This window comes from Cuculus canorus, chromosome 25 (genome assembly GCF_017976375.1).
Source record: "Cuculus canorus isolate bCucCan1 chromosome 25, bCucCan1.pri, whole genome shotgun sequence".
NCBI lineage: Eukaryota > Metazoa > Chordata > Aves > Cuculiformes > Cuculidae > Cuculus > Cuculus canorus.
This window is the reverse complement of record NC_071425.1, coordinates 6,937,852-7,214,949: the sequence shown is the minus strand read 5'-3', so window position 1 is coordinate 7,214,949 and position 277,098 is coordinate 6,937,852. Positions and strand designations below refer to the sequence as shown.

The window sequence follows — 277,098 nt, the reverse complement described above, 5'->3', positions numbered from 1 at the left end:
AGCCCATCAACATCTCTGTCTGATCTCTGCTTCCGGAAAGAGAAACAACCAATGAGCAAAATGCAGGTTCTGTGGAGGCTGGATTTAGCTCCCCTTCCCCCTGTAAGCCCAATTCCTACACCAGTGAGGGGCAGACAGTGGGGTCCCACCACTAAGCAAAGCAGCTCACACTGGGACAGCCCTCCAGGATGGGGTGAACAGCCCCTCTGCTCCCAGCTTGGCACATCCTGGCACATTTATAGCAGCTGCTATAAATAACAGCGATTAAACTTTTTGCGCCTCTGATAGGTAAAAGCAGTTTGGGTGCAGCAACAGGTGCTGCCCTGGGCACGAATCACCCCTCCAGTCCCATGGGGCTCTGCTCCAGATCTCCTCAGGACCTGAGTACCACCAGAATCACTTCTTAAAGGCAGACTCTTACCCCATTAACTTTCCTGCTAAGAAATTATTCGCTTTAAGCATCTGTATTAAGCTCCGATGTGCGATTTACTGAGCTGCCTTCTCGAATTTGTTATGGATGTCCTCCCTGGAGGGGTACCAGGCCAGGCTGGATTGGGCTTGGAGCAACTGCATCCAGTGGGAGGTGTCCCTGCCCATGGCAGGGGGTTGGAACTGGATGGGCTTTGATGTCCCTTCCAACCCAAACCATTCTATGAAGTTTTGGACTCCCAGCTAAGCTAAATAACGCCTTTGTTACTGTGACACCTGAGCTGGTGGTTTTCATAGAATCATTAAAAAAAAAAAAAAAAAAAAAAAAAAAATCCAACATTCTATGATTGTACAAAAAGAATCAGTGCAGAGAACTGAGGGGTAGAACCCTGTCCTCGCCCTGCTGATCCCACTGCTTCAGATACAGCCCAGGACACAGTTGGCTTTCTGGGCTGCAAGTACACATTGCCAGCTGAGCTTCTCATCCACCAGCACCCAAGTAGACTTCTCTTCAGGGCTATCTCGATCCATTATTATGGCGCACCCATGGGTGCTGTGGGTCCTGCTTAGCCGTGCACGCAGTGGAAATGCCCCCAGTGGAACTCTGTTGTGACAGGTGAACAAGCACAGGCCCTGTGGGTTTTGCTTGAACTTCAAGCTGCTGGTAGCAAGGGAATGCAAAGGGGCAGGCTTTCAGAGCTGTTTAAGTAGAGTGTGAAGTGGGTGGGAATCCAGAATAACTCTGGATAAGAAGCAGCAATGGTGGTCCCCTGCTGAACCACTGATGTGGGCACTGCCCCTCAGAGACATGCAGTGGCAAAAAATCCTCTTTTCTTGCTTTGGTGAGGTCTCACCGTTGAAGTCCAGTAGGTCTGTGGTGAGATGGGGCTTTGCTTCCCCTGCAGCTGCTGCTTCAGGCTCTGTTTTTCAGCAACTTGGGCCACAAGCGGGGTTGTGAGCAGTGCTGGACTCCACTTTGAAGTGATGTGATTCAGTTTATCCTATATAAACTTGTTCAGACTCTTGAATCATAGAATGGTTTGGGTGAAAGCAACTTTAAACCCACCCAGTTCCACCCCCCACCCCACCCCCCCGCCATAGTCAGGGATGCCTCCCACTGGATTTGGTTGCTCCAAGCCCCATCCAACCTGGCCTTGAACATCTCCATGGATGGGGCAGCCATGACTTCTCTGAGCAACCTGTTTAGCAAGGACAAAACTCTTCATCTTCTAAAACAGGTTTAAATATGAAAATACATCCTTTTCCACTTGATTTTTCTAAATTTTGCCCAGTTCCAAAAAGCCAGCAAGTTGCTCCCATGCCTCTGCCAGCTGCATTTTGAACGTGCACCAAAACCCTGGTGCTGGAGCCAAGTAAGAACTGTTTCAGCACTGCAATGATGGTCTCAGCCCAAGAAATGTTGTAGCTGGGGGCTGGTGCCTTATTCATCCCTAAGGCTGGATGTGATGGAGGGTGAGTAGTAATGCCACTCCCCCCGACACCCAATACTGTGCTGCTGTGGAGATTGACCACCCCTGGCAGAAGAAAATCCATTGTGCACAGTGAGATCCAACCCAGCAGCGACAGCAAGGGAGTGGGATGGTTTCTAAAACCCAGTTTGTTAAAATCAATACCTTCCTTTGCACTGTTTTTATCTCTTGGTCTTATAATCACCATAGAAACATGTTGATACCATTATACACTCAGAATTTCTCTTCCTATCAAGGCTATAAATGTTGAGATCTCCTAAATTACAAAGGATTGAAGGTTTCCAGCTCTCAGCATGCCAGGGCTGGTGCTGTGAGGAGTATTGATCCTTAAAGCTTTTTCAGGAGCAGGTGGTCAGGAGCCTCGCATGAAGTTTCGGTGCGTGGAGGAGTCGCTGCTTCCCCCTGGGACGCTCATTTTGGAAAGGGGGAGAAGTGCATCGATCCCAGTATCCCTGCAAAGTGGGAAAGAGTGTTGTGATATATCGGGCTCATCTTTGACACAAGCTGGTGTTTAAGGGTTGAATAGATATTGGGTCGATACTGAGGAAAGGTGACTCAAAGCAAGAGCCCTTCTGATACCTAGGAAGGCTTTGCCAGGGGTTTCGTAGAATCATAGAATGTCCTGAATTGGAAGGGACCCACAATGATCATCGAGTCCAACTACTGTCCATGCACAGGACAGCCCCAACATTCACACCGTGTGCCTGAGAGCGTTGACCAAAGGCTTCTGGAATATTGTCTCTGGCTTAGTGCTGTGACTGCTTCCCTAGGCAGCTGCTCCAGTGCTCCACCACCCTCTGGGGGAAGAACCTGCTCCTAATGTCCAATCTACCCTCCCCTGGTGTGTAGTCCTAGCATTCCCTCAGTCTAGAGAGAAGAGCTCAGAGCCTGCTGCTTCTCCTCCCCTTGCAGAGTGTTGATGAGGTCTCCCCTCATCCCAGGGGTTTCAGCCTTGCTCAAGGACATGGCAGCCCTGTTCCCTCCAGGTGAAACCAGCCCTCTCCCCAGCTTTGCTCCCTCCATCACTTTTTGGTTTTCTCGTGCTGCTCAGTAGAGCCACCCTTATCTTCTCCAATGGCCCATCCTGTTCCTGTCTGAGGAGACATCCTGATGTCTGTACATTAGAAAGTCCCATTATTTGCCTTGCTTTTTGACTCAAGATGATCCTTTAACCCCTTCCTTTTGCGAGCAGAGCCATCCAGCACCACAGGTTACTCACATTTCCTACAGACAGTTGCTGCGAAATGGCCACTGACTTTGTAGGACCAAGCCCTTCTGGCTGAGGAACCTCTTGCTTTGAGCACCACGTGTTGCTTGCACTGGGTGCAGGAGAAAAGCTTCCAATGCCTTGCTGTGTATTGCAAAGGGGAGACAGCTGGAGCAGTGCTGCGCATGCCAAAGGAATTTTATTTCCTTTAACGACCTCAACAGAGTGAAATTGCGTGTCTAACAACAGCCAGCTTGTGCCAGGGACACTGGCCGCACAGCTCTTGTGCTGCCCTAGAGAATGTCCAACACATTGGTGCTCTTTGAGAAGAAGCTCAATGGGAATCCGGAAGGAGAAGGATTACATGTGGTGCTCCATCTGCAAGTGATCCATGCATGATAATCTCTCTTGCAAGTTCAGAATAGGGCCTCTTGATCAGGGAGTGCAGAGACAGGATGACAGGAATGGTTTTCAGCTGAAAGAGGGGAGATTGAGATGAGATCTTAGGCAGAAATGTTCTCCTGTGAGGGTGGGGAGGCCCTGGCCCAGGTTGCCCAGAGCAGTGGTGACTGCTCCATCCCTGGAGGTGTTCAAGGCCGGATTGGATGGGGCTTTGAGCAACCTGATCCAGAGTAAGTTATCCCTACCCATGGCAGGGGGTTGGAACTAGATGATCTTTGAGGTCTTTTCCAACCCAAACCATTCTACGATTCAATATTTCTACAATAAAGCCATTTGCAAAGCCCTACTGAGATCCTGCCACTACTTGGCCTCAAGGGCTGAGTAAAAATGCCCCCAAATGACATCAGCTGGCATTGTCTTCTCAGCCACTGCCTCCCCAACAGGCTGGCCACAGGCATCCTGGAAGCAGAATGAGAGGATGGCCGGCCTGCCGTACATCCCGGGCCCTGAGAACCTCCGCCCCTTCACACCTGCCTCACTCGCTGCCATCGAGAAGTGCATCGCCGAGGCAGAGGCACTCAAGATAAAGCGGCAGCATGTAGAGCTGCCTGAGGAAGAGGAGCTCAAGCCCAGCAGTGACCTGGGAGATGCTGGGATAGAACCTGCCCCTCATCTATGGAAGACCCCACCGTTGGAGCTTCATCGGAAACTCACCTCTTGGCGGACCTGGACCCTTTCTACAGAGATAGAACGGTGAGTAGCAGGGCTTAGCCCACGGGTAGACCTGGCATTTGATGATAAGGCCCAAAATAAAACGACCAAAGCATGGATCTCTCCTTTCCCCATATTCCAGGGTTGATCAGTAGCCCATCTTGGTGATTTTCCTTTTCTCATACTTTTGTGACTGTTTCTCCTCCAAAAGCAGATCCTCTATCCTTGGCATAGGTCCCAAGCCCTTTGAGACTGCAAAACACACACAGAGTGTGTTTTTGCCATCTCTAATGGACAGTACTTGATTCTGTGGGTGGGCTTGGGAGGGGTGCCAGAAGGGCTAACCCATCTCCTTCCTCTCTTTCTCCACTAGACGTTTATAGTCCTCAACAAAGGGAAGTCCATCTTCCGCTTTTCAGCAACCCCTGCCCTCTACATGCTGGGGCCCTTCCATCCTATCCGCAGAGGAGCCATCAAAGTGCTTATCCATTCATATCCTTGTCCTCTGTGATGCTGCTCCATTGCCAGGTCAAAACAGCCCTGGGAAAGGACTGAGAGAAGTGTTTTGTGATTGTGTGGTGAGCAAATCTCCTGGGCTGGCCCCTACCATGGCCAGGACCCGCTGCCCAGCCATCCTAGTGCTTTGGTCCCTTCCCAAGGAGTGGGATCCCAAAGACCTTGGTCTTGGCTGGAGAAGGGAAAAAACTTAAGTGGTGGAGCTTCCTAGGAAGACATTTGAGGCCTTGGATAGGAAGTAAAATGTTTACAGGGCAGGAGATCCTGTCATGTCTGGGAAGTGGGTGAATTGGGGAGCTTAAAAGATGCTTTGGGAGGGGGGAAGCAGAGGAACTAGGACATTGGGGTACAGGGAAGGAGGTAACTTAGGCAGTACTGAGGATTTTGGTTTGAGACAATCAGAGGGTGAAAGGACAGGAGACGATCCCCAAGAAGCAAGTAGAGGGACACAGGATAATGGGTGGGGAAGTCGACCCCAGCAGAACGCTCTGGTGGATGCTAGGGGTTGGGAAGGCCCAGGAGGGTAGGAGGAGAAAGAGGGAAGGATGGCTTGACTCGTAGCAGAAGGATCAGACAACGGAAGGTAAGGATGTAGCCAGGGGTGATGAGATGAGAAGGAGCATAGGTGAAAAGAAGGGATAAGGAAGATCCAGCATCATGCAAGGTGACGGAGCGAGGACCCAGGAAGGGAGGGCAGGGGCCCCAGGATCATGGATATGGGAGCAGGGGGGACACCAAGCACAAAATGTGCTCAGGGGGCCTGAGCCTGGAGAGAACTGCAGGAGAAGAAGCAAGTCAATGCCATGGAACAAGGTGGGTAAACCAGGACAAGAGAGCAGGGAATGGATGGTTTCATAACCATGTGGAAGAGTGGGAATTCAGGCAACCAGCCCTTCCAAGGTGTTTCTCCTTGACTGGGTTTTAAATTATTCAGTATGTTCATCATGATCACCATTTTAACCAACTGTGTGTTTATGACGCTAAGCAATCCCCCAGCATGGTCCAAGAACGTGGAGTAAGTCCCTGCTTCCTGCAATCCCTGATCATCCTCAGGAAGGACACAGCCAAGGCTGAGAGAGGGGTGTTGGGTTCCAGACACTGCAGAGGAGGAGAGGTGTCATTGGGAGATGCTGGTGACCCTCTCGATCCCAGAAAGGACATCTGCACTCTGCATTAAACATTACAAAGAGTGGGAGTGTTTCAGACCTGCCTAAAACCTGGTGGAGTCCCTGTGATGAGAGACCACCACTGAGCAGGTTGGGTTGAGTCAGCAGTGATGATCTGGACAGGCTGAAGAGATCCAGCAGTACAAGGACCATGGACAACCAGCCCCCAGGTGGGAAGGGGAAAATCCAGCATTTTCTGCTGTGGTTCTGCACAGACTGGTCTCAGCAGGGTTCAACAGAGTGCGGTGGGGTTGGACATCTGCAGGGATCAGAGGGATCAGTCACCAAAGGTGATGGTACCTCAAGAAGTCCCATCTTGTCTTATGATGTTAGGCAAAAACCTCCCCCAGTGCTGAAACATTCTGAGAACCCAGCAGTCCGTGACCATGAGCCCCCAAACTCAGCTCCTCAGGATGGTGCCACCAGTAAAGGTGGACAGAAGCTCATCCTGAGCTGGCCCTTGGACACTGATGGGCATCTCAAGTCACCATTCCCATTTCAGATACACCTTCACTGGGATATACACCTTCGAATCCCTCATCAAGATACTGTCGAGAGGCTTCTGCATCGATGACTTCACATTCCTGCGTGACCCGTGGAATTGGCTGGACTTCATGGTCATCTCCATGGCGTGAGTTTGAAGGGATTAGAGCAGGACAGAAGGTCTGGCTACTCTACCCTGGGTTGGGGAGACCCTGGAGAGAAGGGCTCAGAAACAGGGGAGTGGGTGCCTGGCAGAGCCCTTGAATCCCTCTCCTCTCCTCTCCTGCAGCTATATCACTGAGTTCGTGGACCTGGGCAACATTTCAGCTCTCAGGACCTTCCGTGTCCTCCGTGCCTTGAAAACCATCACTGTGATACCAGGTGAGACTTAAAGAAGGGATCTCCTCTGCCTATTTTCCCCTTCCTTGAGAGGTTTCCCCACAGTTCAAAGCAATTCCTTTTGGTTCTTTAGGCAGCTCTAACAGAAAAGAGGAGAAATAAAATGTTTAACACTTGTAACTAATTTTCCACATTATAATTGACCTTTTGGGTCACATTCTGCTGATTTTTAGATCTTTAAATTAGTTATGCTTACTTGGTTGTCACAGAAGAGTCAGACATGGTGTTTTGACAGCTCCTTGGAAATGGGATCAACTGAGCTGGTGCTCACGTCATGTTTATGTGTCTAATTAACCAGTACACTTTGCTTGGTCCTTAGAGCCATAAATTCACTTTTGTCCCCACAGCTGACTACTCTGGTGCCAGGGCTGAGATATTTAATGGGTATGTGTGCAAGAGGCATGTGGTGAGTGTTTGGCATCACCCCAGACATCCAGCTGGCCTTGTCAGGAGCACGTTATCAAATACCTCTGGTAGCTTTTCTCCCGGGTTTGATACCATTTCCATACCCAGCTTTGATACCACAGAAATTATAGGTCAGAGCCCTTGAAGAAGCATGGATCATAGAACTACAGAGTCGTTGAGGTTAGAAAAGACCTCTAATATCATCCAGTCTACCCATCAGCCCAACCCCACCATGCTGACTAAACCGTGTCCTGAAGTGTCATGACCATACAGTTTTTGAGCCCCTCCAGGGATGGAGGCTCTGGGCAGCCTCTGCCAGGGCTTCAGCACTCTGTCAGTAAAGAAATTTTCCCCAATATCCAATCTAAACCTGCACTGGTGCAACTGGAGGCCACTTCCTCTCATCCTATTTCTTGTCACTTTTGGAGAAGAGCCCAGCACCCACCTCGCTTCAGGCTCCTTTCTGGGAACTGCAGAGAGCAATGAGGTTTCCCCTCAGTCTCCTCTTCTCCAGGCCCTCAGCTTCTCCCAGAACTCCTGGGCTGTAGTGTAGGGAAATGTAAATGTTTTAAATTATGTAGTGTTGTAAATTTAAGAAAATTGTAGGTTGTAAACAAGAGATAATCGTAGGGCAGCTGAGCTCATCTTAATTGCTGCAGCTGTGGGATCCTGAGAAGTGGCCAATCACCTGGGTAGCTGCTAACGAGTTGATAAGGGTGTATAAACGGCATAGCAGAGCAGTTTGGAAGACCACTCAAAGGAGGAGCTTGGAGCAAGAGGGAGTACTCAGAGAGAGAGTAGGCGAGAAAGTTAAGGCACTCCAAGGAGGAGCTCGGAGTTACAGCAGCACCAAAACAGAGGCCAGCCAGGTCTTTGGCACTAACCCTGGAGGCGACGGAGAACAGAGACCGGGAAGAGGTCCGGCTATCTGTGGCACTGGGCTCCAGACCCTTCCCCAGCTCCGTTCCCTTCTCTGGCTGTGCTCCAGCCCCTTAAGATCTTTCTTGGAGTGAGGGGCGCAAAACCACAGCCAGGATTCGAGGTGCAGCTTCACCAGTGCTGAGCACAGGGAGATGATCCTTGCCCTGCTCACGCTGGCCACCCCATGGCTGATCCAAGCCAGGAAGCCGTTGGCCTTCCTGGCCACCTGGGCCACTGCTGGCTCATGTTCAGCCGCTGCCAACCAACACCTCTAGGTCCTTTTCCACCAGAAATGTTTCCAGCCACTCTTCCCCAAGCCTGGAGCTGCACGGGGTTGATTCAAAAATGACAATTTCTTATGGTGAATAAGTTATTGTGTTCCTGCAGTTTGCAAATTTTTAAGGTTCATATTTTTTGCCTCCATCAAACAAGCTAAAAATTGCATTCAGTAAAACATAAGCTGCTGCTGCTTTCTGGAATGACAGCCCCCCAAGAGGCTTTGCAGAAATAGCAGTTGCAAAAATAAGCTGTTTTATGACGGCTGTCCTCAGCAGTTTCCCAACATAGAGAATTCCTTGGAGAACAAGGTTTTACCTAAATATTTTGGGGAACGGGGGACATAGCATGATGACAGGGCTCAAAATCATGTGTCTTTGGAGAACTGCCTCCATGTGAGGATGTTCTGTGTTTGAGCTGCCTTTAAGATCAATGTCAGGATGTCCCAGCATCACCCGTCATCCATGTAGACCTTAGGTAATGGGAACATTTTCCATATCAAAACCTCACCAAGGATCTGTAGGCAAACCTCCTCTGTAAAGGAAACAGTGATGCCGGGGGCAGAGATGTGTTAGTCCTGCTGCTTAACGCAGATGTTGCTTCATCACCTTTGTTTGGACGCATTGGGGTTTCTCGAGCTTGAAAGGATCAGGCTGAGGCATCCGGCTGGGCTCCCAACCACCCACGGGAAAGAAGTACATGGGGGTGATTGGACAATGGAAGCTGTTCTGGAGCTAAGAATGGTGCTCAGCATCTTCAAGCTGGGCTGGCAAATAGCTTTCCCACATGTCATAGCAAAGAGTTCTCTTCTGGTAGATTGGGCCAAAAAAAGCCAGATTATGATGTTTGAGGAGAAAATAAAGCCAAAAATAATTGCTGGCTGCCAAGCTGGGTGGGCTTTGCCTTGTGATACCCAGGTTAAACCAGCCTGAGGAGGCTTGGATGGCACTTGTCAAAGGGGCACAGTTTTTGGGGAAGGGTTTATGCCACCCAGCAACATGTGGGGACAGAGGGGCATCTGGGGTGCAACGTGAGGCAGAGCTGAGTGTCTGAGCATATGGGAGAACTTGGTGATACCATAAATCCAACCAGATCCAGCACCTTTTGAGAACACCATGGGATGTTCTCCATGATCAGCAAATAAGTGATTAGCTCACTAGCGATGTCTTCCCCCAGGGCTGAAGACTATTGTTGGGGCTCTGATCCAGTCCGTGAAGAAACTCTCAGACGTCATGATCCTCACCGTCTTCTGCCTGAGCGTGTTTGCCCTTGTTGGCCTCCAGCTCTTCATGGGGAACCTCCGGCAGAAGTGTGTGCGGTGGCCTCCCCTTAATGACACCCTGCTGGAAGACTTGGGGCTGGACAATGACACGTTTGTCAATGCAACACTCTACAGCAACTTCACCGACGGCTTCATCGGCAACTTCACCAGCAACTTCACCAGCAACGACACCTTTGATTTTGAGGACTACATCAACAATGAAGGTAAACATTCATGTATTCCTTTCTCCATTGACCCATCAACCTGGTTTTCTCCTCAGTTTCCTTGATCTTCCTCCTTTCCAGAGCTGCAGAGAGTGGTGTGGTCTCTCCTCAGCCTCCTCTTCTCCACACTGCAGCTCCAAGTCCCTCAGCCACTCCCAGAACCCCTGGGCTCCAGCCCTTCCCTAGCTCTACTCCCTTTCTCCAGATGCGCTCCAGCCCCTCAATACCTTTCTTATAGTAAGAGACCAAAAGGGTGGGAAGAAGGTGGAGGTGGGATCGAGCATAGGTCCTTGGGCGGTTCACCAAGTCTGCTACTTTCCTACCACTTCCCTGAAGAAACCTCAGCCCAAAAAAATTGTAGTGGGTTTTTTTTTTCTGTTTTTCTTTGGGTTTGGGTTTTAAAACTCCATGAAAATGTAAGAATCTCAGGAAATCTGCCTGGCAGAGCTGCACAGTTGCAGATGCTCCACAGGCATGTTTTGTGTCTCATTTCGGGCACTCAGCAGAGCTTAGTAGAAGGTCGGGTTACGTCTCGGCTGAGCTGCTTTGCCCAACTGTACAAGTCACTCTGGCATTAATTACAGGAAGGCTTCTTGGTAGGGGTGCAAATTCAGTCTATAGGATGTGATGAGTGCAGTGCAAATAGCAGCACCCTGCAGTTGTGCGTTCAGGTTAATGGCTCTTGGGGCCCAGCCAAAACTGTTTTGCCTGGTGTTTCACAAGCACACCATCTCCTCGATGAGCACACGTACGTTAAATAAAAGCCTGGTGGCAAGAGGCCAGCCACAGCTGGAGCTGCTTTCAGGAAGCTCTAGAAGTCTCTGTGAAGCTCCTGGAAGGGCTGTGCTAGATGATGAGGTCCATCATCTGCCCCCTGTCTTGTCCTAGCATGGGGTTCTCCTGGTTCCCATCTACGAGTTCTTGGGAGTAGGTGACCTGCAGTGGCAGCTCTTGTGGTTCTGGGTCTGCCGTCAAGCTTTAAAGAGGAGTTTATTGGACCCCTGGTCTCAGAGCAAGGGTGGGTTACCAGACCAGATAAGGGCTGGTTGGAATGGGAGCTGCAGGAGGAAGTCGATAGCCACGGAGCAGCAGTAGACAGTGTCTCCAGGCTTTTTTTGACCTCTGCAGTCCCCCATACTTGATGGTCCTTGGTGGTGCTTTTGAACCTTTACCCAGCAAAAGCCATGGAATCATTAAGGTTGGAAAAGACTGCTAAGATCATCCAGACCAACTTCAAGCCCTGGTCCTTTGACCACATGTGAACCCACCTTCCCTGGACGCCTGACCCTGGCCACCGTGGCTGTTTCCAGAGCTCTTTATGGGTTTGGGAGGCATCTTGTTGGGTCTGTGAAACAATGCCATGAGCTCTCTGAGCTGGTGCCAAGTAGCTCGATGCAAATAGCAAAGTCAGCAGAGAGGAGATGACCCAGTGTCCAGCACTGGCTTTCCCTAACAGTGAGGAGCTGCCAAGAATTTGAAAATCAATGTTTGTATTTATTTTCTTTTTTTAATGTCTTGCTTTTTCCCCAACTGCAAAGTCAATCACTACTTTCTGGAGGGAGCGCTTGACGCCCTGCTCTGTGGGAACAGCAGTGATGCTGGGTGAGTGCAGCTTGTGCTGGCGGCCGATGTTCCCTTGGCTCTCTGGGAGGGGATGAGGCAGCCAGTGCAGCCTTTGGGACCACTGATGCTTGAGATGAGACAAGAACAGGGCTGGAAACGTGAACTGTCCTGGCTGCAGACGAACTGTCTGAGAATCCCAACTGTATCTGCTTGGGGGTATCAGTCCAAGCATCCCAATGGTATCAGGTTCTGGTTGGGAGGTATCAGTCCAGGCATCCCAACTCTATCAACCTCGGGGGTTCTACTGAAACATCTCAGCTCTTCCAGGGATGGAGCATTTCAGTGGGGGTGCAGGAGGGGGAGCACCATGGCCTCACACAAGCTGTCCCTGTGGCTTCTTTGGTAGGAAGTGCCCTGAAGGATACCAATGCATGAAGGCAGGGAGGAACCCGAACTATGGCTACACCAGCTATGATACCTTCAGCTGGGCTTTCCTGGCCCTCTTCCGTCTCATGACGCAGGACTATTGGGAGAACCTCTTCCAGCTGGTAGGCATTGAATTTTTATCCTTGTGCAAATCACAGAATCATAGAATGGTTTGGATTGGAAGGGACCTTAAACCTCATGCAGTTCCACCTTCCTGCCACGGGCACAGACACCTCCCACTGGATCAGGCTGCTCAAAGCCTCATCCAACCTATCCTTGAATACCTCCAGGGATGGAGCAGCCACCACTCCTCTGGGCAACCAGAGGTGGGTTGGAGGATGCCCTGTTGCAAGACCTTTTGTTGGAAGCACCAACAATCCACGGGGAGGTGGTGTGACAGTCTGTGCCTCCTCCTTCCACAGACACTCCGTGCAGCAGGGAAAACGTACATGATCTTCTTCGTGGTGGTTATATTTCTTGGTTCCTTCTACCTCATCAACCTCATCCTTGCGGTGGTCGCCATGGCTTATGCAGAACAAAATGATGCCACCATGCTGGAGGAGCAGCAGAAGGAGGAGGAATTCCAGCAGCTCATGGAGCAGCTGAAGAAGCATCAAGAGGAGCAAGAGAAGATGGTTGGTGGAAAGTGTAGAGACCAAAATGAGGGACGATGGGAAGAGAGGGGAGAAAATGGGAGGCAGTGACAAGCATGGTGGTGGATCTATTTACGTAAAATCGAAGAATAAGCCCATTTGGTCCATATTAAGCAAAGATATTAATTAACTATTTTGAGGGTCACAGCTGAATCAAAAAGTTGAGATCCCATCCTGGGTGGGGGAAAGAAAGGCTGAAAAGGTGTGATTCTCACATCCAAACACCAGCACACAGAGCACTGGGAGGCAGCAGAGAGGTGAAGCAGAGAGGTGCAGCATTGCTTGGAAGGAGGAGGTGAGAAACAAGGCATAAAAGGCACCAGACCTGACAATTTATCTTCCTGCAGCACATCCAGAGCAGGCAGAGAGCCTGCATGGGCATGATCGGGGAATGAAAGAAACACTTAGGGAAGAGAGGGCAGTTGCAAAACGAAGTGCATTTGCAAACTATTTGTGTTTGGCCAAGACATGGAAAGAGCAGAAAGGGCTTAAGAGACCCTGTGTCCAACCCAAGGAGGTCCTAGTGTCCTTGAAGGAGCAGAAGCACAGCTCCTGGTGTCTGGCCTCTCTGCTATACCCCAGCACATAAGCAGATACCCACACTGACATGAGCAGAACCTTCCCGCAGAGGGGTGGCACTGATGTTTCTCCAAGCTGGCATGAAACCAGAGAGTGTCCGAAGCTGCCTGATTTCCACCCATCTGCTCCATTGCAGTCCTGGGGTGTTACCATAGCCCCTTTTTTGTCCTTGGGAGCCTCTTTCGGGCACAATATGCCTATATGCAGGCAAAATCTTCTGTGATGTCTGATACTGCTGCCCAGCCGTTTTCCATCTCTAATTTTGATCTACGTCAGCAACATCCACAGGAATCATCTCTGCAAATCCGTTAGTCTGGGCAAAAGACCAGATTCCTCGCACACAGAGATACAAAACAGTGTTGTAGAGATGCAAAACAGTGTTTTCCTCTCTCTTGAGCCTCTATCTCTTGGTGCCTATCTGTACCAAGCCACAGCAATCTCAGAGGAAGTTGCTTGCCCTTATCTGGCTACTGCTGTTTGCAGTTTGGGTCCAAGCAAGCCCTGCCTTGCGGGAGAGATGGGGTCTCAAGGGCTGAGCACAAAGCTGATTATGTGGCCGGTTTTCCCTGAGCAAATTGAACAGTGAGTTGCCCAAAGGCTTCCTGAATCATAGAATCAATCATGGAATGGTTGGGTTTGTAAGGGACCTCAAAGCCCATCCAATTCCATCCCCCTGCCATGCGCAGGGACACCTCCCACTGGATCCGGTTGCTCAAAGCCCATCCAACCTGACCTTAAACACTTCCAGGGATGGGGCAGCCACCACTGCTCTCTGGGCAACCTGGGCCAGTGCACATAAGAATATGTGTTTCCTGCCCAGGTTCTGCAGCAGCAAACATAGAATCATAGAATCACCAGGTTGGAAAAGATCTCTTGGATCATTGAGTCGAACCATAACTGTCTGCCACTAAACCGTGTCCTTGAGCACCTCATCTACCTGTCTTTTAAATACCTTCAGGGATGGTGACTCCAACCTCTCCCTGGGCAGCCTCTGCCAGTGCCCAACAACCTGTTCTGTGAAAAATTTTTTCTTGATATCCAGTCTGACTCTCCCCTGGCACAGCTTGAGGCCATACCCCCTTGTCCTGTCCCCTGACATTTGGGAGAAGAGCCCAGCACCCTCCTCTCCACAACCTCCTTTCAGGTAGTTGTAGAGAGCAATAAGGTCTCCCCTCAGCCTCCTCTTCTCCAGGCTAAACAACTCCAGCTCTCCCAGCCGCTCCTCATAAGACTAAGACTTGTTCTCCAGCCCCCTCCCCAGCTTCGTTGCTCTTCTCTGGACACACTCCAGAGGCTCAACATCCTTCTTGTAGTGAGGGGCCCAGAATGGAACACAGGATTTGAAGTGTGGCCTCACCAGTGCCGAATACAGGGGCACAGGGAGTATGTTGGATTCTCCTCCTTAGCGTGGTGCTCTCCAGTGATTATGGGAAGGTCCCAATGCCTGCCGACACACAGGTAATCGAGATGAGGGTTTGTGCAGTTGCAGGAGCGGCAATCCAGCGGCAGTTCCATGCCCAGCAGCCTGGCCGAGACGGAGCAAAACTCAGACCTGAACAGTGACCAGGACAAAGCAAAGGACTGCAATGGGCAAGTGGTCCCCAAGGTTGTGCTGCAGAGATCTGCAACGGTGATTGATGTACGTGCTCGGCTCTGTCTCTACTGTTCGTTGAGTGTGCCCATGCAATAAACCCCGATGCATGTGTGGGCTTGTTCCCAGCTTCTTGTGTGTTGCATCACAGAATCACAGAATAGTTTGGGTTGGAAGGGACCTCAAAGCCCATCCAGTTCCTGACCCCTGCCATGGGCAGGGACACCTCCCACTGGATCAGGTTGCTTAAAGCCCCATCCAACCTGGCTTTGAACACCTCCAGAGGTGGAGCTGTAGCCTGCCTGTAGTTCCCATGTTGCACTCCAAGGTCTCTCCAGACCACGCTCTTTTTTCTGCCCACTGTATCTTTAAGTGTATTAAACAGCCTGCAGCGCTCTGCATTTATCCCCTCTCGCCTCCTCTCCTTCTAGTTCGACCCAGCCAACAAGCCAGAGAAATCGGACCATAACCACCTCACAGTAGGCAACCAAGATGGGCCAGGCCTTGAGAAGAGGACGGGGAGTGCCATCAGTGTCCTCTCCAATGCTGTGGAAGGTATGTCCTCCCTGGTCTGGGTGAGGACTGAGCGTTCCAGTTTTAGTCCTGTGGTTGTGCGTTGGTGGGCTTGGGATGCTCAGCACACAACGGTGACAGCAGCTGTCCCACATCTCCAGCCACATCGGATGGATGACTCTGGACCTGGGGTCTCCACACAAGCTCACTGCACTGCAGTGAAGTTCAAGCAAAGTTTTTCATCCCAACTTACTAGAATGGTGCTTGGAGACAACAATAAAACCTGTCTTGCAAATGCAGGGGATTACAATTGATGATTGTGGTCTCCGGAGTCAACTGAGAGCTGCTGAGTGGCTTCTCAAGAACTCCTGTCTCAATCATAGCAATAACAGGTCTCTCAGCTGTGACCTTCCTGGAAATGAGCACTAAGCACTGCAGCCACACCAGAGCAGTTCCCTTGGGTGTCCCTGCATTCTTAGCATGGTGGGGACATCTCAAATCCTGCCCAGGGCATGAGAGCAGGATTGGACCCACAGTTCCCTGATTAATCTGCCTTCCCATCCCTCTCCAGCTTGAGGGATAAGTGCATAACAACATTGTGCCTGGGCATGTGAAGGCTCTTCCTTCTAGTCTACATGTTAAACTCATAGATGTCCTGCTGCTGGTTCAGGACCTCAAGAGAGGTATCTTCTAGCGGGTTATCACTTAGCCCACCTGGAGCAGGACAGCAAAAGCCTGCACTGATGTCATGTTTCCTTCCTGCCCTCAGAGCTGGAGGAAGCTCACCAGAAGTGCCCACCTTGGTGGTACAAATGTACCCACACATTCCTGGTCTGGAACTGCTGTCCACTGTGGGTGAAGCTGAAGGAATTTGTCAAGGTGGTGGTGATGGACCCCTTCGTGGACCTGGGCATCACCATCTGCATCGTGCTCAACACAGTCTTCATGGCCATGGAGCATTACCCCATGACAGAGGAGTTCGAGAATGTGCTGACCGTGGGGAACCTGGTAGGCAGCTATGGATGTCCTGTCCTTCCTTGTCCAGATCCACCCCTTTTACCCTTGTGGGCAGATCCCTTCTGCCTCCATTGTGTTACCTGAAGAGCATGCATGCAAGCCTGGAAACACTTCCCAGCTGCTGAGAAAGTGCTCCAAGTGGAGTGTCAGTTCTGATCACAGCATCCCTGTGGTGGGTCAGGCTCCCAAGATCAAGGGAAGTGGCAGGGTGGTGGGATCCATCATCTCTTGCTGTCCTTCTCCTGCAGTTTCTGCCTTGCTTAGTGCATCTCAGTCTCGCTTTGTGCACCTCAGTGATGCCAAAGTGGCCGTGGCCTTTCAGAATGTCCTGAACCAGTTCCTACGTTGCAATCCAGTGTCAGGCACAGGCTGCTGCCAGCCCTGGCTGACACCACAGTGTCCTTGTGATGCTGGGTGTGGGTGGCAGAGCAGGGGCCAATTGGATGCTCGGAGCAAACAGCTCCCCATGAAGCAGGAGGCAACCATGCTAGGACGATTAAAAATAATAAAAGTCAGGACTTTTCCTGCTGAAATCTGGCCTGTCCTGATTTCATGGGCAGCTGTGGGGGCTTCTCCTTATACCTCAGGGTAAAAGGCTTTCGGCTGGATGCATACTGCTGGTGGGACAAGCTCAAGAGAACTCTGGTAGTTCTGGGAAATGCAGCTAAGGGATGAGAAAGTTTGCGATCTCCTCTTCTGCCACCTTGCCTGGCTCCAGCACCTGCTCGGACCTCTCTGCACAGGCACTGGAGTGACACACGCTGGTGCCCGAGCCCAGTGTCGATGACGCTCAGCACGTAGCTACTTTGTCTCTGGTTTCATTCAGGAAATACAAGGGGATTAATTGCTGTTGCTTGAAGCACGGTCACTCTGCAAAGATAGTGCCAGCTTCTCCTGCGGGCCAGCAGCAGTTTCTGGCTGTGTGAACACCTCAAGACTGGCAGAGCTCGGGGTGATTGGCTGGAGAAGGTCAGGTAGGGATGGGAGCAGGAGAAGCAGCTCCCATTGAGCCACATTTCCTCCCCCTCCCCCCGACATCGCCTGCCTGTGCTCAAGATAAAAGCAGCAGTGCCCACTGCCTACCTCACTGCAGGCAGACGGATGGCCAGGCTGTATGTGAAGAGCTGAGGGATAGGCTGGCAGGAGTAGAGAAGGGGATGTTTATGGACTGGCATGCAAAGCGGTGTGGAATCATGGAATGGTTCAGGTTGGAAGGGACCTCAAAGCCCATCCCGTTCCACCCTCTTCCCAAGGGCAGAGACACCTCCCACTGGATCCAGTTGCTCCAAGCCCCATCCAACCTGGCTTTCAACACTTCCAGGGATGGGGCAGCCACCACTGCTCTGGGCACCCTGGGCCAGGGCTTCCCCACCCTCACAGCAAAACATTTCTTCCTGAGATCTTATCTTCATCTCCCCTCTTTCAGCTGAAAAGTGTTCCCCCTTGTCCTACCTCTGCCCTTCCTCATCAAGAGCCCCTCCTCAGCTTTCCTGGAGCCCCTTTCAGTGCTGGAAACTGCTCTAAGGTCTCCCTGCAGCCATCTCTTCTCCAGGCATGTCGGGGAACATCCCCTAGGATGATGGTGCAGAAGTCTCCCTGCAAAGTGGAGGCCTGGACCTGTGCACCCCAGCAGGATCCACATCCAGGGTGAAACTAGCGGAGGGCCCCTCAGCACTTGTCGCATTCCCGTGATTGCATCAGGGATGTTAATTGTCACATTGCTGCTCTCACTCTGCAGTAATGTGATAATGCACAGTGCCATTGTAGTCCCAGGAAAAAAGCAACATGTAAAAGCCCGATCGGTTTTCACAGGCCTCGGGAGAGGCAGGGGCATCCCAGCAGCAGCCCAGTTCCTGGTGCTGGGAATCTCAGATATTCAGTGGCCGTTCAAAGAGGCTCCCTGTGCTAATGAAACTTTTATTTTTCATCTATACCTGCCAACACGTACCTCTGTGTCTCTCCAGAAGCAATCAGTCACCAGTACTCCCAGCACGGTTTCACAAGCCATACTAGCTGGGGAGCCTAAACCCAACTGGGACTGGACCTGGCCAGTGGAGGGAGGGGATTGTCCCACTCTTCTCCGCACTGGTGCAGCCTCACCTCGAGCACTGGGTGCAGTTTTGAGTGTCATAGGATAAAAAGGACCTAAAGCTACTGGAGAGTGTTCAGAAGAGGACATGGAGTTGGTGAAGGGTTTAGAGGCAAAGTGTGTGAGGAGTGGATAAAATCTCTTGGTCTGTTCGGCCTGGAGGAGACTGGGGTTCGACCTCATCACAGTCTGCAGCTTCCTCGCAAGGGGAGGAGGAGGAGCAGGTGCTGAGCTCTTCTCTCTGGACCCAAGGGAATGGCAGGAAGATGCACCAGGGGAGGGTTAGATTGGGCATTAGGATAAGGTTCTTCCCCCAGAAGATGGTGGAGCACTGTAACAGCTCCCAGGGAAGCAGTCACAGCATCAAGCCTGACAATATACCAGAAGCCTTTAGCGAACGCCCTCAGCCCCACAGTGTGAATGTTGGGGTTCCTGTACAGGGACAGTAGTTGAACTTGATCGTTGTGGGTCCCTTCCAACTCAGGACATTCTATTATTCTATGAAATAAGAGAGGTGAAACCCATTCCACACCAAGGCTCAGCACTGGCTTTCAAGCAGAATAACAGGGTGTTGTTTCCCTCAGGTCTTCACGGGGATCTTCACGGCAGAGATGGTCCTGAAGCTCATTGCTCTGGACCCCTACGAGTATTTCCAGCAGGGCTGGAACATCTTTGACAGCATCATCGTCACCTTGAGCCTGGTGGAGCTGGGCCTGGCCAACGTTCAAGGGCTCTCCGTGCTCCGTTCTTTCCGCTTGGTATGTGAGGTGGGGACGAGGTGAGCCTGGGGGTCTTGGTTGTAATTGCCAGTGGGGTGGAGAATAGCATCTTCAGCTCCTGTCAGCCATATCCTAGGCATCATCCAAAGCAGTGGTACCAGCACGGTGAAGGCAGGAATTCTCCTCCTCTACTCTACTCTGGTGAGAACCCACCCGAAGCCCTGCATTCAGTTCTGGAGTCCTCAGCAGAGGAAGGGCGTGGAGCTGTTGGAGTCAATCCAGGAGGCCACAGAGATGATCTGAGGGCTGGAACACCTTCCATACAAGGACAGGTTGAGAGAGTTTGGGTTGTTCAACTTGGAGAAGAGAAGGCTCCAGGGAGACCTTAGGGCAGCTTCTAGTACTGAAAGGGGCTCCAAGAAAGCTGGGGAGGGGCTTTTGATTAGGGAGTGGAGGGAGAGGACAAAGGGGGATGGTTTGAAGCTGAAAGAGGGGAGATTGAGTTGAGATACAACAACCAAGCTGAATATTTAGGAATGCAGGAGTCTGAGCTCTTTACAAGGCAGTTGAGTGTTTAATCTCCTCTGCCTTAATAAAACTGCAGCATGAAGGTTTAATCCCAGCCTCACGGCTTTGCTGATACCTTGTGGCAATGAAAGCTCCAGGCAAATCAACACCTTTTCTCCTTGCTCCTCATAGCTGAGGGTTTTCAAACTCGCCAAGTCCTGGCCCACCCTTAACATGCTCATCAAGATCATCGGCAACTCAGTGGGTGCCCTGGGGAACCTCACACTGGTACTGGCCATCATCGTCTTCATCTTCGCCGTGGTGGGGATGCAGCTCTTCGGGAAGAGCTACATAGAGTGTGTGTGCAAGATCTCCATTGACTGCACGCTGCCCCGCTGGCACATGAACGATTTCTTTCACTCCTTCCTCATTGTCTTCCGCATCCTCTGTGGGGAGTGGATTGAGACCATGTGGGACTGCATGGAGGTGGCCGGCCAGACCATGTGCCTCATCGTCTTCATGATGGTTATGGTCATTGGGAACCTTGTGGTGAGTCTTGGAGCTTGGATGGACCTTCAGTGAAGGGGTGGGGGCAATGATGAAGGGTGTCATGGGGTGAGGATACTTCTGCCCCTCGATTTCTGAATGGTGTTGTCCAGCTCATCCACAGGGCTGTAGGCATGGTCTTGTTGGTGCTGTACAGGAGCACAGGCAAAGGGCCTGACTTCCCTCCCGTATGTGCCCAGTGGGGATGTTCTGTGGGCTCAGCTCTGCATAAAGCAGGGCAAATTCTGAAGAACCTTCAGCTAAAACTAGATCAGGGACAGAAAGGGAAACTGAGGCACAGAAAACAATAGGTTTTAGGCAGATGCAGGAGCAACTCTCAGACAAAAGAGAGCTCATCTTCAAGGTGAGGTCACCTCTCATCTTGAGGTATTCAAGGCCAGGTTGGATGGGGCTTTGAGCAGACTGATCCAGTAGGAGGTGTCCCTGTCCATGGCAGGGGGGTGATGCTGGATGGGCTTTAAGATCCCTTCCAACACAAACCATTCTATGATTCAAGTTGTCCTTGTCCACGTGTCTTTTCAGGCTTTCCATCCCCACTTTCCACCCTCCTGCAAGAAGAGATGGAGACAATGTCATACCCAGCTCAACCCAGGTGCTTTGCTCCCAGGCGCTTTGTGGAGCAGATCCACTCAGAAGGCTTTTGCAGACCCCCAGCATCCCCAACCCTCACCATGGTCCAGGTCGCATCCCAGGGATGCATGGCCCCTCTGCAGCCCGCAGTTCCTTCCCCCATGTCCTGATGAACTCTCTGGTCATCACCACCCTCCCTCCCTACACGTTGCCTTCTCCGTTAACACGAGCTGCTTGCTGACTGCACCACAGGTCTGCAAGTTACAAGCGAGTGTGAAATTCTTTCTAAACTTGGCAACCCTCTCACTGGCAGCTTTGAAGCTTGTTTTCCAGCCTGCATGGGCCCTGCTCTCCCTTCTTAAGGAGCAAGGCAGGGTAGGGAAGCGCTGCGGCTTGCTGAATTGTTCCTATTCCTTGTCGGGGTTGCGTAAGCCCTTTGGAATTTGCTTTGAAAATTTATCTGCTAAGAGAGCTGCTGAAGCCTCTTGGGTAGCTGCTCCAGCCCTGAGTTGGCACAACCCTCCAGAGGGGTGAAAGCAGGCCCGGGGGGAAACCCAGACCACCCCATGGTTCAGGTCAGGGGTTGGACGGCTTGCAGTGGACCACTTGGAGGGGAGAGAGTTAGGATTTGAGAGCTGCTTGGCTTCCCTGGTTCATGCCAGGTATTTGGGGCTCTGAACTGGTCCCCATAGTAGCATGGAGAACCTTCCTGGTGGCAGAGCTCACCCTGGGATGTCCTTGGGTGATGCTGGGCAGACGTGCACGTGTCACCTCGTGGTGGGGAGCAGTTTAATGTTCCCCCAGGCTGCCCATCACCCAGCAGTCCGCAATAATTTGTAACTGCCTTTCAAGGGGAAGGATGTTCGTTTGAATTATAATGAGGAACCAGGCTGCAAAAGCACCTTTGAGCAGCAGGAGGTTCTCCAGAACAGCCTGCAGGAGCTTAGAGACTGCAAATCACAGCTGGTGCCCCCTGTAGACTCTCCCCAAAATGCGATCTAGAAACCTTTGCTCTTCTGGAAGCAGTTTTTGTAGTAGGGCAATCTACCACCCTTTCAGGAGACTCCTCTGGGGAAGGCTTGGAGGCAGCATGATTTTCAGCTGGTAGGGGCAGAAGCAGCTCTCTCAGAGGTGGAGCCCTCCCTGAGATTGCACCCCAGCTTCCCAGGCAAGCTTTGCACCTCCTGCTGTGCTCTGTGCTGCTGCACAGGTTTCCTTTAAAGCTAAGTAGAGAAATGTGGTGCACAACCACCTACAGAGCCACCTCTGCCCTCTTCATCCTCTCTGCCAGGCTCTCCTGGTCGTGTCTCTGGTGTTTCCAAGTCCTGGAGCCTGTGCAGCCCTCCACGAGCATCCTAGCTGCAGGGAAGTGTGTGTTTCTCCCCACTTCCCCTGCAGAGGAACAGGCAACGGCCAGTCGTCCTTTACTGTTAGTGACAGCTTGAGCATTTCCTTTGGGGTTATTAAGGGAAAAGGGAGGAAGTCAGTCGGGTGATGGGTGACGATGGAACGGACTCCTGCCCAAAAAAGCCGTGGCCAACAGCGATGATTAGCTGTAATTGGTACTTAACGTTAAGTATTAAACTGATGGGATAGTAGGGATTTATTTAAAGATGCGGTTGAAGTCAGATGGTATGAGCCACGCGAAAACAGCAGTGACCTTGGATAGCAGCTAATTCCCTTCTCAGATACGCTGCTGGCACAAAAAGGCACAAACATCAACAGCTGAGGGCTTGGCCTATTGGCCGCTCTGCACGACAAGAACATCGCTGTGTGCTGCAATGTTCCCGTGCTCCAGGGAGAGCCCGTCCCGCTCCTCTTCTCATGAGCTGCTCTGGGTTTCTGGCATGCAATGAGTCCACCTGTGCTGGGCGAGGCTGTGGTGGGATCCAGTCGTGTGTTGGGTATGGTGTGGTAGGAGAGATTTGGGGGATACAGAAAAGATCCCAAGCTTGGAGCTATATAGACCATTGTCAGCAGTGGCCCAGATGGCCAAGAAGGCCAATGGCATCCTGTCCTGTATCAGAAACAGCATGGCCAGCAGAAGCAGGGAAGGGATTGTGCCCCTGGACTTGGCGTTGGTTTCCTGGGTTAAGTTTGGGTCCCTCATTATAAGAAAGACATTCAGGGGCTGGAGCGCACCTGGAGAATGGGAACAAAGCTGGGGAAGGGGCTGGAGGACAAGGCTTAAAAGAGGAGACTGAGGGACCTGGGGCTGTTTAACCTGAGGAAAAGAAGGCTGAGGGGAGACCTTTTCACTGTCTGTAACTTCCTGAAAGGAAGCGAGATAGGTGCGGTCTCTTCTCCCAAGTATAAGCAATAGGACAAGAAGAAATAGTCTCAAGTTGTTCCAGGGCAGGTTCAGATTGGATATCAGGAAAAATCTCTTCAACAAAAGGGTTCTCGGGCACTGGCAGAGGCTGCCCAGTGAGATGGTGGAGTTACCAACCCTGGAGATGTTTAAAAGACAGGTAGGTGAAGTGCTTAGGGATATGATTTCGTAGTGGACTGGTACGGTTAGGCTTGATAATCTCAAAGGTGTTTTCTAACCTAAGGATTCTATGATTTGTATCCTATGAGCTGATTCGTGCTGAGATGAAATGCCTCTCTGCATAGAGCAGGGTGGTCTCTGGCAGAAAAGGATAAGGTTATAGCTATGGCTGAGGCTCCTACGTGTTCCCAAGGTGTTGGAGACCCTCAGGAGCCTGCTGGCTGCCTGAGCGACCAACACAAGGGAAGAGGAGAGGAAGACTTGCAGCTGGGAAGGACAATAGGCAGGAGGTCTATCCCTGGTAAGAGAAGGGACAAAGCTGGGTTGCATCCCTATGGGTGGTGGGGAGAATCACCACAGGCTTGGGAAGTCCCGTGCGGGGACCAGCCAGGCCAAGAGCTCCAAGAGAGGAAAGGGAGGGACATATTGATTGACCCACAAGGTACGTGGCTTGAGAGGGTCTGAAGCAGTGACTGGCATCACTTGCAAATGGATAAGGGCTGAAGGAGCTGGAGTTGAGAACTGAGGGCATCGGAACCTAAGGAGGATTGGGGAGGATCATGTCCATGTCCTCCAGTAATGGGGCTGGCATCTCTGCAGTCCCCAGACCTGGGCGGTGGGTGGAGGGAGTCCCATGACATGCTTGACAAAGGCGACTTCTCCGCAGCCATGACTGGTCCCTGCTGCTCCAGCCTTACAGGGATGATGGTGATGCTGGATATCAGTACTGGTATCCAACTGGCATTTGCTTTTGTCCTTTCCAGGTGCTGAACCTGTTTTTAGCTTTGCTGCTGAGCTCCTTCAGTGCCGATAGCCTGGCAGCATCGGATGACGATGGAGAGATGAACAATTTGCAGATCGCTATCAGCAGGATCACCAGGGGACTCGACTTCATAAAGACATCTGTCCTCATGCTGCTCCGCAGTCTGTGGAAAGGGAAGAAGGTGGCCCCAGAGGAAGAGCAAGAGCCCAGTAAGAGGGAAAACTCTGTGCTAAACCATGTGGACACTAGCCAGGAGTCCAAGTCAGAGTACCTGGATGGAGTCACAGGCAAAGAGCACTTTTTAATGGATGAACTGGACCACATGAATTTCATTAACAACCCCCATTTGATGGTGCAAGTCCCCATCGCCTCAGAGGAGTCCGACCTCTATGAGGAGACGAGCACCCAATCCGACACTGAAGATGCCAAGGTAAAAAAGTGGAAGAGTTTGAACACAAAAACTAGGATTGACCCATTCTTGCTGTGCTGCCCAAAGAATGATGAAGGGTTTGGTTAGTTTTGGCTTTTCTACAATGTGTGGCATGGGCCAAGTGTGGGTTTTTCCTGGCATTTGCCAGTGTAAGCTGGAGATGTGAGGGGTCCAAGCAGGGGTTTGGCCTGTTTTGGGTCAGCCTATGGGGATATTGCTAATGCTCGAGGGTTCCAGTGCTCCACAGGGTTGGCACAAGGGTCAAAGCGCTCAGTTTGGGGTTAAAGATGTTCAAGAGGAATTTGATGCCAGGAAATCTGCTGATAGCACTAACATTGGATCCACTGCTAATGCCTCAGAAAGCGTTATGGAGGAGGGCATGAAACCAGATGGAGGAGCTTAGCACATGTGAACATGAAGTGATGCATTTTGGATCCAAAGCTAACAAGACAGCTAATGTGGGCATTGCTATGTTGAGGTGCAGAGAGGACTGTCAGGGCTCTCAGAACGCTAATCATCTTGGTGCTCTGGGAAGAAGACAGGGAAATGGGAGACACGAAACTCAGGAAAATCTGAGTGGACACAGAAAGGGAGTTATAGCCAGGTGGGAAAACACTTCTTGCAATGGGGTTACACCAATGTCCTGGGGAAATCCAGGTGATGCTGTGGTGGAGAGGACCCACTGCATCAATCTGGAAAGAGGCTTTGTATGAATAATAGAACAGCTCTGTCCTGGGAGTTTAGTATGAGTGAATATAGATATTTGAGGTTTATTATGGAGCATTTCGTCCACTTCTGGAATACCCAACATAAAAAGGATATGGAACTGTTGGAACAGGTCCACAGGAGGCCACAAAGATGATCCAATGGCTGGGGAACCTCTGGGGAACCTCTGCTATGAGGACAGGCTGAGAGAGTTGGGGTTGTTCAGACTGGAGAAGAGAAGGCTCCACAGAGACCTTACAGCAGCTTCCAGTACCGAAAGGGGCTCCAGGGGCTCCAGGAAAGTAGGGGAGTGGCTTTTTACAAGGGTCTGGAGTGATAACAATGAGAGAGAATGGCTTTAAATTGGAAGGGAGAAGATCTAGATTAAACATCAGGAGGAAATTCTTCCCAATGAGGATGGGGAGGCCCTGGCCCAGGTTGCTCAAAGAAGTTGTGGAGGTGTTGTGGAAGCTCAAAGAACACCTGGAGGTGTTCAAGGCCAGGCTGGATGGGGCTTGGAGCAACCTGATCCAGTGGGAGGCGTCCCTACCCATGACAGGGGGAGGGAACTGGATGGGTTTTGAGGTCCCTTCCAACCCAAACCATTCTATGACTGTTGATGGCAAAAGGGTCTGCTCAGGAGCTGAAGAGCCTCAGGGAAGCACTGTCCAAGCTGGTCCTGCTCCGGGCGGTGTGATGGGCTAGAAGGCAGTGGTATGGGTTGGGTACAACCACAACTTGTTTCCAAGTTCCTGGCTGTGATTGTTCAGGGAGCCTAATGCAGGACTGGAAAATGAACCAGAACACCTCAAACCTTAGAGCCATCCTCCTCCAATCCCATCTGGAGGCTCCTTGCCCCTCTGCACAGCGACAGAGACTGGGCCTCATTCAGGGCATGGTGCAAGAAGAGGGGACAACCCTGATTATTTATTTATTATTTATTTAGCTGGGAAAACCAGATTTTTTTTAGCAGTTGAGAGGTTGTGGTGGCTGTGACCCACTGTAAAACCCATTACAAACTTGCTGCTTGCCAAGCTCAGAAGCGACAAACCTACCTGGAGCACCTTTTTCAAGGGAAGGGGTGAAGAGCGTTGCTGTGGTCATTGCTCTTTGTGCTGCCAGCAGGAGGGCTGAGATTTGGCATTTTCACTAAAATTTTTCCTCCTGCAACTTCAATCCAGTAGCACAAACCTCCCAGGGTCCCCAGGCCATGTCATGGCACACTGGGCATACCTGTCCCCCATGGCAGGACACATCCAGCCTGACCTGTGGGGTCTTCATGGACCTCAGCTCCCCACCACCAAGATATGTTTCCCAGTGGCTGGGAGAAAACCTCAATGTGCAATTATGGACACCTCCTGGTATGGCTCAGTGTTTTGGGTCTGTGTTCAGCGGATACCTTGTGTCACCTGCTCCAATGCCCTGTATGGAGATTGCACTTTGAGAGCCATCCCTGGCTGCTCAGCTTGTGCAGAGGGCAAACAGCCTCTCTCAGTTGCTAAATACCCATTTGCCCCATCATCACTGATGTTTTTTGTGGCTAAATTTGGTCAAAAACTGACCAAGGTGCAAACCAAGGGAGTGCATTATCAACCAGACCCCTGCCCAGGGTGGGCAAGAGGCCGGAGATCATGACCTGAAATGACAATCTAGTAATTAGAAATCAGGTGCTAATTGGTGAGAGCCCAGAGCTGATCCTCAAGGAAGATTGCTGCTAGCTCAGTGTGTTCACATGCCATCAATTAGCTCCAGATGGAGCCAAAGCTCAACACACCGCCGCGGACACGGTACACCGGTGAGGATTGCAAACAGAGAGGTTTTCTCTGGATGTTCTGCTCAGAAAACACTGATAAATGTTCTCCCCTTTCCAGAGCCCTTTCCAAGACAAAGACATTGTGGGGTGATGGCAGCAGTGTGACTGCTCTCCTTGAGCACTTTTGCGTCTTACAGTTGATTTGTCTTTTGCATTGTGAAGCAGCGAGGAGGTAACCGGAACAGCGGTGTCGGTGGGCTATGGTGTGCAAAGAGTTCATGTTGTGGCTCAGGGCTCTTTCTGGGGGCTTTTTGCCTCAGATCCTCATCCTGCCAGGCAAAGCAATGTCTCCTGAGATGCTCCAGGATGCGTACACCACAGGAGTATCACAGAATGCTTTGAGTTGGAAGGGGCCTTCACAGGTCACCTAGTCCAACCACCCTGCAGGAGAAGGGACATTTTTCACTCAATCAGGTTGCTCAGTGCTCCATCCAACCTGACCTGGAATGTTTCCAGGGTTGAGGCCTCCACCACCTCCCTGGGCAAACTGTACCAGGGCCTCCCCACCCCCACTGTAAAAGATTTCTTCCTTGTATCCACTCTAAATCTCCCCTCCCTTAGTCTAAAACCATAGATCCTTGATTATTAAGTGGTGTGAACGATCAGGAGGTCACAGATGAGTAGGGGTGTGCAGCACCTGAAAGCCAGTGTTTGGTGCTGGTAAGAAGGGAGAAAGCCCTGGATATGGGTGGAAACGCCCAAGTCTGGAGGTGCTGTACCAGGTACTATGGAAATTGTTCTGTAGACTTGCTAGCTGCAGATGTGTGGAGGTTAAAGATCCTCCAGGGATGGTAGTTTGGGGACCATGCAATGGGGCCAGCACAGTTATCCCTGTCCCTCCACCAAGAGGACCTGCCTTGGGCACCTTTCCCCCAGTCTCTGGCATGGCTGAGCTGGTTCATCCCCACCTGTGCCTCTGTAAGGCTTGTCCTGCAGGCAGCTGGTTTCCACATGTCCTTTCCCAGGGTCATAGCTTGCCTGGCTCCATGCCGAAGCCTCCTAATCCCCCAACTCCTCCTGTTCCCCCATAGCCCTGGCAGAGGGTGGCCCCACTGCTTCTGCAGAGCCACCAGCCGACAGCTCATGCCGCTGCTGTGTCCTGCTCCTGAAGGCAGTGGCCCCAGCACGCAGTGGCCAGGCTGCAAGGGTCCCCCAAAGTAATGTCTTCTCCTACTAATGTGGCTGTGGCCCCTTGAAGCTGTAGATGATGATCCCTCAAATTACCCCAGGGAATCTTCCCTGGCTTGTTGGAGGATGGAGCAGCTACGTCATTACTGCAGAAAGCACAGCAGCCTTGGGGGAGGATTATCTCCATCCCGGCAATCCAACACCATCCTGCACTGGAGACACCCATCCACTACAGAATAATAGAATGGTTTGCGTTGGAAAGGACCTTAAATATCATCTAATTCCATCCCCCACTGGATCCGGTTGCTCAAGGCCCCATCCCACCTGGCCTTGAACACCTCCAGGGATGGGGCAGCCACCACTTCTCTGGGCAACCTGGGCCAGGGTCTCTCCCCTCTCATTGTGAAGAATTTCTTCCTAATGTCTAATCTAAATCTTCCCTCTTCCAATTTAAAGCCATTCCCCCTTGTCCTATCACTCCAGGCCCTTGTAAAAAGCTCCTCCTCATCTTTCCTGGAGCCCCTTTCAGTACTGGAAGCTGCTCTAAGGTCTCCTCAGAGCCTTTTCTTCTCCAGCTTGAAAAACCCCAGCTCTCTCGGCCTGTCCTCACAAGCAAAGGTGCTCCAGCCCTCAGATGATTTTTGTGGACTCCTCTGGACCTGTCCCAACAGATCCATCTCCTTCTTATGTTGGGGATTCCAAAACTGGACCCAGAACTCCAGTGGGGTCTCAGAAGAGCAGAGTAGAGAGGCATGTATACATTACACACATAATATCATCTACTCCCAGGTGGGACAAGCAGGTCTGGGGATCTTCTCCTTCCTCAAGCGATGCAAAAGGTTTTCTCGGAAAGCCAGAAAAAAGGAATTGAGGAAAAAATCCCACGGCCTTGCCAAGGTTTTCCTCTCATTATCAGCCTCTCTGGGCCTTGCTGAGTGACATCTGGGAAGCCAGCCAAGCTGAGCTGTGGCACAGGATGGAGCCATGAGAGATATTTGGGATGCAATCTGTGAACTTGGGTGAACCTTCAGGATGAGCTGAGCCACCAGGATTTCAGACAAATGCCATGGTGGCCACCAAGGTTTCTGCAGGTCTAATTGTACCAACGGGCATTTGGCAGAGGTTTTTTTCTGGGACAGGGGCATGCAGAGAGGGAGGAGGTAGTGAGAAAATCATCCTGAGATGATGGTACAAGTGGATTAGAGACGGACTTGCAGTGCTGGGAGGAAGGCTGGGATCAGGGGACATTTTTCTCCTCTGAACTTGGATAGAAAGCAAAGTTTGTGCAAGTTCATGTACCAAAAATCCCCTAAGATGGCTCATCCAAAAGCTTCACTCTGTGCTGTGTCATAGGAAAGGGACTCAGAGTAGCCTTCAAGCAAGGGTGTCACACCAGCTGGCTCCCTCAGAGGGGGCAGGAGGAGCCAGAGGACAGCTGGAGGCAGTTACAGCCCCAGAGCATTCCTTCTGCAGGGCAGCCCAGCCTGAGTCCTCTTCTTCCTTTGCAGAATCTCCTCACCAGTGACAACACATCATCTCTGTGCAGCACGGTGGATTACAAGCCCCCGCCACCGGTGGAGGAGGAGGTGGCAGAAGAAGCTGAGGAGAGCCAAGAGCCAGAGGAATGCTTCACTGAAAGTGAGGGACTGAGCAGGACAGGGGACCCCAAGAGGAGGGCGGGGGGGGGTTGGAGGGGGCATTGCTAACCAACTCCTGCAGCATAACAGCCCCCAGGCTCACTTAGCACAGCCCAAACTCCAAACTCTCCTGTACTACCAAGGAGATGTTGCCCATGGAGTCCCCTCTTGTGTGCACACTCTCAAAGCCTGAAAGATCTTGCTCCAGCCTTCACCAAGGAGGGTTTGAAAAGACAATAAAAGCATGAATAGTGTCGTGTTGGTGGAAACACCCTGGTCAGGAGGTAACCCATAGCTCTTTGTCCCATCCCAGGCTGTGTGAAGAGGTTTCCCTGCCTCTATGTGGACATCACCAGTGACAGAGGGAAGGTCTGGTGGAACATCCGGAAAACCTGCTTCCGTATTGTGGAGCATGACTGGTTCGAGACCTTCATCGTCTTCATGATCCTCCTCAGCAGCGGAGCACTGGTAGGTACCACCTTTCACCCCATCGTATTTCTTCTGCAGCATCTCCCCACCTTGGTGGGAGCCCAACAATGTGGGCGGAATCTGGGCATCTCCTGTTTGTCTCCTGTGCAAAGTAACACAGATGTTTGATTTAAAACCGCATTTGGCTCAGGTCTGCACAATGTAGAGTCTTGCAAAGAGATCTAAACATCCTTCACTTGCCCTGCAAGACCCCTGCATCAGTACAGTCACCTTTTACAACCCCCTCAGCATCCATCATGGGCTGTGGTCCATGGGCTCAAGGGGATGCAACCACCTACAGCTTCCCCTCCTGCTCTTAATGTCAGTGATGAAAAAAGCTGCACCATCTCTTTAACTTTATGTGGGTGGTTCCTCATTCCACTGCCTCTGTAACTGGCTGTTGGGAGGTGCTTTACAAACAGTTCAGGGCTATCATGTGGCTCTTCAGCACTTCCAGCTGCTGACTTGGGCACTTTCCCAAAACCTTGGCATCCATTTCAATCAACCTCATTAAAAAGCTGGGTGTCAGCCAGCCTCCTCTCTGAGGATCTGTGATCTTCCCTGCTTCTCATGGGCCACTACAAGAAATCAGAGCTAGCGTAGCAAGTCCAGAGGCATCAACAAGACACAGGCCCAACAACTATGAGATGCAAACACCTTGATAGCCTACCGGTTGTTTTAAAGCTGTAAGAAACAAAGAAGTACAATTTCTTCTGTGTGTGGTGAGGACTTCTTAAGACAGACCACAACCCAAAGAGCACCTCTGCAGACATAGCAGTAACCCAGACTCCTAAGAGCATGTTTGAAACCACCAAGACATCCAAAGGTCCACGTTGGTGTCCTGGCTTTTGTCTTGTGCTCAGTCTGGTGGGAATTTGATGCAGCTGGACATTTCACAGGCTGCCAGGTTGGAAGGGAACTCAGGGATCATCTGGTCCCACCTCTTAGGTGATCTATAGTTTAAATGAGATGGCCCAGAACCTTGTCAAGCTGAGGCTTTAAAGTGTTCCGTGTAGAGGAATCCACCACTTCCCTGAGGAGATCATTCCAGTGCTTCACTGTTCTGGTGGTGACACGTTTTCTTCTGGAATCCAATCAGGAGCAATGTATCCCCATCAGCCCTTGTCCTTTCCACATGAAAAGGGAGTCTCCATCGTCTTGACAGACACCCTTTATGTACTGGTACCTGGTGATAAAGTCTCCCCTTCTCTCAAGGCTGAACAAACCCAGCTCCCTCAGCCTTACTTTGTATGGAAGGTTTCCCAGTCCTCTGGTCATCTCAGTGACATTTTTCTGGACCCTCTCCAGCCTGGCCACTTCTTTTCTGTACAGCAGGGACCAAAACTGGATGCTGCACTCCAGGTGTGGCCTGACAAGTGCTGAGCTGAGTGAGATAATGACTTCTTTATCACTGCTGGTGATGCCCTTCTTGATGCACCCCCGTTGACCTTTTTTTCTGCTGCAGCATGCTGCTCACTCATGTTGAATTTCTTGTCCACCAAGACCCCCAGGTCCTTCTCCACAGAGCTGCTCTGCAGCCAGGTGGAACTCATTTGTTTCAATGATGCTTTGCTTCAGGACAAACACTGCTCTACACAGCCAACAAGAACTTGCAGACAAGAGTTAGACCCCCATGTTGATCATTTGCATCAGTAGGTAGGCTCTGTAGGTACGCACTCAACTTTTCACGCTGCCCCAAGCCCTAGGAAAACAAGGACTATGCAGGCATTGATGTGGCTGCAGCGAGCCATGCAGTGGGTCTAATGGAAGAATGACTGTCACGTAGCTCCACTCCTCTTCCAGGCTTTTGAAGACATCTACATCGAACAACGAAAAGTGATACGCACCATCCTGGAGTATGCTGACAAGGTCTTCTCCTACATCTTTGTCATTGAGATGTTGCTCAAGTGGGTGGCCTATGGCTTCAAGGTGTATTTCACCAATGCATGGTGCTGGCTGGATTTCCTCATCGTCGATGTAAGTGTTGTCTGAGGAGCACAGCTAGAGCCATAGTTCACTGAGGGCATGGGGAGAATTATGGTCTGGTAGCAGGTTGTTGAAAATGAACCCATATAGTATTTTGAAGGACAATGTGGTGGTGGTGGAATGAGGGCTTAGACCACTGCTTAAAATAATGGTCCTCCACAGGCAGGGCCACTTCTTTCCCTGGTTACAGAAACCCTTTCAAACCCTTTCTATTTTACACTCACGCCAAGAACAAGCCCTGCTGTTCTACCAGACCCCAGAAGAGATGCAAGGGGACACAGGGTCTCCCAAGTGCTCTGGGACACAGTAGGCCATTCTACCTGTATGGTATTTCTGCATCCCTCGTCACTTCCACCCTCATACCCAAGAGGCAGGGACATCCTCCAGGTGGCTGGTCACCAGGATCCCAAGGCCTCAATGCCAGTCCCTGTGTCCCAAAACCATGACCGCTGGCCTAAGGGAGTGCTGGGGAGAGAGGAACAGGCAGGAGCTGCAGAGCCATGGGTCAGTTCCTCTTCACTGTTCCCATCTGAGAAGCTGCTAATCCCTTGGACTACTCCTTCCAGGTTTCCATTGTCAGCCTGACGGCAAACTGGCTGGGATACTCCGAGCTGGGAGCCATCAAATCCCTGCGGACACTGAGAGCTCTGAGACCACTGCGTGCCCTGTCCAGATTTGAGGGCATGAGGGTAGGTGTCTCCCCCATGTGCTCCTGACTCTGACACAGCTGTGCAAAGAGCACCGTTCAGCAGTCACCTACATCAGGGCCCCGTCCCAGGTGGCTTTTAGGGGCCTCCAGATCAGTGGTTTCATGCTAAGGTACGTTTGATTCAGTCTGAGCCCACCCAGTGCTGCTGAGGAGGGCACAGGGATGTGAAGGTCCACGCTTGCTAGCCTGCTTCCCTAGCCAGGTCCTCCAAGGTGTTTTCTTTCTCCCTTTGCAGGTGGTTGTGAATGCCTTGCTGGGTGCTATCCCCTCCATCATGAATGTCCTGCTGGTGTGCCTCATCTTCTGGCTAATATTCAGCATTATGGGGGTGAACCTCTTTGCCGGCAAGTTCTACCGATGCGTCAACACCACCACAGGGGACCTCTTCGACATCAGCGATGTGAACAACAAGAGTGACTGCATGGCCCTCCTTCACACCAATGAAGTCAGATGGGTCAACGTCAAAGTTAATTTCGACAACGTAGGCTTGGGATACCTCTCCTTGCTGCAGGTGGTATGTAATGAAAGCAGCAGCCATCCCTCCAAGAGGGGTATCGACATACAGGGGAGCATGAATAGTATTGGGGCTGAAATAAGATCTGAAAATCATTGAATAGTTTAGGTTGGAAGGGATTTCAAAGCCCATTCAGTTCCAACCCCACTGCCATGGGCAGGGACACCTGCACACTGGATCCGGTTGCTCCAAGCCCCATCCAACCTGGCCTGAACCCCTCCAGGGATGGGGCAGCCACCACTGCTCTGGGCAACCTAGGCCAGGGCCCTCCCCAACCTCACAGCAAAACACTCTTCTTCCTAAGATCTCATCTTCAGCTGAAAACTGTTCCCCCTCGTCCTGTCCCTGCCCTCCCTGAATTAAGAGGCCCCTCCTGCTTTTCTTGGAGTCCCTTTTCAGTCCTGGAAGCTGCTCTAAGGTCTCCCCAGAGCCTTCTCTTCTCCAGGTTGAAACAACCCCAACTCTCTCATCCTGTCCCATGTGGGAGGTGCTCCAACCTTTGGATCATCTCCATGGCCTCCTCAGGTCTCGCTCTATGGGATGCTGCTCTGATGCAAGACAGGGTCTTTTAACTGCTTCTTAGCTCCAAATTGTATTTAATATAGAAAAAAAAAAACCACAAACTGCCAAGCCAAGAAGGACATGAATAGGGTAGATGGGAGGGGAAGACACGTGTCACCAGGGAACTCTTACAGGGAGTGTAGGTAAGTCCCCAAGCCTGGAGTGGCAAGAAGTCCTCTGCACACACAGGATGCAGGAGCAAGGAGGAGGGGCACACCTCATTTCCCCCGTACATATCTGAAGAGTTCAGTCTGCTCTTGTCATAGGCTGCAAGGGTTTTGCGGTGGGTAAGATGACAACGGAAAGAGTGTGTGTGTCTGCTGCCAGGGCAGTGGGCGAATGCAGACGTGCTTCCACTGAACCCACCACAGCTGAGCCTGGAAAAGCAGAAGAGGAACTGCTCACCACAATTTTCATAAAGCATATCTGTGTGGTCCCCCTTATGAGTAGGCTGGGGTTACTCCCATCAGATCCAGGGGAACTGGCTGCTGCAGAATCAGAGCAGAACCCAAATTGATTAACCAGCTTTACATTCAGTTTTGTTGTTCCATCAGATTCAGGAAAGAGGGCATTCATGCTTTTTGTTTAACAAACAAGAGAATCATAGAAAGGTTTGGGTTGGAAGGGACCTCAAAGCCTCAACAGGTCTGAAAGGTTACCTGTGCTATTCTTGGTGCTGTTATTGTCTGCTGAGATCCCACCTGGAAGACAGGAAAAGGTCCATGAGATAGTGGCCAATAACTCATGTAGAATCATACAGACATGGAATGGTGTGGATTGGAAGGACCTCAAAGCCCATCCACTTCCCTCCCCCTGCTATGGGCAGGGACACCTCCCACTGGATGAGTTGCTCCAAGCCCTCATCCAACCTGGCCTTGAACACCTCCAGGGATGGGGCAGCCACCATTTCTCTGGCCAACCTGGGCCAGGGCCCTCCCCACCCTCACAGGAAAACATTCTTCCTAAAAATCTCATCTCAATCTCCCCTCTTTCAGATGAAAACCATTCCCCCTCCTCCTAATTTCTGCACTCCTTGATCAAGAGCCCCTCCCCAGCTTCACTGTAGCCCCTTTAAGGGAGGGAAGGGGGCATGTCTCAGACATAAACCCCCAAACACCCATAGCCCTCCCCTTCCCCCCTTAGCTCCAAACACCTCCCAGCAAATCTGTTCTTCTCCACTGTCCCACAGGCGACCTTCAAAGGCGGTATGGAATCAATGTACGCTGCTGTGGACTCACGCGAGGTGAGAAGACAAGCAGGGACATCTCACAACTAGCGCAAATCTCACTCATACCACCAGCTTGGTTCCCTCCTGACAGAGGTCCTGGAGCTGAGGTGCAGTTCAGCGTGGGGATGGACCCTCTCAATTGAAGCATCTCCTCTGGCTCTGTCCATTGCTGCCTGCATACTACCATGGCTTCAGCTAAGACATAGGTTAAAGAGTGGAGAAATCCCCCTAACATCCCCTCCTGCTGCTTCAAAAAGAGCAGCAAATTGTGTCCCTTCTGCTGCCTTCGGCCACCCATGTCATTGTCACCTGTATCCCAGTTGTAGTATGTCCCCACATCAGGCTCCCACACCACCCAGGATCCAGCTGGAGCTGAGCCTGCTCCTCTCAGCTTCAGCTTTGTGGTCTGAAATTCCCTCTCTGCCTCCACCACTCCACCGTGGAGAGCCCAACATTCACCCTGCTCTGACACCATGCCCTCTATGTGTCCCTCCAGCTCAGAAAGCTTATCCCACCTGGAGAAAAAACCTGCTTGCCTTGAGCAGTCAATAGATCATTAAAACAGAGCAGCCAGTACTTAAGCTTCAGGTTTTAAAGGGTTTAAAAGAATGTTTTGAAGGGTTTCCTGCAGTTTCCAAAAAGTGTCCCCACACCAGCTGTGTGTGTACACCACTGCCATGAGCCATTGCAGCAGGAGGAACTTCCTACCTTTCTCTAACCGAGCACACTTGCCGATGCCCTGCTGTGGGGTCAGCCCCACACACCCACGGCATGAACGGTATGTTTTCATTGCTCCTTTTTTTAGAATCAGAAACAGCCGCTCTGCTCGCCCTCCTGGCTGCAGCTTCTGGCGCTCAGAGGAGACCTTCTTCCAACTCCCTCTGAAAATGGCTTGGGCTCCTGCCTCCCCAGACACCTGGGCAAAGCTGCCTTTGGGAGGAAATGTGCTCTCTGTTGCCAAGAGCTTCCCTCAAATGAGGAAAGCTCATTGTGACACCTCTCCAGTATAGAACAGAATCAAGTGCTGCCTCTTGAGATGAGAAGGGTTTTCCGAGGCTGCCACATAATCATAGAATTATGGGATGGTTTGGGTTGGGAGGGACCTCAAAGCCCATCCAGTTCCACCCCCTGCCATGGACAGGGACACCTCCCGCTGGATCTGGTTGCTCCAAGCCCCATCCAACCTGGCCTTGAACCCCTCCAGGGATGGGGCAGCCACCACTGCTCTGGGCAACCTGGGCCAGGGCCTCCCCACCCTCACAGCAAAACATTTCTTCAGTCTCATCTAAACCTCCCCTCTTTCAGCTTAAAACAATTCCCACTCTCCCTTTTCCCTCTTGGCTGCGTTTCAGCCTTTGGAAAGTCGATTACTGGGAAGAAACTCACATTTGCTCATTGAGATCGCTGCATCTGGGCAACCTCTCCTATTCTCCAGCCCATGCCTTGGGATTAGGGGTCAGTACATCCTTGTCCCCCAGCTGGTGTCACATGGATGTCCCTTCCCATGACTGCTCCCACAGGGATCACTGAACCTGCACAGCATCTGCCAATGATTTTGGAGCAGCCACCTCAGAGCTCTGTCCAGATGCAGCAATCATTGTCTGAGGGCTTGGAGGCACACTTCTTGAACAGGTTTAGCCTCATATTTCCTATCTTTCCTGGTCAGATTGAAGAGCAACCAATGTATGAGATCAACCTCTACATGTACATCTACTTTGTTATCTTCATCATCTTCGGTGCCTTCTTCACCCTGAACCTCTTCATTGGCGTCATCATTGACAACTTCAATCAGCAGAAGAAAAAGATAAGCATTTTCTGGGTCTTGTAGCCACTGTTGCCTTCTGGGGTGATGATCCAGGATTGGAGAGGACAAGCACAGTTGTATAGAGCAAGTTGGACCAGGGGCCACTCTGCCAAGATCCCTCTGCAATGTGAATTGCCATTATCCATTATATGAGACCTCTGGGCTACCGGAGGGGGGAATGGGTGGCGGGTGGATAACTCAGAGCATGTTATTTGTGCTGAGCAATCTCTGAAGCTCACTGAGATGCTGCCCCACTTCAGACAAGGTCAGGCCAGCGAGGAGAGGAAGAATTCAATATGGCGTGAGGTTCCCCACCCACAATAGCAGTCTGGGAGGCAGCATCTCACCTCTGTGGGAGGAAATGGTAGTGATGGGGTAAGCACCCACAGGTGTTTTGCCTTGGGGAAGGCAGAAAGGGGCAAGCAGGGAGGAAGCAGAGTCAGTGCAGTGAGCGGTGCCTGGTCAGAGCTTGGATGGAGATGCTCGTGGGAAGAAGCATGGTCAGAGAGGCTTGTTAGGAAGAGAGGAGCTGCCAAGACTAACAGTGCTGATTCCCTTTATACTTTGGAGGCAAAGACATCTTCATGACAGAAGAGCAGAAGAAATACTATAATGCCATGAAAAAGCTAGGCTCCAAGAAACCCCAGAAGCCCATCCCCAGGCCTTCGGTTAGGTTGGTTAATCACCCCTGGAGCACAGCGGGGAGGGAGCAATTCATGCCACCAACTGACCCCAAAGCAAATAGGAAGCATCTCAGAAGACCATTTGCCAGGGCAAGAACCCAAACCTGGGCTCCTCATTTCTACTCTTAGCCCTCGCTAAGGCTGAGGCTCCAGAAAACATCTTATTAGACAACCTCCTTTGTGTTTGCTCTTTAACCCTGGGTCATGCTAGCATGGCCAGTGAAGAATGCCTTTTGAGGCATTAAGGTGTTCTCCTAGCTCAGCTCCCAGCTCCCTCTCTCCAAGGGAGACAGACTCAAGGAAGCTCAGTTTTTCAGCACTCCTAGAGAAGGGCATTGCCAATATGGGTTTTTGGTTTCCCTGCCCCCGCTCAAGCAAGGCTTTTCTCCAATGTGTTATTTTTTGCCCTGATGCATTAGAATCATAGAATGGTTTGCATTGGAAGGAACCTTAAGGATCATCCAGTTGCAAACCCCTCTGCCATGGGCAGGGACAATCCTGCTGGATTCAGGCTGCCCAAGGCGCCATCCAACCTGGCTTTGAACACTTCCATCAGTTGTGAATGTGATTAGAAAGCAACTGTCCACTTTGTCCACACCTCTAGGCCATGGTTTTATCAGGTGTGCTTCACCCTGCAAGGTGATGGGTATCCTCCTTCCATAGCTTTTTGGGCTGAGACACCCGCATACTGGCCACAACCCTGGGGTCCTGCACTCTTTTAATTCCTTCTTCTCTTTCTGTTGTGTCTTTGTGTGTGTCTGTCATGGATTCCCACCTCACCTCTGGTTCCCCATCATCACACGCGTGGCTCTTATGGCAGAACAAGTTTCAAGGGATGGTGTTTGACTTTGTTACCAAGCAAGTGTTTGACATAACCATCATGATCCTGATTTGTCTTAACATGGTGACCATGATGGTCGAAACAGATGATCAAAGCGAACTCAAAACATCTATCCTCTACAAGATCAACCTGGTCTTTATTGTCATCTTCACTGGAGAGTGTGTTCTCAAAATGTTTGCCTTGCGCTACTACTACTTCACTATTGGCTGGAACATCTTTGACTTTGTGGTGGTCATACTCTCCATCTTAGGTGAGTCTTTCTAATTCCACTGGTTCCTCAGAGGTTCCACAGTATTACGAAGAGTGGAAATGGTCTGGCCAGCTCACAGCCAGCAAGATGTACTGACCACTTCCTTACAACCACCCTTTGAGAAGGGCCAAGCCAACAGGATGAGACAAGTGGGGCCTACATGAAAGCTGCTGAGGGGCTATGATCAGGGAGTGCAGGCATAGTACGAGGGGGAATGGTTTTTAAGCTGAAGAGATGAGACTGAGATGAGATCTTAGGGAGAAATGTTTACCTGTGAGGGTGGGGAGGCCCTGGATCAGGTTGCCCAGAGAAATGGTGGCTGCCCCATCCCTGGAGGTGTTCAAGGCCAGCTTGGATTGGGTTTTGAGCAACTTGATCCAGTGGGATGGGCTTTGAGGTCCCTTCCAAGCCAAACCATGCTATGATTCCATGAAATGCAAGGCTACCCAAGTCACTAGGCAGGGTGGGGGCTGGGATTCTGTTCCATTCCTTTTGTGTTGGATTCCCCCTGGTCTCCATGGCTGCACTGCTGAAACACAGCAGCTGGCATTTAATCTCTGAGTTTGCTCAGAGATGGTCTCTTAATACGTTCCCTTCACCATGGAGGAGCAGAGAGCACTGTGAGCCATGGGAGTGGCCTCATCTCAGTGCATCTGCTGACCCTGGCAGATGGAGCAGAGCAGCTCCACCTCACCTCCCTGTGTTGATTGTAGAGCACAAGAAACTCACCACTTCTTCATCCCTTCCCAGGTATTGTCCTCTCAGACATCATAGAAAAGTACTTCGTATCACCTACCCTCTTCAGGGTCATCAGGCTGGCAAGGATTGGTCGTGTCCTCCGGCTGATTCGAGGGGCAAAAGGCATCGGACTCTCCTCTTTGCTCTGATGATGTCCCTGCCTGCCTCTTCAAATCGGTCTCCTGCTTTTCCTGTCATGTTCATCTACTCAATCTTCGGATGTCCAACTTTGCCTATGTAAAGAAGGAGGCAGGAATTGACGACATCTTCAACTTTGAAACTTTTTGGGAACAGCCATCACTCTGCCTCTTCCAGATCACCACATCAGCTGGATGGATGGTCTCCTCAGCCCGATCCTGAACAGTGGTCCCCCTGGACTGTGGACCCTGACCTGGAAAACCCCTGGCAGTTCAGTAAAAGGGAACTGTAGGCAATCCGTCCATTGGCATCTTCTTCTTCTGCAGCTACATCATCATTCCTTTCTCATTGTTGGTGAATATGTACATTGCCATCATCCTGGAGAACTTCAACGTGGCCACGGAGGAGAGCAGCGAACCCCTCTGTGAAGATGATTTTGAAAATGTTTTATGAAACCTGGGAGAGTTTGACCCCAGACGCCACCCAGTTCATTGCATACAGCACCTTGTCTGATTTTGTAGACACCTTACAGGAGCCACTCAAAATTCCCAAGCCGAACAAGATCAAGCTAATCACCATGGATCTACCAATGGTTGCTGGGGACAAAATCCACTGTCTGGATATCCTCTTTGCCCTGACTAAAGAAGTGCTAGGAGACTCGGGAGAGATGGATGGCTTGAAGGCCACCATGGAGGAGAAGTTCATGGCTGCAAACCCCTCAAAGGTTTCCTATGAGCCCATCACCACCACTCTGAAAAGGAAACATGAGGAAGTCTGTGCTACAAAAATCCAGAGGGCTTTCCGGAGGTACCTCTTGAGGCGCTCGATGAAGCAGGCATCCTACATGTACAGACACAGTAAGGATGAGGATGACCTGAGAGAGGATGCACCTGAGAAGGAAGGTCTAATCGCCACCAAAATGAGGGAGATGTATGGGAACAGTGGGACAGATGTGGAGACAGCCCCTGCCTTTGATCTTGCACCCGTTCCCAGCTCAGAGACTCGAGATCCTCCTGGCAAAGCAAAGGCATGGGATAAGGAACGTGTTGTGAAAGAGTCGCTGGTATAACAGAAACAGGCTTCCATCTCTTGCCCAGCCCCAAAAGATTTCATTTGTGTCTCATTTTCAAGTGCTCTTCCATATCCAGATCACTAGATCTTAGATATTGAGCTACTTTCAGCTGTTTCAAGTAGGACACCTCACTTTCAAAGCAGGATCTCTTCCTGAACCTGTTTTTTACACCTCACTGCAGTCACAAAGGGTTTAACATTTCCTTATGAGAATTAATTGTGAAATCTTTGTTGTCGGTGAAAGACAAACATCTTAGTTTTGAAATGATCTCATCAAGGTAACAATGTTTTTGAGACATTAACAACTGAGTCCGGATATCCTTTTACTTAAGTAATTATTTATTAATGTTATTTCACAATTAAGAAATTTTCTTGTATATTCTTCTTCCAAGTAGCTGGTGAAAGATGAGCCCAAGTGAAATAATACTAAGGATAATTACAGAAAAGACAAGGTTTTGTGAACAAAAATCTCTGATGTCTTAAATTAGCACCTTTCTTTGGAATATTTGAATAAGCTTTATGGGTTATTTTTTTGTTACACGCAGAGAAAAGTGCAATTATGTCTTAAAGATTTGGTTGCGTTGCCAAAACAAAGCATCTGCAGATATGTTCTCAGGGTTAAATATCAGGTTTAAAGGTCTCTGAATAGTCATCGAAATCATAAATTGTTCAGGTCTCTAAGGTACAGATGTAAATAGTATTTAAAGTCACGCTTCTTCTCCATTTTCCCATTTCATCCAGATGTTGTGGCAGGAAAGCAATGGATAAAGGTAGGGTTTGGAGAACCTTCTCTGAGGATCCCCAGTCCCTGTAATAAAACCAGTTTTAGGGTTTTTTTGACCCCATAGCAAATGGAAATGCCCCCAGTCCCTGTAACAAAACAACTTCTAGGGCTTCTTCAAGTGGAAGTGTCCCACTGGGGTGCTCTTTCTTAGCGCTAATTAACAAGACGCATCCCTGAGGATCGGAGCAGGTCTTTGGATGGTCCTTACAATGAGCTGCTTAAATTGAGTCCCATCGGTGATCCAGCACTGGGGGGTCGTAAAGCAATGAATGCTCCCAATGGGGTGTAAACCCCAAAATCTTGGGCAGAGCATCTTTTCCTTGGCTGGGCTCTGGAGATGACACTTGTTTGCAGAGCCTGGTGGGCTCAGGCAGTTCCTCACCAGGAAACCTCCCAGCAGAGGAGGGTTTTACTGATGGGGAGGGTTTTGGAGATGGATAAAAGGAAAGGAAATCAAGAAAATGTGCAAAACCCCCAGGGTTCATCTCTGAACAAAAGGGAAAAAAAACCCTCTTGAGATGAAAACAAACATGAACCAAAACCTCTTCCAGCTAAAACAAGGGCTTCTTCAAGAGTCTGTCTTTTTTTTATTCTAATATCTTTATTTTCTTGGGCTGAATTTGGTGCCAAGCCATTGCAGATGCCCCGTGTTCAAAGGGCGGTGCTGAGCTCACTTGCATCCATGTGCTGTCGGCCAGGCAGCAGAGCCGACGTCGCTCTGCTTTATCCCATAGCGTTGTGCTTTCATTTCCATGTTGAGTAGGGCGACACTCCCTGGAAAAGGAGCCTGAGCTGTTTTCAAGGGGCATTTGTGTGGGAAGAACCCATGGCCCAGTGGTTTCCAGCCCAGGTTGTGGTTCACAATCAATGCTGCTTGTACGTACGTGTTGTCGGTGACAGAAAAAAATGCCAAAGAGCAAGATTTGTGTGAGTTAAAGCCATTTTTCTTTGTACATTTCTTAAAATAAACAACTGTAAATGGTCTATTATTACAATACTGAGCATGTTGATGTATGTTAGAGGGAAAAATGTTTGCTCTGCCCCCTTCCTTTGCTCCAGGGAAGATATGAGGAACCATTTGAAAGGTTTTAATTCAACTTGGCATCCTCAGCAGACCCGTCCTGCACCAGGGCTTCCTCCCCCAGCACTTCCAAACCCAGCCATGACCCCAGAACTTCTGCTTTGTTTGGCCCCTGAAGCCCTTGGTGTCTAGGAGCAATGAGCCCCAAATCTAGGAGCCATAGGAGATGCTGATGCAGGTTCAACCGAGGAGAGAGGTGGGCTTGGAGAAGGTGTAGACCCCTGAGCTTCCCTATGCCAGGTTCTGTGGGGTCAAACCTGCCCCATTGACCACGCAGAAGCATCATAGGGAGAAGGCGGTAGTGGGAGTGAAGGTTTCTACGTCAATGAGAGGTGGTAGGAGGTTTCTGCGTCAATGTGTGGTTGGAGGAGGAGCCACCTCTGGGGCCCACTGACATCCCCAAGGGCCACAGCATGGCCTCACCGCTGTTTTTGTTCTGCCTGGAACAGGTTGTCCCAGGGCTGGCATAATTCAAGTTGAGCATTAGGGTACCCACGCAAGCAGGGGGTTGGAGGGAGGAGGTGGCACGACCCACCATCCCTGTCCTCCCATGAAAGCACAGTGGTGAAACTCAAGCCCTGATGAATAGGAATGGGCTGGAGAAGGCTGCAGCTGCCTGGCAGCAACTCTGTTCTGCCCACAGGACATGGCATATCTTGTCCACGCACAGCAGGCTGAGGAGCCAACACGGCCCAGCAGAAGGGACGTGGAGATACAGGACCCTCTCGGTGAGACCACCAGGTCTCCCTGCATCCCACACCAGGTTACTACAAGCACAGGGCACTTTCAAGCCTACTCCTGGACCAAGTCTGTTGCCTGTTTGAAGGTGCAGAAGAGCCTGCAGGCAGCACAGCAAGGTAATTTGGGCACTGTTGCTGCAAACCCTTTTTAGTTTGTGTCTTGCTCCCAGTTTTGCCCCATCATTTTACTCAGGCACTTCAAACATCCCTGCCTTTTTCATCCCACCTCCCATCTCCAGCCCAAGGCCTGATAAAGATCCCTCCAGTGCCTTCTGAGCATCACTTTTACCTCGCTGGGATGTCACAGCCAGGCTGAGCTTTTCCAGCAAGACCAGAGGTGATGGCAAGAGGGACTCACCAACACAGCCCCAACGTACAGCACCATGCACAGAACAACCTGTCTGCTCTACCAGGAGAAGGAACCTCTCCCATCACCGTGCTTTCCTTCTTGGGGCCAGTCTTTCTCTGGAAACCTTTATTTCTCCTCTTTTTTGATTCATTTACCCTTGCACACAAGGTGAGTCTCGGACTAGTTCCTGGTAACTGCCGGACGCTCCGGACCGGTAAAAGAAACCACCAAACCTGCAGAAGGTGAAGGTCTGGGGAGGCCACAAGCAGAGACACCCAGGCTCTGGGGGCCAACATGGTTGGCAAAAGTACCGAAAGGTGTTTTTCACACGGAGTTACAGTTCAGTGCTTGCCCACAGCCAGAAAAGCGCAGCAGAGGGAGACCCGGCATGAAGGGAAATCATGCTTCTGTGTCAGAGCAAAGAACAACAGAGCCCACCTCGGGGCACTATGTTGTGCTTCCCCAGGGACTGGCTGTCTCCAAAGGACTCATGGAGAAAGGTCTTGGTCATGGCAAAGAGGGGGTGGAGAAGGAGCGGGTATGGCTACCACTCAGGGAAGTGACACTTCGTTTTGGCCATCTCCTGTTCTAGATTTCACCCTTCCCTGGAAGGGCAGCTGTGGGAGCTCTCTGAGAAACTAGAGATGGGAACTGGGGGACTGATCCCACTGTACCCCTCAAGCAGCAGAGATTAGACGTCCTACAAACATCCCTTCTTCCCACCCTGTTCCTGCTCCAGGTCTTGCAACTGGGCCAGCATCAACCCCTGCCCATCAGCTGCGGGGCTAAGCTGGAGGGGATCCACCTACACTGCCAGCGAGCTGGGGTACCACTCTGGGGGTAGCCCCCATCCCTTATCCCCCCAGGAATGCTACGCTGGAGGTTGAATGTTGAGGTGTTGGAGGTTGCATCCCACTTGCTGGGCACATCCCCTGTGCTCAGCCCAGGGTTTGCATCACTGAGTGCTTTGCAGATGAGTTCATCTCCAGTTCTGGTGTAGATCTACACCAGTTGTGACCATCAAATAACACCAGCACAATGAGCACAGCGCAAAAGGCTGGATGGTGCCCGGAGCACAGGCAGTGGCCTCCCCAGCGTCTGCACTGCATTCAAAACCTGCCCCAGGGGGAAAGTCCCCATCAAGGAGGATTTACATGAGCAGGAAAGGGGCTGTCTCGTAGCAGTAGCTTTACCATTTTTAGGTACAGAGGACAATCTGGCCAGAGCATCCTCTGTGTTTTGCAGAAGTGAGGGCTGGTGACTGGATGATTCCCTGCCATTTGAACTGAAGGATGGCTGCTCTTAGCACAAGGCTCTGGGTGCTCCAGGCAAACCTCTGGCTCATGTCCTTGGTCACAGGTAGGCATCATGATATAGTCCGAGGTCTGGAGCACCTCCCATCTGAGGACAGGTTGAGAGAGTTGGGTTGTTCAGACTGGAGAAGAGAAGGCTCCATGGAGACCTTACAGCAGCTTCTAGTCTGAAAGGGGCTCCAGGAAAGCTGGGGAGGGGCTTTTTAGAAGAGCCTGGAGTGATAGGACAAGGGAGAATGGCTTTAAATTGGAAAGGAGAAGATTTTGATTAGACATTAGTAAGAAATTCTTCATGATGAGGATGGGGAGGCCCTGGCCCAGGTTGCCCAGAGAAGTGGTGGCTGCTCCATCCCTGGAGGGGTTCAAGGCCAGGTGGGATGGGGCTTGGAGCAACCGGATCCAGTGGGAAGTGTCCCTGCCTATGGCAGGGGGTGGAAAAGGATTGGCTTTAAGATCCCTTCCAACCCAAACCATTCCATGCTTCCATGAAACAGAGGCTTTGCATTTCAGAGCAAGGGAACCTGCATCCAGGCGATGTGTGTTGCTCCTTGCAACCAGGGACTCCATCCAGGTCTGGCTTGAAATGCATTGGTTTTAACAATTGCAATCGCTGCTCTTGGTCCTGCTTTGTGCAGGAAAACAGCCCCGCGTGCAGCAGAGCCAGGGAGGACTCACTAGGGCTCAGGGCTTGGTGTCTGCCTCGGGTTTTAAGTTGGTTTTGAGTTTTGCTTCCCATTGGAGTGTAGAGATCGGATGTAACTATGCTGCCCTGCAGCATGGGAGCTTTCTGGAGCAGATGGCTGGAGGATTCTAGTGCCGAGTGGGTACAGAGCGTGTTTGGCTGTGGTTGCAGGTGGCAGAAAAGAAGAGTTGGAGTTTTTCACCATGTATTTCTCTCAGAGGCCTGAGGATGGGGCTGGCATATTGCTGAGGCCGTGGTCAAGCTACATCCCCTTGCTCCATGGGGTTCAGAACCCAGGAGCAGAAGACAAATGGGTGGAAAATGGCTTTTGGGGGGGATCTGGGGGCTCTGCATGAACATCTCTGTGCTGTTTTTTGCAGAGAAGCAGAAGCCAAACCCAGAACACAGCTCCTGTCCCCTTCCATCCCCTCTTCTTTGGTGCAGGGACAACCACAAAGACCTGCAGCAGGTCCCACGCTCAGCTCATGCCCTCAGGAGAAAGGGCATTTAAAGGGTTTCTGTTGGGTGGCCACCCATGTGCAGCACAGATTCAGGGTTGAAGGGTTTCATCCTGGCTCTCATTATGGCTCCAAGGGAGGATGGGGAAGAGGAGCCCACCCATGGTTGCAATAGAAATCTTGGCTTTGAGGAGTGTGAGGGCTTTCAGGGTGAGGGACCAGCCTGGTCTTCCTTTGGAAACATCACCAAAACATGGAGAGCAAAGCTGTGTCCCGGCTGGCCAGCAGGACCACAGGTGGCAGGGACACATACTCCACACACATCTCCAGCTCAGAAAAACTGAGGAGGAGGAGGCTGGAGTAGAGAGTTTGCCTACAGAAATGTAGGTGCTGAAGGTGAACATGAAAGCATGTACCTGGAAGAAGTTCTGAGGCACAAAGGAGAGCCCACGGCTGAGCCAGGAGGTCGTTCCTGGGCTGCTCTTTGGGGCAGGAAGGTCTGCAGCAGGGTAGCAAGGCTCGGGGTAAAGCTCAGGCTGAGGAACTGAACCTTCCTTATTCTTCTACACGTTAGATTTGCAGGTGCCCTGATGTGTCAGGGGGTGGTGCAGTCCCCACCTCCATGCCAGCTTCTTGTAGAGAGGTTTGGCAAATATTGATCAAGCGGATGGAGCTGGGCGTTGAAGCGGTGCCGTAAACAGGGCCGGTGCTTCCTGCCCAGCTGCAGCAAGAGGAACTGAGGCACAGGGGCACTGGAGCTGTGGGCAGGGGCACCCATGGGTGTTGGGTGGTCCCCACCTTTTACCGCTTCCTGCACTGTATCACAGCTCCCATGGCACGCTTGAATCAGTGGGGCCGTGTGGTCTCCGAGTCTGGGAACCTGATCTGGCCAGCACGGGGCTCCAAGCCCAGGGAAGTCCCAGCAGGGCAAGTGTTTGTGATTAGTTCTGAGAATGGAAAGCATAAACAAAGAGGTGTGAGTCTGTCCAACCTGTTTCTGAAAGGTGCCGGTCTCGGGGTACATTAAAAGCAAAGGCAAGATTCACTGGGACATCACCCAGGAAGCAGCTTAGAGAACATTCAGGAGATGGGATGGAAATAGAAGGGTTCTACACCCAAATCTCCAGTTCTCTGAGTCCTCTGAGTAGAGCTCTGGCTAGCGGTCTCAAGCATTCTGTCCCATATGCTACATGACATCCCATGTGGGACATTCTAGGTGAACTTGACCTACCTGGAGCCCTGCTGTTCTGGAGCCCTCAGCATAGGAAGAACACAGAACTGTTGGAGCAAGTCGAGAGGAGGCCACAGAGATGATCCGAGACTGGAGCACCTCCCATCTGAGGACAGGCTGAGAGAGTTGGGATTGTTCAGACTGGAGAAGAGAAGGCTCCACGGGCACCTTACTGCAGCTTCCAGTACTGAAAGGGGCTCCAGGAAAGCTGAGGAGGGACTTCTTAGAAGGGTCTGGAGTGATAGGACAAGGGAGAATGGCTTTAATTTGGAAGGGAGAAGATTTTGATTAAACTTTAGGAAGAAATTCTTCATGATGAGGGTGGGGAGGCCCTGGCCCAGAGCAGTGGTGGCTGCTCCATCCTTGGAGGTGTTCAAGGCCAGGTGGGATGGGGCTTGGAGCAACCTGATTGAGTGGGAGGTGACCCTGCCCATGGCAGGGGTGTTGGAACTGGATGGGCTTTGAGGTCCCTTCCAATCCACACCATTCCATGTTTGTATGATTCTACATGAGTACTATCTCATGGGCCACTATCTCATGGACCTTCTCCTGTCTTCCAGGTGGGATCTCAGCAGACAATAACAGCACCAGGAACAGCACAGGTAACCTTTCAGACGTGTTGGGCTCTTTCCCCACTTGTGTCCCCAGGGTCCCTCCAATCCCCACTGGCTGTGCCGTGAAGATGCCTGTCCACTGCAGAGCTGAATATGTCCTATCACCTGCCATCCATCCCCAGATGTGACATCTCCTGTGGCATTTCCCCAGCCCCACGCATAGCTCTCCCTCTGGATCCCTTTTGTCTTTCCTAAGAACACACATGATTTTCCTCTGCGTTTGAAGAGTGCGCTATATGAGTAGGATGTGGCCTGGGACAGGGCACTTGGCTCACACTTGTGCCATTCCCACCCACGGGGTATTAAGTATGAACTCTGCAATTCAAACAAGCCCTCAAACTCACCAGCTCTGGAACCAAAACACAAGTGAAAATACAAAATACAGCAAAACACACAAAAATATAGATGCATGAGAGAAGCCAGCTGGGGAGATGGGGCTGTGCTAGCAAAGGCTTTGTGTTGGAAGAGACCTCAAAGCCCATCCAGTTCCTGAGCAGACACCTTTGCCATCAATAGTCATAGAATGGTTTGGGTTGGAAGGGCCTCAAAGCCCCTCCAGTTCCCTCCCCCTGCCATGGGCAGGGATACCTCCCACTGGATCAGGTTGCTCAAAACCCCATCCAGCCTGGCCTTGAATAGCTCCAGGGATGTGGCAGTCACAACTTCCCTGGGCAAGGAGGTACTTAGAGAGGGGCAGGAGCAGCAGAAAGCATCCCAGTGAAGCCGTTCTCACAGAAAACTGGAGTTTCCATTAAAAGCATGTTTTCACCAAATGTATCTGATCTCTACCTAAGGGTGATGATTCAACAAAACAAAGCTGAACACTCAAAGCACTTTAATCAATGAAAACAGAGAGCTCTTGATTCAATAGAGGTTGAGATTTCTTTTAGGAGTGGCTTTTTTCTGACACTGCCCGGTCCTTATCCACTGTGACCACCCTTGCCCCTGGCAGATGGTAGGTGCCCCATGGTGCAGCAGCACCCGCGCTACGTGGCGGCCAAGAAGAACATGCCTGTCCACTTCATCTGCTACACCCAGGAGCCCCATAGAATGCAGTGGTACAAACTGGTGGAGGACAGCGATGACCTCTACGAGCTGGATCACAACAGCTCCCACTACAGCATCGTGAGGAAAGACAAACTCATTAACTTCACCATCTTCAAGATCACCTACAAGGACAATGGCATCTATGTGTGTGACAGCAAGAACCTCACGGCGGAGAAGAAGCAGCCACACTTGTGTGGGACAGAGCTCAGAGTCATGGGTGAGTAGGAGCTCCTCAGCCTTCGTGCACCCCAGGAGATGCTCCTTCTCCTTCTCTCAGCCTTTTCCACTTCACGCAAACCTCACATCATGTTCCTGTACTCCTATCTCTCCCCATGTTGATGGAACCCCTTCAGAGACAACTGTAGGCACCCCATGGCACTGCAGAGGTTTATTTGCTTGTTCCCACCCACCAAGTAGCAGAATAAACCCTCTCCAATTCGCCCTGGCACATCTGTACAGAAACCCATCCCAGAGACTGCATTGCCCTAATAAACCAGGTTTCTCCTGGTCCTGGCCAGTGGTAGGTCCTTCCCAAGGTGCTTCATCCCAGAGCTTGTCCCAAGGGGGACAAGCTTGCAATGCCCTGGTCTCTCCCAAGGGGGAAAGTACGTAATCTTTTTCCTCCAATCTGCTTTGCTGACACACGAACCTGTGGCCATGCCAAGGTCCTCCCTGTTCCCCAGAAGCCTGTCACAGAGGTAGGACTTAGGGTTCTCCCTGTGTTGCTGCTCCCAGGTCACAGCAATATCCAGCAGATTCAGAACAGGAACACACTGAAAGATGCCATCATCATCATCCAGTCCATCCTGCTGGTCGTCTTTATCAGCATCCCCATGCTCCTCTTCCTAGATAAAGTAAGTGATGGTATTTCCAGCAGAGGAGACATCCCATGGGGCAGGACACTGCAGGGATCGCTATGGGCAGGCACCAGGTTTGGGGTTGTGGTATGGGAAAATAAATATCTAAAAGGAGGGGTGAGGAACTGCATGGATTCTCCTGTGGAAGCAGAGGGACCTGGGCTGGGGGGATGAGGCTGGGGATGGGGGATCCTGGTGACACCCAACCTGTGATTCTCCTCTGCACAGGGTGAAAGCAAGGAAAGCCCAGAGGAGGACCACACCTATGAGGTAATACTGCATTCATTATAGAAATGCCTTTGTAATATCGATCTGAGCCTTGGAACAGGGGGTCATGCCCTTGCTGCGTGGCTGCTAGGCACCACCAGTCCTCTCATCAGGGCATCTCCCCCCAAGTACCTGTTGCACATCAACCATAAAGCCACGCTCTGAGCACATTCAACCATCTACTTCCATCTTTTCTCCTCTCAGAAGCTGCCCCAACTCCTGGTGGAATAGCTTGGAGACGGGTTCTCAACTGGGGGTTCCAACAGGTCCTAAGCCATGGTCCCCCTTCTGTGTCTCAGTCTCCTTGTTCTTGCTGCAGGGCCTGGAAGTGGACCAGATGGCCACCTATGAGGACATCACACCTTTCCGGGATGTGAAGGCCAAGTGGACAGTTGGGGAGCACCCAGGAGAGGAGTGAGTGGTCCTGCACCCACTACCAGGCCAGCACCAATAGCACAGTTCGCTGCTGGCACCCTCAGGGATGGGCCCCTCGCTCCTGCCCTGGACCACGGCTCTGACAGGTGCCTGGATCCTGGGCTACGATCCTGGGCTGCAAGACACCTCCAGCAGCTCTGCATGGAGCTCAGGTCCTGCTGCCCTTGGGTACTTGCTTTGCCGCGTCCAGACTGTGACCACCAAGGCCACCCTGCCCTAGCTGTCGCTCTCACTGCCCTGCTGCTGAACCCCTTAAGCCTATGTAGAAACTAGGAGACACCTGAAACCCTCCCAGTAGCAAACTGGCCCCAGCCCTGGGACAGACCCACACCACGATGCTGAGCATGGCTGATGCGATGGAAGTACCAGAGTGGTTGATGAGTCTACTCCAGCCCCACCACCACTGGGAAGGAGAGAACCAGGCACAGTCACTCTCTATCCTGCAAGGACCCTCCTAGGCTATGAGACCACTGCAGCCCTGGCAGAGGAGCTGACGTGAGCAGCACCACGTGAGGCTTATGAGAAGTGAATTTTGGGCCACCATTTAGCTCTCAAGCCATGGGCATGTCCAGCAGGCCAAGCTGGAAGTTGGCTGAGATGGAGGATCCTCCAAAAACACCTCTTCCTCCCCAAAGACTACAGGAAAGTTGAGGAGATAACTCTTGCCCAGACGGTCTTGCACAAGGCTTGCTACTCTCCATGCAAGAGCTGGCCCATGTCATGAAGACATTCCCATGGTGAGGGACACATGTGACCTCAGAACCTATAGGAAAGATGTAAACTGTGGGACACAATGTCCTCTTGCTTTTCCTTGTCCTAATAAAAGTAATGGGCAAATTCACGTCCTGCTCCATCCTGCTGTTCCCAGTCCGAGGATGTCGCATAATCTTGATGGCAGTGTGGGATGCCCCTGGGAATGAGGAGCAGCTTTTCATAGGTTCAGTTTAGCTAAAAACCAAACTTCTTGTCATCAGGGATATAAAGCTGAAAGCAGCTTTGGGGCCCTCCCAGAAGCTCTTGCCAAGCGTGCACTGGAGGACCTCCATGGTCCCAAGACATGGGCTTGAGATGAGACAGATATTGCTAGGACCAAAGCAGGAGAACCGGGCCCAGGGCCAGGAGCTCTGCTCCCAGCTACATCTGGTCTTGCAAGCGAAGCCAAAAAGCCATCTGGAGAGGAACTGAGCAGCGCTAATTGGTTTTGTTAGTAAAAACTATCTCGGCATGGCAGCAACAGCTGAGTGGGTGCTGGTACTCAGAGTTATTTGGGCACCAGCAGAGCTCAGGAGGTCTGGAGAGGCATGGCTGGCACAGCACAGTGGGTTTGGATGGATGAGGAAGGACCAGGGTGGGACAAGGACTGTGGGGCTGGAAGGCCATCTCTGCAGCTCATGACGCTTTGGGCCCTGTGGAGAGGAAGACAGGATGGCTCTGAAGGGAGGGTAAAATCCTGAGCCCCCGTTTCAGCATGGAATGGTTCTTCTTTACCACCAAACCACCTTCATGGAAAAGTGGAATTCAACCTAAATAGCACAAACCCAACATTTTAAGGTCGATTTTCACTAGTTAAATAAAACTACCCCGAATTAGTTGCATGCACACGTATATGAAAGTCACTTAAACACGTTTTACTTATAGAATTGATTCATTAAAGAAAGGAGAGCTCACAGTGAGAGAAGTGAACTGATTCTTCCTGGTTTCCACATTCATGAAGATTTTAGGACTAGCAGAGCTCATCCCTTCATCCCTTGTTTTCAGTTACAAAATGGAAGAGGAAGGGAAGTTTTCCAGCCCTTCCCAAGCTCCCAACCACTTTCTCAGCTCTGCGTAAACAATTTGCTTACATGACTTAATAATATGAAGATCAGGAGGATCTTCTGCTTGCACCTGGAGAGGAAGCCACCAATGTCAAAAGGAGTTTCAGCAACCTCAGTTCCACTCTGCCGCTTGGCCACCCTCTCAGCCCAGGGCTTTGGTTTCCTTTCAAACTCCAGAAGCAAGTAAATATTTCTATAATGTTAGTGCTTCATTTTAAATGCTTAGATTAATGTCTAGGGAGCTGAAAACGAGGGCTTGGTTTAATTTTATATTAAGATGGGTTTGTATTTAAAATGCATTTAATGTAAATAAATACATTTCAGTGTATACAGTCCAGGCTCTGTATTTTGTCCTGATTTGTAGCCCTACAAACAGCAGGATGGATGGTCAGGCAGAGAGATTGGGTTGCAGCGCTGGACCTCTTTGGTCAAGCATTGGACCAGACTGCCCAGGGCAGTGGTGGAGTCTTCAGTCCTGGAAGGGTTCAAAACACAAGTAGATGTGGCACCTGGGGATGTAGTTTAGCAGGCACGGTGGGGTTGGGCTGATGGTTGGACTGGATGAGCTTAGAGGGCTTTCCCAACCTCGGTGATTCTGTGATTCTACGATTCTTCGGCCTCATCTTTAGAAACAGGATAAGTGAAGATGAACAGTCCTAGCTCCAGCAAATAAACCCCATCAATTCAACTTGAAAAGGCACATTTGAAAAGGAGCAGGTCCAGAGGAGGCCACGAAGATGATCCGAGGGCTGGAGCACCTCTGCTATGAGGACAGGCTGAGAGAGTTGAGGTTGTTCAGACTGGAGAAGAGAAGGCTCCACGGAGGCCCTAGAGCAGCTTCCAGTACTGAAAGGGGCTCCAGGAAATCTGGGGAGGGGCTTTTCACAAGTTCTTGGAGTGATAGGATGACGGAGAATGGCTTTAAATTGGAAGAAGGAAGATTTAGATTAGACATTAGGAAGAAATTTTCCCTGATGAGGATGGGGAGGCCCTGACCCAGGTTGCTTAGAGAAGTGGTGGCTGTCCCATTCCTGGAGGGGTTCAAGGCCAGGTTGGATGGGGCTTGGAGCAGCCTGATCCAGTGGGAGGTGTCCCCGCCCATGGCAGAGGTGTTAAACTGGATGGGCTTTGACATCCCTTCGAACCCAAACCATTCCATGATTCTATAATTCTATGAATTATCTAGTCAGCATAGGTCGTCAATCACTACTTATAACCTCTGCCAACTGTGCCATTCCCCAGCGAAGTGCAGAACCTGGGCTGTGGGTCATCACCTGGCTCCTCAGTCAGGATTCCCTGGTTGCAGGTCACCCAGGAACCCGGGCAGATCCTATCCACCCAACCACCCCAGTGGTCCGGAGGACCCAGGGAGCATACAAGGAACGTTGCTTCACTTGTTGAGATGCAGACGATGCTGCTCAGGCTAAGGTGGGTGGATATGGGACCACCCCGAAGGGAACGGAGGGGAGATTTTTTTATTTCAAAAGAGGAAAGGAACATGGAAATTCGAGTGTCATGCTGCTTTATGAGATGCTACTTTGGGTCACAAAGATGACAAGCTGACATTTGAGGGCTGCTTATGCAACTGTAATTCTGCCAGTGGCGTGTGCTCACCCAGCCCAGGATTTCACAGTCACACATGCCTTCTCCACAAAGCTTCTGCCTCATTTAATGGGCTAGAGATGATTGGGGACAAACAGAGCCTCAGGGGCACCACGCAGCCTGGATCATCCTGGCATCATCTCTGTGTTTGGCTGCAACATAAAAAATGTTGATTTTAGCACCACGCTTTTACGAACAGAGCTAGAGAGGCAGCAGGGCAGCAGGTGATGGGCAGGATGAGGGTGCGAGGTGCTGCTCCGATCTACCTGCAGAAGGACAACATCATCATCAACAGAGCCGGTGCAGGGCTTGGGTCCCTGCTGCTCTGCTCATCGCTGACAAACATTTACATATTTAAACATGATCTGGGGTAGAAAAACACCCCCAGATGTTGCTGGCTCTTGGGTGACACCTGATAGCTGCAGGACCCACTGTTCCCTCTTCTCTAGGGACTGACATTTACTCGGCAACACCACCACTTCTCCAGCAAGCAAACACCCGTGGGCTTCTCGGAACAGACCGCACTCTCCCCAGCATGTTTATTAACCAGCTCTTGCACCCTCTGCTCCCACCGCCCTGGGGATGATGCTGCCTCTGGGAAAACTGGAGCCATGCCAAGGAGGGCACGGCAAATCCAGGACACATGGAAGCCAAATCACCACCCCTGACCCGGGACCAGTCCCTGGATGCCATAAAAAGGGCCAAACCAGGGTAGTTTGGGGCAATCGATTTGATGCTAGAAGTCCTTTAAGATCCCCCTGGAGTTGTCCATCTCAAGTTCCATCTTGTTTTGCTCAAAAGAAGGAGTAGGCGTGCTATGACCTCTCTTCCTCCCCATTTCCTTTCCACAACAGCCCTCTGCTTAATCCAGAGATAGGAGGGTGGGGAGGCCCTGGCCCAGGTTGCCCAAAGAAGTCATGTCTGCCCCATGCCTGGAGGGGTTCAAGCCAGGTTGGATGGGGCTTGGAGCAACTGGATCCAGTGGGAGGTGTCCCTGCCCATGGCAACGGGGTGGAACTAGATAGGTTTTCAGGTCCCTTCCAACTCAAACCATTTTATGATTCAATGATACTATATTTCACATTTGTAGCTCAGGCAAAAGCAGGAAGACACGAATAACCAGATGTTCTCATAGCCCCCTCCAGCTAAGGATGTGAGAAACCTCCCAGAGCTCTGGCATCTGGATTTGCAGTGGCAGGCTGGTACCCAAGCAAGCACCTGGGGATGACAGCTCCTCATCACACATACAGCAAACCATCTCACCAAAACCATTTGTTGAACTTTCAAAATGTTGGTAGAAATGAAAAGAAATTACTTGCCAGAAATAGTCATCCGACAACATCCATGCAGCTCCATGCCCACTAACAATAAAGGGGAAAACATCCCACTTGCTTCAAGTCTGACATCTCCCAAACTGGCCAGCCCTGTTTAAGGCTGCAGAGTCAGGCAGAAAAATCAGGTGGACACGGCAAATTCCATGAAGCATTTGGGATGGGGCTTCCAACGATGAAGTAACCTTAACCCTAACCCTTGAATACTGGGTTCAGTTTGGGGCCCCTCAGTACAGGAAAGGCATTGAGGGGCTGGAGCGCGTCCAGAGAAGGGAACAGAGATGGGGAAGAGGCTGGAGAACAAGGCTGAGGGACCTGAGGCCATTTAGACGGGAGAAGAGGAGGCTGAGGGGAGACCTCATCTTTCTTTACAGCTCCTGGAAAGGGGGTTGTGATGAGGTGGGTGCTGGTCTTTTCTCCCAAGTAACAAGTGATAGGAGAAGAGGAAATGGCCTCAAGTTGCTCCAGGGGAGGTTTAGATTGGATATTAGGAAAAATTTCTCTACCAAAAGAGTGGTGAAGCCCTGGCAGAGGCTGCCCAAGGTAGTGGTGCAGTCCCCATCCTTGGAGAGGTTCAAAAAAATGTGTGGCCACGGCACTTGGGGACATGGTTTAGCAGGCACGGTGGGGTTGGGATGACGCGTGGACTGGATGATCTTAGAGATCTTTTCCAACCTTAACGATTCCATGATTCGCAGATTTATTTGCAAGTAACAGCAGAATATGGTGAAATCGTTCAGTTCTGATTTCATCTCTAGGCAAACAACCACCCCTCCTACCCCCCGACCTTTACATCTATGTATAAATGACTACGATCAGGTAGCACCATTGCGAACACTTGTGCCTTTATGCACATAGAAGATACAGAGATGCTGTTGTGATCATGAACACGCATATACATTTTAAACAGACCCCCTCCTATATAAGGGGTGGCTCAACAGTTACCTTCACCAGCCTAGATGAAAGGAGGAAACATCAACTCTCAAGCAACACCTGAGCAACTCACTGGGCAGAAATGGCTCCAGGTACTTGTATTTATTTCACTTTTAAAGGATTGCCAGTGCTGCCGCGTGCTTAAGGTGGTGGGAGATGATGATGGGGTGGTGCTGTGACAGGTTGTACACACTCAGTGCCAGCCTGAAATGAAAATGTGGCAATTGACTTATAAATCAATGTAAAAGAATAACTTTTCCTACAGTGTGACTTAATCCATGAATTAACTTGGGTAGTTCTAGCCTAAATTGGGCAAGGAGAGGGTGGAGAACATGAAGAACAAGGTCAAGCCACAGTTACTATTAACATAAACCACAGAATAGGTTGGATTGGAAGGGACCTCAAAACCCATCCAGTTCCAACCCCCCACCATGGACAGGGACACTTCCCACTGGATTCGGTTGCTCAAAGCCCCATCCAACCTGGCCTTAAACACCTCCAGGGATGGGGCAGCCATGACTTGTTGGCAGAGATATTAATACATTTAAAGCTTAAGACAGGGATCAGGATGGTGTCTAATGCACATGTCCAAGTCCTACAGGCTCCGGGGCATTCCTCCACTGAAAGGTATTTGTTGAGATTAACGTGTGAGTTAGATGTCACCCACCTTTAGGTTTGAGCAAGGCCATCAGTTTCTACAGGTTATGTCCCAGAGGGAGAAAGAAGGTGGTCACAGGGTAGGTAACGTCACCAGTTCTCATCCCAGGGAAGGCAGGCAGCTGGTGTCACATCAGCAGCACGGCATAAAGTTGGGCTAAAGCAAGGTACTCCCAGGTCCTCACCTGGAAGTCATCATCTCTGCTTGTTCACACAATGAAGGGTGCACTGTGCTCTTCTCAAGAAAGCAATGCCTATGGAAAAGCAGGAGCATGTTAGGGAAAAACAGGGACACATTTGAGTTTTCATGATGGAACAATGACTCTTCAGCCAGGAAGACACTGTTTGTAAGACTTGAGAGCACCTCTAGCGAGAAGGGACATGTTTTTATTTGATTTGGGGAGGGTTAAATTCACCTATGGAGTCAAACAATATGTTCAGAAAGGTGACTCCTCGGCCTGGGAATGAATTCTCAGGTGCCTCCCGCCTTCTCATCACGGTCACTAAAGGGCTGCTAACGCCTTTCCTTTACGCTTTGCTGCAGGGTCCTGGTTTTCCCCTCTCTTCATTGCTGTGGTCACTCTGGGACTTCAGTGGCCACAGGAAGCTGCCACCTTCCCGGCCATGCCCCTTTCCAACCTGTTTGCCAATGCTGTGCTGAGGGCTCAACACCTTCACCTCCTGGCTGCTGAGACTTACAAAGAGTTCGTAAGTGGTGTGGCCTTCTGGCATCTCTTCTGCATTAACTTGACACATTTAGGACCTTCACACAGCTTCCAACCTGGTGTAACTTCCTAGAAACATAGACTTTTCAGCTATTAGTATCTTCTCTGTCAGCTCTTGATGAGGTGAAAGAGTCTCAATAGGACCAGGACAGGCTATGTCCCATCAGCCAGAACTCTGTCTCCTCCTCACAGCTCTCTGCCTCTATCTCTGATCTTCCACAATCCCTTCCTCAGGGCCATTGCTGCTCACATGCAAACCTACTGCACAGGGCCAGCTGTCTCAAAGAGAATCCTGGCTCTGAAAGCAGAGGGAGATGGCACAGGTATTTCAGAAGGTTCTCCTGTGATGGTCACCTACAGCCCTGGCTGATTCCAAGTTCTTTGAACTGTCTCATGTGTCCAGAGAAAGGCAACAAAGCTGGGAAAGGGGCTGGAGCACAGGGATCATGGGAGTGGCTGAAGGTACTGGAGTTGTTTAGACTGGAGAAGAGGAGGCTGAGGGGAGACCTCATCACTATCTACACCTGAAAGGCGGTTGTAGCGAGGTAGGGGGTGGTCTCATCTCCCAAGTAACAAGTGATAGGATGAGGGGAAATGGCCTCAAGTTGCACCCGGGCAGGTTCAGATTGGATATCAGGAAACATTTCTTCACCAAAAAGGTTCTCAGGCCCTGCAGACGCTGCCAGGGGCAGTGGTGAAGTCACCATCCTTGAAGGTATTTAAAAGATGGGTAGATAAGGTTCTCAGGGGTAGTTTAGTAGTGTACAGGTACAACTGAACTTGATGATCCTGGAAGTCTTTTCCCTCCAAACGATTCTCTTATTCTATGCTATGATTCTATGATCCAGTTTCTGCTGTTGCCAGGAGCTGGAACAAGCTGTTGCTTTGGTAAGAGCTCTCCTTCGGGGTCATCTACTCCTTGGGAGAACCCAGTTCAAGTGCATTTTGTGTTCGCTTTAGCACCTTGCCTTAGCGAAGGCAAGGAAGACCTGTAGGTCCAGAAACTACTGCACCAGCATGGAAACTCCTGTTCCTCGCTGCCAATCCTGTACAGAGCCACCTCACAGAATCATAAAATCACAGAACAGTTTGCATTGGAAAGGACCTCAAAGCCCATCCAATTCCAACTCCCTACCATGGGCAGGGACACCTCCCACTGGATCCGGTTGCTCCAAGCCCCATCCAATCTGGCCTTGAACCCCTCCAGGGATGGGGCAGCCACCACTGCTCTGGACAACCTGGGCCAGGGCCTCCCCACCCTCACAGGAAAACATTTCTCCTTAAGATCTCATCTCAATCTCCCCTCTTTCAGCTGAAAACCATTCCTCCTCATCCTGTCCCTGCACTCCATGATCAAGAGCCCCTCCTCAGCTTTCCTAGAGCTTTCCCTTTTCATACTTGGACGTATGCATGTCACACATTTATTTCTTGCAAAGAGTAACTATTTAGAACAGCTTAGGAAAATTCTGTCACAACTGAGTTTTTAGATAAAACTTGTATTTAAATAAAAGTCCGACTTAATAGGATTCGATGCTAAAGTCATGCTATTACTTACTGCACAGAGGAAAGATAGAAAAAAAGGAAAGAAAGAGGGAAAATCAGGTTATATGTGCTTATAGGTAAAAGATTCTACGTGCACACACAGCTCCTTGTATCACTTAGCTCAGATTTCAAAGTTTCCTAGTGCTTATCCTCAATTTATCAGCATTCCCGCCTGGGTGTCTGGCATAAGTTCACTCCAGAGTTCAAATCTGAGGATTCACTAAGCAAACTCTTAGGTAGCAGATTTTAGAAGGTAAATAATTTAATAGAGACATACAGCAACATGGACAGCTCTGGGGAGAGAGACCAACTCTGTGGAGATGCGCCAACATGAACCAAGAAATCCCTGGGCAATGCCACCCTTACAGACTCTTTACCCACCCCTCATAAAATGAATCTGTTCAAAAGTAATTTGGGGTCTGGGGTCTTCTCTTCCTCACTGGATTCCTTAGCTTTCAGAGAGGTCGTTATCTTGATGTTGATGATCCTTGAACCTCTGTATTTTCCTGTTTTTCTTTGACTGGGAGCCATGTGTTGACTGAACAGCTTGTATGCGCTGGGAAAGTTCTTAAGTGGAAATTCCCAGCTTGTAGCCTGGTGCTTCAGAGCCACTCTGGCTACTCCTGCTAGGACAGCTAAGCAAACAGCATACTAAATCACACAGTAGTATAACTCTAAATGATTTATTCTACATAAAATATTATTTTATTTCAGCTAAACAAGCTGTTAAAGAGGAGAATTCCCTGGTCATGCAGTCCAGTTGCCACCCAGGGAGGATTCAGATGGGGATCACCAGTGATTTCTTGTCAGTAAAAGATCTCATTGCTTTGAGGAGCACCCTTGAGGCGTCCCAGCACAAGGGGAGATCATCATGACACAGTCATGGTGCCCAGCAGGAAGAACTCAAAGCAGGCTCCATTAGGTTGTCATATTTATGGGATAAAAAGGATTGAGTCACAGCCAAAATAAAATGGGCTCTTTATCGGTGTTCACTCTATCACTCTGCTCCTTGTGGGTTTCTCAGAGAAGTCCTTGGCCCAGCTGTGGGCAGGCCTTTACATCCCCTGAAGCCTGAACAAAACCAGCAGCAGTTTGGTTAAAGGATGGGTGGAATGCATGCATCAGAAGCGCCTGTGGTCTTCTCCCAGCACATGGGCAACAGATGTGAGTACATTTGGGGTGTCTCCACAGGAACGCACCTATATTCCAGAGGACCAGAGACACGCCAACAAAAATCCTCAGGCATTCTGTTACTCAGAAACCATTCCTGCTCCCACGGGGAAGGATGACGCCCAGCAGAAATCGGTAAGTTCTTTCCCCTTGGCCAAGCATAGACCTGTTTGAAGAGCCCAACTGTGCTTCATCACAGTCGTGCAGGGTTTCCATCTTCAAGCCCTTGAGCGCTTTCCAAGGTGTCATTCCTCCTCTCCCTTTCTTGCTATTTAAACTCTGCATGAAGAAAGACAGACTTTTCTCAGTTAGACTGTGAATTATCTTCCCACTCTAAAAAGGAGACAAACCATTGTCTGTGCAGTACGTCTGGGCGGTGCTCCTCAGCTTCCAATCTTGTCTGCATCTGTTGCGGCTGCAGGAGCAGTGGCACATCCCTGGGTCACCTCTAGGCTGTTTAAGAGGGAGCAGGAAACACAGGTAACTGGACCAAACACCTCACTTGCACATCTTTGACCCCTTCTTTCTTTAATTTCAGGATATGGAGCTGCTTCGGTTTTCCCTGGTTCTCATCCAGTCCTGGTTGACCCCCGTACAATACCTAAGCAAAGTGTTCACAAACAACCTGGTTTTCGGCACCTCAGACAGAGTGTATGAGAAACTAAAGGACCTGGAAGAAGGGATCCAGGCTCTGATGAGGGTAAGTTGTGGCATGTAGCATGATTATAGAATAAGAGAGATCCTGACACAGGGCACTGAGCTCCCAGGAGCTTCCACAGAATCCAAACACCATGCAAAATCTTTCCATCTTCTACTCTGAAGACCGATGGCGTTGTTTGGACCTGGCTGTCCTTGAGATAAGGGTTGGAAGGGACCTTAAAGCCCATCCAGTTCCAACCTCCTGCCATGGGCAGGGACACCTCCCACTGGATCCGGTTGCTCCAAGCCCCATCCAGCCTGGCCTTGAACACCTCCACGGATGGGGGAGGCACCACTGCTCTGGGCAACCTGGGCCAGGGCCTCCCCACCCTCAAAGCAAAACATTTCTTCCTAAAATCTCATCTCAATCTCCCCTCTTTCAGCTTAATAACAGAGCTTAATAATGAGATTACGACACCTCACTGCACACATTGTATCACTGGGGAGTTTAAGAAAACACATAACACACATTAAAAGCGCTGTCATAACCACTGAGATAGCAGTGCAGAGCAGGAAAATTACAACAGTCCAGACCCAAATTCTTCTCAAACTCAGCACCAAAGACTATTCAATCAGTGAAATCTGTCCAAACAGCACTGTAAGGATGGTTGCTACATCTCCATGCAAAATACTTACAAGTGGCATCAATTTTATGAAGTTTGCAACCTGGCTTTAAGGACTCACAAAGTTTTATAAAAGCAGTGCCTGTAAGTCTGTGTACAGATGGGAGCCAATACCTTGAAGTCTCTCTCTTACATTAATACAGCACCCAGACAGCTGAGAGCTGGAGTGAGATCTTTGTCATAAGGCCACTCTTAATTTTTGCTTTGTTATTTTAAATGAAACTGCTTATTGTCTGCCAGGATCCCCCTTCAGCTATGCTTACACTATAACTATGCTTATCAGCCAGCACCAGCACATAGCTAAAGCTCCCAGAGCTGTATCTGAGAGAAATGTGTCTGGACAATTATTTACATCCTCCACCTTCTAAATAACTCTGAAATTCAGGCACTGTGAGTAAACAGAGATCTGTCCTGGCACTTCAGCTGGAGTAAGTAGGTATATGGATCAGTACCACTGCCAGATTGTATTCTCCCTTTGATATGTGCTTGGGCACTGGGAAGCAGCACACAGCAACTGGACAAATAATCATATCTCATCCATTTACAACACTGTTTACTTAACCCAAACTGTCCTATTTACTGTGTTAACTGGCCAGCAAAGCAGGAGAAGCAGCACATTATGGATTTCTCTGCTTCAGATGCACATAGCTTGGGTCTAGGTTAGAGCTTTTTTCACTAAGAAAGTGGGAGAAAAGAGAGAATTAGTTGCCTGGTTCCTCCTCTCCTTGGCTGTAGTAGCTACAGAGAGATATTGCAACCTTTGCCCTTCTTTTAAATCCTCAAGACACATTCCTCCCTCCTGCAACCTTGTGCCCAGCTCCCATCTTGCTGGCAGTGTGTAGCATCATCCCTGCATAATTACCCTTCCTATAAGCACAAAAACTCAAAAGTACAAAAGGGAGGGAAAATAACCCAACCACCTCTAAAATTAGATGGGAGCCACAGTGATGGCCCCTTGGAGAACGCTCATCCCCAGTTCCCCAGCACCTCTCCTTCTTGCAGGAGCTGGAGGACCGGAGCCCGCGGGGTCTCCAGATCTTCAAACCAACCTATGACAAATTTGACATCCACCTCCGCAACGAGGATTCCCTGCTGAAGAACTATGGCTTGCTCTCCTGCTTCAAGAAGGACCTGCACAAGGTGGAGACCTACCTGAAGGTGATGAAGTGCCGGCGCTATGGAGAAGGAAACTGCACTGTTTGAGGCTGGGGATGGCTCCCCAGCTGCCCCACCCCTCGCTGGCCACGGCTGCCCTGCTCCTTGTAAAGAAAATGGGAGAATAAATCTGCTACCTGCTGCCTTGTCTCTGCCATTTGGGGGACTGTGGGGACAGGCTGTCGTGGGGGGTTAGGAGGGATGATCTGTTGCCTGGGCAGGGTGGGTGTGGGGCTGCTGGGGTGGATGTGGGGTTGGGAGACGGATGCAGGGCTAGGGGATGGATTTGGGACTGTTTGGGATGGATTTGGGACCACTTGGCTGGATGAGGAGCCATTGTGGGGGTGGATTTGGGACTGTTCATGTAGATGTGGTGCTGAGGGATGGATGCAGGGCTGTTGGGGATGGATGTGGAAACATTGAGGATGGGTTTGAGACCATGGAGGATGGAATTGGGACCGGTGGGGTGGATGATGGGCTGGGGTGTGCGTGTGGGATCATTGAGGTGAATGCAGGGCTACAGGGGTGTGGATGCAGGGCTGTTGAGGAGGTGGATTTGGGACTGCTGGGCGATGGATGTGGGGCTGGGGGACACTTTGGGGCAAGAGTGTGGATGTGGGGCTGCTGGGAGATGGATGCAGGACTGTTGTGAAGGATTTGGGAGTGTTGGGAGGGGATGTGGGGCTGTTATGGGGTGGATTTGGGGCTAGGGGCTGGATTTGAGATTGTTGGGATGGCTTTGGGACTCTTGGGGTGAGTTTGAGTCTGTTGGCATGAACTTGGGTGGATTTGGGATTGCTGGGGGTGTGGTTTTGGGACTGTTGGGAGGTGGATTTGGGACTGTCGGGATGGCTTTGGGTCTTTTGGGACAGACTTGGGGCCTTTGGAGTGGATGCAGGGCTGCTGGGGGGTGAATTTGTGACTGTTGGGATGGATTCAGGTCTGTTGCAATGGACTGGGAACCTTTGGGGTGGATTTGAGGCTGTTGGGGGGTGGATTTGGTACTGCTGAGATGGACTTGGGAATATTGGGAGGTGGATTTGGACCTGTTTGGATGGATTTGGGTCTTTTGGGATGAACTTGGGACCTTTGAGGTGGATTTGGGGCTGTCAGGGGGTGGATTTGGGACTGCTGTGGGCGTGGGTTTGGGACTGTTGGGATGGACTTGGGAATGTTGGGGGGTGGATTTAGGGCTGTTGGCACAGATTTGGTTCTTTTGGGATGGACTTTTGTCCTTTGGGGTGGATGCAGGACTGCTGGGGAGTGCATTTGGGGCTGTTGGGGAGTGGTTTTGGGACTGTTGGGATGGATTTGGATCTGTTGGGATGGACTTGAAACCTTTGGGGTGGATTTGGGGTTGTTAGGGGGTGGATTCAGGATTGCTGGGGGGCATGGGTTTGGGACTGTTGGAGGGTGGAATTGGGACTGTTGGGATGGACTTGGGACCTTTGGGGTGGATGCGGGGCTGCTGGGGGCGTGAATTGGGGGCTGTTGGGGGTGTGGATTTGGGATTTGGGACATTCGAGTCTTTTGGGATGGACTTGGGACCTTTGGAGTGGATTTGGGGCTCTTGGGGTGGATTTGTGATTGCTGGGGCATGGGTTTGGGAACGTTGGGGGAGTGCATTTGGAACTGTTGGGATGGAATTCTTTCTTTTGGGATGTACTTGGGGCCTTTGGGGTGGATGCAGGACTGCTGGGGGGGTGAATTGGGGGCTCTTGGGGAGTGGGTTTGGGACTGTTGGGAGATTCGAGTCTTTTGTGATGGACTTCGTGCCTTTGGGGTGGATTTGGGGCTATTGGGGTGTGGATTTGGGACTCCTGGGGGTGCGAGTTTGGGACCGTTGTGGTGGATTTGGTTCTGTTGAGATGGACTTGACACCTTTGGGGTGGGCGCGGGACTGCCGGGGGTTCGATGTGGAGCTGTAGGGGCGGATGTTGGGCGTTTGGGATCGATTTGAGTCTGTTGGACAGCTCTCCTCTCGCCCTGGAGGCCCCCGGGGCGGCTGAGGGGCCCGGCGATGGGGGGAAGGGGCGGGAGAGGCGGGGCATGGCGGGGAGGGAAGGGGAACGGGAGGGAGGGAAGGGGAACGGGAGGGAGGGACGGGGCATGGCGGGGCGGGAAGGGGAATGGGAGGGAGGGAGGGACGGGGTATGGCGGGGCGGGAAGGGGAATGGGAGGGAGGGAGGGACGGGGTATGGCGGGGCGGGAAGGGGAATGGGAGGGAGGGAGGGACGGGGTATGGCGGGGCGGGAAGGGGAATGGGAGGGAGGGACGGGGCATGGCATGGCTGAGGTGCTGGAGTTCCGGGTGCCCACAGGCAGCGCTCAGACTCTCCTGGTCTGGGGGCTGGAGCCGCAGCCGGCGCTGGAGGTGAGGGGGGGAAGGAGGGGGAAGGGACCCCCAGGGGTGAAGAGAGGGTCGCTGGACCACCCCCACCCCCACCACCCGGGCTGAAGCGATCCCTAGAACCAGGCACCCCAAGGGTTACAGAGGAAGGGGTCCCTGGACAACCCCCTCCCCCAGGGCTGAAGGAGGAGACCCTGGAATCCCCTCCAGGGCTGAAGAGGGGGATCCTTGATCGCCTCCCCCCAGGGCTAAAGAGAGGGACCCGTGATTCCCGTCCCCCCCCAGGCCTATAAAAGGGGTCCCTAGACCCCCTAGCCTGGACTGAAGAAAGGGGACCCTGGAGCTCCCACGAGGCGGAAGAGGGGAACCCTAGATTCCCCCCTGGACTGAAGAAAGGGTCCTGGACGCCCCTGGGGCTGAGGAGCAGGGACCAGGATCCCCCCATCCTTCTTCCCTTTCTGGATCTATGGCCCCAGTTCCCTCATCTGTACTGGTGGTTTCACCTGTGTGCTAACAATATATTGTAAAATCCCTCCCTTTTTTGTTGTTTTCAATCCTTTTTCAGTTTCCTTCTCTCCCCCAGATGTGATGGGTGTTGGGCCATGCCAGGGTGATTCTGCCCCAGTGCCGTGACCGTGCTTTGCACAACAAAGCAAGGAGCACAGGATGGAAGAGAGAATAATCTTGGGCAGCCTGATCCAGTGGCATGTCCCTGCCCATGCAGGGGGGGTGGAACTAGATGATCTTTAAGGTCCCTTCCAACCCTAACTGTTCCATGATTCTATAACCCCGTTAGTCCACCTGCAAAGCACTGTGCTAATGTTTCCCTGCAAGCTCTGGTAAAAAAAGGGCACCCACGAGGAGCTGGGTGGCCGAGCAAGAGTCTTGGATGAGGAGGACTGAGGGGGACAGAAAATCCCATCTGTCTGCTCTTTTCCTGATGCAGAGGCTGGATGATAATGGGGATGAGATGTCAGGATCAGCAGTCCAGCCGGGCTGAGCTTTTTATATGAAGGAATACTCATCTTCAGCCTCGCTGCTTATCCCAAGGCTTCTTGCCATTAAACAGTACTAAAAACTTCCCTGATTTTTTAGATAATTAGGTCTTCTCAGTAGTCCTCTCTCTGTTGCTGTTGCTTAGCCCCGGAACACCTATAGATATTACAAAACCCTTTTTTCCTCTTGTTTTTCCTCAGCATTGCCTGTTTTTAGCATTCTGCAAATTTGGACCACTCTATTCAGTGCGAACACACAGAAATGCTGCCGTGGCAGGGCCTGGCTACTATGCCATCATTAAGTTTTATTCAGCTGGAGATGCTGGCAGAGCCCAGCGTGCATGCAATGGGCAACGGCTGTTTCAGAAATCACCCTTGAAGGTAAGCAGAACAGCCCCAGCTGTGACAGTCGCAGGGCTCAGCAGCAGTAGGACAGAATCATGTGAAATCACACACCAGGGGAGGTTTAGATTGGATATTAGGGAAACTGTTAACTAACTTGTGGCTGGGTGCTGCCACCATGGTGACATCCTCCACCACTGGCACCCAGGTGGCATTTAGGCAGTAAAATGAAAGCATCCCTCCTGTGGAATGATTTTCAGGAGTCATGCCTTGGTAAAAAGAATATTTAACACACCTCAGGAGCACATGTGCGTTCAGGGAATAGGTGTTGCCTTCAGATGGCTCTGCTGGAGCGATCAGTGGTGTGTCTGCAGTGGGAACCTTGCAAGCGAAGCCTGGCTAACCCCACTTCTTTCCTGGACAGGTTTGTGTTTGCACCAAGCAGAAGGGGTTTCAGCAACGAGTCCTTGCTCTCAACAGCAACAAGTGCCAGGAGTTGGCCAACCACTACCTTGGCTTCAATGGCTGGTCCAGTCGCATCATCACAGTAAGAGACAATTTATAATCACCTATCTATCATCTTTCCCTTTATCCTCTTATTAGAGTTGCTGCAATAAGAATTGTCCTCAAATCAGTAAATAATAGACAGCTCCACAAGCTGTGTTTTGGGCCACAAATGGTGTGTTTTGAAAGCCTGGGGAGAGAAGATTGTTATGGGTGAGAGCACTGGCTCCGCTTCTGTTAATAAAAATGGGGACAGCTACAATTAAAGCAGTGCCAGGGCCTGATGTCTTCATGTGCTGCAAGTGACTGAGGTGGCAGAGTCCCAGTGAATGGGGGCTATGAGGTATTTCTAAAATAAGGTTGATCTGGTAAACATCTGTGCTCTGCCTCCACCATGTGCTTGTGCCTTGGAGTCGCATGCTGTGCAGAGAAGGTCTGGTGTGTGCAGGTGTAGGCTGAAGTGTTCATAACATCCCTTTCCTATTTAATCAAGATGAATTATCTTTGCTCTTCCCAACAGCTGCAGGACGTGTCTGGCTTTGATGGTGAGAATGAGGAACTGGGAGAGATGGTACAGAAGCGATCAGTGAAATATCTGTGTGCTGTAGAGGTGACGCTGCCCAACCACGGGGTATGCACCAGGGGAGTTGCCCTTGGTGAGGCAGACCTAGAAAATGGTGAAGGTACGTTTTGGGTGTAGCTAGGAGTCTCAGCAGCTGTCATAGGTGATGATCCATGTTTTGTAGGTCAGATAAAGTATCTGAATGTAGCTGGAGGCAAGGATCTATGCAGAGTCTTGTGAGCTGCTCCGCTATGCAGCAAGGGATCCCGAGCATGCTCTTCCCTCCCTGCTTCACACCAGTATCACTTTGCTTCCCTCTGTTCTCTCCCTCTTGCCTGAAGCGTTATCATTTCCCATCGCAGCCACTGCTGGTGTGAACATGCCATATGATTCTTCTGTGTCTGTGTCACAGTTCAGGTGCCAGCAGTGCTCTGCACTGCCCGCTGCCCCAGGCAGCATTCTGGCACAGGGCTGAGGATCATCTGCTGCTCTGGGTTGGCACACAAAGCCTCTGTGAGGGTGCTGCTGAGCTGCTGGCGACTCCCAAAACATAAGCAGCTTTCTTATCAGATCTGTAAGGCTACTTGGTTTCGTGTCTTAGTTGCAGCTGGTGTGCTTTGCAGGCAGAGTGTCATTGTAATATCAGTGACACATTGCTTGTTGTGTTTAGATCCTCTCGAGCTTGTCACAACCTCAAGAAGAGTTCAGAAACTTGCAGTCGGGAGGGCTTTGTCCAGCGCCTTTCAGAAGATACTCCTCGTAGTCCTAGGTAAGGCCTGTTTTTACATTAAACACTGGGATATTTGAGCTAATGTATTATAATTCCCATGATAACTGAGATGAATTCTTTTTCTCTGAACCTTTCTTGGGAATCATTGAGGCTTTGCAGGTCTCAGGCAAAATTAAAAGTGTGTTGTGGCCTGTAGTGATTTAACAGAGTGGTTCCACCCTGTGGTCTATGTGAGTGAAAGGAAAATGCAACAGGAGGTCAGCTTTTTTTATGATAAATGAGTCACTGAAACTCCAATTCCAAGAGTGAAACTGCTGGCAGGGTGAGCTTTTTAACATTACGCATGCATGCCAAATAGGGATGTGCAGATGTTCTGGCTCCAGGGGGAATATGAGCTGAATCTCAGCACTTTGCACGTTCCTGTCCTGGTTCCAAGTCAGCCAGGTGCCATCAAACCCTGCCCCACTGTTGCGTTCAGCGTTGCTTCTTTAGGGCTACTGTCTCCTTTGAGTTTTTAAACATAAAAGCTGGCTCCGTGCCTATCCAGGAACTGCTAGATCTGCTTTCTCTGCATTCCAGCTCTCTGAGCTTTCGGGTGATGCCTGTTTATGTGATGTCTGAGTACATTAGTCTCTTACGCTTGTCAGGACAGGCCACAATGGGATCAGTCAGTGCCTCTGTCCTCATTTTACAGAGAGGGGCCTTCCCTCTGCCAGATTCCCCCTCTGGATTCTTTAAGGTGTTCTTTCAAAAGGTGGATCTCTGGATCTGTTTTGTAAGAACCATTTGGTTTTCTGCAGAGCAGAGAGGCAAGTAAACCAGAGGAAGAAACAAACTTCTTTGGGCCAACCAGCCACTCACTCTGAAAGCCCTTGTGAAGCAGAATATTCCTGTCTGGAGTTCAGAGTAGGCTTATTTGTCGGTACAGACAGCAGTGCCTAACCGTGCCTCTGGCTGATTATTCTGTGTGCTTTTTCCAGAGAATGGGAAAGTGGCTGTGGAGTACAATTCCACCCAAGAGGAGCCCACAGACTGCTTAACAGAAGAGGAATTGAAGGGGCTTGTTCAGGTAAAACCAGTGGATATTTAGGTTTTGCCCAGGGCCTGCAGGTTACATCTAGGGACAGGAAACAAGCTGTTAACTATTACAGCCTCTGCATCCTCCTTTTATGCAGCAATTAATCTCGACTTAAATCCTATTACATCTTGGAATTGTACAGAATGCTAAGGTTTTAAAATGCATACTTTTGGGGGTATCTTTGTGCAGAAATCATCATAGAATCATAGATTAATAGAATAGTTCAGGTTGGAAGGGATCATCTAGTTGAAACCCCTCCTGCCACGGGCAGGGACACCTCCAACTAGATCAGGCTGCCCAAGGCCCATCCAGCCTGGCCTTGAACACCTCCAGGGATGGGGCAGTCACAACTTCCCTGGGCAACCTGTTCCAGTGCCTCACCACTCTCATTGTGAAGAAATTCCTCCTTATGTCTAGTGTAAATGCATGAGTATTTTAGCACAGAAAAGCGCGCAGTTGGGGTAGAGGACTGCTATGGTGCATATCAACAACTGACACATGACAGCACCCATGGCTGCTCTCCATAGAATTGGGGAGAGTGAAAATCCTGATAAAGTCACAATAAGTTAAATTAAGTGATTTTTTTTCACAAGCTCTTAAATAGATCAACCTCCTCATCTAAAAATGCACTTTATAAATTTATACCTACCCCAAAAGGAATGATTGTTGAAAGCTTTGGTGAAATCCCTGCAGGAAATTGTCGGATCTGTTAAAAATACCCAGGTATGACAGAACTGGAATCATCGTGCTTAGTGAGATGAGTTCTATGTGCCCGCTTTTGCACACAGCACGTCCTGAGCAGTGGATTTCCATCTTACTTAGCTTGAAAACACTGTCGCTTACCAGGGGAGATTGCTGATACGACATTCTTTGCAATCCCCACTCTCACATGATGCATCAGCAGTGTCAAACTTCCTGCAGTTGCATGGAGGAAGTGTCTAAGGAGTGTTGTGACACGTTATTCCATTTGATGACACTGAGTCACCTGTTGTCCACCAGCAGAATGATGTTACTGAAGAGCAGCAGTAGAACAGGAATGTTTTGGTGTGCAGGAAATAACAAATGTCCATCAGATTTTTGTTTTATCAGTTGAGAAGCTGAAATTCCTGCTGGTTTGTTCTCTCTCTGCCTTTTCCTCTGTACAGCCCCTTCTGTTTGACCTCTCTAAAACCCGTAGAGAACAGACCTAACATGCAGTGAGCAGTGAAGTGAAACAGAAAGCATGCTGCTTCTCCAACCTGTTTTATCAGAAGTCATCCCTCTCCTCCCCTCTCACTTCCCTGTGAGGTCTGGAAGAAGTGATTTGGTGCACTCTCTGCAAGGCACCTTCCAGCCTGATAGGAAGAGGGACAGGCAGAAATTTGGAAGGCCTTAGTTGGGAGGACAGCTGCTCTTTGTGGTTCATTGCCTTGTGGTCTCAGTCAGCCTTTCCAAATCAGAAATGTTCCTGAGTTGGTAAATTCCAAGAAGACTCTCTTCTATGTGATAAAAAATACATTGTTTCCAGGTGTAGAGGGATGAAGCTAAAATATGTTGTGTAGAATGAAATTTACTCTTAATTTGTCTTCCCAGGTTAATGAGTTGTCCTTGGAACAGCTTGACTTTGAAGAAGAAGAAGTCTTGTCCGATCTTACTTTTGATGAGGAGCTCCCTAGCCGGGAGATGCCATCTAATTAGTGCTGCGCTCTTTGTTTCCAAAAGTTCTGCAGTGTTTGATTAGGAAGGGCAGCCTGATGCTATGACATGACACGTGCGTCATAGCCAATGTTTTCTCTTTCCCCAAATACGCAACAGTGAAAGAAATGGGCAATAAACTTGGTGTTACTAAAATTAAGCCAAAAATATATGCTGGTTTTGGAGAGGAAGTGTTTTCCTGTCAACTTATCCAGGTCAGCTATATATGGAAGCCAGCTTAGCTGCACTGTTATTATTTAGACAGCATAACAGATGTGCATAGCACTTACAGAAAAAGAAAAGGAGCAAGACCTCCCTGCAAGAGCCTAGCGCACAGGTTCTGCAGGAGAAAGCCAGAGACAGCAGGAGATATGTTGCCAGCAGGAGTAGCTGTGGTACTTAAACACACCTGCACAGGCACAAGAAAAGGGAATTTCTCAAAGAGAAACGTCTCTAATAGAAGTAAGTCTAAGTCTTGTAATAATCATAAAACCATAGAATGGTTTGGTTTTTAACCTTAAAGCCCATCGAGTTCCACCCCCACGCCATGGGCAGGGACACCTCCCACTGGATCCGGTTGCTCCAAGCCCCATCCAACCTGGCCTTGAACCCCTCCAGGGATGGGGCAGCCACCACTGCTCTGGCCAGCCTGGGCCAGGGCCTCCCCACCCACACAGGAAAACATTTCTTCCCAAGATTTCATCTCAATCTCCCCTCTTTCAGCTGAAAACCCTTCCCTCTCATCCTATCTGTGCCCCTCCCCAGCTTTCCTAGAGCCCCTTTCAGTCCTGGAAGCTGCTCTAAGGTCTCCCTGGAGCCTTCTCCAGGCTGAACAATCCAAACTCTGTCAGCCTGTCCTCATACAGGACATGCTTCAGCACTCGGATAATCTCCGTGGCCTCCTCTGGACTCGCTCCAACAGCTGCATGTCCTTCCTGTGCTGAGTACTCCATAATGGTTTGAGCCCCAAGCACAGGTAGTTGGGCCATTGTCACTATGTAAAGCAAAAATTCTTTTTAACAGGTTTTTCATTAAAATAAGTAAAATTTTGTAACTCTGTGATGACTCAACAAGCGATGAAAAGGGGCATCAGGCTCCCCAAACCCTAAGGTTGTGTGGTGGCAGGGGAATGCTTCTTTGATAAAACACGCCTGCTTGGGACTTTTGGCTTCTGTCATTGGAAAAAAGAAGAATATTGAAAAATAGGAGAGCTCAGAGAAGAGCCGCAGGACTGCTTTGAGATCCTCCTAGAAAAGAGAAGAGCACACCTGCTTGATTTAACAGAAAAGAGGGGAAGGGGTGGTTTGATCCAGAAGAGATTTGATACTGAGTGAGCTTCTTAACTGGGAAGGCCAAGGTGAAATGAGGTCCAGTGGCTGGAGGCGGGATTTGGAGAAATCCAAACGGGAAGCAAGAAGCGGTGTTTCACAAGGGGGATACTGAAAGGAGGGAGTGTCCCTCTGTGGTTGAACATCCTCCCATTGGACTCAGCCTGTGGATCCAGCCTGTCCAGATCCCTCTGCAGAGTCTGCTTACTCTTCAAGCAGATTGATACTCCTGCCAGCTTCGTGTCATCCACAAACTTACTGGGGGTTCACTCAATTCCCTCAATCCAGATCATGAATAAAGATGTTGAACAGGACTGGACCCAGCACTGAGCCCTGGGGACACCACTTGTGACCAGCCTCCAACTGGATTTATCTCCATTTGTCACAGCTCTGGGTCATTTTTTGATGGTGGAAAGACCCCAGGCCCACTTGGTGCCCAGCGGGGAGGGGCTGCCAGGGGCTGCAGCATCCAGGGCTGCGTTGCCAGGCGACGCCAGCCAGGCACACTCTGCCATGGCCCCGTCCCAGCCTGGCTGCGCACTGCTGCTGCTGCTGCTGCTGGCAACCCTGCGCCCCGGGCAGCCCAGGGGGCTTTGCCCACACCCCTGCCGCTGCCACCAGCAGCTGCTGGATTGCAGCCATGCTGCCCTGGCCACTGTGGCTCTGGCTGCCCATCACCGGGCACTCTCCATCCTGTGAGTACAGGAGAAGCCTCTACATCTTGCCCTGCTCTGCTTCCTGGTCTCAGTCACCCCTGCTGGGACATCTTGGTGTCAGGGGGCTCATGATTTGCTCCTGGCCATGCTGTTGCCTCACCAGGCCAACTCTGTTTCCGCCTCAGCAGCCAAACTTGCAGGGGAAGAGGTTTCCAAAGGGTGACTGCATCAACTGTTTCCTTGCAGAGATTTCACCAGCAATGCAATTTCTTCTATCAAGAAACAAGTGTGGAGAGAATACCCGTGGGCTGAGTACTTGTGAGTATCCACTAGCATCTTAAATGTGAGGAGTTCAGGTATTTTCATCATAGAATCATCATAGAATCGCTAGGCTGGAAAAGACCTTTGAGATCAAGTCCAACTGGCAGAGGCTGCCCAGGGAGGTGGTTGAACCCTCATCCCTGGAGGTGTTTAGAATATGTGCAGATGAGGTGCTTGGGGACACAAATTAATAGTGGACAGGTACGGTTGGAGCTGATGATCTCAGAGGTCTTTTCCAACCTAATGATTCTCTGATTTTAAGAGCACTGACACAAAGCATTTCCATCTGAATTCAAAGCTAAGCTGCTCAGCAAGGAAGGGGGTGAATCCACAGGGTTCCTGGGAACACAAGGAATTACAGAATCATAGAATGGTTTGGGTTGGAAGGGACTTTAAAACCCACCCAGTCCCACCCACACTGGATCAGGTTACTCCAAGCCCCATCCAACCTGGCCTTGAACCCCTCCAGGGATGGGGCAACCATGGCTTCTCTGGGCAACCTGTGCCAGGGCCTCCCCACCCTCACAGGAAAAAATGAATGCTGAGCTGTGTCCCTTCCATCCTACTGGACCATCCCTCTGACTGCCTAATCAATGATCAGGCTATAGTTCACTTCAGCAGCCCAGGAGCGAGTACCTGCTCCTGCAATGAGTGGTGATGATCCCCTGTAGTGCATTGAAGAGATGTTTTAATAAAGCTACTGCAGGCAATTGTCCCCTTTTCCATTTGCTCCTGGAGAGCACCTGGTATGACAGTAAATGTCCATTTCTCTCATTCCAGAATCCTCCAGGACAACAATCTGCAGGCAGTGAAGAGGCATTCACTGGAGGGTCTGCTCCTGCTGAAGCACCTGTAGGTACCGTCTCCTGTCCACTGTGGTGGGCTTATGCCTCACCTTCCCTTGGGACATGGCTGCTCAACCCACCCCCATGCTGGTGTGCTTTATTCCTCCTCAGTTTCAGGCTATGACCAGAGCAGAGCAGGGTGTCTTGGTGCTGCAATAGTGCCTGGTGGGAGGATTCCATAAGGGCATGCTGCAGCTTTCATTTCCCCAAATCTAACCAAGAAGAGGGAGCTTCTGCCCTTTCCCACAGATATTGGATGACTTGTAATCAAACCCAAGCTAACAGTGACCTCCCCATCCTGGGAGGTTGCCTCTGGCTGTGCTTATCTGAGGACCAACACTTTTGGGGTGAGAACCACCTAGAGCAGGGCAAAACCCATGCATGCTTTGCTTCTGCTAGGGTTCAGGTGGAAAGATCTGCGCTGCAGTGAAGGCAGAGCCTTGCTCTTGCTGATCACTCCTGGGAGAGCCTCAATGGTGGCTGTCCCAGATGGAAAAAGAATCATAAAATCATAGAATTGTTCAGTTGGAAAAGACATTGAGTCCAACCGTACTGGCCAGTACTAAACCATCCCTGAGCACCTCATCTGCCTGTTTCTTAAACACCTCCAGGGATGGGGACTCCAGCAGTTCCCTGGGCAGCCTCTGCCAGGGCCTGAGAACCCTTTCCATGAAGAAATTTTTCCTGATATCTAATCTAAACCTGCCCTGAGGCAACTTGAGGCCATTTCTTCTCATCGCATCATTTGTTGCTTGGGAGAAAAGACCAACATCCCCCTCTCTACAACCTCATTTCAGGCAGCTGTAGAGAGTGATGAGGTCTCCCCTCAACCTCCTCTTCTCCAGGCTAAGCGACGCCAGCTCCCTCAGCTGCTCCTTATAACTGTGTCCTTCAGTCCCTTCCCCAACTCTGTTCCCTTCTCTGGACGCGCTCCAGCCCCTCAATGTCTTCCTTGGTGTGAGGGGCCCAAAACTGGACCCAGGATTCAAGGTGCAGCCTCACCAGCACAGGGGTACAATCACTTCTTTGGTCCTGCTGGCCACGCTGTTTCTGATACAACCCAGATACCACTGGCCTTCTTGGCCACCTGGGCCCCTGCTGCCAGAAGCCTGCACTGTCCCTTCCTCTGCTGGAATCCCTGGGCTTGGGAGGTCTCTGCTTCAGCTTTCAGCTCCAGGCAGGGCAAACCTCAAAGCTAGCAGAGTTTTTTTTCATTAAAAATCAATGAGGTTGCTCAGGGCCGTACCCAGCTAAGACACCATTCTCAGAGGAGAAACAAACGTGCATCTACATGCAAAGAAAGTCACATGTAATTGCAACAAGTGGTCTCTTTCTAACACTCTGTGGAAGGGAGCAGAAGAGCGTTAGGGGTATTTTTGTCCTTGATATTAAGTTCTTCACATATTTTGGGGTTTCCTGCATGGTGCAGGCAAAGGAAGTGTGAAACAAGAACAGCAAAATCTTGCTCTGGTTGCTGTCCTCTGCTTGGTCGCTGTCATGCTCTCTTTTCATATCCTAAAGGCTAAGAAGTAGAAATAAATCCCACCACAGAGGCTCAGAGCTTTGGTGCCCAGAGCCCAGATTACCTGAGCCTCAGAGGAGACATGGGTACCCTTATTTCTCAACACAGACCTCGTGTCAAAGATAAAAACCTTATTGTGTGAAAAAGCTGACAGCAAAGGAAGCCCTGGCTTGGAGTTGGCTAGTGAAGGTCATGTTTTGGGATCCACTTTTCTATTATTACAGGAGCTGAAATGAGGACAGGGAGAGGTATCCCTAAATCCCCTCTGTTGCTCCTATCTCTAGATCATTTAAGTATCTCCATTGCTGCTTTCATTTCTAGTCATTTATTAAATGTGGTCCTTACTTGCTCACATTTTTCCCACAGAAAGGGGGGGTTGTATTTTCTGGTACTTGTGTTGACCTGGAAGGAGCCAAGTCCGGGGTGCTCTTGGCCTTTCTGGAGCTGGTCCTGTGGGGACCTAGGTTCAGGGCTGCATCTCAACCATATCTCAGTGCCGGGGAATGGTGGTAAACAAGGAAGTGCTGGTGCTGGGGTCCACAGCCCACACTAGGTCCCCCTCCTTGGATTGTTTCAGCAGGTATGTCTGCCGTACATCGTAGAAAAGAAGGATCCAGGAACTTAAAAGCAGAAAGGGATGTGGATTGCAGCCTTGATGATTCAGTTTGGGAAGGATCATGGAATGGTTTGGGTTGGAAGGGACCTCAAATCCCATCCAGTTCCACCCCCCTGCCATGGGCAGGGACACCTCCCACAGAATCAGGTTGCTCAAAGCCCCATCCAACCTGGCCTTGAACCGTCCAGCCTGGCCTTGAAACTAGCTTCCAGCCATGCTCCCCTTCCACAAGGCTAGAAACTGAACTCTCCAAAGCACTTCTGAGATTGCCCATACAAAGACCTTCCTCCCACCACCCGAGAGGTCCAGATCCAGGAGGTGAGAGCTGCAGCCTCACCCCAACACTCTCCCTGAACACCCTCTGCGTAGAGAGGCCACTTCCCACAGAAGAAACCTCACGCATTCATCTCTAATTTTAGATGCCTACTAATTGCCTAGGATTAAGCTAATTGTTTGGGCTCTCTTATTTTCCATGGAGAGGAACAGGCACTTCCCATTCACCCAGAGCTCTTGGGAACCTGTCTGAGGAGGGACTGAATCGCTCCCTAGAGATATTCCTGTCTCGCTCTTCGGTGCAGAGCAAGCCCAGGCAGTGAATTCAGGCTGAGACAACGAACCTTTTGATCTCTGAAGCTCACCAGGTGAAACTCGCAGTGGCTGAGTGTCCACATGCATCTCACAGCAGAGCTGGGCAGGAAAGCGAGTTGAAGTTACCCCTTCATTGTACCCTTTCCAGAATTCCATGGTCTTGATTTTATACCTTTAATAGGATGCCTTTAATATAACTCTTTCATGAAAAAGGTATTAAGAGGGACTAAGAGAAAAATAAGACTTTTAGTCACACATGTGGTTACCAAACCATCTATCTGTGAACCTGCAAACAAGAGGTGCTGTTCAGGCTTTTCTGGCTGAGTTCAGCAAACAAAGCTCTAGGGAAGGCAGATTGCATCTCTGGGGCATGTATCACAAAATCATGGAATGGTTTGAGTTGGAAGGGACCTTAAAGCCCATCCAGTTCCATCCCCTGCCGTGTGCTGGGACACCTCCCACTGGATCCAGTTGCTCCAAGCCCCATCCAACCTGGCCTTGAACACCTCCAGGGATGGGGCAGCCACCACTGCTCTGGGCAGCCTGAGCCAGGGCCTCACAACAATAGGTTTTTTTCTTAATATCTCATCTTAATCTCCCCTCTCTCAGCTTAAGACTCCCCACTCATCCTCCCTGATCAAGACACCCTCCCCAGCCTTCCTGCAGCCCCTTTCAGTATGAGGAGGCTGCTCTAAGGTCTCCCCGCAGCCTTCTCTTAGTGTGGTCTATGCAAATGCATCCTCAGCTGCTGAACTGTGCCTGCATAAAGAATCTTTTCCATTATCAAAGAGGAAAATCAAGGTCTAAAATAATTCTGGTGCAATCAGAGCTGAGAAAAAAAAATCACTGAGCTGAAAGCCACCTCCGGTCAGGAGGGTTATCATAGGTCACAAACCACCGCAAGCTCATATCAGATAGAAACACAGCGTGAAATCAGAGCCATGTAAAGTATATGCTGTCAGTGTCAAAGCAAATTAAAATAAACATGACAGTGCAAATGGAATTAACATTTTGTGTTCTAATTTTAACAGGGATTTATCTTACAATAAAATCCTGTTGGTTGAGGAACATGCATTTGAGCCACTTCCTTTTGTGCAGCTTATGTGAGTTTTAAAAGTTTCTTCCTAGTGTATTTACTTGCCTTTATAGCCTTCTTTTTGTGCTGGAAAATGTGCCTGTTATTTTTAGAACAATGACTACATTTCTCCTGCTAAAAGATTGAGCAGGAGAGAGCAATGCGGACGGCTGGGTGACCCACAACAGGATGAGAGATCAGAGCCTGGTTGTCCAAACACAGCCATAACAGAAGCCAAGTCTTGAAGGCTCACTGTATCCTGGACCAGAAATAGATTGCGCACATGTGCACTTCATTTCCTCTCCTCGACAGGTTAAATGAAATGAGAAAGCGGGAGTTTCCTCCCTATTCTAACTTGGATTTGCATTTTTCCTACAAATCAATGCTTCTTCGCTTCCACTTCCTGTAGGACAGACTAAACTCATCTCTGTGATCTTTTTCCCCAGAAATCTTGGAGGAAATCTCATCACGCAGATCCGGAACGGCACTTTTCAGGCATGGCATGGGATGCAGTTTTTGCAGAAGCTGTAAGTGCAACAGAGTCTAAAAGCAGCTCAGAGTGGGTCTCTGCCAGGACAGTGAGGAAGAGCACATTTGTTCTCTGATAGGTACTGAATCCCACTATAGATGTCAGCTAGGATCCACCAAGAACCTGCAGCCTGAAAGCTGCTTTCTCCTAGACCATCTTCTCCATGGCTTCTTTGAACCAGCATCAGGTTCAAACAGCAGCAGTGGGAGCCTGAGGAGATAGATAAGAAACTCTCCAGGCTTGGAGAAGAGCAGCTGGAAAGCTGCCTGGTGAAAAAGGGCGTGAGCGGGCAATGGCCTGGGTGGCCAAGAAAGCCAACAGCATCTTGGCTTGAATCAGCCATGGTGTGGCCAGCAGGAGCAGGGAAAGGATCCTTCCTCTGTACTCAGCATTGGTGAGGTCACACCTCAAATCCTGGGTTCAGTTTTGAGCCCCTCACTCCAAGGAGGACATTGAGGGGGTTGAGCATTTCCAGAGAAGGGAATGGAGTTTGGGGAAGGGTCTGGAGCCCCAGGGTTCTGGGAAGGCTGAGGGACCTGGGGCTGTTTAGACTGGAGAAGAGGAGGCTGAAGGGAGACCTCGTTGCTCACTGCAGCTCCCGGAAAAGAGGCTGGAGCCATGTGGTCTCATCTCCCAGGTAACAAGGGATAGCATGAGAGGAAATGGCCTCAAGTTGCCCCAGGGGAGGCTTCGGGCTTCGAGTGGATATTAGGGAAAATTTCTTTACTGACAGAGTGGTGAATCCCTGGCAGAGAAGGTGTGAGCTGAGAAGGAAAGAAAGTGGTCGTGTGTTTTCCAGAAGAAGCACTTCTGGGCTTTTGCTCTTTTGAGCTGGAGATAATCAGGACCAGATGTATTGTGTGAACCACCCCACCAGCATCTGTTCCTAACTCCAGCCTTCATCCCAGGCCCTTCCTCACGCACATAGCACTGAGCCAAGTATTTATCTTTGGGTTGAAATTTCCTCTGTTTGTTCTCCACTTGAAAGGAAATTCTTTGGGGAGGTTCGAGTAAAAATCACTCAGCCAAATCCACATCTGCCATCCATAAAAAATGAGCTGGATCCTTACCCACCATAAATCTCTTTACCCCACTCAAACAGCCTGGAGAGGGGATATTAGTGTAATTCTATGTCAGATCCAACAGGCACAACTCTCTCTGGGCCTCTCTGCTGTTCTGAGGGTAGAAGTGTGAAGCCTGTCAAAGAGGGAAAACTCGATCACAGAAGTACTTTGCCATGATCTAGTGGAAATTCACTTTGATTTAGCTGTGTTTATACAGTTCAGGAGCCACTGAGGGGGTTTCACTCTGCAGTAAGTGTTTCAACCACCTCCCATTTCTCCAGTGCCTGCTGCACAGGGCCCATTCATCGTGGCTTTCCAGACTCATGGGGCTTTGTATGTACGAGAACATGTGGGCATGCTGTCCCCTTGTCCCCCTGCTCACACAGCTCACATCCTTCCCATCACCTACTCACAACACTGCCTTGTTTTTTTCAGGATCCTGAGTCATAACCCCCTGTCCATTATTGCTGATACATCATTCTATAAGCTGTCTTCAATCAAATATCTGTAAGTATTGACTCATTTTTACCAGATTAATACAAATCTTTGTCACTCTCAAGCGCCCTGTTGTCAGAAAAGCAGAGATCCCAATTAACCCCAGTGAGGCAAAAGCCAAGCCTCTGGTGGGTCCCCAGCTGCAAAGTAACCAAAGAGATGGGTCACAAACTTTAAAGAACTGGAGGCCATATAGGTCTGGGGCCATGGAGTGGCCTGAAGGGTTGGGAATACCTCTAATCTGCTTGAGGTCTGAGCAGGTGGGATCCAGCAGCCCCATGGGGCAATCGTGCCAGCACTCTGGGGCTCCTGCCCACCCTGCATCCCCATCCTGCTATCTTGACACAGCTCCAGGCAGGAGATGTTCCATTTTGATTCACAGGATCCTATAGTTCCTGCTCAAACCTGTGTATCTTCTCAGGGAGGAAGATGTCTGGGCTTTTTGCAGACATCCTTCCTGCTCCCAGCTCTGCTATTTCCCCAGATACTCTTTGCCTTCTGCTCAGCAAATTTTCTCTTTTCACTGTTGTAAATTCTCCTTTTGAGGTCACAGTGGATTTGTCCTCTTGGGCAAGAAGTGTCTCCCTTCAAGGACTGAGCTGCACTCATGGGAGAGCAAGAGGAAGGCTTTGAGCCAGGGAATCCTTTCAGTTTCATACAATCACAGACTGCTTTGAGTTGGAAAGGACCTATCTAGTTCCACCTCCCTGCCATGGGCAGAGACAACTCCCACTGGATCCAGTTGCTCCCAATCCAACCTGGCCTTGAACCCCTCCAGGAATGGGGCAGCCACCATTGCTCTGAGCAACCTGGGCCACCCTCACAGGAAAACATTTCTTCCTAAAATCTCATCTCAATCTCCCCTCTTTCAGCTGAAAACCATTCCCCTCATCCTATCCCTGCCCTCCCTGATCAAGAGCCCCTCCCCAGCTTTCCTGGAGCCCCTTTCAGTACTGCTTTAAGTTCTCCCTGAAGACTTCTCTTCTCCAGGCTGAGCAACCTGAACTCCTCTCAGCCTGTCCTTGTACAGGAGGTGCTCCAGCCCTCAGATCATCTCTATGGCCCTCCACAAGATCTGCAGGATCCTCTCCTGCTTCAGACCCCATGGTCAGAAAATCAAAGCAGAAAGATGACAAGGGGTTGAATCAATTCTGTTTGATTAGGCGTTAAGTGGATCCCTCTGTGAACACCACCACCATCATCAGGGACCTGGGCTTGTTCTCGGAGCGGAGTTCTCATAACGCTGTCTGAAAGTTTAATGTGGTTTTCAAATCCTTTCAGAGACCTGGGTGCAACACAAGTGACTCAACAGACATTGCTCATGCTCCTACAGACAACAGTCAGCTTGAAAACACTGTGAGTACATGGGGGCTGGGTCCCAGCCACCAGCACATCATAATTGCTGAAACAAGGGGTCTGCTTGGGAAACAAATCCACCTGTCACTAAATCAGAATAACCCCAGGAAGCTTAAGGATTGCTATTTGCTTCTGAGACCCCCAACTCACCTGCTAAGAAACAGAATTTCACCTTTTGGATCACATGTTCCAGGTTTTTCAAAGGTGAAATCAAGGTGCGGTGCATTTCTGTTTCAAATTGTATTTTGGGACCAGTTCCATTTTCAAAGGTCAAATCAACATTTTGATGCCAATGGAGAATCCCATCTTCTGCTCAAAACCTCTCATAGAAATTAGAATCATAGAATCACAGAATGGTTTGTGTTGGAGGGGACCTTTAAAGTCCATCCTGTCCAACCCCTGGGTCATTTTCAACTCCATCGGGTTGCTCAGAGCCCCATTCAACCTGACCTTGAATGGTTCCAGGGATGGGGCATCCATGACTTCTCTGGACAGGAGAACATGTTATTATATTAAAAGAACATATTTGTCCATCAGGACTGAGGGTGAGGGGAAGTTTTCCAGAGCTATAGAAGAAACTGAGGCAAAACCATGATGTGTTATGTGCATGATAGCCAAGTTGGACTCAGAAACATAGATTTAGATGCTGAGTTTTTCTCCAGTAACCTCTTATCTTTAGTGAGCTGCCCAGTGATACGGCTTGCTGCCTCTGCCAGGAGGAATGCACCACTGAAACCCCATGCAGGACCATCGAGTTCCACTGCAAGAACCTGTGCACCGCCAGTGCTCCCCAGTGCGGTAGGCTTCCCCGCGATGTCAACGTACATGTCAAACCTGCCCGGTTTCCTCTAGCTTTAGGAGATGCTGTAGCATAGCCCCATTTTGTGTGGGTTCCCAGACAGTGTCAGCCACCTTGATAGCATCAGCCCATCCTTGGGTTTCCTGGCCGTTCCTAGACACTAAATCTGGGCAGACTCTAGAGGAGCTTCATCCCCGTGAGGGCTTTAAATCAGCCCAAAGACCACTGCAGGCAGCTCAGGTGGGACCTGGGCCTCAAACTGTGCTCATTGAGCCACAGGCACAAAAAGTTCCCCGTTAAGCACATGACTTGGGAAAAACAAGGGTTGAAATGTCACCAGTGATTACGCCTATCTTCTGTGTCAAATACTATCTTGAGAAGAAATAGCTCGTTGGGTTGAACAAACACATGCGCTTCCAATCAACACAGTGCATCCAGCCAAGGAAATCATGCATGCCCAGTAGTGTTCCCAAGTGCTGGAAGGTATCGTCTGCTCATAAGCCCCCAGATTTCCCCTGACAGCCTCCTGAGCCATTCCACTGCCACCATACTTTGGCTCAGCAGTGAGAGGGGTCCAGCACAGGCATGGCCAAAGGTTCCAGCAGTGTTTGCATTGCTCTGGCAAGGTGGCACATGCTGAGCTACACCTCAAACCTGCCACCCACACTGGAAACTCCAGGAGCTGTCACCAAAAATGGAGGCATCCATGCAGGCTCTGCAGAAACCTCCTGTAACGCAATGTGTTGGAGGGGGTTTGGGACATGCAGGCTCCAAAACTGCCTGGATGACCTCAGAAAATTGCCTGGTCTCTCTGCCACCTCACTCTCCACATATAGCAGAGAGGACAGTAACCTCAGTCTCTTTCACAGAACATCAGGTGGACGCCAAGTGTAGTTATTCTTTTGTTAGCCTTGCAGTGTGAGCAATGAGCTGTCCTGCTCAATCTTTGCACAGGGTAAACATCATCCTACTCAAAGCAGAGATGAGCTCGACTTCTGCAAATAGATACAGTAAGGTTTCCAAGGTCCTCAAGTAACTCATTTTCAAATTGGATGTGGACAAATGAGCCTAATCCTGTCACAAGCCTAAGGAAGACAGGCTGCTAAGCCATTTAGGGCTAGAGACTCAAAGGTCTTTGTGTATCCAATTTCCTATCGTTTTAACAGGGGAAAAAAAGGCCTAAATACTTTTGTAATCTGTAAATACTCTTGACTGTGCCACCCTGCCTCTGGCATGAAGCTATCTGCAAAGCAGAATAAGATAAGGTTGTGTTTGCAGCCTTAGTGTAGGACTCCTGAAGACTTATCTGAGCTCTACAGACTCAGCACATGCCCTTTGCATGCCAGGCCAGGAGCTCTCCTGGGCTGTTGGTGTCCCAGATCCCCACATCTTCCACTTCTTCCAAGCCTGGGCGATGGGAGCTACATCCACCAGCAGAGAATCATAGAATGGTTTGGGTTAGAAGGGACCTTAAAGATCATCTAATTCCAACTCCCCTGCCATGGGCAGGGACATCCCACTGGATCAGGCTGCCCAAGGCCCATCCAACCTGGCCTTGAACACCTCCAGGGAAGGGGCAGCCACAGCTTCCCTGGGCAACCTGGGCCAGTGTGTCACCACTCATGGCGAAGAAATTCCTCCTTATGTCTAGCCTCAATCTGCCCCTCTCCAATTCAAAGCCGTTGCTGCTCGTCCTGTCACTCCAAGCCTTTGCAAACAGCTTTTCTGAAGCTTTTCTTCAGGTACCAGAAGGTTGCTCTAAGGTCTCCTTGGAGCCTTCTCTTCTCCAGGCTGAACGACCCCAACTCTCTCAGCCTGTCCTCGTATGGGAGGTGCTCCAGCCCTCTGATCATCCTTGTAGCCTCCTCTGGACCTTTTCCGACAGCTCCATTCCCTTCTTATGTTAAGGATTCCAAAACTGGACACAGGACTCCAGATGAGGTCTCACAAGAGAGAAGAGAGTGGCAGAATCACCTCCCTCACCCTCCTGGCCACGCTTCTTTTGATGCAGCCATCAAGATATTCTACATTCCAGTCTCACTGTGCATTTAAAAGCCTTATGGTGATTTTTGCAACTCAACACTGGCTTCATATTGAGCCGGGAGGATTCTCCAACAGCATACCCGTTCCCCAGGATGTTTCCCACTGATCCAAACAGAGCCCCAGGAGACACCAGAACAGAAACTTCTGTCTGTTCTGCCCCAATGAGATAATCTGATTGATTTAACAAGACTTTCCCCATCTGTAGCACATCCACCATTCAGTGGATTTGCACACTCCCTTGTCTTGAAGACGAGCACCTGGTGCTCGGGGTAAACCTTTGACATCGTATTTTGGCAGAAAGCCTCTCATGATGCTGAGTCCCTAATCTGCTTTCTTGGTGTTTTACAGCCTGCACAGATCCGCTGGCAGAGACACGAGGAGAAGTAATGGAAGTGGTACGGTCCAGAGAACTGAACGCCAGAATGGTGGTGAACCTCAAACCCCAGGAGCCTTCACTTGGAGACCATGAAACCGTAACACTTGTGATTGCCCTGAGCCTGACCAATAGTGATCTCAGTAATCCAAATGATCCTGTTTCCAGAACACATTCCTATTCCCCTCAGCACCTCTCTAGGCAGGAAGGCAAAACCAGCAAGAAGCTGATGCTGATGCTGCACAGCATCCAGCACATGAGCTGGACCAGTGAAAGTGAGATAAGAAAACTCTATTTTCTAGCAAAGGCGCTAGCAGACGAGCTCAAGAAGAAGCTGTGCAAGGCTAAAAGCGTCGTGACTGTGAAAAACACCACATCACCGCTGCCAACACCTCTCACACAGAGGCACAAGGTGCATGAGATCCCAGCGGTGCAGGGAGAGACAAGCCAGGGCTGGGTGCAGAAGCCAGGTTTGAACCAGGCAGCGTCAAACCTCCAGGCAGCAGTGGGCAGGTCAAACCCCACTGACAATGTCTTCATCTTCAGCCATCGCAAGATATCCACATCTCCTTCAAAACACTCCCTTTTGCACTCCCCAGCAGAGGCCCCTCATTTTAAGATTCAAAGTTACTCTGATGCTGTGGAACAGCGGAAGAAAACTTATGGACTGGAGGGTGTGGAGGATGTAGGAGTAGAGGGAGCACCATCTCCGAGGCAGGACCATGTCTGGACTCACAGAAAGCCCAAGCAGGGTGATAGCCCCCATCTGAGTAAAAGTTATCAGCTCTTCCACAAGATGCTTGGCAATGGGAATCCAGAGGAAAAGCCCACACCAACACAAAGTAAAGCAGAGCAGAGGCTAAACAAAAAATGGCGTTTTATCTTTAACCTGTTGGTTAACAACATCCCCTCTGCAGTAAGCAGCACACTAGAGGACACGGCTGGAGATGAGGACTCCTCTCTAGGTGGGCATTTACCAGTGGTTCCTCGAACATCAGAAACACACTGGAAGCAACAAGAGGAAGGATCCAGTTTCCTCAATAAACCAGGGAGCTCCAGCAGCCCAGACAACACGCTGGTTCAAGAAGACCTCTTTGAAACCAAGGCAAATCGTCAGCTGTACTTGCTCGTCCCAGACAAAGCCCTGCGGACATTCATCGCCCACGTGGTGCAAGTCCTGATACTGGACTGCAGACTGCCTGAGCTCTGGCCAGCCTGCACAAAGCTGGTCTCGAAGACAGGGCTGCTCATAAAGCTGCTCGGCAAGAGGCAAAAGGACCAGGGAGTCTCTGCTCTAGTGGACCAGTGTCTCCTGGAAGGGAATGTTCCCAATGGCATGGCCCAGGCCAGGGAGGAAGGCAGGAAACATAGAGAAAAGGTAGGAGAATCATGGAATCATAGAATGGTTTGGGTTGAAAAGGACCTTAAAGATTATCCAGTTCCAACCCTCAGATTAGAGATGCTGGTCATTACTGGATGTATCCTTCTGAACAAGGAATGGAAGGAGCAACCTTCTGTTCCCTCCTGATTTACTCTCTTTTTCTCCCAGTGGAAACTAGAGTGCATCTCCGGTGACAGGCTACTGCTAGTGATATTCATCTCTGTCATCATCACAATTAATTTCGTGGCCATTTGTCTCCTCAAGGTAAGCCAATAACCCCTTTGACAGACAGCTGCCAGTCAAGCCTTGTAGCTGGAGTGCAGCAGGGCAGAGCAATGCCTCCCCGCACAGTTTATGAGCTCTGAAGTGCTGCTGTGAATGTCCATGGGTAGCACAGGAGATGTTTTCCAACCTTGGACCTTGTCACAGCCTCCATACAGCTCAGCAAGGGTTCAAGCCTGCTGGTGTGGGCACATCTCTCACGACCTGTCCACAGCTCTGCTTTCAGCTTCCCTCACAGCTTTCTCAAGTGGGGCTGTGGCTCCCTCTCATCCCAGCCTCTCTGAGTTTCATCCTGCAATCCCTGGCCCTGTAGAGTCACCTCCCAGGTTCTTCTCCTGACCTTCTGCCACTTTCCTGCCTAAACCAACTACTTCTAGCCATGAAGCAATTCCCTTGTTCCCTTCCCCCTTGCCAAAATCAAGTCTCTGTGCAAGGTGCCATGGCTCCACGTGGGTCAGGGCAGAGATAGGCAGGGGAGAGGACCCAGCCTGCCCACCAAGTTTCAGACTCCCTTTGGGGCCCGTCTCCTTGGAAAGGGTTTATTTCTTTCAAAGTCTCTCAACATGTTCCAAACCAGGGTTAAACAGGAGGGAAGTACCCTGTGCAGATAAGAAAGGCAGACATAAACAGCACTGAGATTAAGAGAGCTCTGGGAGTTCAGGTCATTCCGGAGGCAAGGAAAACGGGGAGTTTGGAATCTTTTTAAAAACATCACTGCTGGCACAGGTTTGCACCTGTATAGAACAGGCTGGGCTGTAGGGAGAACCTATTGGCCTCTCTTGCTTTGCAGAGTATGACAAGACAATCCTGTTATGAGTCTCCCTTTCCTTCCCCAGGTTTGCTGCAAAAAAACTGCAGCCAATTCCCAACCCCGAAGCTCCAGAAAATCCCACCGGAGATGGTAATTACTCCCTGCACCATGCCACTGCTGTGCCACAAGCAGTCTGAACAGCACCAAATCCCCGAGCCGCCCGGCCACGCGGCTGCTGGAGCCCTCCCTGGCCAAGCCACCCTGCTTAGGGACTGGGAACCATTCTGGGGAAAGGATGCACCGAAGCCTTTTTCCTTGCCTTTATTCTGCTAAATGATGAATGAAAGCTCAACCTGGCATTGTGTGCTTGCAGCACAAAAGGCAGCCACATCCTGGGCTGCATCCAAAGTGGAGAAACCAGTGAGGGAGGGGAGAAACCAGTGAGGGAGGGGATTCTTCTTCTCTACTCCACTCTGGTGAGACCTCACCTGGAGTCCTGCATTCAGTTCTGGAGTCCTCAGCAGATGAAGGACATGCAGCTGCTGCAGCAAGTCCAGAGGAGGCCACAGAGATGATCTGAGGGCTGGACCACCTCTGCTATGAGGACAGGCTGAGAGAGCTGGGGTTGTTCAGCCTGGAGAAGAGAAGGCTCCAGGGAGACCTTAGAGCAGCTTCCAGTACTGAAAGGGGATCCAAGAAAGCTGGGAGGGGCTTTTAATCAGGGAGTGTGAGAATAGGATGAGGGGAAGGGTTTTCAGCTGGAAGATGGGAGATTGAGAGGATATCTTAGGAAGAAATGTTTTTCTGTGTTTCCCTTTCCAGCCCAAACCATTCCATGATTCTAAATCCAGATGTTTTGCAGTGCTGTCAATGCCACTTGCCTCAGTCCCACAGCAGTGGCAGGAGGCAGGCAGCCTCCCTCCCATCACCACCTCCCTCCACTTTTTATCATTCTTTTCTCTTTCTTTTCCAGCTTCTTTCAAAATCTCCTGCCCCAGGGATGGTGCAAGGACAAGATCAACATTAGAGAGCAGGTAAGGGCAGGGAGCACCTGCCAGGTCTACTCTCTGTCTCCAAACCTCATTGCCAGTTCTTCCTCTCCTAGTCCTTCACTTCTCTGGTACCTTCCAGGGCTGTGACCTCTCAGATGTGAGCAACCCCAAACCGCATTGGCTTAGAGACCTCTATCAACCCCTTGACTCCCAGCATACAAAATGCGTAGCAGAGCTGTACGATGAGGAGACCTCGGAGGAGGAGGTGGAGATTTTCAACAAGTTCAACCTAATGTAAGTGGGATGGTGATGCGTGCACTTGTTTTTCCACTCTTAGAATCATAGAATCATGAAGTGATTTGGGTTGGAAGGGACCTCAAAGCCCATCCAGTTCCCCTGCATCTTATCACTGCACTTCCTGATCAAGAGCCCCTCCCCAGCTTCCCTGGAGCCCTTTTCCATACTGGAAGCTGCTCTAAGGTCTCCTCGGAGCCTTCTCTTCTGTTGGCTGAACAACCCCAACTCTCTTAGCCTGTCCTTGTATGGGAGGTGCTCCAGCCCTGGGATCATTTTTTAGGCCTTCTCTGGACCCATTCCAACAGTCCCATCTCCTTCTTATGTTGGGGATTCCAGAATTGGACACAGGACCGCAGGTGGAGCCTCATGAGAGAGGAGCAGGGGGGCAGAATCCCCTCCCTCGGCCTGCTGTCCATGCTGCTTTGGATGCAGCCCAGGACACGCTTGGCTTCCGCGCTGCGAGCGCACATTGCCGGCTCCTGTTGAGCTTCTCATCCCCAGCACCCCAAGTCCTTGTCTCAGTCACATCATCCCCCATCCTCTTGATAAGGATGTCAGTGAGTACTGTCAAGGTTGTTATTTCATACAATCATAGAATCCCATCATAGACCTTGGAGATCACCAAGTCCAACCATACCTGTCCACTACTAAATCATATCCCTAAGCATCTCATCGACCCGTCTTATAAACACCTCCAGGGATGAGGACTCAACCACCTACCTGGGCAGCCTCTGCCAGCACTGAGAACCCTTTCAGTGAAGAAGTTTTGCCTGATGTCCAATATGAACCTGCCCTGGTGCAACTTGAGGCCATTCCCTCTCATCCTATGGCCTTGGATGCTCTTTCCTCATTGTTATTTCCTTGCTGTTATTCCAGCTGGATGCCCACAGCGCTCCAGGAAAGCTGCAATCAGTGGAAAATCCAGCTACCAAGAGACCAGATGACTCTGCCTTGTTGCTCTGAAGCACCCCAAGAGATGGAGCTTTGGTCCCGCTGCCTGGAGAGTGATGCGATGGGAGACCATGTGCTCAGGATACCCCAAAGCTCATCCCAGTGGGATGGGAACAGGAGGGCTACGAGGGATGGGGAGCTCTTGTAGGGCTCTGGGAGCAGCAGTGGGTGCCGAGTGCTACAGCCATGCAGCCTCCATCCATGTGTGGGTGCACTGTTACCAGGAGGGGACATCCCCATGCCCCGAAAAAGGAACTGGAAGCAGCTCTTTCCTGCAGGAAGGGAGCGAGAGGCTGACAACAGTGCCCTTTGCGCCCCATGGTTGGATAAAGATGTTGTGTTTGTGTAACAGCAGCAAAGTTCTTCCAAAATTAGTTTTAAAATAGGCAGGGGTTTCATTCAGCGCAGCCTGCAAGCATGCACATGTGTGCCCAGGCCTGTGCACACACGCAAACATGCACGTAGCTGCAACAGGAGGGTCACGAATGGATGGTGGGGAGGAGGCTCTGCTGGAGGGGCGAGCATCGACCCCTGCACCCGTGGCTGTGAGGGCATGTGCCTGTACATGTGTGTGCATGCATGTGAGTACATTTGTGTAGGGTAAGCCTGCCTACATGTCTGTCTGCGTCCGCCCCATACGTGTGCATACATGCACCGGAGTGTGTGCATCTGTGCATGGGTGCCTGCCGTGTGTGTGCTTGTATGCCTGTTTGTGGGTGTGCATGTGTGTACATGTGTGTGAGCATGTGTGTATGTGTGTGTGCAGAGGTGTGTGTGCATGTCCATGACTGTGTGTATGTCACAGCCGACTGACCATGAGCCAGCAGTGGCCCAGGTGGCCAAGAAGGCCAATGGCATCTTGGCTTGGATCAGAAACAGTGTGACCAGCAGGTCCAGGGGGGTTATTCTCCCTCTGTACTTGGCACTGGTGAGACCGTACCTTGAATATTGTGTTCAGTTCTGAGCCCCTCACCACAAGAAGGATGTTGAGGCTCTGGAGCGTGTCCAGAGAAGAGCAACGAAGCTGGAGAAGAAGTCTTACGAGGAGCTGCTGAGAGAGCTGGGGTTGTTTAGTCTGGAGAAGAGGAGGCTGAGGGGAGACCTTATTACTCTCTACAACTGCCTGAAAGGAGGTTGTGGAGAGGAGGGAGCTGGGATCTTCTCCCAAGTGACAGGGGACAGGACAAGGGGGAATAGCCTGAAGCTCCACCAGGAGAGGTTCAGGCTGGATATCAGAAAAAAAATTTTCACGGAAGGAGTCATCAGGCACTGGAACAGCTGCCCAGCGAGGGGGTCGAGTCACCTTCCCTGGAGGTGTTTAAGGAACGGGTTGATGAAGTGCTTGGGGACATGGTTTAAGGGAGTGTTAGGAATGGTTGGACTCGATGATCCAGTGGGTCCTTTCCAACCTGGTGATTCTATGATTCTATGTGTGCATGTGTATGTGAATGTATGTGAGCATGTATGTGCATCAGTGTATGTGTGCCTGTGTGCATCTGTGCATGTGTGTGTACGTATGTGTGAGTTTATGTGTGCATGGGTGTGCACGTGTATGTGTGTGTGTGTGCGCACGTCTGCATGTGCATATGCATCTGTACACATTTCATAGAATCATAGAATCGCCAGGTTGGAAAAGACCTCCTAGATCATTGAGTCCAACCATTCCTGTCTGCTACTAAACCATGGCCCTTAGCACCTTGTCTACCTGTCTTTTAAATACCTCCAGGGATGGTGACTCCAGCCCCTCTCTGGGCAGCCTCTGCCAGTGCCCAATGATCCTTTCTGTGAAAATTTTTTTCCTGATATCCAGTCTGACCCTCCCCTGACGGAGCTTGAGGCCATTCCCTCTTGTCCTGTCCCCTGTCACTTGGGAGAAGATCCCAGCTCCCTCCTCTCCACAACCTCCTTTCAGGCAGTTGTAGAGAGCAATAAGGTCTCCCCTCAGCCTCCTCTTCTCCAGGCTAAACAACTCCAGGTCTCTCAGCTGCTCCTCGTAAGACTTGTTCTCCAGCCTCCTCACCAGCTTCGTTCTCTTCTCTGGACACACTCCAGAGCCTCAACATCCTTCTTGTGGTGAGGGGCCCAGAACTGAACACAGGATTCGAGGTTTGGTCTCCCCAGGGCCGAGTCCAGGGGAAGAATCCCCTCCCTGGCCCTGCTGGCCACACCGTTTCTGATACAAGCCAAGATGCCATTGGCCTTCTTGGCCACCTGAGCCACTGCTGGCTCCTGGTCAGTCGATCAACACCCCCAGGCCCTTCTCTTCCATGCAGCTCTCCAGCCACTCTTCCCCCTGGTCTGTAGTTGTACAGGGTTGTTGTGCCCCAAGTGCAGGACCCGGTGTTTGGCCTTGTTAAACCTCCTGCCATTGGTCTCAGCCCAGCGGTCCAGCCTGTTCGGATCCCTTTGGAGCCTCCCTACCCTCCAGCAGATCCACACGTCGTCCCAGCTTAGTGTCGTCTGCAAACTTGCTGAGGATGCACTCAATGCCTTCATCCGGGTCATTGATAAAGACACTGAACAGAGCTGGACCCAGTACTGAGCCCTGGGGGCACCACTTCTGACCGGCCTCCAGCTGGAGTTAACTCCATTTACTCTTTGGGCCCGGCCATCCAATCAGTTTTCCACCCAGGAGAGTGTGCGTCTGTCCAGGCCAGAGGCTGACAGTTTCCTAAGCAGAACACTGTGAGAAACTGTGTCAAAGGCTTGTGCATGTTTGCACGTGTGTAAATGTGTCTGCGTGTGTATGGCTGTGTGTGCATGTATGTGAACATGTGTGCATATCTATGCATGCACGTGTGCGTGTGCAGGGGTGTTCGTGTGTGCCCGTGACACACGGAAACACACTTCACAGCTCAGGGGAAATATAAAGCAGGTGTGTTTATTGCCAGCTGGGGTGCAAGGGGGATTTCTCCTAGCTTGCACACTGAGAAACAAGAATCACCTATTTATTGCACTAAAGGATATTCATTAAACTCCCTGGAACAGGTGTGTCTATTATAATCATTCCCCAGAATATATTTGCATAGGTTCCCTCTGGTGCATGCACTCTGCCCTGTCTTGGGCAGGGGCGTCTGGAGGAAGGCTCACAGTCTTCTTCACGGTGAACTTCTCAACTCTCCTTCCTGCACGTGCTTAGACAGCTTGGGCACCTCTTCAAGGTTACATCTGGTCCTGGCTGGTTCTTCTTCCTCTTATCGTGGCCTTAACAAGTTCTTCTTTCTCTTATCATTTAACCAGTCCTTATCTGGTTTAACTGGCCAGGCACAGGCAACAGATATTCATTATCAAGACCAAAATACGCTTCTGCAAGCAAAATAGCACCTTAAAACTTAAACAATCAAAGCATTGTTATAAAGCGAGGGAGATGGCGAATTTAAAACTTAAACTAGCAAAGCAGAGCTGAACGTGTTACAGTGCCCCTCTTCACCTGTGCGTATGTGTGTGTGCATGTGTGTATCTCTGTGCAGGTGTGTGCGCGTGCGCGGGTGTCCGCCTTCTTAACTGCACACGCGCGCCCCGCCCGCTCTCGTCCTGGCGTCCTGGCGTCCCTGGCCCCGCCCCCTGCGCGCTGACGTCACCGGGGGGCGGAGCGTGCGCGCACCCGGACGGGCCGGTGCTTCCGGGTTCGCGCGGAACCGGTGAGGGGGGGTGAGGATGGCGGTAGGGAGTGGGGGGCTGTGAGGGAGGCATATTGGGGGGGCGATGAGGGGGCGATGGGGGGCAGATGGGAGGTGGGGGGCGACGGGAGATGGGGGGCAATGAGGGGCAGATGGGAGGTGGGGGGCGACGGGAGATGGGGGGCAATGAGGGGCAGATGGGAGGTGGGGGGCGACGGGAGATGGGGGGCAGTGAGGGGCAGATGGGAGGTGGGGAGCAATGGGGTGCAGATGGAAGCTGGGGGGCAGATGGGAGGTGGGGGGCGATGGGGGGCAGATGGGAGATGGGGGGCAGATGGGAGATGGGGCAGATGGGAGGTGGGGGGCGATGGGAGATGGGGGGCAATGAGGGGCAGATGGGAGGTGGGGGGCAATGGGGTGCAGATGGGAGATGGGGGGCGATGGGAGATGAGGGATCAGATGGTTTGCAAGGCAGTGGGGGAGCAGATGGGAGGTGGGGGGCGATGGAGGGGCAGATGGGAGGTGGGGGGGGAACGGGGGAGCAGATGGGAGGTGGGAAGGCAGATGGGGGTGCAAGGTAGTGGGGGAGCAGATGGGGGTGGAGAGTAATTGGAAGGTTGGGGCGATGGAGTTGGGGGCGATGAGGGGCAGATGGGGGGTGCAGGGCGATGGGGTGTATGGGACCATAAGGGGTGCTGTGTGGTTGCCCCGTGCCCTGCTGACCGAGCAGGCCCCACCACCCCCCCTCACAGAAGGGCCTAAGCCTTGATCTGCCACTCCTGTCCTGACTCTGCTGCCCCGACCAGCCCCCTGTGTTCCGTGCTCCATAAATGCCATTTTCTGCCTTAAAATGTGTGGCTGCGAGCAAGCTCTGGATCTGGTGCCCAGCAGAAGGCAAGGTGCAAATCCCGCTTTGTGTCACCCTCCTCCCTTCCAGTACCTCGTCCCACCAGCGGCCCTGTTCGACTGATCCACCAGGAAACTCCATCACTGGGATCCAAAGCAACTCAAGAATCGGGAGTATAAACACAGGAGCGTCTTGTCACAACATGCTGGGGCTTTCACAAGCACCTCTGCCGGCTGCAGTGCTGGGGAAAATCAACCCTGGCTGTAGCCATGGCTGCGGAGAGTTGTGTCCTGGTGCCAGAGTAGGCAACGGGCTGTGAGAAATTATTCTTCTTGAGTGTTGGAGGAACAGAATCGAGGGCAGTGCTGGGAGCCCCACAGCCGCTTTGCCTTCTCTGGCTGCTCCCAGGGCCACAGAAGCGGAAGCTGGAGGGATTCAGCTGGAGCAAGTCGTCTCCATCCCCCGTCAGGTTTGTCACCTGCAAGGAGGATTTTTCCGTGGGGAGAGGGTGGAGGGTTGGTCCCCATCCCGTACGTGATGCCTGTGTTCCTGTAGCGGGAACTGTGATGGTGCTGCATGGCACCGGGCTGGGCGCAGGGAAAGAGCTGAAGCTGGACCATGAGAGTCCAGCCAACCATCAGAAACTGGAGCTGAGGTTGGACCATGAGGGTCCAGCCAACCATCAGAAACTGGAGCTGAGGTTGGACCATGAGGGTCCAGCCAACCATCAGAAGCTGGAGCTGAGGTTGGACCGTAAGGGTCTGGCCACCTTCAGAAGCCAGAGCTAAAGTTTGACCGTGAGTGTCCGGATCTGGCCACTGTCAGAAGCCAGGGCTGAAGTAGGACCATGAGGGTCTGGCCAGCATTGGAAGCTGGAGCTGAAGTCGGACACTGAGAGTCTGGATCCTGCCACTGTCAGAAGCCAGGCCTGAAGTTGGACCATGAAAGTCTGGGCACTGTCAGAAGCTGGGGCTGAAGTCAGACCATGAAGATCCGGCCACCATTGGAAACCAGAGCTAAAGTCAGACCATGAGGGTCTGGCCACCATCAGAAGCTCAGGTGGAAGTCGGACCACAAAGGTCCAGCCACCATCAGAATCCGGAGCTGAAGTCAGACCTTGAGAGTCTGATCCGGCCACTATCAAAAGTTGGAGCTGAAGTCAGACTGTGAGGATCCAGCCACCATCAGAAGCCAGAGCTGAAGTTGGACTGTGAGAGTCTGGTTCCAGCCACTGTCAAAAGTTGGAGCTGAAGTCAGACTGAGGGTCCAGCCACCATCAGAAGCCAGGGCTGTGCTCTAACCCTTGCCAAATTATTTCTGAGGTGTTCTGTCCCACCACCAGCCTGTGTCCCCCGCTGGGCCAGCTGGCTTTGCTTCTCCTGAGGCACTTCTCCTTGGGATTGGTTGTGTTTTGGGTGCAGTGGGGTGTGCTTGTGCTGTGGTTGGAAGCAGAAGCTGTGGAGGAGTATAAGGCTGTCCCCTTGGACCCACCAGAGCCCTCATATCCCCGGGGCGCAGGATGACTGCAGCAGCACTCATGCTTGGAAAATGACTGCTTCCACATCTAGGCCTTGAGTCACCAGTGCACACTGTCCTCCTGGGTTGTTGTTTTCCATCCACGAGTTGTTTATTTATAACTCGGAGAGCGTCGCTCTTTGGGATACTGAAGAGCTGAGCTCTGGGACAGAATCTCAACTTCTCCTGGCACAAGCCTTGATTCCAACAAGAAGAATTTGGCTGGTTTGCAGCAGTTTGGTAAATAGACAGCCCTGCTCTCACACCGGTGACTCTCTGCCTCGGTAGGTTGAACCACACCAGCTTCCTGGTTGGTTTTAGTCCTTGCTTGGTTTATTTTCTTTGTTTTACTCGAGCTGTTGGGCTCTGCCTGTGTAGCCTCAGTGCTAGGAACCCATGTAGGGTTTTCTCTGCTTCTCGCTGCGTTTGCACACCCATCCCTTGGACAGGTATGGTTGAACTTGATGATCTTAAAGGTCCTTTCCAACCAAATGATTCGATGATTGCTATCCACTCAAGATCACAGGGAACAGCCGTGGGTTTCCAGGATCTGCCTTAAAGGGCTCAGGGACCCTCCAGTTCTTTTTAGAGCCACCTAGCCCAGGGCCAGCGTTGCCGATCTGATTCTGTGCTTCGCCCAACGCTGGTGTTAGGTGAATTCTACCTTAGAGCTGGTTCATTGCACTCGTTATTCAGGAAAATGCTGTCCCAGCAGAAGCCGTGTGGATTCATAGTGCTGGAACAAACTGGTTGGACTGGTTTGGGTGGGAGTGAAGAGTCCTGTAGTGAAGGAGGTGGATGTCCTCCTCAGCATCTCTCTGCCTACCAACACCAGGAGAGGTGATGCTGGCAAAGGGGCATGTGCTTTAGGGGGAATAGAACTCCCATAGTGAAATCTGGATGAGGTCTTTAGAAAAATGCCCCTGTCACCCCATCTGCTGCAACCAGCTGGGCTGAGAGCGCAGACGCCAGGTGCCGTCCCTGAGCTGAACCACCCACACTGCGTCTTTAGAGATTTAGAAATGCCACCTTGTGCCTACCGCTTGCGTCTCCCACCCCTTGCATTGCCCACCCTTGCGTCTCCCACCCTCGTCTCTCCCACCTCCAGCTCTAGCCCCTGAATTGAATTTGTCTTGGTTGGGATGTGTCGCTTGGTTGCAGGGCATAAGCAGGGGGGAGGGGCAGAGGCTGCCCAGCCCCAAGGAGCCCTAACTCCCATGCAGAGGTGAGGATGGCTCCATGTGGTCCTCATTGACCACTGCTGTCACTTAGGTGTCTCCTCATTCCCCCCAAACCCTCCAGCTGTGCCTTGAGCCTCTGAGCCAGAGGTTAACTTTGCTGTAATCACTGTGCTCCCCCATGTCTGTGTTGCAACCTGAAGAGAGGAAATCTTATGACAAGTGATGGCGAAAGCAGTTTCCTATTCTATGAAACTGTCTGTGAACTCAAGAAACACTGAGGATCCATCCGAGATTTGTCCATAAAATGCTCTTGACCTGCTGCTCCAAGCAGGACTGGCTGGTGTGGTGTGTGCACGAGCTACGCCAGATCTGGGATGCTCCTGGATTCACACTGCTGTGAGGCTGGTGTGGTCTGGATTTGGGCTGCTTCTGGCGCTGGGGTGCTCTGGATTTAGGCTGGTCCAGATTCAGGCTGCTCTGCATCTTCAGTGCTCTGGATTTGGCCAGTTCTGGGTCTGGGCTGCTCCAGATTGAGATTTGAGCTGCTCGGGATTTGGGCCGTTGCTGCCTTTAGCACTGAACGTGGCCTTGTAAGAAACTGGTCTGCAAAACATGGTTCTGCCATGGTGTGATAGCTCGCAGTGCAGGTTGAGGCATCAGCTCTGCCTGGGGGAAAACTCTGGGGGTTTTGTGTTGGCTTGGAAATAAAACCTGTGGTATCGATGTTGTGTGGAGCCTGTTGTCTGCCCAAACCCTGCTGTCAACTGCTGGGCTCTGTCCTTCTCCACCTGGACAGCAAGGAAATAAACTTTTTGTCCAACCTTTTGCATCCTTACAAAGCTTTATGGTGGTGGCTGGTGCTGGAGTGGCTCTCAGACCTTTTCCAGCACCTGGACCCGCTGTGTTTGAGCTGGGATGCTGCCGTGCAATGGGCATCTTTGCTGACAGCCACACACTTTGCTTACAGAGCCTCCAGGCACAGCTTGGTTTCAGCAGACGGCTCCGAAGAGCAAGGCAGGAGGCCAAAAGTCAGAAGGCAAAGGTCCCTTTTTGCCTGCAGACAGCCTGCAGTTGCAGATGACCCCAGCAAGGCTGCAAATGCCTGCTTGCCTTTGGTGTCACCAGGATTTTCGGTAGTGTGAAGGCATTGATTTTCCTCTTACCAAAAGCAGCTGCAGCAGAGCAGCCACCCCCGGAGCAAGGAATTCCCAGGGCTCAGCTGCCACTGAATGGAGCAACTGGAAACCTGATGGACACCCTGCATCCTTTCTTCCCAGACAGCTCTGTGCCATCATGGCAAGCGCCTGGGCATCTCCAAATACATCTGTCCCACTGGGTTGGGCAGCAGCATCGCTCTTCCAGCGATTACGGGAGAGATAGGCTGCTGTCAGCTCACCCATGGTCTGCTGGGTGGGTGACACCTCTCTGTTTGGGCCACTTTGATGTCATTCATGTAGGGTTTGAGTGCCATCCTTCAGGCTCAACAGCTAAATGCCTTGTTGGTGCCCTTGTTGGTGCCTGGGCGTTGCAGGAGTTGTAGAAAGAGAAGGGAAGCAATCCCTAACTCGTCATGCATCACTGCTGGCATGACCGGCTCAGCATCTCACCCAGGTTTAGGGCGGCGTGTGTGCAGCTTGCAAGTGTTAATTACTCCCTCTTGCAAGGGTTAATTATCCCCTGTATCTTGGCCGTGCTCTGTTTTGCCTGAAACTCTCTTGGTCTTTGGGAAGCGTGGTGTGTTTCGATGTGGTTGTAGGTTGGTCCCAGCTTGAATCTGGCAACAGTGTGGCTATGAGTGCTTGCAAAATGCCTGAGTGCAGGATCCATGTCTCTTGTGCGATGCCAGCTGCCAATGATGTGGCAGATGAGTGAGATGTAAAGCAAATGGGTGCTCAGACGTGCTCCTCCTCCTTGTCCCAAAGGTGAGATGTGAAGGCAGCGCCCGGCGCAGGGAGCAGCAGCAGCTGAGATGCATTCGAGTCACGCCGATGACCCCAAGGAAGCAATACAGGTGAGTGAGACATCCTGAACTTTCCCAGGTACCTCCAATTACTTCCCAGTGCAACTCCAGTTACTGGCAAGGATGTGGTAGGACTTGTCAGTGCTGCCTGCTGGTATTGGGATGATTTATACAGGTGAAGGGTGGCTCACGCTTTCCATGAGAGAGGATCTCTGATGGTTTGGCTGCTGTGAAGGGGTTAAAGCAAACAGGGTGAGTTAAATCATACCCCTACCAGAGGAGTAGGACACCTCTCTTATGGCTGAGAGAGTTGGGGTTGTTCAGCCTGGAGAAGAGAAGGCTCCAGGCAGAATTTAGAACAGCTTCCAGTGCTGAAAGGGGTCCAGGAATGCTGGGGAGCAGCTCTTGATCAGAAGGTGCAGGGATAGGATGACGGGAACGGTTTTCAGCTGAGAGAGGGGAGATTGAGATGAGATCTTAGGGAGAAATGTTTTCCTGTGAGGATGGGGAGGCCCTGGCCCAGGTTGCCCAGAGCAGTGGTGGCTGCCCCATCTCTGGAGGAGTTCAAGGCCAGGTTGGATGGGGCTTGGAGCAACCGGATCCAGTGGGAGGTGTCCCTGCCCATGGCAGGGGGTGGAACTGGATGTGCTTTGAGGTCCTTTCCAACCCAAACCATTCTGTGATTCTATAAGGATTTTGCCCCACATGGGGCAGGGAAGGCACTCAGCCCTCATACCTGGGTGAAGGAACTGTTATTTCTATATTTGGGGTTTCTTCACCCAGTCGTGAGAGTCTAAACACGTTTAATGAGCAAAGTTCAAACCCAGTGGTTCGAACTGGATATTTAATTCATCCCCCAGCAGAATGATTCCATGCATGACAGATAAAATCATTTGCAGTCTTTAATCCTGTTAGCCCACGACTGCTGCTTGCAGGCGGGTTGCTTGTGCTAGCAGATCCATGGGGCAACTGGAAAGCAGCTCCTGATACATGCAGGGATAGGTGTGTGTTCCCCTGGCTGTTGCCCTTGAAATAAAGCTGCTGGAAATCTTATTTAGATTCTGCAAAAATACCCTGGGCTGGGAGTTTAACTGGGGTTTGTTCAGCCAAGCCAGGCTTGATTCAGATTCTGCACCGCCTCAGTTGCAGCAGCTGGTGCTGTGCAGCATTCACTGGAGTGCTGCCTGATTGATCGTGGAATCATGGAATGGTTTCACTTGGAAGGGACCTCAAAGCCCATCCGGTTCCACTCCCTGCAGTGGGCAGGAACACCTCCCACTGGATCTGGTTGCTCCAAGCCCCATCCAACCTGGCCTGGAACCCCTCCAGGGATGGGGCAGCCACCACTGCTCTGGGCAACCTGGGCCAGGGCCTCCCCACCCTCGTCTTGAAGGATTTCTTCCCAATGTCCAATCTAAATCTTCCCCCTTCCAATTTAAAGCCATTCCCCTTCATGCTATCACTCCAGGTCCTTGTAATGAGTCCCTCCCCAGCTTTCCTGGAGCCCCTTTCCATAATGGAAGCTGCTCTAAAATCTCCCTGGAGACTTCTCTTCTCCAGGCTGAACAACCCCAACTCTCTCAGCCTGTCCTCATAGTAAAGGTGCTCCAGCCCTCGGATCATCTTCGTGGCCTCCTCTGGACCTGTTCCAACATTTCCTTCTCCTGCTTATGTTGGGGATTCCAGACATGAACACCAGACTCCAGGTGGGATCTCACGAGAGCTCAAATCTGAATTGTTTGATGAGATCCTGGCTGAATTTGCAGTGTTTGCATAATGCCTGCTGGGCAGAGCAACTTTCATTTTAAATACAGTTGATTGAGACATCTAGGCTCAGTTGCACTGGATAAAAATCCTGTCCACCAGCGTAAAATTGTTAAATTCACCATACTTTCTTGGTTTCAACTCTAGTGGGAGATTGAGGGAAGCAGAGCTGCTGAAAGGTAAAATCCCCATGTTCCCATTTCCAAGCCCACTAAGGCTCTCTGAAGGCAGCAGCTAAACCCTGTCCATCCTTCCACAAGCGTCTTTTTGAGGGTCCTGGTCCCCAGCGGTCCCCATGGGTTAATCAATACAGATGAGCTGCTGAGAGCGAGATCGATGTCTTTGATTCCTGCTGGCAGGACTCGTTGCCACATCACATGCTGCTCTGCATGAGTGGTTTTGCAGCACTTTTTATGGATTTCCTCCTTCAAGCTTCTTGCTTATCACCCATGGTTATTAATTCCCTTTATTTCCCCCAAGCAAATGCCTGAAAAAAGCTGATTTCTTTTTTACCCTGTCCTCTTAAGCAGTTTTTCTGCAGAAGCACCACTTGCCATTAAGGCAACCCCACCAATTCAGTTGGCACTGAAATGCCACCTAAATTGCATAAATTACTGATTTTCTTTAAAAAAAACACTAACAAACGAGCTGTGATGCCAAGAGGATGAGTCCCGAACTTGACCAGTTCAGCTGTGGTGCTCCCTAACTGCTGCCCCAAAGCACACATACAAAGCAGGAGTCGCGTGGTGCTCGCTCTGCACAAGTCTTGCATTTTTTGAGCCATTTATGCAAATATTTTTCCTAATGCTTCTTTTTTTGTAATGCAAGCTTGTGCCTCCTGTCTTGCAGCTGATCAAGAAGCAGCTGGTGAATGCCATCAAGGCGTTGCAGAAGCAGTACGTGACCTCAGATGCCGTTGTAACCAGCGACGATGGGAATGCCAACACCCTCTGCAGCACCCTGGAAGCTGTCTTCGTGCACGGGCTGAAGGCAAAGCACATAAGGACAGAGAGTGGGGGGAAAGGAAAGAAAGCAGGGGGTCGGGGACCACTTCCCCAGCCCGTCTTCTGGGGGCTGCTGAAGAGCATCACCCATCGGTGAGTGCCCCTATCTGCCCAAAAGTATTTGCACTTGATTTTATCCACTTTTTGGGGGGCAAAAGCCTCCCCTTGTGCCAGCGGAGAGTTAGGTTGGACATTAGGAGAAGGTTCTTCACCCAGAGGGTGGTGGAGCACTAGAACAGCTCCCAGGGAAGCAGTCAAGGCACCAAGCCTGACAATATTCTGGAAGCATTTGGCCAACACCCTCAGATCCACAATGTGAGTGTTGGAGTTGTCCTGTTCAGGGAAAGGAGTTGGACTTGATGATCTTTGTGGGCTTATTCCAACTCAGGGCATTCTGTGATTATATGAGTATGAAAATTCAGGGAATGGTGTACAGGAAGATGGATCCATTGAAGGCTGTGTCCTGTGTGCTTCAGCAGGAGGGAGCGATGCTCTTTCAGGGTGTATTGGTGGGGTTGGGGCTACCCAGGGCTGCTGGGAGATGGAGGGAGGAGAGCAAAACCCCTGTGATGCCAAGCGATACAGGGCTGGGCACCTAGCATGGCCCCTTTCAGCATGTGCAAGGTGTGCTGTGCTGTTTAGGCATGAGCCAGTCAGAGAATCATGGAATGATTTGTGTTGGAAGGGACCATAGTGCCCATCCAGTTCCACCCTCTGCCATGGGCAGGGACACCTCCCACTGGATCAAGGGCTCCAAGCCCCATGCAACCTGGCCCTGAACACCTCCAGGAATGGGGCAGCCAACACTTCTCTGGGCAACATGTGAGATCTCCCCACCCTCACAGCAAAACATTTCTTCCTAAGATCTCATCTCAATCTCCCCAAGCACTGGGGAAATCAGTATCAAACCCTTCCTGCCCAGGAACCCGGTTCCCTGTGGGTGGAGAGAGATCCACACCTTGATGTGGCAATGGGCAGCTTGGAGTTGGCTCTGACCATGGTGGAGATGTTTACCAGGCTGATGGTCTGCATGGCCTTGCTTTGCCTTGCAGTCCCTACAAATGAGCAGCAGCATCCATTCCCCCTCCGTGGAGATGTTCAAGGCCAGGTTGGATGGGGCTTTGAGGTCTTTTCCAACCCAAACAATTCCATGATTCTATGATTGTATCATCCAGAAGCTGCAGACCAATGCCAAGAGGACCGGGGTCCTTGGGAACCTGGCCTTGAACACCTCCAAGGATGGGGCAGCCATGACTTCGCTGGGCACTGTCCCCAAACAGTTAAGGGGTTATTTACGTTTAGGTGCCAGGCTGCATGTTGGAACTCCGTGTCACTACAGTGAGTTATGGGATGCACAGTGCAGGGGTCTGATCTCTCTTCTGACCTGGACCTTCTCAGAATGCTTGACCGTCATTTCCCTGTGTCCCAGCCAGGGTGAGCATCACTGACCTGGTGTGTGAGCTTTGAGGAGGTCAGAGTGACTTCTGTTGCCTCCTGGGTTTGTTCTGAACCACTCCTTACACTGAGTCCTCCCACACTAAATAACAGCCCACATGCAAATAGTTTTGAAACCCTCATCCAACTCCATCTCTGACTCTTAAATTATAAACGAGGACGTGGAAATAAGTCTCTCATATGCTACGAGGTATATTTTTGTGCCCTTTGAAGGTTTTTTCCTTGTTTCTTGAGAGACAGATCGAAAAAAAACATTACGTAACAAAACTTTTGCCCTGTTTTTTTTTTAGCAGTTTGGGGTTTTTTTGCTCTGTTTTTCTGCAGTGCTGACAGGACCAGAGAGGACTTAGAAGCGTGATGTCGCTGTTGGGTTTTGTGGGAGGATGGTTGAAGTCAGGAGGCTGAGATTGCTTGAGGAGCTCAACCTGACCCTGTGGGTTTTGGGGGCTGATGCAGCAGTTTTCACTGTGTTTTGGCTGATTTTAGACAGGAAGCTAGGATTTAGACACATGCATGTGTCAAGAGGTATCCAACCAAAGCAAGTCCCACTGACATGCAGGGACAGCACGAATTTCTCTCTCTGCATCCTTAGTCCAGGACAAGGGATGTGTGGGAGGTGTCTCCAGCCAGAGAGAGGAGTAGCACCCAGAGGCACCACAGGGGTTGTTACCAATGCATTTAGCTTTGAGGCATTCAAGAACTGGTTTTTCTCCATGGGAAACCACATTTTCCATGGAGGAAAGAGATTTTCCACAGCCCTTTTTGACCCAACTCCTAAACTCCCTGCAGTAGAGCAGGCTGGGCAGTTCCTGGAGGGGGTTCTGCTCTTCCTGCACCCCATGATGGACTGAAAATGGAGCTGCTCACATCCTATTCTCTTCTTCCCTTCCCCCAGCAATATTGTCTCAGAGCTGGAACAACTCATCTTTATCAACACAGATGTCGGCCGCTGCCGAGCCTGGCTGAGGCTGGCTTTGAACGATGGCCTCGTGGAGTGTTACTTGAAGCTACTGCTGCGGGAGAGGTCCCGGCTGCTGGAATACTACCAGGCATCTGCTCTGCTCTTAGATGCCGAAGAGTGTGAATTTCTCCTTAGCTACTTGCAAGGTTTATCATCCTTAACTTTTGAGCTCTCCTATAAATCAGCAGTTCTGAACGAGTGGACTATCACCCCTCTGTCCCTGTCCGGGCTGTGTCCTGTTTCGGAGCTGCTGGAGCCCCTCACATCCTCAACATCCGAATCCCACCGAAAAGCATCAGTGGGTTCGATCTCCCAATCCTCAGGGTCGGATGAGATTGAGATTCAACCCTCTGTCCTACCCATCAGCAAAGCCAGCAGCAAAATCAAGCTCACGTCGTCCTCATTGAGCCTTAACACCACCAGCTCATCCCAGCTCTCCTCCAGCCTGGGCTCCGACAGCATCCTCCCTGCTCACTGTGCCCGCAGTCCCGAGCGGAGCGAGGAGCCACTCTCCTGCGACTCCGACTTGGGAACAGCCACTGCCGAGGACCTGGACAGGTCGCTGCAAGAGTGAGTCTTTTCCCAGATCTCCTCTTCAAAGGGATTTTTACCCCTCTCCTGCGCTCCCATTTATTTTCTCGCTATAAGCAGGAAGGTTTTCTCCCCTGTTTTTCGTAAACAAGGTATTTTTATCCTCCTGGAGAGAGGCTGAAAGGTAAAAGGAAACACTCAGCATGGCTTGCTGGGTCCCTGCTGCCACAGCAAATGAGCTCCTGGCCCCTGAAGTGTGTGTTTGTCCTCTTTACCAGCGCAGAAACATCAGAAAAATGCTGCTTCCCGGTTTCAGGAATGTCACATCTCCCTGGCGTACACTGGGGGATGCTCCAGGGCTTTACAGAGGGGAAAAATATGAGTCTGGTGACAGGAAAGGGTTATAATTTGCAGCTTGGGCAGATAATTTAGAGGAGGGAGGTTGTTAGTTTGTCATCCTGATGATTTATTTCTGCCAAACACCCAGCACAACGATTTCCAGCGGGTTATATAAGCGCTGAGTAATCAGTAAATATTTTCTCTGCCACCTTCAAAACCTGGCTCTGAAGGAGCTTGGCCTCGGGGTGCTGGTTGGCAAAGGCACCGTCTTCCCCATAAGGGTCTTCAACTCTTTTAAGGCTGTGACCTGTTCTTCTCAATCAGTAACGGTGTTGGTACCTGCTTCTAGAATTTTGATTCTTCTGATGATGCTGGAATCAGAATCAAAGCAGGTCTTTGATTGGATTAAACCCATGATGGGAAGGCATTGGCTTGGATTTTAATCTTGGGCTGGTTTAATTCTCCCAAGCTGGTGGCAAAGCAGGGGCATGGGAACAGCGTCTCATCTGGCTGGGCTCCACTATTAATTGCTTGTTAACAGTTATGAGAATATTTGAAACTTGGCATGTGGTCTGTGGCTGGACGAATGTCTAGGAGGCGTGGATACATGGGGCTGTGAGAGCACCCAGCGCTCTCCCTCCCTTACGAGGTGCCCATCAGGAGGAACTTAAACCCCATTAAGGTGTGTTTTTAGAAGTGCAGCCTTTGCAGGCAGGGTCTGTGCCTGCAGGTGGTTGCCCACTGCTCCCTAGGACACAAATCACACATTTTCCTCTTAGCAGGACTGTTGCCACTATTTTTTTTTTGCAGCTCTACAGCACTGCCAGCCCACAGGAGATGGGATGCTGAGCCCTTATTTTTAGTGTTTTATAATTTGCAATAACTGGGGGGTTTTATAGGTTCTGCTTAGCATAGCTGCGTTTAAACTGGTCACGCTTCTGTTTCCAGGGTGTTGTCCGAGTTTAGCAAAGCCAAGCCGAGCCTGGATGCCCCGGAGGGAGGGCTGGTCCCCAGCGTGCTGTGCTGCTCCCCATGGCATCCCGCCTGCCCCCCATCCGCATCGCCCATCCCTGCAGCACCATCCTGTAGAACTTGCCAGGAGGCACCTCCTGACACCAACGGTCCAGGTTCTGCTCGAACAGCAACCACCAGCGATAGGGATGGACATGCAGCACCACAAGCCAATGGCACGGCCGTTATTTCAGCCACGCGGCATGGTGGTCCCAGCAGAGGAGAGACAGGCAGAGGCAGCACAGGCAGCAGCAGCAAAGCAAACCTGGCTGTCCGCAGCCCGACAGCTGAGTACCTCCTTTCTCCACTGCTTGGATGTCCGGTAGGTGTTACAGCTCTCTTGCTGTCCGTCTCCTTTGTTTTATGCTTCCTGACCAGCAGGAAAATGGGAAATGGAAGTAAAACTGGTGACAGCTTCTGAGTAGGCACCGTTTTCCTCAAACTCTCATCTGTGCTGCTTCTAGCCTCCTGACAGCAACTTAGAAACATGGAATGGTTTCATTTGGAAGGGACCTCAAAGCCCATCCAGTCTCACTCCCTGCCATGGGCAGGAACACCTCCCACTGGCTCAGGGGCTCCAAGCCCCATCCAACCTGGCCTGGAACACCTCCAGGGGTGGGGCAGCCACCACTGCTCTGGGCAACCTGGGCCAGGGCCTCCCCACCCTCATCGTGAAGAATTTCTTCCTAATATCTAATCTAAATTTTCCCCCTTTCAATTTAAAGCAATTCCCCCTCATCCTATCGCTCCAGGCCCTTATAAAAAGCCCCGCCACAGTTTTCCTGGAGCCTCTTTCCGTACTGGAAGCTGTTCTAAGATCTCCCTGGAGCGTTGGGTGTAAGCAATGCTCTGTGCCTTGTGCACACTTCTTGGGACCCCATGGAGCTGCCCTGGGAGAAATTGGATTCAAGTTGATATTCCCTTTTAAAAGAGGCACCAAAGCTTTGGAATCCCGGCTTGGCCTCCCCATTTTCCTTTGCCACAAGCAGCTGCCACAGGAAGGTTTCAGTTTTGTTAACGGTATCTGGACAGTGATGAGCTCTTGCACAGATCTGGCCACAAGCTGTGGGCAAGCTGATAAAACAGCCCAGGAGTTGCATTTCTAATGGGGACTTTTCTTCCTTTGTGGTCCACGTCAGAGGAGGAAAAGGGGTTGACTGGATGGGAAACAAATAGCAGTTTTCCAGTGGAAAAATGTTCACACAACACATGTTCCTGGAGTAGGATGACATTCCTTCGTACCTAGGATAGCTGAAACAGCGGCAGATTTCCCCTGCTGCCCCGAGGAGGTGATCCACTTCCTTTTGCTTGTAGGAAATTCTTCAAACAGCCCTATCCTGTATCTAATTTGTCGCTGACTTATCCATCCTGATTCCCATTGTTTCCATCTCGGCTTCCATCATTTCTGTCCTGATTCCCATCGTTTCCATCTTGACTCCCATCATTTCCATCTCGATTCACATCATTTCCATTCTGGCTCCCAACATTTTCATCCTGGCTCTCTGATTTCATAATTTCTGTCCTGATTCCCATTGTTTCCACGATGGCTCCCATCGTTTCCATCCCAATTCCCATCGGTTCCATCCTTGCTCCTATCCTTTCCCTCTTGGCTCTCTGATTCCATCATTTCCATCCCGAGTCCTGTCATTTCCATCTTAATTCTCATTGTTTTCATGCTGTTTTCTGTTGTTTCCATGCTGGTTCCCATCAGTTCCGTCCTGCCTCCTATCCTTTCCCTCCTGGCTCTCTGATTCCATCATTTCCATCCTGAGTCCTGTCATTTCCATCCTAATTCCCAACATTTTCCTGCTGGTTTCTGTCGTCTCCATCCTGATTCCCATCATTTCCATCCTGGAAACTCTTCATACCCACTCTAAATGGTTTCTCTTTTTGGTGCCTGCTCCTATCTGCTCCCTCCCAGTTATCCCATTTCCGCTGCTTCCTCGTGGCCCTGGGCCAGTTTGACCTAATCTATGTATAACATACGGTGTCAACAGGAAATTCCCCACCGCTTTCTCATGACTCACAGAACAACCTGCATTCCTGCCCTGGGAGTAAGTGGAGCCTGTCTGTACAGTGGGAGCTGTGCTGCAAGCCACCTGTGGTCCTCTGGTGATGGCTCTCCTGCTGGCATTTAATTTGTCATTCAGAATAAAAGACTCTTGGACAGCAGACTAGAGTAGTCCTGGTGGGATGCAGCCCTGGAAGGGATGCTCCAAGTCCAGGGAAGCTGCTCCCTTTTCATAGAATCATAGAATCGCTTGGTTGGAAAAGACCTTTGAGATCATCAAGTCCAGCCGTACCTGTCCACTACTAAATCACTTGGTTGTGTTTTGCCTCTGCTGTTTGTTTGGCGATCTTGTCCCAGATCCTGTTCTTGTAGCCAGAAAAGCTCCTGGAGAACTTAACAGCCATGTTGTCTTAACAGCTTTCTTCTGCTTGTGTATCTCATCCCCTCCCAACATATAGAGAGGAAGGTTTACTCAGCCTTCCCTGCCTTTACTTTTTGCCTGTATAGATCAGCCCTGGTGTTTGGAGCATCTGCTTGTAAACCTTCGATCTCTTTCATCCTAAACATCTTTGTGTCTTGCCCTGTCTCTACTCTTCCTGGAACAAGGATAGAATCATGAAATCCTTAGGTAGGAAAGGACCTCTGAGATCAAATCCAACCATACCGATCCACTACTAAATCATATCCCTAAGCCCATTTTTTAATCCCTTCCAGAGATGGTGACTCAGCCACCACCTTGGGCAGCCTCTGCTAATGCCTGAGAAGCCTTCCTAGTTTCCAGTCTGAACGTGCCCTGGGGCAAATTGAGGCCATTCCCTCCTGTCCTGTCGCTTGTCACTTGGGAAAGGAGACCAGCACCCACTTCTCCACAACCTCCCTTCAGGCAGTTGTAGACAGTGATAAGATCTCCCCTCAGCCTCCTTTTCTCCAGACTAAACAACCCCAGGTTCCTCGGTGGCTCCTCGTAAGATTTGTTCTCCAGACCATTCCCCAGCTTTGTTCCCTTTTCTGGATGCACTCACCTCAGCATCCTTCTTGGAGTGAAGGGCCCTAAACTGAACCCAGGATTTGATGTTCTCCTGCTCCAGGTGACCTCATACCCTTCCACTGCAGATCTGGTTTCTTTATCAGAAAATACTTCTAGAACCAAAAATCTTGTGTTTCCTGTGGGAATGTGCTCTCATGCTACACCTCTTGGACTTCAGAATCCCAGCTATATATGATCCAAATATCTTCTGGCTGCCAACACCGTCCCATGGAGCATTCTTTGTTTGGAGGGAGCAGGAGAGCCATCCACGTGGGGACGGCCAGCATCCCCGCATGGGGTTCAGTGTGTGTCGGAGGGGTCATGAGTGTTCGGAGGGACACAGTGCCCGTGTTTGATCAATTCAATAATACACATATTTATTAATCTATTTGAACAGAAAAGAAAGAGCTGGATCTCAGAAGATGATTTCTACAGACCTTCACCAGGAGAGAGCAGCGAAATCATGGCCAACACCAATGGCTTTGGGCCAGAAGGGGCTGGTGAGGCTCCAGCCCCAGGGCTCATTAGTGCTCTGGACTTGGAACGGTTGTCGGTGCCATCCACAGAGAGTGAAAATCCCCAAATGTCACCTGAACGTGAGCAAAAGGGCTTCAGCGTTGTGCATCGCAGACAGATGGGTACGTGCTGCCCACCCTCTCCTGCTTTCATCTGTGCTGGGCAGTGCTGAGAGGTGGGAGGGGTGTTTTGGGTGGTGGGTGCCTTGTGAAACAGCTGTTTGACATTGCGGAGTTGATGGCAGCACGGGTAGCGCCAGGAGGCAGTGGGGCAGCTTCCCTTGACTTTGCTGAGCCCATGGAGGGAAGCGTTTTAGAAGGAGATGGGTGTCTCTGTCTGTCCACTCTGTGGGACATGTTTCCCTTATGCGGTCCCAATCCTTAGCCTCAAAACCCAAATGTGTGCAGACAGATTATGGAGACCAAGGTCCTGGAAACTCCTGACCCATCCCACCAGGACTGCCTCTCAAAGGTGTGATGTCTCTGGTTGATCAGTTTGAGCTGCCCATTGGCTTTTCTTTCTTCATCAGCTTCCCCTTTTTCATAGAATCATGCAATTGTTTGTTTGGAAAAGACCTTTTTGAGACCATCAAGTCCAACTGTACCTGTCCACTCGTAAACCATCCCTGACCACCTCGTCTACCTGTCTCTTGAACACCTCCAGGGATGGGGACTCCACCACCTCCCTGGGCAGCCTCTGCCAGTGCCTGGGAACCCTTTCCATGAAGAAAATTTTCCTGATATCCAATCTAAAACTGCCCTGGTGCAGCTTGAGGCCATTTGCTCTCATCCCATCACTTGTTACTTGGGAGAAGAGCCCAGCGCCCACCTCACCACAACCTCCTTTCCGGGAGCTGCAGAGAGCAATGAGGTCTCACCTCAACCTTCTCTTATCCAGGCTAAACCCCAAGTCCCTCAGCTGCCTCTCATAAGTCTTTTTCTCCAGCTCCGTTCCCTTCTCCAGATGTGCTGCAGTCCTTCAATGTCCTTCTTGCAGTGAGGGGTCCAAAACTGAAGCCAGGATTCGAGGTGTGACCTCACCAGCGCTGAGCACAGGGGCGCAATCATGTCCCTGATACATCCAAGATGCCATTGGCCTTCTTGGCCACCTGAGCCACTGCTGGCTCATGTTCAGCCACTGTCAACCAACACCCCAGGTCCTTTTCCGCAAGGCAGCTTTCCAGTCACTCTTCTTCATGCCTGGAGCTGCACAGGGTTGTTGTACCCCAAGTGCAGGACCCGGCACATGGCCTTGTTAAACCTCAGCCCGCTGGTCTCAGCCCATGGATTCAGGCTGTCCCGATTCCTCTGTTTTCAGTTAAACTAAGGTATCTACTTTACCCTAGGTCTTTCCAACCCTTTCCGAGGGCTCCTGAAGCTGGGCACCCTGGAGCGGAGAGGAGTCATGGGAATATGGAAGGAGTTTTCCTGCGAACTGTCTCCACTGGAGCTCCGACTCTTCCTAGACCATGAGGACCGCATTTGTGTTGAGAGTTATTCCCTGCTGCGCTGCGAGTCACTGGCATTGACGCACTCGGATGGCCGTTTCGAGCTGGTTTTCCTGGGGAAAAAGCTTTACCTACGAGCTCCTTCTCGAGATGAGGCTGAGGACTGGTTGGACAGGATCCGCGAGGCGCTGCACAAGTGCCGGCCTCAGCTGGAGGAGGAGGAGGAGTGGGAGACGCTGGAGTATCCAGAAAGTGGTGGTGAAGGCCAGCCCATCCAGAGCAACTCCTCTGCTCTTCTCCAGTACAATGACGTGCCTGGGAACAGCTTTGACTGGACTCTAGCTCATGAACCAGAGCTGGATGCCATCAAAGAGGCTGTTTTGTACATGGATGTGGACAAAACCTGGGTCCCTTTTATTTTTTCCTTGTCTCTAGAAACTTTAAAGTGCTTTAAAGTCCGGAACAGTGACAAAATTTTAAGCAACAGTTATGGTATCGAGACCATCCAGGACATTCTTCCAGACACAAGCCTTGGGGGACCCGCGTTCTTTAAAGTGATCACCTCCAAAGCTGTCCTGAAGCTGCAGGCTGAGAACACAGAAGAAGCAGCCTCGTGGAGAGAGCTGGTCCGAGAGGTGCTCATGTCCTACCTGGAGAGCGCTGAGGAGGCGCTGACGCTGGGTGGCAGCTTGGATGGGCACTCCCAGGTTGTCCTGAAGAACATTGTGAAGGAGAATGGCTTCTTGTTGCAGTATCTCGTGGCCATCCCCGTGGAGAAGGGCCTGGACTCACAGAGCTACATCTGTGCAGGTACGCATTCGTGGGATCATGGAATGGTTTGGGTTGGAAGGGACCCTAAAGCCCACCCAGTTCCAGCCCACTGCCATAGGCAGGGACACCTCCCACTAGATCAGGCTACTTTAAGCCCCATCCAGCCTGGCCTTGAGGATGGGGCAGCCACCACGTCTCTGGACAACCTGGGCCAGTGCTTCACCACCGTCATCATGAAGAATTTCTTCCTAACATGTAATCTAAATCTTTCCTTGTCCAATTCATAGCCATTCCCCCGCGTTCTATCACTCCAGGCCCTTGTAAAAAGTCCTCCCCAGCTTTCTGGTAGGCCCCCTTCAGGTGCTGGAAGATCCCTATAAGGTCTCCCTGGAGCCTTCTGTTCCCCAGGCTGAACAACCACAACTGTCTCAGCATGTCCTCATAGCAGAGGTGCTCCAGCCCTCAGATTATCTTCATGGTCCAAAAACCCAGCTCCATCTTGGAGCACGATGTTGCGTTTGCTCAGATTAATAAGGTGACATCAGATTAAAGAGAAGCTCTGAGCAGGCCAGCTGCTGTTTTCCTCACCCAAAGGCCCCTGGGTCTTCATCCCAAATCAGTGGCACTGTTGATGGTCTGTGTGCTCAGGATGAGTCCCCTGACACTGAATCCCAATCCCAGCACCAGCTGGGCTTCAATTTAAGTTGCTTGTAGTATAGATGGTGGTGGCTCTTGGCTTGAAGGCTGCTTTGGATGAACCAAGAGGCCCACGCTTCTCCTCCTGGTCATTCCATGCACCATCCTGCAGGGAAAGTGTGGTCAAGGGCAAATGCTCTTTTACTGGTGGCACAGCATGGGAGCAAATATTGCAATGGGTGCAACAAGCTGATTTTGCAAAGCATCCATTTACCCTTCCACCGACACCGTTCAGCACGCGAGACAGCACTCGCTGACCTTCACAGGAGATATAGTTTGCTTTTTACGTTTTTTAAGTTAATTAAACTTCAGATTTCTCTCCCACTTCATTTATGTTTCCTGTACCCTCCAGCAGGTTTGTTTTCTTTGCTTTTAATCTCTTTTTTATATCAATATGTTTTTTCCTTTCTATTATATTAGGTCTCTGCCTTCCCCTCCAGTCTCTGTCGTGCATCTTCCAGGTGGAAGCAGTGAGCCAAAAAGACAAATTCCCAGTGTTTATGGGAATAAACAGGCTGCCTGCCCTACTTCCACCTGCCTCCCAAGGGGTAGATGTAAGGGGTTTCCTTACATCTCAGGGTGTTTTGAGCAATAAAGGCTTTTATTTTCTGTATTAATTTAGGCAGCAACGTCTGACCTGTATGGACATTTTGGGGGGATGCACTCCTGCTACCACAAAGTGCAAAGGATGGGGTGGCAAAGCTGAGCTGGGTTCCTCCAGGGTTACCCACTGCTATAATAAAATTTTTTTGTGGCTTAATCCATCCCAACCTCATCCCTTGCAGATGTGGATTTGGTGCTCTGCGGTAGCAGCGGGAATGAGAAGAGCTGAGTGAAGGCAAACTGGGGCAGAGTTACTGGTGGAGGTGATGAGGCAGGCAGGTGGGATTTAGGTTCTTCCCTAAATCATAGAATCATAGTATGGTTTGGGTTGGAAGGGACCTCAAAGCCCATCCAGTCCCACTCCCTGCCATGGGCAGGGACACCTCCCACCGGATCCGGTTCTCCAAGCCCCGTCTAACCTGGCCTTGAACAACTCCAAGGATGGGGCAGCCATGACCTCTTGGGGCAACCTGGGCCAGGGCCTTCACAGCAAAACATTTCTGCCCAAGGTCTCATCTCAGTCTCCCCTCTTTCAGCCTTAAATCATTGAGATGTTTCCAGAATTCACTTAATCCACTTTTCCTAAAAAAAATAACAAAACAGTTGAGCTGCTCGATGGATAAAAGTGTGTTTGGGGACGTCCAGACTCCTTTGGATCTTTGGTCTTAAATCACGGCTCCTCACCTGCAGGGAAGGGCTGAGGACCTCTCATCCTACATGTGCTTTAGCTGATCTCCAACTCTTCCAAAACCTTTCTTTCCCCATTCTCCAAAAAGTTTCTCCCCAGGTCCTGACAGCGATGGGAACAGCTCCTGGAATCCCATCTTATCATCACCTCTCTGCTTCCCACAGGCTGCTCCAGGCAGATCGGTTTCTCCTTCACAAAGCCAAAGCTCTGTGCCTTCTCTGGTCTCTATTACTGTGACAGCTGCCACCAGGACGAGGAGACAGTGATTCCCTCGCGCCTCATCCACAACTGGGATCTCACAAAACGAGGGGTAAGTCTGGGTTGAATCAGTGCAGCAAGCAGGGAAACACTTCTGCATCTGCCTGTACTTCCTGGAGGTCTATCTGAACGTTCCTACCATGAGCAGTGGTGGACATGTCCGCCCTACACCTCTCTCTGAGCCTCCTGGGCTGCAACTTGGTGCTCATCTCTTGCGTCTTTCTGCTCCAGGTTTGCCGGCAGGCTTTGAAGTTCCTCACGCAGATCCGTAACCAGCCGCTGATCAACCTGAAGCTGGTCAACGAGAGCCTCTATGACCATGTGGAGAGGATGGGACGGATTCGGCAGAGCAGGGAACAGCTGAAGCTGCTGGGAGATTATCTCATCATGTGCCGCAGTGGGGCCCTGAAGGAGCTGAGCAAGCGGTGAGGTCCCTCTCTGGGTGGTGTTACCCCTGCATCCCCCTCTTTGCACCCCAGTGGTCTCCTGTTCCTCATCATCACTTGCTGTTGGAGCAGGAAGCGGTGCTGCTAAGGCGTGGGCTGGGGCTTAGCTCCATGTCATCTCTGTTAAAGAATTACCCATCTGTTGGCTGGGTCAGCACATTGAGATGTGACTCAGGAAATGCCTTCCTTACTGAGGAGCTTCTGGCTGGACAGGAAACACCTGAGAAAATAGATGAGATTACTTTTCCTTCCCCCTTTAAAATGCTCTCACACCATTTCCACTGGCAGGATTTGGGATGTGGGGCACAATGCAAAAATCAAGCTTGCAGTGATTTTCTTCAAGGGTCTGCATCATCCAGGCTCCTCCTTGCTCCAGAGCTGTTGGAGATGTGATGGGAAACCATATCTCACCTTCCCTTCTGTGCTTCTTTGCAGGCTTGACCACAGGCACTACCTCTTGGAGTGTCCACATAAATACAGCGTCACTGATCTGAGGCAGGTGAGAGCATTTTGCACTGTGACAGGAGTTTTGCTGGTGGAAACATCCCAGGTTCTGCCTGTGGAGGGACCATGTCAAGTGTGGCACTTCTTTAGAGGGTTTCAAACAGCTTTGTTTTCCTTTTGCCTTGCTTTCATCCATCACATGCGCTCTGCAAGCGTGGGCATCGCCTTAAAGGTACATAATTCCCTTTACTTTGTTTTGCCATAATTGGCACAAGCCCGTGTCCCTCCAAGATCAATGGAAATCAGGTGAGATAAGTTGTTTCATCTCTATTTAAGCCAGCATTGCTGCTAGTACATCTCCATACTAACTGGTATCAGTTGCAAATCAGGTTGCAGGGGATGGGTAGTTGGATTTCGTATTGATTCTAAAGCCAGGAGCGCAGTCCCAGCAGGGTGTGGGTGGATCTGGGATCCCATTGCAACCCAGGCACATGGGGTGTGGAGTGGCTTTGTGGGACACCTTGTGTTCATGTTGCAGCACAAAGCATAGATGTAACATGGACTTTGCCCAGTGCAAACCCAATGGCAGATGGGCTCCATCAGTGCCTGATGTATCTCTGCTCACAGATAGCAGATGGTGTCTTTGAGACCTTCCTGCAGTCTCTGCTCCAGTTTGCTTCCCATCATGTCTACAACTGCGACCTGTGCACCCAGCGTGGCTTCATCTGCCAGATCTGCAACAGCAGCGACATCATTTTTCCCTTCGAGTTTGACACTACCACCAGGTGAGCAACATCTCCATCCCATCCCACTGCTGCAAGGCCACCCGAGCCCATGGCCTGGCTTTTCCCAGGAGCTTGAGGACTCGGAACAGAGCTTTCTAGACATGTAGCCCCGAAGTGCCCTGGAAGTAGCTCTGAGCTGGTTGTGCATCCTCGTGGTACCCATGTCCTCATGGTACCCATCAGCTCCAAGGTGATCTAAACCAAACCTGGGCTGTTTGGGGCAGGTGAGGACCATCCTTGCAGAGCCAAGATGTCACCAAGCAAGGTGTCTTTGCAGATTGAACATGCAGGGCTACCCAGTACCTTGCTGTCAGCCAGCAAAAGCCACCCCGCGTGCAGGGTCCCAGGGCAGCAGAGGGGCTGAGGCAGGAGGAGGAGACCAAAGGTGCTCACCTGGCTGACACAGCTCCCGTTCAATTTCATTCAGCCCCTTCCCAGGGGTGGCAGGAGGGAAGGGAAAGCAGAAGTAGGACTGTTCATACACCCTTCTATAACCAAGGAGAGGAGGAAAGATACACAGACATGGATGTGGAGATAGGTGGGGGGCAGCCCTGTGGGATGTGCTGTAGAGACTGGGGACGGTCCCAGCAGGACAAGGTGGGCACTGGCTGTCATCAGGGGAGTTTCTCCTGCCTGCAGAGCTCACATCCTTTGCAGTCACAGTCCTTGCCTGTGATGAGGTCAACTACTGCACAGTGTTTGGCACCTGAGCAGCCATGGAAATCAGATGGATGTGTTGGGAGGGGCATAAGTCCCCACCATCCATGTTTTCTAAAGAAATCAATGTAAAAGAATAACTTTCTCTGCAGTGTGACTTAATCCATGAATTAACTTAGGTAGTCCTAGCCTAAATTGGGCAAGGAGAGGGTGGAGAACATGAAGAACAAGGTCAAGTCACAGTTAACAGTAGTTACTATTAACATAAATCACAGAATGGTTTCGGTTAGAAGAGACCTCAAAGCCCATCCAGTTCCACCCCCTGCCATGGGCAGGGATATCTCCCACTGGATCAGGGGCTCCAAGCCCCATCCAACCTGGCCTTGAACACCTCCAGGGATGTGGCAGCCAACACTTCTCTGGGCAACCTGGGCCAGGGCCTCCCCACCCTCACAGCAAAACATTTCTTCCTAAGATCTCATCTCAATCTCCCCAAGCACTGGGGAAATCAGTATCAAACCCTTCTTGCCCAGGAGCCCGGTTTCCCGTGAGTGGAGAGAGATCCACACCTTGATGTGGCAATGGGCAGCTTGGAGTTGGCTCTGACCATGGTGGAGATGTTTACCAGGCTGATGGTCTGCGTGGCCTTGCTTTGCCTTGCAGTCCCTACAAATGAGCAGCAGCATCCATTCCCCCTCCGTGGAGATGTTCAAGGCCAAGTTGGATGGGGCTTTGAGGTCTCTTCCAACCCAAACAATTCCATGATTCTATGATTGTATCATCCAGAAGCTGCAGACCAATGCCAAGAGGACCGGGGTCCTTGGGAACCTGGCCTTGAACACCTGCAAGGACGGGGCAGCCATGACTTCTCTGGGCACTGTCCCCAAACAGTTAAGGGGTTATTTACATTTGGCTGCCAGGCTGCATGTTGGAACTCCATGTCACAACAGTGAGTTATGGGATGCACAGTGCAGGGGTCTGATCTCTCTTCTGACCTGGACCTTCTCAGAATGCTTGACCGTCATTTCCCCGTGTCCCAGCCAGGATGAGCATCACTGGTCATCTTGGAGTTGGTCATGACCATGGTGGTGATGTTTAACAGGCTGGTGGTCCCTGCAAGGGAGCAGCAGCATCCAGAAGCTACAAACCAACACCAACAGGACCAGGGTCCTTGGGAATCCTTTGCGTGATGTAGCTGCAAATATTTCCAGGGTGGCTGAGCAGGATTGCTCACTCTTCCTCCTTGCCACAGGGCCAGCATCATGCTTATTATGGAGGACAGCATCCCCAGGGGACTGATTTTCCCTACAAAAGGAGCATACAGGCTCTGGAAAGAGCAGGCATGTGGAGATGAGCTGCACTGGCAGCCAGCTGGGGGCCTCGTGTCTTGTAAAGCCAAGCTCTGAAGTTTGTTGACCTCTTTTTTTTTCCTCCTGGTGGAGGAGGTTGTGCAGCAGGAAGGCAGCTCGAGCAACATCCTCACCAAGCTCAAACTGGCTTCCTGCCCCTCTGCCCGCCTGGGGTCACGTCATCCCCTCCGTCCCTCAGCGCAGGATGCGTCTGAAAAGCCTCCAAACAATAAACCCAGCCGGTGCTTTGACGTTCTCCCTTTTGCAGCAGCGGTGGCTGCTTCCTGCAGTGTCGCTCTGGCAGGCGGAGGCAGGGGATGCCGCCTTGCACCTGCTGCTCCCTCAGAAACGCACAGCGTCAAAACCACCCCCAGCTTTGCAATTCCCCCTGCGTTCAGGGAGAAGAAGCCAACGCCGCTGCTGCTAATCCAGAGGAGCCACCTGAGAAAGTAAAAGAGAGAATGCACGGCACCGGGCAGCACCCCCTTCCCATCCAACCACACACGAGCATTTTCCTGGTAGCTCAGGGTTTGCAGCCAGGATTTGACCCAGGCTGCTGTATTTCATGGTCCCTTGCCTCTGGCGTGCTGCTGGGAGTTTCTGCACTCCCTTTTTCTGCTCATTCTTCGGGAAGCTGAGGTATTCAGTTGTGTTCGCACACCAGTTGAGCAGCATGTATTCGCACTGGAGGGCATTTAAAAAGCAGTCTCACCACCCTGCTGGCTGCATTTTGCTGCTGTTGGTGAGGTGAGGGATCACAACCTGAGGGGGAAAAGTAAGCTCAGCCTCTGTAGCGCAGCCTTTTCTTGTGTTGACTCAAGAGAAGTTGTGAATGCCCCTTGCGGAGCTGTGTGTCTCCTCCCCACCAGCCCTGCACAAGGCATCATTTCTGGCTGTTTACATTCCTGCCGCAGCACTGAGCCAGAGCAGGGAGGTCACAGGCGGGTGCTGGGGAGGCTCCTCCAGAGCCAGCAAGCTCAAAGGCAATGCCATCCCCTCCCCTGCAGCTCCAATGCACCCAAGCAGCATCTCTGCTACATGCAGGTCCCACATCAGGGTTAGGGGGCTCCTGGCTGCACCCTAGATTGTCCATGCTCAGGCACTGAGCTGCGTCTCATCCCCCACAGCGATGGCTGGGTTCTCACCACCCCGCATCAGTGTGGGGTTTGGTGTCTCAGTCTTGAAACTTCACTCTTGTCCTGTCACCACTGCAAAACCTCACTCAACACCTCCCTCTTTCATCTGCAAAGCATCGACAGTGTGCTGGCAGCTGCCCACAACTCTTTTTCCGGGCGAGCTGCAGCGTTTGCTCGGAGCTCAGGAGGTGGATGTTTTGGTGGAGTAGCAATTCCTGCTCACAAGGTTCATCTCAAGCTGTAGGTGCTTCTCGCTGGGGCCAGGGCTCTTTGCACAGCAAGTGCTTGGAGGAAACCAGGAAGAGGAAGCGTCCCCAGGCCAGTTTGGTGGGGAGAATTAGAGTCTTTGCTCTAATCTTACCAACAGGGTGGGGTATTTTCTTTTCCCTCTTGGTTTCTCCCAGGTGCAATGAATGCAAAACCGTCTTCCACCGGGACTGCCAAGCCAGTGCCAAGTCGTGTCCCCGCTGCGAGCGCCGGCAGAGGTACCAGCGGAAGCTTGAGGCAGAGGCCAGCGTGGAGCCAAGTCTGTAGCACCCAGGGAGCGACTGCGACGCTGCTCTGGGCTTCTCATCCAGCCAGAATAGTACCAAGGGGAAGGGACCAGTGGGAGCTGCGAAGAGATCCCTCTGCTCAGGAGCTGATCCTGCAGCTGGCCCTTCCATGGGGACAGGGAGCGATGCTGGGCGGTGTGGCGTGGGTGCTCCTGCCCCACGCAGGGACCCCTGCCCACCCAGGGCTGAGCAAGGGGGGCTGGCAAGGTCTGTCCCCCCACTCACAATGATTCGGGTGTGCTCCCCCAGTCACCCTTCTGGTGCCAAACTGGTTTATCCCCTCCCAATGGAAACCCAGCAGCTTTCCAGGGGTTCGAATCCGGATTTCCAATCAAGGGTGTGGATAACTGACATTGATTAAAGCTCTAGTTTTTTAGGATGTTCGGTACTGAAAAAACAGTATTTTTTTACCTGGGAATTTTGCACAAGCTGGCCTGCTCCAGGCAATGACACAGCTGTGCGGGGAGGGGACAAAGTGACACTTGTGCCTTTAGGGACCTCGCCAGCCCCTGGGGGAACCATGGGCGCCAGGGCCAGCCGAGGAGAGCTCACTCTTCACTGTGGCCTCCAGGGAGAGAGGGGAGAGAAGAGCCCTGCCTGCTGCTGTGAATCCTCGAAAGAAATTTTATTTTCCTTTCACCCTTTCCCATGCAAAAGTTATTAAAGTTTATTTAACAATGAGTGAAGCTGTCTGTTGGGTTTGCTTCTCTGCATCCCGGGCCCGGCCTGATGCTGCATCTCTGCAGGAGGAAGGTTGTGGACAGGGGTGCTGCTTACCCTCCATCTCCTTATCCATCCTCTCTTCCTGTCCTGTCGCCCCTGTCCATCCTCTCTGTCCATCTTCTGTCCTCCGTGTCCGTCATCCATCATCCATCCTCTCTTCCCACCCTTTGTCCTCCCCATCTCCTTTGTACTCCCCAGCTGTCCTCCATCCTCCCTGTCCATCGTTCATCCTCCATGTCCATTCGCCCCGTCCATCCTCCTTCCTCTCTTCCCATCCTCTCTCTTCCCTGTCCATCCTCCTTCCTCTCTTCCCATCTTCTGTCCATCCTTCATCCTCCCTGTCCACCCTCCATCCTTCCTTCCTATCCTGCATCCTCCCTGTCCATCCTTCCTTCTCATGCTTTGTCTTCCCTCTCCGTTCTTCCTGTCCGTCCTCCATCCTCCCTGCCAATCCTTCAGGCTTTTGCAGAATGCTTGAAGGACCCTGCCCCATTTTCCTTGCCCCGTTTTCCTTCCTATCTCCTTTCCACCGCTGTTGGCATCTCCAGCTGTTCTTTCTCCCCTTCCCCACCACCCCAGTTCCCGGGAGGGTTTGGGTCACACCCACCAGCACTGGGACCCCAGTGGGACTCCCTGGCATGGAGGACAAATCCAGAGCAGCTCCCCCAGGACAGAGGGTCCCATCCCCCTGCCCGGGGAGGCTGTGCCGGATCCGGCAGCGGCACAGATCCCGGCTCAGCTGTGGGGCAGGGCCTTTCCTGCAGCAGGAACCTCCCGAGGAGCTGTTTCCTCAGCCAGGCGACAGCGGGTCCCCTCCACCATTGCCCCTTCCCTTCCACCCCAAAGGGAGGAAACCAGCCGGATCCCCACCGCCCCTCTCCTCCAGCCAGAGGGCCGGGCACCCAACACCGGTGTGAAGCCCAACCCTGTCTTTCGACAAGGCACTAGCAGGAAACCAGAGCGAGTTGGGACCAGCCCAACGCAGGCACGAGCGGGACCCGCCGTGCGCCTGTGCACCCCAACGCCGTCTGGAGGTGAGACTGGGAGGCTCGGTGGCTTGGGGGGCTCACGGACTTGGGGCTTGGGGGCTTTGGGGGCTTGGGAATGGTGGGTGAGGACAAAGACGGTGGGTGAGGAGGTGGGTGAGGACGGTTTAGGCTATCCTGGAGTTGTTTCAAGCAGGTTTGGGCAGTTTGAGGAATGTTTGTGGTTGGACCTCACCAGGGACCCCTAATTCATCTCTGCTGGGGTCCTCATGCACCCCAAGAGGGAGGAGAGCTGCCATCACCCATTCCCTGCTCTGTTTTCCGCAGGCAGAGGCACAGGATGGCCATGGAGGCAGCAGTGCCGGCAGAGGAGGTGTTGGTGCTGGTGGAGTACGGCTTTGAGTACCGAGCCAAGGACGGCACCTTGGTCTCCATCAAACCCAACGAGCGCTATGTCCTGCTCAAACGAACCAACCACCACTGGTGGCACGTCAAGAGGAGCGGGGACGCCCGGCCCTTCTACATCCCTGCCCAGTATGTGAAGGAGCTGCCCCCCATTGCCACCCCGGCCACACTTGACCCCCCAACACCGGGACACACCGGGGCGGATCCAGCCCCACTCGCCTCACAGCAGACGCTGGACTATGAGTATCGGTTCCTTGGCACCACTGAGACCAAGGAGCTGCCTGGAGGATGCGCAGTGCCCAGGAGGGACTTGGCAGCCAGGAAGGACTCGGTGACCACGAAGGACTCGGTGACCATGAAGGAGTTGGGGTCCAAGAGGGACTCAGTATCCACAAGGGAATTGGGGTCCAGGAAGGACTTGGTGCCCACAAGAGACTTGGGGTCCAGGAGGGACTCGGGGTTTACAAAGGACTCGCTGCCAGTGCTCAGCTCTTTTCGAGCCCCCCCCGGGCTGAGCCCACACCCCACCGAGCCAGTGCGACCCTCGCACTCCCTGGATGACCTGGCACAGGTGACGCCGGCACCATGTGGTGCCACTGCTACAGGGTCACATCGGGACCCCCCAGGACATGCTCGCCCACTCGGCAAGAGCCGCTCTGAGACCCTCTACACCCCTGGAAAAGATAGGGACACAGGCAGGAGGTGGCCGGGGTCGGCCCATGCAGCTCAGGTACGGTGACACCCCTGGTGACCTCCCCAAAGGCAGCACTGGGGGGTGGAAGGGGGAAGGCAGGACGCTTGGGACCCCCAACTGGTTCAGGGCCACATGTTCCCCGTAGCACAACCCCACACCCCCTGGCACAGGGCAGGGTGGCACCCAGGGGCTCCCTGGCACCACTGCCACCACGGGACACCCTGTTCCCCCCACTGAGCTGATCCCATGGGCAAACCTGTGGGTCTACCCCCCCTACACCTCCGATACTTGTTTGCCAACGATTTTCACCTTGGGGAGGTGAGCAAAGCCTGAGAATCTTCTAAGCTCAGCCTCCCTGCTCCATGCCTCAGTTTCCCCACTGTCGCAGGCACTCATGTGCCGGGCTCACCTAGGTCCCCTCTGCTCCCACATCAGGGCCCCATGGGGCACAGAGCCCTCGTGCCACCATGAGGTCCCCAGGGATGTTCAGTGCCACCCAGAGATCTTTGGGGGGTCCCGCACCCCGTCCTGGCAGCATCCCTGGAGCAAGAGGAGGCAGAAAGGGGTTAACAGGGAAGTGCAGCAACTCCTCCCTGCTGGGGCGGGTGTCTCACCTGGGCGCAGCACCCAGGGCCGAGGTGGGTGCTGGGTGCAGGACAGCAGGCACCCCAAAACCCGCCCTCACCCTATGCCAGTAAGTAGAAAGGGGCCCTTTGTGCCCCCCACCTGGGCCTCCCCACTGCAACCCTCCATGGGGGAGCACCCATGGGCGCCCCCAGCCCCTCACCTGCCATCAATAGCGGGGTGGGGGGGTAATGGCAGAGGGGAGGACCCACATCTCTGTCCTCCCATCCCAACATCTCTTTTCGGGGAAACCCCAGGCACCCACAGCTCTCTGAGCCCCTGTGTCCCCCACTCGAGGGGGCTCACGGGGCTGCACTGCTGGGGGGGGGGGGTGTTTTACTGGGGGAAAGGGGGTGTTGGTGTTGGGGGACTGGGGTTTGTACCCCATTTTACACCCTGCCACCCCCCATGCAGCCTGGTCCAGCGGGAGGTGTCCCTGCCCATGGCAGGGGGTGGAACTGGATGGGCTTCGAGGTCCCTTACGACCTAAACCATTCCATGGATGAACCCCGGGTGCTCTTTGCACCCCAAAAGCCACCGATCGCCCCTGGGGAAGCACCGAGCGCGGTCCCCAACCCCAATGCAATCATCAGAGCTTCACCTTCCCCTGCCTAAACCCAACTGAGGCCAAATCCAGGCAGGATCAGCAACCCCAGGGCCTTGACCTGGCCACCATGGGCATCTCCCACATAGGCTGTGGGGACCCGGCGATCCTGGTGTTGTGGGGGACACAGGAACCACCTCCCAGTTCATCCTAGTGCCATTGTGGGGGACCAGCATGATACCAGATGGGCCAACCTAGATTTTGGGGGAGTTTTCCGGGTGCATCCACACCATGACATAATCCCGGTGCGATTCTTGCTCCATTGGCCTTGGCTTTGCCAGTGCGGGTGATGGGCTATGGGTGGTGGTTGACGGGGCGACAACACCCCCCAAAAAAGAGCCAATTCCGCCGCAGGGCCAAGCGCTGGGCTTGGAGGCAGGTCTTCCTCTCCCCGAACCCCAACAGGAAGTGGTGCCGGCGCGAGGCTCAGCACAGGGCGCCATTGGAGTTACCAGAGCGTCTCGGTGCCTGCCCGCCCCACCAGTGCCTCCCGCGATGGGTGACCGGCTGCCGGGCGCTCTGCAGCGGTCCCGTAGCAGGGTGTCGCGGCTGCTGCACCGTGGGAAGGTAGGCAGCACCCATGGGTGCGCCCAGCCAGGGTAGGTGAGGGGGTGCTCTGGGGTCACCTCCCCGCTCCAAGCTCCCTCCCAAATTTCCCCGGGTGTTTACATTTTGGAGGTGACATCTTTGGGTGTCAAGATGCCCATCCCAAAGTGGTGAAGGGCACCAAGACCCCTCACATTGGGAGAGAACCCCCAGGGATGTATCCATGGGATGGAGGGAGGCACTGGGGGGCTCCATGCCAGGGTTCCCCCATTGTCCCCCCCATATCCCTCATCCCCAAAGCGATAGTGGCCTCTCGTGCTGAGTTTCCAGCCCCTCTTGCCGCCGCTGGGTGGGTCGTGAGGTGGTAGGAGGAAGGGTGATGGGGTGTCCTGCAGACACGCAGTCTGCTGTCCCCCCTAATGCTCCAAGGTGTCCCCAAGGTCACAATCCACTGTCCTCCCCCATCCCAGGATGATGGGAAGGGCTGGGCTTGGGAAACTTTGTCCCCGCGGCCGTTGGAGGGAGGCTCAGGGGCTGTAAAGCTGGGGAGATCAAAGGGTGCCAGGAGAGGACTCCTGGCCACAGCCTGCGGCCACCTGGGCCCAAGGATGAGTCCGCGCCCATCCTGATCGACCCCACGGCGAGTGGCACCTGCACTGAGGGTGCTCAGGGCCTTATTTGGGAATGTGGTGGTGGTGGTGGAGCTGTCGGCCTCAGCGTCCGGCTCTGCTCGCCAGTGGGGTCAGGGTGCGGGGTGGGGCGGTGGCAGGGCGGGACCTGCTGGTCTGGGTGCTGGTGACGTGAGGGCAGAGGCTGGGGGTGCAGGTGATGTGGGTGTTGGAGATGTCCCAGGGTACTGATATGGGGGGACGGGGGGACTGGAGTGGGTGTTGGAGATGTCCCAGGGTGCTAATGTCGAGGGTGCTGAGGTGTGGGTGCAGGTACTGGAGGTGCGAGTGTTCTATGCTGATACCGGTGAGGTGAGTGCAGAGGCTGGAGGTGCAGGTGATGGGCATCAGGTTGCAGGCGTTGCGGGGCTCATGGGTTGGGCACCGATCACATGGTTGTTGATGCTGAGGGTGCAGATGATGCAGGAGCAGATGGTGTGGATATGAGTGCTGGGATGCTGATGCCAGTGGTGTAGATGCAGATAATGCGGATGCAGACCATGTAGGTGCAGACCATGTAGGTGCAGATGATGTGGGTGCAGACCATGTAGGTGCAGATGCTGCAGATACAAGTGCTGATGTGCTGATGCCGATGCCCTGGATGCAGATCCAGGGATGCAGGCACAGTGTGTGCTGATGCTGGTGACCACAGTGCCCCAAGCCTAAACTGTCTCCATGTGCTCAGGCCATACTCCCATCCCCACTGCCAGCTGGGTGCTCCCTGCCCCGCTCTGGGTGGCCTATTCTACCACCAGGCCATCTACATCCCATCACTTGCAGCTCCTGCCCCATGCGAGAGGGTGTCTTGAGGCTGCGTCTGCTGGGTTCTGGGCAGGAGAGATGTCCCAGCAGCCCGGGCAGGGCAGGATCTGGCCCCAAGGTGCCCTCACCCATCCACCAGCTGGGTACCATGGCAGGGATATCATAGAATAATGGAATCACTTGGCTGAGACAGACCTTTGAGATCATCAAGCCCAACTGTACCTGTCCATTACTGAATCATCACTGAGCACCTCATCTGCCCAGCTTTTAAATCACTCCAGGGATGGGGACTCCACCCCCTCCCTGAACAGCCTCTGCCAAGGCCTGAGAACCCTTTCCATGAAGATGTTTTTCCTGATGTCCAAGCTGAACCTCCCCTGTGGCAACTTGAGGCCATTCCCTCTTGTCCTATTACCGATCGCTTGGGAGAAGAGCCCAGCACCCACCTTACCACAACCTCCTTTCAGGCAGTTGTAGACAGTGACGAGGTCTCCTCCCAGGAATGCCATCCCCAGCAGCCCTGTCCCGCAGCTCGCTGCACACATCATCACCCACAGCACCCAAGTGACCCATCCATGTCCTTTCCAGGCACGCAAGGATCAGGAGGAGCCACCCGTCCCCATCTACCTCAACATCCAAGAGCTACAGGAAGAAGCTGCAGCCGCCGCCTCAACTGTGGAGGAGCCCAACAGCTCCACTTCAGACTGGGAGACCCACACGGACACGGACAGTGGACATTTGTTTTATTATAACCCGGTGACGGGCGAGACCACGTGGGATTGTCCCTTTGGGCGGGCAGAAGTTGGAGTGAGTCCCGTCACCTCTCCTGCCTCCTCACTCACCCACAGCCCATGGGATCCCGAGTGGGAGCAGCACACGGATGAAGCCAGCGGACAGGCTTTTTTCTATAATTCGGTAACAGGTGAGACGTCGTGGGACCCCCCCAATGCGGGAAACAGAGGGAGATCCCAGGAGATGTACCCTGGGGTGACGCAGTACGGCCTCATGGAGCAGAGGGTGAGCACCCAGTGGGGACCAAGGGGGTGGAGATGGAAATTGGGATGGAGATGCAGTTGGAGGTAGAGATTGAGGTGGAGATGGAGATGGAGGTGAAGACAGGGATGGAAACAGGAATGGAAACAGGGGTGGAGGTTGAGGTGGAGATGGAGATAGGAAGGCAGATGGAGATAGGGAGGCAGATGGAAGTGGAGAAGGAGATGGAGGCAGAGACAGGGATGGAGATGAGGATGCAGAAGAAGATGGTGATGGAGACAGAGATGGAAATGGAGTTGGAGAGGGAGATGGGGATGGGGATGGAGATAAGACAGGGATGGAGATGGAGATAGAGATGATGGAGAAGAGGATGGGGATGGAGATGGAGACAGAGTTGAAGATGGAGAAGGGTGTGGGATTAGAGATGGAGATGGAGGTAGTTGAGATGGAGACAGTCTGGGGACAGTCCTCACCTGGGCTGGTCGTGGTTTGGGGATGCGGATGCTTTTGGTGGGGCACAAAATGTTGACTTGACTCTTCTCTCCAGCCACCTACTCCAGAAACAGACTATCCCAGCCTGTCTCCAGATGAGCTGGAGAGTTATCCCGAGGAGGACTATTCACCTATGGGCTCCTATGATCAGGGGGCTGCTCCTGGTCTGTCCCTGAGGAGCTCCGAGGAGCTGGGCTCCTCGCTGGGCTGGTACAGCCATGGCTACCCTGAAGGGGCTGTGTTCTACCCCGAGCACTTCACCTCTGACACGGTACGGGCATGGGGACAGGGACAGGGATGGAGACTGGAATATGGACAGGGATGGGGACAGGGACGGTGATAGGGATGGGGATGGAAATATCGACAGGGATGAGGAGAAAGGTGGGGACAAGGATTGAAATGGGAATATGGACATGGATGGGGACAAGGATGGTGTTCGGGATGGGGATGAGGATGGGGAAGGCAACAGGGAGGAGGACAGGGATGTGTAGGGATAAAGGTGAGGATGGGGATGTCTGGTGGGGGCCGAGCACCCCATGGGCCACAAAACAGGGGTGGGGGCTCTGGGGTGCCGTGGGTGCAAGTGACACCTCGGGCATCACCCACTCCCTCTGCAGGTGCCCCCAGGTGGCCGCCACCACCGCGCCAGCAGCGGCTCCAGCCAGGACAGCGGGCTCTTTGCCTGGCACAGCACGGTGCCACCGGCCCCAGAGCTCAAGGAAGAGAAGGTGGGCACCCAGCCCCTCCCCACCCTGGCACCAGGGAGGGCAGGGGGCAAACCTGACCCCCCCTCTGCGCTTTGCCTTCCAGTTTAAGAGCCTCGAAAAAGCTGGGGTGCTCAACCGGACCAAGACAGCGGACAGAGGGAAGCGGCTGCGGTAAGCGCATCCCGGCAGCCTCTGCCACTGGAGAAGGGAGTCCAGGGAGCAGAGAGGCCAGGGGGTGTGCCGTCCCCCTGTGTGACCCCCACTCTGCTCCCCAGGAAGAACTGGAGCTCCTCCTGGACGGTGCTGGAAGGGGGGATCCTCACTTTCTTCAAGGACTCCAAGCACTCGGCTGCTGGTGGCTTGGTAAGAGCCCAAACGGCCTCGGTGGGGCCAGCACCCACAGGATGGGATCAGCACCTGTGGCATGGAGCCAGCACCCATGGGACGGGACCAGAACCTACAGGATGGAGACAGGACCTAAGGGATGAAGCCAGTATCCATGGGATGGGGCCAGTGCCCGCAGGACAGAGCCAGAACCTGCAGAATAGGGCTGGTACCTGCGCGACAGGGCCAGCGCTCATGGGACAGGGTCAGCACCCATAGGATGAGGCCAGAACACACGAGTCAGGGCCAGCAACCGCAGGACAGGACCAGCACCCATGGGATAAGGCCAGCAGCCATGGAACAAGCCCAGGGCTCATGAGATAGGGCTCACACCTACAGGAGGGGGCCAGCATCCATGGGATAAGGCCAGGACCCACAGGATGAGGCCAGGACCCACAGAACGAGGCCAGCACCCTGGAATAGGGTCAGCATCCATGGGGTAAGCCTAGCACCCATTGGACAGACACAGCATCCACACAACAGACCCAGCACCCATTGGGAAGACCCAGCACCCATTGGGCAGACCCAGCACCCACAGGACAGACCCATCTCCCCAGCAGTGCCTCTCCCAGCTCCAGGGTGGTTCTTCACATGCCCTCACACTGCCCCTCGCACAGCCACGGTCTCCCTGTGCGGGAGCTGGGCCAATGCCAGTGTTGGTGTGTCCTCCTGAGTGTGTGGAGCTCATCAGGGAGAGCTGGGTGGAAGCGATCCCAGCCCCCCCAGCACCCACTGGCGCCCAGCATCCGCTGCCCGGATGCAGAAGCTGCTCGTGGGTCTTGCAACACCCTGCAGTGATGGTGGCGGCAAAGGAAGGAGAGGAGACGGCCCCACACGGTGCTGGCCCCACTGCTGAGTGGGGGTGCATGGCTCCATCTGTGGGGATCCTTCTGGAAAACCCCTTAACATGGATGGAGAGAGGCTGGGGGGGTGGGGGAAGGGCGTGGCCAAAGCACCTGGAAACACAGGAATGCTCTGTCCCTGAGTAAAACCCAGGGGACAAAAAACTCCTTGGGGACAACCACCCAGGCTCTGCTCTCCATGTAATGCTGTGCCGGTGCTGTGCTGTCACCCTAAAGCTGAGGACCCTCAGGCAGGGCTGGGGATGTCCCAGGAGGTGACAGTGGCTGTCCCTAAGCTGGTGGCCACGACATCAGCAGCACCCATGTCCTGGTCCTGCAGAAAGACAGTGATGCCAGGGGAGGGGACAGGGATGTCCCAGGGGGACATTCGTGCCTCCTGCCTTTCACAAGAAGGAAAGCGTAGTCACCCTGCAGCATGGGACTCCGATGTCCCTGTCCCTTCTGGGCAGATGCCAGCGGTGCCACCCTGGTCCCTTTGCTCCCTCAGCGGCACCCCAGCACCCTGACCACCCCCGAGCACACGGTGGAGCTGTGTGGGGCCACCCTCACCTGGGCCAGCAAGGACAAGTCCAGCAAGAAGCACGTCCTGGAGGTGAGCCGGGTGACGGGGGGACATCAGGCGTTCATCGGGGTCCACGCATGGCCCATGGGTCAATGGTGATGCCTCCAGCTGCCCAGTTCCTCCTGCCAGCAGTGAAGGGGATGTTCTGAGGGTGGTGATGTTAGGGACACTGGGGGACAGGAGAGCAGAAGGACACACTGGCTGCTGGGTACCGTCCCTTTCCCACGGGCATGGAGATGTCACCAAGGGATGACATCTATGAGGACAGGCTGAGAAAGTTGGGATTGTTCAATTCGGAGAAGAGAAGGCTTCGGGGAGACCTTAGAGCAGCTTCCGGTACTGAAAGGGGCTCCAGGAAAGCTGGGGAGGGGCTCTTGATCAGGGAGTGCAGGGACAAGATGGGGGGGAATGGTTTTAAATTGGAAGGGGAAGGATTTAGATCAGACATTAGGAAGAAATTCTTCACGATGAAGGTGGCCTAGATTGCCCAGAGATGTGGCGGCTGCCCCATCCCTGGAGGCATTCAAGGCCAGGTTGGATGGGGCTTGAAGGAACCTGGTGCAGTGGGAGGTGTCCCTGCCCACGGGACGGAGTTGGAACTGGATGGGCTTTGAGGTCCCTTCTAACCCATTCCGCGATTCTATGATATCCTGGCTCCCAGACTTATTTTCCACTCAAGTTTTGCACAGGGAGGGTTCAAGCCACCCTGGCTTCCTGCAAAACAGCAGCAATTGGGGTCATCAGTGTAATGAGTTAGGTGCCATTCTCAGCCCCAACCTGGCCCCTGAAGCTTGGTGGTAGAGGCTGACCATGGGCAGCCCCGTGTCCTGTCCTGACCACTGCCTGCTGCTCCCCCAGCTGAAGACACGAGAGGGCTCAGAGTTCCTCATCCAGCACGACTCGGAGCAGATCATCACCGCCTGGCAGAAGGCAATCACCGACAGCATTGGGAGGCTGGTGAGCAGGGACCCACCGCCCCCTGCCCTGCCACTCCGGAGACGGGCATGGGGGGTCTCACGCTGCCCCTTCCCCAGGGCACTGACCTCCCTGGCGAGGAGGATGCTGAGAGCAGTGCTGAATTTGGATCCCGAGAGAAGCTGGGGGGAAGCGAGGAGAAGAGGGCAGGTGAGCTTGGGCATCCTGGCACAGGGACGGGCACTGCGGTGGCAGAAGCACCCCAGTCCCTTGGGACGATGCTGACCTGTGCCCTGTCCCCATCAGCCCCTGGGCAGGTGATGGGCAGCACCAGCAATGAGAGCGACTCCAGCAAAGTCCGGAACAAACTCCGCAAGTTCCTGCAGAGGCGACCGACACTGCAGTCCCTGCGCGAGCGAGGCTACATCAAAGGTGGGTGCTGGGGCAGGGCTACAGCAAGGGTAGGTGGTGGGATGGGGTTACAGCAAGGGTGGGTGTTGGGATAGGGTGGGTGCTGGGATGGGGCTACATCAAGAATAGTTGCTGGGATGGAGCTACATCATGGATAGGTTCTGGGGTGGGTGTGCTTAAAGAGTGGGTGTTGGGATGGGGCTGAGCCCCCTTGAGGTGTCCCCAGGCTGGGAGGTGGATAGGACAGTCAGGGATGAAGCTGGGAAAGAGGGCTGGGAGACCAAGCCCAACCTTGCCCCACCATTATGGAGATGGAGTTGGGGATGTCCCATCACCTCCAGCCACCCTTTATGGGAACAGGCCCTCCTGCCATGTCCCCATCCCTGTCCTCCACCCATCCAGCACGGGGCATCCTCTCGGTGTCACCAGCCATGCCCAAGCCTCTGTTGTTCTTTCCAGATCCGGTTTTTGGCTGCTCCCTGCAAGCGCTGTGTGAGCGGGAGCGGGGGACAGTGCCCCGCTTCGTCCTGCAGTGCATCCAGACCGTGGAGAGGAGAGGTACGGCCCCAGGCTGGGGACAGGGACAACGTGGAGGTCACCGGGATGGAGACAGCTCTGTGTAAAGCCTAGATTGGATGGTTGGGTTTTCCCTGGAATCCCAGTGCACTGTGGGCACTAGCATGGCCATACTAGTCACTGTCACCTTGTGCCACCCAGCTGTGGGCATCTCCCAGGGGACAGTGGGGACACATGGGTGCCCAGAGCTCCCTTGGTGGTGGCTGGTGTCCCATCCCGGGGTGGGTTGTGGTTAGCTGAGAGCTCTTCCCCCATCTCCACTTCCACCTCTGCAAGGTCTGGACATCGATGGGCTATACCGGATCAGTGGCAACCTGGCCACCATCCAGAAGCTGCGCTACAAAGTGGAGCATGGTAAGGTCACCCACTGTGACAATGGGGGACAAATACGATATGAGTGAAAGAAAGGGAGGGATGGGGACACTCGTCTGTCCTTGAGGCTCTGGGACCTGCCTGAGGTGTTGCCCGGCCCTGCAGACGAACACCTGGACCTGGATGACGGGCGCTGGGAGGACATCCATGTTGTCACCGGGGCGCTGAAGCTCTTCTTCAGAGAGCTGCTGGAGCCACTCGTCCCCTTCAGCCACTTCGACAAGTTCATTGCTGCCATCAGTGAGGATCAGGGATGGGATGGGGTGGGATGGGATGGGATGGGATGGGATAGGATGGGAATGGGATGGGATGGGGACTGGAAGTAGCATGGCATGGCATGGGAATGGGATGGGAATGGGGACAGGATGGGAATGGGATGATGATGGGGACAGGAATGCAGACGGGAATGTGATGGGATGGAAACGGGGATGGGAATGGGGACGGGATAGGGATAGGGATGGGGATGGGGACTGGAACTGGGATGGGGTTGAGAATGGGGATGGGATGGGAATGGAGATGGGATGAGGATGGGGACAGGAATGGGGATGGGGCGAGATGGGGATGGGATGGAATGAGGTGGGATGGGATGGAATGGGGTGGGATGGGGATAGGGATGAGAATGGGATGGGGGTGGGAGTGGGGAAAGGGATGGAGATGGGAGCAGGGACAGATGCTGCCCAAGCCAACACCCCACCATGTCTTTCTTCCCCTTGCAGAGATGCAGGACCCCACCAGGCGGGGTCGGTGCATCCGGGACCTGGTGTTCTCTCTCCCGCCCGCTCACCACGACACCATGAAAGTCCTTTTCCGCCACCTCTGCAGGTGACGCCATCACTCTCCCCCTAGACCAACGCCAGTGGCAGGAAGGGGGAGATGACACTGTCCCTCATCCCCACAGGGTGATCGAGTACAAGGAGGAGAACCGCATGTCCGTGCAGAGCATCGCCATTGTCTTTGGCCCCACGCTGCTGCGGCCAGCGAGTGAGGAGGGGAACATGGCCATGCACATGGTCTTCCAGAACCAGGTGGTGGAGCACATCCTCAACCAGTACAGCTACATCTTCCCCGATGGCTAAAAACCGAGTGGGGACAAGCCCAGCAGTTGGGGACAGGAAGGAGCAGTGTCTCAGGGGAAGGACTTGGCCACATGTCACCTCAGATGATGGGAGATGGCAATTGTGGGCTCCATGAAGGACAGTGCGATGGCCTGGCTCACTCAGGATGTGGCACAAGGGATGTGCCCAGCTGGAGCTGGGGGCACCCTGCAGAACCCAACCTCCTCTGCCACCTGCTTTCCAGGGGGTTGGAGGATTCCCCACTGGTCAAGAGGGGATGGTGGATCCCCGTGGATCCCAGCTCGCTGGTGGCACAGACCTGGCATCCCATATAATGGGATGGAGGGTTCCCAGCTGGGCAGTGACCATGGGGACCATGCCACCAGCAGGTTTGTGTGACACAGTTGCCACAGCTGGAGCTGACACCTGGCACGAGCCCACCAACGTATTCCCACATAAAGAGCCCGTTCAGCTGTGAGGACAAGATGTTGATGGCAGGGGCATGAGGACGTCCCTGGGGACACCAGCAGGGACTCCGTGCCTCTTATCTCCTGGTGGCCTTTGGGTGTTCCTTCATGTGGCCCTCCAAGACGTGCCCCTTGTACCACAGAAGGATGAGGGAAAGGGGGGCACTTTGGGGCACAAGGGGACACTTTGGGTTGCAGGGAGGGCACTTTGGAAGAGGAGGGGACACTCTGGGGCACAAAGGGACACTTTCAGACAGGAGGTGACACTTTGGGATGCAGGGGGAATTTTGGGGCACATGGGGACACTTTGGGATGCAGGAGGGCACATTGGGATGGGGAAGCACTTTGTGGCACAAAGAGACTTTAGGATGCAGGGGGAATATTTTGGGGTACAAAGGGACGTTTTGGTGAGGAGGGAACACAATGGGGACACTTTGGGAAGCAGGTGGGACACTTTGGGACACAAAGAGACACTTTGGAACATGAGGGAACACGATGGGGACAGTTTTGGATGCGGGGTGACACTTTGGGACAGCGGGGTAAACTTTGGGGCACTTTGGGATGCAGGGCAGGACAAATAAAGAGACACTTTGGGATGCAATGGGACACTTCAGGGCACAAGGGGACTCCCCCGGATGGAGGGGAAAGGGCACTTTGGGGCACAAAGGGACAGTTTGGGATGCAGGAGGGCACATTAGGATGCGGGGGCAGCACTTTGGGATGTGGAGGGGAAACTTTGGGGCACGAGGGGGCACTTTCGGGCACAAGGGGACACTTTGGGATGCAGGGGGGCACTTTGGGATGCGGGCGGGGGACACTTTGGGGCACAAAGCGACAGTTTGGAATGCAGGGAGAAACTTCGGGGCACATGGGGAAACTTGGGATGCAGGGGATACTTTGGGATGTGGAGGGGACACTTCGGGGCAGAAGGAGACACTTCGGGGCATAAAGAGACACTTTGGGATGCGGGGAGGCACTTTGGGGCATAGAGGGACACTTTGGGATGCAGGAGGGCACATTGGGATGTGAGGGGACGCTTTGGGATGTAGAAGGGCACTTTGGGGCACAAAGAGACGCTTTGGGATGTAGGGGGGGCACTTTAGGGCACAAAGGGACAGTTTGGGATGCAGGGGGGCACTTTGGGACCACTTTAGGGCACAATGGGACCCCCCCGGGATGAAGGTGGGGAGACTTTGGGGCAAAAAGGGACAGTTTGGGATGCGGGGGGAGGCACTTTGGGATGTGGAGGGGGCACTTTGGGACACTTGGGACCCTTTGGGGAACAAAGAGATGCTTTGGAACACAAAGGAACATGATGGGACAGGAGGGGAATCTTTGGGGCACTTTGGCATGTGGAGGAGACACTTTGGGGCACATGGGGACACTTTGGGATGCAAGAGGACACATTGGGATGCGGGGGGGACACTTTGGGATGTGCAGGGGAGCACTTTGGGGAAGAAGGAGACACTATGGGGCATAAAGAGACACTTCGGGATGCGGGGAGGCACTTTGGGGCACAAAGGGATACTTTGGGATGCAGGGGGAAACTTTGGGGCACATGGGAAACTTTGGGATGCAAGAGGGCACATTGGGATGTGGAAGGGCACTTTGGGGCACAAAGAGACACTTTGGGATGCAGGAGGGAACGCTTTGAGGTACTAAGACAGTTTGGGATGCTGGGGGGGCACTTTGGGATGTGGAGGGGGCACTTTGGGACCACTTTGAGGCACAAGAGGACCCCTCGGGATGCAGGGGGGCCACTTCGGGGCACAAAGGGACAGTTTGGGATGTGGGGGGAGGCACTTTGGGATGTTCAGGGGACCCTTTGGGACAGAAGGGGACCCTTTGGGGAACAAAGAGATGCTTTGGAACACAAGGGAACACGATAGGACAGGAGGGGAATCTTTGGGGCACTTTGGCACGTAGAGGGGACACTTTGGGGCACAAAGGGACACTTTGGGATGCAGGAGGGCACATTGGGATGCGGGGGGGGCACTTTGGGATGAGCAGGGGAGCACTTTGGGGCACAAAGAGACACTTTGGAACACTTTGGAACACGACGGGGACGCTTTTTGGATGCGGGGTGACACTTTGGGACAGGAGGGGAAACTGAGGCACTTCGGGATGTGGCACTTTGGGGCCCCCCCGGGGCACCGGATCCCCCCCCGGGCTGCAGCGGCCCCTCAGGCCCCGATGGCGGCCGGGCTGGGGGCGGGGCCGGGGGCGGAGCCGGCAGAGCCCGAGCCCCCCGCGCCCCCCCGGATCCATCCCGTGCGCGGCCGCCGCGGCTCCAGGTGCCGGGAGGGAGACGGGGACCGGGGGGATGGGGGGAGGGGGGGAGGGGGAGGAGGGAGGGGACCCCGGGGTGTCCCCCTCGGGACCCCTGGAATGAACCCCCTCCCCTCGAAACCGTGTGGGACCCCGCCTCGACCGCCAGGAGCCATTCCCTGCCCCCCAACCCCCCCCCGAGGTTCTCCGGGACCCCCCGGCGGAGACCCTCGGGGCTGCACGGGAGCCCTGGGACACCCCCGCCCCCCTCGGAGCCCCGGGATCCCTACCCCGGAATGAGCCCCCCCACCTCGAGCCCCGGGATTTCCCCCCGGGGACCCCCAGAAGGAGCCCCCCCCCTCGGGGCTCACGGGATCCTCCGCCTGGGACCCTCTGAATGACACCCCCCCCTAGGACCCCCGGGATCCCCCCCCAGGGACGCCCGCAATGACCCCCCCCGGGGGCTGAGCAGGACCTCATTGCGATGTCCCCCCCGAGACCCCCAGAAACTGCCCCACCTTAGACCTCTGGGAGCGATTTCCCACCCCCCATCGGGGTTTTGCGGGACATCCCCCCGAGGACCCCCAGACTGAGACCCTCGGGGCTGCATGGGACACCCTCCCCCCAACTTCGGGACCCCCTGAATGATCTCCGATCCCCCTCCCGGGACCCTCAGAGTGTCCCCCCCCAGACCCGTGTGAGACCCCCGGGATCCATCACCCCCTCCCCCCCCAGAGACTCCCCAGAGTGCGCCCCCCCCACCTCAGAGCCATGGGGGACCCCCAAAGCAACCCCCCCCACTTCGTGACCCCCAGAGTGAGACCTCTCTGAGCTGCACGAGACCCCCTGGGAGCGACACGTCCCCCCCAGTGAGGCTCCCGTCGTGATTCCCCCCACCTCAGAGCCATGTGGGACCCCTGGGAGGGCCACCGCGTCCCCCTCGGGACCCCCCAAGTGATCGCCGAGCAATGCTCCCTCAGGACCCCCCAGAAGACCCCTCCTGGACCTTTAAAAGTGACACCCCCCGCTCCAGGTTCTGCAATACCTTCAGGATCCACCGTCCCTTGGGACTCCCTGAATGAACCCCACCCAGAGCCGTGTTGGACCCCTGGGAACGACACCCCCCTGGGACCCCCGCAATGAGCCCCCGGGGGCTGAGCAGGTCCCCATTGCAATATCTCCCCCCCCCGAGTCCCCCAGAAACTGCCCCACCTTAGACCTTCAGGAGCGGTTTCCCACCCCCTGTCGAGGTTTTGCGGGACCCCTCGACTGGGGACCCCCCGACTGGGACCCTCAGGGCTGCATGGGACACCCCCCCCCAACTTCGTGACCCCCTGAATGATGCCCGAACCCCCTCCCGGGACCTTCAGAGTGATCCGTGTCCCCCCCAGACCCATGTGGGTCCCACAGGATCCATCACCACCTCCTCCGAGACTCCCCAGAGTGAGCCCTCCCACCTCAGAGCCATGCGGGAACCCCAGAGCAACCCCCCCCTCTTTGGGACCCCCAGAGTGAGACCTCCTCAGAGCTGCGCAGGACCCCTGGGAATGACACATCCTCCGCCCCGAGTGATTCCTCCCCACTTCAGAGCCATGCGGGACCCCTGGGAGCGACACCGCCTCCCCCTCAGGACCCCCCAAATGATTGCTGAGCAATGCTCCCTCAGGACCCCCCAAAAGACCCCACCTGGACCTTTAAAAGCAATCCCACTCCCCCCCCCCCGGTTCTGCAGGACCCTCAGGATCCACCCCCCCACACACACACACCCTTAGCGAGCTTCTTGGAGCTGTGCAGGACCCCTGGGAGCAAAAACCCCCTCCTCTTTGGGACCCCCAAAACCCCCCTTAAAACCTCACAAGCACTCCCAGACCCCCCAGCAGTGACTCCTCCCACCCCAACCCTTGCAGGGCCCCTCCAGCAGCGCCCCCCCACCCCAACACCTCCAAATTCCCCCTCTCAGACGCCCCCAGCAACAAACGCCCCCCCAAACACCCTCAGACACCCCCCCCACCAGAGGCAAATTCCTGCCCCTAAACCTTCTCAGGGCCCCCCAGACCCTCCCAGAAGCGATCCTCCCCCCAACCCCTTGCAGGGCCCCCCCAGACCTCCCCCACTTCCCACTGCTGCCACAGCCCCTCCCCCTCGGTGTTTAGCACTGCACAGGCAGGATGTGACCCAAACCCAACCAGGGTGTCGGGGGGCCAAGAGGTGCCCCTCCAGCACTGGTGCCCCCCACTCACCTCCCCCAGGACCAGAAGGTGTCCCCCCAGGGCTGTCACCTCCCCTTCACACCCCCAGGACCAGGGGATGCCCCCACCCCAGGTTCAGTGACCCCACAAGACATCCCCCGCCCCCCCCAGGACCAGGCACCAAAGGGTTATGCCACAGAATGGGCTTTGGTGATCAAAATCCCTCTTAAAGCTTTAAGCACGAGGGAAGGAGGGAAAGGGGAGGGGCCAGGGCCACCCTGTACCCCCCCATCCCCCTCCCCCCCCCCCCGTGCTGTCCCCATGCCGTGTTGGGGTGTGGGGGGGCGAACAAGTGCACCGCCTTGGGAATTTAAGCCAAATCCCCAAACCTGGCTTCAAATCCAGTGGGATTTAGGGAAATAAGGTGGGAGGGGTAATGCACTGGGGGAGTAGGGGTGGGCGGGATGGGGGCATGTCTAGTACCCCCCCCCAAAAAAGAGGGGGCCCAGGCATTAGTCAGGGTGTAAAGGTTGGGTGCTGGCACTGTTTGCACGCATGGTGCGGAAGTGGCACCGTCCCCACGTCCTTGGCTCTGGCAGCAGGTAGGGAGGGCAGGATGGGGGCCCCCCCGTGACAGGATGGGAGGTGTCCCCCCTCACAGCCACAGGGTGGGCACCCGCTGGCTGTCGCGTGCAGTGGCGTGGGGGTCCCACTGGCTCTGATCGCACACTGATGTTCCCTGCGCCTGGCACGGCTGGTGTATGGCACCCCGTGGGGCTCGGGCACTGCGGCTGCGGCAGGCAGGGAGCTGGGGGTCCCCATAGTCCCCCAGGGATCAGGCTTTGGGGGTCCTCATGGTCCCACAGGGATCAGGATCTGGGGGTCCCCATGGTCCCATAGGGATCAGGATCTGGGGGTCTTCGTGGTCCTATAGAGATCAGACTTTGGGGCCCCTCATTGTCCCACAGAGATGAGTGGGGCTCTAGGGGTCCCCATGATCCCATAAGGACTGGGCTGTTGGGGTCCCCATATGGCTCAGGCTCTGGGGGTCCCCACCACCCCACAGGGATCAGTTTCTCCGGATCCCCATGGTCCCATAAGGACTGGGCTCTGGGGGTCCCCATAGGCATGAGGCTTTGAGGGTCCTTCCTAATCCCATAGGGATCAGGTTCTGGTGGACCCCATAGGGATCAAACTCTGGGGGTCCTCATGGTCCCACAGGGATCAGGCTTTGGGGGTCCCCATGGTCCCATAGGGATCAGGATCTGGGGATCTTCATGGTCCTATAGGGATCAGACTTTGGGGCTCCTCATGGTCCCATAGAGATTAGTGGGGCTCTAGGGGTCCCCATGATCCCATAAGGACTGGGCTGTTGGGGTCCCCATATAGCTCAGGCTCTGGGGGTCCCCACCACCCCACAGGGATCAAACTCTGGGGGTCCCCATGGTCACACAGGGATGAGGCTTTTGGGGATCCCTGTGGTCCCATAGGGATGGAGCTCTAGAAGTCTCCATAGATGAGGATGAAGTTTTGGGGGTCCCCATAGAGGTCTGGGATGGATGGAGTTCTGGGGGTCCCTGTGGTCCCACAGGGACTGGGCTGTGAGGGTCCCATAGGGATCAGGCTTTGGGGGTCCTCATGGTCCCATATGGATCAGGCTCTGGGAGTCCCCGTGATCCCACAGAGACGGGGCTTTGAGGGTCCCCGTGGTCCCAGAGGGATGGTGTCTTGGAGGTCCCCACTGGGCTCAGGCTCTGGAGATCCCCATTGTCCCATAGGGACTGGGCCCTGGGGATCCCCACCACTCCATAGAGGTTGGGCTCCGAGGGTCCCTATAGCCCCATAGGAACAAGGCTCTGGGGGTTCCATAGACACCAGGCTCTGGGGGTCCCTACAGCCCCATAGAGGCTGGGCTCTGAGGGTCCCCAGAGCCCCATGAAGAATTGGGTAGGGAGGTTCCCATAGCCCGTAGGGACTGGGCTCTGGGGGTCTTGCAGCTCCATAGGGATGAGGTTCTGGGGGTCCCCGTGGTCCCTTGTGGCCCACACCTCTCTCTCCTAATCCCAGCTCCTGCCCCATGTCACCATGGCTGGGGTGGTGTCATCGCCCCTGTCCCCTGAATCTCCCCTAGGTGACACTGCCTCTGGAAGGGCCCCCTTGGGCCAGGGATCCATCTGTGGGTGACACCGAGTCTTGGCCGGGTGTTTTGGGGTGCAGGGAGGTTTCCAACGCCTCCCTGATGGCCCCATCACAGCAGACCCCGTTGTGCTGAGATGGCATCGGACGCCTGAGTGACTCCTCTGTCCGGGACCAGCCATGGAGACGGTTGTCATCGTGGCCATCGGGGTGCTGGCCACCATCTTCTTGGCATCCTTCGTGGCGTTGGTGGTGGTCTGCCGGCAGCGGTACTGCCACCCCAAAGACCTCCGGCACCACTACGACACCAAGTGAGTGCTCCCACCAGGGAGGCATCATCCCCACCGGGCAAGAGGGGAGGGACCCCAAACCCCATGTCCACCATCACCAGGGGGACCGTGCTGGAGATGTGTCCAGCATCATCAGGGTGTTGCTGGGGAACCCAAAGAGGTGGCCCTGTCCCCAAGGATGTCCCCATGTCCCCAACAGACCTATCGTGGACCTGATGGGCACCACTGAGACAACATCGGAGCCTTCGGAGCTGGAGCTGGATGATGTGGTCATCACCAACCCCCACATTGAGGCCATCCTGGAGAACGAGGACTGGATCGAGGATGCCTCGTAAGCCTGTGTCCCCCTCAGCATGCCCTGTGTCCCCTCTGGTGTGCCCTGTGTCCCCTGTGCCACTGCTGGGGACCCCCATGCAGTGCCAGCCCCCCCCGGTATGGAATGCCAGTGGTCAAGATTTGGGAGTCACCAAGCTGGTCCAAAGAAGGGGTGGTCGTCAAGCTGATCTCCGATTGGGAATGTCCCCAAGGGTCTGGGGGACGTGGGGTGTGGGCACACAGGTCGGGGGGACATGGAGGTGAGGGCGGGAGAGTCCTCTTGGATTCACATCCTCCTCCATCTCCACAGGGGTTTGGTCTCCCACTGCATCGCCATCCTGAAGGTGAGTCCAGCGGCTAGCACTGGTGGCAATGATGGCACTGGTGGTACTGGTGGCACTGGTGCCAGTGGTGATGCTGGTAGCACTGGTGGCAATGGTGGCTCTGGTGTTACCAGTGCCCCTGGTGGCAATGGTGACACTGGTGGCAATGGTGGCACTGACGGTACCAGTGGCACTGGGGAACTAGTGGCCCTGGTGGTACCAGTGGCCCTTGTGGCAATGGTGGCCCACAAGGTGATGGTGGCACGAAGTGCCCACCCTGGCTCCGCTTCTGCTGTCATCCCACTGCCTGCAGATCTGCCACACGCTGACGGAGAAGCTGGTGGCCATGACCATGGGCTCAGGTGCCCGTGTGAAGTCCCCCGCCAGCCTGGGTGACATCATCGTGGTGGCCAAACGCATCAGCCCCAGGTGACAGAGGGGGGATTCCGAGGGCTCTGGGGGCCTGTGATTGCAGGTGTCACGGCAGTGTCCTGTGTGGCTAACGCATTCCCACTGGCAGGGTGGACGATGTGGTGAGATCCATGTACCCACCGCTGGACCCCAAACTGCTGGATGCAAGGTGATGTCAGCGGAAGGGATGGGGACACCCCCTGGGTAGAGGTACACCCATGGTTGGGTGGGGAGGGACACCAGTGCCATCCCATAGCTGGGGACAACCACTGGGCCATGACCCAGCAGGATGGGGGATACCTTCACACCCTGTGCTGCAAGATGGGGAAACTGAGGCACAAACCATGCTTCTGGTCACAAGTGGTGTCACCAGGGCTCAGTGCTGGGTCCAGTCTGGTTCAACATCTTTATCCATGATCGGGATGAGGGCACTGAGTGCATGCTTAGTGAATTCTCAGATAACACCAAGCTGGGTGGGAGCATTGATCTGCTGGAGGGTAGGGAGGTTCTCCAGGGGAACCTGGCCAGTCTGGATTCCTGGACTGAGACCAACGGGATGAGGTTCAACCAGGCCAAGTGCCGGGTCCTGCACTTGGGGTACAACAACCCTGTGCAGATCCAGGCTTGGGGAAGAGCGGCTGAAAAGCTGCCCAGCAGAGAAGGACTTGGGAGTGTTGGTTGAGAGCAGCTGAATGTGAGCCAGCAGTGGCCCAGGTGGCCAAGAAGGCCAACAGCATCAACAGCTTGGACCAGCCATGGGGTGGCCAGCAGGAGCAGGGCAGGGATCATCCCCCTGTGCTCAGCGCTGGGGAGGTCACACCTTGAATCATGTGTTCAGTTTTGGGGCCCTCACTCCAAGAAGAACATTGAGGGGCTGGAGCACATCTGAAGAGGGGAACAGAGCTGAGGAAGGGGCTGGAGAATAAGGGTTATGAGAGGTGGCTGAGGGAAATGGAGCTGTAGTTGGGAGGAGACTGAGGGGAGACTTCATCACTCTCTGTAACACCGTGAAAGGAGGTTTTGGTGAGCTGGGTGCTGGGCTCTTCTCCCAGGTAACAAGTGATAGGATGAGAGGGAGTGCCCTCAAGTTGCCCCCGGGGAGGTTCAGATTGGACATGTCTTCACTGAAAGGGTTCTCAGGCCCTGGCAGAGGTTGCCCAGGGTGGTGATAGAGTCCCCATCCCTGGTGGTGGTTAAAAGCCAGGCAGATGAGGTGCTTGGGGATGGTTCGGTAGTGGACAGGGACAGTTGGACTCGATGATCTCAAAGGTCTTTTCCAACCCAACGCTTTTATGGTTCTATGTAGCCGCCCTCCCAGGGAGGGAGGTGACAAAGCCCCTGTGTCCCCGCAGGGCAGCGGCGCTGCTGCTCTCGGTCAGTCACCTGGTGCTGGTGACCCGCAGCGCCTGCCGCCAGCCAGCTGCCCGCCACTGGGTCGAGCGCTCGCTGGCCGCCGCCGAGGAGCACATGGCCGTGCTGCGCCAGGCCGCCATGGCCACCGAGACCGAGCGGCTGCCGGCCACCGACGCCTTCCGGCAGGAGCAGTCAGCAATCTGAGACCCCCACCAACTGCGCTGGCAATAAACCCCTGCTGTGCGTTCCCCCCATCATGGGGGGGCCTCTGGTCTCCTTGTGGCTCTGTGGTTTCTGGCCCCAGAGAGGGGGTCTGGGTGGGGGAATTTGGGGGGGATGTGGGGGTCTGGAGTGTCTTGTGGGGCTTAGTAAAGGTTTGCAGGAGTTGGAGATGGGTTTGGAGGGGATTTGGGGGGTGTAGGAAGGGCTTTGGGGGCGTTGGAGGTGGGTTTGGAGAGGATTCGGGTGTTTAGGAAGGCGTTGTGGGGTCTTGGAGGTGGGTTCAGAGAGGATTCAGGGGAAGCTGGAGGGACATTGTGGGGTTCTGGAGGGACTTGGGGAGTTTGGGAAGGGTTTGGGGGGGGAATGGATTGGAGAGGATTGTGGGGGTTGGCAGGGGGTACAGGGCGACTTGGGGAGGTCAGGTGGATTTGGGGGACATTGAGGGGGGTTTGGGGGTATCTAGAAGGGTTTGGGGAGCACTGAGCGGTTTGGGGGCACTGGCATGTTGGGGAGCGGTGGGGGGTATTGGGGTGCACTGGGGGTGTGCAGAGCACTGGGTGTTTAGGGGGCACTGGAGGTTTGGGGGGTACTTGGAGGGTTTGGGGGGCACTGAGGGTTGGAGGTATTGGGGGACATGGGCGTTAGGGGGCACTGGGTTGTTGGGGGAACTGGGTGTTGGGAAGCACTGATGGTTGGGGGTTGTTGGGGAACAGTGGAGCGTTGGGGGGTGTTACAAGGCACTGGGTGGGTATTGAGGCACACTGGGGGGTGTTTGGGGGCACTGGGTGGTTTGGGGACATTGGAATTGGGTGTGTTAGGGAGCACTGGGGGAGTTGGGGAGCACTGCGAGGGTCTTGGGGAGCGCTGGGCCGTGTTGGGGAAACTGGGGGGTTTGGAAGTACTGGGGGGGGGGGTGTTGGAGAACCCCTGCTGAGCCCCGGGCACATCCCAGCCCTGTGGCGCCAGTGAAGGGGTGTCACGTGCCCCACAACACGTGACGCAGGTCTTCGCCCCGCCCCTTCCCCGAGGTGGCCAATGGGGAGCGACGGGGCGGGGCGGCGACCAATGGAGAGCGGGGGGCGGGGCCAGAGCTGGCGGCTCCGCGGGGCGGGGCTGGGGGCGGGTGAGGGGCTCTGGGGGGCACTGGGAGCACTGGAGTTCCTTGGGAGGTACTGGGGATACTGGGGGCGTTTGGGGGCACTGGGCATGCTGGAGTTCGCTGGGAGGTACTGCGGGCACTGGGCATACTGGAATTTCCTGGGAGGTACTGGGATTTCTGGGGGCAGTGGGGGGAACTGGAATGTCTGGGGGGCCCTAGGAGGTACTGCGGGATACTGGGAGGCACTGGGAGGCCCTGTAGGCAGTGGGAGATGCTGGTATCCCCTGTAAGCACGGGGCATACTGGAATTTCCTGGGAGGTGCTGGGAATTCTGGGAAGTACTGGGGGGCACTGGGTGGTACTGGGAGTCTCAGTAGGTACTGGGCATACTGGAATTCCCTAGCAGGTACTGGGAACACTGGGGGCACTGGGGGGCACTGGGTGGTACTGGGAGTCTCAGTAGGTACTGGGCATACTGGAATTCCCTAGCAGGTACTGGGAACACTGGGGGCACTGGGAGGTACTGGGGGTCACTGGGAGACCACTGGGAGTACTGGGATTCCTTAGGAGCACTGCGAGGTTCTGGGGGGCACTGGGAGTCCCTGGGAGCACTGGGAGGTACTGGAAATACTTGGGTCACTGGGGGGCACTAGGATTCCCTGGGAGCACTGGGAAGCACTGGAAGGCACAGAGGGGGCACTGGGAATACTGAGGGCACTGAGAGGTGCTGGGAGTCACAGGAGCGCACTGGGGATACTGGGATTCCCTGGGACCACTGGGAGGTACTGGAGGGCACTGGGAATACTGGGGTTTTGGCAGCACAGCCGTACCGTGGGGCAGAACTGCCTCCCCCCCATCATGTGGGGGGCCATGCCATGTGGGAAGAGAGAAGTGAAAGTGGAAGGAGGGCGGGGGGGGAAGAGCTGGCTTCCTGCACCGCGGGGAGATGTTATCCGGGTGCTGCGGGCGGCAGTCGGGGTGACAGACATCACAGCAGCCCCCCCCGAATGTCTGGGTGCCCCACCTTTACCCCCAGTACATGTGGGTGCCCCCTCCAAACCCCCAGTATGTGTGGGTGTCTTTCCACCACCCCAATACGTGTGAGTGCTCCCTCTGCCCCCCCCTCCAGTATGTGTGGGCTTCCCCCACCACCTGCCCAAAAGCAGAACTGAGAGCTGGAAGGGGGAGGGGAATGAGGGCTGAGGCCTCCTCCCTCTTCCCCCCCAAGGTGAGTGGGGAAACTGAGGCACGGTGGTGCCGGGGTGGGGGGTGTCGCTGCCTGCAGGCACCTGCAGTGCCATGACGCCCCTTGTGCCGCTGCTGTGGCTAGTCCTGGCCGGTGCTTGGCTACCATGTCCTGATGCACAGCTGTACCCCACCACCCTGGTGAGTACCCAGCGTTAGGGGCGGTGGGTGCAGAGGGTGTCCCCACCCCTGGGTAACCCCCTCCCTGCAGGTCCTGCCTGCCAGCAGCGCAGCACCGTGCCAGGACTCATCCTGCCCTGCCGGAGCCAGTTGCACACTGCCAGAGGTGAGGCTGCCACTGTGCCTCTGTTTCCTCACTTCTCCCTTTCACTGTTTTGGGGGTGTTAAAAGCCCTCCCACCCACTCATGTTTCCCCCCAGGGAGTGCCCTGTGCCGGCGGCCACCACTGCTGTCCCCGAGGGTCTCACTGTAGTGCCGATGGGGAATCCTGCGTCGTGTCACCAGGTACCGGAGGGTCACACGTGGTGGTGTCACCAGAGCTCAGGGCTGGGACCAGTTCTGGTCTTCATCGAGGATCAGGATGAGGGGGTTCATGAAGGGAGTCACCATAAGGGTGGGGAGGCCCTGGTTGCCCAGAGAAGCCGTGGTAGTCCCATCCTTGGAGGTGTTCAAGGTCAGGTTGGATGGGGCTTGGAGCAACCGGATCCAGTGGGAGGTGTCCCTGCCCGTGGCAGGGGGTGGGACTGGATGGGCTTTGATGTTCCTTCCAACCCAAACCATTCCATGATTCTATGAGTCATGGCACCCTTGCTAAGTTCATGGATGACACCAAGGTGGGAGGGAGCGTTGATGTGCTGGAGGGTAGGGAGGTTCTGCAGAGGGACCTGGCCAGGCTGGATCCATGGGCCAAGGGTCAATGGTATGAGGTTCAGCCAGGCCAAGTGCTGAGTCCTGCACTTAGGACACAACAACCCCATGCAGATCCAGGCTTGGGCAAGAGTGGCTGGAAAGCTGCCCAGCAGAGAAGGACCTGGGGGTCTTGGTCGGCTGCAGCTGAACATGAGTCAGCAGTGGCCCAGGTGGCCAAGAAGGCCGACAGCATCCTGGCTTGGACCAGCCATGGGGTGGCCAGCAGGAGCAGGGCAGGGATCCTTCTTCTGTATTCAGCATTGGTGAGGTCACACCTTGAATCCTGGGCTCAGTTTTGGACCCCTCACTCCAAGAGGGACATTAAGGGACTGGAGCATGTCTGGAGAGGGGAACAGAGGTGGGGAAGGGTCTGGAGCCCAGGGCTCTGGGAGCAGATGAGGGACCTCAGGCTGTTTGGTCTGGAGAAGAAGAGACTTGAGGGAAGACCTTATCGCTCTCTGCAGCTTCTGGAAAGAAGGTTGTGGTGAGATGGGTGCTGAGCTCTTCTGCCAAGTGACAAGGGATAGGTTGAGAGGGAATGGCCTCAAGTTGCACCAGGGCAGGTTTAAGTTGGATATCAGGAAAAATTTCTTCACAGAGAGGGTTTTAGGGCAGGTTTAAGTTGGATATCAGGAAAAATTTCTTCACAGAGAGGGTTTTAGGGCCCTGGCGGAGGCTGCCCAGGGAGGTGGTGGAGTCTGGGGTTTAAAAGCCGAGCACATGAGGGGCTCAGGGACAGTTCAGCAGTGGTTGGACGTGATGATCTCTAAGGCCTTTGCCAACCAAATGGTTCTGTGAAGAGACATGACTGGATGGTGGGGGGGGGGACATGTAATCCCTCATTGTTTCATTGGTCTCCACAGCCCCTCGTGCTGTCCCCTGTCCCGATGGAGAGTCTGAGTGTCCTGACAATGCCACCTGCTGCGTGACAGCCAGTGGCACCTGGGGGTGCTGCCCAATGCCCGAGGTACCCGGGGTGAGGGACACGGGGACGTTGAGGGGGGACATCTCACGGCCACCGCTGTGATGAGCCACTCTGGCCCCCACAGGCTTCATGCTGCGCAGACAAGGTTCACTGCTGTCCCCATGCCACCATCTGTGACCTGGCCCATGGGCGCTGTCTGTCACCTGACGGTGACGTTCCCTTGGGCACCACGTTCCCTGCCTGGAAGCGCCAGCCCCCACCACCTGGTAAGGAGGGTTCCCCTCTGGGTGGTCCTTGCTGTCCCCACGCAGGGGACACGGTGACGCTCTGTGTATCCCCTAGCAGTTGTACTGCTCCAGGTGCTGTGTCCCGATGGGCGCTCGGCTTGTCCCGATGGCACAACCTGCTGCCAGCTGTCTCTGACTGAGTACGGCTGCTGCCCGCTGCAGAACGTGAGTGCTGCCCCACACCGGCACCCCGCACCTGGCAGCCTGCACTGAACACCCCATACCGGGAGCCCTGTACCGGGACCCCACCTTATACTGGGCACCTTGTACCCACATCCTACCCTAGGCATCCCGTGCCTGCAGCTCATCCTGAGCCCCCCATACCCGCACCCCATGGCAGCCTGTACTGGGCACCCTATAGCAGCCCATACTGGGCACACCATACCACGCACTCTGTACCCCACCCCATACTGGGCACCCCATACCCGCACCCCATAACTGCAGTCCCCTCTGAAGCACCCTGTACCTGCACCGCACGCTGGACACGCCATACCCACCCACACCCTGAGCACCCCTTGCCCGCCTCCCACATCGGACCCCAATCCCAGCAGTCTCCTTGTGTCCCCCTGACCCATGCCTGCCCCCCATGCTCGCCACCATTCCCAGCAGCCCCCCCATCATGCCCCCGGCCCTGCTGGCAGCCCACTGCTCTCCCGCAGGCCGTGTGCTGCGGTGATGGGCAGCACTGCTGCCCGCAGGGCACATCCTGCGACCTGGAGCGCTCCACCTGCACCTCCGCACCACTCCGGGCAGCCCTGCCCAAAGGTGAGGACCACTCCGGGGGTGCCAAGCCCCCACCCCAGCCCAGAGATGGAGGGGACACGCCATCTCTGACTGTCCTCTTGTCCCCAGCTCAGGATGTGAGGTGTGATGAGGAGACGAGCTGTCCGGACGGGAACACGTGCTGCCGCCTTGCCTCGGGAGCCTGGGGGTGCTGCCCGCTGGAGCAGGTCTGGGGGGGACAGGGACACACTGCAGTCCCCGGGGTAGCAGGGGATCCTGGGCTGAGATTGGGAGACCTGAGTGATATTGCTGGGGGGACATGGCTTGAAGGACCCCAAGTGGAGCAGGTCTGGGGGGCTTTTGAAGGAGAGAGGGGCCACCATGTGGGGACAACGACACGCTGGGGTCCACGCTGGGGTGGGGGGCTCGAGGGAGCAAGGGGCCCTGGGCTGGGACTTGGGGGACCTCGGTGTCTGTGGGGAGCATGGGACAGACACAGCTCAAGGGACCCCAAGTGCCTGAGGCAAAGGGCTTGGGGACATGGGGACCTTCAACAGTAGACAGCTGGTTCCTGTCCCCTGGAGCAGACCCACCCTGTCCAGATGTGCCCTGTGGCCTGGTGGGACCATGGCTGGTGTCCCCTCGCTCCTTGAAGAACAAAGTCAGATGTCCCCTGTCCCCTGGGTGGGGTGAGCGCCCATGTCCCCTGTCCCCCCAAAGAGATGAGGCCACCCCAGGGCTTCTCCTCTCCATGGGATGGGGGTAACCCTGGGCCTCAGTCAGACCCAGGTGACTGGGACCAGTTTGGGGTTCCAGGGGCAGATGGCAATGCAGGACCGCTACACCACCGGGATGGTGGGGAGCCTGGGCTTGTCCTTCTGGGGGGACAGATGTGATGGGGAGGTCCCCATGCCACCCCAAGGAGGGATGGAGCCAGGCTGGGCTGGGGACAGGGAGGGCAGGGACGTGCTGGGTGGTCCCGGCCGTGCTCGGGGGCCCCTCTGGGGGTCCTGGGCCGGGCTGACCCCCTGTCTCGCCCCCCAGGCCGTCTGCTGCGAGGACCACATCCACTGCTGCCCACAGGGCTCCACCTGCGACCCATCGGGGGGCACCTGCCTGCAGGGTGGGGGCGGCCGCCTGCCCTGGCTGCGCAAGACCCCAGCGCTGGCCCGGGTCGGGGACGTGAGGTGTGACGAGGAGACGAGCTGTCCGGACGGGAACACGTGCTGCCGCCTCGCCTCGGGAGCCTGGGGGTGCTGCCCGCTGGAGCAGGTCTGGGGGCGGCAGGGGGGACAGGGACACGCTGGGGGTCTCTTGAGGTTGGGGGACCTGGGTGTCATTGTTGGGGGACATGGCTTGAGGGGCCCTGAATGCGGTAGGTCTGGGGGGACAGGGGAGACAAGGACACACTGGGGTCCCCAGTGGGGTGGAGGCTCAGAGAAGTGGGGGATTCTGGGCTGGGCTGAGAGTGGGAGGACCTGGGCGTCATTGTTGGAGGGGGGTCAGGGCTTGAGGGACCTCAAATGGAGCAGGTCTGGGAGGGACTTTGGAGGGAAGAGGGGTCCCTTTGTGGGGACAAGGAGATGCTGGGGTCTCCAGAAGGGTGGGGATCTTGTGCTGGGCTGACAGGGGGGACTTGGATGCCATTGTTAGGGGGAACATGTCTTGAGAGACCCCTAATGGGCAGGTCTGGGCACAGGGGTCCCTATGTGGGGACAAGGACATGCTGCAGTCCCCAGTGGGGTGGGGGGCTCGAGGGAGCCAGCGGTCCTGGGCTGGGCTGGGACTTGGGGGACCTGGGTGTCCCTGGGGGCCATGAAACGAACGCAGCTCAAGGGACCCCAAGTGCCTGAGGCAAAGGGCTTGGGGACATGGGGACGTTCAACAGTAGACGGCTGCTTCCTGTCCCCTGGACCAGACCCACCCTGCCCAGATGTGCCCTGTGGCCTGGTGGGACCATGGCTGGTGTCCCCTCGCTCCTTGAAGAACAAAGTCAGATGTCCCCTGTCCCCTGGGTGGGATGAGCGCCCATGTCCCCTGTCCCCTCAAAGAGATGAGGCCACCCCAGGGCTTCTCCTCTCCATGGGATGGGGGTAACCCTGGGCCTCAGTCAGACCCAGGTGACTGGGACCAGTTTGGGGTTCCAGGGACAGATGGCAATGCAGGACCGCTACACCACCGGGATGGTGGGGAGCCTGGGCTTGTCCTTCTGGGGGGACAGATGTGATGGGGAGGTCCCCATGCCACCCCAAGGAGGGATGGAGCCAGGCTGGGCTGGGGACAGGGAGGGCAGGGACGTGCTGGGTGGTCCCGGCCGTGCTCGGGGGCCCCTCTGGGGTCCTGGGCCGGGCTGACCCCCTGTCTCGCCCCCCAGGCCGTCTGCTGCGAGGACCACATCCACTGCTGCCCACAGGGCTCCACCTGCGACCCATCGGGGGGCACCTGCCTGCAGGGTGGGGGTGGCCGCCTGCCCTGGCTGCGCAAGACCCCAGCGCTGGCCCGGGTCGGGGACGTGAGGTGTGACGAGGAGACGAGCTGTCCGGACGGGAACACGTGCTGCCGCCTCGCCTCGGGAGCCTGGGGGTGCTGCCCGCTGGAGCAGGTCTGGGGGCGGCAGGGGGGACAGGGACACGCTGGGGGTCTCTTGAGGTTGGGGGACCTGGGTGTCATTGTTGGGGGACATGGCTTGAGGGGCCCTGAATGCGGTAGGTCTGGGGGGACAGGGGAGACAAGGACACACTGGGGTCCCCAGTGGGGTGGGGTCCTGGTCTGGGCTGACGGGGGGACCTGGGTGTTCTTGGGCGGACATGGCTTGAGGAACTAGGAATGGAGCAGGTTTGGGAGGGCTTCAGGAGGGTCCCTTGTGGGGACAAGGAGATGTTTGTGTCTTCAGTGGGCTGGGGGTTAGGGGAGTGGGGGACCTTGGTGTCATTGTTGGGGGGGCAGGATTTGAGGGACCCCAAATGGAGCAGGTCTGGGGAGGCCTTTGGAGGGGAGAGGGGTCCCCATGTGGGGAGAGGGACACACTGGGGTCCCCAGTGGGGTGGGGGCTCAGAGAAGTGGGGGATTCTGGGCTGGGCTGAGAGTGGGAGGACCTGGGCGTCATTGTTGGACGGGGGTCAGGGCTTGAGGGACCCCAATTAGCTGAGGCAAAGAGCATGCGGGCATGGGGACATTCCACTGGACATGGCCACCTCCTGTCACCTGGGACAGACCTACCCTGCCCCAGATGTCCCCTGTGCCCTGAGTGGCTCCATGACTGATGTTTCCTTGTGCTCTAGGAGGAACAATGCCACATGTCCCCTTGCTCCTTGAAGGACAAAGTCAGATGTCCTCTGTGCCTTGGTTGGGATGAGCGCCCATGTGCCCTCTTCCCCAGGATGGATGTTGTAGGCTGCTCCCCTACAACATCCCGAAGGGATGGGGTGACACTGAGTCCCTGTCCTCCAGGAGGGACCATGGCTGATGATGTCCCCTGTCCCCCAGGAGGGACCAGGGCTGACGTCCCCTCCGCCCCAGGAGGGATGTGGCTAGCCCAAGGCCCCCTGCCCCTCCATGTCCCACCGAGGTGGGGTGAGACTGTCCCCCTGTCTGCTAGGAGGGCCCAGGGCTGATGTCCCCTGTGGCCAGGGTGGCACCATGGCTGATGTCCCCTGTCCCCCAGGAGGGCCCATGACAGGGAGGACCAGGGACACGGTACCCCCACCTCCATCACCCTCCATGGGGGGCTTGTGGGCCCCTTGGGGACCGGGTCCCGCCCCCTCCCCGGTGCTGGGGGGTGTCTATGACATTGAGGGGGTCAGGGTGGCACCTGCCCCCCTGTCCTTCCCCCTTTGATGGCACCTCCCCTCGCTTCCAGGCCGTGTGCTGCGGGGACCACCAGCACTGCTGCCCGCGGGGCTTCACCTGCAACGTGGCCACTGAGAGCTGCGAGAAGCTGGTGGCCCCCACCCCCCTTCTGCTGGCCACCAACCCCCCCCGCGGGGTCCGCAACCCCCCCCTCCGCGCCCCCACCCCGCTGCGAGCCACCAGCACCCCCTCAGGTGACACCGTCCCCTGCGATGCCACCCGCTCGTGCCGTGGCCATCAGCGATGCTGCCGGAGCTCGGGGGGCTCCTGGGGGTGCTGCCCCTTCACCCAGGTCAGTTGGGGACCCCCGGGGGGGGAGGAGTGGATTTAGGGGGGTTCCCCCCTCCTTAAACTGTCCCCTCTCTTCCCACAGGGCTCCTGCTGCACCAATGGGCGTCACTGCTGCCCCGCGGGGTCCCGCTGCACCGGAGGGGGCTGGGGCTGCAGCCCCCTGCGCTGGGACCCCCCCATACCCCTCAGGGAGCTGCTCTGAGGGCCCTGGGGACCCCAAAAAAGGGGTGAACCCCACCCCAATAAAGGGTTTCTAGGATGAGCCCCCATCACCTCGTGGTGAAACTGAGGCAGGAGGGGGGAAAGTGGAGGCCGGAGGGGAGGAACTGAGGCAGAAACTGAGCCAGGAGGAAGAAAACTGAGGGGGAAGGGGGGAAACTGAGGCAGGAGGGGGGAACTTGAGGCAGGAGGGGTAAAACAGGCCTAAGGGGTGGAACTGAAGCAGGAGGAGGGGAAACTGAGGCAGAAATTGAGGCAGGAGTGGGAAAACAGGGAAGAGGGGAAACTGAGACAGTAGACGGGAAACTGAGGCAGAAACTGAGGGAGAATGGGGAACACTGAGGCAGAAACAAAGCGGGAAGGGGGAATAGGGGAAACTGAGGCAGGAGGGGGGGAAACTGAAGCCGGGGGTGAAACTGAGGCAGAAACTGAGGCAGGAGTGGGAGAAGAGGGAAGAGGGGAAACAGGTAGAAAGGGGGAAAACTGAGGGGCAGGGGGGAAACTGAGGCAGGAGTGGGAAAACAGAGGGAAGGAGGTAAACTGAGGTAGGAGTGGGAGAAAAGGCAGGAGAGGGGAAACAGGCAGGAGGGGGAAAACTGGGGCAGAAATTGAGGGGAGAAGTGTGAAACTGAGGCAGAAGGGGGGATCTGAGGGAGGATGGGGGAAACAGAAGCAGAATGAGGGAAAATGAGGCAGGAGGGGGGCAGAAGGGGGAAACAAACTGAGGGGAAAGGGGAGAAACTGAGGCAGAAACTGAGAGGGAATGGGGGAAACTGAGGAGGAAGGGGGAAACTGAGGCAGGAGGGGGGGAAACTGTGGCAGGAAGGGGGGGAAACTGGCAGAAACTGAGGGGAAAGGGGGGAAACTGAGGCAAAAGCAGAGTCCATGGGGTTTTTGTTTAATATATTAATGCCTTCTCAGGACAGGCGGCATTGCGTCCAGCCTGGCCAGGGTAGGCGGTGCTGGGGGGTCCCTATGTCACCCCCCTGGCCCCTCTTGGTCCTCGCCACGTAGAAAATGTTTAGAAACACGAGTAAAATCCACAGCCAAAGGGGGGGAGGAGGGGAGGGGGCAAGGTCCCCCCAGCTCTTAGGGCAGCTTGGAGGCACCGGTGGCGCGGGGGGCAGCGCCGGCCCCCCCTGTCCTGCAGGGACACAAGAGGGGACATGTCAGGGTGGAGAGGGGACAGGGAGTTTGTGTGTGTGTCCCATGGGACAGTGGTGGCACAAGGCAGGGACACACGATACCCAAGGGGACCTGGGCTTGTCCCTCTGTCCCCACCCCTGGCAAGGAATGGAGGAGGGGGTATGGGGACAAGGGATAAGGGTGGTGGGACAGGATGGTCGCTGGGTGGGATGAAGGGATGGGGATGGGACAGTGGTAGGAAGGGACAACGGTAGCACGATGAGATGGTGGCTGGATGGGATTGTGGTGGGATAGGACAGTAATGAAGGGTGGTGGCAGGAGGATGGTAGGATGATGGGATTGTGGTGTGATGAGACAGGTGGTGGCAGGATGGTGTGGTGGATGGGATGGGATGGGGTGGGACAGTGACAAAGACGGGATGTTGGCATAGTGGATGGTGGGCTGGGATGGTGCTGGGATGGGATTGGGACAAGGACAAGACACGAGTGGTGGTGGATGGTGAGTGGATGGTGGGTGGATGGCATGGAAGTGGGATGGGAGAGCAGAGTGGTGGGCTGGGATGGTGGCAGGACAAGGATGACGCTGGCAGGATGGGACAGCAGTGGCAGGATGGTGTGGGATGAGATGGTGGCTGGGTGAGATTGTATTGGGATAGGACAGTGACAAAGCAGGGCGGTGGCTGGACGGTGTGGTAGATGCTGGAATGGGACAGTGGTGGGATGCGATCCCACCACCCCCATGGCCTGAGGAGTCCCCTCAACTCACTTGACGTTGAAGACCATCAACGGCCGCTCCTCCCGTTTCTGCCAAGGGCTTTTCCGGTCACCCCCATCGTCGCCGCCGTCACCCACCTCGGCCAACGTCTCCTCTTCGGGGCTGGTGAGGGAATCTCTGGGGGCTTCGCTTGCGCTGCTGCGCCCGCTGCCCCCCCCTCGCCGCCCTCCGCTCCCCGCTTCCAGCAAGGGAGCGAGTGAGTTGTCCTCGGGGGACGCCACGGCCAGGGGGGGCCGCATCCCACCATCGTCCCCCCCACCTCCGCGGGGGATGCGAGGAGGGGGCGCGGGACAGGACCCCCCCCTTTCGCCACCCTGCAGATCGATGTAGGAATGACGGACCTGGGAGGAACGTCCGTCCAAGGAGACGAACCAGGCTCTGGGTGGAGGGGGGGCCCCCAATTCTAAGAGCGGCTGCCCCGCCAGTGCCTGCAGCTCCCCATTCAGCTGTGCCACCGCCGACCCGTCCAGCAGCACCGGGATGGCCACCGAGCCGCTCACCGCTTGGGGGGCGCGAGGACCCCCCCAGTTCTCCCCTTCCTCCGAAGACGGAGCAGGAGGGGGGGCACTTGTTGTTGCCAACCCTTGTCCCCCATCATTTTCAGGGGGACCCTCGGGTTCGCCGGGGGCCAAACGCATGTAGCGAGCGGGGATGAGGAGGGTGGGCATCACCCCCCGATAAACATCCTCAGCCCCCCCAGTGCCGCAGAGGAGGAGGGGACCTGGGGGGGCCAGCGATGGGGGGCGAGGAGGGGGCTCGGGGAGGGGATGCTCGCTGGGCTGCGCCCCGAAACGCGGGAAGATGGTGGGTGAGGGGGGACGGAAAGCGGGAGTCCCGCGGGGGGGCTCGTCTGGGGGCTGCAGCCCATCCACCGAACGGGCGGCCCGGAGGCCAAAGGCTTCACCGGGGCGGCCGTAGTCCTCTGGGGTGGGGGGCTGGCGGCGGCGGGGGGCCAGGGTGGCAGCAGGGGGACGGGGGACAGTGCGGGCTTGGGGGGCGGCTGGGGGTTGGAAAAAGTCCGCCCGGGGTTGGGGGAGCTCGCGGGGGGCCGGGGGTAAATTGGGGGTGGGGAGGTCGGTGTCCCCCCCCGAGGATGCCGTCTCCAGGTGGCTGCCACCGCACAGGAGGTCCAGTTGGGACACGGAGGTGGCCTGGTCTCGTCGTGTGGTGTCCAGCGGCCCCGGCAGCGGCAGCTTGCGGTGCTGTGCCCGCGGCTTCAGGCATCGACGCCTGTGGGGAGATGGGGGGGGTCACCATAACGGGGGTGCGGGGACACCCATCCCACCGGCCTCCATCACCCACAGTGGGGGCTCAAGGAAGGGGCTCCAGCGAGAGGGGTCCAGGGTGGGGTGATGGACACCCAAAGCAGCTATAGAGCTTCTGGCGGGGTGGTGTCCTCCAAAGCGGCTACAGGGAACTCGGGGTGGCGGGCAGGGGTGGTAGACCCCCCCCCAGCCAGCTATAGGGGTTCCAAGGTGGAGTGGTGGATGCCCCAATGCAGCTATAGGGCACCTGGCATGGGAGGCAGGTCTGGTGGGACCCCAAGGCACCTATAGGGTACCCAGGGTGAGGAGTGGTCTTCTTCCAAGCCAGCTATAGGGCTCCTGGGGTGGTGGACACCCCAATGCAGCTCTAGGGCTTCCAAGGTGGGGGAGGGGGGGGCAGGGAGGGGTCCCCCAGAGCAGCTCTAGGGCAATTGGGGTGGCGTTGGTGTCCACCCCAAGCCAGCTATAGGGCTTCTAGGAGTGCCAGGGGTCGTGGCCCCTCACAGCCAGCTATAGGGCACCCCCTAAACCCAGCTATGGGGTGCCCAGGGGTGTGCACGTGTCCCACCCCAAGCCATGGTCAGGACCCCAGGGTGCTGAGCAGGTGTGCTGACCTGCAGTAGTAGATGAGGAGGCAGAGGAGGATGAGGACGAGCAAGGCCAGTGCACCCAGGATGGTGAGCAGGAAGATGGTGTGGTAGGTGGTGATGTCTGTCACGCCCGCTGCCATCGCCACCAGCCCTGGGGGGACACAGACTGCATGTGGCACGGGCAACCCCTGACCATGGGAGCACCCAGGGGCTGCACCCACCAGCACCCCACGGAGTGGGTGTCCTTCACCCCTACCTCACCCCGGGGTGCTGCCATCCCAGGACGGCTGGTCCCCAGGGCCACCGAGACAAGGAGGACCCATGGGTGTCCTTCACCCTGAGGTGCTGCCACCCCAGGACAGCCCATCCCCAGGGCCACCAGGACAGGAGGACCCATGGGTGTCACCCTACCTGTACTGGGAGAAGGCAGAGCCGCTGCCCAGTATCCCAGCTGGGAGGAGACAAAGGTCCAGTAGAGCTGCTGGCCTTCCTTGCGGATCAGCCCAGTCCCATTGCGCACCCACAGCCCTACAAGGAGACACATCCACCTCCAGGCTGAGACTTCCAAACTCATCCCGTCCATGGCCACCATGACCAGCAGGAGCCGTGCCACCCCTCTGCCACCCCCTTCACCCAGCGCTCACCGCTCTTGGGGTCAAATCTCCAGGCTGGCACGCTGGTGGCTACCACAGGCCCAGCATCGGTGGCCAAAGGGACGGAGAGATGGATGGGGCCGGCCAGCGGCACCTCGGTCCCGTTGCTGGTGAAGAGATGGACGCTGAGAGCCGCCACGGGCGCCAGCTCCAGCCAGGTGGCATTGGCTGCGGGGACAAGCGATGGGGACGTAGATATGGGTTGGCTCATGGGGTGTCCCCATGGTGTCCCCCCGCTATCCCCGTACCACTGCCGTCCTGCTCGGCCCCAACGAAGGCGGGGAAGGCGCGGGCCAAGCTGGGGCCAGTGGCAGCAGTGAGGGACGCGGCGAGTTGGCTGTACGTGGAGCTGCGAGGCAAGCGGGCTGCCCGCCGCGGGAACTGTGCCCACGGTTGTCCCCGGGAACCTGGTGAGGAGGACAAAGAGGGTGGAAGCACCCAGAGTGGGTGGTGTCACCCCCCATCCTCCTCCTCTTCCATCTCCATCACTCACCTGGGGATCCCAGGAGGATCTGGACCAGGTCCTCGTAGAGGATGAGGGTGGCAGGGTGCTCCGGGAGCAGGTAGAGGCTGATGGAGGCGTAGACTGCAAGGGGGGGGGTGATGGGGGCACCCCAAAAATAGGTGGGTGTTGATGGGGATGGGGCGACAGGGTTAGCAGAGCTCGGTATCAGGGACATCTTGGGTGGGATAAGGTGGAAAGGGGTGGGGGGGATGTTGAGATGGACATGGGGACAGGGAGGGACATGGGGACAGGGAGGCAGAGGTGGTGGCAGGCAGCTGGGGGAGGGGGGGCACCCCCTGAGCCTCCCCCCATCCCCGCACACAGCCCAGCCCTGGCACACCTGGCATGTCCCCAGTCCTTATGCACCCCAACCTTCCACACCCCCGATCCTTGCAGCCCCCTCAACCCTGCACACCAATCCCTGCACCCCCATCCCTGCACACCCCCCAATTCTTTATCTTCCCATCCTTGCACCCCCTATCCCTGCACCCCAATCCCTGCACCCCCATACCTGAACCCTCATCCCAGTGCACCCTCAAATTCCTTACTTTCCCATCCCTGTGCACCCCCAAATTCCTTACCTTCCCATCCTTGCACCCCCATCCCTGCACTCCAATCCCTGCACCCCCATCCTTGCACCCCCCCATCCTTGCTGCATCCCCATCCCTGCATCCTCAAATTCCTTACCTTCCCATCCTCACATCCTGCATCCCCCCACCCCAATCCCTGCATCCCCATCCCTGTGCACCCCCAAATTCCTCACCTCATCCCTGCTCCCCCCATCCATGCACCTCCATCCTCACCATCCCTGTGCACCCCCAATCCTGTGCACTCCTAAAATCCTATGTTCCCATCCCTGTACCCTCATCCCTGTGCACCCCCAAATTCCTTACCTTCCCATCCTCGCACTCCTGATCCCTGCACCCTAATCCCTGCACTCCCAAATTCCTTACCTTCCCATCCTCGCACTCCTGATCCCCGCACCCTAATCCCTGCACCCCCAAATTCCTTATGTTCCCATCCCTGCACTCCCATCCTCGCAGCCCCCCACCCCTGCACCCCCACCCTTGCACCCCCAAATTCCTCACCTCATCCTGGCTCCCCATCCTTCTCTCCCTCCCTTGTCCCCCCCGCCAAGGTGACCCCATTGACGCTGCCCGCTCCCCCCCAGCCCGCGCTGGCCCTGGGGCCAAGAGCTGGCACCCAGCCCAGGCTGCCCCCCCCCGCCCAGCATAGAGGGACACGGGTGTCACCGGCCACGGCCACCCCTACCAGACAGGGACCTCCCACCCCAAAAGCTCTTTGGGGTCCCCAGGAAAGGACTGGGGGACCAGTAAGGATTGAGATTCCCCAGTAAGGGGTTGGGGGAATACCAGAAAAGGATTGAGGCCCCCAGTATGGGACTGGAGCGCCTGGGAAAGAATTGGGGTTCCCCAGTAAGGGATTGAGGGCCCCAATGAGGGATTAAAGTTACCCTAGTTAAGGTCTGAGGCTCCCAGTAAGGAACTGGGCCCTCCAGTAAGGGATTAAGATTCCTCAGTAAGAGATTGAGGCCCCCAGTAAGGGACTGGGATCACCCAGCAAGACTCAGAGCCCCCAGTAAGAGACTGGTGTCCCCCCATATGGACTCAGCATCCCCCCCAAGTAAGGGGTTGGGGTCCCAGTAAGGGCCCAGAGCCCCCCAGTAGGGGTTGGGATCCCCCCATATGGACTCAGGGTCTCCCTGTAAGGAACTGAGGGCCCCATATGGACTCAGAGCCCCCCAGTAAGGGGACTGGAACCCCAGTAAGGGATTGTGTCCTCCCCATAACAGCTCAGGGTCTTCCAGTAAGGGACTGGGGACCCCAGTAAGGACTCAAAGCCCCCCCAGTAAGGGGTTGGGGACTCCAATAAGGGCCCAGAGCCCCCCAGTACAGGGTTGAGGTCCCCCATATGGACTCAGAACCCCCAGTAAGGCAACTGCAACCCCAGCAAAGGATTGTGTTTTCCCAGTAAGGATTCAGAGCCCCCCAGTAAGGGTTGGCGTGCCTCATAAGGGCGCAGGGTCTCCTAGTAAGGGACTGGGACCCCCGTAAGGCCCAGCATCCCCCCCAGTAAGGGGTTGGGGTCCTCCCCAGCCAGGTCCCACTCACGTGGCAGCTTGTTGACGCGCCAGGGCACGGAGGCGGTGACGTAGCCGCGGCGGGTGGCGGTGACGAGGACCCAGGTGCCCAGGCGGTAGGGGACGGGCAGAAACCCCACGCCCTCGTGGTCCGTGGTGGTGGCTGCCAGCGAGCTGCGGTTGCCGAAGACCTCCAGGGTGGCTTGGGCCAGTGGGGCCAGTGTTCCGCTCTCGTACACCTGCACCTTCAGCAGGACCTCTGCGGGGACACAGGGGACACCAGCATGAGGGCACAGGGCACCCCTGGGGACAACCAGTACACCCAATGTGACCTGTGGGTGGGGGCACCAGACCAGCAGGGTGGTGGGAACCATCAAGCAGGCATGGCCACCATCCTGGAGGATCATAGGCACCACCCCAGCAGGTCACGGCCACCATCCTCAAGGATCATGGCCACCATCCTGGAGGATAATAGGCAAAATCCCAGCAGATCATGGCCACCATCTTTGAGGATCATGGGCATCATCCCAGAAGGTCGTGGCCACAATACAGGCGCAATACCAGCAGGTATATTCCAGTGGGTCATGGGCACCATCCCAGAAGGTCGTGGCCACAATACAGGCGCAATACCAGCAGGTATATTCCAGTGGGTCATGGGCACCATCCCAGCAGGTGGTGGGACCCAACCAGGAGAGGCATGAGCACCATCCTGGCAGGGTGGTGGGACCCATCCTGGTGGATCACGGCCACTATCCTGGTGGATCACAGGCATCACCCCAGCAGGTCATGGCCACCATCCTGGAGGATCATGGCCACCACCCCAGCAGGTCCCAGTCCTGCTCCAGGGTGCCGTGCCCGGGCTGTGGGGTGCATCTACTCGTGTCCCCCCCAGAAAACTCCCATGAGGAGTGCCCTCCGAGTGCCACTCCCTTATGTCACGAGTTGGGGGTCTCCACCCCAGTGGGCCCAGGGATGGTGTGTCCCCTCCAGACCCCGCTGTGCGGCAGGAATGGGCATGGCTGGGGGGAGTGGGGAGGGTCTCCATACCCCTGTGCCCCCGTGACCCACAGCCAGCCGGCTCCGTGCCATCACCGTGGCAATGGCCTCCTTCATCCTGCGGCCCTGGGCGCTTTTGGGGCCCATGTCTGTCCTCCCCTGGAAACGCCTCCTGCCCCCCAAAAGCCACCCCCACCCCCAGATGTTGCCCAGATGTGGGAAGGGGTTGGGGGGGGAGGGCAGCAGCTGCTCTGGGCATGTGCTGGGGACATCCCCAACATACTGGGTGTCCTCCCACCTAGTGGGCAACCCCCCACATACTGGGTGATCCCCATGTACTGGGTGACCCCCCAACATACTGGGTGACCACAAGCATACTGAATGTTCCCCCACATACTGGTGTCCCCCCACAAACTAGGCGATGCCCCATGTACTGGGTGATCTCCCCATTCTGGGGGGGTGTGTGTCCCCCGGCTGTCACCCAATATATTAGGTGTCCGTCCCATCCACGTATTGGGTGTCCCGCCTCGTACTGGGTGACCCCCAACATATTGGGTGACCCACACCACACCAGGGCATCCCCCGACGTATCGGGGCATCCACACACACAATGAGGGACACTGGGGGGCAGGAATGTTCCCATGGCCACCTGCTGGCCACCAGGGGAGAGGTGGCACCAATGGCCACCCCAGTGTCCCCTGGAGAGGGGGGAACAAGGTGCCACCACATGATATCCCCCTCCCCACACCCTGTCCCCAAGGACACAAGCCCCCCCCCCACCCGTGGCACAGCCACGGCCAGGCCTGCTCGAGCCCCGCCAGCTTCCCAGTGCTCCCAGTACGACCCATGACGGGTGGGGGGGAAGCAGAACCCAGGCACCCCGGTCCCTGTCACTGCTGCCACCCCCGGGGACAGGGACGGGGGATGCAGAGAGGCCGCGGCCGTGCCAGGGACCCCCACCCCTGTCTCGCCCCCCCAGCCCCTCTCCCCTCACTGAGGTGCAGGTGGGGGTCCCAGGAGCCACAGCGACCCCAACTTGGCACCCCAAGAGCCCCCTTGCTACAGTGGGGTGACTCCCCACCCAGGATCACCCCCTACCATACCCGAATCCTCCCAGCACCATTCTGCACCCAAGGGGGTTGCTCAGGACCACCCCCACCCTCCTGCACTCCAACCTCTGCCCAGGGCCCCCCATGGCCTGGGACCACCCCCACCCTGCTGCACCCCAAACTCTGCCCAGGGCCCCTCCATGGCCTGGGACCACTCCCACCCTGCTGCACCCCAAACTCTGCCCAGGGCCCCTCCATGGCCTGGGACCACCCCCACCCTCCTGCACCCCAAACTCTGCCCAGGGCCCCCACCCACCCTCCTGCACCCCCAGACCTCCCACCCAGCACCCTATGCCCGAACAACTCTGGGAGGGGGAGAGTGACAGACAGACAGGGAGGGGGGACAGACAGACAGACAACCAGGAGGGGAGGATTGGATGGATGGATGGATGGATGGATGGATGGACGGATGGACAGCCCGGGGGCAGTTGGGACAGCCAGCCAGCTGTGGGGTGCATATGGTACACAGACAGACGGATGGACAGACAGCCCAGAGAGGGGGTGGCAGGCGAACAGACACCCAGAGGTAATGGAAGGATAGATGAACCACCTGGGGGGATGGACAGAGAGACGGGGGGACAGAGAGATGGATGGACAGCCCGGGTGGGGGGACGGATGACGACAGACAGATGGCTGGGGGGGGAAGGAGGGATGGATGGACAGGCTGGGAGAGGGACAGACAGACAGCCGGGGGCGGGGGTCTGGATGCATAGATGGACAGGCCGGGGGGGGGAAAGGTGGACAGACACAGGGGTTGGCGGACAACCCGGCGTGGGACAGACATACAGCCGGCGGGAACGGACAGATGAATGGACAGCCCGGGGTGCGGGGAAGACAGACAGACACGGGGGCAGAGGGATGGCTGGACAGTCCGGGAGGGAGGAAGACAGGCAGCCGGGGGGGCGGAAGGATGGACAGACAGCCCCGGGTAGGGAGGGGGCCAGGCGGACAGCCATGGGGATGGAGGGACGGACAGACAGCCTAGGGGTTACAGACAGACGGACGGATGGATTTACAGCCCGGGGGGAGGACAGAGACACAGCCGGGGGGGGAACGGAGGGAGGGAGGGATGGAAGGATGGATGGGCGAGTAGACGGACGGACAGACAGCCGGGGGGGGTCAGAGGGACGGACAGACAGCTCCGGCGGTTACCGACAGACAGACGGATGGATTTTCAGCCCGGAGGGTTGGAACAGAGACAGAGTCGGGGGAGGGGGGGAGGGACGGATGGATGGAGGAATGGATGGATGGAAGGATGGATGGAGGGATGGATGGAAGGATGGATGGAGGGATGGAGGGACGGGCGGGCGGGCAAAGGGCCGGACACGCAGCCGGGGCCGTTCGGGGCTCGGTCCCCGCAGACAAAGCCGCTCTCACCGTGCGCCGCCTCGGCCGCGCCCCGCGCCCGCCCGCCCAGCAGCACCAGCACCGCCAGCACCGGCACCGGCACCGGCGGGAGGCGGCGGGGCCGCATGGTCGCTCCGCGCCGCTACCCCGCCATGCCCGGCCCGCCGCGGGCACCGGGCTCCACCTGCCGGGGCCGCCGGGCACCGCAGCGACCCCGGCACCGCCCCGGCACCGGCACCGCCCCGGGACCGCCCCGAGCACCGGCACCGCCCCGAGCATCGGCACCGCCCCGGCACCGGCACCGCCCCGGGACCGCCCCGAGCACCGGCACCGCCCCGAGCATCGGCACCGCCCCGGCACCGGCACCGCCCCGGCACCGGCACCGCCCCGGGACCGCCCCGAGCACCGGCACCGCCCCGAGCATCGGCACCGCCCCGGCACCGGCACCGCCCCGGGACCGCCCCGAGCACCGGCACCGCCCCGAGCATCGGCACCGCCCCGGCACCGGCACCGCCCCGGCACCGGCACCGCCCCGGGACCGCCCACACCGGGACCGCCCACACCGGGACCCCTCCAGCACCGCCCCGCACCGGGAGGGGACACCCCGTAGGACCCAACCCCCCCGAGGACCGCCCCGAACCCCGGCACCGGGACCGCCCCCGGTATTGGCACCGCCCCAACCGGCACCGGGACCCCCCGGTACCGCCCCGGCGCCAGTCCCCATCGTCGGTACCGCCCCCGGTACCGGCACCGCCCCGACCGACACCGCCTCGAGACCGGCACCGCCCCCGGAACCGCCCTGAGCGGCACCGGGACACCGCCCCAGCACCGGGACTGGGCACCGGCATCCCAGGAGAGACCCCGGTACCAGCACCGACCCCCATACTCGCGGGAAGCACCCCGGTGACGGGCAGAGGGTTTATTGTCCGGGAGGCGCGGGGGCGGTTGGACCCCCCGAGCACCCAAGGGTGCTGGGACAGGGCGGTGGGACCCATCCGGTGGGTCATGGACACATTCCCAGCAGGTGGTGGGCACCATCCGATGGGTCACAGGCACCATCCCAGCAGGTGGTGGTGGGACCCATCCTGGGCGGGGGCGCTGGGACATGGGTGCTGTGTCCCATGAGCACCCGGGGGTGTTGAGGGCACGGGGGCTGGGACAGGGAACAGGCCATGCTGTGGGGGTGCGGGGAGACTCCGGGGTACGCCGCTAGCCCTGGGCACCCTCTGGCTCCTGGGCCTGGCCAGGTGCCAGTTCCTCCATGTCCTCCATGGGTGGCCGTGTCCTCTTGAAGAAACCCGCCTGGAAGAGGGACACGGTGATAGCCCAGCCCTGGGGGACCCGGTGGCATCACACCTGGTGGACCTCACATCTCCCCTGGAGGACCTCACAGCATCACTCCAGGTTCTGAGTCTCCCATTTCATGGGTGTCCGCAGTGCCATCATGGTTCCACCACCATGGCAGGGCATCACTGGTGTCACCAGCGTCCCCCTCCCAACTCACCTTCCACATGAAGAGGATGAGGAGGGTAAGGAGCAGGAACCCGGCCAGGACCCCCAGCACCACCCACCACAAAGGCACAGCCCCCTCGCCCGCCGGGCTGGTGCGCACCACCTCAGTGACAGCCTGTGGAGGACAGGTGGGTGACACTGGGGCCACCACAGCCTGTCCCTGTGTCCCCCTGGCCTGGGCCAGCCCTACCATGGCCTCTCCGGTGGGCAGGACACGGGGCTGGACGTGGTAGGGCATGGCCGAGGTGTTGAACCAGGCTTGTGACTGGATGAGGAACTGCTTCAGGAGGTGCTCCCGCTGAGGACAGACATGGGGACACATGGGGACACAACCGGACATGGCATCAGAGGTGCTGGCAGCCAATGGGACACCCATGACCCCACACCCGGCATCCCCAGGGATGCTCTCTGCAGCTCCCCGTGCACCACCACACAGGAGGGGACATGGTGAGGACACCCTGGGGACTCAGTGCCACCCTGTCCCAAAGAGGGGACAATACCTGCTGCAGGGTGTCCATCCAAAGCAGGGCCTGGATGCTCACCAGCGCCCGCTGGTCCTTGGCCAGGCTGGGCACACGGCAGATGATGTCCACGCACGTGGCATTGCTGCAGTTCTGTGGGACACGGTGTCACCTTCACCCCCACCCACCCCACCACCGGGGGGCACCCCCAAACCCCTGGACTCACCATGGTCTGCAGGTCCCCAGGAGCACCCACTCATCATGAGCATGGGCTCCTCAAGGAACCTCCAAGCCCCCACACCCATCAGGTGCACTCACTCACTCACCATGAGGACGGGTTCCTCCAGGCACCCTCAATCCCCCGCACACATCAGGAGCACCCGCTCATGGTGGGGATGGGTTCCTCCAGGCACTCCCAAGCCCCCACACCCACCATGGCCTGCAGGTCACCATGGACTCACCACGGTGATGGGCTCCTCCAGCCCAGCACCCAAGGGCTCCTCCACCTCCCTGCGCTCCCGCCGGTGGGTGCCATTTCGGGGCGCTGCGCCCGTGGGCTGGGGAATCTCCAGCTGGAACGAGATAAAGGGGGGACACACATGTCACCTTGTCACGCACGCAGACCCTGGTGGGTGGGTGCGTGTCCCCAGGCAGCAGCACCCTCACCTGGTTGGCGTTGAGGTTGGGTGGGTTGGTGCAGCTCATGCCACCCTCGGTGCCCAGCTCCAGCAGGTAGAACAGGATGTGGCCACCCAGCCGGCTGGGGACAGCGAGATGCAGGGTGACCCCGCTGACGGTGCTGGGACCCTTGTTGTGGAGCTGAGGGAGGACAACAAGGTGACACCGGGGAGTTGACACCAGGGATGGGCTCCCAGTACCCATGGATTCACAATCTACCTGGTAGACGTGCTCAACCCTGATGCCGTGGTCGTCAAGCTGACGGCTGCCCTCCACCCTGTGCCAGCTCATGGGCAGCACCGTGGTGGCAGGCAGGGAGTTGCTGGTGGGAAAGGGAGGTCAGTGTCCCCTCGTGTCCTCCCCGAGTCCCCCGTGACCCCCAGACGCTCACCCTCGCAGCTCCATCTCCGCCTGCGCCTCCACAGGCACTGTCACCGACACATTGACAGGGCTGGGGCTGTTCTTGCTGTGGGGACATGGTGGGGTGAGTTTGGGGACACGCTGAGGCCACCAAGTCCTGGGTGACCAGGTCCCAGCAGAGGACAGGGGATTGGCACGGTGTCACCTCCGCAGCTGGAGCTGGAAAGTGATGGCATCACCCATGTCCTCCAGCCCGGACACGCTCAGCTCCATGTCCACGGTGATCTGGGGGGGTGGCAGGAGGGTGGGTGACTTGCCACTGCCAGCCGTGCCCAGCCCCGACGCCAGGATGATGGGACCCCACAGCCCCTTACCTGGGCACCTGCTTTCATGGGGTTGCCCAACTCGCAGAGCACCACATGGGTCCCATTCTCCTTCTTGGGGTTGCAGCTCATCTTCTCCTGTCCCTGCAGGGTGGGGACGCAGAGAGGTGACACATCATGGACCCCCCTCCTTCATGCACCAACCACCCTGGGGACACATACGGTCCAAGGGCAGGATATGAGGCCCTCCCGCCCAGGCACCCATCACCACCAGGCAACCACACAGAGGGTGATAGCCACCAAGGGCAGGGCATGAGCACCCCGTTTTGGATACCCCTGGCACCCATCACCATTGGGCACCTACATGAAGGGTGATGGCCAACAAGGGCAGGGTATGAGCCCCCACCCTGGGCAACACCTTGCATCTATCACTGATGGGCATCCATCATCATCAGGCAACCACAGGGAGGGTGATGACCACCAAGGACAGGGAGTGACCCCATCCTCCAACCAGGGAACCCCTTGGCACACATCACCTCCGGACACCCACATGGAGGGTGATGGCCATCAATGGCAGGGCGTGATCCTCCCCACCGCTGGCACCCATCACTACTGGGCACCCATCACCGCTGGGCACCAATGACCATTAGGCAACCACATGGTGGATGGTGACCACCACAGGCAGGGTACAAGCCATCCACTTTGGGCACCCGGGGCACCCATCACCACTGGGCACCTACATGGAGGGTCATGGCCATCAAGGGTAAGGGATGAGCTCCCCTCCAACCAGGGCAACCTTGGCACCCATCACCACTGGGCACCCATGGCCATTAGGCACCCACAGAGTGTGACCCCAGCACCCACTGGGATGTTGCTCCTGGCCGCCTGGTAGTGGGTGCCGGGCGGCAGCTGCACCCGCAGTTCAGCCTCAAAAGCCCCTTCGCCCGCGTTGGTGGCCGTGGTGTGCAGGCGCAGTGTGGCCTCCGCCCCAATGAGCAGCCGCTGGCTGGGCCTGGGGGGACATGGGGACACGGGGTCGGCACCCGGGGGGGACAGCAGGCACCCCATGCCCCGGTGAGAGCTCACGTGTGCGCGGCCAGGCTGAGGTCGGGGACGCAGAAGTTGTCCTCGCCACAGTCCTCCAGGAGGAGATGGGTCTGGGGGGACATGGGCGACATGGGGGACATGAGGGACAAGGGGGGAAATGGGGGACATGGTGGACATAGGGGACATGGGGGACAGAGGGGGACACGGGGGACAAGGGGGACATGGGGGACAGTGAGACAGGGAAGAGCAGGATGGGAGTCACTCGGGGCAACAGCGCATACAGAGGGGACATTCCAGGGAGGGACTGGGGACACTGGAAAGGAGACTGAGGACACTGGGGCAACTGGGGGACATTCCAGGGAGGGACTGGGGGTAGTGGGAGGACTGGGGGACATTCCAGTTTGGGACTGGGGACAGTGGGAAGGAAACGACAGTGTCCCAGAGGGGCTGGAGGCTCTGGGGACGCTTGGAAGTGTCCCCCTACCTGTGCCTGCACCTGAGTGTCCCCATAGAGCACGAGCCCCCGGGTCCCTACGGGCAGCGCCAGCGCCACGCTCAGCGCCACTGGGCTCAGCTTGTCCTTGAAGTCGGCCTCGTCCTGGGGACACCAAGCGGATGGCACCCGCTGGCACCTCGTGCCACCCCGCCACGGCAGGGTCACTGCTGCCCCCAGCCCTGGCCCCAGCCCAGCTGGGTATCCATCCCAGTGTCCCCATCCCTGTCCCCATCTTGGTCATGTACCTTCTCAGGCTGGGGACACCACTGTCCCATCCCTGTCCCCCACTTTTCAGGGACTGGAGAGACCATTGTCCCCTTCCCTGTCCCCATCCCAGCTGGAGATGCCACTGTCCCCATCCCTGTCCCCCACCCTCCTGGGGCTCAGTTCCCCACTGTCCCCCGTGTGCCACCCAGCGCTGGCACTGTCCCCATACCCGCAGGTAGGCGGTGAGGTTGTGGCACTGTGGGGGTGACCCTGGGGACATCATCAGCTCCCCGTGCCAGGACGACTGGTGGCCCTGCAGCAGCAGGACCCTCCGGGACAGCTTGGGCTTCAGCCGGTCCAGCTGCAGCTCGGCCGCGAGGTCTGGCAGGGCACAGCGGGCAGGGGGGACATGGCACGGTGTCACCCCTGGTGACAGCCCGGGGGTGGCTGCGGGTGATGCTGGCACTCACTGATGTTCTGGGGGATGCGCTGGCCTGTCACACTGACGCACAGCACCACGGGGAAGCTGCAAGGGCGACAGCACCCAGGGATGCTCAGGGACCCGCTGCTGCCCCCAGACTGGTCCCCCAACACCGGTGGTGGCCCCAGGGCAGCGGTGGTGTCCCACCCCCATGGCGGTGCCCCCCAGCTCACCAGCTGACGTGGGCACCGGAGCCGGGCAGGACACACGCCAGGATCTTGGGGTTCAGCCCATCGGGAACGCTCAGCTGGGTCCTGGCCACCACCACGGGCTGTCCCCTGCGGAGACGGGGACAGAGCTGAGGAGTGGGGGCGCCGGGCAGGGACCCCCGGGCTGTGCAGCCACCAGAGCCGGTGAGACGGGCACTCACCGGTACACGGCCACCTTGGCTGCCCCATACGCCCCCACCAGCAGATCTGTGGGGACAAGCAGGGGTCAGTGATGGGGTGGGTGGCACCGGGGTGACATGGTGGTGGCCACGCGGAAGGGCCCTACCCGGGTAGCCATTGCCATCCAGGTCAGTGGCCCCACGTAGGGCAAAGCCAAAGGCGGACGGGCCGGGGAAGGGGCTGTTGAGACGCTGGGTGGGCACCGGCATCAAACCCTCACTCTGCCCGCGGAAGATGAAGACCTGCCCACTGCCACCATCACCCCCAAATGGGGCACCCACAGCCACATCTGGGGACACAAGGGATATGAGTAGCCACCAGGTGCCTCCCTGTCCTGGCATCTTACCCCCCTGGCATCCCCACCCTGACATCCCCATCCCAGTATACTCTGCCCTGGCATCCCCATCCCATTGTCCCTAACCCAGCATCCTCCACTCCAATATCCCCATCCCAGCATCCCCATTCCATCACCCCCATTCCATCATCCCCATCACAGCCCTCCACCCCATCATCCCCATCCCGTCATCCCCATCCTGTCATCCCCATTCCATCATCCCCATCCCAGCACCCTCATCCCAGCAGCCCCAGCCCAGTATCCTCTGCTCTGGCACCCCCATCCCATGGTCCCCATCCCAACATCTCCATTCCATCATCCCCACCTCAGCATCCCCATCTCGGCACTCTTCACTCCAATATCCCCATCCCAACATCCCCATTCCGTCATCCCCATCACAGTGTCCCCACCCTGCTCTGCCTCCCCCTCTCCCCCAGCCTGCCTCAGTTTCCCCAGTGGCTCAACCCCGGGCACAGCGGGTGGCACACCGCCCGGCACAGCCACCACCCCCACTCCAGGCCGGTGTTACCATCATAGCCATCCTTGTCCAGGTCACCGAGGCTGGCGATGGCGGCGGCGAAGCGCCCGTAGGGGTGGGTGCCCGTCAGGGTCTGGGGGGGCCGGGTGAAGCCCCTCCGCCCCCGCTGCAGGTAGAGGTAGAGGCGCCCCACCTCGCCGCGCTGCCCGTCCGCCTGCCGCGCCAGGTACAGCGGAGCACCCACCAGCACATCATCCCGCCTGCGCGTGGGGACCGGTGGCACTCAGGGGTGGCCGAGTGCCGTGGGTGCCCCTGCGGGGGGATGTTGAGGGGACACGGTTCTGCCTCTCACCCGTCCCCATTGACATCGGCCACAGCCACCGCGTGCCCGAAGTACGATGCCACCTGAGAATGGTGACACCAGAGGGGACAATGGGTCGTGCTGGGGACACCGGGGGTGAACGGAGTGATGGGAGGAGTGGGCGAAGAGTGGTGGGGGGACAGTGGGGGTCCATGACGGGGGCACTGTGTGATGGAGGTGGTGGGGTGAAGACGAACCAGTTGGATGCTGGGAGTGATAGGGGGTGATATTGGAGGGGGGGCAGTTTGGGGGGTCAGTTTGGTGCTGGGGTGTGACAGGGGGTCAGTGGGCAGCAGGGACCCGCGGAAGGGGCGGAGGGGGTGAGGGGAGCACTGGGGACATTGGGAAAGGCTCTGGGGGTGATGGGGCAGGAAGGAAGGGGGGGGGGGGCAGAGGGCAGTGCGTCTGGGGGTGCTGGGGTGCACAGGGCAGTGGAGATGGGGGTGCTGGGGAACACAGGACAGTGGGGCTGGGGGTGCTGGGGGACACAGGACAGTGGGGCTGGGGGTGCTGGGGGGCACAGGGCAGTGGGGATGGGGGTGCTGGGGGGCACAGGGCAGTGGGGCCAGGGGTGCTGGGCGACACAGGACAGTGGGGCTGGGGGTGCTGGAGGACACAGGGCAGTGGGGATTGGGGTGCTGGGGGGCACAGGGCAGTGGGTCTGGGGGTGCTGGGGATGGTGGGGTACCTGCTCACTGTCGATGCCCTGCAGCTGGCGCAAAGTCCCCCCTGCGCTGAAGATCTCCACCTGCCGGAGTGGCGTCAGGCCTGGCACCGTCCCCAGCCCCGGGTGCCACCTCAGGGGACACCGACCTCTGCCCCGTCCCCATCGCCAGACACCCCCACACCACTCACCTCGCCCCTTGTGTTGCTCTTGTTGGGGACCCCCACCACGAATTCTGCGGGGTACAAGAGCCCTGAGTGCCCCCACGCTGGCACTGAGGTGGGCATGGGGGCACAGGGTACACCCCTACACTGGGGGGGCGCACAGAGGAGACACCAGCACTGGAGGAGACACGGGGGCACAGGGATGACCCCTGGCACTGGGGGGGCACAGAAGTGACACCAGCACCGGGGTGGCCATGGTGGCACAGAGGTGACCCCCAAGAATGGAGTGGTCACCAAGGTGACTGCTGGCACTGGAGTGGGCACAGGGATGACCCCTGGCACTGGGATAGGCGTGGAGGTGACACCAGCACTAGGGTGGGCATGGAGGTGACACTGGCGCTGGAAGGGACATGGGAGTACAGGGATGACCCTTGGCACTGGGATAGGCACCAGTGCTGGGGGGGACGTGGGGGCACAGAGGTTACCCCAACAATGGGGTGGTCACTGAGGTGATCCCTAGAACTGGAGTGGGCACAGGGATGACCCCCGGCACTGGGATGGCCATGGGGACACAGGGATGGGCAGAGCTCCCATCCAGGGAAAAGGAGGACACCCCAGACCCCAGAGGTCCCCATGTCCCCACTTGTGTCTTCTGCGCCCACCCGACTGTACCTTTGGTTCTGGGGTCGTCATCGAACTCTCCCACGGCCACCGAGTACCCTGCGGGGAGATGGGCACCAGTGACGCTGCTGTGCCCCGGCCGGGCTGGCTATGGGGCCAGGATGCCCCCAAGCCCTGCTCACCCCGGTACCCATCCTCATAGTCCATGGACATCTGCTCCGTTGTGGGGCGTCCCGGGCGCTCGGGCCACAGCAGGGACCGTCCGTGGAAGCGGGTGAGAATAGCATCAACCTCCACGGTGTACAGGAGCCCTGGGGACACAGGTGGGTGACAGCGCCGGGTGCGCCCTGGAACCCACCCTGGGCTGCGGCACCACTGCAGGTGGCACCTACGGGTGTTCCCTCCTCCCACTGTGCCCCCCCAAAGGTGACCTGCTGGACCGAGCACGACTCACCCATGAAGAAGTACCCGCCGGGGGCTCCCAGCACCAGACGGCCATTCTGCGGGAAGAGCTGGAGTCAGCGCCCACCGTGTGGCACCCGGCACCCTCCTCCCTGGCAACCCCCAGGACAGCATCCCTTGCCCGGGCATCTCATATCCAGCATCTCCCACCCTGGCATCTCCCCCTCCCCCGGCACTCTCAACCTGACACCCTCACCCCAGGATTCCCCCCACCCGGCATATCCCACCTCAGCAGCCTCCACCCTGGCATCCCCATGCCAGCACCCCCCTTCCCAGCATCTCCCATCCTGGAATCTCTCATCCTGGCATCCCCCACCCAAGAATCTCCCACCTTGGCACCCCATGCCAGCACCCCGACACCCACTTCCCTGGCACCCCCTCCATCCCCATTCCAGCATCCCCACGCTGGCATCTCCTGCCTTGGCACCCCACCCCAGCACCCCGACACTGATACCCTCTCGCCCTGAAATACCCCTCCCCAGCGCTCCCTCATCCCAGCATTCCCTGCTCGGGCACCCCCACATGAGCACCCATGTTCCGGTGTCCCCATTCCAGCATCCCCCACCCTGGCACCGCATGCCAGCACCCCAACCCCAACGCCTTCACCCCACACCCCAACCCCAACACTCTCACCCCACACTCCACACCTGAACAACCTCATCCCAGCATCCCCCACCCTGATATCCCCACCCCAGCACCAGGATCCAACCCTGGTCTGTGTGGAATCTCAGAATTCTTTGGGTCAGAAGGGACCTCAAAGCCCACCCAGTCCCACCAGACACCTCCCACTGGATCCAGTCACTCCAAGCCCCATCCAACCTGGCCTTGAACCCCTCCAGGGATGGGGCAGCCACCACTGCTCTGGGCAGCCTGGGCCAGGGCCTCCTCACCCTCGTTGGGAAGAATTCCTTCCTCATGTCCAAGCTAACTCTTCCCCCTTCCAATTTCAAGGCATTAATGACCCTGCGGGAGCACACGGCGCCCAACTCACCGCGGTGACGGCGGCGCTGAAGCCGATCTCGCAGTATCGCCGGTCGTAGGCTGTGGGCACCGGGCAGGGTGAGACCGAGCGGGGTGGGGGGCACCCGCGCCCCCACCACCCCCCTCACCATAGTTGCTCTGCCGGTAGGTGTTGGCCATGAGCTCGTCGCGGCACGGCGAGTACCAGGCCACGCGGTGCAGCTCGGGGTCAGCCACGAAGCAGGCGCCCGTCGGCGTGCGGAAAGATTCCTGCTGGCCCTCCATCGCATTCCAGTGCTGCAGCGGAGCACAGGCCTGGGGACAGCGGGGGGACAGGGAGGGGGTGGGAGTGGGATGGGATGGGATGAGGAGGGGATAGGGATGGAATTGGATGGAAACGGCGACAGGGATGGGATGAGGAGGGGATAGGGATGGAATAGGATGGAAATAGGGACAGGGATGGCATGGGATGGGATGAGGATGAGGAGGGGATAGGGATGGCGATGGGGATGGGGATGGGAATGTGAAGGGAGATGGGATGAGGACAGTGTGAGGATGGGGATGGAATAGGATGGAAATGGGGACAGTGATGGGAATGGGATGGGAGTGGCATTGCCGATGGGGATGGGTGCCTACTCTGCCGTCACCCAAGGTCACCCGCCCGGTGCACCCACCACCAGTTTGCCATCCCAGGTGGTGACAGACGCCCCCAGCCACTGGTGCGACTTGTAGGTGTGGAGTTCCAAGGTGCCCTGGGTCTCGGTCTCGTCTCCTGAGCGAGAGCAAGAGGGGGACCGTGCCGGGCCCGCAGCCCCCCCTGTGCCCACCCATCGCCCCACGGCACTCACGCACCCGCCGCGTCCATGGGGAGGGGGCGGCAGGGGTTGCCGTCCGGGGGCCACGCGCAGAGGAAGACGGCGCCGGGCTGCACCACGCCGGGCTGGGAGGTGTTGGCGCGGGGGGCTCCCACCGCCACGCCAGGCCTGGGGGGCACACTGGGTGTCAGGGTGGGGGTCCGGGTGCTGTGCCCAGTCCCAGCCCCACGGGACTCCCTACCTGCCGTCGATTTGGTAGAAATCCAGGGCGAAGCCAAAATAGCTGTCGGGGGGTCCCTGGTACACAGCAGGGGGGTCCTGGAGGAGCCCCAGGGTGGGGGCTGAGCAGAGCCCCCCCAGCAGCAGCGCCCGGAGCAGGGCGGCAGCAGCACCCAGCGCCATCCCCGAACGCTGCTGGCAGCCCCGGCACAGCCGTCCCTGCTGGGGCCCCACTTATCTCGGGGGATGCAGCTGGAGACCGGCTGAGCAGTAACAGGGGACACAGGAAAAGCCCCCCTGAGGAGTCCCCACGCCTGCACAAGCGCTGCTGGTAAAGGGATGCAGGGATGCTGCTGGACCGGGATGGAGGAGCCCAGGCTGGGGGCAGGGGTGACAGCGACACTGGGGACATGGCGAGGGGTGTTGGGGACATAGCCATAGAGGGAAGTGGCAAAACCACCTGTGCTCCCCACCCTCCTTCCACTGGAGACCGAGGCCGAATCCATCCCTCCGCCCAGGCCGCAGGATGCCTATCGCAGGGCACAGGCGGCTGTGGTCCAGCCAGCGGAAACACAGTGGGAAGGGGGATGGATCCGGGCACAGGGGCACCATCCGCCGCCCCGAGGCCCCTCTGCAGCAGGATGCAGAGGACAAAGGGTGGGGAGACACTTGGCATCGGGCACAGCCACCAAACTATCTCCCCTTCCTCAGGGCAGGGACACCCCAAAACCTTCTCTGGGGAGGGAGCAGGGCCGGGGCAGCCCAGCGGCTCTGGCGCTATGAGGAGAAATGGCTGCGGCGAGGGGAGCAGTGCCAGGGCAGGGGAAGTGTGCCAGGGCAGGGGACAGCCCACGGCCAAGCAAACAATGGAGCTCCTTGTCCTCAGTGGAGAAGGAAGCTCCCCAGAATGCCAAGTTGGGTCTTGGTGGCCGCTGGGACACAGCCCTGCTGTGAGAGCCACTTGGCCAAATCCGCGTCCCCTTCAGCTTAACCCACTTGCAAAGTTCATTTAAACTCACCCAACTAAGGCCACTCACGCTGCCGGGGGCGCCTCTTGCCCGCTTGGGGTTGGAGGCAGGGAGAGGCACCGGAGCATCTCACTGCATGTGCAAATGGGGTTTTCAACCTCGTAATCGATACAGAAACAGGATCAGATCCAGGAACAAAGGCAGCAGGTGGGAAGTGAGGCACGGATAGGGGTGCTGGGTTCCCAGGGGACACAGGGGTGTCCCCACAGTGACCCTGAGGGGCAACACAGCCCACAATGCCACTCCTTGGAGCAGCTGGAACATGACTGGAGCCTCTTAGCAGCTGAGGAGCAGCTGCGATCAGAAAGCGGTGGGATTAGCTCAAAGCTGGGGCCGAGCCGAGGCTGTTGGGCTCTGAAGAGTGGGAAGGGCTGTCAGCTCCGTGCCCCTGGCAGAGGAACAGGATCCGCACCAAGGGGCAGCTGGATTCCAAACACAGCCCAAATCCATGCCAGAACGATCTAAGGCAGCTGTACTTTTCCCCCCTTCCAATAACTGAATTCCCTCTTCCTTGCAGCACTTTCACACCATCATTCCCCACCCAACCAGGTCCAAGGCCACCCAAGCAGACAGCATCCAGCGTCTCATCCCTGGCTGCATGCAGGGCTTGGGATTTTCTCCACCCACATCTTTAGCTGAGAAAGCAGAGGCGGGTGTTCCACCCTGAGGACTCGGTGCCTCCGCCACTCATTCAGGTTTGTGAAGGCTGCAGTGAGCGCTGGGGACGGAGATGGGCCCTGAGAGCAATCGCCCTCGGCATTGGAGATGACCACAGCAGTGGTAGAGCTTTGAACTGCAGGAACAGCTCAAGGGAGCACATAGAGCAGAAAGAGTGAGTGGTGGGGATGCTCTACACTGGCACACGCTGCCAATCCAGTCACCCAGTGACTCACAGTCATCGTCTCCCACCTGGTTTCACCTTTGGTAATGGTTTGGTCCTGCCAGGAGAGGGAGAATGGCTTTAAATTGGAAGGGGGAAAAGAGTTAGATTAGACATTAGGAATTCTTCACGATGAGGGTGAGGAGGCCCTGGCCAGGTTGCCCAGAGCAGTGGTGGCTGCCACAGCCTTGGAGGTGTTCAAGGCCAGGTTGGATGGGGCTTGGAGCAACCGGATCCAGTGGGAGGTGTTCCTGCCCATGGCAGGGGGTGGAACGGAGTGGTCTTTAAGGTCCCCTCCAATCCAAACCCACTCGATGAGAGCTGGCAGCATCTGCTCATCGTATTGAGGGCTCCCACCCAAACTAACTTCATCTGTATCCACCTCAGTAACCTCCGAGAAAAGTATTCCAATAAAAAGTTGTTTTACTCGATGAACTGAGCACCCAACACTGTTATTTTAGGGAAAAGTGGGCCCTCAGTCACATCCTGATGGGATGCAGCAGCTCTGCATCATCTCACACCACTACATGCCCTTCCACAAATCATTCGTTTATTAGAAAGGTTCTTTCCCCTCATTTTACAGCATATATATATTTATATATATATCTTATGTGACAAAGTTAAATACAGTCTGTTTATGCTCGTTAAGTAATGACAGGTTATTAGCATTATTCTGGAAGTCAAACCCCCCCGGACTGCAGCGTGAAGGGCACCAGAACACGCGTTATCGGATCTAGAAGCTAATGAAGCTCAGCACTGAGACATTAATACTGTATTCCATTTGTTATTTACAGAGGAATTGAGTCCCTTTTTTGACCATTGTGTTTCAGTCTGACCTGCTCAAACACAAAGCTGCTTGTTAAGGAGTGAGGAAGCTCGTTTTCGATCCGTTGAGTCTCTGCCCCACGGGGTCTCGGGAGAGGATGGGAAAGGCCAAGCAGCCAGCCCAGGGTCCACGTCCCCTTGGGGACAATCCTGCCTGGTGCAGGAGGCAGCAGCAGGTCTGACAGCACCCTAAGGTGCTCCCGAACCGCTCTAAGCCGAGGAGGACCTGAAGATGGAACACCTACGCCAGCAAGGACAGCAGCGACTTGTCCTGGAGCGAAGGGAAGAGCTCGTGGATGGAGCAGCCTCCCAGGGTTAGTGTTATCTGAAACAACAGCCATCCCTTACGAAGCAGGATGGGCAGAGCCCGCCCTCACGGAGCATTGCGGGCAGGCACAGCCTCGAGGGATCCATCCTGAGCCATCTCTCCCTGACACAACGACAAACGGTTACAGCTGGAAGGCTCTTCCTTCACCAGGAGACCGTAAGGAGCGCACAGCCGGGCAGGCACCTGCAAATCACTGCTTTGAACCCAGGGGGAGAAAAGAAAACAAAAGGGGGATTTTATCCTCTGGGAGGCATCCCAAATTCCTGCCTCCAGCGCTGATTCCTAGAGGCAGCTCCTTGGCAAACCACCCTGCGCTCCAGCACTATGCTGTTCTGTCACTGGCAGAGCCTCGGCTTCGCTGAGCCCGAGACGCACATGGTTTTCTCTTCTGCAAAATGAAAATTCTTCTCTCTTTTTTTACATTTTATAGTACATAAAAATTTCAAAAATACATGAGCTTGATAAAATATACATGCCAAGTCATTTTGCATCTAGCTGAAACTATAAAGTTGAACCTTTACAAGTGTTTTGTCTCACCTACAGCAAACATATTTACACAGAAGCCACCAGGACGAGTACCACGGAGAGAACCAGCTGTAAAAAATATTATTGCAGTATACTACAAATGTAACCTTTGTAAATGAGCTACAAAAAGCAGCATCTTTGTTTACAGAGTTCAGTGCAATTCTTTACATTTAAAAAAAACCAACAATCCCAAAACCTATAAATTAATAAGGAAACCATCGGTATCACAGAGGAAAGAAGATGCTTTACATACCCAGCCGCTCCAACTCCTCTGTATTGCTTCGATTCCTAAAGGGATTTTCCCTCTCTTGCTCACTCGAGTGCCTCTCTCCCAGCGTCGCAGGAGATGGAAGTCAGAGTGATATTATTCCCCCTTGCCAGGAGAAGAGTGGTCAAAGCCCAGACTGAAATCACCGACCCCAAACCAAGAAACTCCCCCACTCCAGGACACGTGGAAGGTGCAGTGCTTGCGCAGGAGAATGCTGACGCAGGATGGAGAAGGGTCGGAGCTCTGGGACACACACGGCTCCTTGGTAAGATCTTCCACCCTTGCTGCTCACAGCAAGAAAAACCCCCAAGTGTGCAGCAACAGGGAGCCAAAGATCCCCTGTAACGCCTGAAAACCAGTAGTGGCCCTTCCATCCGTCTCCTGCCGGGATCCACAGCTGCCAGTTACTGAATGTTTTATCGCCGATTACAAGCCGGATTCAATCATGCTGACTATTTTAATTAGATGACCCCATTAAAAGGATTTTTAGCAACCTATTAGTGTGTATGAAATTTCATTTATCATATACAAGGCAGCAGAAGGAAGATGACCAAGTGTAAGAATCCATGGAAAAGCAGCCTCCCCGAGTGTCTCACTGCTCTACACGTGAAATGGTTCTGGAAGGACAGAGTGCTGCTACGTGCACGGAGGAGCCGGGGATGCGGGAGGCCCTGGAAGCGGATATACACGACACTTACAAACCGACCCAGTCCTCCAGTCTTCAGCTTCTTCGGCTGCTGAAGAGTGAAAGGAAATTCCCAAGCCTCACCTCCCAGCTGGATCGAATTCAATCTCTTCCTAAAATGCAAAATATCCTCTTCCCTCCAAAGGTTTCTTTATTGTGTCCTTCATGTGCCGTGACTGGGCGGGTGCTGCAAGTCCTGTCCTGAGAAAATGGGGTGCAGCAACGGGTGAAGATGCAACGCCGTGGCAGCTGCAGCGGCAGCAGGGCGAGGAGCGAGGAGGGTCGGATAAAGAGCATGAGGAACCGGGTGGAAAGTGAAGGGGCCTGGATGGATTGCAGATGCCGGAATGATGTGGATGGGGTGGCTGGCTAGGAAGGTGGCGGGGTGCCCTGGAATAATCGAGTGGGTCAAGTGGGACAAGGAGATAGGCGTCAAGTGGGGCTGGGGGATGTGATGAACCTGAGCAAGGGGCTGGGGATGTGGGTGAGGATGGATGCCGATAGCTGCGGCAGCCGCGGCGGCGTGGTGCTGCAGGATGGCGTGCTGCACCGTGGTGATGGAGGTGGCAGAGGCCGCTGCTGGCTGCTGGATGTGGATGGGCTGCAGGGCAGGCGCTGCTGGCGCCAGGGCCGCCGAGGTGGGAAAAGCCTTGACTTGCTTTGCCAGAAGCTGCTGCTGAATGTGCTGCTGAGCAGCCTGCTGCAGTTTGCTGTACTTCTCCATCTCTTCGGGTGTAAAAGTGATCGGCTGGCTCTCCAGCGGCGCTAGAGAGGAGTCTTCTCCGTCCCGATCCCCTTCGATGCTCGGCTCCCCACTCTGAGGCACGTAGCCAGGAAAGTGCTCGACATCTGGAACTAAGGGCATCATACTGGTTTCTACTGGGACCGGCTGGCTGCCCCCATCCATAGGTTCCAGCCCATCACCATCGCTTGGATCCGAGAGGAAGTTGTGTGGCATGACCAGATCTCCAGAACTGAAGCACTCGGGGAGCGTTGGTGCTTCAAGGGGAATGGATGGCATTTCCACAGCAGGCTCATCACGTTTTTGCTCATCCAGAGGTTTGTCCTGCATCGCCATCACCACATCTTCCAGGAGTGACTGGCCAGCCAACTGCGCCTCCTCAATGCCTTGGGAAGCATCCTCAGAATCCGACAGCTCTTGCTCCTCACCTCTATCCAAGCCAGACTCTTCATATCTTTTGGCATTTGGTTTTCGAACAGTTGGCAATTTCCCAATTAAGGGGAGAACCGGTTTGTTGCCTAAGGAAGGAGGAAGTTTGGGGCCAAAGTAGCCCTGGGGAGGATCTTTGAGCTTTATGCCCACCTTGTTTGCCCCTGCCAGCATCTCATCAGTGACGCAGGGCTTCTTCTCAACCTTCCTGGATTGAACCTTTTCCAGGAGTAGCTTTGCAGTGACGGAGTTTCTCTCCTCTGGACTGCAGTCACCTTCTGAGGCCCTCCCCGTGCCAGAGCTGCTGCTGTTTTGGGAGAGCGAGCCAGATCCTTTCAGATCCTCTCCTTTGCCATCCTCTTTCTTCAGAGATGATCCTTCACCTCGGCCCGTCCGGAAATAGTGAGGAGATTGCGAACGATAAATTTTGGACCTGATGAAGTCTCTTCTCCCAGACCTCCTCTCTTCGGGGCTCTCGTGGCCTCGAGAGCCCTTTCGCGAGAGAGACCTCTGCGAGTGGCTCCTGGTGCTGCGGCTGCGATCCCTGCTGTAGCTGCGGCTCCGTTTCCAGCTATGACCTGTTACACTTCGGCTTCTCCTCTTGCTTCGACTGCGGCTGCAGCTGCTGCTGCGAGTTCTGCCCCGGCTCCTTGTTCTTGACCTACCTCGAGGATGCGTTCGGCTCCTGCTCCGACTCCTTGACCTGCTCCGACTGGAGCTATAGTCATCTTCTGAAGAGGAGTACTTGCGCCGCTTTGACCTGCGATTGGAGCTGTTGTAGTCGGAGTCATCCTCGGAGTCGTGGGATCGCTTTGAATGGCATCTTGACCGGTCACTGTAATCGCTGTAGCTGTCATCCGAGTAACTTCTGCGACGGCTGTACCGGCTGTGGTCCGAGGAGGCATCAGAGCTTGTTGAATAGGACCTGCGAGAGGAGTGCGTCCGCCCCGACCTGGAGCGGCTCCTGGAGTGGTCGCTGCCGGAGTCATAGTCATCGCTGTACTGTGACGGGGATTTCTGCTGGCAGTGCTTCCTGTGTGAGCCCTCGTCGCTGTCATAGTCCCCGCTGCTCTGCCGGCTCCTGTGGCCGGGCCTGCCCAGGGAGGCAGCCAAACACTGTCTCCTCGAGGCAGGTCCCTGCAGCACATCGGCCTTGTGCCTTTTGCTACCATGCTCTTGGCAGGAGTTACTGCCATCCTCTTTTTTACTGCTGCTTCCCTCTTCAGCAGACAGAGACTTCCTCTGGGGCTCCTGGGAGAACCGCTTCTTCTTCTGGAAGCGGCTACAATCTTCAGACAGCTCAGGTTTTAGCAATCGTTCTGATTCATTCGAAAGACAGGATTTGCCTTTTTTGTGTCTGTGCCTTTTCCGTTTCTTGGGTTTCTCTTCCCCCAGGTCAGTTTTCCGGCCCTTCTCCTCAGTTTCCTCCTTGTGTTTCCGTTTGTGTTTGCTGGACTTTTTGTGCTTCTTTTTCTTTTTGTGTTTATGAGATCTCCCAGATTTACTCTTGCCGGTTGTGCTTTTACCACCATCCTCTCCCTCACCCTTACCAACGTTTGTCAAACTGGACTCCTGCTTGTTCTGGGAGCCACAGCTAGACAGGGATTTGCTTTCCATTTTCAGAGCAGAACTGTTGGCTATGCTTTCTGCTTCATTGGCTTTGCTCACCTCGCCAGAGTCTGTGCCCTGAACGTTTTCTTTACAAAGACTCCCCGGATCCTTCGATTTCTCTGTCCCTTTACCTTTAGCCTCTTTGTTGCGAGAGAGCTTGAAATCAAAATACAGGGGGTTACAACTGTACGAAACCGATGGTTCTGCTTTGGTAAATATAAGGAGCTCTGAAGGCCACTGGAGAGTCGTGCTCTCGTCCTTACTCAGAACGGGAAAAAAGGGTCCTGTCGGATGCTTTGGTCCTTCAGCAACATCTTTACAGCTTGGGGCAGGCTGAGCGACTTCTTTAGTGGGGTCTGGATTGGGGGGGCTGCTCTCAGTAAGGTGCTTGCTCTCCTGTACAGTTGTATTTTCTAGGCCTCCTTTTACCTCTGTTTTGCTCTGCTGAGTTGCAGTTTCAGTAGCGCTCTGCTCCTTCTGCTGCCCTGTGCTCTCGGCAGCCTTCTCTGTGTGCTTGCCAGGTTTGGGTTTTGGAGAAGTGCCCTTTTTAACTTCATGAGTGTTTTTTTTGTTCACATTTTCAGCTTCCATTTGTTCTGTAGACTTCATGAAAAGCAGAAATTGAAAATTAGGCTTCACCTTACAATGTGCTGGGGGAATATAGTGATAGTACTCTGGTTCAACTGCCATTGCTCCATCTTCTCGTCTCATCTTCTTTAGTTTAGATAACGTTGTGGCTAGAGAACTGCTGTCTTTGTCATGTTGGTCGTCCTCCTCTGCCTTGCCATCAGAATTACCTGTGCTTTCACCCTCACCAGATTTCTGCAGGCTCCCTACATCTGAGGAGCCTTTCTCATCAGCTTTTGCTCCATCTGTAGAGCTCGGTTCTTCCACGTGGTCCTTGAAAACAGAAGCTATAGTCTCAAGCTTCACCGGAGTCTTCTTGGCAAATGAAAACGACACACCTATCTTCTGCAGTGGAGTTCCCAATGTGCTCTTGATGCCAAAGCTGATGGCCTGCGCGCTCTGGGTGTGCATTTGGCCTGGCGTAACAGCACTGCCAGCTTGCCCGGTGTTTAGTAACGCTCTGTCCATCTCTGTAGCTTGGCCAGAAGTTGTCTGGATAAAAGAGCTGCTGTTGGCTGCAGAATCGTCATCATCTCCACCTTCCTCATCCACTGCCACTGTGGTGGTTCTGAACATGGGTCCGCTTCCAGGAGCGCTGCATGAACAAGGTAAAACAAAAAACAGCTGACTGCCATTTGTTTCCTCCTGCAGCTGGTTTTATGCCTTATCTAAACCAATCTTGTACATATTTCAATTACTCTTGTACCCAGAAAATTTTATTAAAACAGCATTACGCAGCCATTTCAGATTTTAATAATATTAAATAACGGGAGAACATCAGTACTGCTGGGTAAAGCAGCCTGGGGAAGCTCTGGATTACCGCTTTAGTGAATTCACTCCTACAAAAACCACAGCATGAGGCCAAACTTAAGCTTTGCCCTCAAACCCTGTGCAGGATTACAGGAGCAAGACTGCCAGCGCAAAGTGCGGCAGCACCAGGCAGGTCTCTTGCTTGCGCGCTCCAAGTGTGCTCGGGGATCACCTGCACTCACCATTCGGGCTGTCTCCTCTGCTCAGCCAGCTCGTGTAGACGCCGGAGGGCTTTCTCCTGCTTCCTTTCATCTTTACGTGATCTTGAAGAGACATTGCGAGCAAATTCTCTTTGCTTGAGATCTTTCAACCTCTGAAGCAAAAGAAAGTAGTAAGGGATTAGATGAAAGGGGTTTGTGGTTAAGAGTCCAAAAGCGTCGCTCGCTGCAGCCCTGGAAAGCGTGCTGTAAAGCCCCTCCCAGCGTTTGCTGAGCTAGGATGGAGCAACAGCACCGTAGCTCAACAAACCAAGCGGAGCACATTGGAGTTGCTAAACCAGGAGGACGGCAAAGACAACTGTTCATCACTTTTGGCTACAACTTCAAGCCCGTGTCTGCATTTCCAATTAACATTACTGCTTTTCTTTAGCATGTACAATAAAGCTGATTTCAAAGCAACAAGCAAATTCTGGAAGGAAAAGGAAAATGAAGAAAAGACTGTTTACTTTGCTGCTGTTGCAGGGTGCAAATGTACTCGACAAACAGTGCACGACAGAGTCTTAATAGCATGGGCTAAAGAACAGAGAGGGATCGGCTGGTGCAGTCACCCAGGAATCGTATCTTACGAAAGCAATGCACAAATTACATTGGAGGAGGTGCCAAAAAACCCATGCAAATGGTTCTGGCAAGCACATAAATAGTACAACATACACCACAAACAGCTCCTTGTGTTCCTGACAGTAGCTCTGAGGCGGCCGCTCAGGTAACAAAATGTTCTGAAATGCAGCAGGGTCTTTTGGGGGTTTCAACACTTTAGGGGGGCAGAGACACTATGTTTCCCAGAAATCTTATCTTGTGAGGAAGCAAACCCAAGCATGAGGGATTTCAAACATCGTGATGTCACGGAGGAAATCCAGATTGCCAATTCTAAAAAGAACGGAATGGCTGAGACTTGAAGAAATTTTTGGAAGCCCTTGTCCCCAAGCACTAGGAAAAGGGGCTACAGTAAAAATCCACAAGGCATTATTTGAGAGTGCTGTACAGAAGCTTAAAGACAGACCTCTACCATCTTAAGGGAGTAATTTTCCTTTCTCAGTGCACAATGGGTACAATGCTTTCTCCAGCTGAGGCCCCTTGAATGGGCTTTGAAAGCGGGCCCCGACTGCAGAAAGCACCGCACCCAGCTTTGGGAAAAGCTCCATGATTTTCAGGCGTCTCACAAGAGCCTGAAGGACTAATGGTACCCAGAGCAGTGGTCCTTTAGAAAAACCCTCATTTGAGATATACAAACCATCAGTGAATTCCAAATAGCCCTTCTGGCTGGCTGGCTGCTTCTTCACTGGAGCAGCACCAGACCAGGACACACAGAAACAGCGGATTCCAGAGTTAAACTCAAGTTCAATCAGGGGAATTAGGTTGGCCCAATGTAAAGAGAACATTGCTTTGTGAGGAAGGGGAAGATTGGACAAGACAGAGGATTCTCTTACCTAATCTTGTTTACTAAATGTGGTTGAGCGTTACCAAAACTGGAGGGGAGGACACACAAAGAATACAGCTACAGACACCGGTAGAAAGAAACTCACTCTTGTGATCTGGCCTCCAAAATTAGAAGGGTTTGCTTTCAACACACCAGCTGAAACCGTCACAGGACAAAGAAAAAAGAAAGTAAAAATATAACGAGAGTGGAAGAGAGGAAAAGAAATAAAAAGCAAGCACTATTATACAGGCTCTGGGTGTCTGCGAGCTACTCTACGGAGGAGGAGCTGAGCCAGGGAAGCTACAGGACCAAGCTTGGGGAGTCGGGAGCACGAGCGGGGAACGCACAAACACAGACACGCACAGACACGGCAATGATCCCACCTGGAACAACAGAGCTACTTTCACCAGGACAAGTAAAGGGCTCAAAGGTTTTGTGGTGTATGTGAAATATTGAATTATAGAATGGTTTTGGTTGGAAAAAGATCTTTAAGATCTTGTCCAACCATCAATCCAGCTCTGCTAAGCCCACCACCAGACCATGTCCCCGAGTACAACATCTACTTGTCTTTTAAACCCTTCCAGGGATGGTGACTCAACTACCTCCCCGGGCTGCATCCTTTTAGTGCCCAAGAACCCTTTTAGTGAAGAAATTCCTCCCAATATCTAACCTAAAACTCCACTGACACATCATGAGGCCATTTGCTCTTGTTCTTTCACTGGCTACCAGGGAGAAGAAACCAAACCCCACCTCGCTACAACCTCCTTTCAGGCAGATGTAGAGAGCAATGAGGTCTCCCCTCAGTCTCCTTTTCTCTGAACTACAGAACCTCAGCTCTCTCAGCTGCTCCTCGTAAAGGTTGTGCTCCAAACTCTTCCCCAGCTCTGTACCATTCTCTGGACGCGCTCCAGCCCACCAACGCCCCTCTTGCAGTGAGGCATCCAAAACAGAACCCAGGATTCAAGCTGTGGCCTCACCAGCACCAAGTACAAGGGGATGATCCCTTCCCTAACTGCTCCTGGCCAGACCATTCCTGATGCAGGCCCAGGATACCGTCGGCTCTCTTGGCCACCTGGGCAATAGTATTTTTTTTTTTTTTTCCAAGAGGGAGGGGAAAAAAAAACTTGGGATAAGCAATAGGATCTGCCCCTGCATGGTGATTTAAAAGTAGATCTAAAATGCTCCAGGAACTTAAAGTCATCACCAGCTGGCAAAATTGCTCAGCTGGCTTTCCATGTCAAGTCTTTAGGTCACTCATCCCTTTGGAAAAACACATGACCCGGCTATTTCCAACAGGACTGACCTGTGACCTTTCCCTTTAAGGAGGCAGGTGCATGTAGAAACCACCTCCTCCTGCAAGGGTCCTGAAACTGCTCCCCATGGCGTACAAGGACGCTGCAGCTGCGCCCACTGCAATCCTGCCTTGGTTACAGTGGACAACTTTAATGAAAACAGAACTAAATGTCCATTTCCTTCAATGCTGAACTTTGCGCATTTGTGTTCCCCAAAACCTCCTGCCCTCTCACTGTGCAACTGTTGTAAAAGAGAAGCAAGCGAATCATCCCGATATGGCAACTCCGGAACGGGCAACACCTACCTACAGTGGTATCTGATGAACCAGGAACTGTGGTGTCAACACTCCTGAGAATTTATTACTCCTCAAATCGTGGAAAATTTGATCTGACTTTACAAAGGACTAAGAGATCTCAAGGCTGAGTTTCTTTTCATAGGACAGGGGCCAGAAGAAGGAAGGGTCTGGCTGGGTAAGTTTAGGATAGAACAGCTCCAGAACTGCACCATGCCAACCCCCCCTTGGGAATATAAAATAAGGAACGTAAGAGATTAGCGCCTTTGACTGACCTCAAATGGTGCCTCTATCATCAGAAATGATTTCTCAGGTTGCAAGGAGCTAAGTTCCAAGAAACCTGGCTGGACAGCATCCCCTTACATAAACGCAAACAAGGGTAAGGAAAAGAGGGACAACAGGAGACCAGACTGCTCATCTGTAAAAACCCATTGCTGCAGGACAGAGGCAGGGGAGGCTCAGGCAGCTGGTGACCACCGAGCTTTGAAAAGGCCAGAACTTTTCAAAATCACAGAATCATAGAATGGCTTGGGTTGGAAGGAACCTCAAAGCCCATCCAGTTCCAACTCCCCATTCCCCTGGGTCAGGTTGCTCCAAGCCCCATCCAGCCTGGCCCTGAACACTTCCAGGGATGGGACAGCCAACACACTGCTCTGGGCGACCTGGGCCAGGGCCTCCCCACCCTCACAGCAAAACATTTCTTCCAAAGGTTTCATCTCAATCTCCCTTCTTTCAGCTAAAACGACTTCCCCCTCGTCCTATCCCTGCGTTCCCTGATCCAGAGCCCCTTCCCAGCTTTCCCGGAGCCCCTTTCACTACTGGAAGCTGCTCTAAGGTCTTTCCAGTGCCTTCTCCTCTCCAGGCTGAACAACACCAACTCTCGCACAGCCTGTTCTCGTATGGAAGGTGCTCCAGCCCTCGGATCATCTCTGTGGCCTCCTCTGGACTCAATCCAACAGATCCATGTCCTTCCTGTGCCGAATACCCTATCAGAGAAGCCCTTACTTTGTTAGTTGTTCCAAGCGTTTAAGTGATTCCAGTAACTGAGCCACACAAAGAACAGCAGAGAATCAGGAGCTAAACTACACCCGCGCACCCCAAAACCTAACACGGATGAAGCATTTAAAAGCCTGAAGTACAATTCCACAGTCTAAAAGGAGTTGATGGAAGCAACGAGATGCTTTTCAGCATGCTCCAGGTCTCAGCCTTCCCAGAAAGCCATTAGAACTAAATCGATATTTAAGCTAGGCTTACACTACAGAAATTTCCATCTAATCCTTCAGCAAACGTTCATTATTCTAATGCCCCAAAAGCTCTAAATTACTTTTTGGACCACACCATATGTGTGGGTGTTCCAAGGCTGCACGGCCACGTGAGGCGAGCCCCAAGGCTGCTCCTTCTCACAGCTCCAAGAACATTAAACAAGAATTCCACATTGCCACTTCATTATCCTCAGGGAGCTTCGCCCCACCAAGTAAGGAAAGGAGCCCTGGAACCCATCTTCCTGGGGTGACACCAGCCTTTTGAAGCCTTCCCACAGTGCTCAGCAAGACTGTAATAGGCTGGGGGACACCAACCTGGATGAAATCAACCATAGCTTCATGCCGCTACAGGATTTAAAAACTAGGAAGCATTTTATCTTGCTAGGCAATGCGTTTGCTGAGGAAATGGAATGCTTTTCTAGGAAGCAACACATTTACAAACTACAGGATGAAGCCAAGAAACGTTATTCTCATGATTTATGACTTCAGCTGTAAGGAGGGTCTTGTCAAGAAGCCCAGTGACCAACAGACAGGGACACAAATTACAGGCACGAAAGTGAAGTCTGCCCGAATTTCTGCATGCTAGAAGCGGTTCTTCCCTATCTCAATCCTTCCTTCAGCTTGATATTGCTATTTATTAATAGCTGCCACCCACCTCAGCTTTGCAAAGAATAGTATTTTATTTCTAAGAACTATATTTCACTGGAAGTGCAAATTGAGCTCTTAAAGAACAGGCTTCCTATGAAATCCGCAGTTACGTCAGGACTCCAGCACAAAGAGCTACAGCAATGGATTATCTCCCGATCGCTGCAGAGCTCGGGAGGGGCCAAATCGGCACACGATGCCCCTACCTTACCATTCTCTGCAAATCAGCTTAAAGAAGCTGCACTCCTGCGTTATTTAAAAGCTATAAAGTCCATCACAGCAATGTGACAGTAGTTAAATAAAAGGGGAACGATTAGGATTCAGAAACTGCCATAACAGGAAAAAAAAAAAATCAGCACGCTGTGGCAATCACGCGTGAGATTTAGCTGGTGAATCGGTATGGAGGCACGGCCTCCCCAGTACCGAGGTGGAGGGCATCGCTTTTCAGATCCACAGCCAGGAGTAAATAGATTTTCTCAATTTACATGGACAAACCCAGGCAATTTTGCAGACAGAGGCCTGTTCTTTGCCTGAAACTGCAGAGCAGAAGGAGATCATGTTATTCCCACAATAAAAAAGGCACTTCAGTACCCTGCTTTATCAGACCTGAGGCTCTGAGACTTGCACAACAAGCCTTATAGTCAGGAGAGAGGGATGGACTAGATCCGCGCACAGGGAGATCTCTGCGCTGGCAGGAAGCAGCTCACATGACAGCACAATCCCAGTGGAGCTACTCCTCCCCTGCCATTGTTCTCAAGTCTCTCTGCCAATCCCTATTAAATAAAATAATAATGTACTTCTCATTACATGCCAGCAGATTTCTGCGTTCCTGAACTTTTGACATACGCTTGGTCCTCTGCCACAAAAGCTTCTGGGAGCGAAGTACACCATTAGCTAAATATGCACTCAAAGGATGGCAACTTTTATTATTTGATAGAAGAGAGAACACAAGCCCTGCTTTTTTTTTTTGGGAATCAACATTCTTTGCTCATAAATAAGGGGAAAAGAGCAGAGGGGAAATGGCACAAATTGCAGTTTTATTTCATCTTAATTTCACTCCAACTCCTCATTTTCAATGTAGAAAAACACACCACATGTTAATGCAACATGGATAACCCAGTGCTACAGGAGTGCTGGCCCTCGGGGCAGCTTGCGCTGCTCCTCATGACCCTCTCCTTGCACCCTGAGCTTATTTATTGAACACTGTCTACATACCAGTGCTCTTCCCTAAACGCATTTGCCTTCCGGAAACAAGCAGCTGAACTGAGTTAAGAAAAAAATACCATGTTTTTTTGAGGGTAAAGCTTTTCCAGAGTAAAAAGGCCCCCAGGTAATACTGAGTACCTTGGCGATTCTCCCTTCACCTTCTGTATCCAACCTGTGCTTGATGATACAAATTTTGGGAAAGCACAAGCCCAGATGGCTCCGAACTGGAGAGTTCAGGGTTGGGACTTGGAGCACTCATCAATCCCAGCAGTGACTGCGAGGTTAATTTTGTTGTGCTTTAACAGATCCCTCGCCTCGGCATTAACAACACAGAGCCAGTTAAGTCAGGCGTGAAGACAAGTGTAGATGTATAGTTGCAGATCTTAGCTCCATCCTCTTTCCCAAAGAGCTTCTCTGTGGAAATCTATTCCCTTTGTCCTTTTATAGAATCATAGAATAATTTGGGCCGGAAGTGACTTAAAAATCATCCAGTTCCATCCCCCTGCCATGTGCAGGGACACCTTCCACTGGCTCAGGCTGCCCCAAGGCCCCATCCCACCTGGCCTTGAACGCCTCCAGGGATGGAGCAGCCACACCTTCCCTGGGCAACCTGGGCCAGGGCCTCATCACTTGCACAGTGAAGAAATTCCTTGTTATGTCTAGTCTAAATTTGCCCCTTTCCAGTTTATGAAGGGAATCGATCCAGAATTAACCATCTACACCTCCAAAACACCATTTGGCAAAAAGATAAAAGGAAAGCTACATAAAGAACTGTTTCAGTATAGCTTGGTGTTCCCACAGTTCACCTGGCAAAAGTGCCCCCAGGAACAGGTTTGGATTCACATGCGGTTCAGAAGGTGAATGTTTTTATTGTTGGGTCAGTGACTCGGAGAAGAGCTCAGCCCCTCAGGGCACGCTAGCAGGGAAGGTGGTCTTGGATGAAGTAGAAAAAATATCCAAAGCTGACTGTAAATGCTGCATTATGTACAGATAAGACAATTCCAACTGTAACTGGAATTTCTGCAAGCTGCTTTAAGTGACGGGAATACAGATTAGGTTTGTTTGACTATAAAAATACAAAGCAGGTACAACCCCAAATAAGGCGATGCACGTTCACCTTCATGCAAATCTAATGGGAAGAAGTCTACCTTGATGTCAAAACTCAAAACCAAACTCAGGGCACACTTGGATACATTCCCACTAAGTCCCAAGCATCCTAGGACTGTGGACATGAAGCACATGGACGTCACACATACGATATCTGCAAGAAAGCAGCAGAGAACTACAGAGGGTCCATCTTCATCACCCAAGTTCCTTTCTGGCTGCATGAGGTTGCTTTCTACATTTGCATTCTTTTGCATTTGCCTGCTAATTAATTATTTCATTATGACTCTGTTGACAGTCATGACTGACATCAGAGGTGGGAGCCCTTCACAGCTTCCAGCCCTTCTAATTGCCAAGCTCAAGATCCTACAGCTACAAAACCCCATAAAAGACACCAGGAGCTTTCCAGGGTACACAGAGTTACGACATCTTCGGTTGCAGCCTTTTTCAGCTACTCATTGAAGAATCTGTAAAGGAACTGGGTTTATTCTTCCTCTTGCAGGGCCATCTGTGTGAACTCAAGTTGCTTTTAGTCCCCCAGCTTCCCCTGAGAGAGACCGAAAGGGTCACTGTTCTCTAACACATCTGTACTTCTCATTTCAAGTATCGACCTAATTAAAACAGTCTAGACACCAACACTGCACACTTCCAACAAAGCATTTAAAATGCAACGGTTGAAATGGGACAATGGTTTCTGATAATAAATCATAGAATCATGGAATGGTTTGGGTTGGAAGGGACCTCAAAGCCTATCCGATTCCACTCCCTGCCATGGGCAGGGACACCTCCCACCGGATCTGGTTGCTCCAAGCCCCATCCAACCTGTCCTGGAACACCTTCAGGGATGTGACAGCCACCACTGCTCTGGGCAACCTGGGCCAGGGCCTCCCCACCCGCACAGGAAAACATTTCTTCCCAAGGTCTCATCCCAAACTCCCCTCTTTCAGACGAAAACTGTTCCCCCTCGTCCTATCCTTGCACTCCTTGATCAAGAGCCCCTCTCCAGCTTTCCTAGAGCCCCTTTCAGTACTAGAAACTTCTCTAAGGTCTCCCCAGAGCCTTCTCTTCTCCAGGCTGAACAACCCCAGCTCTCTCAGCCTGTCCTCATACAGGAGGTGCTCTAGCACTCGGATCATCTCCATGGCCTCCTCCAGACTCACTCCAACAGCTCCACATCCTTCCTGTGCTGGGGACTCCAGAACTCAATTGAAATGAAGAGAAATACTAGAAATGCTGCCTTTTGGATAGGAACTTGGTGCTGAGTCACCTCGGACATTCCCAAATGCTGTATGAAACCAGCAGAGTCAGGAAATAACAATAAAACCTCCCCTTTAATTGTTTGGTGTTAAGTCAGTGGGTCTAATATGTATCCGGTAGGGATCAATACACTTACCTATCATCCCTGTTTCGCAATAATCCTGAGTTCCTTCCTGGAATACAAGACAGTGGCTTTGTAACTTGGGAGCAGAAAGGGATCTGCGGGTGGAACATCTATTTACAGGGACAGCCTAATGCTTGCTGAGCCGCAGAAGGAATAAGCAAACACTTCAATGTCGTGGGGATATGTAACTAAAAATACTTAAAAAGCAAAACTGATCCAGTGGAAATCTGTTCAGAAAGCTACAAAAAGGGCAAAACCAAAGCACTGTTGCCTCCAGAATTACCGCTGAGAAGAAAAAATGTTGCAGATTATATACACCAAGTCAGTTCACTCTAATTATCTAGGATACCTTAATGCTACATCTTCCCAAAGAAGCTGCTGATTAGCTTAGTTAAGGAAACTTGTTTTCCTCAAAATAATTTGTGTCAGCCCTCACACTGCCTTGCCTTCTTGTCCAAGGAGGCATAACGTGAAACATCAATGTGCAACTTACTATGAAAAGCATGGCTTTCTTTCAAACTACCCTCTAATGTAGAAGAGGTTGTTCGAAATGACCCTGTCCTGACAGGTAACAAACAGCACAAGTGAGATAGTGTTCCTTATGCAAATCTCCCTTCTTTAATTCTGGGCAGTTTCAAGTTCCTTCACTGAACACTGACCGAACGGGGTGACACACATTGCAGAACGACGCAAAGCTGGACAAGCAATTTTTTCCCTAAGCAAAGCATGATTGCTTCTTTGTTTAATCCCCTCGTAACCAGAAATTAATGCTGGGTGACGTAGCTGGAGTCTGAACACACATTTTCTCCAGAGCCTGTCTGAAGTTGCTGCAATGGATGCAAATGATCCAAGAACAGCAGGCCCTTTAAAAACCAGCAGCAGCACCAAGCAACCTCCAAATCCTTCCTACTGATGAGGAGATCATGCTACCCTGTGCCCCCAAGACATTTGTCACTCTTTCTACACCCCTACTCATGACTTCTTTTATAGCAAGGAGGGGTGGTCGCTTTCCACATCTCTAGATGCTAGGAAGTCTCTTGGCCTTGCCCACTTCATGCCAATCCCCCTGGCAATCACCCAAGGGTTTGAAACAGAAGTTGACATAACCGTATCACACCACCACGCTGTAAGAACGTGACACAAACCGTCCCTTCCACCTCCTGGACAGATGTGTGTAACTGCACTCGGGTTTCATCCAAGCTGATAGAAAACTCCGGCTGAAGCACACCGCTATCGGCTATCCCGACTGTGCCACTAGCTCACTCAAAGCAGCCTAGTTTCCCAAGACAACGAATGAATTTCTGCTCTTAATTCCATCAAATCACAACTCATCGCAATATACAAACAGAAACTGCCCTGCTGTGAGATTTCCTGTCAACTCCCTTAGTGAGTTTACTTTGAGCTGTCATATCCCATATTTTCACACAATCCAATGCCACATTCTTGGTTTTAAGCTGTGGCTTCACTGCTGTTTTGCAAGATTATAAAAATCACAGAATGGTTTGGGCTGGAAGGGAGTGTTACAAGCCATCCAGTGCATCCCCCCTACCATCAGCAGGGTCATCTTCAACCAAAGCAGGTTGTCCGACCTGGCCTAGAACGTTTCCGGGGATGGGGCAAACACCACCTCTTGGGGCAGCCTGTACCAGATCTTGTACTCCACAGCACACCCCCCAGAATTTATCAGCACTTTAATGATGTATTGTTAGAATTTATGACTAGAAATATAAAAGATCCTCCTTTTATGACTAGAAATATAAAAAATCTTCCTTGGACCAATTTCATCTCTAGATGAGCACAGCACTGCTACCTGCTGCACGTTTACATCTCATGTAGCAGCTTCAAACAGATCAGGCTAACACGAGTTTATATTATTTACTGTGCAGTTTATACTATTTACTGCGTAGTATGTGCTACAGCACATCTCTACCTTGGGACCAAAGCCATTCCACACCAATCCTGAATCCTCCTTCTCCTGAGGGTGACAGAACTTGGAAAGCACTCCTTTCTTATGATTCCTTTGACACAGCCCTTTACTTCCTAGTCTGTTTTCAGCAACTTGAGAGAACACAGACTAAAGCATTAAAATGCACACACGTGGCACATCACCAGACTGCAAAGCTGCGCTGCGTTAAAAGCTGATGCAGAGCAGGAGCCATCCACATCCATCTGTACTCTTCCCAGTTTAGCAGCCGCCCATTCCTGCCTGTGGGTCATTCCAAACTGGGCTCCTTGATGCCAACAGCGAGTTGGGGATTTTGTTTGCTGTTTTGGGTTTTTTTTAAACGCATGGTGGGAATAACAACCTTAACCAGTGACATAAAACACTATCCCTGGGTCTATAAGGAAAACAGAGACACTGGGTAAATCCAAAGTATTAACCACAAACAAGACCGCTGCGATGAACGTAAAACCTGTGCTATCAACATCGTTTACCTGCTTGTGAGCGTGATCGTAGGAGTTGATGTGGTTGTCAAACTCTTGATGCTTCTGGTACTGCTTGTCACAGAGTTCACAGTAGAAGTTGGCTCGGAGGTCTTCCAAAGCCTTGGCGATCGCCTTCTCCTTATCAACATAATCCTACAAAATTCACAAAGAAATGCTTCTGTTAAACTTTGTCAAACACGTTGGAAGAGGATCGATTGGTCCTTCAAGGAAAAACAGTTCTTAAGAAAGCCTGAGCATACAGCGACAACTACATTCATTAAGCTGACCAGTCCTCGCAAACTGAAAGCTATGAAGGGTAACTTTGCAACACTAACAACCCAGTCTTGACTTGGTTTCCTAACAGTGAAGAAAACTGGGTCATCAGCACAGGAATTGGTAAAAGGAGGATGATTAAAAATGGCCTTCCTGCTGTCAGCAAGAGGAGAGCCCACTGGGTTGTCAGACATAAAAAGAGAGGTTCGAAGCCTTAAGCTCACATAAAAAAACGGAGAGGTGCCTGCTCAAACCGAGGAAGATCCCTGCTTTTGAAAAAGAATCTTAGAACTTGGTAAGCTGATGCTTCCTCCATTGTGAGTACTAACAGATCTGCTCGATGCACGTTCAGTCAGGAGGAGCCCAGAGCACAGCTCGGAGCACGCAGTGCAGGAACCACTCAGCCCAGCTCCCTTCAGTGCAATCCTTGAGGCAGTGAAGCCTTCCCAGGAGCAATGATGCCCATGAAGCCGAGCTCTGGTCCGGGGATCACCCTGGGAGTGGGCACAGGCAGCTGAATTTCACAGAAGAGGGGAGGGATATCACCGGAGGGGCTGCAGGCAGTATTGTCTTATATAATTCAACATTCGTGTAGCAGCAAAACAAAGGTGAGGTATCTAAACTGGCAGCATCCACATCCTCCTCTCTGCTGCTGTACAGAAAAGCAGCAGCTTTTGGCTTGGCAGAGCCACACAGCTCAGGGACTCCGTTGGAATCCCAATCCCTAGGCAGCCACGAGGGCTGAAGTCCCAGTGCCCAGAAGCAGGCCCGTGCAGCTGCGCGAGCCCTGGTTCCCAGCACAACCGTGGCTGACAGACCTGGGGGCTCAGCGACGCACCTGATGCTGAGACACAGCAACCCCAGAGCTCTGCAACTCTCCTCCTCCAGCCAGGTTGGTTCAGTTGCAATTAATAAAACATCAGCATCCTTTACAGGAAAGCCACTTCAACAAGGTGGAAGAGTTACACCGATGCACGCTGTAAAAAAAGTCATGAATGCTGCATCCCAAAGCACGCGGCATCAGCACCACCTGTGTTTATCATGTGCATTTCAACTGGAATAAAGAGAAATTAAACGAGAAAAAATAGCCTAACATTTGAGAGAAAGTGCTTCAGAGTTTCTGTTTTCATTACTAACTTCTTATAGGAAATCTCCTTTTATCAGCAAGAAGAGCCGGCAAATGTTTATAAAAGTTAAACTACAAAAGCTTTTTTTATTTTTCCTTTTCATGTATGATTTTGGTCAAGGCAAATGGTTTCTCTCTCCCAGTATCGTTTATTTCCAAGTTATCACATCAAAATTAAATGAAAATAATATTGCTGAACATGTTTTCTATAATGCAAAATCCATGGCAAATAATTTCAACAGCAGGAGGAGGAGGCTGAAAAATTCTAAAGCTAAAAGGGTTTTTTTTTTCCAATTCAGAGCACTGTTCACCTCTTAAATAAGAAAATCTATGTCAAGTTTCTGCTTCCAGCTGTCACCAGAGGCCCTTGTTGAGAAGATAAAAATCAACACCACTACGTAGAGGTCTGAGCCTGAAGCAGGTCCCCAGGAAGGCAAGAAAGGCAAACAGAGCAGCATGAGATCCATGGAACAAAGATGTCTAAAGTTCCTGGGGAGCCCTGCACAAGCTTCCTGCACTACGTGGCGGGTGCGTTTCAGAGAGCATCCTGTGGCTAAACAATGAAAACAGAGCCAGCTGAACAATCAGAATCCCTACAGAAAAGGGAACTAAAGAACATTTCTTGCTTGCAGAGTTATCCGGAATCCCTTTGAGGCTCACTGAGTGGCTAATCAGGATGCAGCCACCATTGGCAATTACATAATGGACTCCTGTGGAGCAATGAAGAAGTGACGCTCGCAGAGATTTTTCACAGATTGATACAGAAACACGAGAGCCCAGCGATACAGCAGGCTAATATAAGCATCCGAGCTGGAGGAGGCTGCTGCTGCTCCACAAGCTCTGGAAAAGCTCCATGCTGGACACTGGCAGGAACACAGAACAGCCTTGGGGAGCAACGCACCTTCACCTGCGTTTGAAAAGACAATTGTAAATCCTCAAACCCTCCCCATAAATCTCACTGCAGACCTGAGACAAAAGAGCCTTGCAGGGCACTCATATGAGAGCTCCACCAGCCACTCCGAAACGACGAAATGCTTTAGACTTGACAGCCGCTAGGTCTGAAGATGCCCAGGATTTGTAGCAGAGAGGGATCATAGAATCATAAAATGGTTTGCGTTGAAAGGGATCTTAAAGCTCATCCAGTTCTACTTCCTGCCATGGGTAGGGACACCTCCCACTGGATCCGGTTGCTCCAAGCCCCATCCAACCTGGCCTTGAACACCTCCAGGGATGGGGCAGCCACAGCTTCTCTCAGCAACCTGGGCCAGGGCCTCCCCACCCTCACAGCAAAACATTTCTTCATAAGATCTCATCTCAATCTCCTCTCTTTCACCTGAAAACTGTTCCCCTCGTCCTATCCCTGCACTCCCCAATCAAGAGCCTCTCCGCAGTTTTCCTGGAGCCCTTTCCACACTGGAAGGTGTTCTAAGGTCTTTCTTCTCCAGGCTGAACAACCCCAACTCTCTCAGCCTGTCCTTACAGCAGAGGTGCTTCAGCCCTCAGATCATTTCTGTGGCCTCCTCTGGACCTGCTCCAACAGTTCCATCTCCTTCTTATGTTGGGGACTCCAGAACTGGACACAAGACTCCAGGTGGGGGCTCAAAAGAGCAAAGGCAGAGAATCCCCTCCCTCGCTCTGCTGGCCACGCTTCTTTGCATGCAGCTCAGGACATGGTTGGCCTTCTGGACTGTGAGTGCATGTTGCTGGCTCATGTCAAGCTTCTCATCAATCAGCACCTCAAGAACTTATCCGCAGGGCTGCTCTCAACCATGTCATCCCTCAGCCTGTATTGAAACCGTGGACTGCCCCGACCCAGGAGTAGGACATTGCAGTTGTCATTGTTGAAGTTCATGAAAGATCCAGGCTCTTGGCCATGTGCTGCCCCAGCCCAGCCAACATCATAGTCCACTCTTTCCTCTGCAGTGTGTGAGCAGCGTGCCGCCCCACAGAGCAACCACAACAAAAGAAGAACCATCTTCAAGGAGAGCGTGCACCTGGATGTAGAGGAACTGTTCAGCACCAGCTGCATGACCCCATTCAAGAGCTCAGTTGTATTTTCAGGTGTGCCAAAAAGAGATCACTAACTGCCTCCACCTCCATACTAATAATTATCTTTAAAAGCAATTATCATAGAACCCCTTGGTTGGAAAAGACCTTTAAGATCATCAAGTCCAACCATACCTGTCCACTAGTAGTGGACACCGTCCCTGAGCACCTCACCTACCCATCTTTTAAACGCCTCCATGGATGGAGAATTCACCACCTCCCCAGGCAATCTCTGCCAGTGCCTGAGAACCCTCTCCATGAAAAAAAATATTTCCTAATATCCAATCTAAACCTGCCTTAGTGCAACTTGAGGCAATTACACCTTGTCCTATCAGTGGCCATCACCTCGGAGAAGAGACCAACCCCCACTTCACTACAACCTCCTTTCAGGCAGTTGTAGAGAGGAATGAGGCCTCCCCTCAGTCTCCTTTACTCCAGACTAAACAACCCAACTCCCTCAGCCTCTCCTCACAATGCTTGGGCTATGAACCCTTCCCCAGTTTCGTTCCCCTCTCTGGATGTGCTCCAGCCACTAAATGTCCTTCTTGGAGTGAGGGGCCCAAAACTGAACCCAGGATTGGTGAGGTGCGACCTCATCAGCGCTGAGCACAGGGAGACGATCCCTGCCCTGCTCCTGTTGGCCACCCCATGGCTGATCCAAACCAGGATGCTGATGGCCTTCTTGGCCACCTGGGCCACTGCTGGCTCATGCTCCATCCAACCAGCCACTACCAACACCCTCCAGGTCCTTCTCTTTCTCTGCCAGGCAGCTTTCCAACTGCTTTTCCCAAGCCTGGAGCTGTACGGCGTTGTTGTGTCTCAAGTGCAGGACCTCGCACTTGCCCTTGGTTGAACCCCATCCCATTGGCCTCAGCCATCGATCCAGCTCAGCTAGATCCTCTGTAACTGCAGTGACTTTTACTTTTAATTGCACAAATATGCCAGCAGTTCACTTACCAAGAAAGTCAAGGCTCTCAACTTAAGGTGAAGAGAAAACCAGAGAGGAGCTTATCATTTTTTGTAGCTTAACGAGCTGCCTGCAGCATTAACTGTGAACCAGTGAAATGGAATTTTAGATTTGCCATGGTTATGCTTAATTTTAATGGAATTGAAACTACTTCTCCATTATTCCTCAAAGAATTAGAATTTGTGCAAAACTGGCTCCTTATTCTAATGTTTAGAGCTGCTCTGCAACCCCGGCACTTCTCAAATCTCAGGACAACTAACCAAGCAGGCTCGCCTACGACGTGATGTACTTTGCAGGCTGGTAAGAGTGGATTAAAGGAGAAGCAAAGAGCTCGTCTCCACAGAGAACTCCGTTACAGCTAATCCACGTAGGCTCCAATGTATCAAGTTCAATGCCAACACAATGGCCCATTTTTAACATTAACAGGCTCTGGCTTACAAACATCCCCCCTTGTTTTGTAAGCCCTGTGGAAACAGAAAATATAGTTTTTGTTATCTTGCCTGAGAAATTCTTCCAAGGAAATATGGCCCATGGATTTCTCAAACCTGGAACCGTGTTCCACCTTTACAAAGAACGCAGAGTTTATGCAACAGTATCACTACGAACTACTCTACTCCACTTCCCGTTGCCTGGAGGTGTTCAAGGCCAGGTTGGACAGAGCTTTGAGGAACTGGATCCAGTGGGAGGTGTCTCTGCCCACGTCAGGGGGGTGGAACTGGATGGGCTTTGAGGTCCCTTCCAACCCAAACCATTCCATGATTCTATCATCTAACGTCTATCTCTGCAGATTCTGCGCTGACAACGTGCAGGGGCACTAGAAAACCATGGCAGCCCTGAGTCTCAGGAAGGAAATGTTCTGCTTACCCTGGGACTTTTCTAGAACAGGAGCAGAGCACGCAGGGAAAGCCCTGCTGCTCTCCTGCAGCTCTTCAGCAGCTGAACAAACACCGAGGTTAATTCCAGGAAGTGAATAACCAGTTTCATTAAAATATAATCACTGAATCACAGAACGGTTTGGGTTGGAAGGGACCTTAAAGCCCATACACTTTCACCCCCTGCCATGGGCAGGGACATCTCCCACTGGATCAGGTTGCTCCAAGCCCCATCCAGGCTGAACAACCCCAACTCTCTCAGCCTGACCTCACAGCAGGTTGCTCTAGCCCTCAGATTATGTCCATGGCCTCCTCTGAATCCGTTCCAACAGATACATCTCCTTTTTTTGGGGATTCCAGAACTGGACACAGGACTCCAGGTGGGGTCTCAAGACAGCAGAGCAGAGGGGGAAAATCCCCTCCTTGGCCCTGCTGGCCACACTTCTTTTGATATAAAAAACCTCAACAATGACAAAATCCCAAGAACATCCAGTTCTCCTCCCAAAAGCCCAAAAAGAAGAGATGCGTCCTGTCAGAACAAATGCTCTCCCATTCTGCCCATGGGAACTTTGCATTGATGCCCCTGATTCCACACCTTGTATTTCTGCCTCAGCTCCTCGGTGTCTTCTTTCTCCACCTCCAGTACCCGCCTCCGCTCAGTGGCATCTTCGGCGTAGTCGAGCTTTTTTAAGAAAAGAAAAAGAAAGTGATGCAGTTTGTCCCATAAATCTGCAGTTTGTCCCATAAATCTGCATTCCTGAGACTGCTAGAATGTGTAATGTTAAAAAGATGAGGTTTGAAACAGAACCTTTGCACGCTGCACTTCGCTCTCCATGTTTTGTCATCCCACAGTGTAACCCCCATGCTAAACGGCTTCTTAACCCTTCCAAGGTGGAGGCTCCTGGCAGGCTCATCCACTGCCGGCAGCAGACTCTGCTTTGTGGAAGGGAAACAGCAAAGCCTGGGGATTTCAGACAGCATCCAGATCTCAGAACTGAGGTACCAAGGGGCAAGCAGAACACCTATTTGAGAAGCGGTTTTGTACAGCATTGATTTCATAAAATCATTTGGTTGGAAAAGACCTTCAAGATCACATCCAACCGTACCATCCACTACTAAACGACCCCCGAGACCCTCATCTGCTTGGCTTTTAAACACCTCAAGGGATGGGGACCCAACCACCTCCCGGCACAGAGTTGCAGTGCCTGAGAACCCTTTTCCTGATATCCAATCTAAACCCGCCCTGGTGAAACTTCAAGCCATCCCCTCCCATCTTATCACCTGTCACTTGGGAGAAAAGACCAACACCCTCTTCTCTACAACCTCCTTTCAGGGAGCTGTAGACAGTGACGAGGTCTCCTCTCAGACTCCTTTTCTCCAGGCCAAATTTAAGAGCAAGTTTTTCTCTACTTTTGATGTGTAAATTCCTACATTTCTCCCCTATCAACTCCCCAAGAGCCACGCAAGAGGTGAGTGGGTGCAGGGCAGGATCCTGAGCGGGGCAAGCTTACCTCCATCTCCATCCGTCCCATGCCCATGACATCATATTTGACAACAATAGGGATGGGATCTGTCCTCCCTGCAAGAGGAACACAGAGAGAGGTGGTCAGCAGCCACTCTGTTGCCACAGCTCGCTGTACACATTGGGTTTGGGTGGTTAGAGATCTTGCCTTGGAGTGCAGAGACCAGAAAGCTACAGTGAACCAAACACGAGCCATTCTCACAGCTTACAGCCAACCCTGCTGCTCAGCTCCAAACCAGTCACAGATAAATGCACCCTGAAGCACTGATAAATGGTATTTTCTGAACATTAACCGGTCACATAAAATATTCCTGCAGTTAATGTTCCACCATGACAAGTCCTAGGGCAGGGCTGTTAAAAGGACTTGAGAAATGAACCTTCCCAATGCTTCCTCATCAAGCGATGCCTACACCTCATCATCTAATGAGACTGAAAAAGCTATTAAATACATTTTACTGCCTTACCGCATCAATAATTGATGAGGACTTTCCTGTAAGAGATGTGGAAGCCTCCCCCACCACCAATTCCCATCCCTTCCCAAGGGAAAGGGAAACTGATCAAAAACCGTGGCACAGCAGCCAAACTTCCTTCATCCCCAGGGCTCGCCTGGTCCAGGCCAGGCCCTCGGCTCCTGCGGAGCGCTGCTGTAGCACTCGCCTGGTCGCTGTAAGCTGTGAAAAGGACTTAGTTGCGAAGAAAGTTGACTTTGAACTAATCAAACTATGCTGGAGATTTGTAATTTTTTTAAAAAAACATCTCTTTAATCCACTCATAACCAGCCAAACAAAGCAAAATGGGGCAGACAAGCACTTTACTACCACAGCTTTTTGGTTCATTATTATTATTTGTATTTTACATCACAACTCGTGCTGTCGGTTGTGATGTAAGCCCACTGACAGAGCACTTACCTTATCCGGTGCGTACCTTGAGTGAAAAAACAGAGTGTTTACTTCCCTTATCATTGCTCTCGGTTTGGTGTAAACAACTGGTTTGTTATACACACATACACATCTATTATACCTTTGGGCTAAAAGATCGACAGCTTTTAATCGTGTCAAAAATAATCCATCAAGGAATAGGCTGAAGTGTTTAAAACTACCTCAGAAAATCCATCCAGGCCTCAACGTCCCTCGGCTCCGACAGCCGCTTTGTCCAGCTCCTGCAAAAGCCTCCGCAGAGGGACCCAGCTCAAGTCAGCATTGTGACTTTAACTCTTGGAAGGGCAGAGGCACGTGGTTTTCTTTAGAAACAAGTCCATGGAATCAATGGCTTTCTGGTTTACACGCCCATACATCCAACAGGCAGATATCCACCAATATTTCTTGTGCTGATCCAAAAAGGATATTTGGAATCAAGCTTTACTTGGGGTATTTTGGGTACTTTCTGTTTGACCACGCTTCTCTTACGCCCAATGGTATAATAACGTAAGCAGTGACTGCAATTTTTAGCAAAAGGACCAAATCAAAGACGGGTTATAAAAATGACTTCCTAAGCGCAATATCACTTTCATAACGTCTCAGCCAGGGATTTACTGGAAAGCAGTGAACCCAAATGGAAGGGCTGGCAGCAAGTGCCAATTTGTATGCTTTTTTCTTTCTTTTTTTTCTTTTTTTTTCCCAAGTTTTTTTCTTTTTGTTTTGGATTTTTTTTTTTGTTTTGGTTTCTCCAGCAATCGAGATCTTTTGATATGGCCTCATAAACCCCTGCATACAAACAAGGCATCAGTACTTTTGCCTTCTAAGGCAGTCAAAGTTTTTTGGTTTTAGGTTCTCAAGATCTATTTTGAAATTGCAGTAGCAAGTGCTAGCGCCCATCGTGGTAGGGGAAAATCACGTTTGGACAGTATTAGAAATTGATGTTTAAACTGATTTTTGGCAGTTCTAACACAAACAGAAACATCCCTTCTTAGCGATAACCCTTTAATGAACAAGGATCAGACAAGTGTGCATAAAGAAAGGAAAGGAAAATGAAGACCAAGCAGAAGGATGATGGCTACAACAGAGAAAGTAAAGCCTAACATATTGGTGCACTGATGACAAAAGGAGTAATTCAGTCTGAAAATAAAAAATTACCACTGCTAAGTTTACCATCACCACAACAAGTCCAGGATCAAAACGCTGTAAAAAAGAAACATCATTTGTTAGGCAGAAACCATTAGGGGCAGAAAACAGGCCGATGGGAGGAGGCAGGTAGGATGGGATAAAGGAAAAAAACAACACTAGGAGGCTTCTTCCGCACCCCGCCACCCCAGCACCGCACCCGGAATCAGGGAGCGGGCAGACCTGGAGTAGGTATTTGTTATCAGACCTGAAATGTTGGGGAGTTGGAAGAGGCTGAGCTCTCGGTGGAGGCCTGAGCAATGAGAGACCCCGCGGCATGTAAAGCAGATTGAAAAGGGAACAAACCAGGCTCTTGAGGCAATTACAAGAATTTGGGGTCAAGAGGAGCTCTGTTTTCAGGTAGGAGGAGGATATTCAATGTGAAAAGCAAAGCCTTTGTTTTAAACTTAACCACCATTTAAGTGCAACTGCAATACGGCAGCAGCTGCCCAGAGCCACGTCCCACACCACGTCCAGCGTCACATCCAGCTGCCCAGCACGTCCAACGCCACATTCAGCTGCCCAGTGCCACATCCAGCTGCCCAACACCACGTCCAGCACCACATCCAGCTGCCCAGCGCCACATGCAGCGCCACGTCCAGCCGCCCAGCATGACACCCAGGGCCCAGCCCCAGCACGCTGAGCAGGTAACTGTGCTCCAGGCAGCAGCGCCCGTCCCCACCACCGAAACCACAGCTCCATCCCAGGCAGCAGGATAGTCAATGCAAAAGATGATGCCTTTGTTTTAAACTTAATCACCCTTTCATTACAACTGCAATATGGCAACAGCCGCCCAGCCCTCTGAGCAGGTAGCACAGCTCCGGGCAACAGCGCTGTCCCCACCACTGCAACCAGAGCTCCGGGCAGCGGGACATGGCACCGGGCAAAGCACTGGGCGGTGGAAGCCTTGGATCGTGTCCTTGGGAAGCCAGTGCGGCCGAGGGCCACAAATGGACTCAGTGCTGCCCAAGAGCTGGCGATCACCCAGCTGACTGCCAAAGGGCTGGGTGGGAGATGGAGAACAGCCAAAGGGAAAATGGGACTTGAGAAGCTAAGCTCTTAAGCTCTCCTTTTAAAGAACTTCCTCAGGAAAATTTATTCCAGAGCTACTGTGCGTGACAGCGGAATCTTCAGCAGCATGTAACCAAGGGTCCTGGATGCTGCGGTTTAGGGTTCTGCTGACCCTTACCAGGTACACGGACACACTTGGGAGTGAAAACCTACAATAAAGGGCAACAATTCCCAACTTTTGAGCCACTACATAGGGCTGCAAGTGCTGACCACGTCCCAGTCCCTGCACGCCAGGGTATTCACGCTCTTTTGGAACCAGGTTGCAAACTCTTTCCCATACAGCCCGGTCACACTGCACAGGCCATAAACCCCACAGTAGAGAGGGATATTGCACAAAACACTTCCATGTGAGGGGAAAACCTCCACCAAGGGGATGAAGCACAAACTCCAGAGGGATGGGAAAAACACACAAGTGGCACCTTAGAAAACCCAGTCCCTTAAGGTAAATTAAGTTTGTAACAACTTCCTTCATTCAGAAATGAAATGAGATTCCAATACTGACCAGATATAATCATTTTGCTTCCCTTTACCTAAAGAAATCGGGAAAAGTTTCTCCCAGCTTGTGAGGAACTGCTCACCCCCAAATATCATAGAATCATAGAATGGCGTGGGTTGGAAGAGACGTCAAAGCCCATCCAGTTCCAATCCCTGCCACAGGCAGGGACACCTCCCACTGGATCAGACTGCCCATGGCCCATCCAACCTGGACTGGAACACCTCCAGGGATGGGGCAGCCACAACTTCCCTGGACAACCTGTTCCAATGTCTCACCACTCTCATCGTGAGGAAATTCCTCCTTATGTCCAGTCTAAATCTGCCCCTCTCCAGTTTATACCCATTGCCCCTCGTCCTATCACCACAAGCCTTTATGAACAGTCCCTCTCCAGCTTTCTCGCAGCCCCTTTCAGGTACTGGAAGGTCACTATAAGGTCTCCTTGGAGCCTTCTCTTTTCCAGGCTGAACACCACCAACTCTCTCAGCCTGTCCTCGTATGGGAGGTACTCCAGCCCTTGGTTCATCCTTGTAGCCTCCTCTGGACCTGTTCCAACAGCTCCATCTCCTTACATCAAGGATTCCAGAACTGGACACAATCCTCCAGATGAAGTCTCCCAAGAGAGGAACAGAGGGGCAGAATCCCCTCCCTCACCCTGCTGGCCATGCTGCTTTGGATGCAGCCCAGGACACAGTTGGCCTTCTGGGCTGCAAGCGCACATCGCCAGCTCATGTCGAGCTTCTCATCAATCTGCAACCCGAAGTCCTTCTCTGCAGGGCAGCTCTCATGCATATATGCAAATATGCCCCAACAGCCACCGCCATTCCCAGCACACCGTGTCTGGAGACCCAGAGCAGCCAGCACCTTGCCGGGCAGGCTTCACCAAATCCACTCCTCATTGCACAAAGGTACTGGATATGAGCAAATACTTTGCCAGTAGTGCTATAAATTAACAAATTTAGGAAAAGAGTTAATCCCAATGCTTCAGGACTTTGGGAGCAGCCAGGCAGTCGTGCTGTGCTGGGAGGATTATGGGTTTCCGGCTGTGGGGTGCGTGCTCCGTCTCCGGACGCCGAGATGCTGTTCTGCTCTTGGAAAGAGGCGGCTGCACCAGATGGACCTGCCATCTGAGCCCGCTGCGAAACGCAGCCGTTGTCATCGACACTGCATCCTTTATCTTCTTAAACAGTCACAACAAAAACCGGTTTTCAGCGACAATGTGCAGATTGAGAACTCCCTCGCCCCACCCAGCACCATCGCGTACTGCAATAGATACCAGACATTTCCAAAGGTCGGTCTAACAACAGAAAGAGCAGAATGCTCCCACTGAAGAAAAGATGGATCCCTGAAATGATGCATTAACATAGTTCAATCAAATCTATTTCACTTGTGTAATGCATCTAAGCATCAGGGAGGTAAAAAGAACAGCCCTAATCCTGCTCAATGTTGAGATCTTAATAGAAATTTCTCCCAGGTACAAGCTTTGTGGGATATAATCCCAAAGGAGAGACTGATATCACACTCATCAGAGGAGAATTTCAGGAACTAAGCATCTCAGGAGGATACAAACAACAGGATATGATCTCGTTGAGCACAAAAGATTTTTACTTATTCACTATCTTTATGCTTCAACAAAAAACAAAGCCACAGTAAGAGGCAACCTTCCAGGAGACTTTAATTGCTCTCAGAAAAGAACTGGGATTAGAAACTTGGCTGTGAGAAGGCAGCACTGGGGAGTCTGACGATCGCGTCACCGAGTTTGCTCTGGTGGCTGAGGGTCCGTCCAGTCACCAGCAGCAGAAACCCCACCGCAGGCTGTGAAAGGCAATAGCCGCCTGGAGGCAGGTACAGACGCCAACAGCAACGCATCCACAGCCACAGGATGTGATTGCCATTCAGCTGCATGCTGTTGGCACAGGTGAGAGACAGGGAGGAGTCACTGCACTCCTGGAGGAGACACATTGCCAAAGATGAGGATTTTGCAAGTTCTCAAAACTTTCCTGGGTCATTGCATGTTCCAGTACAATCATGGAACATTTTGGGTTGGAAGGGACCTCAAAGCCCTCCAACCCCCAGTTCATGAGCAGGGACACCTCCCACTGGATCCGGTTGCTTCAAGCCCCATCCAACCTGGCCTTGAACACCTCCAGGGATGGAGCATTCAATAGCCCAACAGCTGTCGCATTGGACATTCAAGCTCCTCATTCAGCACATGGAAAGAGAAAGAATAGGAAATCCAGTAGGTTTTGCTGCGAACAAGCTCTGTAATTCTCCTTGCTGGCTAAAACCAAAGCTATATTATCAAGTTTGTTCCGACTGCTGCAAGAAGCAAATAAAAAAGAGCAATCTTTTATCCTGGTCTCCTTTGGGAGTCAGATTTGTGAGCTCATGCTGTTTATGTCAGGTTTCTAGAAGGGGTCACAAACAATCAAGAAATTCAAATGAAGTGGGAAATCTCTGTCAGCCCCAGCAACATGCACTCAGCGTGGAGAAAGTGTTCTCCAAGCACACAAAACCTGCACAGGGAACTTAATCTTTATGAAGGAGGAGAGCAGCGACAAGCAAAAGACAAGCTGCAAACACCCCAATTATATGGAAAACTTTAAACGGGAGCTCAAGATTTCAACCCACAAGCCAAGGGTAACAAGTGCAGAGAACCCAGAAGAGCTTCCTGGACTTCTGCAAGGGAATGCACACAGCAGACTCTGGATCAAACACCATCCCTAACCCAAATATTATGATTAAAGTTGGAAAAGACCTCTTGGCTCATCCAGTCAACTGTCAGCCCAACCCCACTGTGCCTGCTAACCATGTCACGAAGTGCAGTGTCTGCATGTTCTTGAACCCCTCCAGGGATGGAGACTCCCCCACTGCCCTGGGCAGCCTTGGCCAAGGCTTCACCATTCCTCCAGTAGAGACATTTTTCCTGGTATCCAATCCAAGCCTTCCCTGCTGCAGCTTGAGGCCATTTCCTCTCATCCCATCACCTGCTACTTCGAAGAAGAGCTCCACACCCACCTCCCCACAACCTCCTTTTCTGGGAGCTGCAGAGAGCAATGAGGTCTCCCCTCAGCCTTCTCTCTTCCTGACTGAACAGCCCCAGGTCCCTCAGCTGCTCCCAGAACCCTTGTGCTCCAGTCCCTTTGCCCGTTGATGATCAACATGGAAGATATTAGAGCAAGGACACAAATCTTGGTTGATCTAGAATAGAAATCAGAGGTAGGAGTCACTGTTTAACTACACCTCAGTAAGCAGAGAGGGCTGAAGAACCCCACTGGATTGAAGTCTACACTGCAAGAGCGCAGGTGGGTTGTGTGTGGCCATGACAACTCACTTCCCACATGCCCATCTCTCATTTTAACAAAACTGCTTCAACATCAGACAAACACAAAGGGCAACAAAGCCTGATGCCAAGTCAAGAGAAGGATGTCTGCCACAACAAACATGTGTCATTGAAAGAATAACGGCTCCAGTGACTACACACACTCAGTAAGCCACAAACTTATCACCGTAACTGAAGGAAGGATCTTGGACATTCGAAAGCCAACAAGGGGACAACTGCTTCCCCAAGAGGAGACCGAGGTGCTGAATAAACCTTCCTCTAGGTCTGCAGTCTTGTTGATTTTGAGAGAGTAAGAAAGGCTGGTGTGATGACAGCAGCTCTCAAAGCCGCGTTCACCACATTGTTCAAAGCTAACTTCACATGAAAATATGAGTCTTAAAACTACTGCAATGATTTGTGTTGCAAACACAGGAATGGAAAGGTTGGTCTGTGCCAGAATTCAGGTTCCCGTGTTAAGATACAAGATAAGGTTGTGTTCACACCTATTTCTCAGTAAGAGTGCCAAACCATTCCATACTGAATGAATAAAGGCACTGTTCAACATTCTTATCTTCCTCATCCATGTTTTCTTGTATTTCTTACAAAGCTTCAAACCCCACAAAGAAATAAAACATTCCTCATTTCCTCCTGGTGCTTTTCTCAGATGCTCATTGTTCCATGCTCTTGAGGCCTCACAAACATCGACTCTGTCTGCCTCCATGAGGTCAGAGGCTTTAACAAATGGAATATCATGTTCCTATGTTAGCTGTGAGCCATTTGGAGAACGAGTGACAGAGCCAAGATTCAAGACCTCTGGAATTCAAACTCTGAGCTTATTTCTCCAAGATGCAGCTGCCAAGTGATCACACTTGTGACTGATCTCAGTTGCTCGAGTGGGCAAAGCTCTGCTTGTTACTCCCCCGACACATCTAGCAGAACTGGCATCCAGAAAACAAGGTGTGCGTCACACATGTCCAATGGACATAGCCTGGGAGCCACGATTCTGGAGCCTGAGCTCCAGAACTGTCCCAGAGGCTGCCAGAGAACACGCATCTCCTGCCTTAGCAATGAGGTCACCTCTTCACCTGCAGGGTCTCCTCTCAGCACCCCTTCTTATGTTTCTTTCAGACTGATCTTTTACTCCCCTCATCCTCTCTCTCTACCAAGGGGGAAACAAGAGCTTGTCTGAACAGATTTAGTGAAGAGCATGCCAAACTAGAACTGCACCGCAAGAAAACCAAGGGGGGAGGGATGGCTGTGCACATCATCCCAGAATTTGCAAGGCAGAGCAGAAATCCACTTGTGCTTTTTCATAATTGAAGATCATGCAACAAAAACACAGTGAGATGGAGGAACTGAACTCCAGCACTTCCTGACAAATGTGATACACCTGACTTTAATTTATACAGAATCATAGAATCATGGAATGGGATGTGTTGGAGGGGGTCTCAAAGCCCACCCACTACCACCCCTCGCCATGGGCAGGGACACCTCCCACTGGATCCAGTTGCTCCAAGCCCCATCCAACCTGGCCTTGAACCCCTCCAGGGATGGGGCAGCCACCACTGCTCTGGGCAACCTGGGCCAGGGCCTCCCCATCCTCACAGGAAAACATTTCTTCCTGATATCTATCTCAATCTCCCCTCTTTCAGCTTAAAACTGTTCCTCCTCATCCTGTCCCGGCCCTCCCTGATCAAGAGCCCCTCCCCAGCTTTCCTGGAGTCCCTTTCAGTCCTGGAAGCTGCTCTAAGGTCCCCCTGGAGCCTTCTCTTCTCCAGGCTGAACAACCTCAGCTCTCTCAGCCCATTCTTGTACAGGAAGACAGACGCTCATGAAAGCATAAAATACACCCAAGACTCTGTTATGCACACCTGTAACTGCCTCTCTCTGCGTCCCCCGTACAGTTTATACCATGAGTTCGCAGCATCCCTCAACCAACAGTAACAGTTCTGTCATGATAATCTGTGAAGGGTTTCTTGTTTTGAGCCTGGGTGGAGGAGAAGCAGCATGCAGGAAGGGGTTCTAGGTTTCCACAGCACTGCCGAGAGCTCCTGTTACAAGGCCCATAGCTCTGACCGCAGCAGCTGCAATTTCTGTTGCAGCATTACATTGGTTCCACCGCTGCCCAGGATTTAACCAGCATTTCAGAAGTCATGCTGAAATGATGCCAGAACTTCGCTAAAGACATGAGCCACTAAAAAGGAAAGTATTGCTAAGCAGGAACACGAATCGAGGGACAGAGGGCACTGCTTTTGGACCAAGGGCTACAGGTAAAGGTCCTTCAACCAACTTCCCCCAAAGGGACCTCCAAACACAGCACCGCTGCTTCTCTCTTCTGAAAACCAAGATAACCCTCATGCTAGTATAAAACAGCGTTCTACAAAGCCACAAAGCCCACCTTGAAACATAACATGGTTTCACACCAAGTACCATGTTCATCACCAAAACAAACAAGCAACAAGGGAGGGGCGCCAGGCCTCTGCAGACAGCCACGGGGCAAACCCACACCGCACTCAAGGCTCAATTCTGGTTCTACGTGAAAACCCCATTCCTTAAACCGCTCGATTCAACAACATACACACAAGAGTAGCTACACCGTGACAAGAACATACATTACCTATTGCCATAGTGAAATACTCCATTCTGGTTCACCTCTCAGAGGTACCACAAAAGACCAGCATAATCCCAGCCTCGGGAATGCTGTGGGAACATGAATTAAATCAATGCTTTTAAACGTATCGAATTCATTACACACTGCGTGTGGAGGGAGATGGCTGGTGGCACAGGGAAAGAGCTGCTCTGTACAGGCATTGGAGCAGGGTTGAAAGCTTCAAGACTGCAAACACATTTCCTCACTAGAGGACTTAGGAGAGGCAAATCCAGAGACGTGTTGAACAATTACAGTTACTACCCAGCACCCACTCCCACGGAGACCATATGCATATAAGCTACAGTTGGCCACCACAGCTGGGTAGTCCTTCCCAAGGGTCCTTTCCATAGGGCCAGAAACCATCAGACAAACCTTTCCCACTGATCGGTCTGTGCTCTCCAAACCACCCCTAGGGAGCTCAGCAACACCAGCGATGGGGGCATTAACTAACCTTTACAGCCTGCCTGCTTGCTCTACGCTCGGGGAAGACCTCATCATGGTCTACAGCTTCCTTAAAACACGAGGAGTAGGAACAGGAGCTGAGCTCTTCTCTCTGTACGTAAGGGGATGGCAGGCAGATGCCAGGGCAGGGTTAGGTTGGACATGAGGACACGGTTCTTCCCCCAGAGGGTGGTGGAGCACTGGAACAGCTCCCAGGGAAGCAGTCATAGCACGGAGCCTGACTATACTGCAGAAGCCTTTGGCAAACACCCTCAGCCACGCAGTGTGAATGTTGCCATTGTCCAGCGCAGGCACAGGAGTTGGACTTCATAATCCTTGCGGGTCCCTTCCCACTCCGGACATTCTATATAGAGTTCTATATACAGTCCCAACCTCATCCCAGAGTCAAATTCCTTGGTATGACTCCTTAGAGGAGTGAGATGACTGATCGAGAGCACCAGATCAAACCATCAGCCAGGTTGTTTCACTGTCTCCTACACGTTATCCACTTTCTGAACATATCAAATGAAGTCACATAATCCCATGTTTTCTGGCAAAGCCAACTAACACCCTCCATCTTTCCTAGGAACAGTGTTCACCTACTCCGTTCAGCTATCCTTGGCGTAATTAAATGAGGCTGAACTGCTGGTGTCTGACTTGCACCTTGACCTCTAGGAGTGCTCTCACCCTGTATTAAACACAAGGACCAAAAGCGAAAATACAAGCTCTCAGCACAGAATTATTTTTTTAAACAAGACTTGTCCAAAAATGTGAAGACACAAGGAAAATGTGAAGAGTTTAGAAAAACATTTTCAAATGTGTGACTAAAATTATATCACTCGCTTGTGGCAGCCTCTCAAAGCTTCTTGTAATTTCACTTAATTTGAAATACTTACTCAACAAGAAATTGTTAAGAGTATCTGAATCCAAGGCTTCACTCAGCCACCTCATTCCCCTTCGACTCAGATCTGTTCACAACCCTCAGTCTCTGTTAGTACAGGACCACGCAGGAAGGTCAGCCCGTGGTTTTATTTATTACCAGGTACCGGTACATAATGGGCACCTGCCAAGAGGATGGAGACTCTCTTTTTATGAAGAGTTGCATGGAAAAGACAAGGGGGAATAGGGATAAGAGATTCCAACTGGATTCCATTTTTCCCCATGAGAACAGTGAAACATTGGAATAATCCCCCCAGGGAAGTGGTGGATTTCTCTATGCTGGACAGTAGGGCTCAGCTCAGCAGGGTTCTGGGCCACCCTAAGTTAAACTACTGATCACTTAAAAGGTTGGACCAGATGATCCCTGAGGTCCTTTCCAACCTGGCAGTCTGTGATTCTATGATATTTTTTCATTACACCACAGAATTCTGGATTATCAATTACATGTTCTCCCCAAAGAGAAACCCCTCTACAATCACCATTTTCTCATTTCTCAGAGCATAGCCACCACACAATCTCCATAGAGAAGTGATTCCCCAAGACATACTTTCCAGATTAAAAAAAGATCCCTGTCAACCCTCTCTCCTACTTGTTCACATTCATGGGCTGTTAGAGACTTGAAACATCATTTCCAAGTATAACACAACCTGTTTGTGGGGAAAAAAATGTGAAAACCAATGGGAGAAGAGATGAGCAGAGGAAGGACTCTGAATTCATTATAAGCTTCTCTGAACCTGTACCACAAGCTCAGAGATGCCGGTACTACCTGGGTCTGACACCCGACTCAATACGCACCCAAAACTAAAACAAGAGCTGCAGTTTCACTGTGGTTGGAACACAGCCTCCCTTACAACAGCTACATCACTAAGGACAGGGATTATTTCCTTTCTTATCCAGGTGGCTCAGGCTCAGCTCTTCCACCAGCTCCAACGGTTAACGGGAGTTACCCCACAGGGCAGCATCTCCATTCGGTACATGGAATCACAGAACCATAAAATCATAGGATCATAGAATGGGTTGGGTTGGAAGGGACCTTAAAGCCCATCTAGTTCCAACCCATGGCCAGGGACACCTCCCACTGCATCAGGGGCTCCAAGTCCCATCCAATCCTTGAACACCTCCAGGGATGGGGCAGCCATCACTTCTCTAAGCAACCTGGGCCAGGGCCTCCCCACTCTCATTGGGAAGAATTTCCTCATGGAATCATAGAACTGTACAAAACTGCTCCGCTTTGGAACTCCTGCAGAGAATGAGCCAGTCTGACAGATACCACTGTACTGCAACACCAGGCCTTTACCACCACCAATTGCCAAGTGTGAATTTTTGGCTATTACAGCTACTATCCAGAGACACAATCCAACACTCACTGCTGGATTATATCCGTGGTGGCCAGTTACCACGAAGGAAGCCATCCTGCAGCACAAAGTTCTGACTGAACAACGACCTTACTAAAGAAATAGGGATTTATGACTGTCAGAATGATGTTGTATAGCTTTCAGATTCACTGGCACTAAAAAGGAGCCCTGGTTCAGATGAACAACTGGGATTAAAAGCTCCACAATAACAATAATAAGCACACTGAACTCCTAATCAAAGCCAAACGCATATATAAAAGATATAGAACCCAAAATCTAGGTTTTAACGGTTTGTCACAAGGCCTCCTGCAGGCAGAGGCTGGGAGTCAGGTGCCACATCCATACGTAAAAGTGCCTAAAGTGCTTCTGCTGCACCATAGGATGCTCAACATTTTAGGTTCAAGCCCGGCACAAAGCAAGCAGAGTTAACAGAGATGCTCTGCATTTTCTACTCTTACAACTCTTCAGAAATCTCTCTTGGTCCTTTCTGAGCAAGAAGGGAGTGCAGAAAAGGGGCAGTACTTTTTGTTTCGCTCTTCCATTTCCAGTGCACATCAATTGTCTTTGCTCTTCAAACTCTTACAATAAGATTAAAATTGGACGCAAAGTTTCCCCTTCCTGGCGGTTTATATTTGGATTTTGGGTCAATCTAAGGTTCATGTAAAAAGGTCACTGGATAATGAATTAAACACTGCCAAAATAATCATCCCTGCCACAAGCACAGGCTGTAGCTGCTTGCAGCTGAGATGGAGCAGCACGACGGCTTCGTGTCGAGGAGAACAGGAGCAGTAGCCCTCCCCGGCATCCCTGCACCCTAGATGGGTTCATGTCAATCAGAAGGGGAGCAGCAGCTCCTCCCAGCATCCCTGCCACCCCAGCACCTCAGCTGGAGATGCTGTCAGTCTGTCGGTCAGATGGACAGAGTGCTGCTTTCCTTCCAGAAGGCAAATGGCAATATAAAAGTCCCACGTGCTCTGCAAAGCCTACATTAGGAAGGTTTCATCACCTGGGTTAAACTAGACAGGCTATTTTACTCCTGCATTTCTATTAAAATGCAGGAGCTGCAGGAAACCCCCCTGAGCCCAAAGCCTCAGCCTGTCTGTAGCTTCCAGGCAGTTCAAATCACCAGAGCGTCAATAATCCGTGAGTAGAAGATACCGCATTGATTCCACGATTCCAGCTGCAGAGGGGGAAATCTAAATTTGGACAAGTATCAGAATGCAAATGCCTGATCAGCCCTGCAGGCAGCCCTGGTTCTCTTTTCCCAAGCTCAAGGCTGTGCAGTCATCCGCTCTCTGCTCCGTCACGTCTGCGCCTGCAGCACCACACGGCTCGGGACCCCTCGGGGCGGGGCTTTTCAGTCCTGCTGCAGCCAGGAAAGGGCTTTAGCATCTTTCAAGTTTCCACATTGGTGATGCACAGAGCAACATCAGGGCACCCAAAAGAAAAATCAGCCCAAATCAGACATCCAGTGAAGGCCATGCCAAAGCAGAAGCCCCAAAGGTGGCAATTCCAACCCCGACCTGAGCTCTGGCACCAGCATGGACACGAGTGGCTGTAAGAGTGCCATGCATGAACCAGAGGATTTCCAACAAAACCATGTTAGAGGAAGCAAGAAGCATTAATCACCGAGACAGTCCTGCCTGAGGAGTTAGAGTGCCTTAGTCGGAGAGATTAAAGCGCATTCCCAGAGTTCAGAGAACTTGTTACCTCTCGCCAGTCTCCTCAGCACAGAAACACTCATCTCTAACGGGCTCACTGTAGGGGCAGGAAGTCCAATTACAAGCTCCCCGGTCTTCAGACTGAGGGTATGGGAACACGAGTAAGTTATGGGATGTCAGGGTGCACTGGAGTTCCAAACACTTTAAGAGGTTTCCACCGCAGCCACCCAGGCACACGGTCCCGCACTGGCTGTAAATCCTACACCCCTCGCTCCCCGTATCGCGGGCAGACACCGGACTCTCAAGCAGTTCCTAAGGAGAACTGATGGGAAGCGCTGCCTTTGCTCTTCCTCAACAGAACATGGTTGTGTACTCCCACCTCAGCCAGGAGCTCTGCGGAACAGGGACCACTGTCCAGGGGAACGGCTACAGGCGCCCACAGGAACTGGGCAGCACTGCCTCAGTTTAAATCACAGGATTAACGTCACAGGAAGAATTTAGGCTTAAGACGGAATGAGAACTGGGTGCCTTAGTTCAAATAGTGCTACAGCATCCCAAGGTGTGCTAAATCCCTGGCGAACAGACGGCTGGGGAACAGAAGGGAATTAGACCCACGAAAACCTTCTGGAGAACACAGGGGTTAACCTCTCACATCCATAAGAGCCTCTGCCGCCACCTTCAGTGGGCCCTGTTGCTCACCTTCCAATGGCATTTGACACAACAAATTGCTGTAACCAGCCTGGGTTTTTAATTAGTTTGGTATCAAAGCATCCAGCCAGAAGAACATCATTATTTCAGGTTTAGAAGCTGCACAACTACCTGTTAGTAAGCAGGCAGTTAATCCACCTCCCTCCAGAAAGGCCAAACAGGGTGGGTTTTATGCGGACACGACACACACACATCAGGTCTGACCTGTCCCCGTACGTGAGGCAGCAGCTTCCGCTTGCAAACTGCTAAATATGAAACTCAACAGTGCATTTGTTTGGGTATATTAATAACGGAAAGAAAATCTAGTCTAGGAACAAAAGAAATAACCACATTACAAACTGGAGCCGGTGTAGAACGTTGCAGGCACGAGCTGCTGGACTTACCCTGCAGTGACTTCCCCAATCCCTGGCCCAGCTTCCACCCATGTTTCTGGAGTAAGCGGTGTCCAATATTATCCTGACAGACAGAACAGAGAAAACAAACCAAAAATATTCCAATAATATATTCTTCCCTTCCTGCTGACGTTTAAACATGTGATGAGCAAGAGATTTTCTACATATATACGCATGCAAAAAAATGCTACTGAAAAGGCAATAAATGCCCAATAAAAGGGAAAGACAGATGTCAAAAATTGCTGGCTAGAATTGTTCTGGGGTGGGGGAGGAAGGGGTATCGGGGAGGGTCACTTTCTGATGGTGTGCTGGGCAACTTTTGTGCATCACGTTTCAAATAAAAGAAAAATAAAAGCAATGTGGGAGAAAATAAAGTGTACCAATAAAAATTGACAGTAAAAAGCAGAAAATCAAGCTATTTATACAATCATATCCATCACCTAGACAGCACCACTTAAGATTTTTTTTTTTGTAAAGAAAATCTACGATGTGTTTAGTCGTTTTGTTTGTGTGTCAGGCTTTTATGATACTGAGTAAGTTGTAAGTGCAAGACTGCCCCACCACTAGAAACCAAAACACAATCATAGCAAAATCCAGGCTAGACTTGATTGGTTTTTTTATATATGTATATATATATAAACTAGCATGCAGCCAATATTAAACTGAAAAAACAGTGAGGTTAGTAAAACAAAAACAAAACAAAAAAAAAAATCAATTAAATAAAATGAGCTCAAGCACAGACTGGGTGATGCATTTCCCATGTAAACTAACAAAAATACTAAGATGTTAGAATGAAACAGGCCTAGCAATAAGTTAACAGCAAGGAACCATTAGTGCATGTAGGGGAAACAATAAGCATAATGTCTCATCTTCCGGGGAAAAAAGCAGTTTTGGAATAGGTGGGAAAGTACTGATGCAGCAATTCAGTGTCAGCTTTTGAGAGCAGGGCTCCGTGTAGGGTTTGTCCTGGGTTTGTGCAAGATTCCTTCCCCCAAATAAAGCACAAGAGCGATAAGGGCACCCCTGTAACCACCTACAGCTGGCGGTTATCGTGTCCTGAGCCATTTACCATCAGTGACTGACTGGCAGCTCCACAAAGGAATCTTGGACAGGACTGTGGTCACCTTCCAAAATAACATTAAGAAGTCAGATACAGGTTCATTGATTAATTATTATAAGGCAAAACACAACTCAAGATATCACAGACGTATCCTGAATGGTAACAGGCTGTGAATCCATAATATCGAGAGATACAGGGAATCTTGATATAGAGATATATATGTGTGTGTGTGCTGCAGGCTTCTTTAAATAAATAAGGCTCTGGGGAGACCTTAGAGCAGCTTCCGGTACCGAAAGGGGCTCCACGAAAGCTGAGGAGGGGCTCTTGATCAAGGAGTGCAGGGACAGGATGAGGAAGAACAGTTTTAAGCTGAGAGAGGGGAGACTGAGATGAGATCTTAAGGAGAAATGTTTTCCTGTGAGGGTGGGGAGGCCCTGGCCCAGGTTGCCCAGAGCAGTGGTGGCTGCCCCATCCCTGGAGGGGTTCCAGGCCAGGCTGGATGGGGCTTGGAGCAACCGGATCCAGTGGGAGGTGTCCCTGCCCATGGCAGGAGTGGGACTAGATGGGCTTTGAGGTCCCTTCCAACCCAAACCATTCCACAACTCTATGACTGAACCAAGTTAAGGGAAAGGGAACAGCAGTAGGTTTTTCACTGACTCCACAATGAACGAAACTGCCAAACTCTGGGGAATCGCCTTGAAAGACACAGTCTTCCCAAAGATATTGGCAGCATGGACACATTTTTCCTCAAGAAAAGATTCTTTCAAGTATAATTTAATTTTTTTTTCTGATATATTGGTGCAGCAGGACATTTTGTCTCGCTGTGTTTTCCAAACATCTCTCCCACACTCTCAGTTTCCCTCCCAGGATGTACTTATAAAATTTAAAAAGGAGTAGGGAAATGTCTGGTTATAAAAAAAAACAGTATATGAAACAAAAAAAAAAAAAGGAAAGAAAGGAAAAATTAACCATCTTGGTTCCAGCTCCAAAGAGGACGGAGAGAGCTACTGGTCGGGAGCTGAGGAAGACTTACCTGCCCAGCCAGCTGCTGCAGGCTGTTCCCTAAGCGGCCTCAGCACAGAAGGGGCCCCATGTCCCCAGGCTTTGAGGATAATGCAACAATTGTTCTACCACAGCACTGCGACTCTGACAAAGGATCCCTGAATCCTATTTTCAAAGCCGCGGCTGACAAAAATGGCTGCATTTTCAATAAGAAAAAAAAAAAAGGGTGGAGTAGGGACTTCGCACTCCTTGGCGGTGCGGAGATGAGACATTGTGCTGACTGCGCTGTGTTATGGATGCACTAAAATAAACAGACAGATGAAGCGGTATGCTATTTCCAAAAGCAGTGCAAGTGGAGTGAAAGCATTTCCATACGAACCTGGCTTTAAAAACTGGGCTGTCAAAAGAACAGTTAAATGTAACACAAAGTAAGAAACTGTCCAATCACTAATGGTAGGTTTTTTTTTCTTTTGCTTTGTTTTCAATTCACTGCTTGCAAGTAATGTATTTATTAAAGAAGAGTGAAAGCATAAAATAAATTCAACAAGTCAAGACCAGCTGGGAGATTCAAGAGCGGTGTGTTGTGACTGACACAGTGAGGGGAACAAATGTTAAAGGGAAAAAGAAAAAAATTTAGGAGGGTTATACACATTAGCACCTCTTTTACAAAGCCACTCAAGAGGATGGTCGCAATTTTGACATAAACTGGAATCGCGCCTGAATAGTGCCCTGTCTCAGTTCCCAGGAGGGGGAAGTTTCCCACCCTCTCCCCCCCAACCATTTCAATTTGCTTAAGCAGTGAAACAACTTTCTAATTTAAAATGTTTACTGAATCAAAATGGAGCATATTCTGTGTCGCTGAACGGGAGAACAACGCCAGGAGTTCTCCTGCAATAAAGCTGGGGAGGGGCTCCTTGTCAGATAGCGCAGGGATAGGATAAGGGGGAACAGTTTTCAGCTGAAAGAGGGGAGACTGAGATGAGATCTTAGGAGGAATGTTTTGCTGTGAGGGTGGGGAGGCCCTGGCCCAGGCTGCCCAGAGCAGTGGTGGCTGCCCCATCCCTGGAGGGGTTCAAGGCCAGGTTGGATGGGGCTTGGAGCAACCGGATCCAGTGGGAGGTGTTCCTGCCCATAGCAGGGGTGTTGGAACTGGATGGGCTTTGAGGTCCCTTCCAACCCAACCCATTCCATGATTCTATGGATATTGACTTCTGAGTTGGGACCTCATCACTAGCCTGCCCTTTCCCAGCCTTCCCCCTCTGCTTCACCTCCCCACTGCAGCCTCTCTCAAAGGCAGAATGGCAGGATTTCAGTGGAAATGCTTCCCTAAAAAATAGATTACAAAAGCCAGGATTGCAAGGCTGCCAGGCGAGAGCCACTCTGCACAGCCTGGCAGCCCATGGAAAGGCTGGGAATATCAGGACCAACATTTGCTGTGAGGCAGCAAAGACTGCACAGACGGCAGGTTTTTTTAAACTTTCTTACAGCACTTTCACTTCAAAACAACGTGGGCTCTCACATAGAAAAAATATTCTTTTTTACACTAAACTTTCCCTCAATGTCCAGAACTGTCATTCCTTTTGACTAAACTACCCTCGTGCTGTAGCAGCTTCCGCACTGGAAGGGTTGCAGCCACCAGCAGCCCCACAAGGAAATGCCCCTGTTTGTAAAGGAGAGCTGGCATGAGACTCCTCGCTTTCTTACACGAGCTTTTTGGAGCTCCTTGTGTTCCAGTCATGATAAAAATTATTAAGGCAGTGAAAATCAGTGATCCAACGGCATGAGCAAGTGAGCTCTCATTTCCAGTCCAAACCACTCACAAGAGCAGCATGTCTGCCTGGACAAATGAACATGGAGACAGCACTGGACACTCACTCCCTGCTGGATGGTCAGGGCAGGAGAGAGTAGCTGACCAGGCTCTTTGATGGAGCAATTAACACCTCCTGCCACTATGGAGCTGTGCAGAAGCGATCATTTCTGTTTACAGATGGGGAATCTGGTGTCACAGATGAAGCCAAATGCTTCCAATAGCGTGTAGGGAATGCAGAGGTCCTGATTTCACCAAACCACTGTGGGCGTTGGGTAAGCTACACTGGAACATCTCAACCAAAGCAACCTTCTTCCAACTGGCCTCCCCAGTTCCCCAGTTGTGCCCTGACAAGATGCCCCTGGTTGTTTTACATGAGTACCTATGATTCCCCAGCTCAAATTTCTGAATAAAACCCTGGACAATAGGAAAAAAAAAAGCACATAGTGAATGTGCAGGAAAACTGAAAGGTTTTGGTGATGTTGTATGTGGGATGCAATCAGTGGATTGCATGGCATTACGGATAAACCAAAGCACTAGGTTTTGCCTAACACAGGTTTTCCGCAGGATTCCCCACCCCACGTATCGTGCTCACATCGCTCATCTCTGCATCGGCGGGAACCATGCATCTCTTGAGTGGATTGTAAGCTGTGCTGACTGTGTATCCAGGAATCTATAAGCAAGGATCGGATGCTACTGGGTGAACCCATGCAAACAAGAGGTTGAAAAGATTCCCAAAACAAAACCTACAGCTCACTACAGATGACACAATGAAGACTAGAGAGAAAAGCCAAATAGTAATGCTACACCATTCAGCTTCAAGAAGCACAGTATTTATAGCGCTGTCCACATATGGCTACTGCTAAATGTCAAATCAGCAGCCTCATCGAATGACACTTTGGAACTAGTGGAGTCCACAGATCTGTACAGATACACAGTGCGACAGAACCCAGCTTCGGCTTCTGCGGCGTCTGCAATGGCCCGCGATCGTCAAACAGCTACCACTGATGCCTGAAACCTTGCACAGCTCAAGGCCCCCCTTGTGCATCTGAGCAGGATTCCATGGGGGAAGCACATTTGTTAGGACAAGGACAAACTAAGGCTCCAGAATGAGAGGGGGATCCACAGTCTGGCCTCTGACTGGCAATGGTGACAGCGGTTCAGCTCCCCGGCACAGCCCACTGCCTGCAGGGGGACAGGGCTGTTCTGTCTGGGCTCTACTGGGAGATTGCTTTCGCCCACTGGATCTGTACTGCTGGGACAAGGAAACCACCCATTCACAGCACGATTCAGTAAACAAGTAGGAATAAGGAGTTAAGGATTCTATTAAAGCTGCAATACTTTGTGACCTCCCACGGGAGTACCTGAACTTGGTGTATTTAAGAATGTTTTAAAACAAAGGCATGCAGCTTCTTGAATTTAGAAAAGGGTTAAGTGCTCTGCTTTCCAAGGGCACCAGACACAGTGGTTCCACTGATGGGAACAGCCAGTGGAAGCGCAGCGTCTTTCAAACCAGAACAAAATAAATTGTTATTTGAGGGTGGGGGGAAACCCATCAGTATTTGCAGCTATGAAGAGTCTATTGATATGAAATATTTCCTTCAATTTAGTAATGGAAAATAGCTGGCTTCTCGTCAAGGCTACGTACACCCGCTAGCTCCTGTCAGCTCCACTCTCCATAAATGTACTTTGGTTAGAGTTGCATGTTTCAGTCCAGACAGCTTTGGCCTAAACCAGCTGAACAAAGCAGGGTTTCCACAGGAACAGAGATCCTCGGACGCTAATTGAGGACGTTTCAGCATTGTAATGATCTGTAGACTCCCAGACCTATTTTCCAGCCACCTTTGAGTTGCATGCTGTAGCAGTACAGTCAGCACCTCTCAACAGATAATGCTGCAGAGATGGATCTCACTCAGCGGGGATAGGCAAACGCACACTTCAAGGGACAAACTCTGCCCCGGGATTTCCAAATGTAAGCTACCCTCAGTCTTTAAAGCATTTTCATGTTACTAAGATGTGAGAAGCTGCAAGAAGCACTTTTAAGAGAATAAATTTAATCCACCCTTCAGTCTGCAAAACAACCACACTTAGCTGGAAGCGCTTTAATCTGCCATCACTACAAACACCCTTCTCTGCACAGCATTTGTCATCCAAAGCATTTCCATAATGTGAAGCAGAGGCTCTTACTCACTGCTCTGGGCAGATTCCTTTCTAAAGGTCAGTCGAATCACTAACAGAGAACTGGTTAAGGACTATAAACCAACTTGCAAATAAATGTGAATATTGCAAATATTGTGATGTCTGGTACTGGCAAATTATATCCTTGTCCTTCCTCTTCTCTCTCAGTTCCAGTTTGAGGATGTAATCCCCTTCTAAGTGAGCAAACAGCATGGAAGATAAGAAAGCAGAAAAACGCAGTGTGAATGCCTCTTTCCTAGTGAAGAATCCTGCAGGAGAGTTGCGTGAGTGAGGCCCTAGCCCAGGCTGCCCAGAGAAGTGGTGGCTGCCCCATCCCTGGAGGTGTTCAAGGCCACGTTGGATGGGGCTTGGAGCAACCGGATCCAGCGGGAAGTGTCCCTGCCCATGGCAGGGGGTTGGAACCGGATGGACTTTGAGGCCCCTTCCAACCCAAACCATTCTATGATCTCTGACAGAAGAGCTGTTTCTTCTTCTAATGGGTGTAATTCCCCAATTTAAAAAGCACACAGGTCATTAACAGTGGGGGAGCAAAATCTGTGTCAGGAATCTGCCAAACTTATTTATGCTTCCCAGTCACAGATTTTCTTTAAAGACTCAACAATATCCTTCATGAAAATGATGTGGAGATTAATGTCTGACTGCAGTTTCTGACACCAGGCTCATTTGTGCAACTAAAACCCACCCTGTGCAGCAGCTGTAGGATTTAAATGCTGGGACCCACACAAGTGTGCTCTGACAGGGACCACAGCTGGCGCGACAGCGCAGAACACACAGTTACTCGATTCAGTGACTCCTTCCAGGTTTTTAATGTCCCAGGCTACAGTCTTACACCTCAAATGCTTGTTTCCCTTATTACAGATAAAGAAAGAGTGAAAAGAACTGGATGTTCAAGTAAGATCAACTGGAGTGTTTAACTCTTTCTTTTTAACTCTTTCTCCTGCCAGATGTAAGCTCTTCTCCATCAAACGGTTCTCCAATTTCACCATAAGCCTGGACATATTAAAACCTACCAAAAACTGGTAGCAATTAATAACATCTCAATATTTGGGTAGTGCCAGACACGTGACTAAAATCTTACAGCCAGAACTGAATGTAATTTTCCTGCTGCAGTTCAACATTAACCAAACTGCAGGCGATCCAAGCTGTCCCGAGTCCATGCGCCCATGACACTGAGTTGGACACTGGGTCAGGCGCAGTCGTTTAAGATTTATTTACTTTGGCAGGCATCGCACCCTCCACAACACCAAAGCAATATAATCTGTGAGCAACTCTGTTTGGGGAAGCACCTTCAGAAATCAGATAACCAACCTAACCTGTCAGAAGTACCTGAATTATTTTGAAATGCTAGTTTCCAGCATGACACAGGGCAGGCTACCAACAAGTATTTCTCTTTATATTTACATAAGGAAATAAGCTTGGCATTTTAATTAAATCCCCATATTGAAATGTAAGATTGAAGTATTCAGGAGAACATTGAATACGAATTCCCATCTCTGCAGCATTATCTCATGCGTCATCAATTACTGCCATGCCTAAATCTAGCATCATGCCAGCACATGAAGACAGTAGGTACTATATGCAGTGTTCACTGGACCAGAAGAACAGAAATAAGAAGGGGGAAAGGAAACCCTAGAGAAGAAATTAAAAAGGCAGACCGTGCAATACAAACCAGATCATGGCTGCTTAGCTAATATGGGCCAACTGCTGCGGAAGAAAAACGTCGAACACCCCAAGTTGTGTAAATTTTTGGTAAACATCTAACACGCACACAAACACACACGACACCAACCTACACACCAATGAAAAATATATATATTGCTTGTTTGCTAATGCTGCCTGCGCTTAGAAAAGCGCAGACTAATCTGAAGAGACTTTAACAGAGAACTCACATTATTAATAGGGAACAGAAATGTACTTTCTTTACAAAAATCTACGTTTAATCAGAACAGCACTAAGCAATCCTTGATAATTCATGAGTTTTCTTGCTCTCGTACTGAAACTGCAAAGGAAACTGAGCTAAAGCTCAGTGTCAAACGGGCCCAGCTTAGGCTGAACACACTGCTGTGCCTAGGCCCAGCAGGAGGTGCTGTGCAAAGAGGAAAATGTAAAAGCTTAAGGATAAAACTAAACATAACTTAATTTTCCCCATCTTCTGGCTGCCCTCTCCACACCTCGCTCAGTAAGGGGATACTTTAAAGAAATGCACAGGGAAGGCCTGCTGCACTGATACTGCAATGCATTCCTGTTTGCGCACTGCCAGGTGTCCTTCTGACACTTTTCTTTAACACACCAGCCGTTTTCCAAAAAATATACACTAAAAAAAAAAGGATCAAAATACTTTTTACTACACTATTCCATAGCCTGCCTATGAATTAAACTGATTCTTCAACAAAAAGTATAAAAACTTAAAATAAATATCTACGAAAGAATGTTCTTTTGAATAACTCCTGAGATACCACACTGAACTACAACTTGAAGCCACCTACAGCTTTAGAACTACTTAAAGATTAAATCCCAGGCCCTCTTAAACTTAGCATGCAGTTTATCACAAAAAATTAACCCCGTGCTGACAAAGAGATGCCCACTCCTATCAAATTTGACTGCATTCACCTCAAGTACCATCCGATCGCGGCCCAATTTGCAGAAGGTTGGTGCTGCTGCTAAGCATGTATCTTACCGATTCTATAGGCTTGTCTAGAGACGCTTGCTCTATCTCCAGGTGCCCTTCTTCATATTGATCAAAGTGATTGCCCTGGAAAAGAAAACAGCTATTAGCTCTGTGGCACAGAACACAACTCCAACAGACTTGTTTCGAGATTCAGGTTTATACAAGGTTATATTTTATGTCATTTGGCTAGCAAAACAAATGAAGTTACAAAATACAGGCTCGATTTAGTATAAGAACACAAAAAAATCCAAAACCTAAGCCATTTTGATGATAATCATAAACGACGGAAGCTGGCAAGACTTCAAACATTTAGGATAACAACATCTTTGCTTTTTTTTCTTTAGAAAGTCTATGCAAACACTGGCCATAAGCACCAGCTCTGGCCTTAAAACCTCCCAGGATAAGAAGGAATTAACCGCAGTAACACCGTAAAGGATTTTTCTGTGGTCTTTTCTCTTTCAAGGAGGAGTAAGGCTTTCCCTGCAGCAGGAAATACAGGTTGCCTTGAGGAGCACATGTAATTTCACACACCTTAAGTAAACAAAACCCCAGGGTGGTACCAAAGGAAACCTAAAGCACTTAACTGGTGGTCAAAGCTTCCCTTCCCTTGAACCCAGGCAGCTGCACAAGCAACAGTAAGTAGAAAGGATCCTCCAACACGGCCAAAAGCCATTAGTTTTGACCCCATGCCAGCAGACCAAGCAGTCACACACGTACTGATGCTGGCACAGGGAATGCCAAGATGCACGCACAGAGCTGCTTATTCCAGATGTACCCGCTTCAAGCATTCGTGAGCATGGGACCAGAGCTGCTACACAAAAGTGACCCACTGGAGGAACACGTGTGAGCAAAGAGAGATGGACCCAGACACACACAGGGTGATTAACTGTGCAGATGCTCACAGAGCAAAGAAAATGCTACAAAGAATGAGAAACCCAAGTGCTTCACTTCCTTACCCTCTTGGAGCATTCCCATCTTTACTCCCACAGGCTGGGCATGTATCATAATTAAAGCAGCAAGGATGATTAAATAGGGCTGTGGTCACGGTGGACTGTGCCCAGCCTGCACCGATATCCACCATACACCCTCCCAACTGCCCATTTCTGAGCAGGGCCACCTCTCCAAGCCCAAAGCAGCCACATAATAGCAGTGTGACAACTAAAGAGCAGCACACAGAGCAGGGACTAGAGCTGCGCAACCCTCCTCAAGTAGCCACTACGGCAAAACTCAACCCTTCCATGCCTTTCCTAAGATAACAAGCCTAGTGGGTGCCTGAGCTAGGAATGCAAACGGCAGCCTCTGTCCTCCAGAATAACCGTTACAGCTGGAACACCATCATCAATATGAATGGCCATTTCAGGAAAAACAAACATCTATTGTAGTTTCAGAGGTTTCCAAAACCTCAAATTCCTGGAATCGTGAGCATGAACCATTTTTGGCCTCTCAATGTGTCTATGATGTAGCACTGGAAACAAACATCACTAATACATGCTTGGAAAGGAAAAAAATTGCCTTTCTAGCTGCAAACTCCAAAGCAAACAGGAGAGAGGTCTACAGCAAGATGGGCACAAAAGCCACTGCAGTGGGTGATCCCCCAGCACTGCTCTGCGGCACAGCCCTGCCAAACCCAGGGAGGCACCAAGGCCTCTGCTCTGTCCTCGTTTCCTTTCCCAGGCCACTGAAATCCCCCTGGCTGCTCAGCAAATACCAACCCCCTGGCAGATTTTATTTGCATCCCAGCTCTGCAGTTGCTCTGCACAGGAACACCCTGCACCACTGCCAAGAGAAATATGTTGTCACTCTCCTCCTTCCTACCAACACCAACTTCTTCTGCAAGAATTTTAATGAAAGCCAGCACACGAAAGAGCAAATTAGAGTTGTAACGGACTGCCTGCTGGAATTTCATGAGCCAGGCACCAGCCTCCCGAAATCCTCTGGAACAAGCATTCATATCCAGCAATGCAAATCTGCAAGAGACCATCTTGACAAAAACCCGTTGCCAAGAGAACGCGCTTTGAAGCCAGTGCCCCAGCCGCCAGCCCATACATCATGTGCCGTCCACTGCGATAACTCGCCCAGACCTTGCGCAGCTCCCAGCAGTCACTTTCCCACGGCCTCTCCAGAACAAATTTAGGGTCTAATCTGCAGGCAGCAACCCACTCCCACCTATTTTTTTTTGACAGCCTTCGAGAAGCAAGAGGAAGGCAAACCTACCATGCGCATGCAGTTCTTGGGCTGCTTGAAAACGCAGTTCTCAGAGCCAGGCACAGCACAGAAATACAGACTGTGAAGTCAGGGGGCCCAGGAGAAAGCAGACAACACACGGCCTGCCTCAACGGCCGAAAGGAACAGCCCAACCTCCAAAAAGCAGTGCCCAAGAGAACAGAAGCAGCCAGGAGCACACATGCTGTTAACGGATTTGCACTGCTGAAGGCTAACAAAAACACATTACTGGAACTTCATCCATAACAAATTAAATCCACGTAATATTTAGATAAACACTTGAAGCACTCTCAGCAAAAACAAAGACGTGGTTCTCCCTCTCCTAATTTCACCATGTGATTTGCTGCCTGCAGATATTCATAGCTCAGAAAATGCCAACTGAATTACCTGGGGCTGGCAAAACATTTCTGCCTACTCACGTTCTCCTTCTGCACAGTGCCTGCTAACAGTTAAAACTGGTTTTAAAAAGGCAAGGGTCAGTTCCTGTCACGCCTGGCTGATTCGGGGCTTTACAACCCAATTCTTCCCTGCTTAAAAACAATGTCTCCTCCCAGAAACTATGCAAGAGACACAAGACCTGCATGCAAAGAAGTCATAAAGCAAATAAAGCTGTTCTCTCTAAGCTCTAGCAACACCACTATTATCCACTATATATTTTGGGGTTTTCTTTATGTATTTGTATACTTTAGGGTTTATTATTTGCTTCATATGTACTCTGAGGTTTTTGCTACTGGAAAAGCGAGCAGAGAGCACAGAATCAAGGAATGGTTTGGGTTGGAAGGGACCTCAAAGCCCATCCAGTTCCAACCCTGCCATGGGCAGGGACACCTCCCACCGGATCCAGTTGCTCCAAGCCCCATCCAACCTGGCCTTGAACCCCTCCAGGGATGGGGCAGCCACCACTGCTCTGGGCAACCTGGGCCAGGGCCTCCTCACCCTCACAGTGAAACACTTCTCCCTAAGATGGGCTGGAGCACCTCCCATACAAGGACAGACTGAGAGAGTTGGGGTTGTTCAGCCTGGAGAAGAGAAGGCTCCGAGGAGACCTTTGAGCGACCCTCCAGTACCTGAAGGGGCTACAAGAAAGCTGCAGAGGAACTTTTTACAAAAGCATGGAGTGATAGGACGAGGGGTATAAACTGGAGAGAAGCAGATTTAGACTAGACATAAGGAGGAACTTCTTCACGATGACAGCAATGAGGCACTGGCCCAGGTTGCCCAGGGAAGTTGTGGCTGCCCCATCCCTGGAGGTGTTCCAAGGCCAGGTGGGATGGGGCCTTGGGTAGACTGATCCTGTGGGAGGTGTCCCTGCCCATGGTAGGGGGTTGGAACTGGATGACCTTTAAGGTCCCTTCCAATCCAAAGTATTCTATGATTCTAACACCTCATCTCAATCTCCCTTCCTTCAGCTGAAAACCATTCCCCGTCATCCTATCCCTGCACTCCCTAATCAAGAGCCCCTCCCCAGCTTTCCTGGAGTCCATTTCACTACTGGAAGCTGCTCTAAGGTCTCCCCAGAGCCTTCTCTTCTCCGCGCTGAACAACCCCAACTCTCTTAGCCTGTCCTCATACGGGAGGTCGCATAACCCTCAGATCATCTCCGTGGCCTCCTCCATGTCATTCCTGTGCTGAGGACTCCAGAACTGAACACAAGGCTCCAGGTGGGGTCTCACCAAAGGGTAGTAGACGGCAAAACCCCCTCCCTAGCCCTGCTGGTCCCACTGCTATGTATGCAGCCCAGGATATGGTTGGCTTTCTGGGCTGGAAGCGCATGCCGCCAGCTCGTAAGTTGCTTGTTTTTACCAATACCAGTGATACCTACACTAGAGCTTTCAAAAGTGGCAGGATGCTTCTCATCACCTTGAACTCCTGGGTATGGAACGAGCCCTGGCAGGATGCTGACAAACTGCTCGCTATATTGGGAAGTTGACTATTAAGGACCTGGTAATTTAAAGCATCAAAATAAAGTGCCCAAACAGAACTGAACTCAATTCTCATCACGGAGACTGTTCAGAACTTATCAATACTTAAAACAAACGATAAAGGAAACATTTTCCTTCCACCATAAAGTAGTTCACCCTGGAAAACACCAGGGAGATAATAATCCAAGAGTCACATTGAGGTCAAATTTATGAGCCTGTTCAGCCTAACAGTGCCTAATGAGCACAGAAGAAAATGTTTCACATGTCTGGGGCCTCAACAAACAGCTTGTTAAAGCAATGGTGGCTGCTGTGTGGTGATCACAGGCCCTCTGTAGTGGGGACTCTGTGGGGCTGGAAGCAGCACAGTCTGTCCCTTTGCTTCCTCATCCCCAAGGAACAAGCTGGGGGGATTCCATCTGGCTTTCTTCTCTTCCATTCCTTCAACCTGGCACGTCAAATGGATCCACACATCTGTTTTGCTGTGTCTTAAGACAATGAATCAGAGGAACACAAAACACTTTAACATTTAAATCTAACAATTAATTAAACCCTCAACATTGACTTTGTTGAGAATAAACTACATTTCTGGCACACATGAACTAACCACAGCTACATTTTAATGTGATTTTATAGAATCATAGAATAGTTTGGATTGGAGGGGACCTTAAAGTTCCAACCCCCTGCCATGGGCAGGGACACCTCCCACAGGATCAGGCTGCCCAAAGCCCATCCAACCTGGCCTTGAACACCTCCAGGGATGGGGCAGCCACCCAGCCCTGGGCAACCTGGGCCAGTGTCTCACCACTCTCATTGTGAAGAAATTCCTCCTTATGTCTAGTCTAAATCTGCCCCTCTCCAGTTTATCCCCGTTGGCCCTCGTCCTATCACCACAAGCCTTTGCAAACAGTCCCTCCGCAGCTTTCTTATAGCCCCTTCAGGTACTGGAAGGTTGCTCTAAGGTCTCCCCAGAGCCTTCTCTTCTCCAGGTTGAACAACACTCATCCTCCCTCTGCCCTCCCTGACCAAGAGCCCCTCCCCAGCTTTCCTGGAGCCCCTTTCAGTACTGGAAGGTCACTCTAAGGTCTCTTTTCCAGGCTGAACAACACCAACTCTCTCAGCCTGTCCTTGTATGGGAGCTGCTCCAGCACTTGGATCATCTTTGTAGCCTCCTCTGGACCTGTTCCAACAGCTCCATCTCCTTCTTATGCTGAGGACTCCAGAACTGGACACAATACTCCATATGAGGTCTCACAAGAGAGGAAAAGAGGGGCAGAATCCTCTCCCTCACCCTGCTGGCCACACTGCTTCAGATGCAGCCGGATCCGTGTTTTGATCTGTTTTCTGCAGACTTGAGGATGCTTCCCTCTTCTGAGGAAACCTTTAAGTGAAGAGGAATTTGATCCCTACAAAATGGATAGCAAGCTATAAAACTGCAGCTGCATCAAACCCTGCATCAATCCCTATTCTCAAACCTCCTTCTCCAATGACTATTACAGGGATACAGTAAATCCTGGCCCTTTTAGCTAATGTAAGGGTTCCCACCTCTTCCCATGGGCAAGGATTTCAGGCTGAAGGCAGTACCCTCTGCCCCTCCGTTTCAGCACTTATCGGGCTTCCTCACTTGTAAAACAGCATGCGTTGCACTGGTTGCACCACTTTCTTACTGGTGCTACCTCCATCCAGAAATAGCAGAACACATAAGATGAAAGGCTTCCACTCCAGCATCATTTACAGCCATCACTTCGTGCTACAGCAAGTGCTCTGACGCCAGATGTTTCACCACAAGCAGACATTCAATATATTTTACTACCTGGATGAGAAGAATAAACCTTCCACATCTAAAATTTCCTATTACACACCACACACACCACTTAGTCTCCTTGTTGCACTCACCTCCATGAGACAATATATTTGTGTCCTGTAATTTTAGGGGTAACATCACTTGGCTTTGGTGAACCACACGTTTTGGTTACTCGCAGCAACATCCTCTGCTCTCTCCTCCACTTTCCCATCACGTGATGTTTGCCTGAAGCTCTTTGCCAAACCTTATGTCCTGGAGCCCCCACATAATTAACCGCTGAGTTATGAACACAACATCTAAAAAATCAACTAACAAAAGCTGCCTCCGTGCAGGATTTCAGACCCTTATTCTCCCTTATTTGGGCTGTAAACATTTCAGAGCACTGGCCCAACAAATGCCATTTTGTCCAAGATTGAATGTGGCAGAGTCACTGCATTTTCTGACACAACTCCAATTAAACAGCTAAGGGTCCCGCTGGTTTTTCCTTACTTATAAGGTCTCAAACATTGCAGCAGCGAGACTCAGTCAGTAGAATTAAAAAAAAAAAAAAATTAAGAATTTAATCATGCTTTCATCCCAAAATCCTTGGCAGCAAGAATTGTTGCCAATAAATTACTCAATGCAAGTGAAATGAATTATTGATTTAAGCCCATTTATCGAAGTTCGATATCACAGAATTCATTCCCTCCTCTACCTGAGGCACCTTTTAATGAAGTTGGGCAAAGACAAACCACCCAAGGACACCCAGATATTACAGGAAGGGGAGGGACACGACAATTGTAAAAGCATCTACAGGGCAGAAGAAAAAGATGCTCCCTCCTTCCCTCTTTCTTCCCCAAAAGGGGGGATCGAAATCCAGACCTGACTTTTGAGTGCTGCATTTTTTAAGTGACCTACAGCATTGCCAATACAAGGAGGAAAGAACAATGAGTCATTTCAACCACTTCAAGGCTAGCAGACCTCTCTGGATATTAATTATAGGACTGCTCTTTCCGATCTGTTCAAACACAGGGGATATTAAGATATCAGCATGCTGAATGCATTCCATACAGTGCAGATTCCTGACAGGAATTAGTGGTTTCTTTTATGAAGAGCCCTAAGTTATCCGTGTATTATTTCAGAGGAACAGTAAATGCGGCAGCCCACATTTCTGCAGCCAGGTCAAACCTTGGACCACAGCTCTCACGTGGAGACGGGAAAGAACTACAACAAAGGAGCAGTATAATGCAGACGTGAGAGCAACAGCTTTCTTTCAGAACGCCTCCATTCAGCCGTCCTCAGTCACTGCTCAACAACAGAGCTCGGTTACAGGAGCATTATTATTAATGGGAAAAGAAGATGAAGTTACAAACCCTAGCAGAAGTCAGATGGGAAGAGCCTGGAATAGGAATACCTGTGGAGAACACTGCCTGCTCCACAAGTCACAGGGACGATGCCTTCAGCGCTGTGAATGCAGTAAAATAAGAGGCTCCAGCACAAAAGACAACAGCTAAGAGCACTAAAAGCTCAGTGATGACTGGGGAGGGAACTGGCAGAACCAAGGGTGCGGAGCCCAGTGGTTCTGAGAGCGACTGAGAGCCCTGGGGCTGTTCAATCTGGAGAAGACAAGACTGGGGGGAGACCTCATCGCTTTCTGCAGCTCCCGGAAAGGAGGCTGTGATGAGGTGGGTGCTGGGCTCTGCTCCCAAGTAACAAGCAATAGGATGAGAGGAAATGGCCTCAAGCTGCACCAGGGGAAGCTTAGATTGGTTATCAGGAGAAATTTCTTCATCAGAAGAGCGGTGAAGCCCTGGCAGAAGCTGCCCAGGGCAGGGGTGGAGTCTCTATCCCTGGAGGGGTTCAAAAACCATGTGGCTATGACACTTAGGGACATGGTTTAGCAGGCACAGTGGGGTTGGGCTGACAGCTGGACTGGATGAACTAAGAGGTCTTCTCCAACTTTAAAGATTCTGTGATTTTATTCTACGGCTCTATGAACACAGTCGCTGAGATGTCAAAGCAGAAACATCTATTCATGTCCATACTGAATCTAAGGACAAGCTCAGGAAGGCACAGACACTCATGTTCCCATGGCCATGCAGATAATCTTAGAGTAATTCTGCAGAAAAGCATCACTCTACTCACCATCATTATTTCTTAAATGCACTGGAAAAAGAGCACAGCGTGATCGTGATTGCCTAACTGCACTTGAAAAGAACACAATGTGCTCCTTAGATATTCATATATTAGTTTTACGCTGGTGGACTATAAGAAAAAGACTCAAAAACCCAACACTTAGATTGCATTTACTTTAGAAAATGGAATTTTAAAACACTAAAGCAAATCAGCACCACTTATGCACCACTCTATTTATCCAACAATGCAATCAATAAATCTTCATCTCCCAAAAATATGAAGTCAAGCCATAAAATCCAGGGTTCTTACCCACAAGTGCCACTTCAAAATCTTTACCTAAGTCCACTTCCTGTGCCTGAAAGTTCTGAAGGCATCAGGCAGTAAACCAGCAGCTGAGACATCAGGAATACCTCAAAAGAGAAATAAGTACCCACAAAAAAGGCTATTTTCTACTGTAGATAAAGCCAAGGCCACCTGCATTAGCTACAAGTCACAGAACATTTTGCCGAGCCCTCTGGTCCCTGCTCCTGCAGCTGAAAAACACAGCTGGCATTTCCTGCAGCCAGCCTGGGACGGAGCACCACAGATGCAAGGCCTCAGCAGTTGAGCGCAGGAAACTGGAGCAGCGTGTGAACACAAACGAGCAAATGTCACCTCTCCAAATTCCTCACTGCTTGCACGCACATGGCTCCTTCAAGGATAAAAAAAAAAGAAAGACTCAGTGATTCCAGAAACAGATATCCTATTAAATGTGAAATATTTAAAGGAGGACTGTAAGCAGTTATGAGACCTTTAGGAGGAAAAGGCACCTTAATATCCATTGGCTTTGCCAAAGGTGTCTCCCAGCACAACTCCAGGACACCTGCGTCAGTGGCTGCGAGAGACAGACACAGCAATGACCCTGCAAGGATCAGATAGAGCACCGGGCTCTTGCCTGACCCAAAAACACAGCTAGGAATTACATTCGGCAGACCAGAATCAACTTCCCTCTCATACGAGGACAGGCTGAGAGGTGAGGCTGTTCAGCCTGGAGAAAAGAAGGCTCTGGGGAGACCTCAGAGCAGCTTCCAGTACTGAAAGGGGCTCCAGGAAAGCTGGGGAGAGGCTCTTGATCAGAGTGTGCAGGGACAGGATGAAAAGAAAGGTTTTCTGCTGAAAGAGGGGAGTTTGAGATGAGATGTTAAGGAGAAATGTTTTCCTGTGAGGGTGGGGAAGCCCTGACCCAGGCTGTCCAGAGAGGTGGTCAGTGCCCCATCCCTGAAGGTGTTCAAGGCCAGGTTGGATGGGGCTTGGAGCAACCAGATCCAGTGGGAGGTGTCCCAGCCCATGGCAAGGGGTTGGAATTGGATGGGCTTTGAGGTCCCTTCCAACCCAAACCATTCTGTGATTTTGTGCTACATTTTGCATCTTACTCTCTTTTCCGAAGTCTTTCTGGCTTGCTCAGCCTTTGCCGTTCCTGTCAGTTCTGCACGGCTCCAAGCCTGCTGACCCACCTCTCCCCACACTGCCCAAAGGGGAGACAGATCACTGAGAGCTGCTAGAGTTACAGGAAAAAAACAGCCCTAAGCAGGGGTCAAATATAAAAGGCATAAGCAACAAGTTCTGCTGGTACCACCTCTTTATGTTGTGTATTTGTGGTGCTCTATCAACTCCACTATTGCTAACCTAACCAGTAAACACAGAGGGGAAAGGGAAGGTGTTGGCTCCAGATCCACTCACCACAACTAATTGACTGTTCATTGTGCACAATAACAACGTAACGGGTTTATAATTTCTCCACAAGATCCACACAAGATCCTACACATGCTGCCTACGGATCTCAGTCAGTCATTTCTGCTGCCCTTTTAAGCTACGCAGGACCCGATGACTCTCCACAATGAAGAGCTCCAAAACATAACTCATGCAGGCAACCGCGTTGATGTTTAGAAACCCATCCAGAGAATTCTAAAACAACTCCAGGAGAGCACAGCTTGAGTGGTTCTTGAATATTCATTATACACCCAGAAGAAAATACATTTTTAAGACCAACATGCACCTAGAAGATGATTCCATCTAACCTTGCTCGCACTGGATGCTTTCTTGGACCATTTTAAAAGCCCACATGGTTTCTCAAAACTATAAAAAGCGATGCAAAAGCAACTTTGTACCTGGAAAGCCTTTTTAAATGCTTCCCAGAAAAAAAAAAACCTATCCTTTTTCCCATTGCTCCCTGCAGCAACTGTGGAGACAAAAAAATCAGTTATCCTTTCCTAGCAACATCGAGGCAAAGTGTTCACAAAGAGCAGCCAGCATTTTCATAGCCTTCCGCACATTATAAATGGTTTTCCCAGTCCCTTTCCTGTAAATAAGCAACATAAGGGCAATAATAAACAATATGGACACTGCACATCCTCACACCCTCTGAAATAGCTCCATATTTACAGCCAACAACTTGTGAAAGCTGCAGTAAAACCTCACTGTAGGCAAACACACACATCAATTATTATGAGAGCACTTAAAACGAGAATCCTCTCAAGTCAATACAACAAAAGCACTCACTTAAGATTTGGATGTGAATTTAAATTGGCAACTTTTGAAAGAAGCACCTTGTAATTATACGTTGAGAAGCCAACAGCACCTTTTATTTACCAAACTAAAAGTTAATTTTGATGGCAAATTCAATACCTGTAAAGTCCAAAAACACCAGCACATTCAAGACTACTCGCAGGTCAGGAGCTTTAACCAGGAAAACGTGCATATAAATATCTAGTTAGAGCTGCCCAAATCAGAACATGTTCTACAGTTCAGAGATAAACAGCTCATACAAAAAGGAGTAGAAGGCAGAAGCAGGTCTCTGCTTCGCTACACTTTGCATATTTTGGCACCGAACATGAACTTAATGTCTTTCAGATTCCTTCTGCCACTACCAACGCCAGCTATAAATCTGTTCCAGCACACAAGGAATGATGTTCAGTTTTTCAACACTTCCAGCAACTGCACTGAAGAGCACCACCATCAGTCTTGCTCACCCAATCTTCTCTCAGCCATCTCTTAACACACCTTGGTGTGGAAGATGTTGTGCTTCCAGCACCCATCTCTTTAGGGCTAACAAGAACATTCAAACAAGAGCAACAGAGACAATGCCCTGATGGGACAGAGTGCTCATCATTTAATAGCTAGGGCTTCATTTGTTTACCACCAGAAGCTTAGAATGATAGAATGGTTTGCATCAGACGGGATCTCAAAGCCCATCCAATTCCACCTCCTGCTATGGGCAGGGACACCTCCCGCTGGATCCAGTTGCTCCAAGCCCCATCCAACCTGGCCTCGAACACCTCCAGGGATGGGGCAGCCACCACTTCTATGGCCAATCTGGGCCAGGGCCTTCCCACTCTCACAGGAAAATATTTCTTCCCAAAATCTCACCTCAATCTCCCTTTTTCCAGCTCAAAACTGTTCCCCCTCATCCTATCCCTGTCCTCCCAGATCAAGAGCCCCTTTCCAGCTTTGCTGCAGCCCTTTTTTCAGTAACGGAGGCTGCTCTAAGATCTCCCTAGAGCCTTCTATTCTCCAAGCTGAAGAACCTCAAATCTCTCAGCCTGTTGAGAAAATGCCTTAATAGGACAGGGTTCTCACAGTTTAATAGCTAGAGAATTATTTATTTACCACCACAAACTTCCACACTTTTATAGTACTCTTTTTAATTTGTTTATTAATACGATGTTTGAATCAATGAAGGGCTTTTTCTAAACAAAAAGGTCACAGAAAACCTCACTCAGGGGCACATCAACAGCATTTCAGCTCATAACACATTCCACGAGACTAGGTAACAAGCAACTCTTTTATCAATGATCAGAGGGGAAACAGAGCAACTGCTGCCTCGGTTTGCAGATCGTGGAGCCCAACAAACTGTAAGCAACAATGCAGTCAACGTGTTTGTAGAGAGCAACTCAACCCCGTAACAGCAGCCTGAACTCACAAGGCCTGTTTCCACAGAGACACTGTACAAACACACCTGCAGGCAGGAGAAATCCAAGTTAAAACCTCTCCACACAATATGGTAGTGAAAAGGATAAAAATACAGGCCTAGGGTGTGTAACAAAGGAACAGCAAATAAGAATAAAGTAGTAAAAAAGATACAGATCTATGTATTACAGAGAAGGAGTATACTCTCAGCTCCTCTCTGCCAGTCAAGTCACAAACGTGGAAAGTTTTAAGATGCTGAAAGCTGTAAGAATGCAAAGGGAGAGGCAAAATACTGTGCAAGAAGAGAATTCAGTGACTAGACTGTTAAGGCTCTCAAACGAGGTCAAGGCTAAGACAAAAATGTCATACATGCCCTCCCATAAGAGTACTAATATGTGCCAGGCACAGTACAGCACGTAACAACGGCAGCTAAAAGCTAAAAACAGAAAAAAAACAAGAAAAATAAAGGAGCAGGTACCTTTCAGTGGCTAAACTACAGATCAGTCTACAGTCAATGTTCACTGTCACCAATTGTCCTTGAGAGAAAAAGACACCGCAGCCAAACACTGGTTTCTGGACTCCAAACTGGGTCAAATGATGGAAATGGAAGGGTAAGTGACACCTGGGTATTTAGAGCAGGCTTCCTAGTACCAACTTCTGCCTTTAAAACTGGGAACGGCTAACAACCTCAGATGGATTAACTGCTCGCAGGGCTGCCTGGAGGTGAAAGTACTCAGAATTACTATGGGTTTAAAACTGAATGGTAGAAAAATATGCGTCAACCAAGGAAACACTGGCCAAGAACCGCAACAGAGGATGAACTCTTACAGCTCTGCATCCCCAGGCAGTGGGTGTGAGGAGCCTGGTTAGGGGGGCCTGAGTTTGTTTCAGAGGGGCAATTTGGAAGAAGCTGAGACAGCGCAGAGATGGTTTGTGGGACTGCAGAATAAAGCGTTTCCCATCCAGTCACCCAAGGCAATGGAGACTATCACTGTGGAAGAGAAGGGAAGAGAAGTGACAAAACATGGAGTAGAGAAAGGTACAACCAAGACCAACGAAAGAAGGCCTACATAAAATAACTTACCGTAAGTTCCAAAAATTCACAGTGGAGTCCAGATTCTTCTGTGATCCTCTAAAAATGGAACCAATGCTACTGAATTTATCTTTCTCCCCTAGCCGTCTCCTTCATTCCTCACTCACAAAGGCAGGCAAAACCAAAAGATCAGTCTCAATTCTGATGTTCCTGCTTTGCTCCCCTGAGAGGTCAGCACACATTGCCAGAGAGGGAAGAGAAGTGAATGCGCTTCCTCTGTTGTGCCTGTAGCACAAATTTAACTCTACTAAACAATAAATGAGCATCTCTAAACAATGCTAACAGAATTTAGAAAACCCAAGATTAATGCTTAAATAAGAAAACGTGCCATGGAAATGGGTTGCCTCCCAGATCGCTCTCAGCTACGTCTATCATAGGCAGACTCGGGCACAGGGATCTGGTATCCGTTGGAAGCTCAGCCAACCGTATCCTGGGCTGCATCAAAAGCAGCGTGGCCAGCAGGGTGAGGGAGGGGATTCTGCCCCTCTGTTCCTCCCTCGTGAGAACTCATCTGGAGTACTGTGTCCAGTTCTGGAATCCTCGATGTAAGGAGATGGAGCTGTTGGAACAGGTCCAGAGAAGGCTACAAGGAGGATGCAAGGTCTGGAGCACCTTCCGTATGAGGACAGGCTGAGAGAGTTGGGGTTGTTTAGCCTGGAAAAGAGAAGGCTCCAAGGAGACCTTAGAGCGACCTTCCAGTACCTGAAGGGGCTACAAGAAAGCTGGAGAGAGATTGTTTGCAAAGGCTTGTGGGGATAGGACGACAGGGAACAGGTATAAGCTGGAGAGGGGCAGATTTAGGCTAGACATTAGGAGGAATTTCTTCACAATCAGAGTGGTGAGACACTGGCCCAGGTTGCCCAGGGAAGTGGTGGCCGCCCCATCCCTGGAGGTGTTCAAGGCCAGGTTGGATGGGGCGTGGAGCACCCTGATCCAGTGGGAGGTATCTCTGCCCATTGCAGAGGGGTTGGAACTGGATGGGCTTTACGGTTCCTTCCAACCCAAACTATTCTATGATATCACATTTTGCAGTGCTCTGATCCCATTCCTTCCCTCATTCCCCCACATTAACATTTTCTTCTCCCAATTAATAAAAGCAGGCAAAATAAAACAACCCTACTTATTGCCTTGCAGCACAGAGAAAGCCATCAGCTTTGCCACAGAGCCCAGGAGCAGTCAGGGCCTGCTGAGGGATGTAAAAATCAAACATGTTTGCCTTGGGCAGCACCTAAGAAATGAAGCTGAGCCACTGACAACACACAGTCATTAAGGACAGATTGTTAAACTCCACGCTGTTGGCCCAAATGTCTGATAAGCCAGACTGCCTAAGCTGCTTGGGAACAAAACTTATCCCTGACATTCTGCCAATTAAAAAGCATAAAATCCCCATGCCGTCAGCATTCAGCTTGAGTTGCTGGAAGCAACAGGGCCAGAAGCACAGCCCAGGGATGTGCTCGGTTAGCTCTTCAAATCCTTGGAGGGGGGAGGAAAGCCCGCCCATCTTCTTGGCCCAAACAAGAACATGAGAACTAAGGTTCAGACCAGCCACATTTCAACCCAGTTTAGAAAAGTGCTCAGTGGAAGCGTTACTCTATTATACAGACCATAATAAACCAAAAAAACAAGACAGAACAGTTTGTGTTCTGTCAGGCTAATGATGCAAGTAAGGGCAATGTAGGTAGGAAGAGGAAATTATTGTACACATATACAAACATGGTTTGCAATATTTCTGCTTCAACAATGAAGAGGAGAAAGAATAGCAAGAAAACATTGTCTCAACACCTGTGAGAACCTGGGAGCCCCAGTGAATGTCAGCGATACAGACACCCACAGTGTTCATTCTCGAGTTCAGTACAGCTAATCTAAAGAATAAAATCACTGCAATCACAAATATAACACTAAAAATATATCTACTTATTGCAGCAGCCTCCTGTATTCACACAGCTTTCAGTAATGCTCTAAAATACCGTTAGTCAACAGCTATCACTCGTCATTACTTGACATTAAGATGGCTCACAAGTTCCTCTCTGCCATGGGGAAATGGTCGATCACAGAGAGGGTGGAGGCAGAGAACTGACAGACATCCCTGCCATAGATTAGTGTGATCTTTTAACCAAAGGACTAAGCTTCTCAGTGGCCCACACTCAAAAATAACCCCTCTTGCGATGGAAAAGGGAAAAAGGTTGGGATTTGCTTGGATACGCCATCTGGCAGACTTAACTGACCATTTCAGAGCCTAGTGAGAGGTAAGAGAAGGAAGGTCAGTAATACTCCACCCTGGTAATTCATTTCACCACCTTAAGCTTCCCCAGCAAACTGCCAGGCTGCTGTAGGCAGGGAACAACCAGGGATGACTGGGCAGAGCAAAGCCAGATGCCTTTCACTGGAGCTGCCCTCAAGTTCAGCACCTGCAAAATACAGCCAAAATAGGGGCTTTGCCATGAGATTTTCTAAGGCTTGGGAGGATACAGCAAAAAGAGAAGAGGATCTACGTCCTCTGCGTGGCTTCTAAAGCCACGTGGCACAGCAAACGCAAGACAATTCTATTAGAAATCCCCAAAGCTGCCTTATCACCCCACTGTGGCAATATCCTCCAATGCCATTTCCAGCTCCTTTGGCAAGTTCAGCTTTCAAAACATCCTTAGGTTTGAGCTTCCTCCCGCCTTTAGCAGAGAAGACTCTGAATATACCCAGAATTCATAATCTTTTCCTCTTCCCACAGTCTTTATCCTTAAGGATATCTGACCTCCTTATCCTTTCAGTAGCTACTCTTTTCCGCAATCTTTCAATTCCACAACCATGTCTGCACTCCCTCTACAGCTTCCCTTATACCTACTGCATCACTTTAACTGCAGTTATGGGGAGGTCCCCGACTACCTCTTCCTTTCCACCACTCAGCTGATCCCTCCATTCAATCCTTCTTCCCTCATCACCTTTTTGCGCACTTCAGACCATTCATACCTCCTTTTTCCCAGGTGGTTCAGGTCCTGTCCTTTCCAATCCCATTTCTCTCCAGTGCTGTGCGTTTCCATTCCTGCTTTCCCAGATCACGTTGAGCTTCCTTTACTCAGGCACAGGGGAGGGAAGAACAGCTCCCAGCAGCTCCGTCACCTTTAATCCACTCCTCCCCAGCATATCAGAAGCCCACAAACCTGTCACCTCTGCTAACCCTGTGCTGCTAACCTCCTCTCTCCCCTGCCCACATCAGCGCTCAGCTCACACTCTCAAACTAATCTTCCCAAACCCAGAATCTTACCAGTTTCTTTCCAGAAAGACAGCTGATAACATTAAAGAGAACACCAAAACACCTTTTTTTTTTTCAACCAGTGACTCTTTGCTATCAGCCACATCACTAAGCCCGAGGCATGTACCTCTCTTCCAAACAGCTAAAAGGTTCCTTTGACCCATACATTTTAGTCCTGACCTTTTGTTTTTCTTCCTCTCTTAAGACAGTAACACATCCTTTGACTTCATCAAGAATCATAGAAAGGTTTGATTGATAGAGACCTCAAAGCCCATCCAGCTCCAATCTCCTGCCATAGGCAGGGACCCCTCCCACTGGATCAGGGTGCTCCAACCCCCATCCAACTTGGCCTTAAACACCTCCAGGGATGGGGCAGCCACCACTGCTCTGGGCAACCTGGGCCAGGGCCTCCCCTCATGAGAAGACATTTCTTCCCAAGGTCTCATCTCAATCTCCCCTCCTTCAGCTGAAAACCATTCCCCCTCATTCTGTCCCTGCACTCCCTGATCAAGAGCCCCTCCCCAGCTTTCCTGGAATCTCTTTCAGTACTGGAAGCTGCTCTAAGGTCTCCCTGGAGCCTTCTCTTCTCCAGGCTGAACAACCCCAACTCTCCCAGCCTGATCACAAGTAGATCATCCAAGAACAAAATCCAAGGCACTCCTGCAGGCTCCCTCCCTCTCACTATCCACATCCACCTCTGCTTCCAGCCCTGTCACTTTAGAGCGCCATCTCCCTCTCGCCATGCCTGCTTGGGTACCAGCAGCAACACAGGGTCATGCCTGTAGTAACAGCCACCCAAAGGACACAAATTCCACCTGCTGAAGCTCAGAATTAAAACTGCAAGAAATGGTGTGGAAAAGGCATTCCTAACACCAACAGGAACACTCCTACAAACGGAGTCAACATACAGATCTGTGACTTTGTACTAACAGAGTGTCTTATTTTGCTGTAGCTTTGAGACCAGCACTGAACAGAGATGATCAAAAGTCGTACACCAAAGGCAGGCGTAATTTTGCCCATGCTTAGCAACAGTCACAGCGCAGTTTTCACAGTGGACCTGCGAACACTCAGCATAGCGAGCAGTTTCCTTTATGCCGCACCAGCGTTACAGATCAAGTGACCTCTGTCCAAATATAGAGAATAAAGTAAAAAATGTTCTCTGAAAGCAATTTTGACGAAGAAGGGAAGATAAGGTTAAAAAAGCATTCCTCAAACATACATTTCAGAAAAATCATTAGACAAACCAACTGTCGGGGGTGCGAGCACAGGGTCTTGAGCTTCCACCCATTCTGTGCAACTTTGGCAGAGGTATTTGGGTTCAGTCTCCCTCTAATCAGCTCTTCCATAGCTCATCATTTCAGCATCCACCCTTCCACAAGCCTGACCCAACTCCTCACCGCTCTTCCCAGAGGACCAATTCCACTTTCTCCTTGAAGGGCACTTTAAAGTACAAAATAAAATGTCTTCTTGCTGGCAGATTTTCAGGAAGAGAAGAACAGAGAAGTAGCCCTACGACAAAAGCAAACCCTACCTTTAATTTTTTTTTAATTAAACTATAGTAAAGCCAACAGAAGCCTGACACTCAGTGTGGATAAAGTCCCACTTTAAAACAGTGCCCTCTCTTAAAGTCAAGGGAAAACCAGGCTGTGACAGGGTTATTGTTTCCGAGCATGCTCGGCAGCCAGCATGATTTCGGCACTGGGCAATGAAGCACTGTTTCCTCTCTGACATCACCACTCCACACTCTCCCTGCGTGACCAGAGCAGCAACGCAGTAACAGGTTTTGCCGCTACCATTATTTTGTGCAAATGGGTTGCCCCACAAAAGGACAAGAACAAGGACACCCAGTCAAAGACACACGTGAACAAGTTGTGCAACACATAGCTCACCCATTTCTCTGCTGTATCCCACAGTACCCAACTTGTTTCAGGTTCCCATCTCTCCTTTCCCCTCCTGAATTTATTACAAAAAACATAAATTTTGTAATTTATTACAAAAAAATCTCAAACACAAAATCAGGCTCGCTCCACTTCCAGAAACAGTATCTTCAAAACCTAATCAGACCATTTCAATATTAATTGCAACTCACTTCTTCATTTCAGGAAATGAATGAGGCCAACCAGCCTGAGCTGGGGCTGCCTTAGGGAGCCCACCTGCAGTCCACAGATACAGCAACACACAGCAGCTGGCCGCACTCAGGCACGTTTCCTCCTGCATTTCTAACACAGTTTAATAATGACTGGAGATGTTTAAAAGACAGCCAGATGAAGCGCTTAGCAATATAGTTTAGTAGTGGACGGGTACGGCTGGACTTGAAGATCACAAAGGTCTTTTCTAACCTAGCGATTCCATGACTCACGTAGCGCATGTACCCTAAAACATCCGGAAGGAATAGCACAAAAGGATTCCCTGACCCTTCTCAAGATTGCACCTTAATGCTACATTAAATAGAATTACGCAAGTACCACAACTATAAAAAACCCTCCCAGCTCTTCGGATGTGGGGCAGGAGTTGAGACGAAAGCAGTGCTACAGTTCTGGGTTCCCAAACACGCATCACACACACAGAGCTCATCAGTAGCTCTGCTCAAGCTGTGATTGTCCTCATTCCTCTTGTTTGCATTTCTAAACTCTCTCAAGCTGAAGTCAGAAAACAAAATGGCATTGTTTAAGCTTAATGAGTCAACGTTCATTATCCCATTGTTTATTTGAACCCCCTTTAAAAGGGTAATTGCACTGAAATTAATATTAATGTTTTCTTGAGGGGAGAAGGCAGTTTCCTTGGAGAAGGGCGGGGAGGCCATGCTGGGGCTCCAGGGGGGCAGCAGAGGGAGGCAGCACCGGCCCGGGGGAGCAACAAAGGGCACGGAGGGGGGGGGGGCAAGGGGCCTGGGCACAGGGGCAACAGAGGGGGCAGCAACGGGCACGAGGAGGGGAACAGAGGGGGTGGCAACGAGCATGGGGGGGGCAACAGAGCGCGGTGGCCATGGGCACGGTGGGGGCAATGGGCATGGGGTGGAAGGGGGAAATGAGGGGGCACTAACGGACCCGGAGGAGGGTGGAAAATGAGGGGGCGGCAGCGGCCCGAGGGGACAGCGAGGGGGAGCAAGCGGGGACAGACACCTATACGTGGGGATAGCAGGAGAACAGGGGCCAGGAGGAAGGCAAAGGAGGGCGGGTCTGGAATGGGGCAACGCGGGGACCAACAGAGGAGGCACTGTCCCGCGGCAGGGGGGCAGCACGGGGGGCGGCACCGGCCCCTTTCACGGACCGTTAAAACCGGTCGCCGGTTCCTGTAACCCCCGTCCCAGCGGGTCACCCTGGCAGCCCCCCGTCCCCGCCTTTGTGCCGCTACCGCCGGGCCCACGCACAAAGCCCCAGTGAGGTGGGGGTGGGCGGCCCGTCCGGAGGAGGCCCCCGGGACGCCTGTGCGGGCCCTCCCGCCGTTACCTGGAAGTCCCTGTCCTCGTTGAAGCGGGAGAACCTATCCGCCATTTTGCGCCGCGCTCGGCCCAGCCCCGCACCTCCCGCCGCCCTCGGTGCTGCCGCGGGGGTTCTACGCGTGCGCGGCGCGGGCGGGGCGGGCGGAGCCCTGCGCATGCGTACAATGAGGGTGTATGGGGGCGCTGTGCGCATGCGCAGCAGGGGCGGGGCACGTGCGCTGGAGGGGCGGGGAAGGTATGCGGGGGGTACTCTCTGCGCCTGCGCGGGAGGGGCGCGGCAGGCACTTGGCGAGGGTGTGTGCTGTGCATGCGCAGAAAGGCAAGACCGGAGCGCGGGGGGCAGGCAGTCAGCAGGGGCGCTATGCGCATGAGCGGGAGGGGCGAGGGAGGAGAGTGAGGGGGCGGGGCAGAGGCGCGGAGTGGGGGTGCGGTGCGCATGCGCGCCTGGGGCGAGGCAAGGGAGCGGGAAGGCGCTGCGTATGCGTGGGAGGTGGGAGCGCAGGAGAAGGGCGCGCAGCAGGGGCGCAATTCGCATGCGCAGCACGGGCTCGGAGGACGCGAGGGAGGGGCGGGAGAGAGGGCCAAAGAGGGCGCCGGTCCGCACTGCGCATGCGCAGGAGGAGCCGGGGGGGGTGCGGGAGTTCTGCGGATGCGCAGTACAGCACGGGCGCTCGGCTCAAGCTAAAGCGGCGGGTATTCTGCGCATGTGCAGCAGCAGCGAACCCAAGCGCATGCGCGGTGAGGGCGTGCATACTGGGGAAGGGCGGGGAGGACGAGCGGCAGGGCTGGCACCGAGCGCGACGGGGCGCCCTGCGATGGCACCGCGGTGGCTCGGAACAGAGCGGCCGCGGCGCGCGCAGCCCGGGAATGGCGAGGCCAGGGTCACCTAATCGTGGCGCGCTGTCCAGAGGCCACGCCCCTGTCCTGAGCACACACGCGAGGCCACGCCCCTTGTCTGGGCCACTGTCTTGAGGCCACGCCCCCTAGCGGCCGCGCTCCCTCGCCTCGTTGCGCGCGTGCAGGGCGGGGAGGGTCGGGATCATGGAACAGCTTGGTTGGAAAAGACGTTTGGGGGTCATCGAGTCCAACCGTCCCTCGGTTGGACTCGATGTGCACGGCTGAACCACCCCTGAGCACCTCGCCTGCCCGGCTTCTAAACCCCTCCAGGGATGGGGGCTGCACCACCTCGGTGCCCTGGGCAGCCTCTGCCAGGGCTTCACTGCTCTGTCAGGGAAGATTTTTTTCCCAATATCCAATCTAAGCCTCCCCTGGTGCAACTTGAGGCCATTTCCTCTCATCCTATCCCTTGTCACTTGGGAGATGAGCCCAGCACCCACTTCACCACAACCTCCTTTCCAGGAGTTGCACAGAGCAATGAAGTCTCCCTTTGCCTCCTCCACAGAAACCCACCCCAGCTCCCTCAGCTGCTCCCAGAGCCCTTGTTCTCCAGCCCCTTCCCCAGCTCCATTCCCTTCTTTGGGTGCGTTCCAGCCCATCAGTGTCCTTGCAGTGAGAGACCCAAAACTGAACACGAGATTCGTGACACGACCTTGCCAATGCTGAGTACAGGGGCCCTGGGTCCAGCCCTGAGATGGGTTGATGGAGCCTGGAGCCAACTGTTGAGCAGGCGATGGAGCCCCAAAGTGGCTGATGGTGCTTGAGGCCAGCCCTGGGGCAGGAGATGATGCTTGGGGCCAGCCCTGAGATGGTGTCCAGCATGGCCTTGGATGGGCCATGGTGCCCAGTACAAAACCTGAGCTGGATCACCATGTTCAGGGCCAGCCCTGAGGTGCAGCCCTGCCTGTAGCCCCGCTCCCACCCCACGCCTTCAGCCAGGCTGCAGGGGCCTCTCTTCACCCCTGAGGGCCTGGGGATGTTGTTCGACTGACCAGGAGCCAGCAGTGGCTCAGGTGGCCAAGAAGGCCAATGGCATCTTGGCTTGGATCAGAAACGGTGTGGCCAGCGGGGCCAGGGAGGGGATTCTGCCCCTGGACTCGGCACTGGTGAGGCCGAACCTCGAATCCTGTGTTCAGTTCTGGCCCCTCACTACTAGAGGGATGTTGAGGCTCTGGAGTGTGTCCAGAGAAGAGCAAGGAAGCTGGGAAAGGGGCTGGAGAACAAGGGTTACGAGGAGCGGCTGAGGGACCTGGGGGTCTTTAGCCTGGAGAAGAGGAGGCTGAGGGGAGACCTTATTGCTCTCTACAGCTGCCTGAAAGGAGGCTGTGGAGAGGAGGGAGCTGGGCTCTTCTCTCAAGTGACAGGGGACAGGACAAGGGGGAATGGCCTCAAGCTGCGCCAGGGGAGGGTCAGACTGGATATCAGGAAAAAATTTTTCGCAGAACGGGTCATCGGGCCCTGGCAGAGACTGCCCAGGGAAGAGATGGAGTCACTATCCCTGGAGGTATTTAAAAGACGGGGAGATGAGGTGCTCAGGGACATGGTTTAGTGGCAGACAGGAGTGGTTGGGCTTGATGATCCAAGAGGTCTTTTCCAACCTAGGGAGTCTATGATTCTATCAGCAGCTCTTTGCCCAGCTTTTGCTCACACAGCCAGGTCCCCGTATGTAGTGGCTGAACCCAGCAATCCTGGGGTCTCTGTCTCGCAGCAGTTTGAGCACAGGGGCAGCAACAGATGAGTTCCTGCTTTTCCATCCACCACCACAGCTGCTACCAGCTGTCTCCAAGCATGCCAGCATGTGTCGCCATCTCTCCGCCAGCTCTGACAGCAGGAAAACCAGATTCCATCTGTCTCTCCATTCATTCCTTTTCTTTCTTTCTTTCCCCAGAAGCCTCTCTGCTGGGATCCTGCTTGCGTGCTGCCCTCTGCCGCTTTATCGAGGCAGGATGAGGAGGGAGGAGTTCATAAATCATAGAATCATGGAATGAATCATAGAATGGTTTGGGTTGGGAGGGACCTCAAAGCTCATCCAGTCCCACCCCCTGCCATGGGCAGGAACACCTCCCACTGGATCCGGTTGCTCCAAGCCCCATCCAACCTGGCCTTGAACCCCTCCAGGGATGGGGCAGCCACCACTGCTCTGGGCAACCTGGGCCAGGGCCTCCCACCCTCATCATGAAGAATTTCTTCCTAACACCTAATCTAACTCTTCCACCCTCCAATTTAAAACTGTTCCCCCTTGTCCTGTCACTCCATGTCCTTGCAAAAAGTCCTCCCCTGAAGTGTGTCTGTATGATCCGTGTTCACCAGGCTGTGCCTCCATGCACGCGGCCGAACCTGTCGAACGCCTGTGATGGTGAGCCCTGTGTAGCGGGGCTATGGGTCAGACGTGGGGGAGGCTGAAGGGGTTGTGCTTTGTGCTGGGTACTGGGGCTCGTAGAAAGGCTGACTTAACCTTTTATTGCAGTGTGCCAGGCTGGACTCTGCTGCCAGAACTCCCTCATGCATCTGTCTCCTGTGAGGAGGGATGCTGCTCTCATAGAATCATAGAATCAGTAGGTTGGAAAAGACCTCTTGGATCATCAAGTCCAACCATTCCTAACAACCACTAAACCGTATCCCTGAGCACCTCAACCACCTGCCTTTTAAACACCTCCAGGGACGCCTCTGCCAGGGCCCCACAATCTGTTCTGGGAAACATTTTTTCCTGATATCCAATCTGACCCTCCCCTGGTGCAGCTTGAGACCATTCCCCCTTGTCCTGTCCGCTGTCACTTGGGAGAAGAGCCCAGCACCCTTCTCTCTACAACCTCCTTTCAGCTTCCTCTTCTCAGGGCTATACAAACCAAACTCCCTCAGCTCTTCCTCGTAAGCCTTGTTCTCCCATCCCTTCACCAGCTCTGTTCCTCATCCCACTGCCCCACCCCATCAGCCCTGCACACCCCACCCCCCCAGTCTTGGCTCTCTCCAGGTACTGTTTGCCCTACATGCTCAGGAGGACCTCATGGCCGAGAGCTGCATCGCAGGGTGGCTGTGAGAGCTTTTGCTGGGCAAGAACGTGCTCAGAATTGCTCCTCGTTGCCCTAAGAAAGTCTTGTTGAGTGCTTTACTGTGCTCCACACAAACACCTCAGCACCAGGATTCACCTGTCTCATCCTCAAGCAGGGCTGTGGTTCCACCTGCCTGGGTGAGGAGTAGCTGCTGCTCCAGAGCTGCCTCTGCCTCTCCTCCACAGATCCTAGTCTCTCTTGCTGCTCTCGGCTCCTTGAACTGGAGTTGTTTAGCCTGGAGAAAAGAGGCTGAGGAGAGACCTTGTCCCTGTCTACAACTGCTTGAAAGGAGGTTGTAGCAAGGTGGGTGTTGGTCTCTTCTCCCAAGTGATAGGATGAGAGGAAATAGCCTCAAGTCACGCCGAGGAGTGCTTAGATTGGACATTGGGAAAAATTTCCTCACGAAAAGGATTCTCAGTGCCTGGCAGAGGACCTGAGCCAAGTCCTGGCCAGGGAGGTGGTGGAGCCTCCATCCCTGGAGGGGTTCAAAAGCCAGGTAGACAAGGTGCTCAGAGTGGACAGGTTCAGTTGGGCTTGATGATCACAAGGGTCTTTTCCAACCTAGTGATTCTATGATTCCTTGTGCCCGAGGACTGCCCTGCAGCTCAGTCCCAGGGAGGGTGGAGAAGCAGAGGCACAAAGGGGAGCAGCCTCTCCTTCCAGGATTCACTGCTGTGGTCTCAGAGGTGCCTCCGCACTGTCCTCCCAAAGCACCCAGGAGCCCTGCCAGGAGCCCGGCTGCTCCGTGTTGGAGCAGCCCCACAGGTGGCTCTGTCGAAGGGACATGCGTGTCCTGCAGCCACTCCACGCGAGGGTCCTGGGTGGGCGCCCCGGGCCCTGCTCGGCGCCAGGGCTGTGCCCGCCAGAGGGAAATCCTGCTCTGCCTGGGCAGGAAGTGGGACCCACACCCTGAGACCCCCACCTGCACCCCAGAACCCCAACACACACCATGGGACCCACATTCTGAGAGTGCACCCTGAGACCCACACCCCGGGACCCTCACCAGCACCCTGGGACCCCCATCCACACCCTGGAACCCCCACCTGCACCCCAGGACCCGCACTTGCATTCCAACCAACACTTTGGGACCCACACTCCAGGACTCAAACCCTGGGACCTCCACCTGCACCCCAGGACCTGCACCCTGGGACCCACACCCTGGGACCCACACCCTGGGACCCCCACTAGCATCCTGAGCCCCAAACCCTGGGACCCCCCACCCACATCCTGGGACCCACTCCCTGGGACCCCCATTAGCACCCTGAGCCCCACACCCTGGGAGCTCCACCAGCACCCTGGGACCCCCACCCACATCCTGGGACCCACTCCCTGGGACCCCACCCACACCCTGGGACCCTCGCCAGCACCCTGAGACCCACACTCTGGGACCTCCACCTGCACCTTGGGACCCCCACCTGGGACCTCAACCCTGGGACCCCCACCCACATCCTGGGACCCACTCCCTGGGACCCTCACCCACACCCTAGGACCCTCACCCTGGGACCTCCACCCTGGGACCCCCACCTACACCATGGGCCCCCTGCCCACACTCTGGGACCCCTATCCACTAGGGGGGCTGAGCCAGCTGTGTTTTCGCAGGGGGATGAAGCCGTTTGGAGCCAGCAGGGAAGCCCTGGGCAGGGAGTGGGGATGCCCAACACCCCTCTGGGAGGGCGGCAGCTCCCCGGGTGTCCTGGGGGCCCGTTCTCAGCATGATCCCCCACCCTGCTGCATGTCCAAAGCCAATGCTCATTGTCAGTGGGTGGGGAGCACCCAGCCCTGCCCGCTCGGGTTTTTGGGTGAGGAGAATGCGAGCTGGGGACGATGCAGCACCCCTAAAGCTGAGTGTCCTCCTTGGCACCGCATGAGGCTCCTCACCCCCTGCCTCAGTTTCCCCCCGTGCTGAGTGGAGCCCGGCTGGGGCAGGGGCTGAGCCCGCTTTGGGGAGGGCTTGGGGTTCTGAGCAGTGTCCCCAGCTCTGGGGACCCCTGGGTGCATGTGTGTGAGTGCAAACGTCCGTGTGAGTGCAAACGTCCGTGTGAGCAGGGGGGAAGGAGGCCCCTTTCTGTGGGCCAGGGAGACGGAGGCCGCCTGGGCCTCTCTTCTGGAAAGCAACTTGGTGCGGGGGCTGCGGCCCCCAGCCCAGGAGGGGGAGGAGGAAGGAGCCGGTGGGGGCCCAGAAGGAACAGCCCCCCTAAAGCTTTTCTCCATAGAGAGGGCATGTGCTGGGATGAGTGCTGCGGAGGGACAGAGCTGCCCCGCTCTGCCGGCTGGGCACAGGGACAGCTCAGTGTCCCCTTGGGTAATGCTCTGTGTCCCCTTTGGGCACAGAGACAGCTCAATGTCCCCTTGGGCACAGCTCCATGTCCCCTTTGGGCACAGGGACAGCTCAGTGTCCCCTTGGGCACAGCTCTGTGTCCGCATGGGGCATGGGGACAGCTCAGCATCTTTGCTGGGCACAACTTCACACCACCATTTGGCACAGGGACCATTCAGTGCCACCCTTGGGCACAGGGACCAGTCCATGCTGCTGTTGTTGGGCATGGGGACAGCTCAATGTCCCCATCAGGCACAACTCTGTATTCCTTTTGGGGACAGGGGTGGCTCCATGTCCCCATCAGGCACAGCTCTGTGTCCGCTTTGGGCACAGGAGTTGCTCAGTGTCCCCATTGGGCACAACTCTGCATTCCCTTTTGACACGGGGTGGCTCAGTGTCCCCATCGGGCATGGGACAGTTCTGTGTCCTCATCAGGCACATCTCAGTGTCCCCTTTGAGCACAGAGGTGACTCAGTGTCCCCGTTGGGCATGAGGACAGTGCAGTGTCCCCATCAGGCGCGGCTCTATGCCCTTTTGGGCACAGGGTTGGCTCAGTGTCCCCTTGGGGACGGCTCGGTGTCCCCAGAAGGCTGGGGCAGCCAGAGTGGCTCTGAGACACTGTGGGGGCAGGAATGGGCCTCGTGCCCCGCTGCAGCCCCCCAACCTCTAGGGGGATCTGGGTGTTGCTGGGGGACAGGCGGGCACCCTGGGGACACCGAGGGCCACCCCGCGCCTGTGGCACGGGCTCCCCTGCATCCCCGCACCCAGCCCTGACACGGGATGGGTATAAATAGCAGGCTCTGTCACCTCCTGTCACATGCCGGGTGCTGGCAGGGACCCTGCCATCAGCTGGGGACACAGCTGTCCCTGTTCCCAGGAAAGAGGGGTGGCCGGGGGGGCACCCATCGACCCCCACCCTATACACTAGGGACAGCCTGTGGGGGGCACACGGCAGTCCTGGCCACCTGCGTGGGACATTGCTGTCACCTCCTAGGGGATGCAGACCCCAACCCAGCATGGAGTTCTGGGCCAGAGCCGAGATGGACAGAACCCCCTGCCCCTGGGGACCTTCCCTGGGGACAAGTGGGACATTTCCACACCCAAATCAGAGCAAAAGGGAGACTTCTGGGGTGTTGGGGGGGTTGTAGAGTCTCCTGTCACCCCCGCCTGCCTCCATGGGCAAAAATTGTCACTGCTCGCCTTGTGGTCCCTGGGTGGCTCTAAAAATACCACGTCCTGTGGACAGGGACAGCTGAGGGACACGATCAGCAGATGCCTGGGGGACCCACGGTGGGGCTGGGACAGGGAGCTGTGCCACCAGCCCCGCTGTCCCCTTCCTGTTCCCATCCCAGCCACGACAGTCCCTGTCACTCCCCACACTCCCATTTGGGGACCCCCCAGCATCCCTGGGCCTGGCCCGCTGCCCCCATCTCCTACTGGGATGCAATGAAGTGGTAGCCAATGGCAGCTGGATGGTAGCCAGGGGCAGCAGAATGGTAGCCAATGGCAGCAGGATGGAAGCCAACAGCAGCAAGTTGGTAGCCAGGGGCACCAGGCCTGTCCGTGCCTGGTTTTTGCCCAGACGCTGCCAGCACTGAGCCTGGCCCCATCACGCCGCAGCGGCTGTGCCTCTCGCTGTCCCCCCAGCCCTCCCCAAAGCCCCTAATCCATCTCTCGCAGCAGGAGATGCCTAAGCTGCCTTTTCATGCCGGCCTCTGCGCGCGCGAGCTCACCGCGCTTTCAATACCGGGTGCTGGCAGGAGATGTGTTGGACAAGCTGAAGGGATCCCTCCCCTGCCAGGAAGGTCAAGGTGTGCTTAAGCCAGCTTCCCGCCTCGCACCAGCATCCTGCCAGCCGCGCTTGGGTGGGTTTCAGCCCCCATCAGCATCGGGATGAGCTTTGGGAGCCACTGTGGCATTGGAGTTTTGTAGAATCATAGAATCACTTGGTTGAAAAACACCCTTGAGACCATCGAGTGCAACTGTCCCTGTCCGCGACTGAACCAGCCCTGAGCACCTTGTCTGCCGTGCTGTGGAACCCCTCCAGGGATGGGGGCCCCACCACCTTGGTGCCCACAGGCACCCCAGGGCTCAGCTCGCCCCACAGCTCACCCCATGGGCACCCCGGGGCTCAGCTTGCCCCACAGCTCATGCTGGGGCTCAGCTCACCCCACAGCTCACCCCACAGATCACCCCACAGGCACCCCAGGGCTCGGCTCGCCCCACAGATCATCCCACAACTCACCCCATGGGCACCCCAGGGCTTGGCTCGCCCCATAGCTCACCCCACAGCTCACCCCATGGGCATCCCAGGGCTCAGCTCACCCCACAGCTCACCCCCCAGGCACCCTGGGGCTCAGCTCGCCCCTCAGATCACCCCACAGCCCACCCAGACAGTGCTGCTTTCAGACTACTCCCACCTCAAGGGCCTATTGCAGACCGTTAGACCAGTTTAGACCAGTAGAAACCAGGCCTGAGAACAACAGGCACTGGTTCCTGCCCTCGCTAACCCACAGCAGAGCGTTCACGCAGCACAGCTGGGCACAGGCGTGCAAACACACCCACCCCCCAGCAGTGGTCACACAAACACCCCCAATGCTGTCACCCCCTGCAGCCCCACAGCCTCTGCCCTGTCCCCGCGTGTGTGTGCACGTGTGTGCATGTGTGTGCATGTGTGTGTGCTCACGCACAGGGGGACGCGGGGTCCGCGCGGTGCCCGTGCCAGGGCCCCATGTCCCTCTCTGTTCCCTTGGTGACAGACCCCTGTCCTCGCTGGCACCCTCCGCCTGCCACCAGCCAGGGCTTTTGTGCCTGGTTTTAATTAGAGGCTTTTAAGTGTGAAACAAAGCTGGGGGCAGGGGCTGGGGGGGGGCTTCCTCTGAGCTTCTGGGGGACCCCCAGGAGTCCCCATCCTGCCTGGCATCGCCTGGTGGAGCCGCTGCATCCCGTGATTTCTGCTTCACCCTTCTCCATGCCCATCCCCAAGGGACGGGGCTGGTGGGACCTGGCACCAACAGACCCCCCCCCTCCCGAATATAAACATCCTGAGCAGTGCTGGACACCAGAACAAGAGTGGGGTGCGAAGGGGGAGTGGGGGGTTCAAAAGGAGTGGGGGGGTGCAAAGGGAGTAGGGGTGCAAGGAGGGGGTGGGGGGTGCAAAGAGAGACTAGGGGGTGCAAAGGGGGCGTGAGGGGTGCAAAGGGGACTGGGGGGCTGCAAAGGGACTGGGGGTGCAAGGAGGGAGTGGGGGGTGCAAAGGTGGGGTTGGGGGCTGTGGGCAGTGTGCAGGGCCGGTGCCACCTCTGTGCCAGCCCCGGGGGCGAGCACTGGGCTCCTGGCCCTGGGGAGGGGGCTAGGAGAGCGGCCAGGGTTGGGGTGCTGGGCACCACTCAGGGCACTGCCAGGGTCCCAAGGCCAGGACTTGGAGGGGTTCCAGCTGTGTCCCCATTCCTGGTGCCCCTGGGTGCAGGGAGGACCCCCTGCCCCTCCTGGCACCCCTGGGGAGAGGGGGCTGTGTGGGGACCATGCCCCCTCCATCAGGGACTCCAGCCTCTCCAGAGGTGGTGGCACCCTTGGGCCATCCTCTGGCAGGTGGCAACCTGGGGACCCCAGGGTGCTGGAGGCAGAGGACTGTGTGCCCACCAGCATCCCCCAGTGCTGTACTGGAATGAAGTGGGAGCAGAACAGTGGGGGATCAGGGCTCCTGATGCATCCCGGAGCATCTCAGGTGTGCTGGGGTTGTCCCAGTGATGCCCAGCCTGGCCCACTGGCAGCGCCCGCCCTCTCCTGCTGGGTGTCAGGATGGGTCCCTGTCTCCACAGGGTCCCCTCTGCCCAGGACACCAACCCAGACCCACAATGGGAAGATTTTGCGGAGGAGGCAGGACCCTCCCCCACTCAACAGAGCCCTGGCAGGGTCTGGGCTGGAAGCCTGGGGACAGGGATGGATGGCACCAAAAGGTCTCAGCCACCTGCATGACCCTGTGAGGGGACACCCCTGAGCAGCTGGGACCCTGGGTGCCCCCCGACATCCCCAGCCCACCCAGGGGTCCCTCCTGGGGCTTGCTGATAAGTCTGCTCTGCACCCCTTGGTGCCCCAGCCTTGGTACCGTTGGTCACCCATCCCCTGGCACCTATCCCGTCCAAGGGTCACCATCTCAACCCTGAGAGCCACAGAGATCCATCCTGACACTTCAGCAGAGCAGGGAGCCCCAACATCCCGCTGAACGTTGGCGGTTCTGAGCCGAGCTGCCTTCCACACCGCATGGTGGTGGTGGGCTTGGTGCCATCCCCAACGGCAGCATCCTTGGGTGTCCCAGTTGGGGTGTGGGTGGGCATCCATTCCACTCAAGAGCCACCATCCCAGCCTCAAGAGCCATATGAATCCCCATCTTCCACCCCAACTTCTGCTCTGGAGCAGGGAGCCCTAGTTTTATTGGCCACACTGAGCCGAGCTGCCTTCTGTGGCACATGGTGACTGTGGGCTTGGGGCAGTCCCTGGTGGCAGCACCCCTGGGTGCCCCAGCTGGGGTGTGGGTGGTCACACATTCCCTGCCATCCCTCCCTCCCAAGAGCCACTATCCCCACCCAAAGAGCCACAGGGACCCATCGTAACCCCTTCTCCGGAGTGGGAAGCCCGAAAATCCTGCCAAGCATTGGATGGGCCAAGCCATCTTGTGACCATGGACTTGGTGTGGTCCCCAAGGGCAGCATCTCTGGGTGCACCAGCTGGGGTGTGGGTGGTCACCCATCCCCTAGCACCCATCCCACCCAAGGGCCACCTTCCCAGCCTTATCCAGAGTCATGGGGAACCATCCCAACCCCTTCACCAGAGCAGGGAGCCCCAACATCCTGCCAAGCACTGACCATGCTGAGCTGAGCCGCCTTCCACACCACATGGTGCTGGTGGGCTTGGTGCCATCCCCAACAGCAGTACCCCTGGCTGCCCCAGCTGGTGTGTGGGTGGTCACCCATCCCACCCAAGGGCCAACATCCCAACCCAAAGAGCCATGGGGATCCATCCCGACCCCTTCTCTGGAGTGGGGAGCCCCAACATCCCACCAAGTGTTGGCCGTGCTGAGCCGAGCCGCCTTCCACACCGCATGGTGGTGGTGGGCTTGGTGCTGCCCCCCATGGCAGCATCCTCTGGTGCCCCAGCCGGGGTGTGGGTGGTCACCCATCCCACCCAAGGGCCACCATCCCAACCCAGAGAGCCATGGGGATCCATCCCGACCCCCTCTCTGGACTGGGGAGCCCCAACACCCCGACAAGCCTTGGTCGCGCCAGATGCTTCCCATGGCACACGGTGACCGTGCGTGGCGGTGGCGGCACCGCTGTGTGCCCCAGCTGTGGGTGACCCGTCCGCTGCCCCCCATCCCTGCCGTCGCCCCGTGTCCCCCGTGTCCCCCGCCCCTCCCCCTCGGCCATGGTTTCAATTACGCTCTCAAAGGCTTGGGGCCCTCTTTTCGCAGCCGGGGCTTTTCCCAGCTCACAACAAAAGCTTGAGTTACAGGAAAGGGAGAGAAAGCGAGGGGGGACGGAGGGGGGAGCGGCTGCCACTGCCCGCAGCCCCCCGGCATGGGGACAGGGGGGTCCCCAACCACCCCGACCCCTCCTCGGGGCGCCCTGTCCCAATGGGGCCGTGTCCCAGTATCCCCAGTGTGTCCCAGTCCCCCTCAGTTTATCCCAGTCCCCCTTCCAGTGTGTCCCAGTCCCCCCCAATGTATCCCAGTCCCCCTCCCCAGTGTGTCCCACTTCCCCCAGCGTGTCCCAGTCCCCACAGTGTGACCCACATGCCCCCCAGGGTGTCCCTGTTCCCCCCAGTGTGTCCCAGTTCCCTCAGCATGTCCCAGTCCCTCCCAGTGTGTTCCAGTTCCCCTCAGCGTGTCCCAGTTCCCACAGTGTGTCCCAGTGCCCCCCACTGTATGCCAGTGCCTCCAGTGTGTTCCCAGTGCCCTCCAGTGTCACCAGTCCCTCTCATGTGCCCTGGTGCCCCCCAGTGTTTCCCACATCCCCCTCAGTGTGTCCCACATCCCTCCCAGTGTGTCCCAGTGCCCCCCAGTGTGTTCCAGTCCCCCTCAGTGTGTCCCACATCCCTCCCAGTGTGTCCCCAGTGCCCACCAGTGTGTCCCCAGTCCCTGCAGTGTGTCCCCGTGCCCCCCAGTGTTTCCCAGTGCCCCCCAGTGTGTCCCAGTCCCCCCAGTGGGTCCTGCATCCCCCTCAGTGTGTCCCAGTCCCTTCAGTGTGTCCCCCAGTGTGTCTCAGTCCCCCCCAGTGTGTCCTGGTGCCCCCCAGTGTGTCCCCAATCCCCTCAGCATGTCCCACATCCTCCCCAGTGTGTCCCAGTCCTCCCAGTATGTCTTTGTACCCCCTACAATGTGTCCCCATCCCCTCCAGTGTGTCCAAATCCCCTCTGGTGTACCCCAGTCCATCCCCCCGACATGTCCTGGTCCCCCTCCCAGTATGTCCCAGTTGCCTTGCTGTGTCCCCCCTCTTGTGTCCTGGATCCCCTTGGCATGTCCCAAATCTCCCCCAGTGTGTTCCAGTGCCCCCAATATTTCCCAGTCCCACTCCAGTTTGTCCTGATTCCCCTCAGTGCCCTCCTGGGCCCCTCCAATGTGTCCCAGTCCCCTGACATGTCCCAGTCCCACTCCAGTGTGTCCCAGTCGCCACCCAGTATGTCCCTGTCTCCCTCAAGATGTCTCAGTGCCCTCCCAGTGTGTGCTGATCACTGCCAGTGTGTCCCAGTGCCTCCCCAGTGTGCCCCAGTCCCCCCCCCTCAGTGTGTCCAGGTCCCCCCCAGTGTGTTCTTGTCCCCCTCTATGCAACACTGTCCCCCCAGTTTATCCCAGTTCCCCCAGTGTGTCCTGATTCCCCACAATGTCTCCCAGATCTCTGTGGAATGTCCCACATCCCCCTCAGTGTGTCCCAGTCCCCCCAGTGTGTCCCAGTCTCCCCCAATCCCCGCAGTGTGTCCCAGTGTCCCCCCACTGTGTCCTGGTCCCCCCATATGTCCCGGTGCCCCCAGTGTGCCACAGTCCCCCTCAATATGCCCCAATGCCCCCCCAGTGTATCCTGGTTCCCCTCCAATATGTCCCAGTGCCCCCCAGTTCGTTCCAGTCCCCTTGATATGTCCCATGGTGACCCCAATGTGTGCCAGTTACCCCCAGTATGTCCCACATCCCCCGCAGTGTATCCCAGTTCCCTCGGTGTATCCTGGTTTCCCTCCAGTATGTCCCAGTGACCCCCAGTGTGTTCCAGTCCCCCCAGTCCCTTTCATGTGTCCCGTTGTGCCCCCAGTGTGTCCCAGTTCGTTACCCCCAGTATGTCCCAGTTCCCCCAGTGTGTCCTGCCCGGCCTCGATGTCTCCTGGCCCCACACATTCGGGGTGCCCCTCCCCACGGTTGGGGGAGGGGGCCATGGTGAGGGGCGGGATGCGGGATGGCCCCTGTCCCGCAGCCCCCCGGCTCATTTGGGGGCGTTGGGGACAACCCAGGCTGCAAAGTGGCCTTGTGGGGACAAGGGGGGCTGTCTCTGGGTGACACCCGGGGGGGGACAGGGGGACACGGGGGTGGCACAAAGGGACAGGGGTGGCACGGGCACAGGGGGGAAGGGGACACGGGGGACAAGGGGAAGCCGGGGGGACGCAGGGGACAAGGGGGGGGCATGGGACACAGGGGGGAACCGGGGGGCACAAGGGAAACGGGGGGCACTCGAGGGGAACAGGGGACACAGGGGACATTGGGGAGCAGGGGGCACAGTGGGGTCAAGGACGAGGCGAGGGAAGGGGACAAGAGGGGCTCGTGGGACACCGTGGGACACAGGGGCACCGTGGGACACGGGGGGTCAGGGGACACGGGGGGACACGGGGACAAGGGGGGACACGGGAGGTGTCAGGGGACACTGGGGGACACGAGGGGCTCAGGGGACACGGGGGGGGCACTTTTCGCGGTGTCCCCGTCCCGACCCCACGCGCGGACAAAGTTCGGCCCGGGGCGGGGGGGAAGGTTCCCCGGTCCCGGTGACCCCTTCGGGGGGAGGGGGCGTGGCCTCGGCACGGTTCGAATGCGATTGGCAGCTGGTGAAGAGGGCGTGGCTATGGGCAAGGGGCGTTGCCAATGGGGGCGTGGCCTCGGTACGGGCTGGACGCGATTGGCGGGGGCGGGCGGGCGGGGGAGTGACCAAACGCGAAGGGGCGTGGTCATAAGGGGGCGTGGCCGCCGCGCGGTTGGAAGGCGATTGGCGGGGTGGGGGGGGCGGGGGCGGGGCGCGGGGGGGGCGCCCGCCCGCAGGGGCCGCGGCGCTGCCCCGCACAAAGGCGGCGGGAGCGTCCGGTGCGGCCGCTCCGCTGGCCCGGCACCCCCGGACCCCCCCTCCCCGCACCCCCCCGGGGCTCTGGGACCGGCGGCGCCGCGGCGGGACAGCGGGGACAGTGGGGACAGCGCTAGGAGAGCCCGGGAGCGCCACGTCTGAGTGCCCGCCGCCGGGACACCGCGCACGGCAAAGCCGGGAGCCGTCCGGGGGGCACCGGGCACGGCGGATCCGAGCACCGGGAGCGACCTCAGCGTGTCCAGACACCGGGAGTCGCCCAGGAAGCAGCGGGCAAAGCGGATCCGATCACCGGGAGCCGTCCGGGCAGATCTGATCCCCGAGAGCCGTCCCGGCAGCAGCGGGCACAGCAAATCCGGTCACCGGGAGTCATCCAGGCAGCAGCGGGTACAGTGGATCTGATCCCCCGGAATCATCCAGGCAGCAGCGGGCACGGCGGATCTGATCCCCGGGAGCCATCCAGGCAGCAGCGGGCACGGCGGATCTGGGCAGGAGGAGCGGCTGGCCTGTTGGGCACCGTGTGCGGTAAATCGGGGCGCAGCAGCTCGAGGCACCATGGTCCCTCGCGGGGCGCTGCCCGCCCTGGCCTGGCTGCTGGTGGGGCTGAGCGCGCCCGCGCTGTGCCAGCTGCACGGCGAGAAGGGCATCTCCATCCCCGACCACGGCTTCTGCCAACCCATCTCCATCCCGCTCTGCACGGACATCGCCTACAACCAGACCATCATGCCCAACCTGCTGGGTCACACCAACCAGGAGGATGCAGGGTTGGAGGTCCACCAGTTCTACCCGTTGGTGAAGGTCCAGTGCTCCTTGGAGCTCAAGTTCTTCCTCTGCTCCATGTACGCCCCGGTCTGCACAGTGCTGGAGCAGGCCATCCCGCCGTGCCGCTCCATCTGCGAGCGGGCACGCCAAGGCTGTGAAGCCCTCATGAATAAGTTTGGTTTCCAATGGCCGGAGCGATTGCGTTGTGAGAACTTTCCCCGACACGGCGCCGAGCAGATCTGCGTGGGGCAGAACCATTCGGAAGATGGCGGGTCACCGGCGTTGCTCACCAGCGCTACGCCGTTGGCTGGCCAGGGCACGCCGGGTGCCCCTCGTTACGCTACCCTCGACCACCCCTTCCACTGCCCCCGGGCGCTGAAGGTGCCCAGCTACCTCAACTACAAGTTCTTGGGCGAGAAGGACTGCGCGGCGCCCTGCGAGCCCACCCGTCCCGATGGCCACATGTTCTTCAACGAGGATGAAATCCGTTTTGCCCGTATCTGGATCCTCATCTGGTCCATCTTGTGTTGCGCTTCTACCTTCTTCACCGTCACCACCTACCTGGTGGACATGCAGCGTTTCCGCTACCCTGAGCGACCCATCATCTTCCTTTCAGGGTGCTACACCATGGTGTCGGTGGCCTACATCGCTGGCTTCGTGCTGGAGGAGAGGGTGGTCTGCAACGAGCGTTTCCAGGAGGATGGCTACCGCACGGTAGTGCAGGGCACCAAGAAGGAAGGCTGCACCATCCTCTTCATGATGCTCTACTTCTTCAGCATGGCCAGCTCGATCTGGTGGGTCATCCTCTCCCTCACCTGGTTCCTGGCTGCTGGCATGAAGTGGGGCCATGAGGCCATTGAGGCCAACTCTCAGTACTTCCACCTGGCTGCCTGGGCTGTGCCGGCCGTCAAGACCATCACCATCCTGGCCATGGGGCAGATCGACGGGGACCTGCTGAGCGGCGTCTGCTTCGTTGGCCTCAACAACATCGACCCTCTGCGTGGCTTTGTGTTGGCACCGCTCTTCGTCTACCTCTTCATCGGAACCTCCTTCCTTCTGGCTGGCTTCGTCTCCCTCTTCCGCATCCGCACCATCATGAAACATGGAGGAACCAAAACGGAGAAGCTGGAGAGGTTGATGGTTCGAATCGGGGTCTTCAGCGTCCTCTACACCGTCCCGGCCACCATCGTCATCGCTTGCTATTTCTACGAGCAGGCTTTCCGCGAGCACTGGGAGCGCAGCTGGATCAGCCAGAACTGCAAGAGCTTGGCCATCCCCTGCCCGCTCCACTTTACCCCCCGCATGACCCCCGACTTCACCGTCTACATGATCAAGTATCTCATGACTCTCATCGTGGGCATCACCTCCGGCTTTTGGATATGGTCAGGGAAAACCCTGCACTCCTGGAGGAAGTTCTACACGCGGCTCACCAACAGCAAGCAGGGCGAGACGACGGTGTGACCGCCCAGCCACCACCCTTTGGCTTGAATTATTTTTTTTGGGGGGGAGTATTATATATTTTTTATTTTTAGATTTATTAACGTCTAAGGGGTATCTCACTTTCTCTTTGGATTTTGTTTTTTGGGGTTTTTTTTTTGTTTTTTTTGTAATTAAACCTGTAAATAGAATTTGTAAATTTAATTATATATTTTTATTTAAAAGAGATAAAAAAAAAGGGGGAGGAGAAGGAGAAAAGGGGGGGAAGAGGGAGAAAAAGGAGAGGAAGAGAACGGGCAAAGAGGGAGAAAAAGGGCAAAGAGAGAGAAAAAGGAGGGGAGAAAAAAGAGAGGGGAAGGGGAGAAAAAGGAGAGGGGAAAGGGGAGAAAAAAGAGAGGGAAAGAAAGAGAAAAAGGAGAGAGAGGGAGAAAAGGAGAAAAAGGCGAGAGTAAAAAGGGAGGGAAGGAGAAAAAGGAGAGGGGAAAAGGAAAAAAGTGAAAGAAGAGAGAAAAAAGATAGAAAAATGACAAAATAAAACGGAGAAAAGTGAGAAAAGGGAAGGAGAAAAAAGTTTTTAAAAAAAGGAGAAAAGGAGAGGGAAAAATGAAGAAGGAAGAAAGGAGAGGAGAAAAAAAAAGAAGGGAAAAAAAGGAGAAAAAAGGGCAAAGTGCCGTCGGGGCTGGCCGGGCCCTCGCTCCCCCTCGCCAGGAGCTGCTGGGGGGGCTCTGCTCCCTCTCGCTTCCATCCCATCCCTCTCCAGCCCCTCCGCTCCCGCTCCGGGACAGCCCCTGACAGAAAAAAAACGGTGGAAAAAAAAAAAAAGAAAAAAGAAAAAGCCCAATAAAAATCCCATTTTTCTGCCTTTTTTTTTTTGGAAACTTCCCAGGAAAGTTGATTTTTCCCCCTCTGCGGGGAGGGGCAGGGTCCCTGCCTCCCCCTCCTCCCGCCTAGCCAAGGACTTTTCCTCCCCGATCCCTTTTTAAACATTTCTTTGCAAACCCAAGTGAGCCCAGCGAGCCGCTACCTCCCTCCCGAGGGCTCTTTTTTTCCCCTCAAAAAAATAATCAGGAACTAAATTGTGGGGGGATCCCCATGGGTCCCCCACTTCCATCGGCAGCATCTCTCTCCAGCTGGAACCAAGCTCTTTGCAGGAGCAAAAATATCTTATTTCATTCCCAAAAGGAGGAATTTAGGGGGTTTTACGTAGGAAATAGTTCACATTTTCTCTCGGATGATGGGGTCTGGGTTGCGCCTGGGGCCCCCAAGCCAGAGGCTACGGGGAGAAAAGGGGTCCCAGCTCCGGTTGGGCCGGTTGGGATGTGGGCGATGGAGCTGGCGGAGGGGAAAGAGGGACAAAATCAGCTGGATTGAATTGAAATTCCAAAATAAATACTCTTCCCAACATGGCCTGGGGAAACGCTGACCCCAGAGCGCCCCAAAAGCGGCCCCTGCAAACCCCTCGCTGCTTCTTTCCATCATTTTAGGAGCCTCGGAGCACAAATAGGGGGTTTGGGGGGGTCAAACCGTTCCCTTCTCCCCATCCAAGCCCTGGGACCATCCCCCCAAAAAACTTCCTTCCAATCCCAATTTTCCGGCGTAGGGAAAAGGCACTGAAAGGGTTAAGGCAGTGCCTCTCCAACACATTTTGGAAAGGAAAAACTCTTTGGATCCGGTTTAATTTTCCAGCGATGGCTTGGAAGGAGGAGGGAGAGAGAGGAGAGGCGGAGGGGGGGAACGCATCCAAAGGGTTTTCTTTCCCCTCTTGGTGGTTTGGAGAAGGAGTTTGAGGGATGGGATGGGGCGGAATGGAGTAGGATGGGGTGGGATGGGGCGGGATAGGATGGGGCAGGATGGGATGGGGTGGGATGGGATAGGTTGGAGTGGGATGGGGTGGGATAGGGTGGGATGGGGTGGGATGGCAGGGACACCCCTCTAGGAGCCCCTGAAGGAATGGGAATTAAAATGGGATTGATTTTATCGTCACTGATGTCGTTTCCTCCCTCCTGGGTGGAAAACCACGTGGGATGAACCTTGGCAAAGGGGTCCCTCCTGCCCCCCGTGCACCCAAACGTGCCACTGCGGGGGATGGGGGGTCACCTCTGCCCTAGGGATTCCCAGGGCCGGATCCGGCCCTTTGGCTTCGGGATGCTCCCCATCAGCTGCTTCTCCTTCTCCCGCTCCCCAAAAAGCAGCTCCCACCCAACACCACTTTGTTTTCCGGAGCCAAAGGAGGGGAATGTAAACTCTCTCCACCCAGGAATGCAGGAGCTGGAGGATGAGGTTCTTTTAAAGGCTTCGCTCGAAGGGCTTTGGAAACCAGAGCTGGGATCGGGGGCTGCGCCCAGCGGGTTCTGAGCACCCATGGGTGCTGCGACCCAACTGGGGGGCTCTGTCCATCACCCCCTCTCCGGCTCCACGCGCTTCTGCCGTGTCCAGGGGGGTTTGGGGCTGGAGTTGGAGGAGTTGGGTTGGATCCTGCCCTGGCAGTGGCCGTGGAGCTCAGCCCAGGGCCTCTCAGAGGTCTTTTTTGTAGGGGTTGGAGGGTTTTGGAGGTTTCAGGGCTGTTAGGAAGCAGGGAAGGGGCTGGAGGGCATCTGCAAACAACATTCAGTTCTGTCCTCCATCCTCTGTCCCCTGGTCTGGCACCCAGAGGTGGGTCACCCCATGTCCTGGAGATGAGGCATCTCCTGTCCAGCTGCCCTTGAGGACAGGACCAGCTCACCCCGGGGACAGGTTACCCCTTGTCCGGGTCACCCTGGGGATGGGCCACCCAGGTCACCTCAAGCATGGGTCTCCCTGGGGATGGGTCACCTCGGGTCCAGCTGCCCTTGGTGACAGGTTCTGGTCACCCCAGGGATGGGTCACCCCATGTCCAGGGCATTCTGGGGATGCATCACCCCAAGAATGGATCTGCCTGGGGATGGGTCACCCCACGCCCGGCTAATGTTGGCGATAGGCTCAGGTCACCCCAGGGACACCTGGGGTGGCGTCCGGGTCACCCTGGGGATGGGTCACCCCAGTGACAGGTCACCTTGGGGACAGGTCACCTCAAATCTAACGAACCCCAGAGATGGCTCACCCGATGTCCGGGTCACCCTGGGGATGGATCACCCCAAGGATGGATCTCCCTGGGGATGGGTCACCTTGCATCCAGCTGCCCTTCATGACAGGTCCAGGTCACCCTCGAGATGGGTCACCCCATGTCTGGGTCGCCCCATGTCCAGGACACCCTGGGGACAGATCACCCCAAATCCAACTAACCTCAGTGATGGGTCACCTCACGTCATGTTAACCCTGGGGATGGGTCACTCCTGGCCTGGCCAGCCTAGAGAACAGGTCACCCCAGGGACAAGGACCTCCTCGCTGCACGTGGCTGAGCCCCAGCCCTCGCAGGCTGGTGACCCCCATCCTCCTCTTCCTCTCTTCAGCCAAGCCAAGAGGGAGCGAGTCCCACCGTGTCCCCCGCCCCCATGGTGGGTGTCCTTTGATGTCCTCTAATCAGTCCCACACTGTTTTCACAGCTGCCCAACGTGGCAGAAGTCAATGAAAGGGCAAAAGCCCTCCCAGAGCCCCACAACTCATCACAGCAGTGCCCGGGGAGGCTCACGGGGCTCCTGCTGGTGGGGCCGGGGACAAGGGGGTCCCCATGAGGAGCAGCCATGGTCAGGTTGGCCATGGAGTGATGGCACAGTCTGAGCAAGGAGACAGCCCTGTGGTGAAACCAGTGCGGGGAAGGGGGTGCTGGAGGAAGAAACTGGTCTCACTGGGAGAAGGATGTGTCATGGGATGTCCCCAGCACTGGCTGGCCCAGTGCTCCCGTCACCTAAGCCATAGTCACTCCTGGCCTCTGGCCACCAGCTCGTCTGCTCCCTGGTCACTCCTGTTCCCAGGGCCATGGTCACTCCTGTCCCCTGGTCACTCCTGTTCCCAGGGCCATGGTCACTCCTGTCCCCTGGCTGTCCTGGGTCCCCCAGGACCCTGTTCCATGGGCATTCTTGTCCCCATGGCTGTCAGGATCTCCTGCCCTTCAGGCTGTCCCATCCCCTGTCCCCAGGGTCCCCCCTTTGAGGACCTGTCCCACCAGCCCAGCTCTGGGTGACACCGCCCTGGGGACAGTGGGGGCCCCGGCAGTGACACAGGGGGTGGCAGAGGCCCAGGGAGGTGACGAGGAGCATGGAGGCCATGAGGAACAGCCCACGGTGATGGGTCCCAGGGCCTCGGTGGGGACACGGCTGGTTGTCCCCAACTCGCTGCCTGCTCACAGCTCCATGTGACTTCCCGAAGCCAGCAGGGCCCCAAGGCCATGTAGACCGGCACCCACGGCTGACATGGACAGAGGGGGCTCCTCGGGTGTCCCCAGCCCCGCTCTCCGCCCCGGCCGCGGGTGCTGGAGCAGATCTCGCCGAGGCCAGCAGAGCCCTGGCCGGACGCCAGCGAGGACAAGCGGTCGCGCCGGCTAAATTGGGCTCCTCGCTGAGCCGCTCTTAAAGGAGACGAAGCTGCCCAAAAGAGGATGTGACCCCCAGGCAATTAGAGATGTCCCCAAAGAGGGTTGGGTTTCCCAAGGCAGATGGATGATCCATTCCACCACCTTGCCCTGATGGCATGGGATGGGGGACACCACCTCCATCCCACCATTCTGCCTGGATGAGGTGGGACCCCATCTCTGTGTAGAGCCACCTCTCCATGCCAGCATCCTCCTGGAGAGCTTGGGAAGACCAGATGTGATTCCCAGTCTCATTCCCAGTGTCCTTCCTTGAGAACATGGGGCATGTAGATGTGGTACCCCATCTCCATCCCAGCACCCTACCCAGAGAACGTGAGATGGATGGACAAGTGATGGATGAGCATGGGACACCTCTCCATCCTGGTGTACCTCCTAGAGAGCATCCCAGCTCCTCAGTGACCCTTCTGGATGATGGGGGATGGATGGAAGTGGAATGCGTAGGCATGGCACCCCATCCCCCTGCTGGTTGACCTCCTGGAGAACATGGGATGGATGGATGGATGGATGGATGGATGGATGGATGGATGGATGGATGGATGGATGGACACAGCTCCCCATCTCCACCCAACACCTCATCCAGAGACTGTGGGATAGATGGACACAGGGAGGGTGAGCATGGTACCCTGTTCACATCTTGGTGTAGCCTCCTGGATGGACAGGGGTGGGTGGACATGGGATGGATGGGCACAGGCTGGACAGACATGGGATGGACACAGGATGGATGGACAGACACAGGATGGAGATGGTATGGACACAGAATGGACACAGAATGGACAAGGGATAGACACGGGATGGATATGGATGGACACAGATGGACATGGATGGACACAGGCTGGACATGGATGTACAGGGTGGACAAAGGCTGGACAGAGGCTGGACATGGATGGACAGGATGGACATGGATGGACACAGGATGAACACAGGCTGAGTGGACATGAATGGACACAGGATGGACATGGTATGGACATGGGCTGGACAGGGGCTGATATGGATGGACGGGGTGGACATGGATAGACACAGGATGGACATGGTATGGACACAGGATGGACATAGATGGACACAGGATGGACATGGGCTGGCTGGACATGGAACGGACACGGATGGACAGGGGCTGGATGGACATGGCTGGACAGGGGATGGACATGGATAGACACAGAATGGACATGAGATAGATGGACACAGATGGACACGGATCACAGGGGATGTACATGGATGGAGATGGATGGAGATGGATGGGCATGAGCTGGGTGAACATGGATGGACAGGGGCTGGACAGGGGCTGGACGTGGATGGAGATGGCTGGAGATGGAGTGTGGGAGGAGGGACCCGTCGGGAGCGGCTCCGGAGGCGCCTCTGAATGTGGGGAATGTTTGTGCAGCTGGAGTCGATTATGGGGGAGGGAAAGAGGGGGAAAAGAGGGGAAAGAGGGAAAAAGGAAGGGAAAGAGGGGAAAGAGGGGGGAAAGAGGGGAAAAGGAAGGGAAAGAGGGGAAAGAGGGGAAAGTGGGGAAAGAGGGGAAAGAGAGGAAATGGGTGAAGAGGGGAAAAGGGAGGGAAAGAGGGGAAAGAAGGGAAATTGAGGAAAGAAGGGAAAAGGAAGGAAAAGAGGGGAGAAAGAGGGGGAAAGGGGAAAAGGGAGGGAAACAGAGGAAAGAGGGGAAGGGGGAAAGGGGAAAGAGGGGAAAGAGGGGAAAATGGAGGGAAAGAGGGGAAAGGGAAGGGAAAGAGGGGAAAGAGGGGGGAAAGAGGGTGAAAGAGGGAAAAGTGAGGGAAAGGAGAAAGAGGGAAAGAGAGGCAAGAGGGGAAAGGGGAGAGAAAGAGGGGAAAGAGGGGAAAGGGGAGGGAAAGAGGGGAAAGGGGAGGGAAAGAGGGGAAAAGTGAGGGAAAGAGGAGAAAGAGGGGAAAGAAGGGGAAGGGGGGAAAGAAGGGGAGGAAGAGGGAGAAAGAGGGGGAAAAAAATGTGTGTGCATGGTGTGTGCATGTGTGTGCATGGTGTGCCCAGATGCACACCTTCACTTGCACACCCACTCACAAGCACGTGGCCACGGTGTGTGTGTGTCCCCTCCTTGCACACGTGTGTGGGTCCCTGTGGGGAGCTCCGGGAGCTCCAGGCACCCCAAGCACACGTGTGGCCGCCCCATGTGCAGCCCATGTGACATGTGCTCACACCCTGCCGCACAGTTACTCTGCACTCCCCCCTTGCGCCCCTGCATGGCACCCCCACCCTGCACCGCCGTGCTACACCCCTGCACTGTGCCCCTGCTGCACCCCACACCCCCCTGCCCCCCTGCCCTGCACCCTGCACCCCTGCTGCACCCCTACACTGCATAGCCACGCTGAACCCCTGCTGCACCCTGCACCCCCCTGCACCTCTGCACTGCACCCCTGCTGCAGCCCTGTACCTCTGGACTGCACCCCTGCTGCACCCTACACACCCTGCACATCTGCACTGCACCCCTGCTGCACCCTGCACCCCTGCACATCTGCACTGCACCCTACACCCCTGCTGCACCCCTGCACTCCCCTGCACCCCTGCACTGCACCCTGCACCCCTGCACCTTTGCACTGCACCCCTGCTGCACCCTGCACATCTGCACTGCACCCTACACCCCTGCTGCACCCCTGCACCCCCCTGCACCCCCGCACTGCACCCCTGCACCCCTGCACCCCCCTGCACCTCTGCACTGCACCCCTGCTGCACCCTGCACCCCCCTGTGCCTCTGCACTGCACCCCGCACCCGTGCACTAACCCCCTGCTCCCCTGCTGCACCCTGCACGTCACCATTAGCCCCGCACCCCACACAGCTGCCTGACCCCCCCCCGGCGGTGCACACCTGCTCCGTTGCACACGCACACTGCACACACACGTGTGCACACTCAGGCTGTGCAGAGAGGAGGAAGAAGGGATGAAAGGAAAGAGGGATGGAGGGATCATGGAACCACAGGATGCTTTGAGGTGGAAGGGCCAATCCAGTTCCACCCACTGGATCCGGTTGCTCCAAGCCCCATCCAACGTGGCCTTGGACACCTCCAGGGATGGGGCAGCCACCACTGCTCTGGGCAGCCTGTTCCCAGTTGGATGGAGGAAGACGAAGGGATGGAGGGGCGGCGGGTGGCTGTCAGTCAGGCTGCCTGGAGAACGGACAGACGGACTCCGGACGCTCTTCCCTGCTCCCCGCTGGGCAGCAGCTGTGCCGGAGCAGGGCCACGTGCCGTCCCTGCTGATGGACGTGTGCCACCCCCGCTGCTGGGTCCCAGGCCAGACCCAGGGGGCTGACCCTCGTGTTCACTCTGGTCCCTACTGATGGCTGTATGCTCTCGGGAAGCAAAGCCACGCTTGGGGCGGGGGGGCTTGCTTAAAGGCCTTTGGGGCTGCCCGTGCCTTGTCTGGGGACCAGCGGAGCCACCACCGAGGGGATCTCAGCCTCACCCCACCTCGCTGCCCAGCTTGGACCCCAAATCCTCCTCATGCCGAGCCCGGAGCAAGAGGAAACCCAGTGAGGGAGACCCTCGGGTGCCCCATATCCCAGAACAACTCCCTCCTCCCCCATCCACACCCCCCCCCTTCCCTGCCACCAGGACCCCCGCGCTCCAAAGCAATGGCCACGCCCCTTGCACAGACCACGCCCTTTCATAGACCACTCCCCTCACATTAGACCACGCCCCCACACCGCACCCATCCCTCAGACTGCGCCCCCCAGCGGACCACGCCCCCTCCCGCGGACCATGCTCTGTAAACCCCTCCCCCACCCGAGGCCACGCCCCCTCCACAGGCTGGTCCAAACCACACCCCCCGGACACGCCATCTTCCTCAGACCACGCCCCCACCCACTCCCACTGCCGTGGCCACGCCCCCCAGCCCGGCCCCGTTTAGTGACCTCTCCAATCGCAATGGACACGCCCCTTCATCAATCCACGCCCACTCTGCAGCGTCCTCCGATTGCTTTGGCCACGCCTCCTCAATTGCCTCACAAGACCTATCCAATTGCCCTGACCACGCCTCCTTCCTCAGGCCACGCCCCCCGCTGTTAACTGCCATTCATTTCGCCACTCCCCTCCATAGCAGTGAGCACTCCCCCTCTCTCCTCCTTAAGACCTATTAGCCTTGATCACGCCCCCTTATCAGGCCACGCCCCCATGAGCAGCTGCCATTCCCGTGACCACGCCCCTTCATAGCCATGGCCGCGCCCCGTCCTGCCCCACAAGACCTAGCCAATTGCATAGACCACGCCCCCTTTCTCAGGCCACGCCCTCCACATGGCTGCCATTCCAGTGGCCACGCCTCCTCTCCCGCCCCTCCATAAAACCTCTCGATTTGCCTCGACCACCCCTTCTTCCGCAGGCCACACCCCCACCCCGTCCCTGTCCCCACGCGCCGCTCTCACGGCCGCGGCCCCGCCCCGCCAGGACTACGACTCCCGTCGTGCCCCGCGTCCGGAAGGGGGCGTGGGTTCCCCCGCGGCCGCTTCCGGTCCGTCGGTGCGGAGGGAGCGAGGGAGCGGTAAGATGGCGGCGGCGGCGGTGCTGGAGTTCCAGCGCGCGCAGTCCCTGCTCTCCACCGACCGCGAGGCGTCCATCGGCATCCTGCACTCCATCGGTGAGGCCCCCGCCGCCGCCGCTCCCCGCGCTGCCCTCGCCCCTTGCGCCGCTGCGTCCCGCCCGCCGCCGCCGCCGCCTGCTGACTCACCGTGCGAGCCGGGCCTGCCCCGCCGACCCGGGCCGGCCCCGCCACCCCTCCCGCCGCACCGGGCCGGCACTCGCCGCCGGGTGGGAGCCTGCTCGGGCCGCTGTCATAGCCCCGTCGCCCGGGCCGCCCCCCCCAGCGGGACCCCCGGTGCCCCCGTCCCTGCACCCGTTCCGCACGGACCCCCACGCCCCGGGTGCCCAGCGCCCCGGGGGACCCTGTATGGGTGTCTACCGCCCCGGTCCCCCACTCCTGCCACGGGACCCGCGGCGCCCGGGACCTTCACCCGTTCCGCACGGGCCCCCACTGCCCTGTCCCCACCCCGGGTGCCCAACGCCGCGGTGCCTGAGGCCTCGGACCTGTTCCCCACGGGGCCCCTTGGTGCCCGGGACCTCGCACCGCTTCTATGCGGAGCCCTGTGCCGGGGAACGTGCCTGTCCCCCGTCCCCAGCAAGACCCCCGGGCCCCATGCCCCAGTCCCCTCCCCAGGTCCTCAGCAGCCCGGCCCTGACACCCCTGCAACGGGACCCGTGATGCCCAAGACCCCCTACCCGTTCTGCACGGGGCCCCCAACGCCATCGGGGACCCCTCGGTGAGTGCCCAGTGCCCCAGCCCCCCACCTCTGCCATGGGACTCCTGGTTCCTGGGGCATTGCGGCCATTCCACATGGCACCCCATGCCCCGTTCCCTCCCTGCGTGCCCACTGCTGCCCCACAGTGCCCAAGACACTGTGCCCATTCCACGTGGAGCCCCATGCCGGATAAACGTGCCTGCCCCCCACCCCTTCAATGGGACCCACAATGCTCAGGAACCCACACCCCAGTCCCCTCCTGGGTGCCCCAGTGTCCAGGTCATGGGGCACCGTGACCCCATCCCCAGCAGGACCCCCAGATGACCCATGATGTCCGGGACCCTGTCCTTAATTCCACACGGTGTCCTACACCCATGTCCCCTCCCCAGGTCTCCCCCAGTGCCCAGGTCCCTCGTGGGGCCCCATGCTTAGCGAATGTGCTTGCTCCCAGCTCTGCAGTGGGACCCTCTGGGTGCCCCACGCCACCCCACAGTGCCCAGGACCTCACAGCTGTTCCTCATGCGGCCCCACATCCTAGTCCACTCCCTGTGTGCCCAACACCCTTACCCCCCATCCCTGCGGCAGGATCCCCGTGTGCCCCACAGCATCCAGGACCTCATTCCACGTGGAGCCCCACACCCCAGTACCCTCCCTGAGTGCCCCATGGTGCTCAGGACCCTGCACCCATTCCACACGGGGCCCTACGCCAGGAGAATGTGGCCACTTTGGGACGGGAGGCGCTGCCCTTTTCGCTTTTGGGGTTCCCAGGTTGGGATGTCCCAGCCTTGGTGGAATGGAGCAGCCCTGGGCGAGAAGGCTTGGCTGGAAGAGGCATTTCCCCCTCCATCCCCATGCGCAGGGGCTGGTGAAGAGGAATATTTGTGGCTGGAAAGGAAGAAAGTGCATTGTTTTGTGGATAACTCGTGAAGTCTGTGTTGTGTAAACACAGGTTTGGTGCGGTTGAGCATCACGGGGCCCTTGCTGGTGCTTCAGAGCTGGAGTTACTTATGCTGGTGCACAGAGTGATGATTAGATTGTTGGAGTTCCATGTGGGAAAGAGCACTGACTCCTGCAGCAGTGGTGTACTCCCTATTTGACCTCAGACCCACGCAGAAAGTTCTGAGGAGTTTTCCTGTGTGCTGCATCTAGAGTTTTACCTTCTCCTTGTTTCAAGACAGTTTGTGACAGTTGCCATGTCAGGCCATCCTGGACATTCAGTGGTGCCAGGGAGATGTTGGTGCTATAAAGTGGTTTGTAGGTTTAGTGCGGGCGTCACCCTTTATTTGGGATAATGCTGTGCACCGTAGGAGCGTGGCTGCCTCGGAAATGGGTGTGAAAGAGTAATTCTTGATTGTGAAAGAGTAATTCTCATCACATGTGGTGATTTCTGAAAAGGTGCTGGGAGCTGCTGTCACCCTGCTGTGTCAGGTAAACATTTCCGAGTGTCCCCATTAAAGCTCAAAACTGGAATTGCTACATGGTCTTTAAAGTTACTCGTCCCTCCCAGTGTTGCTCTGGTTAATCAGTAGTTGGTGATCTCAAGCCTGTCAGCATGCCGACAGCTTTCTGTCCGGACAGGTTTGGTCAGGAGTGACAGCTCGTGGTGCTGGTTGGTGCAAGCTGGAGGGGTCCAGAGAGCGCTGCTACTATGTGTCTCTGCGTGAGAGGAAAGATATTTTGCTTTTGACATCACACGTGTTAAATGACGGGGGCTGAAAGCCTCAGCCTGTGCTTGGGGGCAGCGTGGGGGATTTCTGTCCCCCCTGGAGAGCTGGGTAGCAGATTCTGGCTTTGTGTTGATATTGGAGGACCTCACCTGTGCAGGGGCTGGTGGAGAGAAATATTTGCAGGATGGGAAGGAAGAAAGTGCATTATTTTCTGGGGAACTCATGAAGTTGATGTTTTGTAAACACAATTTCAGTGTGGCCGTGTGTCATCGGGCCCTTCCAGGCACTTCAGAGCTAGAGTTACTCATGCTGGTACACAGAATGACACTTACTTTGTCAGAGTTCCGTGTGGGAAGGAGCACCAGTTCCTGCAGCAGCGGTGACGCCCCATCACCCTGCAACGAAGCAGATGAATGCACCCGGCTTGGGGGGCCGATATTGTTCTTGTGCTGCGTTTTGACCATAGGATCGCAACTTATACATGAGCGGCAGTGTCAGAAATCCCAATATTGGAATATCCAGCCCTGGCAATCCCGATATGGGAACACCCAGCCCTGGAAATTCCACTGAATTGCTTTTGTTTGGTTTTGTGGCTTTGGCACAAGGGTCTGGTGGGGATGATGGTTTTAAATAAAACTTGAGTAGCTGGACAAGCTTAATGAGATCCCTTCAAAACTTAAACTGTAGTTAAGTTCTGCGCACAGTTGTCTGTCAACTGGATTTAAGGTTCTGTGAAGTACGGACAAGTGCTCCCTATAAACTGTGCCTTTAAACTTCCCCCATAATCTGCTTTCCAGGTCTCCCAGCCCAGGAATTTACTGTTGCCCATTGTAACAGTTCCTATATTTGGTGCCTTTCCAGGAGCTGACTGGTAGTGATCGTCTGCTACTGAAACTGCTTTCAAGGTAACTTTTCCCCTCTTTTCTAGTGAAGCGCGATGTCCAGGAAAATGACGAGGAAGCGGTGCAAGTCAAAGAGCAGAGCATCTTGGAGCTGGGGTCGCTCTTGGCCAAGACCGGGCAGGCGGAAGGTGAGCCTGAACTAAGTAATAAGGTAACGGGTAAGAGGTGTGTACAGTCAAGTAAATATAGTCTCCTCCTTTGATGGGATCGTGGCAAAAGCAGGTTTTGGCAGGAAATGCTCTCGGAGACAGGACAGAAACTAAAACAACCTAGTTAAACAGCATAAAATATTGACATGTGGCTATTTTAGTACAAGTAACTTGGGTTTCTTGAAATTGTCGTGTGAAATGAGAAGTTTCTCTTGGCTTGTGTTTAGCAATCTCAGAGCCCTGTTTCAAATTGGAAAGTTTATCCCTGAAAGTCCTTCCTCACCAGCAACTTCTTTTTTGATTAATTTATCTGTTGAAACATCACATCAGAAAGTCCCTGCCCAGTTCCTCACAAGAGCAGGACTAGACGGTCCTGTTGTAAACATGCGAATGGACAGGAACAGAGCAAAGCTCTGTGTTCAGTGATTGTTGAGTTGAGTCCAGTCTTTTCTTCTGTTTCCTGGAAAGCTTGAGGCGGTGTGTTTGTTATTTTGCACTCAGCGATTTAGTGTTGTTCCTTTTGTGAAGCATGCTCTTTTCTGGAGCACTGGTCATCTCCAGCGTTTCAGGAGCTGATCCACTGCGTCCATGCTGTCCGCGTCCTGGCCATGGTGATCACCTGGCCATGAGGTAGCCCTGACACTCTGTGCACAGCGATGATTCAGAGTGTGAAGTGAGACCTGTGTCTGCGACCAGTTGGGTGAAACAGGCCAGAAGAAGGAGTAATCTTCCAACTGGAATTGGACTGGGATGCTCGGCCCCTGAAGTAGTTTCTGGAAAGTGGTGTGAGGTCTTGGGTAACAGCTGGTCCAGGTCATGGTCTTGTATCTGTTCTGAAACACAACGCTTGGTGTCCCAGTCTCTGTACACAGCTGGTTTGCCTTGGTGATTTGACTGATCTACCCCGTCTGTGTGTTAGAGTGTTCTGGATGCTAATCCTGCTGTGATTTGCAGTTGAGCAGAGCTGGTGACAAAGTAGGTGACTTAGAGCAGTGTTGGAAACAAAGGTGCTGTTCATCTCATTGTGTCCACCTTGAATTTCCTAGTGTGGATGGCTTTTATCATCAGAGGAGAAAAATAAGCCCTTCCAGCCCACGATTCATCTCTTCCTGCAGCAGGAATTTGGAGCAAAACAAGTGGAGCTCACTATACAAATGCCTGTTTCTGTAATGAATGTTAATATCAAGCCAGTTAATGCAGGTATAGGTGTCTGGGCTCTCTAAGTGCCCTTTGCACTGTGATGTTGGCGTCTGTAGAGATAACTGAATGTGGCTTGTGTGTTTTGAGGCTAAAAAGAGGGAAGTCATCCAAAGAGCCTTTGGAGTAGGTGGGTGTGCTGTGGTGTGCAGAAGCCTGGGAGAAGTGCTGGCAGGTGCTCGGTGGCCCTCTTACCACTTTGGGGCTTGGAGTAGTTCTGGGTTTAAGCAAAGCCTTGTGCGAGTGCTTCAGTGTACTCAGGGTGGCCAGCTGATAGGGTTTTTTAAGGGGAAGGCTAAGTTGTTGGAAGTTATGTTAACTCATTGAAACTAGGCTTATGTAAGAGCAAATGCAAAATGTATTTGAAATGTATTAAAGGGAACACTAAACTGCAGAGCAGCTCTGTTCTGAGTGGAAGAAGATGAATTTGGCAGCAGTAAGCAGCCAGTTACGGATGTGTAGATCAAGGAGATCACCAGGTTGTGCTTTCTGGTGATGTGCAGTCAAACTGGGGGATGCAGAAAGGGAGCAGCACAGCGTAGGGATGTGCTTGTCCTGTGGGAAGGGCACTATTGGCTTCCCTTGCAGGGGATGGTGGCTGATTGGAGTGAGAAACAGTCAGGGTCAGCAGCATGTGCCCCAGGTACACAGAGGTGCTAGCACCTGACAGGCATGCAGAGCTTCAGATCCAAGGGGAAGGAACCCAGTGCTGTTTTAGCCTATCAAGGAAATAACTGAGACACTGCACTTTCTGGCCTGAGTGAAACAGATCTCACAGTTGTAGCTTTTGCTGCACGCGTTTTAGTTTTAGCCAGAGGAATTCCTTTGAGAGATTTGAGTTGTTGCTTGGATGCTTTCAAGCAATGACTTCCTGGATATGAAAGGGTCCGTGAGCTGCAGCGTTGGGGGAAAATCCACTGCAGTTTGGGGTTTGAAAGTTGCAACTGCTATGCTGTCGACTGGCTTAGAGTGTGGGACAGAGCTGTCGGTTGTAGAGAACGAACCTCTAGTGACCTGTGGCCTTTGCTGTAATAAAACAGCAATAATACAAATGACGCTGTCTGCCTGCTTGATAGAGATTAAGGGTTGCTTTGGCAGATTAACTACTTTTATTTTTTTAGGTCAGTTGTAGTTGTTTATAGAATTGCTTAAAATTAGGATTGGAATAGCTGGGATCAGGACCTCGGTGACACGGCATGTTAGCTCGTGGAAGCGTTTTGTCTGAGGGTGAGTGGCAGACTTCATTTTCCGGAACTGCTGCTCATCAGTTCTTCAGAGCTGTCAATCACACCCCTTTACCAGCATTGCATTGGCTTAAAACAGACCTAAAAATAGTTGACAGTTATTGGGAGAAAAGAGAAATTTCTATGGGAACTTTGAGCTTGCACATCTAAATGTGGAGTGTTCAAATTGTAGGAATGTTCTTGCTCGCAGACTTCCAGTCTGCTTTCCAGACCTCGGGCAGCTGTTGAGCCAGCCAGTGGGGAGATAAGTAGAATCGTAGAATAGAATCGTGGAATCACTGATGTTGGAAAAGCCCTCTCAGCTCATCCAGTCCAACCATCAACCCAGCTCCACCGTGCCTGCTAATCCATGTCCCACAGTGCCACAGCCACACTGGTTTTGAACCCCTCCAGGGATGGAGACTCCCCCACTGCCCTGGGCAGCCTCTGCCAGGACCTCACCACTCTTTCAGTAAAGAAGCTTCTCCTGATATCCAATCTAAACCTGCCCTGGCGCAGCTTAAGGCCACTTCCTCTCTTCTTATTCCTTGGGAGAAGAGACCAGCACCCACCTGGCCACGACCTCTCCGGGAGCTGCAGAGAGCAATGAGGTCTCCCTTCAGCCTCCTCCAGGCTAAACAGCCCCAGGTCCCTCAGCCACAGTATATTTCATGTGATTTCTCCTTTCTTTCCTTCTGAAGTTCCTCTCCCATGTGGAAGAGCATGGTGGGCCCTACAGATGGGACTTAGTTGGTGCTGAGGAGCTGGTGTAATGCAGCGACATGCAGTAGGAGGAGTGGTCCCTTACAGGAGTTAGAACTGTTGGATCTCGGTGGGAGTCTCGCTGCCTGGCGTGAACAGGCTGGCAGTTGTTAGTTGCAGCGCTGTGGCCTACAAGAAAGCTGGAGAGGGACTCTTCATAAAAGCTTGTGGTGATAGGACAAGGGGCAGTGGGTGTAAACTGGAGAGGGGCAGATTTAGACTAGACATTAGGAAGAATTTCTTCACCATGCGAGTGGTGAGACCCTGGCCCAGGTTGTCCAGGGAAGCTGTGGCTGCTCCATCACTGGAGGTGTTCCAGGCCAGGTTGGATGGGCCTTGGGCAGCCTGATCCAGTGGGATGTCCCTGCCCATGGCAGGGAGTGGAACTAGATGATCTTTAAGGTCCCTTCCAACCTTAATGATTCTATGATTCTATGACCTGATGAGAGGCAGACCTCTTCCCTGTGTCAAGTGTGGCGCTTTTGAGCGCTTGTGTTGCATTGGGGAAGAGCACAAGGGACCGCTCCTGCGCAACTCCAGCGTTAATGCTGCTTCTCTTCTGAGCCCAGCGGGGCCACCTGCGTCCACCTTTCTCAGCCTGTGTTGAGGGAATGCGTGCTTGAGAGCAGCTCTGCGCAGAACCGATGCCTTGGAAGCAGCTGCTGCTTTACTGTATGTGAAGTCAAAGTGTTTGAGTTTGCGTAAAATGATTGGGATTTGCATTTGTGAGTGGTGCTCTGGATGGAGTGACCCTTGGAATCTTCATTACGGTGTGGAGAGAGTCATCATCGGCCATGAGGCAATTCCTTGTCAAGTAAAGGCTGTGAGCGCTCATTGTCAGCCAGTGGGGCTCAATCTTTGATATTAAAGTAGCTGTGCCTCAATCTTGAAAAATCTGCCCATTTATTCCCGAGCAGAGAGAAGGCAAAACTTCTATGAATGCTCTGGCATGGCAGTCATAGCATCTTGTTTTGTACCCTCTATGAACTCTGAGGGGTTTGTTATAGAGAGTGTGA

The 277,098-nt window shown here is 53.7% G+C and overlaps 14 protein-coding genes across 45 annotated transcripts in view; 11 read left to right on the top strand and 3 right to left on the bottom strand.

The window, feature by feature from the left end:
- SCN4A (sodium voltage-gated channel alpha subunit 4) overlaps positions 1-42,460 on the top strand; it is a 51,073-nt gene extending 8,613 nt beyond the window's left edge. The window contains 31 exon segments of the mRNA XM_054088610.1: positions 3,972-4,240; positions 4,243-4,281; positions 4,613-4,733; positions 5,683-5,770; positions 6,424-6,552; positions 6,694-6,785; positions 9,582-9,890; positions 11,429-11,492; positions 11,860-12,001; positions 12,302-12,514; positions 14,595-14,750; positions 15,134-15,257; positions 15,985-16,223; positions 18,906-19,079; positions 19,740-20,096; positions 23,940-24,368; positions 29,523-29,652; positions 29,965-30,119; positions 31,923-32,096; positions 32,672-32,794; positions 33,050-33,328; positions 35,079-35,132; positions 36,784-36,921; positions 37,485-37,589; positions 38,425-38,695; positions 39,446-39,556; positions 39,559-39,651; positions 39,654-39,767; positions 39,770-39,861; positions 39,863-40,012; positions 40,014-42,460. Of these exon segments, the coding sequence (XP_053944585.1) occupies positions 4,007-4,240; positions 4,243-4,281; positions 4,613-4,733; positions 5,683-5,770; positions 6,424-6,552; positions 6,694-6,785; positions 9,582-9,890; positions 11,429-11,492; positions 11,860-12,001; positions 12,302-12,514; positions 14,595-14,750; positions 15,134-15,257; positions 15,985-16,223; positions 18,906-19,079; positions 19,740-20,096; positions 23,940-24,368; positions 29,523-29,652; positions 29,965-30,119; positions 31,923-32,096; positions 32,672-32,794; positions 33,050-33,328; positions 35,079-35,132; positions 36,784-36,921; positions 37,485-37,589; positions 38,425-38,695; positions 39,446-39,556; positions 39,559-39,651; positions 39,654-39,767; positions 39,770-39,861; positions 39,863-40,012; positions 40,014-40,640 (5,526 nt within the window). The 5' untranslated portion in view covers positions 3,972-4,006 and the 3' untranslated portion in view covers positions 40,641-42,460.
- Positions 42,461-44,780: 2,320 nt separating this feature from the next.
- CD79B (CD79b molecule) lies at positions 44,781-52,627 on the top strand. The gene is made up of 6 exons (XM_009567291.2): positions 44,781-44,955; positions 47,841-47,882; positions 48,847-49,158; positions 49,677-49,795; positions 50,027-50,068; positions 50,385-52,627. The coding sequence occupies exons 1-6, from the start codon at positions 44,889-44,891 to the stop codon at positions 50,481-50,483; spliced, it is 681 nt and encodes a 226-aa protein (XP_009565586.2). The 5' UTR covers positions 44,781-44,888; the 3' UTR covers positions 50,484-52,627.
- A 4,140-nt stretch (positions 52,628-56,767) lies between these two features.
- Positions 56,768-62,802, top strand: LOC104064889 (somatotropin). Its single transcript, XM_054088057.1, has 5 exons — positions 56,768-56,810; positions 57,385-57,548; positions 60,299-60,412; positions 60,816-60,977; positions 62,602-62,802. Exons 1-5 carry the CDS (start codon positions 56,768-56,770, stop codon positions 62,800-62,802), a joined length of 684 nt encoding a protein of 227 aa, XP_053944032.1.
- Positions 62,803-65,014: 2,212 nt separating this feature from the next.
- RDM1 (RAD52 motif containing 1) lies at positions 65,015-71,156 on the top strand. Its single transcript, XM_009567288.2, has 7 exons — positions 65,015-65,127; positions 66,300-66,479; positions 66,865-66,987; positions 67,465-67,627; positions 68,177-68,275; positions 69,217-69,305; positions 70,887-71,156. The coding sequence occupies exons 1-7, from the start codon at positions 65,041-65,043 to the stop codon at positions 70,989-70,991; spliced, it is 846 nt and encodes a 281-aa protein (XP_009565583.2). The 5' UTR covers positions 65,015-65,040; the 3' UTR covers positions 70,992-71,156.
- A 152-nt stretch (positions 71,157-71,308) lies between these two features.
- Positions 71,309-89,966, top strand: LOC128854610 (leucine-rich repeat-containing protein 37A2-like). Of its 10 annotated transcripts, none has more exons than XM_054088656.1 (13): positions 71,309-73,290; positions 74,074-74,145; positions 77,896-77,967; positions 78,386-78,466; positions 79,968-80,039; positions 81,309-81,383; positions 82,063-82,181; positions 84,574-85,976; positions 86,148-86,243; positions 87,098-87,162; positions 87,986-88,046; positions 88,144-88,298; positions 89,178-89,966. In XM_054088656.1, exons 4-13 carry the CDS (start codon positions 78,447-78,449, stop codon positions 89,398-89,400), a joined length of 2,289 nt encoding a protein of 762 aa, XP_053944631.1. In that variant the 5' UTR covers positions 71,309-73,290; positions 74,074-74,145; positions 77,896-77,967; positions 78,386-78,446; the 3' UTR covers positions 89,401-89,966. The 10 variants fall into 10 exon arrangements, with proteins under 10 accessions (XP_053944631.1, XP_053944632.1, XP_053944635.1 ...); XM_054088657.1 differs by having other exon boundaries at positions 74,074-74,149; XM_054088660.1 differs by lacking the exon at positions 77,896-77,967.
- A 2,853-nt stretch (positions 89,967-92,819) lies between these two features.
- PLEKHM1 (pleckstrin homology and RUN domain containing M1) lies at positions 92,820-119,501 on the top strand. Of its 4 annotated transcripts, XM_054088430.1 has the most exons (13): positions 92,820-92,893; positions 93,810-94,188; positions 98,338-98,426; positions 100,989-101,236; positions 103,494-104,129; positions 105,378-105,762; positions 108,876-109,116; positions 110,340-111,251; positions 113,364-113,509; positions 113,689-113,882; positions 114,339-114,402; positions 114,975-115,132; positions 118,679-119,501. In XM_054088430.1, exons 3-13 carry the CDS (start codon positions 98,385-98,387, stop codon positions 118,806-118,808), a joined length of 3,156 nt encoding a protein of 1,051 aa, XP_053944405.1. In that variant the 5' UTR covers positions 92,820-92,893; positions 93,810-94,188; positions 98,338-98,384; the 3' UTR covers positions 118,809-119,501. The 4 variants fall into 4 exon arrangements, with proteins under 4 accessions (XP_053944405.1, XP_053944407.1, XP_053944404.1 ...); XM_054088432.1 differs by lacking the exon at positions 93,810-94,188 and having other exon boundaries at positions 92,839-92,893; XM_054088429.1 differs by lacking the exon at positions 92,820-92,893 and having other exon boundaries at positions 93,507-94,188.
- An 827-nt stretch (positions 119,502-120,328) lies between these two features.
- ARHGAP27 (Rho GTPase activating protein 27) lies at positions 120,329-133,162 on the top strand. Of its 4 annotated transcripts, XM_054088710.1 has the most exons (16): positions 120,329-120,585; positions 120,865-121,672; positions 125,429-125,857; positions 126,381-126,596; positions 126,943-127,053; positions 127,136-127,203; positions 127,308-127,395; positions 128,767-128,871; positions 129,700-129,798; positions 129,876-129,966; positions 130,063-130,188; positions 130,627-130,725; positions 131,020-131,097; positions 131,221-131,355; positions 131,832-131,937; positions 132,014-133,162. In XM_054088710.1, the coding sequence occupies exons 2-16, from the start codon at positions 120,878-120,880 to the stop codon at positions 132,189-132,191; spliced, it is 2,724 nt and encodes a 907-aa protein (XP_053944685.1). In that variant the 5' UTR covers positions 120,329-120,585; positions 120,865-120,877; the 3' UTR covers positions 132,192-133,162. The 4 variants fall into 4 exon arrangements, with proteins under 4 accessions (XP_053944685.1, XP_053944687.1, XP_053944686.1 ...); XM_054088712.1 differs by lacking the exons at positions 120,329-120,585; positions 120,865-121,672 and adding an exon at positions 122,264-122,330 and having other exon boundaries at positions 132,014-133,156; XM_054088711.1 differs by lacking the exons at positions 120,329-120,585; positions 120,865-121,672 and adding an exon at positions 123,257-123,431 and having other exon boundaries at positions 132,014-133,157.
- Positions 133,163-134,866: 1,704 nt separating this feature from the next.
- TMEM98 (transmembrane protein 98) lies at positions 134,867-142,194 on the top strand. Its single transcript, XM_054088417.1, has 7 exons — positions 134,867-134,931; positions 139,349-139,541; positions 139,720-139,851; positions 140,146-140,179; positions 140,472-140,587; positions 140,679-140,738; positions 141,922-142,194. Exons 2-7 carry the CDS (start codon positions 139,411-139,413, stop codon positions 142,124-142,126), a joined length of 678 nt encoding a protein of 225 aa, XP_053944392.1. The 5' UTR covers positions 134,867-134,931; positions 139,349-139,410; the 3' UTR covers positions 142,127-142,194.
- Positions 142,195-143,265: 1,071 nt separating this feature from the next.
- GRN (granulin precursor) lies at positions 143,266-151,675 on the top strand. Of its 8 annotated transcripts, none has more exons than XM_054088673.1 (13): positions 143,266-143,313; positions 144,529-144,629; positions 144,700-144,774; positions 144,869-144,953; positions 146,222-146,325; positions 146,408-146,549; positions 146,626-146,735; positions 147,230-147,335; positions 147,423-147,520; positions 148,338-148,565; positions 149,668-149,895; positions 151,153-151,434; positions 151,516-151,669. In XM_054088673.1, exons 2-13 carry the CDS (start codon positions 144,543-144,545, stop codon positions 151,633-151,635), a joined length of 1,665 nt encoding a protein of 554 aa, XP_053944648.1. In that variant the 5' UTR covers positions 143,266-143,313; positions 144,529-144,542; the 3' UTR covers positions 151,636-151,669. The 8 variants fall into 8 exon arrangements, with proteins under 8 accessions (XP_053944648.1, XP_053944649.1, XP_053944647.1 ...); XM_054088674.1 differs by having other exon boundaries at positions 143,268-143,313; positions 144,472-144,629; XM_054088672.1 differs by having other exon boundaries at positions 143,306-143,408; positions 146,629-146,735; positions 147,269-147,335; positions 151,516-151,675.
- Positions 151,676-152,544: 869 nt separating this feature from the next.
- Positions 152,545-162,389, bottom strand: FAM171A2 (family with sequence similarity 171 member A2). The gene is made up of 9 exons (XM_054088735.1): positions 162,169-162,389; positions 158,718-158,945; positions 156,574-156,666; positions 156,329-156,487; positions 156,072-156,248; positions 155,839-155,955; positions 155,452-155,578; positions 153,564-154,802; positions 152,545-152,796 (listed from the first exon to the last, which is right to left on the bottom strand). The coding sequence occupies exons 1-9, from the start codon at positions 162,263-162,265 to the stop codon at positions 152,742-152,744; spliced, it is 2,292 nt and encodes a 763-aa protein (XP_053944710.1). The 5' UTR covers positions 162,266-162,389; the 3' UTR covers positions 152,545-152,741.
- A 641-nt stretch (positions 162,390-163,030) lies between these two features.
- On the bottom strand, positions 163,031-173,478 carry ITGA2B (integrin subunit alpha 2b). 4 transcript variants are annotated; one of them, XM_054088690.1, is made up of 30 exons: positions 173,193-173,474; positions 172,989-173,119; positions 172,811-172,908; positions 172,286-172,451; positions 172,168-172,217; positions 171,169-171,214; positions 170,897-171,025; positions 170,766-170,813; positions 170,121-170,164; positions 169,954-170,013; positions 169,257-169,309; positions 168,956-169,164; positions 168,199-168,381; positions 168,074-168,119; positions 167,877-167,981; positions 167,693-167,748; positions 167,452-167,603; positions 167,004-167,117; positions 166,559-166,629; positions 166,337-166,484; positions 165,524-165,616; positions 165,355-165,434; positions 165,181-165,255; positions 165,009-165,111; positions 164,778-164,930; positions 164,573-164,683; positions 164,151-164,264; positions 163,841-163,948; positions 163,643-163,765; positions 163,031-163,440 (listed from the first exon to the last, which is right to left on the bottom strand). In XM_054088690.1, the coding sequence occupies exons 1-30, from the start codon at positions 173,351-173,353 to the stop codon at positions 163,348-163,350; spliced, it is 3,123 nt and encodes a 1,040-aa protein (XP_053944665.1). In that variant the 5' UTR covers positions 173,354-173,474; the 3' UTR covers positions 163,031-163,347. The 4 variants fall into 4 exon arrangements, with proteins under 4 accessions (XP_053944665.1, XP_053944664.1, XP_053944666.1 ...); XM_054088689.1 differs by lacking the exon at positions 163,031-163,440 and having other exon boundaries at positions 163,447-163,765; positions 173,193-173,475; XM_054088691.1 differs by lacking the exons at positions 163,031-163,440; positions 166,337-166,484; positions 167,452-167,603 and having other exon boundaries at positions 163,447-163,765; positions 173,193-173,478.
- A 2,139-nt stretch (positions 173,479-175,617) lies between these two features.
- GPATCH8 (G-patch domain containing 8) lies at positions 175,618-243,787 on the bottom strand. 6 transcript variants are annotated; one of them, XM_054088069.1, is made up of 12 exons: positions 243,639-243,684; positions 223,856-223,930; positions 217,552-217,569; positions 215,102-215,174; positions 214,060-214,151; positions 199,969-200,036; positions 199,053-199,139; positions 193,183-193,326; positions 190,759-190,795; positions 183,670-183,719; positions 182,111-182,241; positions 175,618-181,713 (listed from the first exon to the last, which is right to left on the bottom strand). In XM_054088069.1, exons 5-12 carry the CDS (start codon positions 214,091-214,093, stop codon positions 177,873-177,875), a joined length of 4,392 nt encoding a protein of 1,463 aa, XP_053944044.1. In that variant the 5' UTR covers positions 214,094-214,151; positions 215,102-215,174; positions 217,552-217,569; positions 223,856-223,930; positions 243,639-243,684; the 3' UTR covers positions 175,618-177,872. The 6 variants fall into 6 exon arrangements, with proteins under 6 accessions (XP_053944044.1, XP_053944042.1, XP_053944043.1 ...); XM_054088072.1 differs by lacking the exon at positions 214,060-214,151 and adding an exon at positions 202,052-202,096 and having other exon boundaries at positions 175,619-181,713; positions 243,639-243,683; XM_054088070.1 differs by lacking the exon at positions 214,060-214,151 and having other exon boundaries at positions 175,619-181,713; positions 243,639-243,683.
- Positions 243,788-258,219: 14,432 nt separating this feature from the next.
- Positions 258,220-260,563, top strand: FZD2 (frizzled class receptor 2). Its single transcript, XM_009567285.2, has one exon. It carries the CDS (start codon positions 258,778-258,780, stop codon positions 260,443-260,445), a length of 1,668 nt encoding a protein of 555 aa, XP_009565580.2. The 5' UTR covers positions 258,220-258,777; the 3' UTR covers positions 260,446-260,563.
- Positions 260,564-269,363: 8,800 nt separating this feature from the next.
- The window catches only part of PSMD11 (proteasome 26S subunit, non-ATPase 11), a 22,134-nt gene continuing 14,399 nt past the window's right edge, over positions 269,364-277,098 (top strand). For both annotated transcript variants that reach the window (XM_054088482.1, XM_054088484.1), the window contains exons 1-2: positions 269,364-269,524; positions 272,778-272,879. In XM_054088482.1, coding sequence (XP_053944457.1) covers positions 269,434-269,524; positions 272,778-272,879 — 193 coding nt within the window. In that variant the 5' untranslated portion in view covers positions 269,364-269,433. The remainder of the gene's footprint in view (positions 269,525-272,777; positions 272,880-277,098) is intronic.

Bases quoted from the DNA above. Each gene is read 5' to 3' on its own strand.
- CD79B (XM_009567291.2), top strand. From the start codon at position 44,889: ATGGCTGCTCTTAGCACAAGGCTCTGGGTGCTCCAGGCAAACCTCTGG. The intron at 47,883-48,846 runs GTAACCTTTCAG...TGCCCCTGGCAG, and splicing joins CAGCACCAGGAACAGCACAG to ATGGTAGGTGCCCCATGGTG. The intron at 49,796-50,026 runs GTAAGTGATGGT...TCCTCTGCACAG, and splicing joins TGCTCCTCTTCCTAGATAAA to GGTGAAAGCAAGGAAAGCCC.
- LOC104064889 (XM_054088057.1), top strand. From the start codon at position 56,768: ATGTCCAAGTCCTACAGGCTCCGGGGCATTCCTCCACTGAAAG. The intron at 57,549-60,298 runs GTAAGTGGTGTG...GTGTCTCCACAG, and splicing joins CTGAGACTTACAAAGAGTTC to GAACGCACCTATATTCCAGA. The intron at 60,413-60,815 runs GTAAGTTCTTTC...CTTTAATTTCAG, and splicing joins ATGACGCCCAGCAGAAATCG to GATATGGAGCTGCTTCGGTT.
- RDM1 (XM_009567288.2), top strand. From the start codon at position 65,041: ATGGCTGAGGTGCTGGAGTTCCGGGTGCCCACAGGCAGCGCTCAGACT. The intron at 66,480-66,864 runs GTAAGCAGAACA...TTTCCTGGACAG, and splicing joins TTCAGAAATCACCCTTGAAG to GTTTGTGTTTGCACCAAGCA. The intron at 66,988-67,464 runs GTAAGAGACAAT...TCTTCCCAACAG, and splicing joins GGTCCAGTCGCATCATCACA to CTGCAGGACGTGTCTGGCTT.
- LOC128854610 (XM_054088660.1), top strand. From the start codon at position 78,447: ATGCAGTTTTTGCAGAAGCT. The intron at 81,384-82,062 runs GTGAGTACATGG...TCTTATCTTTAG, and splicing joins ACAGTCAGCTTGAAAACACT to TGAGCTGCCCAGTGATACGG. The intron at 88,299-89,177 runs GTAAGTGGGATG...CTGTTATTCCAG, and splicing joins TTCAACAAGTTCAACCTAAT to CTGGATGCCCACAGCGCTCC.
- PLEKHM1 (XM_054088430.1), top strand. From the start codon at position 98,385: ATGCATTCGAGTCACGCCGATGACCCCAAGGAAGCAATACAG. The intron at 98,427-100,988 runs GTGAGTGAGACA...CCTGTCTTGCAG, and splicing joins ACCCCAAGGAAGCAATACAG to CTGATCAAGAAGCAGCTGGT. The intron at 105,763-108,875 runs GTAGGTGTTACA...CTATTTGAACAG, and splicing joins CTCCACTGCTTGGATGTCCG to AAAAGAAAGAGCTGGATCTC.
- ARHGAP27 (XM_054088710.1), top strand. From the start codon at position 120,878: ATGGCCATGGAGGCAGCAGTGCCGGCAGAGGAGGTGTTGGTGCTGGTG. The intron at 129,799-129,875 runs GTGAGCAGGGAC...CCCCTTCCCCAG, and splicing joins CCGACAGCATTGGGAGGCTG to GGCACTGACCTCCCTGGCGA. The intron at 130,726-131,019 runs GTACGGCCCCAG...CACCTCTGCAAG, and splicing joins CCAGACCGTGGAGAGGAGAG to GTCTGGACATCGATGGGCTA.
- TMEM98 (XM_054088417.1), top strand. From the start codon at position 139,411: ATGGAGACGGTTGTCATCGTGGCCATCGGGGTGCTGGCCACCATCTTC. The intron at 139,542-139,719 runs GTGAGTGCTCCC...TGTCCCCAACAG, and splicing joins CGGCACCACTACGACACCAA to ACCTATCGTGGACCTGATGG. The intron at 140,588-140,678 runs GTGACAGAGGGG...TCCCACTGGCAG, and splicing joins GCCAAACGCATCAGCCCCAG to GGTGGACGATGTGGTGAGAT.
- GRN (XM_054088669.1), top strand. From the start codon at position 143,351: ATGCTGGAGTTCGCTGGGAGGTACTGCGGGCACTGGGCATACTGGAAT. The intron at 144,954-146,221 runs GTACCGGAGGGT...TGGTCTCCACAG, and splicing joins ATCCTGCGTCGTGTCACCAG to CCCCTCGTGCTGTCCCCTGT. The intron at 151,435-151,515 runs GTCAGTTGGGGA...CTCTTCCCACAG, and splicing joins GGTGCTGCCCCTTCACCCAG to GGCTCCTGCTGCACCAATGG.
- FAM171A2 (XM_054088735.1), bottom strand. From the start codon at position 162,265: ATGCGGCCCCGCCGCCTCCCGCCGGTGCCGGTGCCGGTGCTGGCGGTG. The intron at 158,946-162,168 runs GTGAGAGCGGCT...GTGTCCCCGCAG, and splicing joins CGCGGCCGAGGCGGCGCACG to AGGTCCTGCTGAAGGTGCAG. The intron at 155,579-155,838 runs GTAGGGTGACAC...GTGTCCCCCCAG, and splicing joins TCTGCCTTCTCCCAGTACAG to GGCTGGTGGCGATGGCAGCG.
- ITGA2B (XM_054088689.1), bottom strand. From the start codon at position 173,353: ATGGCGCTGGGTGCTGCTGCCGCCCTGCTCCGGGCGCTGCTGCTGGGG. The intron at 168,120-168,198 runs GTAGGGCCCTTC...TTGTCCCCACAG, and splicing joins GGATGGCAATGGCTACCCGG to ATCTGCTGGTGGGGGCGTAT. The intron at 164,265-164,572 runs GTGAGTCCATGG...CGTGTCCCACAG, and splicing joins TGGAGGAGCCCATCACCGTG to AACTGCAGCAATGCCACGTG.
- GPATCH8 (XM_054088067.1), bottom strand. From the start codon at position 243,683: ATGGCGGATAGGTTCTCCCGCTTCAACGAGGACAGGGACTTCCAG. The intron at 200,037-215,101 runs GTAAGTCCAGCA...TTCCTCTTGCAG, and splicing joins ATTGGGGAAGTCACTGCAGG to GGAGGACAGATCCCATCCCT. The intron at 190,796-193,182 runs GTAAACGATGTT...CTTGTATTCCAG, and splicing joins ACGATCACGCTCACAAGCAG to GAAGGAACTCAGGATTATTG.
- FZD2 (XM_009567285.2), top strand. From the start codon at position 258,778: ATGGTCCCTCGCGGGGCGCTGCCCGCCCTGGCCTGGCTGCTGGTGGGG.